This window comes from Pogoniulus pusillus, chromosome 13, assembly GCF_015220805.1.
Source record: "Pogoniulus pusillus isolate bPogPus1 chromosome 13, bPogPus1.pri, whole genome shotgun sequence".
NCBI lineage: Eukaryota > Metazoa > Chordata > Aves > Piciformes > Lybiidae > Pogoniulus > Pogoniulus pusillus.
Window position 1 is genome coordinate 29,456,130 of NC_087276.1, and position 286,346 is coordinate 29,742,475.

A 286,346-nucleotide genomic window follows, 5' to 3' on the forward strand; every position below is an offset into this window, starting at 1 on the left:
AGTCAAGAGATTGGTGACAGAAAGTGAGCCATGGCACATCCTGCTAGCAGCAGTGCCCTGAGCCAAACAGGAGTTATCTAAATGATAGGAATGAGGCTTAGAAGTCTGTGGAGGGAGGTGGTGGAGTCACCATCCCTGGAGGTGCTCAAGCAAAGCCTGGATGGGGCACTCAGTGCCATGGTCTAGCAGACCGAGGGAGGATCTCCTCCCCCTCTACTCTGCCCTGCTGAGACCTCATCTTGAATACTGTGCTCAGTTTTGGGCTCCCCAGTTGAAGAGGGACAGGGATGTGCTGGAGGGAGTCCAGCAGAGGATCAGGAGGATGATGAGGGGACTGGAGGGCATGGCTAATGAGGAGAGGCTGAGGGACCTGGGGCTGCTTAGTCTGGAGAAGAGAAGACTGAGAGGGGAATTGATAAATGTTTCTAAGTATCTGAAGGCTGCCAGGAGGGGGGCACAGGCTCTGCTCACTGCTCCCTGGGAGAGGACAAGGACCAGTGGGTGTAAGTTGCAGCAAAAGAGGTTCTGCCTCAACACAAGGGGGAACTTCTTGGCTGTAAGGGTCCCAGAGCACTGGCACAGGCTCCTCTGGAGCCTCCCAAGGCCTGTCTGGATGTGCTCCTGTGTGATCTGTGTTAGATAGGATTGTCCTGCTTTGGCAGGGGGGTTGGACTCAATGATCTCCTTGGGTTCCTTCCAGCTCCTAACATCCTGTGAGCCTGTGATGGGACAGGGCTGGGTGCTAGGTTGGACTGGATGAGCTTGGAGGTCTCTTCCAACCTGCTTGACTCTGTGACCATTCTGTCACAGTGACAGCTAACCTAACAAAGCACAGATTAAACCCCCCCCCCTCTTTTTTTGCCCTCTACCTTTCTCCTTCCCCCAGCAACTTTCCAGTTCTGTACAGCTTTAGCTGCAAGCACTGCTGAGTCAGTGGGAGCAAACATGGGAAGAGAATTTAGGATTGCTGCCTAATGATTGTGAAAGAGGAAAATAAGAAGTGTCCCAATCAGTCTTTTATTAATCTCTTCTAGAGGACACGAGCTGGTGTGTGGCTGCTGTTGTTCAAGAGGATGATGCCTTGAAGGTTTATCTTGTATCTTCAGGCTTCTGCTCCTTTGTGATTAAATGCATAAGAGCAAGTGGAATAATAATGATGTAATTTATGTTCATACACTTCCTCCCACTGGCCTGCTGCTGCTTGACTGAAATTGGGTTTGATTCATGAACAGCTACCCATTAGAGATGGTGGGGACAGATACTGCAAAGCCCTAAGAGCAGGCATGACATAACGGTTGAGCTACACCACTGATGCCAGGTCCATGACATAACAGTTCAGCTACACCACTGATGCCAGGTCCATGACATAACAGTTCAGCTACACCACTGATGCCAGGTCCATTTGCAGGGCTTTATCACTGATTCATGTTCTGTAATCTGAGGCTTCAACTGATGGCCTCTATCCCTGCTAGGCTGAAAGGCCTGGAACACAAACCCTGTAAGGAGAGGCTGAGGGAGCTGGGGGTGTGCAGCCTGCAGAAGAGGAGACTCGGGGCAGAGCTCATTGCTGTCTACAACTGCCTGCAGGGAGGCTGTAGCCAGGTGGGGTTGGGCTCTGCTGCCAGGCACCCAGCAACAGAAGAAGGGGACAGAGTCTCAAGCTGTGCCAGGGGAGGTCTAGGCTGGATGTTAGGAGGAAGTTATTGGCAGAGAGAGTGATTGGCATTGGAATGGGCTGCCCAGGGAGGTGGTGGAGTCACCATCCCTGGAGGTGTTGAAGCCAAGCCTGGCTGGGGCACTTAGTGCCATGGTCTGGTTGACTGGATAGGGCTGGGTGTTAGGTTGGGCTGGCTGAGCTTGGAGGTCTCTTCCAACTTGGCTGATTCTAGGATTCTAACACATGACCCTGCCTTGGGCTGCTCATTGTGCCAAGCACTGTTCAAGCTTTATCCTGGATCACGTTGGGTGCTTCTGTGCTCCACAACCTCCCTGGAGGTGTTCAAGGCCAGGTTGGATGAGGCCTTGAGCAACCTGTTCTAGTGGGAGGTGTCCCTGCCTATGGCAGGGGGTTGGAACTGGCTGAGCTTTGAGATCCCTTCCAACCTAAACCATTCTACTGAACTGCCTGAGACATGGGAGACTGCACCATCCTGCATGGTAACTCACCTCTAATTCACAGATTAAGGATTATTATGACCCCACTGCCATCAATTAAGGACCTCTCACAAACAGTATGCAATGGCCTGAAGGTTTTCCTCTCAGTATCTACAGCAACACCAAACAATTAGGGATGCATCTTTGCAGCAGGGTCAGTATAAGTTACCTATTGTCAGACTGGCTCCTCCAAAACTAGCCCAAGTTGCCCAATATTGAAGGAGGGCTGTGGGATTCTGTGTCTGAGTAGAGCTCTGTGCCAACAGGCACCCCAGAAACAGCTGGCTTGAACTGAAGTGCCACCACAGAAAGAAGCTGTGGTTCCTTGGAGAAGCATCTTGATTCTGGCCAACATTCAAATCCAAGGTAAGAGAGCAGGCAAGGTCACAGAATCAACCAGGTTGGAAGAGACCTCCAAGATCATCCAGTCCAACCTAGCACTCAGTCCTGTCCAGTCAACCAGACCATGGCACTAAGTGCCCCAGCCAGGCTTGGCTTCAACACCTCCAGGCACAGTGACTCCACCACCTCCCTGGGCAGCCCATTCCAATGCCAATCACTCTCTCTGACAACAACTTCCTCCTAACATCCAGCCACTTGCTCACAGGTCTCCCTTTAGCAAGGCAGCCTCTGAACACTTCTTCATGCACTCCTGCCCACACAGCAACTCCACACACCCACCCAGCACTTCCACCAAGAGTTTATATGTGATACTTAAACCCACTTTTTTCTCTAGCCATTCCTAAAGCAGGAGCAACACATCTGGGCAGGTCTGAGCCCAGCTGGGATATTTTGGTGTGCAGAATTAGATGCTAGCCTGTGCAAAGGAACCAATGCTGATGTCTGCTGCACTCATAGGCTTGCTGAGATGGCTAAGAACAAGAACACAAACATAGATAACAGAGTTGCTCTCTGTCTCTTAGGACTGCACTTTTCTCTCTCCCCAACCTGCTGTCTGTGTAACTAATCCTTCTGCTTCCTAACCCACTTGGCCAACCCTCCAAACTCACCTGGAAGGCAAGGCAAAGTCTGGGGTAAGATAGAGGGGTAGGGAGAGGTGGAAGGGTGGTTGGGAGCCCCTCCTGGGGACTCAGGTTTCTGGGAGGGCTGTTGTGTTTCTGTATTGCCTTTAACTTGTCTATTTCTGCCTATAGCTGTACAGATTGTAACTACCTGCTGGTATCTTGTGCTAGGCTCCATTCAATTGCCAGCAGCTGACTCTAGTCTGGGTGATTTTAGTGAAGTGTGTGGGGGAGCATCTCACACAGGATGCCTCCAGCTACACATCTGGCAACCAGACACAGCCTGTAAGGCAAATTCATCTGCCCACACAGGTTTTTTTCCTAGTGTGGCCTTGCCATCTCCTGTGCATCTGCACATGTCCATACAATTAGTCTCTGCTGGTTGCTGCCAAGCATGTGTAGTGAAAGGGGGGAAGAGGGTGAAGGGGCCATTGGAGATCACAGAGTTTTGGACAGTGTCCCACAGAAGTATCTCAAAACTCATTTAGTCCAAATGAAATTGAGTTTGGACCACCCAGATTGCACTACTTTAAAGGCTCTTCTTACCTGTCTGTTGACTAAGAGCAGTGTTTTCCATCTCCCTGGCCCTACAACAAGTCTCACAAGTGTCAAATCCTTCTCCCTCTCAACCAACCTCCAGTCCTGACCCCTAGTCATAGAATCACAGAATGGTTTAGGTTAGAAGGGATCTCAAAGCTCAGCCAGGTCCACCCCACTGCCATAGGCAGGGACACCTCCCACTAGAACAGGTTACTCAAGGTCTCATCCAACCTGGCCCTGAACATCTGCAGGGAGGTTGTGGAGCACAGAATCACCCCATGTGAGCTTCAGTCACCCAATGTGAGCATCAGTCACAGTCCTGTGGCCAGGAGGAGGTTGCTCTCTTCTCTCAGGTGGCCAGCACCAGAACAAGAGGACACAGCCTCAGGCTGCACCAGGGGAGATTTAGGCTGGAGGTGAGGAGAAAGTTCTGCACTGAGAGAGTCATTGGACACTGGAATGGGCTGCCCGGGGAGGTGGTGGAGTCGCCGTCCCTGGAGCTGTTCAAGGCAGGACTGGACGTGGCACTTGGTGCCATGGTCTGGCCTTGAGCTCTGTGGTAAAGGGTTGGACTTGCTGATCTGTGAGGTCTCTTCCAACTCTGATGATACTGAGATACTGTGATACTGTGATCTCCCTGGGCAACCTGTGCCAGTGTCTCACCACCCTCATTGCAAAGAATTCTTTCCTCACATCCAGTTTGAATCTCTCCTCTGCCAGTTCAAACTCATTCCTCCTCCTCCTGCTGTCATGACAAGACCTTGTCAATAGTCCCTCCCCAGCCTTTCTGTAGCCCCCTTCAGATACTGGAAGGCCACTCCAAGGTCTCCTCCAAGCCTTCTCTTCTCCAAGCTGCAGAGCCCCAACTCCTGTAGCCTGTCCTCATAGCAGAGCTCCTGCAGCCCTCTGAGCATCTTGGTGGCCTCCTCTCGCCTGGCTCTTACAGGTCACAGGCTCACAGGATGTCAGGGGTTGGAAAGGACCCAAAGAGGTCATCAAGTCCAAACCCCTGACATACCAGGACCATACAATCTAGCTCAGGTCACACAGCAACACATCCAGACAGGCCTTGAGAGTCTCCAGAGAAGGAGACTCCACAACCTCTCTGGGCAGCCTGTGCCAGTGCTCCATGACCCTTCCAGTCAAGAAGTTCCCCCTCGTGTTGAGCTGGAACCTCCTGTGCTGCAGCTGACACTCATTGTTCCTTGTTCTATCCCAGGGAGTAAGTGCAAAGAGGTCCATGTCCTTCTTGTGTTGGGAGCTCCAGAACTGCACACAGTGCTCCAGGTGGGGTCTGAGGAGAGCCTCACAAAGCCAGAGAGCAGTCCCTTTGCACACTGAAGCTACCCATCAAAAGCACAGTGCAGAGTTTCTAGCAGGAGACATTATAAAGCAGCCTTCACAACAATGCATCTGCTTCATTTAGAGAACTTCAGCCTGGCCTCTTTCTCTACTTGATAATTGCTATTTTTTGTTGTTGTTAGTATAGAAAGGACTGGAGAGAGCAAGCCCAGAACGAAACAACATCCCAGTGACCCCACCAGACCTCAATTAAAAGTTCTGTGCCGCTCGCGGTGCCTTCAAGGGGCGGTTAAGCAACACTGACCCATTGTGAAGCAGCTGCTGATGAGCACTCCTGCTGAATAAGCAGAACAGCTTCTGCAATGCCAACTTCTTACCAACGGCAGCAAAGAGTGGAGAGAGACAATAATTAATGTCTGAGCATCAGAAGCAACGAGGAGCCTGCAAAGGTCTCTGTCCTTTCCCTGATAACAGACTGAGAAAGCTCCTTTAATATAGCTGCCACTCTAAGAGGCCAGGGAGGCTGGGCTGAGGGCAAGCAGCAGCTGATTGATTAAGGGACAACTGTGGCAGCGTCTGAGAGCCTGGACAAATATCCTGCCCTACAAAGGAAATCAGGAGTTAGGGTGCAGGCAATGTGTGAAGCTTTGGGTTTGGGCACAGGCTGCCCCCGTTGTAAAGGTCAAAGCTAACAGCACTTCTAAATGGAACAAGAGTCCACACCACGGCCAGGAGAATGAAGAGGGCTGGAAAAGAGGGGGGGGCTAATGGCATCCCAAGAAACATAGAATCAACCAGGTTGGAAGAGACCTCCAAGATCATCCAGTCCAAACTAGAACCCAGCCCTGGCCAGTCAACCAGACCATGGCACTAAGTGCCTCAGCCAGGCTTTGCTTGAAGACTTCGAGGGACGGTGCCTCCACCACCTCCCTGGGCAGCCCATTCCAATGCCAATCACTCTCTCCGACAACAACTTCCTCCTCACATCCAGCCTAGACCTCCCCTGGCACAACTTGAGACTGTGTCCCCTTGTTCTATTGGTGGTTGCCTGGCAGCAGAGCCCAACCCCACCTGGCTACAGCCTCCCTGCAGGTAGTTGCAGACATCAATGAGCTCTGCCCTGAGCCTCCTCTGCTGCAGGCTGCACACCCCCAGCTCCCTCAGCCTCTCCTCACAGGGCTGTGCTCCAGGCCCTTCACCAGCTTCATTGCCCTTCTCTGGACACCTTCCAGCACCTCAACATCTCTCTTGAATGGAGGAGCCCAGAACTGGACACAACACTCAAGGGGTGGCCTGAGCAGTGCTGAGCACAGGGGCAGAAGAACCTTCCTTGTCCTGCTGACCACAATGCTCCTGAGCCAGCCCAGGATGCCATTGGCTCTGCTGCCCACCTGGGCACACTGCTGCCTCATGCTCAGCTACTCTCTACCAGCACCCCCAGCTCCCTCTCTGCCTGGCTGCTCTCAACCACTCTGTCCCCAGCCTGTAGTGCTGCTTGGGGTTGTTGTGGCCAAAGTGCAGAACCCTGCACTTGGCCTTGTTCAATCTCATCCCATTGGCCTCTGCCCACCCATCCAGCCTGGACAGGTCCCTCTGCAGGGCTCTCCTACTCTCCAACAGCTCCACAGCTACTCCTATCTTGGTGTCATCTGCAAACTCACTGATGTTGGACTCAATCCCCTCATCCAGATCATCAATAAAGATATTGAACAGGACTGTGCCCAGCACTGATCCCTGGGGAGCACCACTAGTGCCAGCTGCCAACTGGATGTGGCACCATCCCGCTACAGCAGCTGATTTCTGGGGTGGGTAAGAGTTTCCTCCCCAGAAACCCAAGCAGCACCAATTAAGCAGCCAGATGAGCGTTCAGCCAAAGTGCTAAAGAGGTTTGCATTGTTGAACACGAGAAGAAATAAAGAGCTTCTGTCCTCCTAAGTCCAAAAGGCTACAATGGCAACACACAGGAGAAGGCAGAAAGCACCCACACAAGCTCCTGTTTCTCCTTGGGAAGTGCAGACACAGCAAAATGGCACAAACCAGCTGAAACTTTGCCATGGCTGCAGGGTTTGCTCCTCACTTCTTGTGAGATTCAGGACTAGAGAAGGTCAGGACAAGTTCTATAGCTCACTCAAGAAAGATTTTCCACATGTACTGCAGAAGAGGAGGCTCTGAGGTGACCTTCTTGTGGCCTTCCAGGATCTGAAGGGGGCCTGCAAAAATGCTGGGGAGGGACTTTTTAGGCTCTGAGGGAGTAACAGGACTGGCTGAGGCACTTAGTGCCATGGTCTGGTTGACTGGATAGGGCTGGGTGCCAGGTTGAACTGGATGAGCTTGGAGCTCTCTTCCAACCTGGCTGATTCTATGACTGGGGGGAATGGAGCAGAGCTTGAGGTGGGGAGATTCAGCCTGGCTGTGAGGAGGAAGTTGTTGAGCATGAGAGTGGTGAGAGGCTGGAATGGGTTGCCCAGGGAGGTGGTTGAGGCTCCATCCCTGGAGGTGTTTCAGGCCAGGCTGGCTGAGGCTGTGTGCAGCCTGCTCTAGAGTAGGGTGTCCCTGGCCATGGCAAGGGGGTTGATCCTTGTGGTCCCTTTCAACCCTGCCTGATTCTATGATCCTATTCTATGATTCTGAACATGAATCAGGCTGTTTAACAGTGGCTCCTCTGGGGGAAATCCCTGTTCTGGTGGGTTCAGAGAGCATCACCTAGTGAAAAAAAGGGGAACAATAAAACCAAAGTAACTGCTTTTAGTGGCACCAAAATCTCCCTTACCAAGCTGCCATGACTACACCTTCAAAGTCCTGGCTGCACAAGATCCAGCCATCAGAGTAGTTACCACAGCTAAAAGCATTTGCCAGGCTGCCTCCTGTCATGGGCAGAACAGTCAGGACTTGGGGGCATTTCACTCAATTTAATTTATTGCCAATTAACATAAAACTTTAATTACTGGCTCAGTTACTGAGGGGAGAAAAGAAAATAACAATAACAACCACCAACCAACCAAAGCAAGAAAGCCCTTGGGAAGCAGCTTTCTTCCCATTCCACCAGGCTCATCTTCAGCCTGCCACATTTTGTCCCTGCTCCCATGCCTCAAGTTCCCTCACTTCTGCTGTGGATTCCACTTGGCCTTGTCATGGAGGCAGGGAACTAACGTGGTTGAGTCAGCAATTAGAAATCCAGGATCATTTTATTTTCCTGGAACTCTGCCCCCAGCTATAGACAAAAATTGGTTTAGGTTCATTGACAGATTCAGTTTGCTCAGGAATTTCTTTTAAAAAGGGCATTATAGACAAGTGTAGAGATTTAGGAAGTCAGGGAGTGGAAAAGGCCAAGCTATAATCACAGCTTTACCCCACTACCAATCAGGCTGAGCAGGAGATCAAGGGAGCAGCAGGTTGTACTCACGGAGGCGAGGTTGGCATTCAGCAAGGATCCCTTACTGGAGTCCCCTGCAGGCAATATCCACCAGTGTATGTCCACACACAGAATCCCAAGGTGAGTGGCAGAGCTGCCAAACTCAGAAGTCTCTTGAGCACTTCTTCCATGAGTGGGGTGATCCCAGAACAACATTTTTGCTAACCAGACATGAAATGATAAACATGAGCAACCCATGCTGGGAAGTGTCCTTGAGTCCATCCTGGGGAGATACCAGGCACTGGGTGGCACCCCCCACATGCAGCTGCAGTGGGTGGAGTGTCAGCTGCATGTGGGCTGGCCCAGGGGCTGACCCTCAGGTCGTTATTGTAGTATCAACCTACGTGTACCTCACATGTAACCCTGGACCAACCCTGGACTTTCCTCATGTACCAATCCTAAACTAAGTTAGCTGTGCACACCTCTGCCAAGTAAGCATATAACTCACTGTGACACAGAAATAAAGCAGAGAATCACCATCTAATCATATTGGTGAACCCAGAGTCACTCTATCCCAGGTGCAACACCGGCAAAATGCTGTCTTCACAGCGGCAGGGGAGAGCCAAAACTGCTAGTGGCCCCCAGGCCAGGAGACAGCCAGGAAGGTGGCTACTGATATGGTCTGAATGCCGCTGGCTCTCTCTCACAGGACCCCAGGGCTTGCCAAGCCTGCAGGTGTGCACAGAAGGGTGCAGAAGTGGGGAGAACCATCCAAAAGCAGGGCTGGGGTAAAACTAAGAGCTGTACAAAAAGGTAGGAGCCATTCAAGAGCGGGGATGGTCCAGTTGTGGCAGGAACCTGTCCTGTCGGGCACTCTGTCAGGTGCTCTTTCAAGATGGGGAACTCTCAAGACAGGAACCTTTTCCAGTCCTTCCTTGCTCTGTTTATCCTTTTCTGGACTAAGTGTCCATTTCCCATTTAGGGTGGGCATGAAAGGCCAGACAGGCAGCAGCCCGACTCCAGCTGACACAGGTCAGAACACCTGCGGAAAGGCTCCTTTTGCTCTTCCCCCTTCCAGCCTGCAGGGCAGGGGAAAGCAGCTTTCACACCTTCTTCTCCCATTCAAACCTGTGGGGGGAGAGGAGAGAGGGAAAGAATTTGGGGTACCTCAGGACAGGTCTCTACGGGTAAGGGCATGGGCAGTGTGCAGTGGAGCTTTTCAGACATCCCTTGCTTATTACTGCTCCTCTGCTCTGCATGGTTCACCGATCGCTGGGCATGGGGCAGCCTGCAGCCACCTCTGCTCCGGCTGCTGCTACCCAGGCAAGGTGTTCACACCCAGCACACATCCATGGTGTTTTCTATGGGGTGCCTGAAAGGAATGAAAGATTTCTCAAAGCATGAGATTGTAACAGCAAAGGGAGAAGGTTTTAAGTGGAGAGAGGCTGCACCATGACTCAGAAACCGCAGCTCCCCTGCTCTGCTCTTCAAACTCCCAGGAAAAGGCAGCGCCTATCTAGAGCAAGTCAAAAGGCCACAAACAAGAGATGAAATTCTGAGTTAAGAATTTCACAGATTTTTTTTGTTCCCCACCCTGCATTTCAGCACTTTGAGTCCTCCTTCAGAAGAAATCTCATGTAGCACTGCCATTTGACTAACACCCTAGAGTGAGCCCAAAGCGCCTCTGCGGGACCCCAGGCGTCCAACGAGCGCCGCTAAATCAATCCCATGTAAGACACCAGTTGTGCTCTCTTGAACCTCTTCAACGTGAAATGCACCCACCCTGGGCTGATTAAAACCTCCTGTGAGTGTGAATTTTTTTTTTCCTCCCTGAATAGGTTTCTCCACCACAAAAGAACATTTCACACACGGTATTTGAAACAGATCGGCGCCTTGAAAGCAACTTTATCCTCGCTGCCATTGTGAAACAGAGCTTCCATTGTCTGCCACTGAAACGCTTTGAATCATCTTCTCCCAGCAATAACTGATCTCCCCCTCTCGCTCTCTTTGTGCCTGACAATTCAGGGTCAGCCCAATTGCAGGAGAGGAAAGCAGCAGTTAAAGCACAGGTTTCAAAGGGTGGACGCAAAACACCTGACTCAGGTTAGAATTATTTTGTTTGAGAGCACAATCCAGTGAGGCAAATGAAGTCTGATAACCTACTTCCAGAGCAGGCTGTAATAATGAATGGGTAAATTACAGCAGCAACCTTTAATAAAGATGGAACCCAACATGATTATAAAAAGCAGGAGAGTGAAACAAGAGAGCCTAATTTGAGAACCTGACAACTCTGCAGTCTCTGTGTGAAAGGCACAGCTTGTTTTTCTCCTGGCTTTCCCTGCCAAAGCTGCTGCTTAATTACTAACATGACTGGCACTTGAGCCACCACCCATAAAGCCCCATTCAGAGCAACACAGACAGCTGTGCAGAAGTCAACCAACATCTGTATCTCAAAGGATCACAGCATGTTTAGTGCCATGGGCTGGTTGTTTGGATAGGGCTGGGTGCTAGGTTGGATTGGATGAGCTTGGAGGTCTCTTCCAATCTGGTTGATTCTATGGTTCTATGTCAGGGGTTGGAAGGGACCTATGCAGACCTTTGAGTCATTTCTTTGGCAGAAACTCCAGGTTAACCAAATTTTACTACCTTAATCTGATCCAGCAGTTCCTTATCAACCCAATATCAGTCCTATCACAGGATCACAGGATGTTAGGGGTTGGAAGGGACCCAAGAAGATCATCAAGTCCAATGTTCCTGCCAGAGCAGGACTATAGAATCTAGTGCAGCTCACACAGGAATGTACCCAAACAGGCCTTGAAAGGCTCCAGAGAAGGAGACTCCACAACCTCTCTAGGGAGCCTGTGCCAGAGCTCTGAGACTCTTACAGACAAGAAGTTCTTCCTCATGTTGAGGTGGAACTTCCTGTGCTGTAGTTTGCATCCATTGCCCCTTGTCTTATCCCAGGTCACAAGTGAGCAGAGGCTGTTCCTGCCCCTTCCTTCCTGACTCCCCAGCCCTCAGATATTGATAGACATTCATTAGATCCCCTCTCCAGGCTAAGCAGCCCCAGGGCTCTCAGCCTTTCCTCATCAGGCATTGCTCCAGTCCCTTCAGCATCCTTGTAGCCCTCTGTTGTACTCTCTCCAGTAAATCCCTGCCCCTCTTGAACCAGGAATCCCAGAACTGGATGCAATATTCTAGGTGAAGCCTCACTAGAGCAGAGTGGGGGGGGGAGGAGAACCTCCCTTGATCTGCTGGACACACTGTCTTTAACTGTGGTAGACTGAGGGGCCCCAAGTCCCCCTTAAACAAAACCATAGAGACAGAGGCCCTGGGACCCCTCAAACTACCACATTAATGCACCCCAGGACACCAGTGACCTTCTTGGCCAACCTCTGTGCATTTCAGACAGAAAATATTGGCTGGCAGAGCCTTGCTGTCAAGGACTTGCCTCGAGTTACCCTCATGGAGCTCCAGCCACACCTGTCAAGGACTCTACAGGGAAAATCACAAAATCAAGCAGGTTGGAAGAGACCTCCAAGCTCAGCCAGCCCAACCTAGCACCCAGCCCTGGCCAAGCAACCAGCCCATGGCACTAAGTGCCTCAGCCAGGCTTTGCCTCAACACCTCCAGGCACAGCCACTCCACCACCTCCCTGGGCAGCCCATTCCAATGCCAATCACTCTCTCTGACAACAACTTCCTCCTAACATCCAGCCTAGACCTCCCCTGCCACAACTTCAGACTCTGTCCCCTTCTTCTGTTGCTGCTTGCCCGGCAGAAGAGCCCAACCCCACCTGGCTACAGCCTCCCTTCAGGTAGTTGCAGACAGCAATGAGCTCTGCCCTGAGCCTCCTCTTCTGCAGGCTGCACACCCCCAGCTCCCTCAGCCTCTGCTTATAGGGTTTGTGTTCCAGGCCCCTCACCAGAAAAAAGCCACAATAAAATCATGAGGAGAAGCTGTAGGAATGGCATCATGCCCATGCAGACCATCTCAGAGACAGGTGGTAGTTTGAGCTCTCTGAATTAGCAGGTGGTTGAGTTTCACAGAACAACAACGTGGGCTTTTTTCCTGTAGTAGCTAACCTGAGGGAAGGCATCTTGAAGGGAGTACTTCAGAGTGACTCCACAATTCATGTATTTCATCCTCAAGCATCTCCTCGGCAAGATGCATGTGGTGTGTGTATCTGAGCTACTCAGGCAGAGGGAAACTTTAGCTGCAATGACGCAAGAATTAAATGCAACTGAGGCACAGGCCACAGAACAGTCAGGAACTCGATGTGGCCCCTCTTACCTGCTAATGGACAGCTGCTGAGCACACAAGGGACGGCAGAAGATCTCCTCCAGACTCTGGAGAACGCTCGTGTGTAACTAAAAGCTCTGAAGATTTATCTCCTTGGAGCTAGTGGCAAAGCTCAGGGTTAAGACTGTGTAAACCTTCTCACACAACAAGGCAAATCCATAGCAGATATTCACAGAGAGAACCAAGTGTTAACATTTGCACATGAATCTCTTTTCCTCATCTGCTCTGCTGTCTCCCGCAGACAAGGCTTCTTTTAGGAGCATCTTTGAATAAACAAGAAAGATGTCAGATCTAAGAACATCAAAGTTTGTCTCTTAACTCAGATTCTTTTTCCATCATGATTCAATGGTAAAGGCAGAAGTGGCTGAATTCTCTGCTGATTTCATAGAATCAGCCAGGTTGGAAGAGACCTCCAAGCTCAGCCAGGCCAACCTAGCACCCAGCCCTATCCAATCAACCAGACCATGGCACTAAGTGCCTCAGCCAGGCTTGGCTTCAACACCTCCAGGGACAGCGACTCCACCACCTCCCTGGGCAGCCCATTCCAATGCCAATCACTCTCTCTGACAACAATTTCCTCCTAACATCCAGCCTAGACCTCCCCTACCACAGCTTGAGATTGTGTCCCCTTGTTCTGTTGCTGGTTGCCTGGGAGAAGAGCCCAACCCCACCTGGCTACAGCCTCCCTTCAGATAGTTGTAGACAGCAATGAGCTCTGCCCTGAGCCAAGGGGACACAGGAAGTTGTTGGCAGAGAGAGTGATTGGCATTGGAATGGGCTGCCCAGGGAGGTAGTGGAGTCGCCATGCCTAGAGGTGTTCAAGAAAAGACTGCATGAGGCAGTGCCATGGTCTGGTTGATTGGCTAGGGCTGGTTGCTAGGTTGGACTGTATTGTCTTGGAGGTCTCTTCCAACCTGGTTGATTCTATGATAAGGAGACCTCATAGTAGCCTTTCAGTATCTGAAGGGGACATAAAGAAAGGCTGGGGAGGGAATACTGACAAGGTCTTGTAATGCCAGGACAAGGAGGAATGGGTTTAAACTGGCAGAGGGGAGATTCAAACTAGGTATTAGGAAAGGGTTCTTTACAGGCAGAGTGGTGAGACACTGGCATAGGTTGCCCAGGGAGGCTGTGGAGCACAGAACAGGTGTGATCTTCGACTCACATTGGGTGATTCTGTGCTCCACAACCTCCCTGGAGGTGTTCAAGGCCAGGTTGGATGAGACCTTGAGCAACCTGTTCTAGTGGGAGGTGTCTCTGCCTATAGTAGGGGATTGGAACTGGATGATCTTTTAGGTCCCTTCCAACCTAAACCATTCTCTGGCTGTGAGACAGATCCATTTTGCAGAGGTGATAATTTGATTCCTGGGGAGTTTACTTTGGTTTTGCTTAATGTATTGCAGGATTTGCTGGCCAAGTCCACAGTAGAAGCTTAAAAATGCCCTCAATTAAGATGAACACCATAAAGAGGTTTACAAAATATTTATTTTGGAGGAAAAAAAAATCATCACTCTGTACAAATTTAACATTCTCAACACCAGAGTTTGATAAAAAAAATGATGCTAACTCAACAGAAAGCTAAAAGTGAGACATGGAACTGATCTGTTCTTTAAATTACAAAGCAATGGATCCAATCTAAACGAAGCTGCTCTAAGTCTAAGCATTAAAAGGACGACCTTATAAAATTGGGAGGGGGTTTTATCTATGACAGCCAAACACATGTATTAAAGGATGACTTCTCCCACCCTTTTTGTGAGCTTCTCCCACCCCCCAAACACTGTCCACAACTCAAGGCTGAAGAGGTTTACACTTTGACTGTACACTGCTTGCACCCCGAGGATAAAAAGGCAGTAGGAGTCGATCATGCCTAACAAAAGAGTCACCCCTGTACATCTGGTACAAAATGCTCTGTACAAACTGACTTTGCTCCTCTAAACTGGAAGCAAACTTCAAGGAAAAGCATTTCTTTGTGCCTTCAGTTTGTACAATGAAGGGAAGAGTGATTGAGTAAACTCCTGGATTTGGGAATACTGCTGACAACTTCTCTTTTCTTTAGTAATTCCTGGTGTATAAAAAAACCAACTCCCAACCTTTAGATACTGCAGGTTATTAGGAATGGCAGAGCCTAAACCTAAAGAGTGCTACTTTTACAGTCCTCATCACAAAATAAGATTTTTTTTTTTTCTGTACATTATTTAAATGTCCCAACTTCATTTTAAGCTGTTTTGGGAAAGCTTTTGCTGCCTCTTCAACAGGAGGAAATATCTCCTCGTGTTCCCCTCACCACACTAAAACCAGTCAAGCTCTCCTCTTACTGTAAACACAAGTGAAATGAAGGCTGCCAAAATGCAGTGTGACAGGGAAGCCATGGTCTAGAAAGCTGGGCTGTTTCTCCTTTCACATTTTCTTACCACGATGTATGGCTCACACCACAAACAGCAGCAAAAAGAGCTATCAAAAGCTTCAAGTTAGAGCCAGGGGTGCCAGGCAGGATCCATCCGACAGAGGTTATCTAAGCTATTCGCAGCTGCTACCAGAGTGTTGACTTTGCTTTCTCCTCCTTCAAACTGAGCCAGGTTATGAAGTCGAGTCATGATAGCAGTAACAGCTTTTTGAACCAGTGAGACCAGCTGCTGACTGTCCATATTTTCAGGCTGCCCAGCTGCTGAGAGCGGGGAGGAGGTATCCTCTTGGGTTTTTTTGTGCCACGCAATGATTTCGTCCCGCAGCACCGTTTTTAGGATGCCATCCACCTGTGTGAAGGAGAAAAACCAGACTATTATATTTAATCCAAGACTTCCTGCTACCTTGGTCACCCTCCTCTGGAGGCACTCTGTGCACTTCTGGAGCCCCCAACACAAGAAGGACATGGAATTGCTGAAGCCAGTCCAGAGGAGGGCCAAGAAGATGCTGAGAGGGCTGCAGCAGCTCTGCTATGAGGACAGGCTACAAGAGTTGGGGCTCTGCAGCCTGGAGAAGGCTTTGAGGAGACCTTGGGGTGGCCTTCCAGTATCTGAAGGAGGCCACAAGAAGGCTGGGGAGGGACCATTAACAAGGTCTTGTGACGACAGCACACGGGGGAATGGGTTTAAACTGGAGGAGGGGAGATGCAAAGTAGATGTTAAGAAAGGGTTATTTGCAGTGAGGGTGGTGAGACACTGGCACAGGTTGCCCAGGGAGGTGGTGGGTGATTCTGTGTTCCACCACCTCCCTGGAGATGTTCAAGGCCAGGTAGGATGAAGCCCTTGAGCAATCTATTCTAGTGGGAGGTGTCCCTGCTTATTGCAGTGTGTGGGAACTGGATGATCCTTGAGGTTCCTTCCAACCTAAACCATTCTATGATTATATGTCCTTAGTACACAGAGGTGCCAGAAGCAGCACCCAGCACCAGGAGGGGCTGCACCAAAGTGCTGCTGGAAGTCTAACTGGGGAAACAGCACTTAGGCATTGGAGTCAGGAGCTATGCCTGCAAATTCAGTTGCAGGTACAGACGTGGCTTTGTAAGGGTGAGAGGAGGAATTATTTTACACTGTTCTAACACAGCCTGTTGTAGCATAGATTAAAAGACACATCTCTGTAGGGTATTTTCCACCTTCTAAAAAGTAACTGGCTCCCACCATAGCTACAGCAGGCTGCCTGCAACATCTGCCTGGTGCAAACTGCTTGCCTAAGTACAGGATGCCCCCCTTTTGGAAAGCATTAGAATTTAAAAGGAAGACAGACAATCTCTTTAGAAAGCTACACCCTGCTAAGAGCTGGAATCCATCAAAGTAACAGTGTATCTTTAGCTCTCTATTCTGCTAACAAAGGGCCAAGGCACATTTCTATTCACAGATTATTAGGAAAATTCTAAACGAGGTTGAATTTGTCATTTCCCTGCTTACTCTTGCCAGAAATCTGGAAAGATTTAGCACAGAAGGCTGACCCTGGAATGGGTTGCAAAGGAAGGTGGTTGAGGCCCTAGCTCTGGAGGTGTTTAAGGCCAGGTGGATGAGGCTGTGGCCAGTCTGATCTAGGGTAGGGTCCATGGTAAAAAAGGACCAAAAACATAGAATCATAGAATCAAGCAGGTTGGAAGAGACCTCCAAGCTCAGCCAGACCAACCTAGCACCCAGCTCTGGCCAATCAACCAGACCATGGCACTAAGTGCCTCATCCAGGCTTTTCTAAACACCTCCAGGAACAGCAACTCCACCACCTCCCTGGGCAGCCCATTCCAATGCCAATCACTCTCTCTGACAACAACTTCCTCCTAACATCCACCCTAGATCTCCCCTGGCACAACTTGTTGCTGCTTGCCTGGCAGAAGAGCCCAACCCCACCTGGCTACAGCCTCGCCCTGAGCCTCCTCTTCTGCAGGCTGCACACCCCCAGCTCCCTCAGCCTCTCCTCACAGGGCTCTGCTCCAGGACCCTCACCAGCTTCATTGCCCTTCTCTCAACACCTTCCAGCACCTCAACATCTCTCTTGAATTGAGCAGCCCAGAACTGGACACAGCACTCAAGGGGTGGCCTGAGCAGTGCTGAGCACAGGGGCACAAGAACCTCCCTTGTCCTGCTGCCCACACTGCTCCTGAGCCAGCCCAGGATGCCATTGGCTCTGCTGCCCACCTGGGCACTGCTGCCTCATCTTCAGCTCCTCTCTCCCAGCATCCCCAGCTCCCTCTCTGCCTGGCTGCTCTCAGCCACTCTGTCCCCAGCCTGTAGTGCTGCTTGGGGTTGTTGTGGTCGAAGTGCAGAACCCTGCACTTGGCCTTGTTCAATCTCATCCCATTGGCCTCTGCCCATCCATCCAGCCTGGCCAGGTCCCTCTGCAGGGCTCTCCTACCCTCCAACAGATCCACACCTGCTCCTAGCTTGGTGTCATCTGCAAACTTACTGATGACAGACTTACTGATGGTATCCCTGCCCATGACAGGGGGGTTGGAACTAGGTGATCCTAATGGTCCCTTCCAACCCGGACAGATTCTGTGAGTCTGTTAGAGGTTGGAAGGGACCTCCGGAGATCATCGAGTCCAACTCCCCCTGCCTAAAGCCAGATGACCTAAGGCAGTCCATACAGGAAGACATCCAGGCATGTTTTCAAAGTCTCCACAGGTGGAGAGACTTCACAGCCTCTCTAGGCAGCCCAAAGGCTTGAGCAGAGAAGCAACTAGCTTGGATTAACAAAAAAAGTAAAGCAAGCCAAAAACTCCACCTATCTTTCTCCTGCTCCTCCCAAAAAGACATCCTGTAGACATTGTAGCTGGCCTTTGTGGTAAGGTTCAAAACCAGGTAGGGACTGCACAGTTCAGCTGAAGCAAGAGAGTGCTGCTTGATTTGGAATTTACCAAACACAAGATGCCTGCAAACGACAGAATCACCTTTCAAAAGGCACACAAACCTTAAAGTTTGGCTGTGCAAAGCAACGAGCTACTGCAATCATGGATGCAGTCAGTGGCCCAGACACCCCAATGGTGGTGAGAAATTCAGAGATGTTCGGTGTGAGCCGGAAGGGGACCGGGCGGTTGGCATCCAAATCTCCAGTGGCATCATTGATGTCGAAGCGAAAGTAAGCTACGTTGAGCTTGCCAGTGTCCTGCATTTCAAAGCAAGAGGCACAACAGTCATTAAAGGAACAGATTTTCATTAATAAAACAACAATAACAACAACAAAAAGATTAATTCTTTTTTCACTCCTAACCCTCAGAGAGCAGACAACACTCCAGCAGCTTTGCACTCTCAGTCAAACAAGTTTGGAGATAAAAGGTTAAAACTGAAGGCATGCACAAAGTCAGGTATGTACTTCACAGAAACACAGAGTCACTCCTCTCCTGTAAGGAGCCCTGCAGACAGAGCTCAATCCTCAGTGCACCCCAGCTCTGGATAAGCATTCTCTATGCATTGTACACTCTGGGTAAGCATCTGAATGCTCAGCTAGAGGGATTACAGAATTGCAATTGCTGTACAGGACAGAGCTTGCCATGCATTAAAATGGCATTAAGGCTTTAAGATATACCACCTTTGCCCTGCTAAGGTGGCAAGCCTCATTTTAAATGTTGGGTTAAAGCAGAAAAATCACTATTAATAGTTGTAGCTTGACATGATGGCAATGCTGAAAAGAGGATGGGTAAAATAAGGTATCTGAAAAAAGGTAATTTCCCTTTAAGAAAATGAAGCTCTACATTTTATTTCACTTCATTTTAAAACCTGTTTGAAGCAGAGATACATTCAAAGCAACTGATTTGAAGGAGGACTAAAAAGAGAGACTTATCAGTCATTTACACGAACAGCTCCAATACCCAAGAACAATTTTAACAGACAAAGTTCTAAATGATCACCACAGAAGGCAGAGCTGATGTCCATGGGGACTGCAGTTTAAATTACTACCTACATGATGTGCATTCACATATAAATGAATAGCCTGCTGAAAGGCACTGTTAATTACAGACAGCAAAGTGCCATTTTGACTCATTTCAAAAGCAGAGCCCAAATTTTCGTTTGGTCAAAGCCCACCCGGGCAATCTGCACGCACCCAGAACAAGCCAAAGCCCACTCAGGCAATCCGCACGCACCCAGAACAAGCCAAAGCCCACCTGAGCAATCTGCACGCACCCAGAACAAGCCAAAGCCCACCCGGGCGATCCACACGCACCCAGAACAAGCCAAAGCCCACCCGGGCAATCCGCACGCACCCAGAACAAGCCAAAGCCCACCCGAGCAATCTGCACGCACCCAGAACAAGCCAAAGCCCACCCGAGCAATCCGCACGCACCCAGAACAAGCCAAAGCCCATCCGGGCAATCCGCACGCACCCAGAACAAGCCAAAGCCCACTCGGGCAATCCGCACGCACCCAGAACAAGCCAAAGCCCACCCGAGCGATCCGCACGCACCCAGAACAAGCCAAAGCCCACTCGGGCGATCCGCACGCACCCAGAACAAGCCAAAGCCCACCCGGGCGATCCACACGCACCCAGAACAAGCCAAAGCCCACCCGGGCGATCCGCACGCACCCAGAACAAGCCAAAGCCCACTCGGGCGATCCGCACACACCCAGAACAAGCCAAAGCCCACCTGAGCAATCTGCACACACCCAGAACAAGCCAAAGCCCACCCGGGCGATCCGCACCCACCCAGAACAAGCCAAAGCCCACCCGGGCGATCCGCACGCACCCAGAACAAGCCAAAGCCCACCCGGGCGATCCGCACGCACCCAGAACAAGCCAAAGCCCACCCGGGCGATCCGCACGCACCCAGAACAAGCCAAAGCCCACCCGGGCGATCCGCACCCACCCAGAACAAGCCAAAGCCCACCTGAGCAATCTGCACACACCCAGAACAAGCCAAAGCCCACCCGGGCGATCCGCACCCACCCAGAACAAGCCAAAGCCCACCCGGGCGATCCGCACGCACCCAGAACAAGCCAAAGCCCACCCGGGCGATCCGCACGCACCCAGAACAAGCCGAAGCCCACCTGAGCAATCTGCAGCATCTCGGGGTTGAGCCGATTCAAGTGGAAGATGAACTCTGCGAAGCCGATCAGGGCCAGCTGGATGGTGAACATCTTGCGGAAGGTCCAGTAGTCGGTGGCGTTGGGGAAGGTGTGCAGCGCCCACTCCTTCAGCATGCTGCGGGGCACCATGTTGCTCTGCACCTCCTTAAGTATATCTCTGAGAACCTGCATGGGAAAAACAGGAGGTGAAAGGGTTCGTTTCTCATGCACTTCGTAGAGCAGACAAGCACACCAACGGCAACTACCCATTTCTTCTCTCAGCTGCTCTGTTCTGCACTAGGAAGACTCCAAACAGTCCAGGGCAGAGCCACAAAAATGATGAAGGGAGTGGAACATCAGAACAAGGGGACACAGTCTCAAGATGTGCCAGGGGTGTTCTAGGCTGGATGTTAGGAGGAAGTTGTTGGCAGATAGTGAGTGGCATTGGAATGGGCTGCCCAGGGAGGTGGTGGAGTCATCATCCCTGGGGGTGTCCAAGCCTGGCTGGGGCACTTAGTGCCATGGTCTGGTTGAATGGATTAGGGCTGGGTGCTAGGTTGGCCTGGATGATCTTGGAGGTCTCTTCCAACCTGACTGATTCTATGAATGAAGAGGAAAAATCTACAGAAAAGGCTTCTTTGGAATAAAACGCAATAGTGAGGTAGAAGTCAGCATGAATTATCCACAGTGATGCTAATCAGAGAAGACATTATGCTTCTTTTCAAAGGACCAAAGGATGCCTTTCTACAGCACCTGTGATCTTCCTCATGAGGAGACACCGAGGGAGCTGCGGCTCTGCTGCTTGGAAAGAAGGAGACTGCGAGGTGACCTCATTAATGTTTATAAACAGGCAAAGGGTGAGTGCCAAAAGCCTGTAGCCAGGCTCTGCTCCGGGATGCCCAATGCCAGGACAAGGGGCAATGTGGGGAAGCTGGGGCACAGGAAGTTCCATGGACACACGAGGAAAAAGGCTTTCACTGTGAGCATAGCAAAACACTGGAACAGGCATCCTCAACTGCATCAGGTTGCCCAGAGCCCTGTCAAGCCTCACTCTGAAAACCTCCAGGGCCCCAACCTCCTCCCCAGGCAACTTGTACCAGTGTTCCACCACACTTAGGGTGAAGAACTTCTTCCCAACATCTAATGTAACATTTCCTCTCCTCTAGCTTGGATCCATTCCCCCCAGTCCTATCATTATCTGACATCTTAAAAAGTCCCTCTCCAGCTTTCCTGTAGCCCACTTCGGATACTGGAGGGGCACAATAAGGTCTCCTTGGAGCCTTCTCTTCTCCAAACTGAACAACCCCAACCCTCTCAGCCTCTCCTCATAGGAGAGGTGCTCAGGCTCTTTGATTAATCTTGTGGCCCTCCTCTGGACATGTTCCACTGACCTTAAGATAAAAACCTGGAACGTAATCCTGTTTATCACAGCTGGATGTCTGAGGGAGGTTACAGAGGGAGCTTGGTTCTGAGCAGTACCATTTCTTAGGGTGAGATTACTCAACTGTTTTTATCCTACTTAGATTAAACTGTTTCACTGGCAATTTTAGGAGCTACACCAGAAAAGCACAGGGAAACCTGCCTCACATACCCAGCTCTAACTGCTTCTGTCAATTAGGTTTGTTGTTTCCCATGTTGCCTATTACTTATTTTCAAAGCACTACCTTGAAGGACCAAAAACCAATCAACACCTTGTCTGTTTTCAGTCGCAGTTACCAAAACAACCCAGAGTAACACAAACACAGCTTTCTGTGAAGCTTTCCAAGACAATCTAAACCACCAGGCAGACAGAAGAGTTTCCAGGAATACATAAAGCAAAACCAAAATAAACTCCCCCAGAATCAGAGCATCACCTCTGCAAAACAGATCTGTCTCACAGCCATAGAATCATAGCATGGTTTAGGTCGGAAGGGACCTCAAGGATCATCCAGTTCCAACCCCCCTGTGCCATAGGCAGGGACACCTCCCTCTAGAACAGGTCGCTCAAGGCCTCATCCAATCTGGCCTTGAACACCTCCAGGGAGGTTGTGGAGCACAGAATCACTCAATCTGAATCGAAGATCACATCTGGTGATTCTGTGTGTGCTAGTTTGAAGCAAGCTGGAATGTTTTGGTAACAGAACTTGATAACAGGCAGTGAAATGAAAACAATTGATGTTAACTTCTCTCACAGTCTCGCTGAGAACTCTGGGAAGAAGAAGTAAACTTTCTCCATTTTGTCTCTCTTGCTTTTGCCTTAGACCAAGACACATCTTTCTAACATCACTGCTTTCTAACCCTGCTCCCTAACCTCTTGGCCGCACCTCTCTTCTTCCTGAGAACTGGGGTAAGGTTGAGAGGGCCGGGGGAGGTGTTGGGGTGGTTTGAGAGCCCCTCCTGGGGACTCAGGTTTCTGGGAGGGGAGTTGTGCTTTTGTATTGTTTATCCTTTGTATATTTCTGTATATAACTGTATATATTGTAAATAGCTGCTTGTAAATTCTGCTAGCTGTAAATAAATTGCTTCATCTATATTCCCAGGGTCCGTCTGAGTTAGCTGGGGCAAATTCAAAAGTGTGGGAGGGGCAGGGTAACCCCCAAACCATCACACTGTGCTGCACAACCTCCCTGGGCAACCTGTGCCAGTGTCTCACCACCCTCACTGCAAAGAATCCTTTCCCAACATCTACTCTGAATCTCCCCTCTGCCACTTTAAACCCATTCTGTCACTCTGTCATTACACAACCGTGTCAGTAGTCCCTCCCCAGCCTTCCTGTAGGCTCCTTTCAGATACTGAAAGGCTACCATAAGGTCTCCTGGAAGCCTTCTCTTCTCCAGGCTGCAGAGCCCCAACTCTTGCAGCCTACCCTCATAGCAGGCTCCAGCCCTCTGATCCAACACAGCTTTATCTGAAGCATTCTAAACCACCAGGCAGACAGAAGAGTTTCCAGGAGTACATTAAGCAAAACCAACCTAAACTCCCCCAGAACCAAAGCATCACCTCTGCAAGACAGATCTGTCTCACACCCAACGAGAGGGGAAGGGGTCGGGGCAGGGAGGAAATTGGCCGCGCTACGGTTCGAGCCCTGAAGCAAAGCCCTGGACTGAAGGTCATTCTGTGCCCCTTACCTGGTGGCTGGCTTGAGTCCCTCGTGCCTGGACGGTTGCCAGTCGGTCATAGTAGCGAGAAATGGGATTGTCATGCTCGATGCCTTTCTTGGCACAGCGCTGCTTGTAGATCTCCACCAGGGAGAGAGAAGAGGGATTGTCTTCCACCAAACGCATCTGGGGAGAAACTGCGACAACACGGGGGACTGGGGGAGAATGGGAGAAGGGTGAGAGGTGATGGGGGCAGGGCAGAGAGACAGAAACAAACCAGTTAATCCGAAACCCAACACCGAGAGAACAATTACTATGCAAGCAGCAGCCCTTCAAGCAGGAGTGTGATCATCAACTCAAGTCTATCAAGACAAATATTCATTACTGCACTGGTAACTAATTCTCAAGCTCAGTTTAAAGGAAAGCAAGTAGGAGAGCAGATTCTGTTTTAATCTTAAAAGGAACATCTCCACCGTATTAGCAAAACCACTGAGCACTCATTACTCTTCCCCCTTCCCTTGATCTGCAGCTGAGAGGGTAATATTTTGTTCAGATGCAAGCAGGTTTGCAATGCCTGATTACGTGACACTGGTATTATGTCAATACAAGTGACTCTGAAGAGTAAATCTCCTGAACTCAATAGGGTAGGCAAAGTGAATTGGAAAAGCTGGTGGAGAAAAATCTGTACACAGTCGAGGAATAGATGTTTCAATGGCACTGTTTGACAATAACAGGGGGAAGACACCGAGGAAATATTCAGTAGTAAGACAACATAAGGCACTGAGCTCTCCTTGACGAACAGCAAACTTGCAGAAACACCATTTGCACTTCCATGGTGCTCAACAGATGGACTCCTACTGAACCTTAGGTGTATCCTCACCTACATCGAGTCAGACAAGGTGCAGCTTTCCCAGGGACAACGTCTGTACCCTCTGACAGCAACCTCCAGTTACCATCTAAGCTATTCTCTTTCTTTAGCTCTCAGAAGCTGTAATAGCTAACCTCAAATAGACACAGAAAAGTTGTCCAAATGCACCTCAGTTGTTTGATGTAATTTCTTCAGTCTTAAAGGAGAAAAAGCATTCTGCAGAAGGAAGGGGTGTTAATGAGCTCTTGCTTCTAGTCTGCTTCCATTAACCTCTGGCAGCAGAAAAATTCGTGTTCCAAAGGGTCTTTCAAACAGTATCAAACCACAGAAGAGAATTATTGCCAAAACCACTGTAGTTCCAAAAGAGCTCTTTGAGAAAAACCTATCACTTCACTAATCATGGTACACAGAGGGTAGACTCCTGCACCAAAGGCTTTGTTTATCATCTCCTTCAAGGCTTTGTCTAGTGCATTTCTGTTCCTTTGGTCTCAGAGCGATGCAAAATTGTCTTCACACATGCAGAGATGCTACACTTAGCTTTTGTTACAACAAATCCTTTGGCTTGTACATTTTGGTCTTTTTAAAGTCAGAATTCATCTAAACATTTCCAAGTGCAACTTGCATCACCTGCCCACCCTAGCTCAAGACAGCAACTACATATTTAGAGTTTTACATTTTAACATGAAGTAACTACGCAGGTGTAAGCTGTAACCAACGGCTTTAGTATCTGGAAAACATAAGAGTTTAGGGATTTTTAAAGCACTGACATCAGTAGTTGAATCACAAGCAGACCAAATTGCCAGGTGAGGCTCCCATAGTCTCAGTTTCTCATTTCATGAATTAATTATTTATAATCAGCACATGAAAAAGCCAAGATACAGAAATAGAGGGGGAAAAAAACTGTCTTCAGCCATCACTCACTCTTTCTGCTTCAAAATGCTTCACAATGTGACGTTTTTATTACACATAAATCATTCTGGAACCCTCCTTAACTCTCCTCATTAAGACCTCCCTACCATTGTGTTAGCTAATTATGTAACATTGAAGCATTGCCAGGTGGAGCTGTTGGCAAAGTGCACTCTCCAAACCAGGTAACCTTTTATAGGATCAGAGATGTACACCCAACTGAACTCCTGCATCTAATATCTAGATTAGGAAAGGATTTTATCTGACAGTAACTAACCAGGCAGTACACACTCCTAAAAGTAAACATCACCATGGATGGCTTAAGTTACCTCAAAACTTACAAAGATCTGTTCTTATGTCAGAGAGTTCAGAAAGCTCTACTGAAAAAAAAAGAATTCTTTCTTCTTCTGTGTTATGTGGAAGAGGCAAAAAAAATATTCAATATTCATGTATTGTGATATGGGGAGAAGAAGTTTTGTTCTGTCCCTCACCAACTGATTCTAAATGCTTGCTCCGAAGTACATCTGTCCCATTTCCATAGCAACAGATCCAAGGGCATGCCTCTGCCTTATATTTGTTATTGACAACTGAACTTTACACCATAAATGATGTGTGTAAACTCTCCTAAAAGCACCCCAGATTGCAGGCAATCAACTGCACTCCATCAGAGGAGTGCTACAATGCCAGCAAGGAGTAGTTCTGCAGCCAGAGAGGAATTTGCCTTCTGAATATATAAACTTCAGTGATGAGCAGCTGCCAAAAACTTCAGCAATAACAACCTCTGAGCATAACATAGCATTTTCAAAGCACTCAAGAAAATCTCTCTTCAGTACCTGTAAAAAACAAGTGTCTTTTTGTGGTTTCCTTCCTCTTCTCTAAGCAGGGGTTCAAGAGGCGAAGAAGTTGCAGGACCCTCTCTTCTCGCCGCGACTCCGTCAGGCAAGCATCGTTCATCACCAGGTAGGGGTAAATCTTCCCGTTGTGGCCTCGGATGTAGAGTCTCCTAGCTGCAGTGTTGTGCTTCTGAACTATCTCCACTCTGGGCATAAACCTATCAGGAAGAAAAGGATGCTACAATTTCCCATCTTGTTTATTTACATTGTTCATATCAGAGGAGACAACAAACAAAAACCACAAAACAGCAGAGAAACAACCAAGAAAAATCAAACCAATAAAGCAGTGCACCTCTACTTCAAGGTGCAACTTTATGACTCAGCTCACCCAGTAGACAAAAAGCTCTTCTTTGTGTTTGCTTCTGTTTATTCATTTTTAGGAAAACATAGTTCTTGAGCAGAACTTACTTATTAGGTCAGATCTTTGTGGTTCTTTGGAAGAAGAATGCCTTTACTGACTGCAAAAGGATGACTACTCTCAACTTGTAGCAAAAGAAAACCAAATATACTCTTCATAGAACAGTAGTTGCTTAGTGAGGCAATGTAAAATCATGAGAGGACAAAGTAAAAAGGCATATAAAACAAACCAGAGCAAAGCATGACTCTACCTATGTGATTTAAATATCCATGACATCTACTTTTGCAGAGTGGACAGAGGAGGTTTCCATTTTTCTCTCTGTTTTCAGAACCACAACTACACCACAGGATATTTTCAGCTTACCTTGCTATCTTGATGTAGTAATGTGTTGGTTTGGGCATAAGGAATTCTCCAGGTATCTCTACTTCTGCAGTTTGAGCTGAAAAATTACTTAGAAAGCGACACTTTTCCTCTATAAGGAAGAACTTTGGAAGCTGTTTAGTTTTGGCCTCCAGGATTTTGATCCATTTCTTCAGTTTAGAGATGAGATTGTGGAGTTTCATTGATCCTGGCACACTGAAGTCAAAGTCTAAGAGGAAAAATACACAAGCATGTATATAGATAATCATAGAATCAAGCAGGTTGGAAGAGACCTCCAAGCTCACCCGGCCAACCTAGCACCCAGCCCTGTCCAGTCAACCAGACCATGGTACTCAGTGCCCCATCCAGGCTTGGCTTCAACACCTCCAGGCACAGCGACTCCACCACCTCCCTGGGCAGCCCATTCCAATGCCAATCACTCTCTCTGCCAACAACTTCCTCCTCACATCCAGCCTAGACCTCCCCTGGCACAACTTGACACTCTGTCCCCTTGTTCAATTCCTGCTTGCCTGGCAGAAGAGACCAATCCCACGTGGCTACAGCCTCTCTTCATGTAGTTGCAGACAGCAATGACCTCTGCCCTGAGCCTCCTCTGCTGCAGGCTGCACACCCCCAGCTCCCTCAGCCTCTCCTCACAGGGCTGTGCTCCAGGCCCCTCCCCAGCCTTGCTGCCCTTCTCTCAACACCTTCCAGCACCTCAACTGCTCTCTTGAATTGGGGAGCCCAGAACTGGACACAGCTCTCAAGCTGTGGCCTGAGCAGTGCAGAGTACATATATATTTACACACAAACACCCTCTCAGCATTTCAAATTCTGTCTCAGCATTTAACCATCAAGTGTCTGAAGTTTGCATTTGCAAAGAGGTTGTTTCAGCCACAGTCCCTGTGCAGAGCACACTCCTGTTATGTATGAAGCATCACAGGGACTGTAATAAAATGGGAAACTCCCATGATCACACCAAAAGGCAAAGCACACTGCCAAGCAAGCCCAGCAGAGAAACACAGCTGCCTATGAACCCTACACAGAAAGGAGAGCAAGCAGATTCAGCCACACACAGAAGAGACCTAAGAAATCACTAAGAAAGAGAAAGCATACCTGGCATAGGATCATACAATGGCAATAACATCACAGCAGCAGATGCTGGAGGAGAACCAATCATACAGCTCACCAGTGCAAACCCAACGCACACAAGGAGATGCACTGCCTGTGACAGGCTGTGAATATTTCATCCCTACAGAAAATCTTCTTGTGAGGTCCTAAAATTATACATAACTTAAACCTGTCAGAACCTGCTACCTTCTTTTCTGTAGGCAGCTCTAAAATATTCCCTACTATTTAATAAGTAGTGAACTTCCCAAGGTTTTCCTGGGTTCTCAGGCATGCGAACAGGAGACAAACACACTGTGAACATTTTAAATGCTATTACTGCAACTAAACAGACTGCATAGAGAGACAGCAGTAGTAAACCAGTTAATTAGATCATAGAATCAACCAGCTTGGAAGAAATCTCCAAGTTCATCCAGTCCAACCTAGCACCCAGCCCTGCCCAATCGACCAGACCATGGCACTAAGTGCCCCAGCCAGGCTTTTTTTGAACACCTCCAGATGCAATCACTTAGTGAAAAAGTAAAGTTTATTTTAGAGTCTAGTACCATCATTTTCTCTTTTTCTCTCTCTCTCTTTATCAACCTGGTTAGAAGAGACCTCCAAGATCACCCAGTCCAACCTAGCACCCAGCCCCATCCAGTCAACCAGACCATGGCACTAAATGCCTCATCCAGGCTTTTCTTGATCTGTTTCATTACAAATACTTTATTTACATCATTGGAGGCTTCTTCACTTTTAAAAGGGATGAAAGAGCCTCAGCTGAGGACGCAATGTTGAATCCACGAGCAACAGCAACACAAGTAGCAAAATTGCTGTTACCACTCCTCTCCTGCTCCAAGCTGCAAAAAACCTCTCTATCCTTTCCTGGCTTTGATAACAATTGCATGCCACCACTGAAAGAACAGCTATGACAGCCTGAGCAAAAATAACAATATTATGCAAACCAGCCTGCTCCTTCCTTTGCAGCACAACACTACTGCAGTGTGGAACTACCTCCTCTAGCCCACATGCAAGTGAAGGAAGAATTTCTTCAAGGTCAATACATGGTCTTCAATACACTCTCATTAATCCTATAGAGAAATGACTCCAGCATTCACCATTCATTGCCTCAACACCATCTTCAGAACACAGCAAATAAACAAACAACTATGTGGCTTTCCAAAAAGAGAGGAAAGGAATAAAATCATAGTATCAACCAGGCTGGAAGCTTTGTATCATAGCAGCTTTGTATCATAGAATCAACCAGGTTGGAAGAGACCACCAAGCTCATCCAGTCCAGCCTATCACCCAGCCCTATCCAGTCAACCAGACCATGGCACTAAGTGCCTCAGCCAGGCTTTGCTTGAAGATCCCCAGGGACGGTGCCTCCACCACCTCCCTGGGCAGCCCATTCCAATGCCAATCACTCTCTCTGTGAAGAACTTCTTCCTAATATCCAGCCTATACCTACCCTGGCACAACTTGAGACTGTGTCCCCTTGTTCTTTTGCTGGTTGCCTGGGAGAAGAGGCCACCCCCCACCTGGATCATCCAGGCCAACCTAGCACCCAGCCCCATTCAGTCAACTAGACCATGGCACCAAGTGCCTCATCCAGGCTTTGCTTGAACACCCCCAGGGATGGTGACTCCACCACCTCACTGGGCAGCCCATTCCAATGCCAATCACTCATGCAACAAATGAAATGATGGTTCAGTACTTCACCACCACAAAGACAGAATAAATACAGCTGGATAATAAACTGCTCTCTTGGTATATCTCATCAATTATGGCATCCCAAATCATGCAAGGTAACTAACAGACTTGAACTTCTTAAAAAGCAGTTTTGAACCAGAGTCTAAAATATGCCATTTAACATGTTACAAGTGAAAAAGTAACAGCAGGAAAGAGACTGACAATGGGGATTCAACATTTGGGATTTACAGCTAAAGCAGAACCAAATCCTCATTATAGCTCACACAATAGAAAATGAGTTTCAACCTCACTGCAGAACCTACATTTCAGGATGTTCCACACACATAAATACATGGCTAAATTGGCAAGGAAAATCAAACCAAAGAGCTGCTTAGAGAGGAAATTAATTTGACCACCTACATATGCAGCAGGCTTCCACCTGCAAGAATGCAAGAGTGAATTAAGCACATGCACACGGCAACTACTGCAACGTTTGGGTCAACCACAACTAAAAGCACTCCAAACTCCTGCTACCCACAAGACTTCATCTTACAAACAACCCTGTGTTGTGGCAGGCCTGCTGGGCCTAAGATGGGCTTGTACATGCCCTGCCTTGCCTGGGCATGTTTTTTCTGCTCCACTAGAGGGGCAAGCGTGGGGAACGGACACAAAAGAACCTGGAGCCACTGAGTCTGGCCTGCCCAGAGTCCTGTGGTGCAAGGGACACACACTTAGCTTGTGCCTGCCTAGTGCAAGGCCTCTGCTCTTCCCCAAAAAGGGAAAAGTGAGCCTGTGGCTTTGCCTAATATGGTAAGGTTTGGCTAACTGCTATCCTGGTTGGCTATTCTGTGTCCAAACGGCAATTAATCTCGGCCCACACTGATAAAAGGAGATAGGCAGGTGAACAACCTGCTTTTGCTTCCCTGCTTTGCTCCCCTGCTCTTTGCTGTGCTCTCTCTGCTGTGCCCAGCCCTGCTGCTATTGCACACTGCCTTGTTGCTTGTCTGCTAAACTCCAGTGTTGCCAGTTACCAGGAGCAGACCCTGGATGCCTGCAGGTGATCAGCCTGTGTGGCCAGAGTGACACCATGCTGAGACTGCACCACATTTGCCTCTGCACCTGAAGGTCCTGCCTAGAATCCCTGAACATATACACAGATGGTCCAGAAGAAGCCAGGAGACAAGGGCAGAGCTGTTGTGAAATGGAGTTTAGGGGAATTTATGGGGAAAAACATGCGAGGCCTTGCTGACCTTCTCTCAACACCTTCCAGCACCTCAACATCTCTCTTGAATTGAGGAGCCCACAACTGGACACAGCACTCAGGCTGTGGCCTGAGCAGTGCTGAGCACAGGGGCACAAGAACCTCCCTTGTCCTGCTGCCCACACTGCTCCTGAGCCAGCCCAGGATGCCATTGGCTCTGCTGCCCACCTGGGCACTGCTGCCTCATCTTCAGCCTACTAATAGCTAATTCCTCATCTACAGGAAAAAAAGTCTATAATGCAAAATACAGTTTCATGCTTAGAGATGTCAGAATATTAGGTGCAGCTCTGCAATACTCCCTTTTCTTTTCCTACTTGGTATGAGCAGTGCATCCATAGCAGTATCACTGTAAAACACTCCTATTATAATCCCAAGCCTACCCTCTAGTGAGCAGTGGGAGTAAATCATTTCATGCAAGTGACAAAATTACTGAATCATTTATCTCCTGAATCCCTGAAGCACAGGGAAGTATCTCCAAATTGCCACTAGATTTTGTGCTAATGGGAATCACCAAAGTAGTAAAAGTATGCATATATATAGTGCTTACAAAACAAGTGCTTCAGTTCACCATGAGAGCAGCTCTAGTTGTTGAAATGCCTGTTTTAAGATTACTTTTTTTTGATGTTTTGTTTCCCAGTTTGTTTTCCCAGATGGGAAAAAGAGAGAGCTCACTTAGTCTTTTTGCTCTTGTCACACAGAGCCCATCTGAGAAGAAAAATCACTTCAGCTGGAAGAAAGGGGAACACAAGAGCAGACGTTATTTGAGCACAAAGTCTCTCTGCTTTGCAGGCATTTCCATCTATATAAATAGTATTTCTATTTCAAACAAATCCACTTTTCCCACTACTTCCTACTGCAGAACACCTTCTCAAGCTAACACATGCTGGTCTAAAATACCTTCCTGCTTGTATCACTTGTTCCTAAACAGAAAAGGAAATTTACCTCCTCATCTTTAATGGGGGACATTCACAGACCAAGATACTTACAGACTGAATTTCAACTGAGGAAGCTTGCTCTATGTTCTCAATGCTGCTGCAGACTTTACAGTGTGATATATGTATTTCAAACAAATAGGTTCATTCAAAGTCTTGAATGCCTCTAAAATTGCTACCTGAATCCATCCAACCCAGCATAATTGGCCATTTCTTGCCACTCTGACTGGAAGGAGAAACAGGGGAGAGGGGGACACAATCTTCCTGCCAGCAAGACAGGCTGAAACAGTCTGATGGTTCTTAGCAGAACTAGATAAAGTTTCAGACCTTCTCAGTGAGGGCTGTACTATCACTTCATAGTATCATAGTATCACAGTATCATCAGGGTTGGAAGAGACCTCACAGATCATCAAGTCCAACCCTTTACCACAGAGCTCAAGGCTAGACCATGGCACCAAGTGAAGCAAGCCAGAAGAAAGAAAAAACTAAACAACCTTTAGTTAACAAAATTAGTGCCAAAGCCTCTGGCACTAATGTTAAGGTTAAAGATTGTTCTGACTTAAGAAAGTTCATGACTCAAGGACCCTCAACAGAAGAGCCAAGATGTCTGTGATGCACTTAGCAGTGAAATATAAACCTGGCTTTGTGTGATGGTTTGGGTGTTACCTGCCCCCCCCCACCTAAGAAAATCACCCAGACTAGACTCAGCAGATGGAAATTACAGAATGGAGCTTTATATTTACAGCTTAGCACAAGATACAAGCAGAGAGTTACAATATCTACAGCTAGACACAGAAAGAGACAAGTTAAAAAGTAATACAGAAACACAACAGCCCTCCCAGGAACCAGAGGCCCCAGGAGGGGCTCCCAACCACCCTTCCACCTCCTTTCCACTCCTCTACCTTATCCCAGACTTTGCCTTACGTTCAAGGTGAGTTTGGAGAATCGGCCAGGGGGGTTAGGAAGCAGAGGGATTAGTTACACAGACAGCAGGTTGGGGAGAGAAGGGAGGCAGCCAGAGCCAGAGAGCAACTCTGTTGTCTGTTTGTGTTCTTGTTTTTATCCATCTCAGCAAGCCTCTGAGTGCAGCAGACATCACCACTGGTTCCTTTGCACAGCCTATCACCTAATTCCTCTCACTAAAATATCCCAGCCAGGCTCAAACTGGCACACTCTGCAGAGCAGCTCAAATCCATGATTATGCACATGATGCTGAAGGAGATCCCAGCACTCTCCAAGAAAGAAGAGCTGTCGTGCTCTCAAAGTTATTATGCAGACATTTACATATTCTCTCCTTTCATAAAGGTCCTTTTTAATCTCATAAGAATATCTGGAAAAAAATAAATCTCAATGACAGTTAAGTAGAAATATGAAGCAAGACTTCTCATTTATCAGTCAGCTCCAGGAAACCAAGACTGAAAAGACTGGACCAAGGTCAAGCACGATGCCAACTCCAATCTCTTCAGGAGGCTTTCCTACATAACATTCTGTTGTTTAAACAAAGCAGAAAGTAAGCTAAGTAAGAGCTACCAAACAATTCTATGCTCACTCCTAAGGAGCAAAAAACTAACCTTTAAGAAGCTGAGTTGTTTTTTTTTTGTTTTTTTGTTTGTTTTTTTTCCAAACAAAAACAGTTCTATGATCTTGGAATGTGAATTCTAGGCACATGCAGGGGAAAAAATGTTGCTTGTGATGTGTGACTAGAGTTCTCAGGGACTCTATTTTCTGTGCACCTTTTTAAAATGTTTTGGTTTTTTTTTACTTGCAGATACCTATTTCTGGAGGGTGGAGAAGGGCTGGTGACATTTCTATCTTGTTAAGTTTGCTGTTTGCAATTTCTTTACAAACCTTTAACCCTTCTTTTCTATCCTCCTTAGTTTTAGTACCTCATGCAAGCATATTTACTATTAGTTGTCATTCCATTAATATGCTTATCCTACTTTCCAGATAATTAAGATAGGAAATAAACTTGGAACTAAGAATGGCCTTGAAATTCCTAGATATTAATGGACATTCAGCAGTCCTTACGGCAGACTCAGTAACCTTAAACATGTTCTGCTTGCTTCAGATGTCTTCAAACACAAAAGAGTAAAGAATGTTGCACATTATGTTTGAACATTCTCTGTGTTCTCTAACTGCCGGTGGTTAGAAGCAGTATTTGAAATCATGGTGCTGCTGAAATCATTGCTAAGTCTTTTGGGTGTACATATAAGAGAAGAGAAGGAGACTTTCACAAAAAATACCTCTCTAATATTTGGAGATGCAGTTGTTATTTTTCTATTTTACAAGCCAATGCCTAAGAAGAAAGGAGGGTAATGTAACTTATTTGTGTATATTACTGAGCTCCTTGCCCTCTCTGCACACTGCAGAGACACCTTCTGATTGTGGGGTTTCAGCTGGCAGTAACTCACTCATTGTCTCGGGTGCCAAAGGTCTCCAGAAAATTATCTTGCCCTTTAAGTGTACATTTTGGAATTTTCCATTGGTATTCAGCTAGTGTGGAGAGATGGTTGCAGTAAGAAGCTGATCCAAACTCTAAACTATCATCTGCCCACAAAAGAACAATTGAGGCAGTTTTTCTCCTCCTTTTACTGCTGAGAGAGCTCTCAAAGGGAGCATTTCTCAGCATTTGCCTGTTCTTTGATGTCAAAGGTTTAGCAGAAAAAGGAGAGAAGGAACAAAGAACAGATGGTCAAAGAACTATGCATTTGAAGTTCCAGGCAAAAAAATTCAAAGTGAATTTTTGGTTTTATAAAATATATAATGCTAGGATGGAAAAAAAGATGACCTATCAAAGCTCCACCAGTCCAGACGACCGCAGACAAAGGACTTGGAATACAAGAAGTGGTCTGAGCCCCCAGGGGCTCCAAAGGGGGATCAAGATGCAACTCAGATGCTAACAGGAATGATTATGCAACCAAACACAGCTGAAAGTGTCTATAAAACATAACTGCCAACATTAATCTGGAAATAACCAAGGAAAAGAGTTTGCTCCAAGACATCTCCTCAGCTTGGACACTTCTGACATGGAAGGCAACCACTTTAACTATCCATCCATCATCTAAGTGCAACTGGTGGTGAGGCAAACAAACAGATGTGAACCTTGCAGTGTGACAAAAGGATGCAGCAGCCATGGTTTGCAAGTGGTTTCTCATCATGTTAAAACCAGCCTCTGCCACCTCCAGCACAACACTTAACAATCCTCTTCATTAATGTACATTTTACTGCTCCTGCACTATTGATAGAAGCCTGAGTTTCCTTTTCTGCATAATGAATTTCAAACTGCCTAAGCATTTTGTTTAATTTCTGCTTTCTCACACTTCATTTGTGAATTAAAACACTGAATTTATTAGATTAAAATCAGATCAGACCTAACAGTAAGCAAAATAATTAGTTAATCCTGCAGACATTTCTGTTTAATCATACTTGAAAGATATGAACTCTTCGACAGAAAAAAACCCAACCTAATTAATTACTCCTTATTAAATTGAAGTTCACTAAGAAACACACTGCATTTGATGACTTCACCTGATTTTTTCAGTCCAGGCCTGTGCTGCTGCTGCTTGCTTTATATGCTGTTCCACATAATTCCCTATACATGCTGTGAAGCCTGTTCCAGTGCTTGACCTCTCTTTTGGCAGAGAAATGCTTCCTAATGTCTCATTTCAGCTTCTCCTGGTGCAGCTCTGAACCACTCTCCCCTGTGTCCTGTCACTGGTTACCAGAGAATCACAGAATAAACCAGGTTGGAAGAGACCTCCAAGATCACCCAGCCCAACCTAGCACCCAGCCCTGGCCAATCAACCAGACCATGGCACTAAGTGCCTCATCGAGGCTTTGCTTCAACACCTCCAGGCACAGCGACTCCACCACCTCCCTGGGCAGCCCATTCCAATGCCAATCACTCTCTCTGACAACAACTTCCTCCTAACATCCAGCCTAGACCTGCCCTGGCATGACTTGAGACTGTGTCCCCTGCTTCTGTTGCTGGCTGTCTGGCAGAAGAGCCCAACCCCACCTGGCTACAGCCTCCCCTCAGGTAGCTGCAGACAGCAATGAGAGATCAGATCAGCACCTCCCTCCCCATGTCCCCTCCTCAGCAAGCTGCAGAGAGCAATGAGGTCACTTCTTAAGTCTCTTTTTATCCAAACTGGACAAGCCCAAAGTCCTCAGCCACTCTTCAGAGGACACTGCTGCCAGCCCCTTGCCCAGCTTTGTTGCCCTCCTCTGGACACATTTGAGGACTTCCACATCCTTCTCAAGCTGTAGGGCCCTCCAGGTGAGGCCAGGCCAGCACTGAACACAGCAGGATAATCCCAGCTCTTGACCTGCTGGTTATGCTGTGTTTGGTGCACCCAGGATGTGTGCTGCCCTCTGGGCCAGGCTGCTGACAACCAGCCCCTTCAGGTCCCTTCCTCCAGCCACTCCTCTCCCAGTTTATACCTATATCAGGCATTACTCCATCCTAGGCACAGAATCTGGCACTTAGACTTGATAAATTTCATGCCATTAAGCACTGTCCAACAATTTCTTCCCCTTCTGTATGCTTCCATTAAAGACACAAAATGCTTCTACTTCCAAATCCCTCTCTAGTACACTTCATCCATTAAAAATTTAATCATATGGTTCAGGACTTTCATTATCTGCTGTCATGCAACTGTTGTGCCTCAAAAAGGACATCATGCAACACACAGGGTGCAGAAGATATGTAGGTCATATCTACAACTGAGTTACTTGCAGAAGATTCCCATCAGTTCCCTTATTTTCACAACATGATCAGTAAAATGCCTGAAAAAACACCACAAGTCTACTTGTCACATCCTGGAAATGCTCAGCAGCTGCACTGACCCCAAAGAAGTTTAAGTTAGGGCAACTTTCTATAACCTAGAATTCTAAAAAGGACAACTTTTCAATGCCAAAGGCACTTTGGAGGAGGAACCAGCTTGGGGTGGAAAGGAGATATTTTTCCCCCCCTCAATCACTATAAAAGTTAAGATGGTAGAGTTTTAACTCATGCCAGAATCACCTAAGTCAGAGTGCCAGGAGAGGAAAAGGTAGATTCAGAAAGAGGTGAAAACTTATGTCTTCACAACAATTCCATCTTCCCAGATCTGAAGTACTAAGTTTGGATTCTTCTATTAAGAAGAAGGAAAAACCCCAACACATCAACAAGGATTTTCTGTATTTAACGACTCATTTCCATCTAATTCTACAGCTATCTTTAAGGAAAAGCTGATGTAGCTCAGACAGATGCAAACCACAACACCCCAGAAATTCAAAACACTGATGCCAATCACTGTCACCCTCTGTCACTGGCATCTGCATGGTCTTAACTCTTTCACCAAACAGATCCAAGCCACACTCTGCCCTACACAAGCTTTACTTAGAATTCACATCAACATCAGATGCTCCAAAATGTGACTTCACTGATAAAAAGAAAGCAAATGATGCAAACAAGCTACTTCCTTGGGGTAGCTTCTTTATTAGATCTGATCAAAGTTACTCATAGAATCAAGCAGGTTGGAAGAGACCTCCAAGCTCAGCCAGGCCAACCTAGCACCCAGCCCTGCCCAATCAACCAGACCATGGCACTAAGTGCCCCAGCCAGGCTTGGCTTCAACACCTCCAGGCACAGCCACTCCACCACCTCCCTGGGCAGCCCATTCCAATGCCAATCACTCTCTCTGACAACAACTTCCTCCTAACATCCAGCCTAGACCTCCCCTGGCACAACTTGACACTCTGTCCCCTTCTTCTGTTGCTGCTTGCCTGGCAGCAGAGCCCAACCCCACCTGGCTACAGCCTCCCTGCAGGCAGTTGTAGACAGCAATGAGCTCTGCCCTGAGCCTCCTCTGCTGCAGGCTGCACACCCCCAGCTCCCTCAGCCTCTCCTCACAGGGCTCTGCTCCAGGCCCCTCCCCAGCTTCGTTGCCCTGCTCTGGACACCTTCCAGCACCTCAACATCTCTCTTGAATTGAGGAGCCCAGAACTGGACACAGCACTCAAGCTGTGGCCTGAGCAGTGCTGAGCACAGGGGCACAAGAACCTCCCTTGTCCTGCTGCCCACACTGCTCCTCAGCCAGCCCAGGATGCCATTGGCTCTGCTGCCCACCTGGGCACACTGCTGCCTCATCTTCAGCTACTCTCTATCAGTACCCCCAGCTCCCTCTCTGCCTGGCTGCTCTCAGCCACTCTGGCCCCAGCCTGTAGTGCTGCTTGGGGGTTGTTGTGGCCGAAGTGCAGAACCCTGCACTTGGCCTTGTTCAATCTCATCCCCTTAGCCTCTGCCCACCCACCCAGCCTAGCCAGGTCCCTCTGCAGGGCTCTCCTACCCTCCAACAGCTCCACAGCTGCTTCTAGCTTGGTGTCATCTGCGCACTTACTGATGCTGGACTCAATGCCCTGCTCCAGATCATCAATAAAGATACTGAGCAGGATTCAGTGTATCTAACAGGGATGTGAATTCATGCAAGAGTATTTTACAATCAGGTTACCCATCACATTAAAGTATTCTCTTCTCATGAGCAGCAGGCTGCTTTGAATATTCACACCACAGTGCCACTTTGGAGCTCTGGGGTGAACATTAATATTACATTCTGGCATCACAGTAAGCGAAAGATCTTTCCTGTCCCTCGGCTATTGCAGACAGTTCTACACACACTACAAAAATACTATAGTGAAGTGAGCTGTTTTTTCTTTCAACACATATGTGATTTGACCAGAGGTTTAGGCAATAAAAATACAATATTCTCTATGCTGAGATCTGCTTTTCACTTGTATTAACTTTATTACTCCAGAGCAGACTGGAACAAGCTCCTTCAGCTTTGGTGGATGACAGGAAGGTGTTATTTTCTATCCAGGAAATGAGTGAAGAGGAATAAAAGAGCTTTCGCAATTGAACTTTGGGAGAGGAAATTTCTCTGGAGATTAAAATTAAGATCACAGTATCCCAGTATCATCAGCGTTGGAAGAGACCTCACAGATCAGCAAGTCCAACCCTTTACCACAGAGCTCAAGGCCAGACCATGGCACCAAGTGCCACGTCCAATCCTGCCTTGAACTGCCCCAGGGACGGCGACTCCACCACCTCCCCGGGCAGCCCATTCCAGTGTCCAATGACTCTCTCAGTGAAGAACTTTCTCCTCATCTCCAGCCTAAATCTCCCCTGGCACAGCCTGAGGCTGTGTCCTCTCGTTCTGGTGCTGGCCACCTGAGAGAAGAGAGCAACCTCCTCCTGGCCACAACCACCCCTCAGGTAGTTGTAGGCAGCAATAAGGTCACCCCTGAGCCTCCTCTTCTCCAGGCTAACCAATCCCAGCTCCCTCAGCCTCTCCTCGTAGGGCTGTGCTCAAGGCCTCTCCCCAGCCTCGTCGCCCTTCTCTGGACACGCTCAAGCATCTCAACGTCCCTTCTAAACTGGGGGGCCCAGAACTGAACACACTAAACTGGGGGGCCCAGAACTGAACTGATTGGAACCCCCCCCCATATTTTAACCACTTACCTGTTGTGAATTGCCCTTTTAGCTTCTGGAACACAGGGTCTTGAGCAGTTGCCTGTGCCCTCCTAGCTAGTGACTCTGAGGCTGCACTCGAGAACATGGTGGACACATTAGAGACATTCTCCAGCCCTACTCCAAAAGTGCTGACTAACTTCTTGACAAAGTTCAGTGTATGAGGAGTGATTTTGGCATCAGAGACAGCTCCACTTTTCTCAAAGGCAACTGAATAGCACTTTGCCAAGCCCTGCTGCAGCTGTCTAAGAACCTAGGGATGGGAAAAAAAAGACAAGAAAAGAGAGTCAGAAAGATCAGGCCTTTTGATCTGACACCAAGCATTGATTCCCACACTGCCTTTTATAGACTAAAGCTATCCCCTCAGAAACATTTATTCAAAACTGCATTTCTGAACTGCTTCAGAGGCTCAGCCAGAACAAGAGCACTAATTCCTATTGGCCCTGCAACCAAACAAAGTGAGCAGAGGGAATGCTGCATCACAAAGTACACTTTGCTCTCTCAACAGCAGCGGAGCTTCAGAGCTCATATTCTGTGATACAGTACAGAATCAGGTGGCATGAGCCACACTTCTTCTAACTGACACTCTTCCAGGTAGACAGAACAGAAGGGCCTGACAATTCAAGAGGACAAATAAGAACAGTGGAGTGGCATGTCCAGCAGCTCCCTGCTAGAATTCAAACTTCAGGCAATAATCACCGCCTGTCACACACCACCAGACTAAGAAAGAAACTGGTATCTGAAGCAGTGTAGAATCAGACCTCTTCAGTGAGCAGAAGCAACAGCTTAAATCCAGGAGGCATTCATCTGGTTAACAGAATCATCAAATGGTTTAGGTTGGAAGGGACCTCAAAGCTCATCCAGTTCCAACCCACTGCCATAGGCAGGGACATCTCCCTTTAGAACAGGTCGCTCAAGGCTGTGAACACCTCCCTGGGCAACCTGTGCCAGTGTCTCACCACCCTCACTGCAAAGAATCCTTTTCTAACATCTACTTTCAATCTGCCCTCTGCCAGTTTAAACTCATTGCCTCCCATCCTGTCATTATAAGACCTTGCCCTAATCCCTCCCCAGCCTTCCTGCAGGCTCTCTTCAGATACTGGAAGGCCACTGTAAGGTCTCCTTGAAGCCTTCTGTTCTCCAGGCTGCAGAGCCTCAGCTCTTGTAGCCTGTCCTCACAGCAGAGGTGCTCCAGCCCTCTGATCAGTAGTTTAGGGAAACCTCTGCATTGCTTCTAGAAACAACCAAGCTCCTTGAAACTCCAATCAGAACAGAGAGTTCAGTAACAGCAACAATCACTCTAGATAAACGTTCTGCAATTAACTTTTCCTTAGATGAACACATGCATATGAAGATACATTCAAGGCCAATACCTCTTCATGCCAGTTCTCTCTGAACCAGACCATCTGATCTACAATGCCTTCCAGAGAAGACAGAAGCGTTGGATGCAGTTCCCGCTGCATGTGCATGATTCTGCTGCATCGCCACATGGGTGCAGTGGCTCTGATGGGCCCTGGATCTGAGGCAGAGTGGGATTGATTTCCAACTGAACTCGGCTGTTGTTGCCCAGAATCTGCAAAGGAGAACATTTTAAGTTACCTTTTGTAAACTTGGTAGAAGGAACAAAATCAGTTTGCTTTAGATTTGCAGCATTCACTAGGTGCTCCATTTCAGAACGTTTGGGTTCCAGAAAGAAAACTCTGCTCCAGACGCTGCTGAGTGACACAGACTTCCCAGGGCTAGAGGGCAAGAAAAAAGCACTGCAGAGGCAGGAGGTGTGGCCTTAGCTTTCACATTAACCATGCTCCTGAAGCAACTGATAACTGGATCAAATAGGATCAAGCTATTTAAATTATGAGGGTTCTGCTCCCTGGCCTTTTAGGGAGATCTCTCTCACCAAACTGAAGTACAGACATGTTGGTGCCAACAACACACACATTGTTGTAGGGCATCTCTCTTAGTACAGCTCATCTCTTGCATTACAACATCAGACAGAGCTTCTTTGTATTAGGTGACCCTCACTACTTCACACAACTCATCAACAGGCCACTTAGCTTGTGGCACTTACAACTAGGTGTTGTGTTAGGTGACCCTCACCACTTCACACAACTCACCAATAGACCACCAGCTTGTGGCACTTACAACTAGGTGTTGTGTTAGGTGACCCTCACTACTTCACACAATTCACCAACAGACCACCAGCTTGTGGCACTTACAACTAGGTGTTGTGTTAGGTGACCCTCACTACTTCACACAACTCACCAACAGACCACCAGCTTGTGGCATTACAACTAGGTGTTGTGTTAGGTGACCCTCACTACTTCACACAACTCACCAACAGACCACCAGCTTGGAGCAGAGCCACTAGGAAAACATTTCACTGCTTATCACTTTTCCACGTAGCAATATCAAGAATTTGACACAGAGATCTGTTGCTGGATATGAATGTATCCAGCAGTGGAGTATTATGGTGTGTGGGCAACAATTTCTCCTCCAAAGAGCACCCCATGAGAACTAAGACACTATTTAATCAGTGCCCCTGAAAACATCATGCCAAAATTTAGCAAGCTGACAGCCAAGTGAAAAGGGTAACTGAGTGAACAATGCACTTCGTAACACAGAATAAAGAACAGAAGGGAGAGTTCTTGAGGCAGCTCTCCAGGGATTCAGAGGAGATTATGTGGGACAAAAGACCAACCAAGTGCTCCAGAAGCGTCTGGCATAACTGTAAATATGATTTGTTCTTGGGCGGAAAACCCCACAAAGATGTTGTGCAAATTGCTTAATGCTGTCCCCACCTCCCAAGCACTTCCTCAAAGCCAAAATTGATTTTGTGTAAATTCAGATGCTCTTTTGACTTGAAAAATCACCACAGGTTATTTCCCCAGTAAAAGCAAGGGAAACTCAGAGTCAGAACTAAGTCACCGAGACCCAAACCAATCAGTCATTAGCAAGCTCACCGCTTTTGTAGCGCTCTCGTTGCTCTATCTTTAAGGTCAGATAGAGGGTCCTGATGGGGAAGTAGACAGCTTGGGGATAGACTCTTCCCACCTATATGGAGATATACACACTGCTCAGTTAAGGATACTTGACTACAGGTGAGATCAACACATACTCTTTGTAAATGAGTGCAGCTCAGGAACAGTCAACCCTTTGTTTAAAATAACAGCTTATGGAAAACTCGGAAGTGAAAGAGTCAGTAGCAGAATCAGAGAATCAAGCAGGTTGGAAGAGACCTCCAAGATCATCCAGTCCAACCTAGCACCCAGCCCTGGCCAATCAACCAGACCATGGCACTAAGTGCCCCAGCCAGGCTTTGCTTCAACACCTCCAGGGACAGCAACTCCACCACCTTCCTGGGCAGCCCATTCCAATGCCAATCACTCTCTCTGACAACAACTTCCTCCTAACATCCAGCCTAGACCTCCCCTGCCACAACTTGACACTCTGTCCCCTTCTTCTGTTGCTGCTTGCCTGGCAGAAGAGACCAACCCCACCTGGCTACAGCCTCCCTTCAGGCAGCTGCAGACAGCAATGAGCTCTGCCCTGAGCCTCCTCTGTGCAGGCTGCACACCCCCAGCTCCCTCAGCCTCGCCTCACAGGGCTGTGCTCCAGGCCCCTCCCCAGCTTCATTGCCCTTCTCTCAACATCTTCCAGCACCTCACCATCTCTTTTGAATTGAGGAGCCCAGAACTGGACACAGCACTCAAGGGGTGGCCTGAGCAGTGCTCAGCACAGGAGAAGAACCACCCTTGTCCTGCTGGCCACACTGCTCCTGAGCCAGCCCAGGATGCCATTGGCTCTGCTGCCCACCTGGGCACTGCTGCCTCCTCTTCAGCTGCTCTCTACCAGCACCCCCAGATCCCTTTCTTCCTGGCTGCTCTCAGCCACTCAGTCCCCAGCCTGTAGTGCTGCTTGGGGATGTTGTGGCCAAAGTGCAGAACCCTGCACTTGGCCTTGTGCAATCTCATCCCCTTGGCCTCTCCCCACCCATCAAACCTGGACAGGTCCCTCTGCAGGGCTCTCCTATCCTCCAACAGCTCCACATCTGCTACTAGCTTGGTGCCATCTGCAGACTTACTGATGCTGGACTCAATCCCTTGTCCAGTAATCCAAAGGCAGGGAAACAGTAACTCTCTCTGCACACTGTTAAAGGCATTACCTAATTAGGGCTTCCAGCTCATATTGCCTAATAAACCTGAAAATGCCAGAGCACCAGCTGGGGCAGCTCAGTGACCTGCCTGGTGTACATAACAGATGAAAACTGGACATAATGGCAGCAGTTAGTGGGTAAATTGGCCACAGTTCCCAGTGAATCCCAGCATACTTGAGAAGAATGCCCATTAGAGAGTAACTTTACTCCACCTAACATAAGAAGATACCAATTTCACCCCAAAATTAAATAACAAAACAAAAAAATCTATGACTTCCATTGAGAAAAACAGAGAGAGATTAACATTCAGCATCCCCTTCACAACCAGTACCTATTAAAGGGAAGAAACACTCTACCTAAGCACTGCCCAAAATATCTTATGACAAGATTAGAGCTTGCTCCAGCCATAAATATGTTTTCACCATTCTGGATAAGGCACTTAGTGCCATGGCCTAGTTGACTGGCTAGGGCTGGGTGCTAGGTTGGACTGGATGATCTTGGAGGTCTCTTCCAACCTGGTTGATTCTATGATTCTATGAAATGGCTATGGCAAGCAGCAGAAACTTTGCAGTGGCATTTATCTGTTCAGTAATATGGCACTTATGGGAAATCACTAAGCTGACACACATATGCTTCATGCTGTAATTCAAGAGTAAGGTATTTGAAGAGAGTTGTAAGGTTTAGGTTCTGGTACTTCTGTAAACTTAAGAGTTTAAATTAGTAACACAGAAAAAAATAGTAATTCTCAATGTTTTTTTCTACAGACCTGAAGGTTAACAGCACAAGAAACAAATTTATCTCCTCTATTTATGAGCCTAAGCTACAACTAGTGTAGGACTTAGGATTAGGCACTCAGTTCTAAAACTTTTGTATGAATCTCCCCAAGTTAAGCGTCTACAACTCACTGAAAAAAGGTTTTCTGCCTGCTGTCAGAAGACATCTGAGTACAGTAAGCTCTAGGCATCAGAAATTCTGCCTTAGCTGCTTTTCTCTCTTAAGCTGTTTTGGTGCATGATCTTTGCAAAGCTTGCTTTTGGTTTTGTGGAGAGGGGCACAGAAGCATGTGTACATATGCACAGGCACAATCAGCTGCAGTTATGTACACAGGCTCACAGGGTTGGAAGGGACCCAAAGAGATCATCGAGTCCAACCCCCCTGCCAGAGCAGGACCACACAATCCAGCTGGTCACACAGGAATGCATCAATGCACATGCAAACACACATGCACATGGTCTCTCTCTACAAAAATAAACCTTCTCAGGGCTTTGAAGTTAAGGGACAGAATAAAAGGAGCTGGATAGCAGAGAATCATGGACTATCCCAAGTTGGGCAGAACCCACACAGGTCATCAACTCCCTGTCCCAAAAATAGGAGCGGAGGGCAGGAAAAAGAAGCATACAGTGAGGAATTTAGCAGAGCAGTTGTCCCTTGCCAGTTTTCAGAGCACTGCAGACAGAAGTGGCCTGGGGTACAGGCTATTGTGAGAGCTTCATATGTTCACTTGTATCTTAATAGGACTTCCTAACTTCTACATTAACCTGAATGAGCATTAAAGCGGTCCCACGGTGTGCACATGCTACAACAGAGCTGAAGCTGGACCACAAACAGTTAACATCTCTGCAAACATAACTGAACCAGATTTGCCCTAAGCAATAACAAACCAGCATCTGAACAACATGTGACCAGAAAGAGGTCTCTTTTTCTCCCTTGGTCTACAGACAGGTTTAAAGCAACTTCACACCCAGACACAGGTATATGTTGAGCCAGCAGTGTGCCCAGATGGCCAAGAGAGCCAGTGGCATCCTGGCCTGCATCAGCAATGGTGTGGTCAGCAGGAGCAGGGAGGTCATTCTGCCCCTGTACTCTGCACTGGTTAGACCACACCTGGAGTACTGTGTTCAGTTCTGGGCCTCCCAGTTTAGAAGGGACGTTGAGATGCTTGAGCGTGTCCAGAGAAGGGCGACGAGGCTGGGGAGAGGCCTTGAGCACAGCCCTGTGAGGAGAGGCTGAGGGAGCTGGGATTGGTTAGCCTGGAGAAGAGGAGGCTCAGGGGTGACCTTATTGCTGCCTACAACTACCTGAGGGGAGGTTGTGGCCAGGAGGAGGTTGCTCTCTTCTCTCAGGTGGCCAGCACCAGAACAAGAGGACACAGCCTCAGGCTGCGCCAGGGGAAATTTCGGCTCGAGGTGAGGAGAAAGTTCTTCACTGAGAGAGTCATTGGACACTGGAATGGGCTGCCCGGGGAGGTGGTGGAGTCGCCGTCCCTGGGGCACTTCAAGGCAAGGTTGGACGTGGCACTTGGTGCCATGGTCTAGCCTTGAGCTCTGTGGTAAAGGGTTGGACTTGCTGATCTGTGAGGTCTCTTCCAACCCTGATGATGATACTGATACTGTGATACTGTTCTATTTGTGGGCTGGGCTTCAGAGCTGACAGCAATAGGCAGTAAAATCTTTAAATCTCAAAGCAAGGTGAATCAAACCTCCTATCTGTCAGTTCAGAGGCACAAATCCAGGAAGTTAGTTTCTTCATCTGACTCCCTAAACCTTATCCTTATTTGTCTAATCATTTGTTATGCTAAACTTCAAGTGAGGATTAACAAAGCCCCAGTAAAGACTTCTGATGGTGACAGACAAAGCCTTGTTATTTAAAATCAAGCCTAATAAAACCCAAAGAACCAATGAAATAGTTTGCCCTTTAGTCCCTAAAGCTAACAATTCTTTATCCTTGCTCCTCTTACCAGCATTTAACTATGTGTTTCTAAATGTGCTCAATAATGTTCATAAAGAAGTAAGAAACAGAATTCCAGAGGGAAAGCTCTAATGCCTTATGCCCATATGGCATACAATTTCCCTGGATTTCATCTCATTAAGTAGCACTCACTTTGAAATTTAAAGCATTCAACTCACAGAGAGCAATTATAACTTGTTTAAACTCACCAATTGTTGCAAACAATGGCATTCTAAAGCTTGGCACTCTCTTAGCTTGCTTTGTACCTCACCTTGAAAGCAAAGATTACAGGCAATAGAGAGCTGACAGTTAACTTCTGTACCTGACTGATGAGGTTCAGGAGGAGTTTACCCTCTGAGCCAACCAGGCACGTCAACAGCTGCGGAATCCAGGCCAGCCACTGAATGGGTGGGACCCCAATACAGTACTTGTCTACTGCATCAGCTAAGGTGTTCTTATCATCATCAAAACTCAGCAGCCAAAGCACCTGAAAGAGAATTACAAGAGGGCATCTCAGCACTGAAATTTGAGACCAAATCAATCATTACGAAGCACAAACCCCCCAAAGATGTTTTATTAACGATCACAGAATCACAGACTCAGCTAAGTTGGAAGAGACCTCCAAGCTCAGCCAGGCCAACCTAGCACCCAGCCCTGGCCAACCAACCAGACCATGGCACTAAGTGCCCCAGCCAGGCTTGGCTTCAACACCTCCAGGCACAGCCACTCCACCACCTCCCTGGGCAGCCCATTCCAATGCCAATCACTCTCTCTGACAACAACTTCCTCCTCACATCCAGCCTAGACCTCCCCTGCCACAACTTGACACTCTGTCCCCTTCTTCTGTTGCTGCTTGCCTGGCAGCAGAGCCCAACCCCACCTGGCTACAGCCTCCCTGTAGGCAGTTGTAGACAGCAATGAGCTCTGCCCTGAGCCTCCTCTTCTGCAGGCTGCACACCCCCAGCTCCCTCAGCCTCTCCTCACAGGGCTCTGCTCCAGGCCCCTCACCAGCTCCGTTGCCCTTCTCTGGACACCTTCCAGCATCTCAACATCTCTCTTGAATTGAGGAGCCCAGAACTGGACACAGCACTCAAGCTGTGGCCTGAGCAGTGCTGAGCACAGGGGCACAAGAACCTCCCTTGTCCTGCTGGCCACACTGCTCCTGAGCCAGCCCAGGATGCTATTGGCTCTGCTGCCCACCTGGGCACAGTCTTTTTAAGCTGCACTGGATGCAACAACTTAAATTTCATTACACTTGGCCAATGCCATTTTTTCCCCTTCAGAGAGAATATTTCAAGTATATTAAAAAAAGAGCAAAAATGTAAGCCTTCCATTTGCTGTGAAACAAGACAGAAAGAAGCAAAAGAGAATGAGGCAAGTTTATAAAACCTAAAATATGCTATTTGGATAATTTAATGTCAGAACTTAAAATATTTACTTGGTGTTCTTCATTACTATAGCTGCACACCCACCCCTCATGATATTTCTTCTGCAGTTTAATTTAAATGCAAATATATTAAGCATTGACTAAAAAAAACACTAACAGTTATGCAACCAGAAAGGGAGAATAAACAACTTCAGAGTGCTACTGAGGCTAAGCTAAGAAAATATGCTGTGTTTCATGCTGAACACAGACTGTCTTCTACACTATGCTATCACAGACCAGATTTTCTTCATGTGAGATTAGGGTACACATCCCCATGCTGAGAAACACATACTACAAAGAGTGATTTTTGGCTGAAATCATGTTGTAGCCAGGTGGGGTTGGCTCTGCTGCCAGGCAACCAGCAACAGAACAAGGGGACACAGTCTCAAGCTGTGCCAGGGGAGGTCTAGGCTGGATGCTAGGAGGAAGTTGTTGGCAGAGAGAGTGATTGGCATTGGAATGGGCTGCCCAGGGAGGTGGTGGAGTCGCCCTCCCTGGAGGTATCACAGTATCATCAGGGCTGGAAGAGACCTCACAGATCATCAAGTCCAACCCTTTACCACAGAGCTCAAGGCTAGACCATGGCACCAAGTGCCACGTCCAACCTTGCCAGTAAAGCCTGGATGAGGCACTTAGTGCCATGGTCTGGCTGATTGGCCAGGGCTGGGTGCTAGGTTGGCTTGGATGATCTTGTAGGTCTCTTCCAACCTGCTTGATTCTATGAATGAAGAGGAAAAACCTACAGAAAAGGCTTCTTTGGAATAAAATGCAATAGTGAGGTAAAAGTTAATATAAATTAACCATAGTGATGCTAAACAGCTAAGAAATTATTCCTCTTTTAAAGGACCAAAGGATGCCTTTCTACAGATGTTACACCACATTACACAGCAGAAATGCTGGGTGTGATTTGTTCCCCTTCCTTCCTCCTGAAAAAAAAGGTTCCACATCTAAGTGAAGCAGAAAAATCCAAGATGAGTTATGTGCAGTGACGCCACAGCGACCACATGCAGACTTTCCTCCTAAATTAAAGCTTTCCATCAGCAACTGACAGCCCTCTAATTGCACAGATTTGAGCACTGAACGTTACCCCAGCATTGTCTGAAGGGCTGGAGCTCCAATTCTTATTAAACCATCCAGGTTTTACTCACCTTTGCCAAGTACTTCCTTGATTTGCTCTCATTCTGATGGCGACAGGCATGCAGGTAGCAAGTAATTGCAGACACACCCAGGTGCAGCTGCCGTTCCTTCACAAAGATATTCTCCAGGTAATCACCCCACATTGCCCAGGCTTTCACCAGCACATCATGCATTTGTACAGCTGCAGAAAAGGCTTTGTTGGCTTCTTCAGACCTGCGTTGTGACAAGGAAGGGAACATTGCTTTTATACTAACACAAAGTAGCTAGGTGAGGCAAGAGCCTGATTCCTGAGAGCTTGCTCAGTTACTTTCTTAATACCTGTGCTGCTTTGAGGCTAATTGGAATATTTTACTGAGAGAAATTAAGTCCTCAGCTGTGAGAAGAAAGAAAAAACAACACAACAGGACCCTACATCACTCATTCTGCTGCTGAGCAACACAACTAGTCAAAATATAGGTCAGACACTCACTGCTCAGCTCTCGCTTCTGTTCCTTCTCTCTGGTGGTCTGTCTGCCTTAACTCTAATCTGACCTAACCCTTTTGCCTCCAACATCCTTGGGGTCTTTTTGACATCTCACCTCAGATGTCTCCAGATTTATCAGGTGAGATGTACAGGGACTGATCTAGTTATTTCTGAAGGGAGGAAAAGAGGGAGGGGGGAGGAGGTTTGGGTCAGGAACCTCCTGGGGACTCTTCATTTTCTGGGAGGAGTTTCTGTATTACTTTTAACTTGTATATAACTGCAAATATTTGTGTATATATGCCTGTAACTTGTGCTAAGCTGTAAACACAGCTTCATTCCTTAACTTCCAGCCAACTGAGTCTAGTCTGGGTGATTTCATTGTGGGTGAGGGAGGCAGTTAACTCCCAAACCATCTCAATACCTAGCAGCATTTTTACATTAAGTTCTCTCGTTAGGTCCCTTACAACTATTTTGTCTTAGATTTCCTTAGAAGTTCAGCAGCTGTGAAAGTAAATGCTTCACAATGAAAACATTCATGTAGGTGCCCAAGACCTCCAGATGCTCCCTGAAAAGAGCTAAAAAACTTCCAGTGCGCTGCAATCTCAACCCAAGGAACGATACTGGGACAAGAGTAATGGTAGCACAAGAAGGATTTTGAAGTGCTGCTCTGCTGAATAAAAAAGGAAGAAAGAAACCCTGGGAAGATGTTTATCTGCTGTCTTTTGGAGGACTACATCTCTTATTGATTTGTTTTTCCAGAGTGATTAAAACATTTACATTCAATATTATCTGGAAAAAGTCATCACCACAGCTTTAAGTTTGGTTTTGAACAGGGAAAGTGCAGGAATATGAAAGCTATTTGCACAGTTTTTTGCTACTGAAAAGACTCATTCTTTGATACTCTGGAAATCTTTATGATTCCTCAAGTGCTCCTAGTCCAAGATGTGGTATTGCTCACCTCAATCTATACAGCCCTTGAATCTGTGTAACCTCTCAGGCATAAAAATAGCACACTACTGAAATGAAGAAACTTTAAAAGCATTCCAGGACTGCTTATTAAGAGAAAGTGTTTCATGAAAAGCCTTAGTGCCATAGTCTAGTTGACTGGACAGGGCTGGGTGACAGGTTGGACTGCATGATCTTGGAGGTCTCTTCCAAGCTGGCTGATTCAGCCAGACAGAGAGGGATCTGGGGGTGCTGATTGATACCTGCCTGAACATGAGCCAGCAGTGTGCCCAGGTGGCCAAGAGAGCCAGTGGCATCCTGGCCTGCATCAGGAATGGTGTGGTCAGCAGGAGCAGGGAGGTCATTCTGCCCCTGTACTCTGCACTGCTCAGACCACACCTTGAGTACTGTGTTCAGTTCTGGGCTCCCCAGTTTAAAAGGGATGTTGAGATGCTTGAGCGTGTCCAGAGAAGGGCGATGAGGCTGGGGAGAGGCCTTGAGCACAGCCCTACGAGGAGAGGCTGAGGGAGCTGGGATTGGTTAGCCTGGAGAAGAGGAGGCTCAGGGGTGACCTTATTGCTGTCTACAACTACCTGAGGGGTGGTTGTGGCCAGGAGGAGGTTGCTCTCTTCTCTCAGGTGGCCAGCACCAGAACAAGAGGACACAGCCTCAGGCTGCACCAGGGGAGATTTAGGCTAGAGGTGAGGAGAAAGTTCTTCACTGAGAGAGTCATTGGACACTGGAATGGGCTGCCCGGGGAGGTGGTGGAGTCGCCGTCCCTGGAGCTGTTCAAGGCAGGATTGGACGTGGCACTTGGTGCCATGGTCTGGCCTTGAGCTCTGTGGTAAAGGGTTGGACTTGATGATCTGTGAGGTCTCTTCCAACCTTGGTGATACTGCGATTCAATGATTTCTCCCTTAGAGAATAAGCATTGGAATAAAGCATAAAACACCTTATAAGAATAAGGTGATGCTTGTTTGACTGATTTGAACTGAAAAGTGTTTTTTTAACATAAAGATATTAGCTTGGAGGATCACAGTGATAAATTCAAGCAGCTAGATGCCGAGGAGAAAGTATATAGTCACTTCTGTGCCACATTAATATGTTACTTGCTCTCAGAGGTTTCTGCACCCTAGATAGAGGTTTTGAAGTGAACCACGGCAGCAGCAGCCTGACAGATGACTTTGTATCAGTGCTTCCCCTCTGCAGAAAGGAGACTTTTCAGTCGGTTTTCTTTTCTCCTTCTCCACAATCCATCATTCCTGACACCTGAGATGACTTTTTAAAAATGGTTTCTATCACCTTGCTCAGCAAATGGGCAGCAGAGGGAGATGCAAGAGCAGAGGTGACCTTTAACTTCCCCGTTGAGTCGACACACAGGTAATCAGCAGCCACACGTTCTCCGGTCCGACCCTGCCCTTGTTCCTAACCGCAGCCTTCCTAATTCCTGACCTCAACTGCAGCGCTAAAAAAAATGCCAGTATGCACTTCAGTAAGATTAAGAAACTGCTAAGTACCTCAGAATCATGTCTGAAACAGAACCCTTGATCCATTCTATTCTGAAACAACAAACAGAGACAGTTTAGCCGCCTTCTACTTTAGCTGCGTGAACTTAAAACACATTTAAAAGCCAGAGGGAGGTACAATTTCTTCTCTTTACATCTCAACTGAAAACTAAGCTCACTTATGGCCATAAAAAAAGCCCACTGCACTCTTCATCAAAGTAATTGCATTCTGCCTGTTTAAAATTTCTCTCTTGTACCCACAGAAAGTGGTGTTCATCATTTCCTGACTTAAACTGCTATGTGAGGTTGAAGTGTACAGCTTCGAACCCGATGGATTTCATTCCGTAACTGTCCACGACATCGTGGTAAAGGAATTATTCCACCCATATGGAACATGCAGGAATATTGCCTCTAGGTACCACACATAATAAAAGCTGTTTGAAATCTGAAGGGGTCTTTTGGCATCACCAAGCAAAATCTGACTGTTGAGATATTTAGTGAATTAAGGGGAGATCTTCCTCCAAACACTAACAGTCCTCACAGCTTAAAGCAAAACTATCACAAAGAACATTACTTTTACTCTCTTATGCAGCTGTGACAAATCTTATGCTGGTATAAACACATGGAACAGCTTTCCTGCTCAAGTACTGTGTTGAAATAACCTCAGCTGCATTTCTCTCAGATGTGTAAAAAGGTCTTCTCCCAGCCAACAGACTTACTTGTTAATCTGTGCCAAGAACATTCCCTTCAACGCATAAAACTCAGCAGTCATCTCCTTGGTGAAGTACTTCAGATTGGTTGATTCAATCACTTCGAGGCCCTGTTAAATAAGCCTTAGTGAGAAAAGCCTTTTAAAATGGAAGGGGGTTTTAAGATGAAACAGCAAAACCATTCTCTTCAAATCTAAACAGCAGAAGTTTCTGGTAGCTCATTTTCCTGTTTGAAAATCTGACCTGACAACAATTGGAAGTTTCCATTGGCCTATGCAAAACTATTTAGACCCTGTCAATGATACTCATCAACTCACAGCTTAGCTTTCCTCACTTTTCTTTAACAAAGTTTCTCAGTTTGATGACCTCATGTGATTGGCATTGGAATGGGCTGCCCAGGGAGGTGGTGGAGTCTCCATCCCTGGAGGTGTTCAAGAAAAGCCTGGATGAGGCACTTGGTGCCATGGTCTGGTTGATTGGGCAGGGCTGGGTGATAGGTTGGCCTGGATTATCTTGGAGGTCTCTTCCAACCTGGATGATTCTGGGGGGTGTTTAGCCTAGAGAAGAGGAGGCTCAGGGGTGACCTCATTGCTGTCTACAACTACCTGAGGAGAGGTTGTACACAGGTGGGGGTTGGTCTCTTCTCTAAGGCAGCCACCAGTAGAACAAGGGGACACAGTCTCAAGTTGTGGCAGGGGAAGTACAGGCTGGATGTCAGGAGGAAGTTCTTCACAGAGAGAGTGATTGGCATTGGAATGGGCTGCCCAGGGAGGTGGTGGAGTTCAAGAAAAGCCTGGATGAGGCACTTAGTGCCATGGTCTAGTTGACTGGCTAGGGCTGGGGGATAGGTTGGACTGGATGATCTTGGAGGTCTCTTCCAACCTGGTTGATTCTCTGATTCTATGACTCTATGACTGATTCTGTGTCAGTGGTTTGGCCTATCATTACCTTTTCCCCTTCTTTTTTAACACGTATCATTTCACTTCAGCTTGCCAGCATCCTTCAGTCGAGTGACACTAAGAACTGACTCAAGTTGCAAGTTAGTACTGAAATTGAGCTGTTTCTTCCTATTTCAAACTCTGTTCTATGTATCTATCTCATAATCTTTTAATTTACATTTTTCAGTCAGCTTACTTTTAATACATTCCAAATATTCAGTTTCAAGATGACAATCACAGAATTGTGGAGTCATAGAATGGTTTGGATTGGAGGAGACCTCCAAAGGTCATCTAGTCCAACCCCCTGCAGTGAGCAGGGACATTCCCCAGTAGATCAGGTTGCCCAGAGCCCTGTCAAGCCTGACCTTGAGTACCTTCAAGGATGTAGCCTCAACTACCACCCTGGGCAACCTGTTCCAGCATTCCAGGCACAGGTTGCCCTGGGAGGCTGTGGAGGAGAGAATCATCAAATGTGATCTTCAATCACATTGGGTAATTCTCTGCTCCACAGCCTCCCTGGAGGTGTTCGAGGCCAGGCTGGATGAGGCCTTGAGCAACCTGTTCTAGTGGGAGGTGTCCCTGCCTATGGCAGAGGGTTGGAACTGGATGATCCTTTAGGTCCCTTCCAATCTAAACCATTCTGTGATCTTTTGAGGTCCCTTCCAGCCCAACATTCTATGACTCTGTGATTCTACGTATCTGGAGGCCCTCCAAGCCTCAGCCACAACTTGAGAGGTAAAGCTGCCACAACTTGAGAGGTAAAGCTGCCACAACTTGAGAGGTAAAGCTGCCACAACTTGAGAGGTAAAGCTGCCACAACTTGAGAGGTAAAGCTGCCACAACTTGAGAGGTAAAGCTGCCACAACTTGAGAGGTAAAGCTGCCACAACTTGAGAGGTAAAGCTGCCACAACTTGAGAGGTAAAGCTGCCACAACTTGAGAGGTAAAGCTGCCACAACTTGAGAGGTAAAGCTGCCACACCTGCATGCACTCGTTTTTGCCCATGACTCCAGCCAGCTGGAGGTAGCATTTGACTTGCTGGCGAATCTTCTGAAAGCAGTCCACGATGGGCACGGTGGGGATGGTGTGAATGCGGCTCAGGATGTCCAGGGCCACGTTGACCAGCCCTTGCTTGCGAGCAATCTTTCCATACTGGATAATTGCAGATGCAGAAGCATGAACTCCCAACATGGCATTATTGGAGCTAGGATCGTGCTGAGAGCTGTTTTCATAGGCAGTCACAATGGCTAGAAGTAAAAGAGGAATCGTTTGTGATTACAGGCACAGCACCTAACCTGCACAGCAAGAGATAGACCACGATGACTACAGACAACCAAACACTTCAGTGGAGACTGAAACAAAACAAACACTTGGCAAGAAGATCAACAACATTCCTGGATGTTTAAACACAAAACTAAAAGACAAAGAACTTATTTCAAACAATGTGTTGTCTGGAAAATTACATGATGAATGCATGCTGGACCAGGCAGTTTTACCCTGGTAATGATGTTGTCTCCACATGAAAATGCTGCTCCAGTGGGATAAATCATCTGACACAATCGGTAACCTGTTCCTCCAAGTCTTTACAACAGTCTTCATATCATGCAAGCTGTTGTTTCTCCCCAGGTTAGTTGGTTGTAATCCTGCATTTATTTGGGCTGCTTCTTGAAGTTCAATTATTTGCTGTGCTGCCTGGAAAACATTAAACAATACCAATATCATGAAAGAGTGCAGAAAAAGCAAGCCTGGCCAGTTTCAGTGTCAAAAACAAGGCCTCTATGAATGGTGTCATCTTTAAGACACAACTATTTGTGCTGTTTTAGGGACCTGATGATTAGCTTCATAAGTGACCTTTAACCAATGTAACCAATAATAAGATAGTAAGAAGGAAAAATAATCCATAAGACTGATTGAACATTTAGTCACTAATTCATAGAATCACAGACTCAAGCAGGTTGGAAGAGATCTCCGAGTTCATCCAGCCCAACCTAGCACCCAGCCCTGGCCAATCAACCAGATCATGGCACTAAGTGCCTCATCCAGGCTTGGCTTCAACACCTCCAGGCACAGCAACTCCACCACCTCCCTGGGCAGCCCATTCCAATGCCAATCACTCTCTCTCTGAAGTGAATTGAGATGTTGAATTCATCCACTGCATCACCAGCACAAAATGTATACCATTAGGTTGCTAATGTTAATAAACAACTTCTTTTCTCTTTATTAAAGGTGCCATAAATGCTTTCTTACACGTTTGTAATAGGTCCTTGAATAGAATCATAGAATCAACCAGGTTGGAAGAGACCTCCAAGATCATCCAGTCCAACCTAGCACCCAGCCCTAGCCAGTCAACTAGACCATGGCACCAAGTGCCTCATGCAGTCTCTTCTTGAAGACCTCCAGGGATGGTGACTCCACCACCTCCCTGGCTAGCCCATTCCAATGCCAATCACTCTCTCTAACAACAACTTCCTAACAACATCCAGCCTAGACCTCCCCTACCACAACTTTACACTCTGTCCCCTTGTTCAATTGCTGCTTGCCTAGCAGAAGAGCCCAACCCCACCTGGCTACAGCCTCCCTTCAGGTATTTGTAGACAGCAATAAGGTCATCCCTGAGCCTCCTCTTCTGCAGGCTGCACACCCCCAGCTCACTCAGCCTCCCCTCATAGGGTTTGTGCTCCAGGCCCCTCACCAGCTTTGTCACCCTTCTCTGGACACCTTCCAGCACCTCAACATCTCTCTTGAATTGAGGGGCCCAGAACTGGACACAGCTCCTTTCTTCTCCAGGGATGCATTACAAGCATAAAGCATTTTATTCCATGCATGCCTCATTCTGACAAAACTTGAATGCCCTAAGAGTGTTTGGTGGCAAGAAGACTTTTACTGCTCTGTACTTAGTGGGCTCTTCCAGTAATACATGGCTTTGCTTGCCAGCTTTAACTTCAGGCACCTATGACATGTCTCTCCTTGACAGTGGAACAAAAAAAATCCTCTCATCTATTCTTCTATTTTCAACTACAAATGCTTTCACAAATGACCTCTCAAATGGCAGAGTCTTGCTTTTAAGAAGCATATTTTTATTTAAAACAAGAACAAACAAACAAAAAAAAACCTCACACCACACAGCCAAAACAAAAAGCAGCCCACACCATCTGGAATCTTCTCTTCACTTTCATCTTTTCTCACACACATCCACAGGTTGGAATTAAGTCCTGGCATGGAGGTTGAACTTACTACATCAACCCTAACCATAGCAAAGCAACCACAGAAAAGCACAAGAAAAAAAATATATATACACAAAAGGACTGAGTAAAAATACTGACCCTGAACAAGACTTTTAACAGAACTTTCAAGAATTAGACCCCAAAACTTTGAACAGAACTTACTGAGATGAATTCTCTCCTGGTCATGACCTAATTTCTTCTTAACAGAAGCCTGACTGTAGAGAAATACTACCTGCATGCTCCTGAAGGTGCTACTCAGAGATACTGCTTAAGGAGTTTAGAATGGTTTTGCTCTGACATCTACTACAGAAAGACCTTAGCTTTGTGAAGATAAGTTTAGAATAGTTTTACTCTGGCTTCTACTGCCCTCCAATTAATGAGATGAACAAACAGAAGATGGCAGCAGTCTCTAGTCTCAAACCTACTAAAGGCAGGGGACACCTTAAAACTCCAACCACCTGAAGAGGAGATGCACAAACTTCAATGGAATTTAATTACCTGCACTACAACAAAGCCAGTGTAGTATCCTCTAAGCTAGCACTTGGCAGATAAGAGTTGTATCCATTGTTAATCACCTAAGTAAGATAACTTAAAAAGAAAGAAGGGGGAAAAGGAGGCAGTCTGAATTTACAGAGAGAAACCTCTTGAAACAAAATGAATTAAACAAAGTTATATTTTCCACAGTCATCTCAGTATCAGCTCCCACAATAGCTTCACCTTCATCCTACAGCCATTCATCATGTAAATTTAATTTTCTCACAGGTATTTAATCACATCCTATCTGATACTGAAAAAGAAAAGTCATTACTGCAGTGCAAATTCGTGGCTGCATTTGTACCCCTGTCAGTCACTGACTAATTCATCCTTTCTTCATCAGGGGTATATACATATTAGATCATTTTTAAAGCTGGTTTTAATTGATAGCTGAAAGCATTTCAATACTTAATTTCACAAGACTAATCCTTTCATGCTGCAGATACTGGCATTCTTAGGGGAGGGAAAAAGTTGAAATACCAGTGAAAACTGAGCAGGGAGGAATGAATCTAAAGCCTTCCACTGGTATTGTATGAGCTCAATAAAAAAGAAACATTGCACCCACCACCTCAGCATGAAGAAAACTTCCATATTCATTCACTTGATCTGATGCATCTGTTCATAATATAAAAATCTGAGGGTCTGGGCTGCTGTGTAAGCTCCATCCACAGGCAGAGTCATTTTAGCAGAACTAAGCACTCTGATTTTCTACAAGTAAGGTTCATTTATAGATCTCTGAGTAATGTTCCATCAAGAAATGTATCCCTATTACAAAAGTTCAGATTGTGTTGCACTGAGATGTTCCAGAATTTCACTCTTGAAGATAAGAACCAGCAACAGAAGAAGGGGACAGAGTCTCAAGTTCTGCCAGTGGAAGTATAGGCTGGATGTTAGGAGGAAGTTCTTCACAGAGAGAGTGATTGGCATTGGAATGGGCTGCCCAGGGAGGTCATGGAGTCACCATCCCTGGAGGTGTTCAAGCAAAGCCTGGATGAGGCACTTAGTGCCATGGTCTGGTTGACTGGATAGGGCTGGGTGCTAGGTTGGACTGGATGATCTTGGAGGTCTCTTCCAACCTGCTTGATTCTATGATTCTAAGAAGTTTCCCTGTAGCAGAATTTCACCCCTGGAGATGAGAAGCTCCCCTGTAGCAGAATTTCACCCCTGGAGATAAGAAGTTCCCCTGTAGCAGAATTTCACCCCTGGAGATGAGAAGTTCCCCTGTAGCAGAATTTCACCCCTGGAGATGAGAAGCTCCCCTGTAACAGAATTTCACCCCTGGAGATGAGAAGCTCCCCCGTAGCAGAATTTCACCCCTGGAGATAAGAAGTTCCCCTGTAGCAGAATTTCACCCCTGGAGATGAGAAGCTCCCCTGTAGCACTATTTCTTTCAGAAGAAATGACACTGGCCAGAAGCTGCAGCATTTTTCCCAAAGGTAGTACTGCTCACCTGTAAAGGTTCTTCACTAATAACAGACTATTACAGTTTTGGGTTCTTTAACCTTAATGCTTCAGCCACAGGGGCTTTCAGGACTTGCTCTGCCTGTGGAGATAGTCACTCCTCAAAGAAACAGCAGCAATTGCAAATACTGAGCTTTACTGAGCTAACTGTTGATGCTCTGACTTAAAAAAAGAAAGAAAAAGCAAGATCCAAAAAAAAGTCTAGGCAGGGAGCTGAAAAAACTCCACAGCACATTTAACATGTTTAGCTGAACAGAACACTTGGGAGGTTATTTCAACACCTCTGCAAAGAACAGAATGCAACAATAAACCCACCCAAACCAGACCCCACTTCAAAACCCACTCAGCGTTCAAGAGCTCCAAGTACTGAAGTGTATTGTGCATTAGTCCACCAAGAAAAAAGGGAGGCATCTGATCAGTGTTTAAATACCTACCTCTGTATGCCACAAACAGAACAGAACAGATCCAGGTAAGCTCTAAAAGAACTCCAAATGCACATTCTGCAGCTTTAAACACAAAAGCACCGCTCTGAAAAATCCATCAGCACTACACAGTGAAAGAGTCTATGCTCACAGAGACTTGAGGTTCTGAAACCTGCCAACTGGAACATCAGTGGCAATCAAAAACCCTTCTCTTTCTTACCTGGAGAAGTGGGGTATGAACATGTGAGACCACGTGAGGAAGCCTCCTCCACTCCCGAATGGCCAAGCTGCTCGCCATCTCCACCAGGCGCTCAATGAAGTTCAGCTGCTGCTCCTCTGGGTGGCAGATTGCTAAGTACCCTCTGTACATATTCACTTTCCATGCCATCTCTTTTGGACAACTCAACTCCACCTGGGAAGCAAATGGAAGAAAAAGTCTAGTAAAGCTCATTCATACTCAGGTGCAGACTTGAAATGATTTTTTTAAAGCCTTCTTAAACAAACACTTGGGGTTTTTTTGGGGGTAAGAATTAGCTGATTGTCTAAAAATACCAGAGTAAAACACCCAAAAAATTGCCATTAGAAGAGTTTCAGCTCCCTTGAAGCTAGCAAATAAACTGCAAACTCAGTGCAGGAATAAAAGTGCCTGCACATAACCTGCTGCTAGGGTATTTATACAGCAACAACTGTGGCGTAGCTCCGAGACAGCTGAGCAAGCTGAAAGCAGCTCTGCAACAGGAGCATAAAGCTCACTGCAAACCACTACACCCTGTGTAAAGAGAAAAGATGCTGCTCAGCAGGTAACAAAAAGCACCACTGCAATGCTTCAGAGGCTCCAGAACAAGTAAAGTCAACATCTCACGCTAAAGGATCCCCTCCCCACCTCAGCACATTATGCCAGCATTAGGCTTCCTAAGTGCCTGCTCCAGGGCAATGCTAAGTTGATGTGAATAAACAGTTAATATGTTTTTAAGTAATCTACCACTAACCTTCCTATTTATGGCAAAGTAATTTCTGAGCACAGGTGCAAAGTCAGATCATTTTCTTTAAATAATCATTTCAAACCTTTTCCTTCATACCCTGAAACATCACACATCTGGCAACTCACACCAGCAATGTCCTGGCAGCTCAACTCTGCGAGCGTTTTACAGGGGACCTGCACTTCACCACTGCTCTGCAGGTCTTAAATCTTCTTCCCCTTTACACCAAACCCTTTCTGGTTCGATGTGCAGCACAGCAATGCCTCTGCATTATCCTCTTGTTGCTATACTGTAGCTTAACCACTACAATTGTTCCTTCTGTTATCCTCAACTGACTTTTATGCCTGAGCCAGCAAAGAGAAACTGCCAGGTAGGAACCTTACACTTCCACAGCGAAAATAATCTCTCTCTGTATTACATTATCTCCTGGATCATTAAGCACAATGGCAGTGTGAGCAAATGGAAATGAGTCTTGGGTCCTATCAAAGGCCACTGGCTGTTTTAATAGCTCAACTTTAATAGGGAGATTATTAAAGATGCTTCACAAAGATTTACAAAAACTGATACATGTTTGCCATCCTTTCTGACCTCTCTTGTGAATCAAGCATGCAGCTGGAGAAAAACCAGCCACATTAAAGAGTGTCAATAAAACTGGAGTAGTGAGTGGAGCAGCAGAGAATCAATTATTCACTCACACTCTAATATTCATGCAAACGTGTCCTGACACTTTTATAGGATCCTGAGCCACAAAAGCTCCATTTGTGGCTTCAGCAGCAGCTTCTCTTCAGCTGTTTACTAAATGTCTCATTACTGAAAATACCTCGTTTCATGTAGCTGCAGCTACAGCATATCAGCACTTCCTCCTGGCTGTCACTTCTACTCAGCTTGCAAATCTCCAAACCCACAATCTGTCAGACATGATCTACTTCATCCTGTTTCAACTCAAGGTCTGTAATCTACTGTGCAACACAGTTCTCATTCTCAGGCTTGGTCATTATATTTATATGTATCACATATTTATATATAGCTCACATTATTAGAGAAGATAATTCTATTATTAGATAATCAAAGAATCAGCCAGGCTGGAAGAGACCTTCAGGCTCAGCCAGTCCAACCTAGCACCCAGCCCTGGCCAATCAACCAGACCATGGCACTAAGTGCCCCAGCCAGGCTTGGCTTCAACACCTCCAGGGACAGTGACTCCACCACCAACCTGGACAGCCCATTCCAATGACAATCACTCTCTCTGACAACAACTTCATCCCAACATCCAGACTAGACCTCCCATGGCACAGCTTGAGACTGTGTCCCCTTCTTCTCTTGCTGGTTGCCTGGCAGAAGAGACCAACCCCACCTGGCTACAGCCTCCCTGCAGGGAGCTGCAGACAGCAATGAGCTCTGCCCTGAGCCTCCTCTTCTGCAGGCTGCACACCCCCAGCTCCCTCAGCCTCTCCTCACAGGGCTCTTCTCCAGGCCCCTCCCCAGCCTTGCTGCCCTTCTCTGGACACCTTCCAGCATCTCAACATCTCTCTTGAACTGAGGAGCCCAGACCTGGACACAGTTCCAACCAGTGTTGAGTACAAGGGCAGAATAACCTCCCTTGTCCTACTGGCCAGAGTACCATAGTAGTTTACCACTGTAATGCAAAGCATAAAGATTGCATCCACCTATTTTCCCTTCTTCCAAAGCAAAGTGTTAGAGCAGAATAAACACAGGACATTTAAAATAAGGCAATATCCAGTCCGATTTTGAAGCCAGTGAGAGAGACACACAGCTCGGCATATTTATCATGCCAGACTAAGCTGTCACAACCAAGCACACTGCTAGGATATTTTCTGTACTTAATCCTGCAAGATCTTGGAATTAAAGGATGCTCAGCATTTTTCATAATCATGTTTTATCTTTAGCACATATGAAAGCAGACAATCCACTGTCAATTTGACCTGTAATGATATTAACTGGCAGCTACTGGCTCGAAATTGAGATGCTGCTGATGAAACAAAACATTGCCCATTAAGCAATGGACTAATTCTTCTCTCCTCTCTCTGCAATATGAAGAATCACTGCCTGAAGCCCTCCTCAGTCAGTAAAACTATGTTTTAAATATTCAATTCACCCAAACTCTGGCATCTCTAGCTGAGTAATTCCAGTAATGTCACAGTGAGCAGCAGTGAAGATCAGTGAGCTCCTTGCCACTGTGATTTAATGCAGCAGGCTCACCTTTCAGATTGCAGTTCAGCATCTAGTCAGGTTTCTACATTAATTACTCACATTTACTATGAAAAGTGGGGATGTTTCCTTAATATATATATATATACACACATATACACACACACACATATCACAGAACCACAGAATTAACCAGGTTGGAAAAGACCTTTGAGACAATCAAGTCCAACTTCTAACACCTAACTACACTATGACACTAAGTGCCTTATCCAGTCTCCCTTTAACCACCTCCAGGGATGGTGACTCCACCATCTCTGTGGGCAATGAATGAAGCAGCTCCAGCTGGATGTTCATTCCTCCCAGCCTCCCCAGTTTTCATACTGTGCTCCCCTTTGAAGCCACAGAACTCTTCTCCTTGGTGGAAAATGGTGCCTGTCACCCATGATGGGACAAGAGAAAACAGGCACAAACCCAAAATGCAGAAAATTCCACTTCAACAGAAGAAAACACTTACTCATTTTGAGGGCAGTGGAACAAGCTGCCCAGAAAGATTGTGGTACCTCCATTCATGGAGGTATTCACAACCATATTAAATGTGTCCCTGAGCATGCTTTGAGATGGGCTGGGGAGGCAAGGGGTGTGGATCTGACAATCTCTGTGTCCCTTCCCACCAGTCCTGCTAGGAGTCAGTGCCTTCCTCTGGAAGTGGGAGCAAAGAAAGTCATTCACAGACTTGAGCAGCAGTTTGTCTCTCAGGGCTGGTATGATGCCTGACCTACAGATATGTCTGACATACTCAAGGATCCTCACCTGCCAAAATTCTGTGAAGCAGCAAGGCTGACTGCAAAGACAACTTCCCCATATAGATTGCAATGGGCTGCCCAGGGAGGTGGTGGAGTTGCTGTCCCTGGAGGCGTTCAAGCAAAGCCTGGATGAGGCACTTAGTGCCTTGGACTGGTTGACTGGCTAGGGCTGGGTGCTGGGTTGGCCTGGATGAGGTTGGAAGTCTCTCCCAACCTGGGGGACTCTGTGATTCTATATAATTTTCCCATTTCCTACAGAAGAGACACCCTGCATATGAAGTTAAAATAACAGAAAACTCCTGGTGACTCCAGCAGAGAAGTCTGTCATTTGCCTGGGAAGAAGGTGCTTAAGAACAGGTGAGGAAGAAGTTACCTTAACTATGCTCAGCTTTTTGCATGTGGAAGAGCTCACTAAAGCATGCTCTCAGGTAGAAGGCAGACACAGACCTACAGAGTTCCTGTGGCACCTTTTTGGAACATGGAGTGGGAGAAGGGCTGTGGCTGTGTATTCACAGTGTTTCCTAAGCCATTTAAGCTTCAGTCACAAAAATAGCCTCATATAAATTCTTGGAAAGAAACAATATCTTCCAGATGTGTATCCTTCCAAGTGTTATCTGCTGAATGTAGTTTGAACTGTTCTCTAACTGCCACAACTTAACTGGGCATTCATTCACCAAGCACACAGAATCATCCAGATTGGAAGAGACCTCCAAGATCATGGACAGCACAGATTAGAATCTCATGAGTGAAACCCAGCAAAGGACAAAAGGAAGGTTAAATGTTTCACAAGTGAAGTGTATGCTGCTCAGCAAAATGAATTACCAGCAGAACACAATAATGAACTCCATAATGAATCAGGAAGGTCAATAGCAGGGAAGTACAAGCAGCACAATATTACCTGTTTACTAAATGAAGATGATAACTGACTCCCTTGCCACACACAAGCAAAGAAGCCAAATGCTGTGCTGGTTTCTACAACAACCTACAACATGCCCTTAATCATAGAATCAATCAGGTTGGAAGAGACCTCCAAGATCATCCAGGCCAACCTAGCACCCAGCCCTATGCAGTCAACTTCAGCCTGGAGAAGACTTCGAGGAGACCTTACAGTAGCCTCTCAGTATCTGAAGGGGGCTACAGGAAGGCTGGGGAGGCACTACTGGCAAGGTCTGGTAATGACAGGATGAGGAGGAATGGGTTTGAACTGGCAGAGGGGAGATTGAAAGTAGATGTCAGGAAAGGGTTCTTTGCAGGGAGGGTGGTGAGACACTGGCACAGGTTGCCCAGGGAAGTTGTGGAGCACAGAAGCACCCGATGTGATCTTCGATCTTCGATCACATCGGGTGCTTCTGTGCCCCACAACCTCCCTGGAGGTGTTGAAGGCCAGGTTGGATGAGGCCTTGAGCATCCTGTTCTACTGGGAGGAACTGGATGATCTTTGAGGTCCCTTCCGACCTAAACCATTCTGTGATTCTATACAGGGTACATCTTTGCTACTTCAGACAAAGAGTATGTCCAGAAGGACTGTGGCATCTCAGCTCTCACTGAACTCTACTGCAAAAGGCAATCCAATCTAATTGGGCAGTGCTCTCAATGAAACAGTGGCACATGTGACCTCCAGAGGTCCCTTCCAAACTATTTTATGATTCTGTACATTTGAAACTATAAAAGTATAATTATCAATGGATTAAGTTTCTCAGAGAACCTTGGAACATGAGAAAATTCCAGACTCAAGTCTTCTCATTGCCCAGAAGAACAAACAGAAAGCTCCCAGCAGCAGTGCAACCTAGGAGCCTCAGCACTCTCCATCATAAACATAGAATCAACCAGGTTGGAAGAGATCTCCAAGATCATTCAGACCAACCTAGAACCCAGCCCTATCCTGTCAACTAGGCAATGGCACTAAGTGCCTCAGCCAGGCTTGGCTTCAACACCTCCAGGGACAGTGACTCCACCACCAACCTGGGCAGCCCATTCCAATGCCAATCACTCTCTCTGACAACTTCCTCCTAACATCCAGCCTAGACCTACCCTGCCACAACTTGAGACTCTGTCCCCTTCTTCTGTTGCTGCTTGCGTGGGAGAAGAGACCAACCCCACCTGGATACAACCTCCCTCCAGGTAGTTACAGACAGCAATGAGGTCTGCCCTGAGCCTCCTCTTCTGCAGGCTGCACACCCCCAGCTCCCTCAGCCTCTCCTCAAAGGGTTTGTGCTCCAGGCCCCTCCCCAGCTTTGTTGCCCTTCTCTGGGCATGTATCCAGAACTCTGTATCATCATTATGATACTTACTTCTACCATTAAACTGAGCACAAACTGCCACAATTTGAGAGGAGATAAAATTATTTTTCAGCCTTCTTTCAGTGAGGACTGCAGAGTTAAACAGTGCCACTCCACAAAGGCCTACTGTTAGAAGCTGTCTCAGTATCTTCACTTGCATACATTCCAGTATAAAGATTAGGTACATGAAAGTCAATCATCAACAAGCTAAGCATGCCCTTATGCTTATGCATGATGATTCTGTTTACTTCATAAAGCTACTTTTGCAGAATCAAAGTATATTTCCCCCCAAGAAGTAACCTATCCCTTTCTGTAATCCCAGTGATCCTTGTTCAAGTCTAATCCCCATCTCTCTTTCTGCCAATCACCTCCAATCCTGTCTCCTACACAGCCAGCCTCATTGATGCACCCTGCAACATTTAATTCAATGCCTCTCTCCTCTCTGCTTTAACTGTAAATGATAAAGTCCTTTACACTTTATCAAAGGAAATCACTTTCTTCAATGTCTTCCTTCAGTCTATTTACTCAGCTATCCCTGCAACACTTCCAGTCAAATTTCAGCTCCTCAAACCTCCTCCTGCTTGCACACACCTCTGTGGCAAGCAATTGTTGCTTTCTAATCACTTATTACCTGCCCTGGCTAAATTTCTTACACAGCACAGTTTTATAACCAGACAGAAAAGAACCAAGTCTGCCTGTTGAAATGAGAAGCTTCAATTGCCACAATCCCCAGCTGTGTGCTGGTGTGATGGTTTAGGTGTTACTCTATCCCAGCTAGCTTCAAAATAGCACAGCTGGAACACTGAAGGAAACTTCCAAAGAGCTGTGTCTGTGAAGTGAACTCTAATGTTGTCTTTTCATTTTACAACCAACATTTTGACAAGAGAAACTAAACATGAGCACAAAAAGGGCCTCACTTACCTGCACCAGTGCCTCCTTCATAGCAGTCCAGTTTGAAACCCTCCATGCACACTCCAGCACTAGGTAGGGGTTTATATGACCTTTTGACTGGCCATATTCTGTCAAAGGTTCCCACTGGTTCAACTCCTTTGAGCAGCTAAGAAACATCAAAGGCAGTGTTGATAAAAGTGATTATAACTGTTGTCTATCATGACACTAGCTGCAGATTTGTTTCTGAACAGCTTTCATAGAATCATAGTTTTATCCACATGGAAGGACTATTTATTTATAGGCAGTTGTGACAGAGGAGCGAGTGAACAGGGAAGAGCTGCATTTTGTCTCTCCCAAAACAACCATTTTAAATAGGAAAACCAAATTTCAGCTCCAGTCTGTTTCCACCAATGGCAAATTACATTTTTACAACACTTCTGGCATATCACATCTGAGACTCTGTGAAGGGAGGAAAAAAATTGCTTCTTTTTATTGCCTTTCAAGTTCCCCCTGTGTCTGAGCTAAGTCCCGAGCTAAGTTCATTCTGGTAACTAATGCTTTAAACCAGAAGGGTAGTTTACTTCTACTGCAAAGTAAAAGTGCTTGTTCTACATCTGCTTTAGAGTCTCACCGAATCCAATGATCTTCCCAGAGCTGATACTCAGGAAAGATGGAAGGGGAAGCATTGCTCCGTTCGTGCTCTTTTTTCGCCTTTTCCATTGCTTTTTCGTAAGTTTCTTGTGCCTAAATAAAATTCAAACCATTTTATTTTGCCATCTGCTATGTACATTAACTCAACAATCCTTTCTTTTAAAAAAAGAAGTGATCAAATCTTTATAAGTTTTAAAGGAAAAAAAGAAATTGCTGTGTTAACTCATTCCTGAATACAGTCGGCACTTGGCAGCTCTACAAGAGCTGTGAAACACTGAGTGATGTGCTCAAAACTCTCACTGTAGCTAGAACCATAGAACCAACCAGGCTGCAAGAGACCTCCAAGATCACCCAAGCCAACCTAGCACCCAGCCCTGGTCAAGCAACCAGACCATGGCACTAAGTGCCTCAGCCAGGCTTTGCTTCAACACCTCCAGGCACAGCAACTCCACCACCTCCCTGGGCAGCCCATTCCAATGCCAATCACTCTCTCTGACAACAACTTCCTCCTAACATCCAGCCTAGACCTGCCCTGGCACAGCTTGAGACTGTGTCCCCTTGTTCTGTTGCTGTTTGCCTGGTAGCAGAACCCAACCCCACCTGGCTACAGCCTCCCTGCAGGTAGCTGTAGACAGCAATGAGCTCTGCCCTGAGCCTCCTCTGCTGCAGGCTGCACACCCCCAGCTCCCTCAGCCTCTCCTCACAGGGCTCTGCTCCAGGCCCTTCACCACCTTCATGAGGTACTGGACACATTCCAATACCTCAACATCTCTTGAGTTGAGGAGCCCAGAACTCAACACAGCACTCAAAGTGAGGCCTGAGCAGTGCTGAGCACAGGAGCAGAATAACCTCCCTTGTCCTGCTGCCCACACTGCTCCTCAGCCAGCCCAGGATGCCATTGGCTCTGCTGCCCACCTGGGCACACTGCTGCCTCATCTTCAGCTACTCTCTACCAGTACCCCCAGCTCCCTCTCTGCCTGGCTGCTCTCAGCCACTCTGGCCCAGCCTGTAGTGCTGCTTGGGATTATTGTGGACAAAGTGTAGAACTCTGCACTTGGCCTTGTCCAGTCTCATCCCATTGGCCTCTGCCCACTCATCCAGCCTGGCCATGTCCCTCTGCAGGGCTCTCCTACCTTCCAATAGCTCCACAGCTGCTCCTAGCTTGGTGTCACCTGCAAGCTTACTGATGCTGGACTCAATCCCCTGCTCCAGATCATTAATAAAGATACTGAACAGGACTGTGCCCAGCACTGATCCTTGGGGGACACCACTAGTGCCAGCTGCCAACTGGATGTGTCACCATTCACCACCACTCTCTGGGCTCTGCCATCCAGCCAGTTCTTGACCCAGCACAGAGTGAATCTGTCCAAGCCACAAGCTGCCAGCTTGGCCAGGAGCTTGTTGTGGCAGACAGTGTCAAAGGCTTTGCTGCATTCCAGGTAGACTCCATCCAGAGCCTGCCCCACATTCACCAGGCAGATAACCTGATCATAAAAGGAGATCAGGCTGGTCAGGCAGGACCTGCCATGCCTAAATCCATGCTGGCTGGGCCTGATCCCTTGGCTGTCCTGTAGGTGTTTTGTGATGGTACTCAAGACAACCTGTTCCTTGACCTTGCCTGGCACTGAGGTCAGGCTGACAGGTCTCTAACACCACGTAGGTGTTACATGGCCTTAAACTAACACGTTAGCCAGGAGAAAACCTGTGGCTCTTCCTTTTTCAGAAGACTGACTTTTATTAATACTCAGATGATATTCCTGATGCCCAGAATTTTTATCCTGCCAGTGAACCTGTAGAAACCATTTCTGAACTGAAGAGTGTACCTGTTCAAAGAAGCCATGCTGCTCGTAGGCAATAGCTGTCGCGGTCTCTGGGAACTTGCAGCGCTTCTGCCACAGCCCAGCCCACATATCCTCTTCTTGTAACAGGGAGTAGAGCTCAGCAAGGGAATCCAGGATTTCCTAGAATGGCAAGCACAGATTGCTCCAGTCAAGATGGTCCTTACAGAACACAGCAGACAGTGGAATGTTCTGCACAGAGGCAAATTGAGGAAGATACAGAAACAGAGCAGTGCTTTAGAAGACTTATCATAGACTCTCCAGCAGTTATCATAGAATCAATCAGGTTGAAAGAGACCTTCAATATCATCCAGGCCAACCTAGCACCCAGCCCTGGCCAATCAACCAGACCGTGGCACTAAGTGCCTCAGCCAGGCTTTGCTTCAACACCTCCAGAAGTAGGTGACTGCAACCAAGTACTGAGAGCACCAGGACAAAAGAGACCCCCATGGCTTGCACACTGACTCGAGCTTCTCTTCCCTAAGAGTTCAAATCACAGCTGTCTCACTTCTCATTTACATTTCCCAGAGAGTCATATACAGTTGATAGAAACTATAACATTTTAAAGGATGCCCTTCCCTCTTCCCCCTTCTTCCCCAGAAGTGAAGGAATTAGATGGAGAGAGAGGAAGGCTATGCAGACCCAAATAAATCATCTCACTGTGATTTGGAAGTTAAAAGAAGAAAAGTTTAACAATAAATTAAAGGTCTAAGAGGTAGGGAAGGTGCAAAGATATAGGGAGGGGAAACAAGAGCCAAAATATGTAAATATAAAAGCAGATTTGATGGCAATGGGTTTTGTCCACCCCATGGGTGATGGCCACTTGGTGAAGGAAAAAAGAACCAGGCACAGGATGGTGATTTCTGGTGAGCAGGAAGGCAGGGGAGAGAGAGCAAACAGAAGACCTCTGCTTTTATGGATCTTGGACAGGAAAGGGGAGTGGGCTAACCACCATCACATGGTAGTGTTCAGACCCACCCCTGGGGAGGAGTCAAGACCACCTGGGGTCAGGCTCAAGATCACTCCCCCCAGGAGTACACAGCAAACAACATTTCCTAAGGTACTCCATTTAACATAACACTACCTGCTGAGGAGGAGTGATGCTTTCCTGCTCATAGAACTCCGTCGTCTGTTTAGGTTTGATCTGTAGACTGAGTCCCTTTTCAAAGGCTTGATGTTCCAGCATCAGAGTAGAACGAAACCAGAGGTTGTGAGTTTTCCCCAAGTACTTCAGGACACAAGGTCTGATGGGAATGGGAGGAACACACTGTGACATTGCTTCCACAAAGCAATTCAGGGCACTCGGCTGGCAATCTCGCTGCACTTGATGGCTTCCACTGCACAAGAAAGGGCTTATTTCACCTGCTAGAGCCTAGAAGAAAATAACATAACAGTTATCTGCTCATTTGGATTCTTCAGGTAAAGAATTTACATTAAACACCTTGCTAACACAGGCAACAATTGCTTCTCAAGTGCATTTCTCTTTGCAAACTAAAGGGTCTTTCAAATGCTACAGACAGAAACACTCAGCATCCACTAGCCAGGCAGAATGGCAACTTCCCCAAAGGAACTGAGCAAGTCACTCATCACACAAATACATTGCCCTGAAACATCAGTCATTCACAAAGAGGAACTTGTAAGTGAGGAGAGATGCTCACATGTTGCTGTCTGTCAGACAGGATCTTCCAAAGTCGTGAAAAGAGCTGGATCCAAGTCTTCTCTGCCAGAGGTGTAGAAATGTGGCACAACTGGACAAAGGCACTCAGCAATGCTCCAGTCTGGGAACAAGAAGAGATGTATACAGATGTGATAAATACCATTTGTACTGAGGAACAGTGCTGCACAGTGTGACGGTTTGAGTGTTCCCTGCCCCAGACTAGACTCAGCCAGCTCTGGAAATTGAATGCAGCTTTGTATTTACAGCTTAGCAGAATATATAAGCAGACAGTTACAGTATATACAGAAACAGACAAGGGAAAAAGTAATACAGAAACACAACAGCCCTCCCAGAAACCTGAGTCCCCAGGAGGGGCTCCCAACCGCCCCTTCACCTTCCCCCTAACCCTCTCAACCTTACCCCAGTCCCAAGGAAGAATGGAGGTTTGACCAGGGGGTTAGCAAGCAAAGTGGATTTAGTCAGAGAAATGGAGGGTGAGGTTAGAGAGAGAGATGCAGCTCAGAGCTCCCCAGCAGAAGTGCCTTATCTATGTTTCGAATGCTTGTTCTCATACATCTCAGCAAGCCTATGAGTGAAGTAGATACCATTCTGTTTTCCCAGCCTGTAATCTAGTTCTTCTCACCAAAACATTGTAGCTAGCTTCAAAGTAGCACACACAGTTATAGGCTTGTTTAAGCAGTGATGCAAATGCCTTTGACAACCAACATGCAGAAAATGATCCTTTAACAATAGTGACCAGTGTAAGAAGGATGTAATCCTATCTCATTTTACTGTAACCATTAAAAAAGGGCAAAAAGTAGATGATAATAGGAATAGGATCTGATAATGCAATTAACCTTGCCCATGGGCCTAACCTGTTGGTATAAGAATCATAGAATCAACCAAGTTGGAAGAGACCTCCAAGCTCAGCCAGCCCAACCTAGCACCCAGCCCTGTCTAATCAACCAGACCATGGCACTAAGTGCCTCATCCAGGCTTTGCTTCAACACCTCCAGGGACAGGGACTCCACCACCTCCCTGGGCAGCCCATTCCAATGGCAATTTCAATTCTGTGAGCTCTGACAAGGAAATTTACTATCAGTTCTTTTCTAAGCAGCTCTTTCTTGTTCTGGAAGGAGTGGAAGGAAAGAAGAGAGATGGAAAAGACCTAGGAGAGCTGAAGAAGGAGGGGAGAAAGCAGCAGGCATTAGAAGAACAGGGATTTATGATGACTGAGAAAAAAGCAAGCTGGATATGTGTGCAAATTCTCTTTTTAATGTGAATGTGCATACTTTTGCTCTGGGTTTACCTTGAGTTACTGAGGACACTTGCACACCCAGTTCATAAAGGTGCTTCCTCCCTGGAGGTGTTCAAGTCCAGGCTGGATGAGGCCTTGAGCAACCTGTTCTAGTAGGGGGTGTCCCTGCCTATGGCAGGGGGATGGAGCTGGATGATCCTTGAGGTCCCTTCCAACCCAGACCATACTATGATAATCTCCAAGGCAAGAGTGCAATCAGCTTCACGAGGCAAAGTTCCCAAAATAACATACAAAGCTACCAAACAAGTGTGACTGTTTGAAATCCCTTACTAGGGAGGTAAAATTTGTCCTTAAAGCAGTGGAATAAAATTCAAATGAGAATTTGGGATGGAATATAGGAAATTAGTACTTGCATACAACTTATGCAGCCAGCAAAGATAGAACTACCTTTCTGACATTTAGAAAAGCAAAAAGATGATCAAACACCAGATCTACTGAGAACTGGGTTATCAAGTCATGTAGATGTTGATTTCTCTCTGAGGATCAAGGAGACAGCACAGAACTGGGTTTACTGTGGAAACTACTTCAATGTAGCTTGCAGTTAAAATTGTTTTCTTAGCCATTACTTAAAACATCAGATGTTGATGTGCTGCTTTGGTTCTGTACACTTTGTCATCACTGCTTTCATATCTGAAGAGTTAAAATACCCTTGCAGATGGAGAAGGATGCAGTTTAGCTGTATAGGAAAGGGATACAGAAAAGACTATGAGGAGAGGTAGAGGGAGCTGGGGGTGTGCAGCCTGCAGAAGAGGAGGCTCAGGGCTGACCTCATTGCTCTCTGAAGGGAGGCTGTAACCAGGTGGGGGTTGGTCTTTTCTGCCAGGCAACCAGCAACAGAAGAAGGGGACAGAGTCTCAAATTGTGTCAGGGCAGGTCTAGGCTGGATGTTAGGAGGAAGTTGTTGTCAGAGAGAGTGACTGGCATTGGAATGGGCTGCCCAAGGAGGTTATGGAGTTGCTGTCCCTGGACATGTTGAAGCAAAGCCTGGATGGGGCACTCAGAGCTATGGTCTGGTTGATTGGACAGGGCTAGGTGATAAGCTGGACTGGATGAGCTTGGAGATCTCTTCCAGCCTGCTTGGTTCTACGATTCTACCCAGTGATTAAGTGAAGGTTTAAGAATTTTTTTTACCCTATGCATGTAAGAAATTACATCAATGAATATATTTTTTTAAATGAAATAAATAATCAGAAGTGTGAGGGGAGAAAAAAAAAACCAAGCAGCTATGTCAAGTCAGTTTGAAGCTGTGAGTATGAAGGTGATTTGCCAGGAAACCAAAGGCCTGTACCAACCTTCACTTCTCGAAGGGAGTCCAGGAATTTGTCATGCCGGTTGGTCAACATATGCAGCTGATTGCCAATGTCCTTCTCAGAGAGTTCCTTAGTTTTAGGTGTACTGGTCTGATCTCCAGGTGCCAACTCAATGTCTATTTCAACATCCTGCACAGAAGCAAACAGCTCAAAGCATGCAGATAGTTTCAAAGTACTTTGCTTTTTTCTAAGCCAGGCAAATACAAACTACCCTTCTGACTGCCTCGTTTCAGATCTCACCTATCTCTGCAAGACATATGCTCCAAATTTATTTGATGAAGAGCTACATGCCACCAAAAAGACTTCTTTCTACAGTGTCCTCTGCAAGTTACCTCCTCTTTGGATTCACTGTTTTCCCTTTCCCGGGGCTCCTGTTTGACGTGGGTTACCATAGCGAACGCTGCTCTGTCGTGACTGTCAGCAAGGTTGATGACGTTGGTGATGGAGGGCAGCATAGCACCCTGACAGCTTGTCCCAATGGTAGTATTTCTCTCACACACTGCCAGCAGTAGCTAAGACATCAAGAAGAAAAGAGGTTTTAAATAGACATTTTAGGTTATTATTTCCAGGAAAAATTCGCTGTGGCTCAATAGTTCTCAGGAAGCTAAAAGCTGCCACAACCCCTTCAAGGCTCACTTCTCTCCTCTCTTCAACAAATACACCAACACATCTCCATCATATTGGGTGCTGGAGGCTCAGTGGGGAGGTTCAGACTGGATGTTAGGAAGAAATTCATCACCATAAGGGCTGTTAGCAGGATGTGCCATAGAATCAACCAGGTTGGAAGAAACCTCCAAGCTCAGACAGTCCAACCTAGCACCCAGCCCTGGCCAGTCAACCAGACCATGGCACTAAGTGCCTCAGCCAGGCTTGGCTTCAACACCTCCAGGGACAGCAACTCCACCACCTCCCTGGGCAGCCTATTCCAATGCCAATCACTCTCTCTGCCAACAACTTCCTCCTAACATCCAGCCTGGAAAGACAACCCCACCTCACAGTTGTCATATCACCAGAGCACTGGCTCTGGGCTGAACATTTTCTGCTCTAACAGCTCTTGCACTTTCTCTAATCAGCATCTTTTGTTAAGAAATGGGTTTTCCCAAGAAGCATTAACCCAGACATTAAGCTTTCCACAGAGAAAATAGATTTGAGAGGCTGATAATTAAAGCCACTTACCAAGCACCACCATTTCATGGGTTTAGACACTGTATTTATTTTTAAGCACCACAGGAAGTATCTGAGGCAAAAGGCTTAGTATTTTTAGCTTTAATACAGACTGCAGAGCACACTTAGTCAAAAAAGAACTTTAAAAAGTATCTTTTTTGAATTCTAATTGTATTTCAGAGTGACTGAAGGAGGAACTTCTTTACTGGAAGAGTCACAGAGCACTAGAACAGGCTCCCCAGAGAGGCTGTGGAGTCTCCTTCACTGGAGACATACAAGACCTGTCCAGGTGTGTTCCTGTGTGACCTGAGCTGGATTGTATGGCCCTGCTCTGGCAGGGGGGTTGGACTCTGGGTCCCTTCCAACCCCTAACACCCTGTGAGCCTGTGAAGGAGCTGGGGCTGTTCAGTTTGAAAAACAGTAGGCTGAGGGAAGATCTCATCACTCTCTACAGTTATCTGAAAGAATGCTGTGGAGAGGCTGCTCCTGGTCTCTTCTCACAGGTAAACAGTGACAGAACGAGAGGGAACAGCCTCAAGCTATGACTGGGTAGGTTCAGACTTAGGTGTATCAGGAAATGATCAGGTTTATTAGACTGCAGATTAGGTTTATCAGGAATTTTTTTTTCCACAGCAAGAGTGGTCAGGCACTGAAATGGGCTGCCCAGGGAGGTGGCAGAGTCACCAACCCTGGAGGTGTTTAAAGGTTGATTGGATGTGGTGCTTGGGGATACGGTTCAAGGTGTACCTAGTAGCGTGTGGCTACTGGTCAGACTCGGTGATCCTGAGGGGCTTCTCCAAGCCCAGTGTTTCTTTGGTAACTTGCCTACCTCGATGCACTGTTTTATCCAGAAGTGATTGCCCATTGCTTCCCAGTTCTGAGAGCAGGTGACATAAAGCAGGCGCTCATAAACTCGCCGCTTCATCGAGTTGTCAAAGACCTCAAAGAACTTGGCCCGGATGAGCGGCTGGGCACAGCGCAAACCCGACAGGAATGCTGGCTCCAGCTTAGCTGTCAGCTCACTACCAGAGAGGTTCTCATCCCTAAAATGAACAAAGAGGAAACAACAGAGACATCAGAAAGAAAGCTCGTCTAGGTTTTGCAGAGAGCACACAAAAACCCAAAGAGAAGCCATGCTGCAGAAGCGCACATGGTGTGACACGCGCCCAGGTGTGGCATGTTCAAAGCAACAGGAAAGAAAACACTGCTGCTTGCCAGAAAATGGCCCCAGAACTGCTGTAAACAACTCTGTCATAGAATCAGCCAGGATGGAAGAGACCTCCAAGATCATCCATACCAACCTAGCAACCAGCCCTAGCCAGTCAACCAGACCATGGCACCAAGTGCCTCATCCAGGCTTTTCTTGAACACCTCCAGGCATGCCAATTCCACCACCTCCCTGGGCAGCCCATTCCAATGCCAATCACTCTCTCTGACAACAACTTCCTCCTCACATCCAACCTAGACCTCCCCTGGCACAACTTCAGACTCTGTCCCCCCTTGTTGTGTTGCTGGCTGCCTGGCAGTAGAGCCCAACCCCACCTGGCTACAGCCTCCCTTCAGGCAGCTGCAGACAGCAAGGAGCTCTGCCCTAATCCTCCTCTTCTGCAGGCTGCACACCCCCAGCTCCCTCAGCCTCTCCTCACAGGGCTCTGCTCCAGGCCCCTCACCAGCTTTGTTTCCCTTCTCTGGACATGTTCCAGCACCTCAACATCTCTCTTGAACTGAGGAGCCCAGAACTGGGGCTCCAAGGTGTGGCCTGAGCAGTGCTGAGTACAGGGGCAGAAGAACCTCCCTCATCCTACTGGCCACACTGCTCCTGAGCCAGCCCAGGATGCCACTGGTCTCTTGGCTACCTGGGCACACTGCTGCCTCATCTGCAGCCTACTATCTTTCAGGATAAAACTCTATCATAAGTCTCAAGTTGTGCCAGGGGAGGTCTAGGCTGGATGTTAGGAGGAAGCTGTTGGCAGAGAGAGTGATTTGCATTGGAATGGGCTGCCCAGGGAGGTGGCGGAGTCATCGTCCCTGGAGGTGTTCAAGCAAAGCCAGTTACTTCTATAGGTTGGACTGGATGATCACAGTATCACACAGTATCACAGTATCATCAAGGTTGGAAGAGACCTCACAGATCATCAAGTGATCTTAGGGATTTCTTCCAACCTGGTTGATTCAATGATTCTATATTCAAACTGTCCTCAGTAATTACATATTGTGGCCTCAGTGAAAAGAATTCAATTTAGGAAAAAAAACATTAAAATCACTTAATTCAGACCTACAAAGATCAATGGCACATTATAAAGGTCACCTATGGCACAAATTATGAACCAATAAGCTGCAACAAATGATTAATTGCTATAATTACCTATAGACATAGTTAACAAGGTCTAAGAACTGGGCATTTAATTCAAGGTCTTCTGGAAAACGCTTTTCAATGTAAGTCATCATTTTCACCAGCAAAATGGACTTCTCCCGCAGAGTAGGTGTCTGTGGTAAAAGAGGACATGATTAATTTTGTCAACACATCCTAAAACTTGCACAGAAGTGGAGCATTTCAAAGCACACCTCAGCCAGCCTTTATGCCACTCCCTCACCTCTGAAGTACTGAAAAACAGCTTGGCAGAAGGTCACAGCTCTTAAAAGAGAACTCAAGCATTTCCCCTTCTCATATATGCTGCAGAACTTTAAACTCGTGGCTGGCTTATAGGCATTTAATATTGGAGAGCAGTAATCATGGAATGGTTTAGGTTGGAAGGGACCTCAAGGATCAGCCAATTCCAATCCCCTGCCATAGGCAGGGACACCTCCCACTAGAACAGGTGGCTCAAGGTCTCATCCAACCTGGCCTTGAACACGTCCAGGGAGGTGGTGGAGCAGAGAAGCTCCCAATGTGATCTTTGATCACATTGGGAGCTTCTCTGCTCCACCACTTCCCTGGGCAACCTGTGCCAGTGTCTCACCACCCTCACTGCAAACAACCCTTTCCTAACATCTACTTTGAATCTCCCCTCTTCCACTTTAAACCCATTCCTCCTCATCCTGTCATTACCAGACCTTGTCAATAGTCCCTCCCCAGCCTTCCTGTAGCCCCCATCAGATACTGGAAGGCCACTCTAAGGTCTCCCTGAAGCCTTCTCTTCTCCAGGCTGAAGATAATGATTTTATCTCGTTAATTTACCTGATTAGCTGCCATTGGGGAATTGTTTTTCACCCACTCTTCCACTATTTTCACCACTGCACGAAGAATTTTGGCATCAGTGGATTTTTCAATGAGAGATGTCAGAATAGCTTGGATAAAATTCTTCCTCATTTCCATGCTCATCACAGCCAAGCGAGTTTTCACAAGATCCAGGCTGAGCATTACCAGCTCACTTGTACCTGCTATGGATGCAAACAAAGGAGTGAGTGTTGTGTACACACCTACAAAACACAGAGTAAAGCTTTTCTCCAGAGAAGCTGCTGTTATTTGAAGAACAGCAATGACAATATCTGTTACCTGCAAATTCATTCCTAGAAATAGCCTTCTCACAATTACTGCTTTTCCATTCCCAAACAACTAAGACAAAGTCCTTCCAAAATAGTAGCCTTTCAAAACTATAAAGGGGTTTCATTTCAGTCCATCTGTGGTAAAAGGTATCACAGAAGACCAGTACTGTGGGCACAAGACAACTTCAAGAGGTTCAACAAGACCAAGTGCAAGGTCTTGCATCTGGGTTGAGGCAATCCCAAGCACAAATCCAGGCTGGGCAGTGAGTGGCTGGAGAGCAGCCCTGAGCAGAGGGACTTGGGGGTGCTGGTGCACAAGAAGCTCAACAGGAGCCAGCAGTGTGCACTTGCAGCCCAGAAAGCCAAGAAGAGCCTGGGCTGCAGCAGCAGAAGTGTGGCCAGCAGGGCCAGGGAGGTGATTCTCCTTCTCTACTCTGCTCTGCTGAGACCCCACCTGGAGTACTGCATCCAGTTCTGGAGCCCCTGGGACAAGAGGGATGTGGAGATGCTGGAGTGTGTCCAGAGAAGGGCCAGGAGGATGCTCAGAGGGCTGCAGCAGCTCTGCTGTGACCACAGACTGAAAGAGTTGGGGCTGTTGAGTCTGCAGAATAGGTGGCTCCCAGGTGACCTTTTTGTGGCCTTCCAGGATCTGAAGGGGGTCTCCAAAAACGCTGGGGAGGGACTTTTTAGGCTCTCAGGGAGTGACAGGACTGGGGGAACAGAGCAAAGCTGGAGGTGGGGAGGTTCAGACTGGACATGAGGAGGAAGTTGTTGAGCATGAGAGTGGTGGGAGGCTGGAATGGGTTGCCCAGGGAGGTGGTTGAGGCCCCATGGCTGGAGGTGTTTAAGGCCAGCCTGCAGGGTAGGATGTCCCTGCCTATAGCAGGGGGTTGGAACTAGCTGATCCTTGTGGTCCCTTCCAACCCTGACTGATTCTATAGACAGAACTGTACAGACTGAAAAAGATGCTGGTTTATGATAAAACACAACAAGGCTGTTGTGTTTCTGTATTACTCTTTAACTTGTCTATTTCTGTCTACAGCTGTATAGATTGTAACTCTCTGCTTGTATCTTGTGCTAAGCTGTGAATATAAAGCTCCATTCCTTAACTTCCAGCTGGTTGAGTCTAGTCTGGGTGATTTTCTTAAGGGGGGGGGGGGGGGGCAGGTAACACCCAAACCATCACATCATTGCTGAAGCATTTTTCACTACACAATAATGCACACAAAGCTCTGCTAAATCATTTGAATCCACTTTGTATGACAAGATTCTAATACTTTACAGCATTTCTAACCATAAACCCCTTTAGTTTATACAGTGCAGTACCTGTAGTTGCTTCTGCTGTTCCTGCTGTAGCCTGTGGGTTTAAGTGTTCCCTGACCATCTTCTGCAGAGACCTCATAAAAACAGAAATCAGCCTGTCAATGTAGCTGGGATTGTTACTGCAGGCAGACTTAAGGATCATTAAAGTACCTGCAGACAAAAACAAGGAAGTAAAGCTTTCATTGAGCATGACCCCAGTGAGATACAGGCTTTCAGTGTGGATCTTCTCATTCTGTTGAGAAATTCTCTTAGCTGTATTTCATCCTGCCATGAAACAACCACACTCCTACCCACACCACAGACAGACTAGAAAGAATGGTCTACACCAAAATACCAGATTTGCTCACTCAAGGCAAAAACTCTGCTTGTGTGACTTCTCCCCCCATTTAGTTGATGCTTTGTGTGATTTCTCCCCCTATTTAATTAATGATTTCTTATTTCATGAGAATCCAAGATCTACAAATACATAACTCTTCCCACTCTATTTAAATCAGCTGATAAATGAGGCTTTAAAAACAACTGCAAAACAAATTAGAAAGCACTAAGATGCAAGAATGTTTACAGAGTCCTCTGATGTATTCTCTTGTCTCTCTGAGTACTCCAGCAGGCTTTTGGGCTTTCCATGTAACAGGTATCCAGTAACTTTTGACACTGCATTTTGATTCACCTGAATGCTGCATCTTTTTACTAAGTGCACTCTGAATACAGAAAGCTTCCATCTAGCACAGCTGCAGCTCCCCACTTCCAATAATTGCTGCCACATCAGCTACTGGGAGAAAACAGAATGCAATGAACCTCCCAGCCCCTTTCTTCATAGCAGAGATCCCAAGCTATTTTCTCAAGCTATTTCCCAACAGCTTCCTCTGCACAACATCATTTTCCTTATGGAAAATGCAGGCTGATGACAAGGACTGTATTCATTTCCAGGCACTATATATGTCTCCTAGAGATGTGGGGAAACTTACCAAAGAGCTGAGAAGGGTTAGCATTAGTGGCTTTTTCATAATTAGTAAGCCCTTCATAAATCACCTTTCCGACTGCAGCGTAAAGGCACTCAAGCTCCTCATACTTGGAAGCTACACTTGAGGTACCTGCGGGTTCAGAGAGTTGTGCTTACTTTTGGTAACAATCAGCCACAGAACAAGCAAGGAACAGTCACACTGTGAACATACAGTCAGCTACACCATCACTGGCATTTTGCTAATGTACCAACAGGCAGATCCCATTTATACAAACCTCTTCATTATACAAGCAGCATGGCTGCTAAAGAACTCGTTTTGATGAGAAGTCTTTGGTTACTGGGGTCTTTTTGAGATACTGCTGTCTACAGCTACCTGAAGGGAGGCTGGAGCCAGGTGGGGTTGGGCTCTGCTGCCAGGCACCCAGCAACAGAACAAGGGGACAGAGTCTCAAGTTGTGCCATGGGAGGTCTAGGCTGGATGTTAGGAGGAAGTTGTTGTCAGAGAGAGTGATTGGCATTGGAATGGGCTGCCCAGGGAGGTGGTGGAGTCACCATCCCTGGAGATGTTCAAGAAAAGCCTGGCTGGGGCACATAGTGCCATGGTCTGGTTGACTGGACAGGGTTGGGTGCTAGGTTGGACTGGATGATCTTGGAGGTCTCTTCCAACCTGGATGATTCTGTGATTACCTAAATCAGTCTACACTGGTCTTGAGCAACCTACTCTAGTGGGAGCTGTCCCTGCCTATGGCAGGGGGCTGAGCTTTGAGGTCCCTTCCAACCTACACCATTCTATGATTCTATGATGAAGATGCAGCATATTACCTGTTGTCTGTCTCTGTTATGCTTTATCTCCCCTCCTTGTTTAAGCAAAAGAGAAAAGCTTACAAACCTGCACTTCTAAAGCTGAAAAATCCTAACTGCAAAAATACCTTAGATTTATAATGTGCACTTCTTGAGCCAAAGTTATGACAGCCACAGGTTATTAAGCTTTTATGTCAATGGCTAATGATGTATTCCACATGATTACTTATTTCAGCTCCTTTTTTTTTCAGCAGAGGTTGAAAGTGCAAGTTAAAATGGGCCATTAAATGCAAGAATCATAAAACAGACTATTAGCACATTCCAACGAGTGGCTTCTCACCACCTTTAATCACTTCAGTTATGCAGCAACAGAGGATAAAAGGAGGAAGAAAATAGCACCTACTTGGTTCTGTAGGGAAAATACCCATCAAACGAGAAAGCAGACTGTGGACTGCTCTCAAAACCTTGGTGTTCCCACAGGTCATACAGGCGGCTACACCTCGCTGCAGGGGCTTGAAGCTGCTAAGGACAGCAGGGGGCTGCAGTACAGTTAACAGAAAACTTAAGACCTCTAAGCCAGTGCAAATGTTGGCAAAGTTAGCTTGATTGGGCTGTTCCTAAAGAGAACACACACCAAAAAAAGGCAGTGAGCAAGGGAAATCATACAAGGATTACACAATTAGTAACACAATTAGAGACACAACTAATATGAGAGCTTCTAGAAAGTCAACACAGTAAGAGCTGCTAATCTATTAATAGCATGATACAAAAGAAGGAGGAGTAGAAAAAGTTATTCTAGGGCAAAAAGCAGACAAACAGCACACAGATGCTAAATAAAATCAAATACAGCAAGTCAGCCTTTCAGTGAACTTTGTATTGCCATAACCTAGTGAGAAACCGAGGAGCAATTAAAGATCAATCTTAATCTGTGACATTTCTTATTAACAAACAAACAAAACCAAACCAACAAACAACCCAAAGAAATTAAACAACCACCCTAAACCCCAGAACCCCACCATCCAGAAGGTCATTCAAACAAATTATAACCTATTGCAAAATCAAACAGGATTTGCTTCACCTGCTCCTAAGCCTATTTTAATAGTTGTATTTCAGCTGTGCAAGTTAGAGCTGCTGATGCAATCCATGTACTTAATTTTTGTACTTCACTGAAAGAAGAAAAGATTAAGACTGTGAACATCATTACCCAGCTCTGACTAGTATTCAATAAAACCTAAAGACAGAGTTCAAAGAGTGCTGATCAATGGTGCTAGGTCCAGCTAGAGAGCTGTAACCAGTGCAGTCCCCCAGAGATCAGTGCAAGGTCCAATCCTGTTCAACATCTTCATCAATGACATTAATGAGGGCACAGACAGAGTCTTCTCAGCAAGTCTGCTGATGACACAAAGCTGGAAGGCTTGACTGATACAGCTGAAGGCTGTGCAGCCATCCAGAGAGACCTGGACAGACTGAGAACTGGGCACAGAGGAACCAGATGAAGTTCAACAAGCACAAGTGCAGAGCCCTGCATGTGGGGAGGAATAATAAACTGCTCCAGTACAGGCTGGGAGGTGACTGCTGGAGAGCAGCCCCAAGGAGAGGGACCTGGGGGTCCTGGTGGATAACATCCATGGCACAGCAATGTGCCCTTGTGGCCAAGAAGGCCAATGGGATCTTAATGTGTATTAAGAGTGTGTCCAGCAGATCAAAGGAGGTTCTCCTTCCCCTCTACTCTGCCCTAGTGAGATCTCATCATGAATACTGCCTTCAGATTTGGGCTCCTCAGTTTAAGAGGGACAGGGATCTGCTGGAGAGGGTCCAGTGGAAGGCAATGAGGATGATTAGGGGACTGGAGCACTGCCTTATGAGGAGAGGCTCAGGGACCTGGGGCTGTTTAGTCTGGAGAAGAGAAGACTGAGAGGGCATTTCATCAATGTTTCTAATATCTGAAGGCCAGGATGGGGGGACAGGCTCTGCTCAATGCTCCCTGGGATAGGACAAGGAGCAATGGGTGCAAATTGAAGCAAAAGAGGCTTCAGCTCAACACAAGGGGGAACTTCTTTCCTGTAAGGATCACAGAGCACTGGAACAGGCTCCCCAGAGAGGTTGTGGAGTCTCCTTCTCTGGATCCTCTCAAGCCCTGTCTGGATGTGTTCCTCTGTGATCTGTGTTAGAGAGGATTGTCCTGCTCTGACAGGGGTGCTGGACTCGATGACTTCCTTGGGTCCCTTCCAACCCCTAAAATCCTGTGAGCTGTAATCCTATGACTAGAGTGTTACCTACCACAGTCATCAGCAGTTTGTCAAACCACTGCAGCTTCAGTTCTGATTTTGGCCACATGTCTGGTCGTAAAGCTGTTTTCAGCAGGTTGACGCAGCGTCGAGACAGCAATTCTCCAGGAGATCCAGCAGTGTTGGAGTTGTCATTTACCTGGCAATTAATCAGAGTTAACAAAATGACACCCTGTTGTAACCAACTCATTAATTTATTATGCATTCCAAGCAAGCATATCATTTCTCCTTTCTGAAATGGATAAGCTTAAGTAGTTTTATCAGTACAGTCAGAAGGTATTTAAGTGTGTAAAAAGCTGACAACTAGCAGGGAAGATCAGAACTGGAGCCTGAACTGCTAAACTCCATTCTTTAACAGCTTCATCCCATACAACTCAGAGGGTGAACCTCTTCTGCTTGCAAGGTGCTCATAAACATACATATTTCTTAACTCAATTCATCTTTGTACTTCAAGAGCACATCTGCTCTGTGCAATGGACTGTAGTGTATTAAATCCCAGGTTACTTAGCAGAGTTTGCTGCAGAAGCCACCAAATCTGTCACTTTTAAGCTACACACAGCTAAGTTTTCCCCACAGTAGAGAATTTGTAACAATTGGTGAGAAGCTTTAGTTCTACATGCTGATCTAGTTGAGGACTCCCCTGCTCACTGCAGAGGGTGTTGGAATAGATGACCTTCGAAGGTCCCTTCCAATCTAAGGCCATTCTACAGTTCTGTGCTGCACAAAAGAAGTAATTCCATGTATTTATCCTGACAAGACAATTCAAGTTGTTATCCTTAGATATGTAACTAACTCAGTCTTTCCTTATTACACTCTCTAAATATGATCATAGAATCAACCAATTTGGAAGAGACTCCCAAGCTCATCCAGTCCAACCTAGCACCCAGCCCCAACCAATCAACCAGACCATGGGACTAAGGGCCCCATCCAGTCTTCTCTTGAACACCTACAGGGACAGAGACTTCACCACCTCCCTGGGCAGCTCATTCCAATGCCAACCATTCTCTTTGTTCTTTCTATTCTTCGGGCTTTGGGTGAAAATATTCTTGCCAATAAATCCAGGCAATGAACAAGCAGACTTTGCAGCAGCAGGCAAAGTGTTAAGAATTAAGAACAAAATGCTTATGGGATTTTTAAGTCTTTGCCTGTCTCCAGTCAAATTGTACTAGTCAGATTTATTTCAATCATGTCACATCAAGTATAGCACTTGTTTGACAAGTGAAAGTAAAGAACAAACAAACTGCTAGAAGTGATCAGCAGGGCAGTGAAATGGAAACCCTTTCAATTTTGAACTCTGGATGGCAACTGTTGCATTTTCAATTGGGGCTCCCTGCACTGAGCTACAAATTCCCAATGTCAACAGTAAGAAGCTAAAGGGAAGTTCATGAATAACACCCAACATTTGTGAAATGAACAATCTGCAGAAACTGGTTATCAAACTCAATTTCTTGAAATAAAACCCCAAACATTTTAGTTTGGGTACAATTTTGCACTGAAGTTTCTAACCTTTCTGCACTGAAGTTTCTAACCTTTCTGCACTGAAGTTTCTAACCTTTCAGCAAAACACAGTATACAAATACCAGAATAATCCAAGCACAAAAGGACTCTTTCTGTAGGAGGTTTATGATCTTAGCCACTAATGCCACATAGGTATTTGCCTGTCAGAAGAAACACACTACCTGGCAAGCAATTCTGATCAGGAAATTCACCACTGTATCCGTATGCTGCTTGTCTATCGGCTTGGCAAGCAACGCATCAGCTCCCGGCAAGGATTGGCTACGTCCAAATACCTGCATGTATACAAAACCCAAAAACCATAAGCAGCAGAGAAGAAGCAGAACAAGCAGCACAACTGATTTAAAACATTTTCTAAATGAGAACCTTCAATTCAGGCAGTTTCATGTTATGTGGAAAAAGAGATTACATTAAATTGCTTAGTCAGTGCAGGTTATAATTTCAGAGTCTCTGAACAAAGCTCTATTTTTCTTTCTTACAGCACTTATTGCTCCTGTAGCTGTTCTGAATCGTTTTACTTCTTGGCCAGAGTCCACAGACAATCCTCTTTTAACAGCAGATGAGGCAGAACTTGCTCCTTCTCCACTTGCACTTGAATCCATATCAGAATCTGGCTGAAATATCAGCAATGTGCATGTTAAAAAAGCACTTAAGTGTGTAACAGTTCAATCTTTACCAGTTTCTTTAGACTTCCTACCTGCTGGTCTTTAATTCTTTGCAATTCCCATTTAATAACTACTTCAGCAAGATCCACAGCTAATTTTCTTTGCTCTATTGTAACACTGGGAGTGAAGCCCAGTCTCTGCATGGCACTAACCATATGCTGAACCAAGTGATGTCTCACTGGATAATAAACCTGAAAAGATAGTTGCACAGTCATGTTAGCCACTAACCAATAAAATCACACAAAAACTACAGAGTCAATATAAAGCAAAGGGGTAAAATATCTTCAATCCCAAAGTTTGTTAAATCCTAAAATGAACCAGGTTGGAAGAGATCTCCAAGATCCTCCAGGCCAACCTAGCACCCAGGCCTAGCCAGCCAAACAGACCATGGCACTAAGTGCCTCATCCAGGGTTTTCCTGAACCTCTCCAGGCACAGCAACTCCACCACCTCCCTGGGCAGCCCATTCCAATGCCAATCACTCTCTCTGACAACAACTTCCTCCTCACATCCAGCCTAGACCTGCCCTGCCACAACTTGAGGCTGGGTGCCTGGGAGAAGAGCCCAACCCCACTTGGCTACAGCCTCCCTGCAGGTACTTGTAGAGAGCAATGAGGTCTGCCCTGAGTCTCCTCTTCTGCAGGCTGCACACCCCCAGCTCCCTCAGCCTCTCCTCACAGGACTCTGCTCCAGGACCCTCACCAGCCTTGCTGCCCTTCTCTGGATACCTTCCAGCACCTCAACATCTCTCTTGAACTGAGGAGCCCACAACTGGACACAGTGCTCATGTTCATCAGATTTTGCAACATGGAAAAGTAACTGATGCCTTGAAAAAGCAATTTTCAGTACAGACTGTAGGAGTGGCTACTGATTTCGTGTACCAAGTGAAGATGTTTTTATCCAAGACCCACCATTTTTCTCAAGGATCAATCATTCCAATTTTCTGTTGATCGATTTAGAGCTCCAACTCACATTTGAACACACTCAGACATTTTTTTGTAACAGCACTGAAGCATCAATTCTTGAAAAGTGACCTAAGTGCATCAGCTGCCTGTCATAGAATGGTTTAAGTTGGAAGGGACCTCAAGGATCATCCCATTACAACCCCCTGCCATAGGCAGGGACACCTCCCACTAGAACAGGTCACTCGAGATCTCATCCAGCCTGGTCCTGAACATCTCCAGGGACGTTGTGGAGCACAGAAGCACCCAATCTCTGATCACATTGGGTGATTCTGTGCTCCACAACCTCCCTGTGCAACCTGTACCAGTGTCTCACTAGCCTCACTGGAAAGAGCTCTTTCCTAACATCTACTTTGAATCTCCCCTCTGCCAGTTTTAACCCATTACTCCCTGTCCTGTCATTACACGATGTTGGTAATGGTCCCTCCCCAGCCTTCCTGTAGCCTCCTTAAGATACTGAAAGGCCACTATAAGGTCTCCCTGAAGCCACCTCCTCTCCAGGCTGAAGAGCCCCAGCTCTTGTAGCCTGTCCTTGTACTGTCACTTTGGATCATATCTTAATAGGAGTTTTCAGAAAGGATAGAATCACAGAATGCTCCAGGTTGGAAGAGGCCTCCAAAGGTCATCCAGCCCATCCCCTCTGCACTCATCATACAATCAACCAGGTTGGAAGAGACCGCCAAGATCATCCAGTCCAACCTATCCCCCAGCCCTATCCAGTCAACCAGACCATGGCACTAAGTGCCTCATCCAGTCTTTTCTTGAAGACCTCAAGGGACAGTGCCTCCACCACCTCCCTGGGCAGCCCATTCCAATGCCAATCACTCTCTCTGTGAAGAACTTCCTCCTAACATCCAGCCTATACCTACCCCGGCACATCCTCAACTAGATCAGGTTGCTCTGTACAGCCTCAGTCTGAATATCTCCAGGGATAGGGCCTCAATCACCTCCATGGACAACCTGTTCCAGTGTTCAAGCACCTTCATGGTAAAGAACCTGTTTCTGACATCCAATCTACATTTGCTCTTCTCTGGTTTGAAGCCATTGCCCTCATCCTATCACTGCAAGCCTTTGCAAACAGTCTCTCTCCAACCTTTCTGTAGGCTCCCTTCAATACTGGAAGGCTGCTATTAGGTCTCCCTGGAGCCAAATGCTTATATTCACATTCTGCAGCATTTCTTCATTTGTCTAATGTTTCCCCACACACACAGCTAGAGACAAAAGTTAACTGGTTAACCCCACAAAGTACATAGAGTCAAACAAAGATTACTGGAGGATGAATAAAAAGAAAAGCACTTTAAACAACTTCAAGAGAGCTGTGAAGACTCTTTTATAGCACTGCTAACACATGTGCAACAAATTCATCTTGCTGACTCTCACCTAGTATTTTGAGCTCTAACTTTAGTGATGATAAAGCTGAATAAGTCATTTGCTATTTAGTCTGAATAGCTCTTTCCAGTTTTAAATCAACATCTCTGCAGGCAGCTAATGCCTCTTGAAGCTAAGCCTTGTAAATCTGATCCAACCAAGCCGCAATCCACCTCATTGCTACGTGAGACACGGTGACTGCCAGAGTAACTGGTACAAGTACCTTGAAATGTTGTACTATCAAGTGCAAAATATGTACTAGCTGGGGAACTGTATGACCCTCTTCCACAATGATTTTTCGTGTCCAGTGAGTCAGCATCTGATGTCCATCCTCCATTCGAGCAGGCACCGCTGGAGTCAGAATGGCCATCGCTTGCCTGACGATAGCTCGGGCCTCCATGGCGTGAGCTTTGAGAAGACTGTGGAACACCTGAACAGCAAAGGCCCTGATCAATACCACACATATTACAAAACCAAAGCATTTAAAAGGAAAGAGAAATTGCAAGATCTATCTTCTAAAGAACAAGGTTCTTCTCCTAAAGCCTCATCATTTGACAAACACAGGCCAATACTTCATCATCAGAAGTACACAGCGCAAGCTTCTGCCTCCCTCCAATTCGCTTTTGCTTACTCCCTCTCCACTGCCCAACCTCAAGTTTCATCTGGTCCTCACCTTGTCTCAACTGCAATGTCTGCCTCTCGTGAAGGAGGAAACACCACCAATCTTGTTAGCACAACCAACCAGACTTTTCACTGTCCCATTTATCAGCTCTCTTTTCACTTACCTTCAAACTCCTTTCTATACTCTCTCATCCCCAAACAACTTTGTAAGTAGAAGAAAGCACACTAGAGAACTTAGCGACATCCCTTAAACATTGACTGCAAGCCCACAGTCAGTACCTGCAGAACTATCTTCTTATGTATGGCAAATTTTGCAATGATGTGTGCCAAAAGCAAGTGGCCACTGTACTTGCAGGCTGGGTCCACACAGGCCTTGGACAGAAGGCAAGGCCAAGCAAATGTCATGAGGCGCCGCAGTTTGCTGTTCCGGTTTTTGTTATTGTCATGAATGTGATGTGGAGCATGTTCAACCAGAAGTGTGGCAAACTGCAAGAGGTATATCCTCAGAGAATCCAGCATATCAGCCTGCTTTTCTGGATCAAGTACCTAGGGATGACCAAAGAGGAGAGGAGGAAGGTGAGAACAAAAAAGACACAACCCAAATATCACCAAACCAAAACCACAAACTGAAGCAAGCAAACAAAAAAACACAGAATCATAGAATCAAGCAGGTCGGAAGAGACCTCCAAGATCATCCAGGCCAACCTAGCACCCAGCCCTATCCAGTCAATCAGACCATGGCACCAAGTGCCACATCCAGTCTTTTCTTGAACACCTCAAGGGACAGTGCCTCCACCACCTCCCTGGGCAGCCCATTCCAATGCCAATCACTCTCTCTGACAACAACTTCCTCCTAACATCCAGCCTAGACCTCCCCCAGCACAACTTGACACTCTGTCCCCTTCTTCTGTTGCTGGTTGTCTGGGAGAAGAGCCCAACCCCACCTGGCTACAATGTCCCTTCACGTAGTTGTAGACAGTCATGAGCTCTGCCCTGAGCCTCCTCTTCTGCAGGCTGCACACCCCCAGCTCCCTCAGCCTCTCCTCACAGGGTTTGTGCTCCAGGCCCCTCACCAGCTTTGTTGCCCTTCTCTCAACACTTTCCAGCACCTCAATATCTCTCTTGAATTCAGAGGCCCAGAACTGGACACAGTACTCAAGGTGTGGCCTGAGCAGTGTTGAGTACAGGGGCAGAAGAACCTCCCTTGTCCTACTGGCCACACTGCTCCTGAGCCAGCCCAGGATGCCATTGGCTCTGCTGCCCACCTGGGCACACTGCAGCCTCATCTTCATCTACTCTCTACCAGTACCCCCAGGTCCCTCTCTGCCTGGTTGCTTTCCAGCCACTCAGTCCCCAGCCTCTAGTGCTGCTTGGGGTTGCTGTGGCCAAAGTGCAGAACCCTGCACTTGGCCTTGTTCAATCTCATCCCCTTGGCCTCTGCCCACCCATCCAGCCTGGCCAGGTCCCTCTGCAGGGCTCTCCTACCTTCCACCAGATCAACACCTGCTCCTAGCTTGGTGTCACCTGCAAACTTACTGATGCTGGAATCAATCCCCTCGTCCAAATCATCAATAAAGATATTGAACAGGACTCTCAAGTTTTACTATCTTTAAAAACAAAGCCCTAGGGATTCTGCTGTTGTTGTTTGAAGAGGTTTTTAAGAGTAATAACTACAACCACTTATTTTCATTTAGTTTCATACACACAAAGCAATCTCTTGAGACCTTTTAAATAAAAAGCACATGGAGGAACGTTCAAAGTGCTGACCTAGGAGAAAAAAAACAATTAAAAGCCCCAATCCTCCTCATCTTCAGCAGTATCTAAGTGACAACTGACAACAAATCAAAGTGAATCATAACAATAGTGATGTTCAGGTGCAGAAAACTTTGATATGAGAAAAAGCAGGATTACAGCCATAAGGCCTATTTCTAACAATAGGCATTCAAGATTATCATCAGCTAAAAACTGCAGTCTGGTGAGAAAGACAAGTCTGGATGGGGCACTTAGTGCCATGGTCTAGTTGATTGGACAGGGCTGGGTGCTAGGTTAGCCTGGATGAGCTTGGAGGTCTCTTCCACTCTGGTTGATTCCACGATTCTATATCTCAGTCATCAGTAGGACAACAGTTCAGAGTTGTGATGTGATTTGCTATAACTGATGATGGTATTTAGGGACGGCACAACTCATTTAAATCAGGATTGGAAAAAGCAAAGGGCAGGAAAAACTTTTTGGTTTAGTTTTGAAACCTTTTAATGGAAAGAGAGATGAATACCTTTGTTATAAAAACACTAGTGATGCTTTCTGGATTATCCCCTTCTGGGTTGGGAGGCCCCAACAGCTGTTCACCTTCTCCCTTTTCAAAACTGTACAAGAAAGCAGGGTTCAGGATATGTTGCAGCACCTGGAGAATACAAACCAAAACAGAACCAGTTATACTCAACTATCAGAGTCTCCTGAAGGCGGTCATCAACATTCGAGCAACCTCCCATGCAAGCCTGCACGGCAGCCACACTGCATTAAAAAAGGAAGCCATAAATAAAACCTTAAGAAGCAGATGCAACACTTTCTTTTTCCCTTTCCAAGGGCAAAGATTCTTGGAAAGTGTGAAGTGAAGCAGTCAGCATGGCAAGCAAGATGAATGGCTGTCTCTGTTTATCATCCCTCTTCTTCAGGTATGATATTTCCCCCTAAATGGCTCTGCCAATTATCCGACTCGTTGACATTTAAGCAAGCGAGTTTTGTTGCCCTAGTTCCCAAGAAGAAAATTAAAGCTAAATACCAGGCTTCTTTGATTTAATCACTTCAGTTACCTTTGCTTTGAGCTCATCTCCAAAGTTGGGGTCATTGAAGTCTACGAAGCGGAAGAACAACGCTCGCTTTTGGGGGATGCTGTAGTTTTTGGGGATCTCTTCTTCCATGTATTCCTTTAAGAAAGTCATATTGCAGAGGAATCTGCCCGTAAAAGCTCGAAGCAACTGGAAGAGCAACTCTATGTCACCATAATTCCTTCTGTAAAAACACAGACAACAAAAAGCTGCTGTGAAAATACATCCAAACTGCTATGCTGATGACTCGAAGATGCTCATCTTGCTTTCAAACGAGCAGAGGCATTGCCAGAAGCATGGGTTTAGAGCTAAAGGCAGTATTATCATGGAATTATAGCATGGGTTAGGTTGGAAGGGATCTCAAAGATTATCTAGTTCCAACCTCCTGCCATAGGCAGGGACACATCCCACTAGAACAGGTTGCTCATCTAACCTGGCCTTGAACACCTCCAGGGAGGTTGTGGAGCAGAGAAGCACCCAAGGCCTTGAACACCTCCCTGGGCAACCTGTGCCAGTGTCTCACCACCCTCACTGCAAACAACTTCTTCCTAACATCCACTTTCAATCTCCCCTCTGCCAGTTCAAACCCATTCCTCCTCATACTGTGATAACAAGACCTTGTCAACAGTCCCTCCCCAGCCTTCCTGTAGCCCCCTTAGGACACTGGAAGGCTACTACAAGGTCTCCTAAAAGCCTTCTGTTCTCCAGGCTGCAGAGCCCCAACTCTTGTAGCCTGTCCTCAGAGCAGAGCTGCTGCAGCCCTCTGAGTATCTTCATGGCCCTTTTCTGGCCTCGCTCCAACAGTTCCATGTCCTTCTTGCACTGGGGGCTCCAGAAAAACCATTCTAGGACTCTTCTATCCCTTTACAGCACTTTCAAAATAAAAAACATCTGCAGGCTGCAGAGAAATCAACATTTTCACATACTTGCAGTAATTCAGCAAGCAATATGCTAACAGCTTCGGCTCCTTCCAATTTGTCGCAGCCATATTCTCCTTACGGTGTCTCTCCTGGAAAGCTTCACTCACCCACACACGTTTCAGCTGATTCACCAAGGAGTGCTGATTTGCCAACCAACATTCATCATTCTTAACAATAATACTTATGATCTGTCAAAAGCAAAACAAGACAAATGCACAGTCAACACACAACAGATCTGTAAGCAGGAACAGCAATACAGAAGCGCTTCTTTAGCGTCCAGTAAGGGATCTAAAACACTCCAAAAAGACTAAAACAAAAACTAGTCTGGATCAATTCTTAAAGGAATGGAAAAAACATGAAGTTGTTTGCATGTTTTCTTCTTGTGCCTTATTTGATTTAATAAAAGATTAGGCATTTAAGTCTCTTTTCCCTTTTAGAGTCACTGTGACTGCAAACTACTCTGACTGCAAACTACTTCACATTCATACAAACTGGTTTTCTACAAGCTGTAATAAACACATGCAAATTTGTAAGCCTGCATGTAACAGGCTTGCAGCTAAAGAGGATTTAAGTACCTAGTGCAGAGACAAACAAGACTAAATGAATACCTTGATGGCCTGAAACTGTAGATCAAGACGCATTGTGGTAGTGCTTGGAGAACCAGGTCTAACAGCTGCTTGGGTACCAACAGGTAACAGCAGAGTGATAAATCTGTTAGGATTAGCTGCCAGTACATCTCGCAGAGGTTTGGCATCTTTATGTTTTAAGAAACTCTGAAAAATGGGAAGAAATATTTTTAATAACAACCTTTAAAAGCAAAAATACCAAAAGGCTATATCATCCTGTAGGTTTTATATTCCTCACTGAACTTCCAGAGGTTATATTTCACAGATATAAAAGTAACCTCTGCAACTTCAGTTATAATCCTATGTGGTCTGGAAAGGTGTAAAAGCAACAACTCGGGACAAACAAGCATAAAAGGTGTCCAGGGAAGGGCCCTGAGGAGGAGGATAAGAGGGCTGGAGCATCTCTCCCGTGAAGACAGGCTGAGACAATCATAGAATCAAGCAGATTGGAAGAGACCTCCAAGATCATCCAGGCCAACCTAGCATCCAGCCCTATTCTGTCAACTAAACCATGGCACTAAGTGCCTCATCCAGGCTTTGCTTGAACACCTCCAGGGACGGTGACTCCACTACCTCCCTGGGCAGCCCATTCCAATGCTTCCCCTGGCACAACTTGAGAATGTGAGTTGGGGTTGTTCAGTTTGGAGAGGAGAAGGCTCCAAGAAGACCTTATTGCAGCCTTACAATATCTGAAGGGGGCCTACAAGAAAGCTGGGGAGGGACTTCCCAGGGTGTTGGGCAGCGATAGGACTAGGGGGAATGGAACCAAGCTAGAAGAGGGCAAATATAGATTAAATCTTAGGAAGAAGTTCTTCACCATGAGGGTGGTGAGACACTGGCACAGGTTGCCCAGGGAGGTGGTGGAAGTCCCATCCCTAGATGTTTTTAAGGCCAAGTGATTTGCCATTGGATTGGGCTGCCCAGGGAGGTGGTGGAGTCGCCCTACCTGGAGGTGTTCAAGAGAAGACTGGAGGAGGCATTAAGTGCCATGGTCTAGATGACTGGACAGGGCTGGGTGTTAGGTTGGACTGAATGATCTTGGAGGTCTCTTCCAACCTGGCTGACTCTATGATGTGTCTCTGGGCAACATGGACTAGGGGAAGGTATCCCTGTCCACGGCAGGGGGTTCAGAACTAGATGTTCCTTAAGGTGCCTTCCAACGCTGACAACTGTGCAATTCTGTGAACACAGAGGACACCCAACAGTCTGCAGAAGACCATAATTAAGAACTACAAGATCTAAGAGGGGCAAAAAGCACAGAGAATAGCTGAAAACATTTTTGTTGAGCAGGTTGTGAAGATATGGGCTCTTTCCTGCTCCCCTCCCCACACAGCTCACCATAAACATCCTGCTCCACTGCGGATCATTTAAAGTGGCTTCCATCATGAACAGTTCCACAGTCTGGGATGGATGACGTGTCAAAAACTTTATCAGTGGTTCTCTAAATGGACTGCCAGCCTGGAAGAGTCAGACAGCTTAAATTAAAAAGGCAGAGTGCAGACTATTTTCTACTCCTTTACTCAGAAGAATCCATTTGACTTGGGATTTATGCAGACACAAAATCTACAGAGCTTCTACGATGAGAATTTATTGACAAGGTCAAAATTTCACTTGCAAGAGTCTGAGACAAATGTCAGCCCTTCCTAAAATGCTTGAAGAGCACATTTATGTCACCAAATGTTTCCACAACATGCTTAAAAAACCAGAAGTATTAAATGCTACAAAGAAAGGACATCAGCAATGTTGACTTCACTTTTACCTCAATCAACATTGCTCGTTCTGTTTTCATCACGACTTCCAGCAGAGGTTTAACCAAAGTCTGAGGGGCAGCTGGGATGAGGTGGAACAAATTGATAATTGCTGAACAAATCTTCATTTCCTACAGGGAAAAAGAAATACATTTAAATTAATACTACCAATGAAAAACAAAAACACAGTACCACACATTCTACCTTTCTTTCTCCCTCTCTGTATTAGCACAGCCAGCAACCAAAAGTGAAGGGATAACATATATACAGTGTCTACTTACCAGGATGCATAGAGAGAAGGCTTTGAGGAGAGCTTATAGTGGCCTTCCAGTATCTGATGGGGGCTACAGGAAGGCTGGGGAGGGACTATTGACAAGGTCTGGTAATGACAGGATGAGGAGGAATGGGTGTGAACTTGCAGAGATTCAAAGTAGATGTTAGGAAAGGGTTCTTTACAGTGAGGGTGGTGAGACACTGGCACAGGTTGCCCAGGGAAGTGGTGGAGCAGAGAATCTTTGATCACATTGGGTGCTTCTCTGCTCCACAACCACCCTGGAGGTGTTCAAGGCCAGGTTGGATGAGACCTTGAGCCACCTGTTCTAGTGGGAGGTGTCCCTGCCTGTGGCAGGGGATTGGAACTGGCTGATCCTTGAGGTCCTTTCCAACCTAAACCATTCCATGATTACTGCTCTCCAATATTAAATGCCTATAAGCCAGCCACGAGTTTGAAGTTTTGCAGCATATATGAGAAGGAGAAATGCTTGAGTTCTCTTTTAAGAGCTGTGACCTTCTGCCAAGCTGTTTTTCAGTACTTCAGAAGTGAAGGAGTGGCATAAAGGCTGGCTGAGGTGTGCTTTCAAAATGCTCCACTTCTGTGCAAGTTTTAGGATGAGCTGACAAAATTAATCATGTCCTCTTTTACCACAGACACCTACTCTGTGGGAGAAGTCCATTTTGCTGGTGAAAATGATGACTTACATTGAAAAGCGTTTTCCAGAAGACCTTGAATTAAAGGTGTCCCTGCCTATGGCAGAGGGTAGCAACTGGATGATTTCTGAGGTCCCTTCCAACCTAAACCATTCTATGGTTCCATAACTGCTCTTGTGGAAAGTTTCCCTTCCTCCCTTGTAACATCATGGGGTAGTTTGCTTTCCTTTGTCAGTATCGTGGTGGTTTACAGACAAGAACTGAGCACTGTGTAACAACAATGTTCATGGGGGAGTTACAGAGTGCTCACTGCGTGACAGCAAGTGGCTCCTGCATCAAAACCCAAATACCTTCCTTTCTGAACAAATGCTCACATGCACCCCACAATCTCAGCCTAGACACAAACTTCTTGCAGCACTGTTTGGTATTATCCTGCTAACAGCTGATTACTTAAATGCAGCTGTGTTCCACTCAATTCTTCTGGAACCCAAAATACTTTTCACTGTATAATTTAAAAGGCTATTTCAGTGTGATGGTTTGGGTGTTCCCTGCCCCCCCCGCCCTATGCTTTGGAAATCACCCAGACTAGACTCAGCTAGCTCTGGAAATTGAATGAAGCTTATATTTACAGCTTAGCACAATATACAAGCAGATAGTTACAGTATATGCAGTTACAGACAGAAATAGGCAAGGTAAAAGGGAATACAGAAACACAACAGCCCTCCCAGAAACCTGAGTCCCCAGGAGGGGCTTCCCAACCACCCTGCCACCTTCTCCCACCCCTCTCAACCTTACCCCATTCCCAAGGAAGAATGGAGGTTTGGCCAGGGGGTTAGGAAGCAAAGTGGATTAATCAGAGAGACAGCAGAGAGGCTAGAAAGAAAGAAATGCAGCTTGAAGCTCCCCAGCAGAAGTGCCCCATCTATGTTTGGATTCTTGTTCTTGTATCCCTCAGCAAGCCCATGATCAAGGTAGACATCAGCCTTGTTTTTCTTCCACAGCCTGTAATCTAATTCTTCTCACCAAAACATTCTAGCTAGGCTCAAACCAGCACACTACAGCATGGATTTCTTTCATTAAGAAGAGGGAAGAGAAGGCAAGAAACAAAACAAAACATCCACCATCACCATCCCTCTAAAACCAATTTCCAGTATGCAGCATACAAAGAAAAAATGCAGGTACATTGCATTTCCTCAGCTTGATTTAATTGAAGCTGTGTGCCTCATTCCTTTAACTTGATCTGCCTAGACAAGGCTCCCACAAGAATACTCTCACGAAGTGCAGACTGAGGACACACATAAGATCTTTCAAAGTCATTATGCCTTCACAGAACACAGAACTTCTCCTCTTCTTGCTACAAACATAGAATCACAGCAGCTCTCACAACAAGTTCAACATCTCACTTTTTCCCCATTTAGAAAACACCATTGCAGTAGCAGCTCACCACATGGAGATGTCTGAACACAGACTGCAACAGAGGAACTGTGTGAAGACTGCACTGTCTGTGCCTACTGATAGGGCAACAACTGTGGGGCAAAAAGTAGTTTCAATTTGACTTCCATTCACACAGTTCTAGTTGAAAATGTTTCCACTGAATTCTCCCTCACAATAGAATCATAGAATCAAGCAGGTTGGAAGAGACCTCCAAACTCAGCCAGTCCAACCTAGCACCCAGTCCTATCCAATCAGCTAGACCAAGGCACTAAGTGCCTCAGCCAGGCTTTACTTGAACACCTCCAGGGATGGCAACTCCACCACCTCCCTGGGCAGTCCATTCCAATGGCAAATCCTTCTCTGAGACAGTAAATTCCTTTTCAAGTGTCTGGTGTGAACATTGCCCCAAAAATAGAGATTTTAAACCAACATGAAAAGAAAAAGATACAGGTTTAGAAGACTAAACACACAGCTACACAGAAAACACCAACAAAAACCACTAGCAGCAGAACTCACAATTAACTGTGCTTTAGAGACAACTGAAAACTGTCCTAGAGGTGCCACACTGTGGTTTAAAAGACTACTGCTACAAAAAGGTCTGTAAGATATCTGTAATGACCATCTCTGAGGAAAAGTGACTCCGAAAAGAAGAATCTGAACACCTAAAAAATACCCTGAACATCTTAGACATACCTTGACCTGAACAAAATGTGTTCAGCTGAAAAACTGTACAGTTTTTAAAGACAAGAAATAAATTCTACTCCATTAGAGAGCATCGAAGTCAAACACAAAGCAATGGCTAAATTCAGATTTGAAAGTTCTCTTTGCAATGAAAATCCATTCAACTATTTCTGTGTTGTGAGGAAAATCAAAAGCCAATCTAAGGTCATAGGAAAAAAAAAAACACAAACCAAAATTGTCCCAACTTTTTCTTTGTTGCACTCAACACGTTATACAAGTTAGTAATAAAATCTTCATTGACTGATCATAGAAACATAGAATCAAGCAGGTTGGAAGAGACCTCAAAGATCATCCAGGCCAACCTAGCACCCAGCCCTGGCCAATCAACCAGACCATGGCACTAAGTGCCCCAGCCAGGCTTGGACACCTCCAGGGATGGCAACTCCACCACCTCCCTGAGCAGCCCATTCCAATGCCAATCACTCTCTCTGACAACAACTTCCTCCTAACATCCAGACTAGACCTGCCCTGGCACAGCTTGAGACTCTGTCCCCTTCTTCTGTTGCTGGGTGCCTGGCAGAAGAGCCCAATCCCACCTGGCTACAGCCTCCCTTCAGGTAGTTGTAGGCAGCACTGAGCTCTGCCCTGAGCCTCCTCTGCTGCAGGCTGCACACCCCCAGCTCCCTCAGCCTCTCCTCACAGGGCTGTGCTCCTGGCCCCTCACCAGCTTCATCGTCCTTCTCTGGACACCTTCCAGAACCTCAACATCTCTCTTGAATTGAGGAGCCCAGAACTGGACACAGTAATCAAGGTGTGGCCTGACCAGTGCTGAGTACAGAGGCAGAAGAACCTCCCTCTACTGATAGGCATTCTAGTCAAGCAGAAGCTCCCTTCAGTGCTGCACTGCTAATAGCATACAGTTTGGTCACCTATGTTGTGCAGTTTTCCATGGGCAGAAATGTTGACCAGCTTGCCATAGCTCAACGTTCAGGCCATTAGTTTGGATGGGTTAATTATGGTAAATCATTCAGCTTGGTTTTCATAAAATCTATTTATAATTAACTGAGACTATATTAGTATTCTGTGTAATGTTAACAAAACAGAAGGAATTCTGCCATCCCACTGTGTCCAGTTCTGGGCTCCTCAATTCAAGAGAGATGCTGAGATACTGGAATGTGCCCAGAGAAGGGCAGCAAGGCTGGGGAGAGGCCTGGAACACAAACCCCGTGAGGAGAGGCTGAGGGAACTGGGGGTGTGCAGCTTGGAGAAGAGGAGGCTCAGGGGTGACCTCGTTGCTGTCTACAACTACCTTCAGGGAGGCTGTAGCCAGGTGGGGTTGGTCTCCTCTGCCAGGCAACCAGCAACAGAACAAGGGGACACAGTCTCAAGTTGTGCCAGGGCAGGTCTAGGCTGGATGTTAGGAGGAAGTTCTTCACAGAGAGAGTGATTGGCATTGGAATGGGCTGCCCAGGGAGGTGGTGGAGTCGCCATCCCTGGAGTTGTTCAAGCAAAGCCTGGCTGGGGCACTTAGTGCCATGGTCTGGTTGACTGGCTAGGGCTGGGTGCTAGGTTGGACTGGCTGAGCTTGGAGGTCTCTTCCAACCTGCTTGATTCTATGATTATCTATATACATGCTTGTGTATTTTTCCTTTTAGACTTTGACTTCAGTGTGCCAGGATCAATGAAACTCCACAATCTCATCTCTAAACTGAAGAAATGGATCAAAACCCTGGACTGGATAGGGCTGGGTGCTAGGCTGGACTGGGTGAGCTTGGAGATCTCTTCCAACCTGGTTGATTCTATGAATTCTGTGAAGAAAATCCTGAGGAGAAAAAACCTAGCAATGAATGAGCACACCAATCTGTACAGAAGAGGCTCTAAACTAACTGTTGGCAGCAGATAAGAAGCTCCTCTACTAAGATTTGTAACAATTATTTGATAAAGATATAAGTTCATTAGCTTGTAACAAAACAGCAGTGCATAAATTGTTAGGTAACATTTACAAGTGACTGAGTTCAGTAATTCCAAAACATTAACACCATTTATTTGCTTGTCTTCCCCCAGAAAAGCATTCATTAACTTACATTTCCATCACTCCGTTGGCCACCTTTGTGTGTAATAACTACAACTTCCATCCATTTCCGCAGGTGTTGCTATGAAGAGAGAGGATAATTAGCATTAGTTTTTCATTTACAGTGTTCCCTTTTAGCAAGTCAGAATAATATGATATGGAGGCAAAAAAAAGATGATTGTTTGAAGGAAACAAATGGAAAAAATGATTAGTTCTTTTTATTCTCTCAGACTGTGCTGCTGGTAAAAGTCCTCTCCATATTCAGGAAAGCAGAGGTTATATGAGTGCAGCCATTAAGATGATCAGAGGGCTGCAGCAGCTCTTCTGTAAGGACAGGCTACAAGAGTTGGGGCTCTGCAGCCTGGAGAACAGAAGGCTTTGAGGAGACCTCATAGTGGCCTTCCAGTATCTGAAGGGGGCTACAGTAAGGCTGGGGAGGGACTATTGAGCAGGTCTGGTAATGACAGGACAAGGAGGAATGGGTTTGAACTGGCAGAGAGAAGATGTTAGGAAAGGGTTCTTTGCAGTGAGGGTGGTGAGACACTGGTACAGGTTGCCCAGGGAGGTTGTGAAGCACAGAATCACCCAATGTGATCGGAAAGGACCTGAGGATCTGAGGTGATGAAAAGCTCAACAGGACCCTGCAGTGTGGGTGCAGCCCAGACAGCAACCCTGTGCTGGGCTGCAGCAAGAGCGATGTGTCCAGCAGGACAAAGGAGGGGATTCTGCCCCTTGGCTCTGCTCTCCTGAGACCCAACCTGGAGTATTGTGTGCTCAACAACCTCCCTGGAGGTGTTCAAGGCCAGACTGGATGAGGCCTTGGGCAACCTGTTCTAGTTGGAGGTGTCCCTGCCTGTGGCAGGGGATTGGAACTGAATGATCATTGAGATCCCTTCCAACCCAAACCATTCTATGATTACAAGCATCAAAAATCAGGTCTGAGAAGCTTACTCTTGTTTCATGATTTGCATGAAATATATGCATTGAAATACTTAAATCTCTCTGGCAAAGGGATAAATAATTCACATACACAGTTTACAAACTGCAAATAAGAAGGAAAATACCTCCCATCACTTTATAAATCAAGGAAACATCAGAACAGACTTTGCTCACTAGGAAGCATAACATTTCCAAGGGTTTCCTTAGTAAATTATGCTGCTGGCACCTTGCTTAAAGATAAATTCATTGTCCCAGCAGACCTTGGCATGTCTTCAGTAGAAAGGAACATTTCTTAATGTTCTAGTTGAGTAGTTCTTCAGAAATTAACTCCAAATGTTTAAAGATCATCATCTTCCATCACTTGTGAAGCAAACCCCTTTTCTTTCCAGCACACACATCAAGTCACCGCTGAATTGCTCTTTTACTTTTCAGCAACACAAGTATTATCACAGTATCACCAAGGTTGGAAGAGACCTCATAGATCATCAAGTCCAACCCTTTACCACAGAGCTCAAGGCTAGACCATGGCACCAAGTGCCACGTCCAATCTTGCCTTGAACAGCTCCAGGGACGGCGACTCCACCACCTCCCCGGGCAGCCCATTCCAGTGTCCAATGACTCTCTCAGGGAAGAACTTTCTCCTCACCTCAAGCCTAAATTTCCCCTGGTGTAGCTTGAGGCTGTGTCCTCTTGTTCTGGTGCTGGCCACCTGAGAGAAGACAGCAACCTCCTCCTGGCCACAACCACCCCTCAGGTAGTTGTAGACAGCAATAAGGTCACCCCTGAGCCTCCTCTTCTCCAGGCTAACCAATCCCAGCTCCCTCAGCCTCTCCTCGTAGGGCTGTGCTCAAGGCCTCTCCCCAGCCTCGTCGCCCTTCTCTGGACACGCTCAAGCATCTCAATGTCCCTCCTAAACTGGGGGGCCCAGAACTGAATAGAACATTTCTTCTGGGAAAAGCAAAAGAAAACCTAAGTGGGCTTACCATCATCTGATCACAGAATTTATCATTAAAGGAGTTTGGGAAAAGTCTAGTGACAGATGTCAAACGATTGACAACGTTCAGCGTCAGGCTCCGGTAGTCTCCCAGCATCATCAGCAATGGCCTCATGTGCGTATGGATCTGATCGACTTCTATGGTAGCTCCTTCCAAGAACTGCAAGAGAGCAGAGGATTAAGACAGAGATCACCACTCTCTGCATGCCACCATCCAGTACTACAACAGTGATACTGCCTGTTACTTGCCACATCATTACAAAGAGGCTGTAAGGACTTTTCTATGTCATTTTCTGTACTCAGAATGGTGTTACAATCTTGCTGACTCAGAATTAAGCCTATCTCCTGATGAGAGAACAGCTTCCCAGCTTTTTTACACTGTAGCCTAGAATCCACAGGACAGGATAGTGTAGCTCCATCTAGGGATACCAATTCTGACCTTAAACAGGACAGCCACAGTCCTGTTCCCCCGGTAACTGTGATGCCGAGACTAATTCTGGTTTACTTTATCAACTATGGGGTCACAATCACTTCATTTAGGGACAAAGAAGAAAAGCTTTTTTTATAAGAGCCAGACACATACATTTGCAAAACTGCTGGGGAGGACTGATGTTCTATTTAAAAACAAAGATACATTTACAAACAGAAAGACTGAAAGATTTACCATGATCCTAGTCCAAGAGCTCATAACGCTTAATTTCAGCTTACAGCACTTAATTTCAACCAGAATAGAGTTTTATGGCTAAGTTCAAAGATCAAAAAACCCACATCTGACAGGGACTTAATTATATTGGTGTCGCTTACAAGAACTTAACAGAGCAGCCATTATTTCCTGTAGAGATCTTTCCTAAGAAGCTTTGTAGCAAGGAAGTAAAGCAGAGAGAACAATGGCCTCAAAAGCAACATCTTTTTTATACACTAACCTTTCTCATGCAAGCTTCTCCTGCCTCCTGCAGTTCATTATTGGTTGAATTAAGTGCCTTGAAAAGTGCAGCAATGATTTTCTCTCTCGACTGAGGCAAATAATTGCAAGCAGCTAGAGCATCTGCAAATATCAAAGCAAATTTGTTCTCTTTATTAACTCCATTTTGGGAGAGGCAAAAAAAAAATATTCTAATTCTGTATTTCTTCAAGTTTCTTCTATTTCATCTCAAATTACAGGCAGCTAAAGCACAGCATACTTTGCCAAAAGCAAGAGGCAGCATAAAACAACAAAAGAATGGAAATGTTATTAATCATAGAATTGTCAGGGCTGGAAGGGACCTCAAAGATCATCTAGCTCCAGCCCCCCTGCCACAGGCAGGGACACCTCACATTACATTATTAATGGTGTTCTAAAGTCTTCCTAATGCCATGCAACATAAATAGTCTAAAAACATTCTGGGTTAATTTGAGAAACTCCATCCTAGTCCTTAAGAAAGCAGCAATACTTTCCCATTATTCCCTCCATTAAACTGTGACCTCTGGAGAGCAGTCATCAGTCTTCAAGCCCTCAAGTTTTCTGCTGATCTTAGGAGGAAGACTGCCCTTAGCTCACAAGGACACTCACCTACCACAAAATTGGGTTTAGGAAGTTTTACTCACTTAAGGCTGCGATTCGAAGAGGTACAAGAGATGACAGACTTTTGTAACAAGGTAGTTTCATTAAGGCAGTATCTTCAGCCTCACACAAATTCAGTAACTGGGGGAATAAATGAATCAAGCATTTTAGTACAGCACTGTGAATCACATTTTATTATCAGCTACTTTTTAAGCCTCATTTTCAGTTTGTGCAAATGCACTAATTGACCTTGTGCTGGTTTGAGCCTAGCTGGGATAGACTGGTGAGAGGAATTAGATGACAGGCTGTGGAAGCAAACAATGGTGATGTCTGCTGCACTCATAGGCTTGCTGAGATGTATAGAAACAAGAACACAAACATAGGTATCTAACAGAGCTGGTCTCTGGCTCTGGCTGCCTGCTGTCTCTGTAACTAATCCCTCTGCTTCCTAACGCCCCCAGACGATTCTCCAAACTCACCTTGAACATAAGGCAAAGTCTGGGATAAGGTAGAGGGGTGGAAAGGAGGTGGAAGGGTGGTTGGGAGCCACTCCTGAGGCCTCTGGTTTCTGGGAGGGCTGCTGTGTTTCTGTATTACTTTTTAACTTGTCTATTGCTGTCTCTAGCTGTAGATATTTACAATATCTACAGGGTCTCTCTGAAGCCTTCTCTTCTCCAGGCTGAAGAGCCTCAACGCTCACAGCCTGAAGACAAGGTGGGATGCTGAGTTGCACTCTAGCTCAGCCTGTCTATCACTACTTCTTAAAGTCAATGCTTTCATGGACATCACCATCATTATTTGAATACTGTATTGTAACCTGAATGTTTTAGGCTTTTGAACTGTTCTGAAAGCCCCCAGCAGCACTGCAGCTGTTGACAGCATCGTTTGCATTCATGAGTTGTGGAGTTTGTTGTTTTGTCTTTCCCTCTTTGAAAATCAACTAGAAACTCATTCCAGCTGAATCCTCTCGTTTTTGAAGACAAACATAAATCCTTTGCCCTTCTCTTCTTTCAGACCCTTGTCTTTCCTGAAGATCACCTTAAAAAGACTCAGAAACCTTAAGGAACAGTATCTGTGTTTTAGCAGTGCAACAATTTCTTTAACAGATATACTGTGCAGAAAATGAGACCTAAATATGGAATGTAGGGCTACTAGAGTAGGAGTTTAACAGCAAAGTTCATTTCATGCATTTCACACGCAGTAGAATATTCTGCTGAGCTCAGAACTATTATGGCATAAGCAAAGACAGACCTCAGGTCACATTTCACACATTTCAAATGGCAAATTCCTACATTTCAGATCAAGCTTAAAATGCAGAGAGAAAATGTATATATGGAAGTCCTAACACCATTCTTTCTCAAGTATCTACATTGAGATGTAGCCCACAGAAAGCAAATACCTCTGTGTAGAAAACCTTGTGCTCCACAACGTTTAGATCCATTGTAAACAGTCGGGGTTGCAGGGTTGTGCAAAATGTGTTTCCTTCCATGAGGCCAATCTGGGCATTTGCAGGTTGATGCCTAAGTAAATGCTTTTTAGGTGGAACCATATCTTGGAGAACCTATGCAATGTAATTTAGGAGACTGAATTAGTAGCCTGTTCACATAACCCCACCAACTCAGTCCCTAAAATGACACCATCAGTTTAGGCTGCTTAATTCTACCCATTTTCTACTGTGGCTCCAAGTGTATCTCTTCAGAAGCAGGGAGAAAAATGTTTCTCTGAATTGTTGTCATCTACAGCGAGTGGTTTTACTAACTTGTTATTTGTAACTATTAGATACTCTCTGCAAACAAATACATGATCATAGAATGGCTTAGATTGGAACTGATCTCAAGGATCATCCAATTCCAACCCCCTGCCACAGGCAGGGACACCTCCCACTAGAACTGGTCACTCAAAGCCTCATCCAAACTGGCCTTCAACACCTCCAGGGAGGCTGTGGAGCACAGAATCACCCAATGTGATCTTGGATCACCCTGGGTGATTCTGTGCTCCACAATCTCCCTGGGCAACCTGTGCCAGTCTCTCGCCACCCTTGCTGCAAAGAACCCTTTCCTAACTTCTAGTTTGGATCTCCTCTCTGCCAGTTTAAACTCATTCCTCCTTGTCCTGTCATTAACAGACCTTCTCAATAATCCCTCCCCAGGCCTCCTGTAGCCCACTTCAGATACTGGAAGGCCACTGTAAGGTCTCCTCAAAGCCTTCTCTTCTGCAGGCTGAAGAGCCCCAGCTCTTGTAGCCCATCTTCACAGCAGAGCTGCTCCAACCCTCTGATCATTTTTGTGGCCCTGCTCTGGACTGGCTCCAACACTTCCATGTCCTGCTTGTGCTGGGGGCTCCAGAACTGCACAGAGGACTGCAGGTGGGCTCTGAGGAGAGCAGAGCTAAGGGGCAGAATCCCCTCCCTTGCCCTACTACCCACGCTGCTCTTGCTGCAGCCCAGGACACAAGGTATTTGTAACTTCACACAGCACTATAACCACCAAAGAATGCAGCAGGCCTTCTGTTTAGAGAATTACACAGAACAGAGGAGCAAAAAATGCAGCACCTGCCTGGCCTAGCTTCTGCCTGATGGGTGGCAGGATGAGTAATCTGTCATTTCAGAGAACACAGCACCCTGAGGACACCACACATACTGGCTAAGCAGTCAGGCACAGCTTGTGTGCCTCTTCACTCACAGTGTGTTTGAGAACAAGGAAAGCTGGCAAAAGCCAAACATGCTATCAAAGCTCACTACTGGGGGAAAGACTACCCAGAACAGCATTTTGCAAAGCCAAACTAGGAAAGCATTTTAATCCACCCTCCAGTAAGTATTTCTGCTTACCTCTTTATGTGGCTCCATAATCACTGTAACACTTTTACCAGTGACCTGGGCAAGCACCTGCAAGGAATGCATGGCCTGTTTCCTCACAGTAGAGTTTGGAGAGGTTACTTCTCGAACAAGGTCGTGTGTTACATGATGGAAAGACTTTTCCTGTGCTGCTAGGATTTCTTCTGTTTTTTCTTCATCTTTCAAAGGAGTTGCACACCTAATCAAAAGCTGTTCCAACGTGGTCTTTGCCATAGCCACTGCTCCATTGGAAACCTAAAGTATCACAGGTCACTTTAATAAAATTTACACACCACTTGGCAATGAAAACAGCCTCTGATTTTGAGAAGTCCTCTGCAAAGATAGGAAGCTTAAAAAGAACACATATTTAACTTCTCTTCCCACCAATCATTCCAAAGCTGGGAGTTGCAGTGCAACAAATATTATGAAGGAACTCAAGCACTGGAACCGTGAGCAATGTTGTCACCTCCAAGCTCAGCCAGTCCAACCTAGCACCCAGTCCTATCCAGTCAACCAGACCACAGCACCAAGTGCCCCAGCCAGGCTTGGCTTCAACACCTCCAGGCACGGTGACTCCACCACCTCCCTGGGCAGCCCATTCCAATGCCAATCACTCTCTCTGACAACAACTTCCTCCTCACATCCAGCCTAGACCTACCCTGGCACAGCTTGAGGCTGTGTCCCCTTCTTCTGTTGCTGCTTGCCTGGCAGAAGAGACCAACCCCATCTGGCTACAACCTCCCTTCAGGTAGTTGTAGACAGCAATGAGCTCTGCCCTGAGCCTCCTCTGCTGCAGGCTGCACACCCCCAGCTCCCTCAGCCTCTCCTCACAGGGCTCTGCTCCAGGACCCTCACCAGCTTTGCTGCCCTTCTCTGGACACCTTCCAGCACCTCAACATCTCTCTTGAACTGAGGAGCCCACAACTGGACACAGCATTCAAGGGGTGGCCTGAGCAGTGCTCAGCACAGGGGCACAAGAACCTCCCTTGTCCTGCTGGCCACACTGCTCCTGAGCCAGCCCAGGATGCCATTGGCTCTGCTGCCCACCTGGGCACACTGCTGCCTCCTCTGCAGCCTACTCTCTACCAGCACCCCCAGGGCCCTCTCTGCCTGGCTGCTCTCAGCCACTCTGGCCCCAGCCTGTAGTGCTGCTTGGGGTTGTTGTGGCCAAAGTGCAGAACCCTGCACTTGGCCTTGTTCAGTCTCATCCCATTGGCCTCTGCCCACTCATCCAGCCTGGCCATGTCCCTCTGCAGGGCTCCCTTACCTTCCAATAGCTCCACAGCTCCTCCTAGCTTGGTGTCACCTGCACACTTACTGATGCTGGACTCAATGCTCTGCTCCAGATCATCAATAAAGATACTGAGCAGGACTGGGCCCAGCACCGATCCCTGGGGCACAACACTAGTGCCAGCTGCCATCTGAATGTGGCACCATTCACCACCACTCTCTGGGCTTGGCCAGCCAGCCAGTTCTTGACCCAACACAGAGTGAATCTGTCCAAGCCACGAGCTGCCAGCTTGTCTAGGAGCTTGTTGTGGCAGATGGTGTCAAAGGCTTTGCTGAAGTCCAGACTAACATTCACTCATGCCTATCACAGACACAACACATTCTGAAGTACAGTGAAATCACAATCAGCAAGAGTTCAATCTGTGTTAATGTAAGAACTGAAGTTTGTTTCCCTTCTACTATTTGATGCAATTCATTCATTAAATACCTCTCCAGTTAGATCCATCATAACAAAAAGAAGTGCCTTCAGGAATGTCTGCTGGTTCTGGAGGACCCAAATCAGTGGCAGGCGTTCCATCAGAAACTTGATTGACACAACTCCTCCCAGTTTGGCATACCAAGCTTGTTCATAGCAGCAAGCACATAAACGTTCCACAATGTAGGAAAACAAGGGAAGCTGGCAAGACTGGAAGCAAAGAAATGGGTCAGTTGTCTTTCTCAGCTCACTGGTAGCTTTAGAAGCCAAATTGCATTGACTGAAAGTAGATCATTTAAATATGTAGATATATTACCCTTTCCTTTGAACCCAAGATAATGCTTGCAACATCAAATATCACTGCTAGAGCCACCTCTCCTATTTTGCAGAGCTCTTTCTCCTCATAGGCCATGCAGATTGCTATGGCATCAATAAGCACCAAAGGATCCATGCCTTTTGACCCGTTTTCTTCACTATGAAACATGGCTGTGCTAGGCTGGCTTCCAACTTGATAGCACTGCAGTAAAAAAGGACCTGTAATGGGGAAGAAAAGAGAGGGAGTTAAAAATAAGGTAAAACAAGGGATATTGCAGTATGAATAGGCTTTTAATTAGATTCTGCTACTCCTCAGACTAGCTGATGGCAAAGCCAGTAAGCACAGTACCTATTTGCATATGAATGGGCTGTAAGGCATTCTTCACTCTTAGAAGATTACATCTCCTACAGTATTTTCTTCTATGCACCATATTGTGCACTGCAGGATTTAATTAAACTGAAGATTCATTAAAAAATCAAGTTTCATTAATGTGACAATGAAGAGTGATGTGCCTGCACTATGTCACTTCCCAAGTTATGCAGTCCAACTCCAAACACAATGTTTTCTCCACAGACAGAAGCCACTGTAGCACTCTCACATTCACTCAGTTCTTCTGACGGTTGGGGCTCTTCAATCTGGAGAGGAGAAGGCTTCAAGGAGATCTTGTAGCAGCCTTCCAGTATCTGAAGGGGGCTACAGGAAGACTGGGGAGGGACTACTGACAAGGTTTTGTACTCAAGACAAGGTCTTGTACTCAAAACAAGGTCTTGAGGAGGAATGAATTTAAGCTGGAAGGGGTGAGGGAGGATTTAGACTGGATGATAGGAGGAAGTTCTTTGCAGTGAGAATGGTGAGACACTGGCACAGGTTGCCCGGGGAGGTTGTGGAGCACAGAATCACCCAACGCGATCTTTGATCATGTTGGGTGATTCTGTGCTTCACAACCTCTCTGGAGGTGTTCAAGGCCAGGTTAGGTGAGGCCTTAAGCAACCTGTTCTAGTAGGAGGTCTCCCTGCCTATGTCTAGATAATCTTTCAGGTCACTTCCAACCTAAACCATTCTATGATCCTTCTAAACTGCAAGTGAGAACAACCCAATCAAATACCACCTGCAAAAAACCACCATGCACACAAAGTGGCACAAATGCTTTGGAAACAGAAACTGTTCCAAGCTGTGATTACTTCAATCAGCTGCACCATTTTACAAGTATCATAAAGGTGATGGACTCTTTTCAGACTTTTCATAGAATCAAGCAGGTTGGAAGAGATCTCCAAGATCATCCAGGCCAGCCTAGCACCCAGCCCTAGCCAAGCAACCAGACCATGGCTCTAAGTGCCTCAGCCAGACTCCTCTTAATTACCTCCAGGGATGGTGACTCCACCACCTCCCTGGGCAGCCCATTCCAATGAGAAATCACTCTCTCTGCCAACAACTTCCTCCTAACATCCAGCCTATACTTTCCCTTGGTACAACTTGAGACTGTGTCCCCTTGTTCTATTGCTGGTTGTCTGGCAGAAGAGACCAACCCCACCTGGCTACAGCCTCCCTTCAGGTAGTTGTAGGCAGCAATGAGGTCACCCCTGAGCCTCCTCTTCTCCAAGCTGCACACCTCCAGCTCCCTCAGCCTCTCCTCACAGGGCTGTGCTCCAGGCCCCTCACAGCTTTGTTGCCCTTCTCTCAACACCTTCCAGCACCTCAACAGCTCTCTTGCACTGAGGAGCCCACAACTGGACACAGCACTCCAGGGGTGGCCTGAGCAGTGCTGAGCACAGGGGCACAAAAACCTCCCTCTTCCTGCTGCCCACACTGCTCCTGAGCCAGCCCAGGATGCCATTGGCTCTGCTGCCCACCTGGGCACTGCTGTCTCCTCTTCAGCTACTCTCTCCCAGCACCCCCAGCTCCCTCTCTGCCTGGCTGCTCTCAGCCACTCTGCCCCCAGCCTGTAGTGCTGCTTGGGGTTGTTGTGGCCAAAGTGTAGAATCCTGCCCTTGGCCTTGTTCAATCTCAGCCCATTGGCCTCTGCCCACTCATCCAGCCTGTCTAGGTCACTCTGCAGGGCTCCTCTACCTTCCACCAGATCAACACCTGCTCCTAGCTTGGTGTCATCTGCAAACTTACTGATGCTGGACTCAATCCCCTGCTTCAGATCATCAATAAAGATATTGAACAGGATTGGGCCCAGCACTGATCCTTGGGGAACACCAAGGCTTTAAAGAATGTATTTCAGAGATCAGATCAAAAAAAACTCTCTTCTACTCAGGAAGCAATTGCAGCATCATGACTATCTTAAAACAAATCACCCCTCTCACAACCATCCACACCATGTCTACACTTACCACACTGCTGAGCAACTGCCACCATGGTGTAGTGGCGGATTAAGCTGGCTACGAAGGGCAGAGCACTGGGCCTCAGATCTTTGATGACTGCTGACATGAATGCCCCTGTCAGTGCTTGTTCGAAGGTTTTCCGTGCTGGAGTATCCTGAGCTTTGTATCGATGAGAAATAATCACACTGGGGATGGACTTCTCAGTAAAGCTGAAAGACAAAAGCAAGCTCTAAGCTGCAGCACTGGAAGCTTGGCCATGAACACTGTCAAGTGCTTGATTCCAAGTTCACTTCTGGTATCTAACTCCATCTCCTGTTTTCCCCTCATTTTGATAGAGCTAGACCAGTTCACTCAGTCCATATTAATTTTGTCAACCACAGGCCTCAAAGATGATGGACAGCTCAATTTCATCAGGAACATTTAAAGCCAGTGGTTCAGAAGAAGCCACGTACAGTGCAAATAACAGGTATGGAGGCATCACAGTGCAGCTCAATTACAGAATGCCATTTTCAGGTTTTGACATTTCCCCCTTTCTTAAAATGCCATTTGATTTTCAGCTTGAAAGAGTGAAACATGATTTATCAAATCACCACCCAACAAAACCTATTCACTGCAGAGTTATATTTATGTCGAGCCTAACAAGTCCACATTATAAAAGCTGCTACACTCTTTAGCTACATTATCCACACTCCAAGAGTAGGACTCAGCACATGCTTCGTGGACAAGCATGTCAGGTGCCTAAAAGCATTAAATATCAATCAAAGCAATTAAATATCAATTACAACAATTGTAAATGGGAAAAAAAAATGAGTACAAAGCTCCTGCACTAAGACATAAGTTATGTGTGTGACTGTGCTATAGTTTGGTCACTAAGCAAAACTTAATCTTGTCTGTCTTTCACTTCAGGGAAATGTTGGATGTCCATGCAAAAACACCACAACCAAATGTGATCTTTAAAACACATCTTAGCACCAGAATGTTCCAACTATTTAAATATATTCAACTAAAAGTATAGTTTTAAAACGTCTGACCAAGCACAGCTCCAGGCTGGGTGGGGAATGGCTGAGAGCAGCCCTGAGGAAAAGGCCCTGGAGGTCTGGGGTGATGAAAAGCTCAACAGGAGCCTGCAGTGTGAGTGCAGCTCAGACAGCAACCCTGTGCTGGGCTGCAGCAAGAGCAGTGTGGGCAGCAGGGCAAGGGAGGGGATTCTGCCCCTTTACTTTGCTCTCGTCAGACCCCACCTGCAGTCCTGGGTGCAGTTCTGGAGCCCCCAGCACAAGCAGGACATGGAAATGTTGGAGCCAGTCCACAGGAGAGCCACAAACATGCTCAGAGGGCTGCAGCAGCTCTGCTATGAGGACAGTATCAGAGTTGGGGCTCTTCAGCCTGGAGAACAGAAGGCTTTGAGGAGACCTTGGAGTGGCCTTCCAGTATCTAAAGGAGACTACAAGAAGGTTGGGAAGGGACTATTGAGAAGGTCTGGTAGTGACAGGACAAGAAGTAATGGGTTTGAACTGGCAGAGGGGAGATTCAAAGTAGAGGTTAGGAAAGGATTCTTTTCAGTGAGGGTAGTGAGACATTGGCACAGGTTGCCCAGGGAGGTGTTCAAGGCCAGGTTGGATGAGGCCTTGAGCAACCTGTTCTAATGGGAGGTGTCCCTGCCTATGGCAGGGAGTTGGAACTGGATGAACTTTGAGGTCACTTCCAACCTAAACCATCTTATATGCAGTAGATCAGACTGTGATTAGGGGAAGAAAATTAAAGTATGAAATATGAGCACATGGCTGGCATAAATAATACACTGACAAAATTCCTCTGACAGGAAGGAGAGGAGAATTCCTCTCCTGGCAGCAGGAGAAACCCCTAGGTAAAAATGCCACAAAGAACACACTGCCTGGACTAAGCACGGCCTCCAAAATTAGGCTGTTTTAAAGACACTATACATTTTACACACACATTTACATTTAAAGAATTGTCATACTTGGGATGTGCAAGAAGTTGGTACAATGCATGTTTGTTATCATCCAGGCTCATCATAGCCACCAAGAAACACTTGATGACTTCCCACGCTTGCCTCCGATAATACGGTTCTGTGTTAGCGCTCTTCAAACAGTCCAGAGCAGTCTCGATTGCCTGGAAGGAAGAAAAGACAATTAGCAACCAAACACTGCTTGTTCTTCATTGTTTGCAATAAGGTGATTAATCAAAGGAACAGAGACATATTAGAAGCAACTTTAAATGTAAGTACAGCCTGGCTGCCTTAGCAACAAATACAGAGAGTGGAGCGAAGCTGGAGGCTGGATGTGAGGAGGAAGGTGTTGAGCATGAGAGTGGTGAGAGGCTGGAATGGGTTGCCCAGGGAGGTGGTTGAGGCCTCATCCCTGGAGGTGTTTAAGGCCAGGCTGGATGGGACTCTGGGCAGTCTGACCTAGGGTAGGGTGTCTCTGGCCATGGCAGGGGAGTTGGAACTGGCTGATCCTTGTGGTCCCTTCCAACCCTGACTGATTCTATGACTGTATGACTTGAAGTTACAGTGGTATTTGCTGTGCTTCTTAAGTGCAAAGTTTCATGGCAGATATATTTATTTTTGTGGTCAGAAAGCATCTGCAGTCATGAGCAAGGTGCACCTCACCCTCAAGGAAATTTGGCTCACCTTCCTTCCAGCAGCAATTGCTGCTCCTAATCCTCTCCTCACAGGGCTGTGCTCCAGGCCCCTCACCAGCTTTGTTGCCCTTCTCTGGACACATTCCAGCACCTCAACATCTCTCTTGAATTGAGGAGCCCAGAACTGGACACAGCATTCAAGGGGTGGCCTGAGCACAGGGGCAGAAGAACCTCCCTCTTCCTGCTGGCCACACTGCTCCTGAGCCAGCCCAGGATGCCATTGGCTCTGCTGCCCACCTGGGCACACTGCTGCCTCATCTTCAACTCCTATCTACCAGCACCCCCAGGCCCTTTTCTTTCTGGCTGTTCTCCAGCCACTGTCCTCAGAATTTTGAGGACCCTTCCAACCTAAACCATAACATGATTTCATATAAATGTCCCTGGAAGCAACTTCCAGGAACTACTTATCTAACAGACATAGACTTCTTTTTTTCCTCTTTTGCAAGAAGGAGATTCCATCAGAATCTCAGTAAAGTGAATAAGGAGCTTCACACAGACCTCAGGAGACTACCCAAAGCACTAAATAAAAACATCAATTTCTCATTTTCAGTTCATTCCACTTTTTCCTTTTCATTTGACTTTTTTTTGTACAGACACAAAGTGTTCTGCAGACAATAGTGTGGTTTGGTCAACATCACAAAGCTGAAGATTGCTGCCTATCATTAATCAACATGTTAGATGCATAAACAGTTTGAAAAGTTTGGTCTGAATTAAACCTAGCAAAATGGGGGAAAATGTCAGCAGTTGCATCCATAGAGCTCATTTGTATCTATACAGCTCATCAGTTTCAGTCCAGAAGAGAAATCAGTAATGCTATCTGCATTTTAAGATTCATGTTTCCAAGCTCTTTTTTAAGGCTGTTGGCTGTACAGAGCCAAAGAGAGTCAGCTTCCTGCAAAGAAAATTGTTTACTATGTTCATATCATACCTACTTATGAAAGTGTAATAGAAACAAGTGTCAGAAAACTCTACATGCCAAATTAACTGAGAATCTAGCTTCACTCTCAGATCCCAAGACATAGATTAGATTGCTGTAATTAGTGAGAACTAAACATTTGTGATAGACTGAGATTGCCTGATGAAAGCCAGTGCACACACAAAGTGGTTTTGCAGCTGTAAGAAGTACTATATTCAACCTAGAGACCACAAACAAAACCAAATCATTGAAGTCATTAGAATAATCATCACTGAAGAAGTTTCTGGTGCATTTCAAGATGAAAACATAGAGGATTTAGAGTAGATTCCCACTCCTAATCTAAAGCAGTACATCAAAAGTTACAAAGGGTTGGAAAAATCCATAGAAAGCATTTACCTGTACCATTTTAGCTCCCTATCCTATCACTATGTAAAAGCAGAAGAGAGGATTAAGACTATTATTTTGGGAGTGGCAGTAAAAAACAACCTTTAAAGGGAAAAGAAAACTGAAGTTGGCAAGCTTCTGCTGCTTTGCATGCCACAGTAACACAACACCTGCCTTATACACTTTACACCAATGAGTAGATAGCACAAAAATAAGCAGCTATTTGCAGTGAATCCTGACAGAATGTTTTGTCTTACACCCACCAAGTCTGGCAACTCCAAAATTACCTTAAGGGGAAAAAAAAAAGGCAAAAGCAAAATACACAATCACAGAATTGTCAGGGTTAGAAGGAACCTCAAGGATCATCTAGTTCCAACCCCCTGCCATGGGCAAGGACACTTCCCATCAGATCAGCCTGCCCAAAGCCACATCCAGCCTGGCCTTAAAAACATCACAAGTGAGGCTTCCACCACCTCTCTGGGCAGCCTGTTCCAGTGTCTCACCACCATCATGGTGAAGAACTTCTTAGAATCATAGAATCAAACAGGTTGGAAGACACCTCCAAGCTCTTCCAGTCCAACCTAGCACCCAGCCCTAGCCAGTCATCTAGACCATGGCACTAAGTGCCTCATCCAGGCTTTTCTTGAAGACCTCCAGAGACGGTGACTCCACCACCTCCCTGGGCAGCCCATTCCAGTGCCAATCACTCTCTCTGCCAACAACTTCCTCCTAACATCCAGCCTATACTTCCCCCAGCACAACTTGAGACTGTGGCCCCTTGTTCTGTTGGTGGTTGCCTGGGAGAAAAGGCCACCCCCTACCTGGCTAAAACATCCCTTCAGTTTCTTCCTAACATCTAATCTACATCTCCTCTCTTCTAGCTTAGATCCATTTCCCTTAGGCCTATCACTCACTGACATCCTAAGAAGTACCTCACCAGCTGGTGAAGAGAAGGCTTCAAGGCGACCTTGGAGTGGCCTTCCAGTATCTGAAGGGGGCCTACAGGAAGGCTGGGGAGGGACTATTGACAAGGTCTTGTAATGACAGGATGAGGAGGAATGGGTTTGAACTGGCAGAGGGGAGATTGAAACTGGATGTTAGGAAGTAGTGCTTTAAAGCGAGGGTGGTGAAACACTAGAACGGGTTGCCCAGGGATGAGGCTTCCACCACCTCCCTGGGCAACCTGTGCCAAGTGTTTCATGACCATCACCGTGAAGAACTTCTTCCTAACGTCTAATCTACATCTCCTCTCCTCTAGCTTGGATTCATTCCCTTTAGTCCTATCACTACCTGACACCCTAATAAGTCCCTCCCCAGCTTTCCTACAGATCCCATTCAGATACTGGAAGGCCACAATAGGGTTTATAAGTTTAGATTCTGCTTTTTCACTGCTAATTCATTTACGTTGTAAAAACATAAGAAAAAAACCCAGGTATGCCAGAGCTCCTAAATCCCACTTTTCATTATGTAAATTCTCTACTCTAAGATATTTATTAAGTCTTAACTGGAACTGGCAGACATACTACATATTTTAACAAGGCTTTACAAGTAAACAAACTTCAATCTGTAACAAGTGAAAAACGAGTAAGATGTTTTATCAGTACAGAAAGTAAGGGAAGACCTCACCTTTTCCATTGGGAGCTGAATGGATGCTTTACAGTCTGAAAATTCAATAGTGATGCTTGGTCCTTGGATCTCTGTGACCACATACTGTAGCTTCTGTGATTCCTTTAACATCTTCCTGTTACTTCCACCAAACTTACCGAGCACCCGGTAAGCCACGTGAGAAATGCTGTCTGCAGGATTGCGCAGCGTGCGCCACAAAGCCTGCAAGTGTTTGAAGTGGTGCATGGTTAAAATCACTCTCACTTCCAAAGTATTTCAAGTTGTAACGCAGAAAAATGTCCAAGAAAACACCACATCTTATCCCCAAGTAACTGATCCTGCATGACTTCCAGAAAATGCTCAGCGAGACTCAGTTTAAGCAGTCTCAGCTCATGCCAGTTTAAATCATAGAATCAGCCAGGTTGGAAAAGCCCTCCAAGATCATCCAGGCCAACCTAGCACCCAGCCCTGGCCAATCAACCAGACCATGGCACTAAGTGCCCCAGCCAGGCTTGGCTTGGACATCTCCAGGGAAGGCAACTCCACCACCTCCCTGGGCAGCCCATTCCAATGCCAATCACTCTCTCTGACAACAACTTCCTCCTAACATCCAGTCTAGATCTCCCCTGGCACAGCTTGAGACTGTGTCCCCTTGTTCTGTTGCTGTTTGCCTGGCAGCAGAGCCCAACCCCACCTGGCTACAGCCTCCCTTCAGGTAGCTGCAGACAGCAATGAGCTCTGCCCTGAGCCTCCTCTGCTGCAGGCTGCACATCCCCAGCTCCCTCAGCCTCTCCTCACAGGGCTCTGCTCCAGGCCCCTCCCCAGCCTTGTTGCCCTTCTCTGGACACCTTCCAGTACCTCAATATCTCTCTTGAACTGAGTGGCCCAGAACTGGACACAGCACTCAAGCTGTGGCCGGAGCAGTGCTTAGCGCAGGGGCAGAAGAACCTCTCTTGTCCTGCTGGCCACACTGCTCCTGAGCCAGCCCAGGATGCCACTGGCTCTGCTGCCCACCTGGGCACACTGCTGCCTCAGCTTCAGCCTACTATCTACCAGCACCCTCAGGTCCCTTTCTTTCTGGCTGCTCTCAGCCACTCTGGCCCCAGCCTGTAGCGCTGCTTGGGTTGTTCTAAATGCAGTTTTAGATTAGAGTACTGTGGTTAGCTACAAAATCTCTGCCACAAAAAGCATAACTTCCTGTTTAGGATTAATATTAGGTCAATACCAGAATGAATTTTGGAAGAAAAAAAAATAAAGCAGGTCAGTTAAGGCTGAAGGGAATTAACTTCAGAGCTAGTTTTGAAATCATAGAATGGTTTAGGTTGAGGTCCCTTCCAAAGATTATCCAATTCCAACCCCCTCCTGTAGGCAGGGACACCTCCCACTAGAACAGGTTGCTCAAGGCCTCATCCAACCTGGCCTTGAACACCTCCAGGGAAGTTGTGGAGAACAGAAGCACCCAATGCGATCAAAGATCACAATGGGTGCTTCTGTGCTCCACAACGTCCTTGGGCAACCCATGCCACTAATTTCAGCCACATCTTCACTGAATAAGACTTCACACTACTGTCAATCATGATATTCTAAAGGTAATCATGATATGCTCTTCAGGTTGTCTTTTAAAAGAGAAATTAACAACTTTTAATCATTTTCTATGCCAAATCATCTTAAACACAGCAATACACTTGCTATTGAGTCCCAAGTCTGAAGTTTAACTCCTTTTAGGAGGGTTAATCCCTTCTTTAAAGAAGTGTAGAAGAAATTATTCATTCACTCTACAATGTCTCAGTTTTCAGCTTAACAATCCAACATCAACTGGCCTTTTATGTACAAATCAGACTGGTATGGTTCTCATAATAGATTCTTCAAGTCTTGAGGCTCACACAAATGTCTACTGCTCAGTGAATCAATGACCTCTTGTGGTCTAAGAGGAAACACCACACTTACCTGCATTAGTTCAGCTCGAACTGGCTGGATGTGATCATACAGGAAGTCTGGCTGCAAGTTATCCACACACAATTCAAGGGTTCTTAAGCCTTGGCTGACCAGGGTCTGAGATCCATTGAGAGCTGACACCAAGGGATCCATCAGCATCGGCAGATAAGGCAGCAGGGAGCTCAAGCGAACCGGCACAGTGAGGCAGAGCTCCACAAACAAGTCTTTCATGTGCTGTTTATGAAGACCACTTTGCAGCATGTTAAGTCCTGCAAATTATTGGTAAGTTATACACTCAAAAGACAGCTGTTTCTACCAGTAAACTGTGGACTATATCCTAAATTCAGCATAACTCTATAAATAGTGTATTTACAAAACCTTGCACCATTCAGAATCTGAACCTGCATCTGAGGGTTTTATAGGTACATGCACACACCAAGAAATATCCAACAACACATTAACATTTCTATTCATACTCTAAAACTTAATATAAGACTCAAAAACTTAGTATTTGAACAGAGCAGGTGAAAAATCAGAAAAAATAACTTGATTTAAACCTATCAATTAAAAAAAAAATCCAGGCAAGGAAAAAAAATAGCTTTAAAAATATCTGGAATCCTGAGAAGAAATATTAAATGAGTTCAAGTACATATCTGCTCCATACAGACTAACCACATGTCCTGGATACTCCAAATCATAGAACCAATCAGGTTGGAAGAGACCTCCAAGATCATCCAGTCCAACCTATCCCCCAGCCCCATCCAGGCAACTAGACCATGGCACTAAGTGCCTCATCCAGGCTTTTCTTGAAGAGCTCCAGGGATGGTGCCTCCACCACCTCCTCTCTTCTCCCTGTCATCATTCCATGGTTTGAATGGGAGGAGAAAGGCAGGAAAACCTGCTTAGCCCTCCTGCCCCAAGGGCTTGCAGCAGGGCAGCAAAGGGTCCTTTAGCTGCACGTGGGCTGGCCTGTGTAAATGCCCGCGCTGAAATCAGGCTGGTGATTGCCTAGAGAAAGGACAACCAGAGCAAGGGTTCCTGCCTTGGGGTTCTCCAGCCTTGATAGTTCCCATCTTGAGCGCCTCTCCTGCCGCGACTGAACTGCGCCCGCTTTTGGCCAGCTCCTGCCTTTGTACAGCTCGTGATTCCTACCCTGCTTTGGATGGCTCTGCCCACTTCTGCGCTCTTTTGTGCAAGCTGGGAGGCTTAGCGAGCCTCAGGTCCTCAGAGAGAGAGAGAGAGATGGCAGCACCCGGACCACCCTCTCTCAGACCCCATCAGTAGCTAATTTGCTGGCTGCCTTCCAGACTGGGGACCCCACCAGTTTGGCTCTCCTCTGCCGTTGTGAGGACAGCATCATCCCAGCACCACCCCACTTGGGAAGAAGTGCTCGAGAGATTTCTGAGTTTGGCAGCTCTGTCACTCGTCTCGGACTTCTGTGGCATGGATCTCTATCATTAGATAGTGGCTGCAACTCAGAAGGCTGCTCCTGCAGAGGAGTTCATTAAGGGACCACAGCCAAATGCCTACCTCACCTTCATGAGTAGTTTTCCCCTAATCTTCTGCTCAGCCTGATTGATAGCAAGGTAAAAGTGTGTTTATAGCTTAGCCTTTTCCATTTCCTGACTTCCTAAATATCCAAATTTACCCATAATCTCCTTTTGTAAGATATTCTCCGATGGAACTGAGTCTGCTAATAAACCAAACTAATTTTGTACATAGTTTTGGGGGCAGGGTCCCAGGAAAATAATTTTACTTTTTATATTCCCTGACTTGGCCACATTAATTCCCTGCCTCCACAACGCCGTAGTTCCCCATTTATTTTCCTCCCCATCAGAATTTCCTATGTTCCATAAACCTAGGAAGCACTTCTACACCAGCATGTCCATTTAACATAAGAGCTTATGGGTAACACACACAGAATCATAGAATCAGTCAGGGCTGGAAGGGACCACAAGGATCAGCCAGTTCCAACCCTCCTGCCATGGGCAGGGACACCCTACCCTAGAGCAGGACTTGCTAACTCCAGTAAAAGTTGCTCCTACAGCTGTATATGGCTACCACAAGATTTCATGCTCCTGGAATTGCTCTTATTAGCTTGTTCTTAAGTAGTTCTCCACATTTTCCTGCTCATCTTTAATACCTCTGGAACACACAGTCCTTGCAAGCACAACTGCTCAATTAATCAAACTGATTGTTATTTGCCTTTCTCTTCCCCCTCAGCTGACACTACTTGCATTTATATTTATCATTCACTTGCAGGTGCACATATGTGCCCCCAAGAGCAGGGCTACCAGAGCTCCTCTGTAATGTTCTTCCCACAAAACCAGGAATGGGCCTTGGCAACATCACTTCTATTATTTTTACCACATGACTCTTTGTGCCAAGCAAAGCTACCTATAGCAATGGGAAACAACAAAACAACAAACCCCCATTGAAAAGCAGAGAAAACAAGCAGCAGAAAATGTGAAGGCAAAACTATGAAGCCTCAAGCAGCCAACAGCAAATATGAGTAAGTCACACTGAAGATACTTAATCAACTGCAAAGCTCAAAATCAGAAGCTCTTTATCAGGGTTAAGGCTGGGGACAGAGTGGCTGGAAAGCAGCTAGGAGGAAAGGGACCTGGGGGTACTGATAGATAGTAGCTAAAGATGAGCCAGCAGTGTGCCCAGGTGGCCAAGAGAGCCAATGGCATCTTGGCCTGCATCAGTAACAGTGTGGGCAGCAGGAAAAGGGAGGTTATTCTGCCCCTGTACTCAGCACTGGTCAGGTCACATCTTGAGTACTGTGTCCAGTTCTGGGCCCCTCAATTCAAGAGAGATGTTGAGGTGCTGGAACGTGTCCAGAGAAGTGCAACAAAGCTGGGGAGGGGCCTGGAACACAAACCCTATGAGGAGAGGTTGAGGGAGCTGGGGGGTGTGCAGCCTGCAGAAGAGGAGGCTCAGAGGTGACCTCATGACTGTCTATAATTACTTGAAGGGACATTGTAGCCAGGTGGGGGTTGGCCTCTTCTCCCAGGCAACCACCAATAGAACAAGGGGACACATTCTCAAGTTGTGCCAGGGAAGGTACAGGCTGGAAGTTGGGAGGAAGTTCTTCCCAGAGAGAGTGATTGGCATTGGAATGGGCTGCCCAGGGAGGTAGTGGAGGCACCGTCCCTGGAGGTGTTGAAGCAAAGCCTGGCTGAGGCACTTAGTGCCATGGTCTGGTTGACTGGATAGGGCTGGGGGATAGGTTGGACTGGATGACCTTGGAGGTCTCTTCCAACCTGGGTGATTCTATGATTCTATGAAAGCTTTGGGTTTGTTTTTTCTCATTATATAATGTAACTTGATTAATATTATTTATATCAAAAGACCAGAAAGGGGAGTGGGGAAAGAAGGAATTGCTCTACCTTGCAGTAAGTTCGGCAACAGTGGCAGGAATTCCTGATACAGCAGATCGTGGCTGCCTCCTCCAATCGATCTGAACAGTGCTCTGAGCAGCAGGAAATAGTTATAGGGCTCCTTGGCAGTCTGTGCAAGTTCCATGGAGCTGTTCACAATCTTGTGTAAATGTGGCTATGAACAACAAAAATAAAAGGCTGAAGATTAAGAAAAATACCATTTTTACCATCATCATCATCCTGTACAAGACTTCAGCAAGAGGCATGTTCTTCAGATCAAAAACCTTCAAATACTCCAAACACTTTGATATGACACTAATTTTGATCTGCTGTTGAAGAACTGTTGTAACTAGATCTCTACTTCAACAGCATGAAGAACCCAGAATATTCTTTACCTCTATTAAATTTTGCTATCAAAAAGGAGAAATGACCCTACAAAACATTTTGCCAATCTGACAAAATGAAAACCATTTGCTCCAGAGAATCTTTGACAGAGCAATCAGTGCACCCTCAGCAAGTCTGCAGACAGCACCAAGCTGTGTGGCATAGTTGACTTGCTAGAGAGCAGGGATCCATCCAGAGGGACCTGGACAGGCTGCAGAGGTGGGCCCAGACTGGCCTCACGGCATTTAACAAGGCCAAGTGTATGGTCCTGCACCTGGGTGGGTGCAATCCCAAGCATAGCTCCAGACTGCGTGGGGAATGGCTGAGAGCAGCCCTCAGGCAAAGGACCTGGGGGTCTGAGGTGATGAAAAGCTCAACATGAGCCAGCAGTGAGAGTGCAGCCCAGACAGCAACCCTGTGCTGGGCTGTAGCAAGAGCAGTGTGGGCAGCAGGGCAAGGGAGGGGATTCTGCCCCTTTACTTTGCTCTCCTGAGACCCCACTTGGAGTACCAGATGTTAGGAAAGGGCTCTTTGCAGTGAGGGTGGTGAGACACTGGCACAGGTTGCCCAGGCAGGTTGTGGAGCACAGAATCACCCAATGTGATCAAAGATTTGTGCTCCACAACCTCCCTGGAGCTGTTCAAGGCCAGGTTGGATGAGGCCTTGAGCAACCTGTTCTAGTGGGAGGTGTCCCTGCCTATGGCAGGGGGTTGGAACTGGCTGAGCTTTGAGGTCCCTTCCAGCCTAAACCACTCTATGAGTCTAAGCATACACAGCAAGAAGGGCAGAATGGCAAGAGAAGACACTTCCCAGTATTAATTTAATCCTTGTTGATTAAACTCCATCATTCATCCTTAATTGTTGTAAATGCTAAAATTACACATGGAAAGCAAACTGAGACAAGTGAAAAAAAATAGCTCTGGAACTGGTGGTCTTTCTAGAGCAGAGGACATCAGCAGTTTGCAGGAATCATAACGAACAGTGGAGAAACAGAAGGATTCTCACAGATCAGGAACACACAGACAATTCCTGATTTCAGCAACAACTAAAAGCTTTCTACATGACTATGCAAATGCTGCAAATAGCCTTCATCACTCAATTAAATTGTCTACCCAAGGCCCATTTCATCAATCCTGAGGATACAAAAAAAACATTACAGAAGCGTGAGACTGTGAAGGTAGTAAATCACACTCCTGAAATTGGATCTCCAGCTCACAAAATCCAAATGACCTTGGTTCTGATGACTAACTGCAGGAATTCAAGCAAGATGATATGAATATTGCTTCGTATTACCTCTGCACATTGCTTTGTATTACTTTTATCTTTCAAATTATCTGGAAAATTAGTAATCTCACCTACCTCCCTTCTAGACTGAACTAATCCTGTTACAAATCATTAAGCACTGAAACAATAATCATAAGAGTTATCTGTATCAGAAATTTTGTTTATTCTAAAGGTAGAAGAGAAATTATAAGAGAAGGACAGCCTCTAATCAATCTTTTCATGTTTTCTGGGTATAGGCAGCTGTTACTTTCATGAGAAAAGCACACTGCTGCTTCAAGGTCACCATTTCTAAACTCACCAAATCATGAGATCATCTCATCAACATAAATGGGTCCCAACTGATCACAATGTCAGTGCTTAACCCAGACTTTTTAACAGCATAGAAAGAGCCAATTCAAGGTTTATGTCACTAAACATGACACAAATGAACAAGAGTCACCAAAACACAAAACAGTGATTTCAGTCTAAGCAAGTCTTAATATTACAAGGACATTGAACTCAGCACTGGTCAGGTCACACCTTGAGTGCTGTGTCCAGTTCTGGGCCCCTCAATTCAAGAGAGATGTTGAGGTGCTGAAAGGTGTCCAGATAAGGGCAATAAAGCTGGGGAGGGGCCTGGAACACAATCCCTATGAGGAGAGGCTGAGGGAGCTGGGGTTGTGCAGCCTGCAGAAGAGGAGGCTCAGGGGGGACCTCACTGTTGTCTACAACTACCTGAAGGGACATTGTAGCCAGGTGGGGGGTGGCCCTTTTCTCCCAGGCAACCAGCAACAGAACAAGGGGACACAGTCTCAAGTTGTGCTGGGGTAGGCATAGGCTGGCTGTTAGGAGGAAGTTGTTGGCAGAGAGAGTGATTGGCATTGGAATGGGCTGCCCAGGGAGATGGTGGAGGCACCGTCCCTGGAGGTCTTCAAGAAAAGACTGGATGAGGCACTTAGTGCCATGGTCTGGTTGACTGGATAGGGCTGGGTGCTAGGTTGGACTGGATGAGCTTGGAGGTCTCTTCCAACCTGAAAGCTGGGGATAAGGAAGGGACAGGGACTGCCTCTGCTCACTTGTGCCCTAGGATTGGACAGGAGCAATGGATAGAAAATACAGCACAGCAAGTTCCACCTCAATATGAGGAAGAACTTCTTTTCTGTAAGGGTCACAGAGCACTGGAACAGGCTCCCCAGAGACACAGTGGAGTCTCCTTCTGTGGAGGCTTTCAAGCCCTGTCTAGATGTGTTCCTGTGCAACCTGCACTAGATCCTATGGTCCTGCTATCGCAGGGGGGTTGGACTGGAAGATCTTCCAAGGTCCCTTCCAAACCCTAACATCCCATGAAGCCAATTGTAAAACACATGCAGAATAGACATGTGTGCTGATCATGAAGTTACACAGATCCTAATCAGGTCACACAGAATCATAGAATGGTCTAGGCTGGAAGGGACCTCCAAAGGTCATCTAGTCCAACCCTCCCTGCAGTCAGCAGAGACATCCTCACCAAGATCAGGTTGCCCAGATCCCTGTTGAGCTTCACTCTGAGTATCTCCAGAGGTGGGGCCCCAACCACCTCCCTGGACAACCTGTTGCAGTATTCCACCACCTTCATAGTAAAGAACTTGTTCCTAACATCCAGTCTAAATCTGTTTTAGTCTAGGTTGAAGCCATTGCTCCCCATCCTGTCACTGAAGCCTTTTTGAACAGTCTCTCTCCATCCTTCTTGTAGGTCCCCTTCAGGTACTGAAGGGTCACTATTAAGTCTCCCAGAAGCCTTCTTTTCTCCAGGCTGAACAACCCCAATTCCCACAGCCTGTCATTGTAGCAGAGATGCTCCAACCCCCATGTTCCTGTCAGTCATTGACACTCACAATTAGTACATCACTCTGCAGTTTCAACTATGAAGAAACACTCACAGAACCTATCTCCTACAAATAAGACAACACACTTGGCACTGGAAGAAATGAAGACACAGCATTAGTAGTGATTCAAACATGAAAAGACCAGGAAATGCCAGACAGTGTAAAACTACTACTCAGACACTCAAAGAATGTATCAGAAGTCAAAACAGACTTTTTTTGTTTTAACAATTGACCTTTACCTTCAGCATTTGCTCATTTTCAGCTGCAAACAGTGAAACAGAGCCAAAGACTAACTTGAACAGCTTGAGATACAGATTGGAAAGTTCCACATTAGAGCCCATTTCTGGCAGCCGATCCAGAAGATATTCCACCAAAATTGTTGCAAAGAGGGCAGAGGTAGTAGGGTTTGCCAAGAAGGAATTGGCAACAATCTATAAAAGGAAACCACAAAGGAGTTATTGTTGCTGTAGTGAAAAGAAAGCAGGGGATAAATGTACTGTACATGTAAAACAAAGACCTAAGACAAATTTCCTTCCCCATCCCCACTGCTACCCAAGTCATGCAGGTTACCCTCCAGGGAAAACCAACATAAGATATTCAAGTGCTGAGTTTCATTTTACAAGTGGATTGTTCTACAAAACAGGAGAACGTGGACACAACCAGCTGAACAAAATGAGAACTCCACAACATTCAACACCTCTCAAAACTGAAGTCCATTCATATTTTCTCACCTGAAGAGCTCATGTTTCTATTTCATCCCTTACTATGGACTTTCTAAAAATCCAAAGTGGTTTCATAGACCCCTTTACTCTGATCTCATAAGACACTACCTGGAGGACTGTGTGCAGTTCTGGAGCCTCCAACACAAAAAAGACATGGAACTGTTGGAGCCAGGCCAGAGGAGGCCACCAAGATGCTCAGAGGGCTACAGCAGCTCTGCTATGAGGACAAGCTACAAGAGCTAGGGCTCTGCAGCCTGGAAAGGAGAAGGCTTTGAGGAGACCCTATAATAGCCTTCCAGTATCTGAAGGGGGATAGAGGAAGTCTGGGGAGGGACTATTGACAAGGTCTTGTAATGACAGGATGAGGAATGGGTTTGAACTGGCAGAGGGGAGATTGAAACTGGATGTTAGGAAAGGGTTCTTTGCAGTGAGGGTGGTGAGACACTGGCACAGGTTGCCCAGGGAGGTGGTGGAGCACAGAATCACCCAAGGTGATCTTTGATCACCTTGGGTGATTCTGTGCTCCACCACCTCCCTGGAGGTGTTCAAGGCCAGGTTGGATAAGTCCTTGAGCCACTTGTTCTAAAGGAAGGTGTCCCTGCCTATGGCAGGGGGCTGGAACTGGATGAGCATTGATGTCCCTTCCAACCTAAACCATTTTATGATTCTAATCTTCTGTCCTAATTATTACATATATACATTATCATTTATACTTGCACTTCAGCCTTATGTACTTCAAAGCATAAGCTCTTCTCTATGTGCTGTTTAGTATTAACTAATAAAAGTAAACAAAAACATAATACCTGAAGAGCATAGTTTTTGGAGATCCTCTCCACCATGTAGGGCACAGTAGTTTGAAAGATTTCTTTGAAAGTTAAAGGATTCATCATTGTGAACACACCAGCAAAATGCTCCAGAACTTCCTTTTCCTCTTTCATCCTGACTGTCTGACAGTTTGCCACTCGCACATACGTCTGTCCATTTCCTGCTATTTGGACCTAAAGCAGTTGAGAAAGCAATTTACTGGTGATGGAATTTTAATACCTTTCCTCCCTATTCTTAAAGTGCTACTCTTAAAATACCTTTTGACAGAAACAGATTTGACAGGTTTCAGGGCCAAGCCCCTTCTGATTAGAAGTGGAGCATGACAGCCAACAGTGACAAGAATACTAAAAATCAGAGTATTTTCAGCACAGACTTCAAAGCCATGAAATCAGGAGCAGAAAAAAGATGACACCATAATGTATTTGTAATTGATTATCTCCAAATCACGCACATCTACATGTCATCAATACCCAGTGTAACTATAGAAGATAAAACACAACCATGTGAATGCTTCAGCTGACAGCTAAACTACCTCTTTGGAGGCAGGATTTCATCCACAGGTACGTTTAGTCCAACCTGTCTGCCTAAACACAGACAGTAATGGCTCCTGAGAAACGAATTTGTTCCTTGCAAGTGACAGGAATCACAGAATCACAGAAGTTATGACATTTGTCACTTGCAAGGAACAAATTAATTTCTCAGGAGCCATTACTGCCTGTGTTCAGGCAGACAGGTCAGACTAAACGTAACTGTGGATGAAATCTTGCCTTCAAAGAGGTAGTTTAGTACTTGGAAACTGATACATTTCCCAATAGCTGTGGTCCTGTCATTAAATGCAAATATACTACAGGTGAAAATCGTTATTAGAAGATCTAAAACTGATATGAAGTGGACAGGTTACATACCTGATAAATATCTAAAGCCTGCATTGCATATTTGACCAGTTTGATGTAGATTTGAGTCTCCTTAGGTTGCAATTGCTTATTGGGAATGAACTGTGCTTCTGAAAGAAGAGCAAGAACAAGACAGTGGTTAACCATTAAAAATACTATTTGCTTTCATGTTAAAGAGTTTCAACTGTAGGATTACAGAAGATCAACACTTTGGAGTATTATGCACTCTTACCACCAGGAGCTTTGCAGGATGTTATGCCCCACGTGATTGTCTTGACACCACAGACCAAGGTTTTCACTAAGCTTCGGCAATCTGTGACCTGAAAGGTCTGCTTGTCTTCTTTTTCTTTCTCCCCTTGTTTTTCAAACACAGGTACTGGTGCAGGGGCCACTGGAGTGGCTGGGGCAGGAGATGGAACAGGAACAGGTGCTGCATTTGCTGCCGTGGGCACTCCTGGTAAGGCAGCTTCAGCAGCCCCAAGTTCTGACTGGGGCTTGCACTTTTTAAAGATGACAGAAAGTTGGTACCGAGCTATAGTGTGAAACTTCAGGACAAAAACCTGAGAGGAAAGACATATGAAAGAGCAGGGAAGAGTAAACAAAAAGGAAAGCAAGTCTCACCTTCAAAAATCATCCTAAATTTATTACTGCCAATACATCAAGTTAACACGTGGAAATCAGTACAATTTACAATCAAGTATTGCTAGAGCCATTCAAATGACAGCAAACAATTAAAGTTATTAATAGTTTGCTTAAATTACTAAGTTAAAATTAAAAATATTTGCTGAAAAGCAGAAAAACTGAGTAAAAAAGCCTGATCTCTCTCCAAGTCTACTGAATTTTCAACTGAGAGCTACTGAAATTAATTCTGAAAAGAAGATTGAATATTTTTCTATGGATATTTGCTATTAAGCACAAAAAGCTTTAAGTTTCCAAATGTAGATGTAATTTATGTCAGAAGGGAAGAAGTTCTTTACAGTGAGGCTGCCCAGGGAGGTCGTGGATGCTCCCTCCCTGAAGGTGTTCAAGGCCAGGTTGGATGAGGCCTTGAGCGACCTGTTCTGGTGGGAGGTGTCCCTGCCTGTGGTGGGGGGTTGGAACTGGATGATCCTTGAGGTCCCTTCCAACCTAAACCATTCTATGGGTTAAGAGATCTGTACATCTTAGGTTTAAGTGTGCATTTTATGCAACACATCAGGTTTAGAAGGCAAAAAACAACTCTGCAGAACAGAGGTCCCCAGAATTTCTGCCTCTTGACTGGTAATAAACAAGGGACACAATGCACAAGGTTTCAGTACTGTCAAGTCTACTTGGCTTGCTCAGGTAATTCCCCACTACCACCACAGTTCTGTAACAGAATGGTTTAGGTTGGAAGGGACCTCAAGGATCATCCAGTTCCAACCCCCACCAAAGGCAGGGACACCTCCCACTAGAACAGGTCATAAAAATCATAGAATCAGTCAGGGTTGGAAAGGACCACAAGGATCAGTTCCAACTTACCTGGCATGGGTAGAGACCCCCTACTCTAGACCAGGCTGGCCAGAGTCTCATCCAGCCTGGCCTTAAACAGCTCCAAGGATGGAGCCTCAATCACCTCCGTATGCCCCCTTCCACCCCAGAATTCACATACAAATGACCAAACTGTGCTGCATTACATATTTATCTTTTTTCTCAAGCAGAAAAAGAACCTAAGAAGTTTATTTGAAAGACAAAGCCTACTAGAAGGCTACTTCAGTTTGGAATGGATCTTGGAATGAAGGATCCACTACAATGCATAAAATCATGACTTTTTCTTTGCACCATCATCTGTATCTCAGATTCAGGATGAAAGTCACTCCATAAACCACTGCCACCTAACAAGAAAAAGTACAGAGCTAACAGCAAATAAGGTGGTGATGGCCAAAAGGACTAAATCTCTTCCCTAGTGAATTCAGAACCATGCAAGCCTGTCAGTGACAGAGGTGATCCACTACATTTAGACTTCCTAGATCTCCCTTACAAACAAGTAGCCATACAGAGAAAAAGAACAAAGCAAAACAGTTAAGTTACCCTCAGTATTACAGACATTGTTTCCTGCTCTGAAACAAGGCACTGAATGAAAAAATTATTCCAGTTGCACAGCATTTTAAAGAGCCCTTTTCTGAAGTTTAAAAACTAAGTAAGTTGTCCATGGCACAGCAATGTGCCCTTGTGGCCAAGAGGGCCAATGGGACCTCGGGGTGCATTAAGAAGAGTGTGTCCAGCAGATCAAGGGAGGCTCTCCTCCACCTCTACTGTGCCCTGGTGAGACCTCATCTTGAGTACTGCCTTCAGATTTGGGCTCCCCAGTTTACGAGGGACAGGGATCTAGTGGAGAGAGTCCAACACAGGGCTAAGAGGATGATTAGGGGGCTGGAGCACTGCCTGATGAGGAGAGACTGTGGGACCTGGGGCTGTTTAGGCTGGAGAAGAGAAGACTGAGAGGAGATTTAGTCAATGTTTATAACTGTCTGAGGGATGGGAGTCAGGAGTGGGGGGACAGGCTCTGCTCACTGGATAGGACAAAGAGCCTTGGATGTAAGCTGCAGCACAGGAGGTTCCACCTCAGTGAAAGGGGGAACTTCTTGACTGTAAGGGTCATGGAGCACTGGCACAGGCTCCTCAGAGGTTGTGGAGTCTCCTCTGGAGCCTTTCAAGGCCTGTCTGGATGTGTTGCTGTGTGACCTGAGCTAGATTGTATGGTCCTGCTCAGGCAGGGAGACTGGACTCTATGATCTCTTTGGGTCCTCTCCAACCCCTGACATCCTCTGTGTGTGTGCAAATACACTATGCAGAGTGTCTCTACAAACCCTCCTTTCTGAGGAAAGGAGAAAGCAGAAGGTGACTGACAACACACAACGAAAAGAGGACATTCAACTCATTCGCAAATGTTTTAAACAAGTGAATACCTCCAGCATTCTCATAAGGATATCTCGACCATTTCCATTTTCCTGCTCACTTTTAGACCGGATGCAGTCCACCAAATTGAGCAGAAGTTTGCAAGACATGGTCTGGATACTGCTAGGCAACGACTCATCATCGATGTTCTTGGCAAACAACTGGACAGCAAGGGAGAGATCATTGAGCGGCAAATGCTGACGGACATGATGCACCAGGTCTGCCAGTGTGCTGTATGCAAGTGGCCTGTCAGTTAAAAACAAGAAATGAAGAAAACACATGGAGGACAATTAGAAACATTGCTAATTGGGCTTAACATACAGTCACTGCCTGGAACTATTTCCAGGGTTCTTAATCTACATTTTCAATTGTTACACGCAAAGGCAGAGCTCAAAACAGGAGAATCAATCCAACAGGAGAACCACAACCTGCACAATCTAACCAAAGATGCATTCATAGAATCAACCAGGTGCTGTGCACTGCAGGATTTAATTAAACTGAAGATACATTAAAAAAATCAAGTTTCATTAATGTGACAATGAAGAGTGATGTGCCTGCACTATGTCACTTCCCAAGTTATACAGTCCAGCTCCAAACACAATGCTTTCTCCACAGACAGAAGCCACTGTAGCACTCTCACATTCACTTAGTTCTTCTAATGGTTGGGGCTCTTCAATCTGGAGAGGAGAAGGCTTCAAGGAGATCTTGTAGCAGCCTTCCAGTATCTGCAGGGGGCTACACAAAGACTGGGGAGGGACTACTGACAAGGTTTTGTACTCAAGACAAGGTCTTGTACTCAAAACAAGGACTTGAGGAGGAATGGATTTAAGCTGGATGGGGTGGGGGGGATTTAGACTGGATGTTAGGAAGTAGTTCTTTGCAGTGAGGGTGGCAAGAGACTGGCACAGGTTGCCCAGGTAGGTTGTGGAGCACATAATCACCAAATGTGGTCTTTGATCACATTGAGGGATTCTGTGCTCCACAATCTCTCTGGAGGTGTTCAAGGCCAGGTTGGATGAGGCCTTGAGCAACCTGTTCTAGTGGGAAGTGTCCCTGCCTATGGGGGGGGCGGGTTGGAACTAGATGATCTTTGAGGTCTCTTCTAACCTAAACCATTGTAGGATTCTATAAATATCAGTTTTAGGCATCTAGTACAGTGAATACTTCTAAGTCTCATACAATAGAATCATAGAATCAACCAGGTTGGAAGAGACCTCCAAGATCATCCAGTCCAATCTAGCACCCAGCCCTAGCCAGTCAACTAGACCATGGCACCAAGTGCCTCATCCAGTCTTTTCTTGAACACCCCCAGGGATGGTGACTCGACCACCTCCCTGGGCAGCCCATTCCAATGGCAAATAAGAAGGTACAGATGATACTTAAGCCAGAGGAAATATTTCTCCTAAGTTAATACACTGTAATTTGGTCAGCAAGAGCACCTAAGTCCCAGTAGAGCACTGAAGACACAGCAAGTAGCCTTTAAAAAATAAATGAGGAGAATAAATTTTAATCTATTCATTGACAAAACAGTTTAAATCCCATTCAGATTTTACACAGGACATAAGATTGAGGCTGTTTCATGAAATATTAAGGAGATATTGAGTTGTTCTCATTGTGGTGACTCTTTTGGTGGTGCTCTGCAATTCAAAAACTTAAAATCATTTTCCTTCACTTGTTTAATTTTGCCCTTCATTCATGCTATCCTGCTGCATCATCAAAGTGTGAAACAATAACCACTTTTACATCAGCATAAGCCTTCCAACATTAGAATCTAATAAAATGACTTCTTTAAAGCAAATATTTAGGAACCTATAAAGACACTGTTGTAAATATTAACAAATACTGAAAGTCACCACCCTGTCATACCTCAGTGTCTCTCGGGCAGTGTATCCAGAGCCAATTAGTATAGATTCATCAAACAGCTTGTCCATACATGGAATAAATTCTACAATGAAAAAGAGGAGAAGAAAAGTGAAAAAGCTGTTGTCAAACAGAAAATGATTGCCAAAAACAAAGTAAGAGAGGCCAGCATCAAACCACTTAGGGATTTAAAACTAAGTCAATGGGTTTATTCTACAACTCACTCCTGAAGCTTATAAAAGGCAGTGTCATTTACACAGGAACCTTCAATCAACCTCCTGTGAGCATGAACTGCACTGATGCCTGGCCCATTAAAAGGTCAAAGCCACAGCATTGATACAACAAAGAACAGTCACATCTGGAAAGAGAAAGAGTGCTTATGGGGTTTTCAGCTTTGCAAAGCCTTTTCAGTGCCATGGATGAGTTAATGGAAAGGACAAGTTTGGGCAACACCATACAACACAGGCCTGTTTTGTCTGGCATTTTATCATAGGAGCTCTATCCCAAAATATAAGGAGGAATACATGCAACTTGATGTCCAGGGAACAAGAAGAAGATTTCAGTAACAAAATCAAGTGGCAAAAGAAGACTACAGAAGTATTATCTTTTTAAATGTAGCAATCGAGTTTATGGAAATGATTAGGTCACTCCACCCTAAAGGCAGATAATTGAAATAGGAAGGATTAAGTGTTCACACCTCCTTATCACAGTATCACCAAGGTTGGAAGAGACCTCACAGATCATCAAGTCCAACCATTTACCACAGAGCTCAAGGCTAGACCATGGCACCAAGTGCCACGTCCAATCCTGCCTTGAACAGCTCCAGGGACAGCGACTCCACCACCTCCCCAGGCAGCCTTATAATGCAATAAATCAAAACTTACTATTAACAAGTAGGCAAAGAGACAAACACAAAAGAGGAAGGGATAAAGTTCATCTTTTACAAAGCACTCTCATCTCCAGTTCTGCAGTTCTGCCAGAACATATTCACCAAATTTAGTTAATCCAGGCAGACCAAAAATGGTTTGCCTCCACTGTAAGCTGAATCAAACATATGGCATCTGGATTTGACAGAACTACTTCCCCTCAGGTTAAGAGACAAATACCTTCAAGTATCTCATACAACTGTAAGCATAATTAGAAAGCAACACAAATATTTATCATCAAGTGGTAATTACTGGGAAGAGGAGACACATGGAAAGCTAGGAAAGCCACTTGTGCAGTATGCCAAACCATTCTGATGATCTTTGGTTTTTAAGGAAAAAGAGAAAAGGCAGAACAAAAATCACAGCCATTGCCAACACAAGCCTTACTGTGCAATAGCCCACAGCAAATAATAAGCAATATGTCTCTTAAATCCACTGTGGTAGTTTGAGGCTAAATGGCCTATTTTAATGAATGAAATTAGATGCTAGGCCGTGCAAAGGAACCAGTGGTGATGTCTGCTGCACTCACAGGCTTGCTGAGATGGATAAAAACAAGAACACAAACACAGAGACACTCTGTCTTATCTATCTGTCAGAGTTGGTGTCTGCTTTTTTTTCCTTCCTGGGCTTTTGCTGCTCTGCCTGGATTTGTGTAACCCAACTAAGCCTTCTGCTTCTAATCTCTCCTTGCCAATCCTCCAAACTCACCTTGCATGCACGGCAGACTCTGGGATAAGGCAGAGGGGTGGAAAGAAGGTGGAAGGGTGGTTGGGAGCCCCTCTTGAGGACTCTGGTTTCTGGGAGGGCTGCTGTGTTTCTGTATTATTCTGTATATTTCTGTCTCTAGCTGTAGATACTGTAACTCTCTGCTCGTATCTTGTGCTAAGCTGTGAATATAAAGCTTCATTCCTTATCTTCCAGCTGGTTGAGTCCAGTCTGGGTGATGTCATAAGTGTGAGGGGGCAGGTAACTCCCCAACCATCACATGAAATAGCTGAAATCTTTACAGAGAGATGTTTAGAAGGTGCTACATACGGCTCCTCAAGTCTGTGGTCAGGATGTGCTTAGCAGCAATGAGCAGCTCCTTCCGGAGGTGTGCGGTTTCAGCAGGGCAGTTGGAGAGTAACTGCAACATTCCTTTGACCATTTGCTGAGAATATTTAGCCACTAATTCCTGCAACAAACAAAACCAGGAATACAATTACAGAATCACAGAATGCTTTAGGTTGGAAGGGACCTCAAAGATCATCTAGTTCCAACACCCCCACCACAGGCAGGGACACCTCCCATTAGAACAGGTTGCTCAAGGCCTCATCCAACCTGGCCTTGATCCCTGGGCAACCTGTGCCAGTGTCACCACTCTCACTGCAAAGAATCCTTTCCTAATATCTAGTTTGAATCTCCCCTCTGCCACTTCAAACCCATTCCTCCCACCCTATCATTAAAAGCCTTGTCAATAATTCCTCTCCTGCTTTCCTGTAGGCCCCCTTTGGATACTGGAAGGACACTATACAAGGTCTCCTCCAAGCCTTCTCTTCTCCAGACTGCAGAGCCCCAACTCTCTCAGCCTGCCTACATAGAGCTGCTGCAGCCCTCTCAGCATCTTTGTGGCCTTCCTCTGGACTCACTCCAACATTTCCATGTCCTTCTTGGGCTGGGGGCTCCAGAACTGCACCCAGGACTGCAGGTGGGGTCTGAGGAGAGCAGAGCCAAGGGGCAGAATCCTCTCCCTTTCCCTGCTGCCCACACTGCTCTTGCTGCAGTCCAGCACAGGGTTGCTGTCTGGGCTGCACTCACACTGCAGGCTCCTGTTGAGCTTTGCATCACCCCAGACCCCCAGGTCCTTTTCCTCAGGGCTGCTCTCAGCCATTCCCCACCCAGCCTGGAGCTGTGCTTGGGACTGCACCCACCCAGGTGCAACACTATTTTACAACACTATTATCACATGACTATTCTAAAGTGTGTCCTTCACCTTTGCAAAACAACATTCAATTACAATTCACTTCTTTCTTTAAGAAGTCTAATGGCAAAACTAAAACACAGCAGCCCTACCAAAAATCCCTGGGGCTGAAGCACAGCACATTCTTACTTGGCATCCACATAAGAATACTTCTGAAAGGACAACCAAGTGTAGCCCCGCCTTAGTTTTGCTACACAAATGATCTTTCCAATCCCCAATGCACTCACTGAAGGCTGCTCACTGGCATGCCATAACAACAGATCTCTTGCACCAAGAGTACCAAAGTAACCAAAAAACAACTCACCTGGTAAATTCTTATGATGTAAGCCAAAAAAGACAAGGTTTTAATCTGAGCAGCAATAAAATCAGCATACAATTCCTTGTTATAAAGTTTATGTTGCCTGAAATTAAAATTGAACAGTGATTATGATTTTGTTCCTCCTCTTCAACACCTTGATTCGAGCTTAAGGGAATTTTCATCATTCCATCACCTTGGAGTGAGGTTCTTGCTCCATAAAGGAGCAAAATCACAGGAAAGTCCACTTAAAACAATCTCTCTGCCATTCAAACTCCCATCAGCTGATGTTCCAGGCAGAAATGCACAGCCCTGAGGCTGCCTCACAAATTTCTGCTTTCTATGAAAGCCAAGTCAATACATCAGCATCAAACATTTGGCTTCATTTCCCTAACTGGCCCATTTTTCCCCCCAAAGCAGTATTTCCTCCCACAGACTTGTCTGTCTCTCATCAAACTTCAGCCACGTTTTCAGATCACCCAGGCAGACAGGAAAAACAAGAGATTTTACTCCTGCTACTCTGCTCAGCATCACTTTGCTCCTCAAACATCTCTTAAGCATCTTTATCTGCAACATCACAAGGTCTCATCTAAGCTATATACCCTGAAAGAGCAAAAATGCATCACTGGTGAAATGGGAATGATTTAACAGCAGCAAGTGGTCCCCACCACACTCTATCTCTGGTAACACAGCCTTCTGGCAGAATTTCTCTTTAAAAACTGCAAATTGGGATCTATTGCACAACTATGGACTTCATCGGTGACATAAGATGGAAATATTAATATCTGGCAGGTATTTCACCTACAAAATACAATTGTTTCTACTTTTGAGATTGAAAACACTAAGTCTAGAAGCAAAAACTCTCATTAGATGCGAGACAAAAACTTGTTGGATGATACTGAATAGCAGAGTTAAGCAGTTCATCTCAAACATAGAATCAACCAGGTTGGAAGAGACCTCCAAGCTCAGCCAGCCCAACCTAGCACCCAGACCTATCCAACCAACTAGATCATGGCACTAAGTGCCTCAGCCAGGCTTTGCTTGAAGACCTCCAGGGACAGCAATTCCACCACCTCCCTGGGCAGCCCATTCCAATGCCAATCACTCTCTCTGACAACAACTTCCTCCTAACAGCCAGCCTAGACTTCCCCTGGCACAACTTGAGACTGTGTCCCCTCCTTCTGTTGCTGGGTGCCTAACAGAAGAGACCAATCCCACCTGGCTACAGCCTCCCTGCAGGTAGTTGTAGACAGCAATGAGGTCACTCCTGAGCCTCTGCTTCTCCAGGCTAAACAACCCCAGCTCTCTCAGCCTCTCCTCATTGGGTTTGTGTTCCAGGCCCCTCATCAGCTTTGTTGCTCTTCCCTGGACACCTTCCAGCACCTCAACATCTCTCTTGAATTGAGGGGCCCAGAACTGGACACAGTACTCAAGGTGTGGCCTGACCAGTGTTGAGTACAGGGGAAGAATAACCTCCCTCATCTTACTGGCCACACTGTTCCTGATACAGGCCAAGATGCCATTGACTCTCTTGCCCACCTGGGCACACTGCTGACTCATCTTCAGCCTACTATCCACCAGTACCCCCAGGTCCCTTTCTTCCTGGCTGCTCTCTATCTTCAAAACAATGTTAAACTGCTCTTACCTTGCTTGAGCAGAAACTTGTATTATGATAGTGTTCATTATCAAGGGCACAAACTCAGCCACCACATTATGAATGTTCAGTTTGTAGAGCTTAACAAAAACAAACAAAAAGATTAGTAGAGAAATGTACAAGTCACACCTAGAGTCAAATTATGTGAGAGCTCATCACAAAAGGAAGAAACCTCAGTGACTTAGACCATACTTTCATCTCAAAAATGTTACATTCATTTGTACTATGTAGCCAGAAGTTACACTCATGCAGCAATAAGAAGTACTTTGAGGTAAAATGCTGGAGGATACTAACCTGATACATAAGAACAACAATAATAGGTAGCTCAGCCAAGACTTTTAAAGATAAAGATCCTCTGGGGATGATAGAGTGCTGAAAGAAAGAACACTGGTTTAGAAATGGTATAACAAGTCACAAAAAGCATTGGATATGCAGTTTTGATCCAACTGCTCATTTTAACAGCACTGTATTTACACAAAAACACAGAGTGGTAGGGGCTGGAAGGAACCACAAAAGCTCATCCAGTCCAACTCCCCTGCCAGAGCAGGATCACCTATACCAGATCACACAGGAACACAACCAGGGGGGTTCTAAATATCTCCAGACAAGGAGACTCCACATCCCCTCCAGGTACCTTGCTCTACAGTGTTCCATCATCCTCACAGTGAAAAAAATCTCTTCTCATGTTTCCTTGGAACTTCCTATGCCTCAACTTCCATCCACTGCCTCTTGTCCTGTCACTGGGCATCACCCAGCAGAGCCTGGCTCCAGCCTCTTGCCACTCACCTGCACATCTCTATCCACACTCATGAGGTCACCCTCCAGGCTCCTCCCCTCCAAGCAGCACATCCCCATCTCGCTCAGGCCCTCCTCCTAAGGAAGATGTTCCACTCCCTTCACCACTACTGTGGCTCTGTGCTGGACTGTCCCGGTCAGGGTGGATGTCTCCCCCGTAGAATAAACTCACTTTAACTCTATAGTCTCAACCTGGGACGTGGACCCTTTCCAGCAGTTCCCTGAGATCCTGCTTGAACTGAGGGGCACAAAACTGGGCATAACATTCCATATGTGGCCTCATCAGTGCAGAAGAGAGGATGAGAAGAACCTCTCTTGGCCTACTACCCACAACCCCAGGATGGCATAGGCCCTCCCTTGGCCACAAGAGAACATTGCTGGCTCATGGTCATACTTCCTTTCACTAGGACCCCCTAGGTCTTTTTCCCCTTCACTGCCCTCCAACGACTGCTCTATTTAGTGATAATAACATTTATAAAGCACAAAAGCATTTGCTATCATCAGTTGAAAAGTTTCAATCAGCTTCTACAAACAAATCCTGGTATGAAAGACAAGCAAAAGCCTGCCCTTAGGATCTGAGGTGCTGTGGTAACAGCAGCCTCCCAGCCCAGGAGCAGCTAGAAGAGCACTCACCGTTCTTGTTTCACTGTCTTCTCGCTCAGGGTTCACTTTCACCACAATGGTTGTTATCATGCCAACCATTTCAGGAGTAGGAACAGTGTTCTCTGGGATCACCTGAGGGTTCTCAAAATACCGATTCTACAAGCCAAGAGCAGAAGAAACACAGAGTAAAGGCTAGGAGCAGTCAAAGGCCTTAGAATTCCTCCATCGAAGTTCCCCCATAACTTACTGCAAGTGACAGTTACATTGCAGCATCTGCAAGGACTCCACACACATCCTGCAAGCATTTGCTCCCACGACAGCAAGTGGCAGAAATGCATCCACAGCTAAGGTGGTTCTTTTGTTAAAGTAAAATGTCCAAGCATATCCCAAATGAGGAAAAGGAGGGGATTTGATAAATGTTTATAAGTATCTGAAGGCTGCCAGGAGAGGGGAGACAGGCTCTGCTCACTGCTCCCTGGGATAGGACAAGGAGCAATGGGTGTAAGCTGCAGCAAAAGAGGTTCTGCCTCAACACAAGGGGGAACTTCTTTGCTGTAAGGGTCCCAGAGCACTGGCACAGGCTCCTCAGAGAGGTTGTGGAGTCTCCTTCTGTGGAGCCTTTCCAGGCCTGTCTGGATGTGGTTCTCTGTGATCTGTGTTAGGTAGGACTGTCCTGCTCTGGCAGGCAGGTTGGACTCCGTGGTCTCCTTGGGTCTCTTCCAACGCCTAACATCCTGTGAAAAGCAGGCAATGGCCACCACAGAGATGAAGCATGTTGGAGTGAATGACACAATGTCAGGGGCTGGAAGGGACCTCAAAAGCTCAGCCAGTCCACACCCCCTGTCAGAGCAGGATCATTTATACCAGATCACACAGGAACACATCCAGGCAGGTTCTGAATATGTCCAGAGAGGGAGACGCCACACCCCCCTGGGCAGCCTGTCTGCTGGAAATCACAACCCCTAACCCTTCACTCTAGAAAGCCTCAACCATTTGGCCACATGCACACCACTGCAGCCAACTGACTAGTGCTTTATTATTTGAGTTCACATCACTTTTCTCATACTGCTCATGCTCTGCTAGAAACTGAACGTTTCCCAATTAAAAAAATCTGAATTTCCCCATTTTTAGACATAATTTAGACATTTGCATGCCATTAGATACAAAAGCAATTATGTCACTAGCTTCCAGAGAGAAAATGAAGCAATAAAACCTACTTTTCTGACTGTAGGAAGAGCAACTAAAGGAACAAAAAAAACTTACCACTACTTTTGGAAGTTCTTTGTAAATCTGCTTCACAAAATCCAAAAAATGATGGATCTAGGAAGGACAAAGTCAGTTTACCATTAACAACAACAAAAATCACTCTCTCACAGTTTCTGTCTTAAGAGTAGAGTTGCAGAAAACCTTTAGGCACCAATAGGTATTTTAAAGAACCTGAAAGTGTTCTTTTGTTAATTAGAATTGCAGTGGGATAGTTCAAATGACCATAAATCAAAGTCTTCCTAGGAGAAAAATTAAGGAAACCAGTGGAATAAAAAAAGCAAACTTCCCAATACTCCTTCATGAATCAAAGGAGAGAAGGGGAGGAGGAAAAACTACAGTATTTTTACCAAGATTTTTCCTCTCACAAACTAATTCTCTTCTCTTCCATAGGAATTTTATTCCTTAGTCCAATCATTTTGGCCATAAACACTTAAAGCAATGACAACAAAACACTTAAATGGCCAAAAACACTGAAAGCAACAACAGCTCTAACAGTTTGTTTTCTTCTGGGCTGCTGGCACCATGCAATCCTCTTAAAAATTACTTTGAGGTTAAAAACACTAAAGAGAAGGATACCACAAGTCAGCATAAAAGGACAGCAAAAAAACACAAATGAACCAGACAATGCATCTGAACCAAGTAACAATTCTGAAGAGCATGGCAGCAAGTTTTACATCACACAGTAAGCTTTAGGACCTACTTCTTGAGTGATTGCTGGTCGAAACTGTTTGTGCAACTCAATGATGATTCTTAAGCAAATCAGAACATTTTCTTCATTCTCTGTCTGAAAAAAAAAAGAGCAGCTTCAGTCAGCCTACTGCTGCATCTTCCAACTACTGCAAAACTACTTCACACCCTGTACTCATCTCGGCAACCTACAAGTGCCCAAGCAACAGGCACTTCCTTGCAGCCTTAGAGTGTGTTAACCCTATACAATGGCTAAAATGAAATTCACCCCTCCCAGAACAGAACCCAGAATTTTCCAGCCCTTTCTAAAACCCCACAGATAGACACAGCCTCAAGCTACGCCAGGGGAAATTTAGGCTTGAGGTGAGGAGAAAGTTCTTCACAGAGAGTCACTGGATACTGGAATGGGCTGACCAGGGAGGTGGTGGCAGGATTGGACATGGCACTTGGTGCCAAGGTCTAGCCTTGAACTCTGTGGTAAAGGGCTGGACTTGATGATCTGTGAGGTCTCTTCCAACCTTGGTGATACTGTGACACACACCAGTGGAGCTATTTACACACTGAGACACCTCCACATAGGTTATTTTCTGTGAGCTTCAAATGAAAATGCTTTCAGTTCCAAGTAAGAAACAAAGCCTCTAGAATGAAATACCTATGCTTATTAAATCCAGACAACTCTTCATGAATAAAATCTTGTTTAGCATGAGAACAATTTCTTACATTTGTACAATTCAGGTTTCTTAAGGGCAGAAGAGAACAGAAAACCTGTAGGCAGGAAGACACCTCAGCCCTTCAGCTCTTGCTCCAGAGGCAGAGCTGTTTCAAATCCTACCCTCAGCAATTCTTGGGAGTGGAAGAAAGAAGAGGAAAATCTTTCTGAAAACGTGAAAGAGTTTTAAGATGGGAAGGGTAAAAAAGTACCTCTAGAAATCTAAACATCACAGAGAGGATATTTTTGGTGTGCAGACGAAGATGCTCATTGGTTGGTATCCTGTGGATTATTTCAAGCACCAGCTTGCGGAGTTGCTGTCAGAAGAGGAGAGAAAAGAAGAACTTTTAAACAGCCCACAAAAATAACAACTGGTTGCAACACTTGATGGAGCAGGTCTACAGGAGGGCAAAGAAAAAAATCAGGGGTTTGAAGCACCTCTGCTACAAAGATAGGCTGAGGGAGCTGGGGTTGTTCAGCCTGGAAAAGAGGAGGGGCAGCCTTCCAGCACCTGAGAGGCTGTTTACAAAGAATGAGAGGCAATGGCTTCAAATTAGAGAAGAGCAGATTTAGACTGGATGTTAGGAACAGGTTCTGCACCATGAGGGTAGCAGAACACTGGAACAGGCTGCCCAGGGAGCAACCCCTGGAGAGATCTGAAATGAAGCTCAACAGGACACGGGCAGCATCTCGTTGAGAATGCCCCTGCTGACTGCAGAAGGGGTTGGACTGGATGACTTTGGGAGGTCCCTTCCAATCTCCAGTCTCAAGTTGTGCCGGGGGAAGTACAGGCTGGATGTTAGGAAGAAGTTCTTCAAAGAGAGAGTGATTGGCATTGGAATGGGCTGCCCAGGGAGGTGGTGGAGGCACCACCCCTGGAGGTGTTCAAAAAAAGTCTGGATGAGGCACTTAGTGCCATGAGTTAGTTGACTGGCTAGGGCTGGGTGCTAGGTTGGACTGGATGATCTTGGAGGTCTCTTCCAACCTGGATGACTCTATGATTCTATGATCCAGACCATTCTATGACTATTTATTCATCTTAATACTTCAACATGTTTAAAAAAGGGAAAAAAAAATGCCATTTCCCCTTATGCAGACATAGCTTATACACAAATACACAACGTTCCCTACTGCCCACACACATGAATAAGGCAAATTTACCAACTGTGCAGTTAAAAAGCTGCAATGTTTTTAAGGAATATTTTTAAGGAAATCCGTTTTAAGTATTTAATAACAGAGATTGACCTTTTGCCTTTCATCCCACAGTACAGTCATTAATTTGCAACAACGTGTCCAGTAAGAAATCCAGTTCTGTTCTGCCTACTTGATCCTCATTTTCCCATAGAAGCCCAGATTTGCCCAGTTTCTAGGCAACTTCCTTAGAAACTGGACTGGTTCACTTCCACTCCAAAGGACAGGTCTAGTTTTAACAACAAAGTCTAGACATAAATCAGTTCATTAGACTGAGTACATTACTGAACAAGCAGTCTGCTGCATAAATTACAAAAAGGAACTCCACACAGCTTACCTGTGCTGGCTTCTCCTGCAGAAACTGAACTTCTCCATCCTGCAGAAAGGTGAGAAACCTAGGGATGATGTGTTCCAGAAAAGTGGAGTATTGAGGGGACGATGTCACATTCTAAGAATAGAACAAAAAAATGAGGAGATGGATGTAATAGACATTACACAGGTGACACTACTTTACATTCAAAGCCACTATAAGCATTTTCAGTCAGAAGGAGGGGACATTCAGACTGGAGATCAGAAAGAAATTCCTCACAGCAACGGTAGCAAGACATTGAAACAGGTTGCCAATAAAGGTTGTGGATGAACACCTGCAGGTATTCAAGGCCAGGGTGGATGAGATCTTGAGCAACTTCACCTAGTGGAACTGAGAAAAGCCCTACAGAAAAGGGTTTGGGGGTACTGATGGACACGAGACAACAATGCACACTTGCAGCCCAGAGGGTCAATTGCATTCTTGTCTGCATCAAAAGATCTGTAGCCAGCAGGCAGAGAGAGATGATTCTGCCCCTCTGCTCTGCTGTGACAAGACCTGACCTCTGAGTAATAGGTCCAGATATGGGGCACTTAATACAAGAAGGACATGGACCTCCTGGAGCAGGTCCAGAGGAGAGCCACAAAGACGACCAGAGGGCTGGAAGACATCTCCAATAAAGACAGGCTAAGAGAGTGGGGACTATTCGGCTTGGAGAAGAGAAGTCTCCAGGGAGACCTTTTAGTAGTATTTCACTACCTGAAGGGGACAGACTGTTTAGAAGGGCTTGCAATGATAGGACAGGGGGCAATGGTTTTCACAGCATCACAGAATCAACCAGGTTGGAAGAGACCTCCAAGATCATCCAGGCCAACCTAGCACCCAGCCCTGGCCAATCAACCAGACCATGGCACTAAGTGCCTCAGCCAGGCTTTGCTTCAACACCTCCAGGGACAGCGACTCCACCACCTCCCTGGGCAGCCCATTCCAATGCCAATCACTCTCTCTGCCAACAACTTCCTAACAACATCCAGCCTAGATCTCCCATGGCACAGCTTGAGACTCTGTCCCCTTGTTCTGTGGCTGGTTGCCTGGCAGAAGAGCCCAACCCCACCTGGCTACAGCCTCCCTTCAGGTAGTTGTAGACAGCAATGAGCTCTGCCCTGAGCCTCCTCTGCTGCAGGCTGCACATCCCCAGCTCCCTCAGCCTCTCCTCACAGGGCTGTGCTCCAGGACCCTCCACAGCCTTGCTGCCCTTCCCTGGACACCTTCCAGCACCTCAACATCTCTCTTGAACTGAGGAGCCCAGAACTGGACACAGCACTCAAGGTGTGGCCTGAGCAGTGCTGAGTACAGGGGCAGAAGAACCTCCCTTGTCCTGCTGCCCACACTGCTCCTGATTTTAAACTAGAGCAGGGTAAATTTATGTTAGACATAAAGAGTAAGTTCTTCACAATGGGGGTGGTGAAATACTGAAACAGGTTGCCCAGAGATGTGGTGGAGGTCCCATCCCTGGAGATATTCAAGGTCAAAACTGATGGGGCCCTGAGCAACCTGATCTAGTTGCAGGTGTCCCTGCTCACTGAACAAGATGATCTTCAAAAGTCTCTTCCAAACCAGTGCATTCTATAATCTTTACTTAAAGGCTTATTAATTAAAGATTAGAGAGTGAAAGATTCCACTATGTCCAAATACTGCAATTCTTCAACAACCTAATTGTTACACCACAAACTTTAAATCAATGACTTACAACAAGATAAACCATGTCATAAGATACCAATATTAATACTTCCACCACAAAACATCAGAAATCAAGCCTCTGTACATTAAGAACAAGAGCTCCTGGCATCTTAGAAAGCTGGGAGGTTTTAGTGGGGTTCTGTTGTTAGGGGCAGGGTTTTTATTTACCTCAAAATTCTCACTGACTTCTTGCATCATTTTCAGTTTGGTTTCATCAGCTGAAAATTAAAATTCAAGCAACAATAAATAGATGTAAAATTACATCATGAAGGAAAATGCCAAGCTCACTGATTAAAGAAGCAATCAGATCTTATCAGTTTAGCCATCACTGCCCAATTACAAGGCACACAACTCTCACACAAGCAATTCTCACACCAGCACACACAGACAGCTTGCACACATTGGCTCATGAACGTATTGCTCATCACTTTGCTTCTTTGAGATTCCAAACTCCAGTGAAATTCAAACCCACACATTTACCAACTAAAGACACTGAAATGTTTGTGAAACAAACCACTGAGGAGCTGTAACTTCCAACAGAAAACCCAAAACCTTACGTGTATTGACATCTGTAAGGGCAGCCACAAACTGGAGGTATTTTTTCATCAAAGTGGTTTGGTCCACCACAGTAGGCCCTTGAGCTGAAACAAATGCCATCATGGAGGAGGAGGAAGGATCTGCTTTCAGTGTGTAAAATCAAGACTTAGACACCTACAAAAAAAAACAATTTAGATGTTAGTTTCTACGGCTGGTTAACAGCAGCTGTCACATCAGCTACATCCATTCCTTTCACACACTGAAGGGGACACATCTTTTCCAAAGCCACAGCTGTCACATGTAACAGAAGGTTTGCAGATGACACCAAGCTAGGGGCAGGTGTTGATCTGGTGGAAGGTAGGAGAGCCCTGCAGAGGGACCTGGACAGGCTGGATGGGTGGGCAGAGACAGTGGGATGAGACTGAAGAAGGCCAATGGCATCCTGGGCTGGCTCAGGAGCAGTGTGGCCAGCAGGACAAGGGAGGTTCTTCTGCCCCTGTGCTCAGCACTGCTCAGGCCACACCTTGAGTACTGTGTCCAGTTCTGGGCTCCTCAATTCAAGAGAGATGTTGAGGTACTGGAAGGTGTCCAGAGAAGGGCAACAAAGCTGGTGAGGGGCCTGGTGCACAGCCCTGTGAGGAGAGGCTGAAGGAGCTGGGGGTGTGCAGTCTGCAGCAGAGGAGGCTCAGGGCAGAGCTCATTGCTGTCTGCAACTACCTGAAGGGAGGCTGTAGCCAGGTGGGGTTGAGCTCTTCTGCCAGACAACCACCAATAGAACAAGGGGACACAGTCTCAAGCTGTGCTGGGGGTAGTATAGCCTGGATGTTAGGAGGAAGCTGTTGGCAGAGAGAGTGATTTGCATTGGAATGGGCTGCCCAGGGAGGTGGTGGAGTCGCCATCCCTGGAGGTGTTGAAGCAAAGCCCGGCTAGGGCAATTAGTGCCATGGTCTAGTCGACTGGATAGGGCTGGGTGCTAGGTTGGCCTGGATGATCTCGGAGGTCTCTTCCAACCCGGTTGATTCTACGATTCTAAGGTAACGCCTGGCCTGTGCAGCACCCGACAGAGCAGAACACGCCTCTGGGTGCCGGTGCCTGCGGGGCTGCCCACAGGGTAACCGTGCAGGCGCTCTCTGCAGCTTCCCGTCTCCCAGCAGCGGCTCAGGGATGCTCTCGGCACCCCACGCATCTCTCCGACACGGACAGATGCCAGACTTACAGCTCCCACTGAAGGCAACCCAGGGAACTCATTCCCAGAGATGCAAGCGATTGCCCTGTCACCGGGAGCTGTCTGCTTCTCTTGTAAAGAAAACTGGACTCAAACTCAGCCTAAAGGCAGGCGAGCCCCCTCCTCACCCCGGCGCTTCCCTGTCGCTGTCCTACACAGCCCGCTTCAGCTACCCACCGCGCCCCACGGCCGGGGGTGCTCCGCCAGCCCCCATTCAGCCCCCCACAGCTGCCCCAGGCTCAGGGCGCCGCCTCAGGGCCCCATGTGCCGCTTACCGTCCCCGCCGCAGGGCTGGTCTCCGCCGGGTCGCTCCCCGCTGCCACAACGCCATCAGGCCGACCCCATCCCCGCCAAGGCGCCCGCCCTGCCAACAGGGGCACCCGTGAATGACGGCAGCAACGCTTCCCACCCGACCCCCAGCCCGCCCGGCTCCCGCCCAAGGCCCGAGGCCTCCGAGCGCTGTACCGATGGGGCTCCGGCCCCTTCCTCCTCCCCGCAGAGCGCCGGTTCCGCCCCGCAGGCTGCGCCGCGCCGGGCCTCGCCTCCCGCCCCTTCGCTCCACCGCGCTCAGGCCATCGCCTCGCCGAGGCGATACCGCCGCCGACACGCCAAGGGCTCCTCACCCCACGGCTCCCTGGGCTCGGCCGGCCTTGGTCCCCCAGAACCCTCCTTTGTTGCTCCCGGAGGCCGGCGGCAGCGCATGGGCGCAACGGAAGCACCCGAGCCCAGTTCCGGCCGCTCCGCCCGCGGCCCGCCCCCCGCGCAGCTCCCCGGCCGCAGGCGGCGCAGCGGGGCGCGACGCCGTCCGTTCCCTGCCCATCCTCGGTACAGGGCGCACGCACCCCAGTTAACCCCTACCGTGCCCTGCCGGGGCAGTTCCGTCCCAGCTGGGGAAGGTGCCTGCCATCTGCCACCTTCTCCAGGCTGTGATGCGTGAGGCGAGGCTGGCCGCCGTCGGCCCTCCCCTCAGCCCCGGGGTCTCCGCTGATGCAGCGGCCGCCGGGCGGAATGCGGCTAGCACCGGGTGAGGAATTACTCCGGCAGATGCGGCCAGTGTCGGTGCCGTCGGCAGGCCCGAGCCTCTCCCGCCCCAGACGCGCCACGCCGCTGCAGCCGCGACCCGGTGGCGCCCCAGGGGAGCGGCAGCAGAAGCAGTTCCACAGCACCGGGAAACCGGGAGGAGCCCTGATGGCAGGGAGGCTGAACCTCCCTCTTAAACATCAGAAAAATACTGTTCTCCTAAAACCGATTTAGAATTCATCCAGGAGCGCGAAAGGCCTCCGAACGAATGCTTTAAACCCCCGCACTGCTGCTGGCAGCCGCTCACACTCCCCCCAGAATCCCCGTGGCACCCTTCGCGTTACGGACCCCGCACGGGCACGCTCAGGGCCTGGACGCGGGGCACTGCGGACAGACTGCCCGCGGCTGAGGAGCCAGGACCCGAAAAACACTGTATCTGTCCCGTGTCAGCCGCCAGCCAAGGCGCCGAGTTTGCCAAGTGCCCAGCCCGCTGCAAGCGGGCAGATCGCGGGCGGTTCCGCGGCAGCCACGTTACGTTGGCAACACAAACCTGCAGGACCTTCCCCCCGGAGAGGGTGATTGGGCGCTGCCGCGGGGGAGCGTCCCGGGGGGCGCGGACACAGGTGCCGCAGTACCGCGGGCGGCCTCTGGGGCAGTGCCCGGCCCCACCGTGGGGAGATCCGACGCCGGTCCCGGTCCTAGTCCCAGTCCGTCGGTGCCTGCCCGTGGTCCCCGCCGCCCCGGGCATGCTGCGACTGGCTTGCGTGCTACTGCTGCTGCTCGGCCGCGCCTCCCCGGCGGCAGGTAAGGGGCTTCTGTCTGCACTGTCATCGCCGCCGGGGAGCGGGCGAGGAGGGGTGAGGACGGCATACCTCAGGCGTGAGCTGCTTTACTTGAGGGGTGGTGGTTCGCTGGCCGGGCTTGCTAGCCATGACAGGAGATGGAGGTTGCTCCGGGCACCCCCTCGCCACCCCAGACTTTATTCTCCAGCGCTGCGACCTTGCTGCGCGCAGTGGGGCGGGGGCGTCCCGGGGAGCCAGGCTTCCTCTCCGCACTTCCCAAACCAAACGCTGCGCTTCTGCTTCCTCTGCTCACCCAGGGCCGTGGGTCACTGGGCACAGGGGCAGCCTCTGTCCCTCGCTACGGTAGCCTTACGGTGCTGCATTCTGCAAAGAGAGGTCGGCAAGGTAGAAGAAGAACCCGTTTCGGATCAAATGCCTTGCTCCGCCAGTGACTCACTGCGTGACCTTGGGTTAACAGCGGCTACGGCTCCTGAGCTTCAGTCTGGCCCTGGTTTGTAAAGCACCGTGATAACTTCCAAGGAGAAGTGCTAGATAAGCTGCTTGTTTTTTTTCCCCAAGTTCTGCTGAAATGTATCCAGGGGAGCCTGGATCTTCTAAAGACCTGAAACCTCTCTGTGCCGGATTTCACCGAATCACAAGCCTTTTTCTAACTAAGCCAAAAATCTGAACTCAAGGCCAGTCTTTGTGAGTTCTTGCTCAAACAGTAGCATTGGAGTCCTTTTGCATCCAAATTTTCTCAGCAGCTGCAATCTGTGAAATAAAATGCAGGCATTCAGTAGATACTTTGGGGTCTCCTGCCCCATTCTAAGCTGATGAGTGCAGGAAAGGCTGCGTGAGCGTTAGGTGGTCCCAGTGCTGCCTCCACATTGCAGGTCATGGATGAGTGAGAAATGCAACTCATGAAAGACAGCGTCTCAGGTCCCTGATGGCAATCTGGTGGCCGCTGAAAGAGAGAAGGAAAGTCATCAGAATGAGAACCCCCACAGCTCTGCCTCTGTGCTAGCATCACCCCATTGCTTCCTGGTGAGAAGACAGTCAAGCACATCGCTGACACAGGGTGGGAACATGCTCCATGTGGGAGGCAGACAACCTCATCCTGTTTCCAGCTCTGTCCCAGTTCACAGCTTTCAGTGGTTGTTGCCTTTCCTTTTATAAGAGGGCTTGGAGATCGATTTTTAATTGTTTTTTAACAGACAATTTGTCTTAGTACAGTGCTATTTTACAGAAAAAAATGCATATATCTGTAAAACCCAATCTCACTTTCACTCTGCCCATGGCAGTAGCTGCAAGAGCTGAACTAGCTTGTGTAAACATTGCAAGGGAGATAACAGTGATTCACAGTGGCAGAGGTGGTTCACTATCACAGGTCCTGTGCTTCTCACACCTTGCTGTTTCATAGAATCACAGAATGGTTTGAGTAGGAAGGGTCCATCTAGTCCAACTCCCCTGCAGTGAGCAGGGACGTCTTCAAGTAGATCAGGTTGCTTAGAGCCCCATCCAACCTGACCTTGAATGTTTCCAAGGATGGGGCATCTGCCACCCCTCTGGGCAGCCTGTGTCAGTGTTTCACCACTCTCACTGCAAAAGCAGCACTTGCCTCAGCCTGTTGGCCATGCTTCTTTTGCTGCAGCTCAGGATACAGTTCACTTTCTGGGCTGCAAACACACATTGCCGTTTCATCTCCATATGTTTAGCCACCAGTACCCCCAAGCCCTCTGCAGGGTTGCTCTCACTCCCTTCACTTCCCAGCCTGTGTTGATACCAGGAGTTGTTCTGACCCAGGTGCAGGACCTGGCACTGGATCTTGTTAAACTTTAGGAGCTTTACCGTTCTTGAGCTTGTCCAGGTCTCTCTAGATGGTAACCAATCTGCCACTAGAGCATGTTACAAGTGTAACCTACATTGGGACTTTTGGTCATTTCCTGATAAAAGGAAGCCAGTGGTGGACCACAGAGAGTTCTTATAGTACTAAGAGCAGCTGGTACTGATGGGGTTTTGTTCAGTTGGGAAAAAGTTAGGAGAGACTTGTGGGTCAACAGAGCTAACAGAGGAATCTCTGACATGAAATCTTACATGAGTTTGAAAGTTCATTAGTTCATTTTTGTTGTACTCAACACTGGTCAGGCCACAGCTTGAGCACTATGTCCAGTTCTGGGCTTATCAATTCAAGAGAGGTGCTGAGATATTGGAATGTGTCCAGAGAAGGCTGACGAAGCTGGTGGAGACCTGGAACACAAACCCTACGAGGAGAGGCTGAGGGAGCTGGGGGTGTGCAGCCTGTAGAAGAGGAGGCTTAGGGCAGACCTCATTGCTGTCTACAGCTACTTGAAGGGAGGCTGTAGCCAGGTGAGGTTGGGCTCTTCTGCCAGGCAAGCAGCAACAGAACAAGGGGGGACAGTCTCAAGCTGTGCCGGGGAGGTCTAGGCTGGATGTTAGGAGGAAGTTCCTGCCAGAGAGAGTGATTGGCATTGGAATGGGCTGCCCAGGGAGGTGCTGGAGTCCCCATACCTGGAGATGTTTAAGGGTGGATGAGGCACTTAGTGCCATGGTCTGGTTGAATGGATAGGGTTGGGTGCTAGGTTGTACTGAATGATCTTGGAGGTCTCTTCCAACCTGGTTGATTCTATGATTCTATTCTGTGATTTTCTTAGGACAGAGATTAGAGCTGTGTCTCAGTGTCATGTTAGATAAGTAGTGACACTGAACCTACAGCCAGTGCCCAGCTCTGCCTGTAAAACCTCCTCAAAGTTCATGCAATGTTGTGTTTTGAAGCTCCTTTCTACTATTAGCATTTCTGGAACTGAGTGTAAACTGTTGTTTAATGCTGTTTGTTAGAACTCCTATACCTGTGCTACAGCTTCTGTTCCAAGTTTTTATGTGGTTAAGAAAAGAAAAGGAGGTGGTAAAGTCTTTGCTAGGGTGAATGTCACTGTGAGTCACCTACTTCCAGCCAACAAGTTAAAAAGTGTAAATACGTAGACAAAATTGAAGATGCAATATAACAAAGTTTGTGCTTTGCTTGTCTTCTGATTTCCACAGCAGACTACAGGCTGGAAATAACCAACAATGGTCCCATCACATCAGGAGCTCAAGCTACCATTCATGCCAGCCTAAGGATGGAGAATGACAGTGACGCATCAGATTTGTTTCACTTCAACTGGATTTATGCTCCTCTGATTCTGATAGAGAAATCTGAGCAGCATTTTGACTCTGTAATTAATGTGACCAGTGAATTTCCTGGGACTTACCCTGTATCTGTCTGGGTCACTCACAGGAAGTGTTGGTTGTGTCGGCCGGTTGCTAGAGAGAGCACCATGCTTCACATTACAGGTAAAATAGCTTCACAGCTTCTGCAGCTTCAGGGGTTCAGTACACAGCAGGATGCTTACTGCCTTTGCTAGCTTCAGGAAAATGAAAGCCAGGTGTAAATATGACTTCTGCCAGCAGTTTGATTTGAAAGTGGGTTTGGATGGCATTTGCCATGCTGTAGCTACCTACACCCAGGCAGTAACTCTGGGTCTGCTTATGTTCTGCTGCCTCTGTCACTTAGGGAAACTGAACTAGCATGCTTCAGCAGCTGCAGTTCAGACATCAGCATTGCTCAGTGATGTCCAGACTTCTAAAACCTGTACCACTTCCCAGCATTTCTAGTCTTAAAGTTAGGATGACCAGCAACAGAGACAATCTACTGGTTTTCCCAGTGGTGCAGTATGATTTACCTAATTTCCCTCTGACATGGGATATCACCTGACAGATTCCTCCAGTTTGTTTGTTCAGAAAGTAGTAACCGTGTCCATCCACCCCCATGTCTCAGTGCTCTGCTACTTGTACCCTCCAAAACAAAGCCAGGTGCCAGCCAAAGATAAGGACATGCTTGAGTACAAAGGAGATAACCATAGGGCAGAGCTGGCATTTAGGAGTGCAGCTGTGGGGATTTTTCAGGAAAGACCCAAGTTTACTGGGCAAGTCTTTCTGAAAGCAAGCACAAGATCTTTCCTAAAGCACTGCTGCCTCACTGAATGCTTCCTCCTTTCATATGTCAGATTCCCATGCTGCAACCAAAAGGGAAGAAAGGTTTCTCTAGCTGTAAAAAGTAAGATCCCACTGTACCTTTCTGTCTTCCCCAAGCAAGAGGGCCCAAAGGTACTTGTCAGTGACTCTTGTAAACTGCAACATCGTTTAGTTTTGCATTACAAGCTCCCTCCTAAAGCAGAAATCATTGCTCTTATTTGTGCATTATCAATTTAATGAGTCCCTGAGAGTCTGATACTGGTAATTAATATCCCATTAATTTTATAGCAAGTGTGTCATCATAACACCTCTTTCTTCATAGGTTAGAGAGAGGTTTTTTTTAGATCAGCCTTTGCCAGTCCTGAAAAAGAAACTGGAGCATAGGATCTCTTGCAGACATCAAGATGTTACCATTTCTGCATTCACAATCTATAGCACATCTGTCACACACAGCAGGCAAATTGGCATTTCTGTGGAAGTAGCTCAAAATAAACCCCAGAAATCAGCAACAAAAAAAGGGCACAAACCAAACCAAACCCACAACCCCAAACACACTGTTTTGAATCTGAATTTCTTGACCTAGATACCTGATGTCAATCCCTGTTCTTTCTAAATCAATAGTAAAAACTGCTAAGTCCAGGATTTTTCCTCTTAGTTTCCTTAGAAGCTTTATCATGACCCATTTTATAACCCTAAACAAGCAATTCAGTCTCCCAGCCTCACTAACACATGTAGCAACACTGAGTAATGGCTACAAAATACACCCTAGCACTTGGGCTAGCACTCAGAAAAAATTAAGCAGTACATTGTAAATAATACTTTGATACTCACATGAAGCTTGCTATCAAAGTGACATATTTACTGTGCCCAGTTCTGGGCTCCTCAGTTCAAGAGAGATGTTGAGGTGCTGGAAGGTGTCCAGAGAAGGGCAGCAAGGCTGGGGAGGGGCCTGGAGCACAGCCCTGTGAGGAGAGGCTGAGGGAGCTGGGGGTGTTTAGGCTGGAGAAGAGGAGACTCAGGGCAGAGCTCATTGTTGTCTGCAGCTACCTGCAGGGAGGCTGTAGCCAGGTGGGGTTGGGCTCTGCTGCCAGGCAGTCAGCAACAGAACAAGGGGACATAGTCTCAAGCTGTGCCAGGGCAGGTCTAGGCTGGATGTTAGAAGGAAGTTGTTGTCAGAGAGAGTGATTGGCACTGGAATGGGCTGCCCAGGGAGGTGGTGGAGTTGCTGTGCCTGGAGGTGTTGAAGCCAAGCCTGGCTGAGGCACTTAGTGCCATGGTCTGGTTGATTGGACAGGGCTGGATGCTAGGTTGGCCTGGATGAGCTTGGAAGTCTCTTCCAAACTGGCTGATTCTATGATCTGGTCATTCTATTTGCTGTCATCCTTTTCACACCTTATTGTTCTGCAGAGTTTATCACAGGGAATCTTACCATTGCCCAGCTAGAAGACAGTAGATCTATCACACGTGGTTCTAGCTCCAGCATGGGCTCCGTCACTCGGATTTCTTTCTGTCTTCATGACCCAAGTAATTACTTCAAGTCAGCATCATTTGTCTACAACTGGGATTTTGGAAATGGGTAGGTGTGGTTGCTTTGTTTGCTTTAATGACAACTCAGGCTGGGTCAGATTGAGATGCTCATCTAGAGAGGAGTCCTGAGTACATCTGTAGGACAAAGTGCACATCTTTGTCAGTTGGCACATTCATAGCATCTCAGCCATGTGAATCATGAAAACTTTGGCACTGCACACTCACAAAATGCTGATGTTTTAAAGACCTATCATTTTTTCTTCAAGTATATGCTTAGGTGTAGTGCTGTGTGTGCAAGGAGGTGAACTGAAGGAATCAGAAGTAGCTGTTGCTGTGACCAGCATCTCAAAAATACACCACAACCTGCTGAGGAGCTTTGGAACGTGGATAAGTCCCTCAAGTAATACAGAGGTGTACACTGTAGGTTGGACTGGATGATCCTAGAGGTCTCTTCCAACCTGTTGGTTCTATGATTAGCATACACCTAAAGCTTACCTAATAACAAAACAGAGGAGGATGGAGAGTGACCTAACATAACTCAGAACAATCAGAAGTAAAACCATGGGTCCATGGATAAAGCTGCTCTGCAAGAGGGAGCAAAAAAAGACAGCTGTTTTCCTCTTCTGGGGATGAATATATGTTAAGTAAGTCAATACAATGAGAAATGTAAGCTTAAAGCTTTGAACACTAATTATGTCATTAGTTTTTCTTTCACTGTTGTGCTTCAGTTAGCTTATAGACTACCTGCTATAAAGGTGGTTTTCATCATTTACTGACTATTCCTCTTCCATTTCTGTGAATTCTTTTAGTATTACCTTTAGTTTCTTTGATTGAAAATCCATAAACAAACTCTGGTCTTAGACTGATTTTAGTTCTGTTGATAATGCCAAAGACATCAGTCCTCACTGATACTCAGTGTTGACAAGGTCTTGAAATGACAGGATGAGGAGGAATGGGTCTAAACTGGCAGAGGGGAGATTCAAACTGGATGTTAGGAAAGGGTTGTTTGCAGTGAGGGTGGTGAGACAGTGGCACAGGCTGCCCAGAAGGCTGTGGAGCACAGAATCACCCAAGGTGAGCAAAGATCACCTTGGGTGATTCTGTGCTCCACAGCCTCCCTGGAGGTGTTCAAGGCCAGGTTGGATGAGGCCTTGAGTGACCTGTTCTAGTGGGAGGTTTCCCTGCTTAGGGTGGGGTGTTGGAACTGGATGATCATAGAATCATAGAATGGTTTAGGTTGGAAGGGAACTCAAAGCTCATTCAGTGATTTTGTGCTCCACAACCTCCCTGGGCAACCTGTGCCAGTGTCTCACCACCCTCAGTGCAAACATTTTCCTAACAACCAGTTTCAGTCTCCCCTCTGCCAGTTCAAACCCATTCCTCCTCATCCTGTCACTATCAGACCTTGTCAATAGTCCCTCCCAAGCCTTCCTGCAGTCCCCTTCAGATACTAGAAGGCCACTCCAAGGTCTCCTCAAAGTCTTCTCCAGGCTGCAGAGCCCCAACTCTCTCAGCCTGTCCTCAGAGCAGAGCTGCTGCAGCCCTCTAAGCATCTTCACGGCCTCCTTTGGACTGGCTCAAACATTTCCATGTCCTTGTTCTGGGGGCTCCAGAACTGCACCCAGGACTGCAGGTGGGGTGTGAGGAGAGCAGAGCCAAGGGGCAGAATCCCCTCCCTGTCCCTGCTGCCCACACTGCTCTTGCTGCAGCCCAGCACAGGGTTGTGTCTGGGCTGCACTCACACTGCAGGCTCCTGTGGAGATTTTCATCACCCCACACCCCCAGGTCCTTTTCCTCAGGGCTGCTCTCAGCCATTCCTCACCCAGCCTGGAACTGTGCTTGGGATTGCAACTACCCAGGTGCAGGAACTTGCTCTTGCCCTTGTCGAATGCCATGATGTTGGCCTGGGCACACCTCTGCAGCCTGTCCAGGTCCCTCTGGATGGATCCCTGCCCTCTAGCAAGTCGACTGTGCCACACAGCTTGGTGCCATCTGCAAACTTGCTGAGGCTGCACTGATTGCTCTGTCCATATCCATATCTTTGAGGTCCCTTCCAACCTGAACCATTCTATGATATGGGCCAAATAAAATCAGTCACAGCTCACTGCAGCATTATCTATAAAGAAAGCACATTCCAGCTCATCCCCTTTTCAATCAGAAATATGCAAGCACTTGGCAAAAGGCAGTTTTGATTCTAAGTCCTTCTGTGTTGCACGTAGGGTTTATCAGATTACCAAGGAACCCTTTGTCTACGCTAACTGCTCGGCCCTGGGGAATCGCACAGTGCACCTGAAGGTGGTGGCTGAATGGGAGCAAGTTGGGAGCAGTGTGCAGGAGAGGGAAACGGTGCAGAAAACTGGGGATTTCACCACTGCTCTGGACCTGCTAGGTAACTATAAAACAGCTTGCATACTCACAGCTTGCTATGTACAGAACCACAGTGTCTCAGAGGCTGGAACGAACCTCAAAAGCTCGTCCAGTCACCCCCCCTGCCAGAGCAGGAGCACCTAGAGCAGGTCACACAGGAATGTGTCCAGGTGGGTCTTGAATATCCCCAGAGAAGGAGACTCCACAACCTCCCCTGGGCAGCCTGTTCTAGTGTTCTGTCACCCTCACAATATAAAAAAGCTCTCCTCATGTTTACATGGAGCTTCCTTTGCCTCAGCACCCACCCATTGCCCCTTGTCCTGTCACTGAGCATTACTGAGCAGAGCCTGGCTCCAGCCTCCTGCCACTCATCCTTTACATAGGTATAAACATTGATCAGCTCACCCCTCAGTCTCCTCTGCTCCAAGCTAGAGCCTCAGCTCCCTAAGTCTCTCTTCATAAGGAAGATGTTCCACTCCATTTTTGTGGCTGTGTGCTGAACTCTTTCAAGCAGTTTGCTGAGGTCCTTCTTGAGCTGAGGAGCCCAGAAGTGGACACAGTATTCCAGATGCAGGCTCACCAGAGCACAGGATAGGGGAAGGAGAACCTCTCACAACCCAATAACCACAGCCCTTCTAATACACCCCAGGGTGGCATTGGCCTTCTTGGCCACAAGAGCACATTGCAGGTGCAGTCTGCCTTTGATGTAACAATACAACTACATCACTGCATGCAAGAACTGGTCAACATTATTCAGTAAAGTGTTGCTAGGGCAAAATTACTGTGTGCTGTGCTAGTGAAAGAGAAAAAGGAGGGAAATACACAAGATCTCCTGTTTCTTTTTGATTTTGCCCAGGTGGGCAATTAAATTTTAATTGTGCCCAGGTGGGCAGCAAGAGCCAATGGCATCCTGGGCTGGCTCAGGAGCAGTGTGGGCAGCAGGACAAGGGAGGTTATTCTGCCCCTGTGCTCAGCACTGCTCAGGCCACGCCTTGAGTGCTGTGTCCAGTTCTGGGCTCCTCCATTCAAGAGAGATGTTGAGGTACTGGAAGGTGTCCAGAGAAGGGCAGCAAGGCTGATGAGGGGCCTGGAGCAGAGCCCTGTGAGGAGAGGCTGAGGGAGCTGAGGGTGTGCAGCCTGCAGCAGAGGAGGCTCAGGGCAGAGCTCATTGCTATCTACAACCACCTGAAGGGAGGCTGTAGCCAGGTGGGGTTGGGCTCTGCTGCCAGGCAAGCAGCAATAGAACAAGGGGACACAGTCTCAAGTTGTGCCAAGGGATGTGTAGGCTGGATGTTAGGAGGAAGTTATTGGCAGAGAGAGTGATTTGCATTGGAATGGGCTGGTGGAGGCATAGAATCAACCAAATTGGAAGAGACCTCCAAGATCATCCAGTCCAACCTAGCACCCAGCCCTGTCCAATCAACCAGACCATGGCACTAAGTGCCTCATCCAGGCTTTGCTTCAACACCTCCAGGGACAGCAACTCCACCACCTCCCTGGGCAGCCACCAATAGTACAAGGGGACACATTCTCAAGTTGTGCCAGGGGAGGTCTAGGCTGGATGTTAGGAGGAAGCTGTTGGCAGAGAGAGTGATTGGCATTGGAATGGGCTGCTCAGGGAGGTGATGGAGTCTCCATCCCTGGAGGTGTTCAAGAAAAGCCTGGATGAGGCACTTAGTGCCATGGTCTGGTTGATTGGATAGGGCTGGGTGCCAGGTTGGCCTGGATGATCTTGGAGGTCTCTTCCAACCTGGTTGATTCTATGATATTGATATGTAAAGGATGAATAAAGTAGCTGACTACCTAGTAAAAACAACTCACAACAAATAAAACCCAGAACACTTCTGAGTCTGTTGGTAGGTTTCCTTTTTAGGTGTGAGATAGCTGCTATGGTTTGTGTGAGTGGTGGGGCTGAAGTCTGTGCAGTCCAGGAAAACAAAGCTTTCCTGGCAAAAGGGTGAATTTGAAGTTTGCATGTGGGGTGTGTCACACTTTTTTCTTCCTCTCAGATGCTGTTAAGAGCATTGATGTAGTGGGCTCCAGAGAGACGCACGTCATGGAGAATCTGAGTCTGTCTCTTCATATCAATGGCACGTAAGTGGCAAACACAACTTCCTTCTCCAAGGCCATTGTCTTTTTAAGTGGTTTTCCTCCCTGTTCCCTTAAAATGGTCAATTGCACCCCACAGAACTGTTTCTTAAAACATGGAAGAAATTTCCTTTGGACAAAATACTGCTGAGTATTTCTTTTTGCTGACTTACCAGGGAATCAGGGAATCACAGAATCAGTCAGAGTTGGAAGGCACCACAAGGAGCAGCCAGTTCCAATCCCCCTGCCATGCCCAGGGACACCCTACCCTAGAGCAGGCTGCACACAGCCTCAGCCAGCCTGGCCTTAAACACCTCCAGCCATGGGGCCTCAACCACCTCCCTGGGCAATCCATTCCAGCCTCTCACCACTCTCATGCTCAACAACTTCCTCCTCACCTCCAGGCTGAACCTACCCACCTCCAGCTTTGCTCCATTCCCCCAGTCCTGTCACTCCCTCATAGCTTAAAAAGTCCCTCCCCAGCGTTTTTGTAAGCCCCCTTCAGAATCCTGAAAGGCCACAAGAAGGTCCCCTGGGAACCTCCTCTTCTGCAGCCTGCACAGCCCCAACTCCTTCAGTCTGTGCTCACAGCAGAGCTGCTGTAGCCCTCTGAGCATCCTCCTGGCCCTTCTCTGGACACACTCCATCATCTCCACAGCCCTCTTGTCCCAGGGGCTCCAGAGCTGGATGCAATACTCCAGGTGGGATCTCAGCAGAGTGGAGTGGAGGGGGAGAATCCCCTCCCTAGCCCTGCTGGCCACACTTCTGCTGCTGCAGCCCAGGCTCTGCTTGCTTTCTGGGCTGCAAGTGCACACTGCTGGCTCCTGTTGAGCTTCTCACCTCTCAGAACTCATAAGTCCCTCTCCTCAGGGCTGCATTCCAGCCACTCACTGCCCATCCTGGATTTGTGCTTGGCATTGCCTCGACCCAGCTGCAGGACCTTGCACTTGCTCTTGTTGAACTTCATGAGGTTGCCTCTGCAGCCTGCCCACATCCCTCTGGATGGATCCCTGCCCTCCAGCCTGGCTGCTGCACCACACAGCTTGGTATTGTCAGCAACCTTGCTGAGGCTGCACTCAGTGCCTCTGTCCATGGCACCCACAAAGATGTTGAACAAGACTGGTCCCAGGATGATCCCTGTGGGACTCTACTTGTCACTGGCCTCCACTTGGACATTGACCCAATGCAGAATCATTTTCCAAGTCATAAATAGTCCCCATGGACAGTTTGCATTCTGAACATGAATGGCACATTAGTAGGAGTGGCAGCTGGAGATGGTGCACAAGTAAATATGAACAGCCCAAACCCATTACAAGCAAAGCTGAACATCTCTCAAAGCAGGCTTGGTGTCAGGAGGGACAATATTTGCCAGACCCAGGACTGATGCAATAGCAGCTTATGACAAAGAAGCAATGAGAAAGGCTTGAGAGCTGGATTATCAAAAACAAAGCTGGAAAGATTAGGTAACCAAAAGCATGCTGCTTTCTTCAGCAGAGGGTATCCTGCAGGGAGAAGGGACAACATGCTAATAAAGTGCTGTAAAGAGAAGCTCTCTTGTCAGAATCCATAGTCTGGGAGTCCAACCAGAATCAACTGGAACTAGGGCCTGAAAATGTAAACAAAAGGCATCAACTAGACATGGGGAGAAGACACATGGCCATAAAGTAGATTGCACCTAGGCTGCCTGATAGCAAGTAATCCCCTCCTTTTTCTTCTAGGGGAGCACTGTGATCCTGGCAGTTTGATTGCCTTTGCCAGCTGTTAGTGCATGGTACAGAGCTCACCTTGCATTCTTTCCCCTTTTGGTTGTGGGGTTTATTTTAATCAGGGAAGTCTTGCCTGTGCTTCAGTAGCACAGTGATCTCTTCTGTGGGGAACAACCAACCTATGCTCTATAAGGAGGCTCAGGGGTGATCTTATTACTGTCTACAACTACCTGAAAGGGCATTGTAGCCAGGTGGGGGGTGGCCTCTTCTCCCAGGCAACCAGCAATAGAACAAGGGGACACAGTCTCAAGTTGTGCCAGGGTAGGTATAGGCTGGATGTTAGGAAGAAGTTCTTCACAGAGAGAGTGATTTATTTGGAATGGGCTGCCCAGGGAGGTGGTGGAGGCACCGTCCCTGGGGGTCTTCAAGAAAAGCCTGGCTGAGGCACTTAGTGCCATGGTCTGGTTGATTGGTTAGGGCTGGGTGCTAGGTTGGACTGGATGATCTTGGAGGTCTCTTCCAATCTGGTTGATTCTATGATTCTATTGGAAGTGAAGGCTGAAAAAAAGATTTCTTTGATCTTTATTGAAGAAGGACTACAGGGGTTTTCTACACACAGTGACCTGCCAGTGACCCACACAGGTAGTTAGCTCTCAGCTGAAAGGCTTGCTGTTACAGAAACAGCACTGTGATGGCTTGGGAGTTCCCCACCCACACACACTTATGAAATCACCCAGACTAGACTCAGCTGGCTGGAAGTTAAGGAATGAAGCTTTATATTCACAGCTTAGCACAAGATAGAAGCAGAGAGTTACAATATACACAAATATTTACAGCTCTATACAAGTTAAAAAGCAATACAGAAACACAGCAGCCCTCCCAGAAATCAGAGCTGCCAGGAGGGGCTCCCAACCACCCTTCCACCTTCTTTCCACCCCTCTACCTTATCTCAGAGTCTGCCTTACATGCAAAGGTGAGTTGGGAGGATCAGCAAGGGGGGTTAGAAGCAGAATGTTTAGTTGGGTTACACAGCAGAAGCCCAGGAAGAAAACACAGACACCAACAGTGAGAGACTCTGTCTTATCTATGTTAGTATTCTTGGTTTTGTACATCTCAGCAAGCCTAGGAGTGCAGCAGACACCACCATTGTTTCCTTTGCACAGCCTAGCATCTAATTTCTCTCATTAAAATAGTCCAATTAGCCCCAAACCAGCACAATCACAAAGAACTTCATCAACTCCCCATCACTACTTGTCCCCCCACCTGCTGTTTTTTGGTGAAAGACAATTCAGACCTTACACTGATTCCCAGGTTTTTGGGGCCCAGGACCTGCTGAGCACAAGGTCACCCTTGTAAAAGCACCAGCCTCTGGTGATGGCAGAAGATGGCACTGGGTGGCTTGGGGAATCCTTAGCTGAGGAGCACTTTGCAAAGCTGAGGTTGTTCAGACTGGAGAAGAGGAGGCTCAGGGGAGACCTCATTGCTCTCTACAACTACTTGAAGGGAGGTTGTAGCCAGGAGAGGTTGGTCTCTACCCAGCCATCCAGTGACAGAACGAGAGGACAGAGCCTCAGCCTGTGTGAGGGCAGGCTCAGGATGGATGTTAGGAGGAAGTTGTCAGAGAGAGTGATTGGCATTGGAATGGGCTGCCCAGGGAGGTGGTGGAATCACCTTCCCTGGAGGTGTTCAAAAGGAGGCTGGATGAAGCACTTAGTGGTTTAGTCAATTAGAAGGTGTTGGTGATAGGTCGGTCTCAGTGATCTCAAAGGTCTTTTCCAACCTGGTTAATTCTGTGATGCTGTGATCTGTCCTGCTATAACCCAAACACTCCTGCAGTTACCTCCTCTCTTCGCGTTTAGGTTCACTTTCTCTTTCCCCTCTCCCAAAGCACTGCCTGTTTTACCCGTGTGATGCCTCAGCCCTTTGCTAAAAGCTTCGCAAAGGTTTCACCTACCTTTTTGGTTTGCTTTTTGGGGTTTTGCCCCTGCAGCCCCCCGCTGGCGTTGTGCTGGCTCATCAAGTCCGAGTGCATTCCACTTGAAGGTGAGAAATGCCATCTGGTGGTGGTCAACGGCTCCTGCTACAACCTCAGCCATACCTTCCGCGATGCCGGACAGTACTGCCTCAGCGTCCGAGTGGAGAAGGGTGTGATGATGCTGCAGACCTACCACGAAATCAAAGTGCGGCCAACAGGTGAGGAGCAGCTGGGCTGAGCATCCTGCAAGCTCACAGAATCACAGAACCAGTCAGGGTTGGAAGGGACCACAAGGAGCAGCCAGTTCCAACCCCCCTGCCATGGGCAGGGACACCCTACCCTAGAGCAGGCTGCACACAGCCTCAGCCAGCCTGGCCTTAAACACCTCCAGCCATGGGGCCTCAACCACCTCCCTGGGCAACCCATTCCAGCCTCTCACCACTCTCATGCTCAACAACTTCCTCCTCATGTCCAGTCTGACTCTCCCCACCTCCAGCTTTGCTCCATTGTCCCCAGTCCTGTCACTGCCTGATAGCTTAAAAAGTCCCTCCCCAGCTTTTTTGTAGGCCCTTTTAAGATGCTGGCAGGCCACAAGAAGGTCACCTGGGAGCCTCCTCTGCTCCAGCCTGCACAGCCCAAACTCTTTCAGTCTGTGCTCACGGCAGAGCTGCTGCAGCCCTCTGAGCATCCTTCTGGCCCTTCTCTGGACACTCTCCAGCATCTCCACAGCCCTCTTGTCCCAGGGGCTCCAGAACTGGATGCAGTACTCCAGGTGGGGTCTCAGCAGAGCAGAGGGGGAGAATCACCTCCCTGGCCCTGCTGGCCACACTTCTGCTGCTGCAGCCCAGGCTCTGCTTGGCTTTCTGGTCTGCAAGTGCACACTGCTGGCTCCTGTTGAGCTTCTCATCTCTCAGCACTCATAAGTCCTTCTGCTCAGGGCTGCATTCCAGCCACTCACTGCCCAGCCTGGATTTGTGCTTGGCATTGCCTCAACCCAGAAACCTACCATTTTTCAAGGGTACATTTCTCTAGGCCTCCGCTTCATTACTGGTTTCTGCCTCTGGCCATCAATCCTTGCTGGCTCTCCCCAGGCATGCTCACACATGCCAGAATCATCCAAGATAGTAGTTAGGTGGCCACGTAAAGGAGGAGATGCCCAGAGGACAGGGAGGCTGTCATACAGAATGGTTACACCAGTTCAGTGGGCTGGCACTTGTATACAGAGAGGGCAGCTCACTCCAGTAGGCACTGGTGTTCATTCAGTGCTAAGTGTGCAAAAGCTGGAGGCTTCTAGCTGCTATGAAGATAAGGTTCCTTCCTGTCTTCGTGGGGTACCATGAAGCTACAAACACCCCAGGGCTAACATAGGTAGCTAGATGGAGGTTTTTCAGCAGGTCAAAGCAAAAGAAGGTTAAGAAAGGGGAAGACCTCAGAATCCTGCATTCCCACCTCTGAGACTTCAGAAGGACTTGAAGTCACCTGGGCTGAAAAATGTATTCCCTGTCCCTTGGTTCTAAAAATACCCAGACTTCTCCTGAAACCTCCTTTCTTTCTCACTGTTACCTCTTCTCAGTCTATTGTATCCCTCCAGGAATGTGTCCCTGTGTCCTTTTCTAGGCATCCACCCGACTTTGTTTGTCCTGCTCTGCATCACTCTGGTCTCAGGGCTGCTAGGACTGGTGCTGTACGCCACCTGCCGAAGTAACACACAACAGAAGGATCTCGTGGAGGTATTCACTTACTCTCAGCTTGAGCTGTAATAGCAATTAAGTACTTTTTAGCCACGTCCTGTCTTTAATTCCTAGACAGGCAAGAAGGGGAGGGAGTTTTTCCTTGGTATGTCTGACCTGCTCCATGGAAAAGTCTGCACAGTGTCAGCAAGCACTTTAAGCAACAGGCACACTTCTGCCTCGTTGCAGAACACTGCACCTCCAATTGCCAGGGCTACCATGGGCAGTTTGTTCATAGTCCCAAGCAGGTGCTTGCATTGAGGTATCTCTTCCAGGGAATCTGCCTCAGAGTGGTTACATGAAAGCAAGCAAGGGGATAGATAGTGAGAGAGGTTACAGGGTAATGAAAAAAAAGGAGAGCATGTTACCTAAAGCTGCACTGACCCTCACATGTTGGAAGGTAGGAGAGCCCTGCAGAGGGACCTGGACAGGCTGGATGGGTGGGCAGAGGCCAATGGGATGAGATTTAACAAGGCCAAGTGCAGGGTTCTGCACTTTGGCCACAACAACCCCAAGCAGCACTACAGGCTGGGGACTGAGTGGCTGGAGAGCAGTCAGGAGGAAAGGGACCTGGGGGTACTGATAGACAGTAAGCTGAAGATGAGCCAGCAGTGTTCCCAGGTGGCCAAGAGAGCCAATGGCATCCTGGCCTGCATCAGGAACAGTGTGTCCAGTAGGACAAGGGAGGTTATTCTTCCCCTGTACTCAGCACTGGTCAGACCACACCTTGAGTACTGTGTCCAGTTCTGGGCCCCTCAATTCAAGAAGAATGTTGAGGTGCTGGAGCATGTCCAGAGAAGGGCAACAAAGCTGGTGAGGGGCCTGGAGCACAAATCCTATGAGGAAAGGTTGAGGGAGCTGGGCCTGTTTAGCCTGGAGAAGAGGAGGCTCAGGGGTGATCTTATTACTGTCTACAACTACCTGAAGGGACATTGTAGCCAGGAGGGGGGTGGCCTCTTCTCCCAGGCAACCAGCAATAGAACAAGGGGACACAGTCTCAAGTTGTGCCAGGGTAGGTATAGGCTGGATGTTAGGAAGAAGTTCTTCCCAGAGAGAGTGATTGGCATTGGAATGGGCTGCCCAGGGAGGTGGTGGAGGCACCGTCCTTGGAGGTGTTCAAGAAAAGACTGGATGAGGCACTTAGTGCCATGGTCTAGTTGATTGGATAGGGCTGGGTGCTAGGTTGGACTGGATGATCTTGGAGGTCTCTTCCAACCTGGCTGATTCTATGATTCTATGTGATCCTTCTGTCTCTTGCTCCCATCCATCTCTAGTGCAGCTTTCACCTGCTGCTCTCACTGTGCTTGCAATAAGCATGATCTCCTAAATCAAAAGCAGCTTCTATGGCCCTTTGGAAAGTACCTAATACACTTTGCATCGTGCCACAGCACACCTAACGTAGCTCTGGACAGGCTGCCTGTGCACCATGTGTGTAGCAGGTGTAAGCTAAAAGTCTGTTTCAAGTTGAGAACTGATTGACACTGGTCGAGGACCAAATGCCATTTCTGGCCTAAAACACTGTTGCTGGAGTCACTTGAGCTAGTAGGATCCCCAATTAAAAGTGATCCGTGTGATGTGTCTTTTCCAGGTGGCTGACTTTGACTTCTCCCCGCTGTCTAACAGAGCCCTGTCGTCCCACCCGGGGTCAGGCTGTGGCCAGATATGCTGCAGATCATGTTTCCTTCAGTCATCTCAAGAAGCTGCCAGGGAGAGCCATGAACTTCTCTATTCTTTTTACAAGCCACTCAAAACATACACAGTGTGAAGAACACAACTGCACTTTGCTTACACTGACTGCCAAGGTTAACTGTCTCACTTCTGCTGGGGTACAAGCCTGGTGCTGCAGGAAAAGTTTGGGTCTGCAGTGCAATGAGGTTAAGCACTTTAGCACTTGAGCATTTCGTTCTCTGACCTAAAACCTAGCAGGGCCTGAAACACAGTCAGAGTAGCTCTGTGGTTTTTAAATGTACAGGGGTGGACACACTTTGAGCTGCAAAGGCAGCATTTTATTCTTATCAAAGAGTGTTATATGTGCAGGTTGGCTAAACTCACTACCTCCTGTAATGCCTCCATTCCTTCTGCTGTCTGTTTCAAAGAAGAAAATGCTTAAGACCAATATACCTCCTTTTCCTAAGTTCCAACAATATGAATGGAAATGGAAGTCACCCAAAATGCTGCTCAGTGTGTCTTTGTTCTAAAAAAGGAACTGGCTTGGCCAGGTTGAGAATGGCCTAGGTACTGCCAGTGAGCCACACCATGTCATTATGTTGTCATTTTTCTCCTCTCTTAAAAGACCCTTTGTTGAAGTGAGTGCACTTGAGTGCTGGTAACCTGCTCCTGGGCAGGGGCCAAAGGGATGAGACTGAACAAGGCCAAGTGCAGGGTTCTACACTTTGGCCACAACAACCCCAAGCAGTGCTACAGGCTGGGGCCAGAGTGGATGAGAGAAGCCAGGGAGAGGGGGACCTGGGGGTGCTGGTAGAGAGGAACTGAAAATGAGGCAGCAGTGCAGTGTGCCCAGGTGGGCAGGAGAGCCAATGGCATCCTGGGCTGGCTCAGGAGCAGTGTGGCCAGCAGGACAAGGGAGGTTCTTCTGCCCCTGTGCTCAGCACTGCTCAGGCCACCCCTGGAGTGCTGTGTCCAGTTCTGGGCTCCTCAATTCAAGAGAGATGTTGAGGTGCTGGAAGGTGTTGAGAGAAGAGCAATGAAGCTGGTGAGGGGCCTGGAGCAGAGCCCTGTGAGGAGAGGCTGAGGGAGCTGGGGGTGTGCAGCCCGGAGAAGAGGAGGCTCAGGGCAGAGCTCATTGCTGTCTGCAACTCCCTGCAGGGAGGCTGTAGCCAGGTGGGGTTGGGCTCTGCTGCTAGGCACCCAGCAACAGAACAAGGGAACACAGTCTCAAGTTGTGGCAGGGGAGGTCTAGGCTGGATGTTAGGAGGAAGTTGTTGTCAGAGAGAGTGATTGGCACTGGAATGGGCTGCCCAGGGAGGTGGTGGAGTGGCTGTGCCTGGAGGTGTTGAAGCCAAGCCTGGCTGAGGCACTTAGTGCTATGGTCTGGTTGACTGGACAGGGCTGGGTGCTAGGTTGGCCTGGATGAGCTTGGAGGTCTCTTCCAACCTGGTTGATTCTATGATCTGCCTGCTAGCAGCAGTTTGGTGGGATCACAGCATGTGCTGTAGAAGATTCCACATCTCCTATACTCCACTCCAATCCCTGTAAGGAGATTTTGCCTCGTTTCTCCTTTTCCTTCTCACATTACAGATTACTCAGCCAGTCACCAAAGCTCCTCTTCCAAAAATTACAACAACCAATGGCTCAAATCTGCTCAAACATATTCAATTCAAATTCATAGTGGGTGTTCAAAGCTGTATAAACATTCTGCCTGTTGCAGACTATCTTCTACTAGCAGCTTCCTGCTCAGTCAGGCTTTGCACCCAGCCATGAGACATTTCAGAGTTACCTTGGAAGCTCCCAAACAAACATGACCTTTGTGGCCATTGATTTTTTTCAACATGACACACCTTCCTCACCTCTGATTTAAACTCTCTGGGGATCATGGGCGTGGAGTTTCTTAACTATGACAGTTTCTTCAATGCAGTCATGGGGAGATAAATCTTGGAATGTGAGGGGATTTGCCATAGAATCATAGAATCAACCAGGTTGGAAGATCATCCAGCCCAACCTAGCACACACCCCAAGCCAACCAACCAGACCATGGCACTAAGTGTCCCAGCCAGGCTTGGCTTCAACACCTCCAGCCACAGCCACTCCACCACCTCCCTGGGCAGCCCATTCCAATGCCAATCACTCTCTCTGACAACAGCTTCCTCCTAACATCCAGCCTAGACCTCCCCTGGCACAGCTTCAGACTCTGTCCCCTTCTTCTGTTGCTGGTTGCCTGGCAGCAGAGCCCAACCCCACCTGGCTACAGCCTCCCTTCAGGCAGCTGCAGACAGCAATGAGCTCTGCCCTGAGCCTCCTCTTCTGCAGGCTGCACACCCCCAGCTCCCTCAGCCTCTCCTCACAGGGCTGTGCTCCAGGCCCCTCCCCAGCCTTGCTGCCCTTCTCTGGACACCTTCCAGCACCTCAACATCTCTCTTGAATGGAGGAGCCCAGAACTGGATACAGCTCTCAAGCTGTGGCCTGAGCAGTGCTGAGCACAGGGGCACAAGAACCTCCCTTGTCCTGCTGCCCACACTGCTCCTGAGCCAGCCCAGGATGCCATTGGCTCTGCTGCCCACCTGGGCACACTGCTGCCTCATCTTTAGCCTACTATCTGTGCTGTTTCCAGGGTGTTCTTCTCACACATTTAAGTTCTCCATTGCCTCAGGGAAGCCCAGAGGTCCAGTTCCTCTGTAAACAGAACTGCATGATCTCAGAATGGCTTTGCTATTTAACTTGATACATTCAAAATAGGATAGGATCATCTAAGATAATAACTCATGCAGTAAACCCAAGGGTTTGTGGCAGAAAGTACTTTCCAAGGCAGAACTTCTTTTGCCCTTTGTTTCCTCCTAAACAGAAATTGTATTTATAAGCTAGCTTGTTGGTTAGGAGTGGTGTCCTCTGCATTCTTAGTGCTTTAGTATCAAATTCTTATCTCCAGTCAGAGCCAGACAGTGTTAAAAGTGTGCCTCTCCTTTGCAAAGAAGTTGTTGTTCTTTACAGCTTCAGTTTTATTGCTTGTTCCTGAGCCACTGCCAAAGCTACATGACTCGTTCTGGTCTATCAGTGTGTTCTGTAAGTGGCTGCATGGGGCTGGGGCACTGGGAACAACAGATTTCTGATGTGAAAAATGCAACTCAGTGACACCAAGCTAGGAGCAGGTGTGGAGCTGTTGGTGGGTAGGAGAGCCCTGCAGAGGGACCTGGACAGGCTGGATGGGTGGGCAGAGGCCAATGGGATAAGACTGATCAAGGCTAAGTGCAGGGTTCTGCACTTTGGCCACAACAAACCCAAGCAGTGCTACAGGCTGGGGACAGAGTGGCTGAGAGCAGCCAGGCAGAAATGGAGCTGGGGGTATTGATAAATAATAGGCTAAAGATGAGGCAGCAGTGTGCCCAGGTGGGCAGCAGAGCCAATGGCATCCTGGGCTGGCTCAGGAGCAGTGTGGCCAGCAGTTTGAGTGCTGTGCCCAGTTCTGGGCTCCTCCATTCAAGAGAGATGTTGAGGTACTGGAACATGTCCAGAGAAGGGCAACCAAGGCTGGTGAGGGGCCTGGAGCACAGCCCTGTGAGGAGAGGCTGAGGGAGCTGGGGGTGTGCAGCCTGCAGAAGAGGAGGCTCAGGGCAGAGCTCATTGCTGTCTGCAGCTGCCTGAAGGGAGGCTGTAGCCAGGTGGGGTTGGGCTCTGCTGCCAGGCACCCAGCAACAGAACAAGGGGACACAGTCTCAAGCTGTGCCAGGGGAGGTCTAGGCTGAATGTTAGGAGGAAGTTGTTGGCAGAGAGAGTGATTGGCATTGGAATGGGCTGCCCAGGGAGGTGGTGGAGTTGCCACCCCTGGAGGTGTTGAAGCCAAGCCTGGCTGGGGCACTTAGTGCCATGGTCTGGTTGCTTGGCTAGGGCTGGGTGCTAGGTTGGACTGGATGAGCTTGGAGCTCTCTTCCAACCTGGTTGATTCTGTGATTCTCTAATTCTGTGACAGTGGCCCTGTGCAGTTGCTCTCTGCAGACAGAAGGTTAGTCTGGGCTTCTGGATGATGTCTGTGACAGGCATGTGACTCAGCTACTGTGATACACCTAATGGCAACCCCCTGGCCACTAACAAATGTAGAAAAAGCCTTTTCTTCTCCACATCACACTGCTAGCAAAGACAGTAGCTACAGGAGAGCTGCCTCGGTGGTAAGTACCTGAAATGGGTCATTTGCAATGGAGGGAGATGATAGCAGAAGGGTCAGATGTATGCTCTGCCCCATTTTCTGTCAATACCCTGCTGATCCAAAGGCTGTCATGGGGTGTTAGGCCTGAAAGATCCCTTCATTGGTTTTGTGCCTCCATGCCAACAACACATCCCTCAGCTGAGCTACAAATGATCATGCCAAACCTGGCTAGCAGGATACCAACCCACAGCTAAGAAAACCAAGGACATGGAAGTTAGGGATATGAAAGGCAAGCCTAAGAAAACCTCCAGTTTCCTGTTGAGGAAAGCAGAGCAAACATCCTTCAGAAGGATATCAGCTCTTGCTTTCTGCCTAAAATGAACAAAGGATGCCCAAGGAGTCAAATTATTCAGAGGGGTAGAAAAGATAAAGTTCTGCAAAGTGGAAAGTCAAAACTATCAAATAGTAGAAGATATTATTCAAGGCCCTGTAGAGAAGAAGAAAGATTAGAATGAAAGGCATCTGCTGCAAAAAACAGTAAGTACTGGAGAGAGTACACTTAAAGGGGCATGTCAAGAAGCAAATTAAGCAGGAAAATTTAAACAACCTTAACTAATGGAGACATACTCACACCAACACCTTCCTGAATCCAATATGAAACTGCTTCCTGCACAAGATTGGGTTCAATAAACGCCTCTGAAATTGAAGACAAAAGGCAATTGAGTGGTTCAGGATATAGCAAGGAGATTAGTGGGACGTAGCAAGGATCAGCAGGAGGATTCATCTTGTTAACCTTAGAAGCCAGTGACCTGGAAAAAGGAATGTTCAGCAAAAGGATGAAGCTCAGTGATTCAAAACAAGAGTCCAGGGAGTACAAAGCCAAAGAGTGATTAAATCTGAGCGATAAGCAGGAGTGTGAGCAGCTCAGAAGTTTATGCAATGAGAACTGTTTACAAGGAAATGCATCAGAGGAAAACAGTGCTCTGGAAAGCCACGGTGCAAAACCACACACAGCAAAGCAGGAAGAGCTCAGGCTGTTCTGAACTTTGCCATGGAATGGTAGCAGCTTGTGCAGCAGGCAGAGGGACAAATGAACTCTTCACAGCAGAGCATAAGGCACAGTGGCTGAGTGGGTCGTGCCTGAATTGTGCCTTTCATCTCTGAGAAGCAGATTACACAGCCCAAGCTGTGACAACAGGTTGAATCTGCAAGAGCTCTGTTGTGTTGGCTTGATGCTGGAGGAATGGAAATTGTTCCAACAAGAGTGAAGCTGGAGATGGGTAGGTTCAGACTGGACATGAGGAGGAAGTTGTTGAGCAGGAGAGTGGTGAGAGGCTGGAATGGGTTGCCCAGGAAGGTGGTTGAGGCTCTATGCCTGGAGGTATTTAAGGCCAGGCTGGATGGGGCTGTGAGCAGCCTGCTCTAGGGTAGGGTGTCCCTGGGCATGGCAGGGGGGTTGGAACTGGCAGCTCCTTGTGGTCCCTTCCAACCCTGACTGATTCTATGATTCTAAGAGGAAGGTGAGGCACTTCATCTTTAACTGCTCAGCATTATGAGGAGATGTCAGACAACACTTCACTTCACTGTGGTTCTGGAGAGACAGTGCCAGTTTCCGTGGAAACTGAAGAGTGATCCTGCAGCTGTCACCGAACTGCTGAAGTAAGTCCTGCAGATCCCAGCTCTGACAGCACCCCAAGCTCTGCAGATGTGGCTGTTCAAACTGCAGGCACCAACACAGGGAGCGCAGGAGTTCCAGAGACTTCCCCTCCGAGCTGGCTAAGCTCATCCCCAGTGTGTGTGATTCCTGCAGCAGAGTGCATGAGGAGAGAAGTCACAGCACGCAGTGGGTCTTGTGTAAGATACCACAGCCACTCAACAGCCACAGCCACAAGAGCAAACTGTACTACAGCACTGATGAAAGACTGCCCCAGCCAAATGAATTCCCAGCACCTTTACTCACAGCAGCCCTGGGAGGCAGGGAACTGATATCGTCACCACACACAGGAGGCAAGGGGAGCCATAGAGAGACATGCAGTGTTACAGGATCACAGGATATTAGGGGCTGGAAGGGACCACAAAGAGTTCATCAAGCCCAACCCCCCTGCCATGCCCCCAGACACCCTACCCTAGAGCAGGCTGCACACAGCCTCAGCCAGCCTGGCCTCAAACACCTCCAGCCCTGGGGCCTCAACCACCTCCCTGGGCAACCCATTCCAGCCTCTCACCACTCTCCTGCTCAACAACTTCCTCCTCACCTCCAGGCTGAATCTCCCCACCTCCACCTTTGCTCCATTCCCCCCAGTCCTGACACTCCCTGGTAGCCTCAAAAGTCCCTCCCCAGCTTGCTCCTGCAGAGGCATCTCTAGATGCCTGCATGAAACTCAGGATTAAAAGGGCTAAGGAATCCCGCATGCACAACCTCGGTTCTCTGTCCCTGGAGCAAGGTAGGCGCTGCAGGCAAGTTGTCTTCTGCAGACACCATCTGTGAGTGGCGTGACTGCTGCCCTCCCTGCCTGCCGCGGCTGCGCGGCGTTGCGGTTCGTGGAGCGCACAGCAGGTGTCTCCCACCGCACGGGAATCGTCCCGCAGCCTCCCGCTGCGCGCCGCTGCCGCTGCCGGGCCGCTGCCGGGCCGCCCGCGGGCACGCCTGGCTCGGGACGAGCCGCGCACAGCCGCCCCGGATGGAATGCCGCAGCCCAGAGCGCACCCCGCGTCCCGCTGCGGCCCCCAGCAGCTGCGCCCTGCAGGCACTGCAGCCCTCCCGGGGTGATGGATGGACAGAGCTGTGCAGAGCAGTGCCACTGAGAGCTTCCTGGATGGCCTGGGGCAGCAACGGTGTGAGCAGCAGGAGGAGGGAGGTGATCGTGCCCCTGGACTCAGCACTGGTGAGACCACACCTCCGGTACTGTGTCCAGTTTGGGTCACCACAGCACAGGAGGGACACTGAGGTGCTGGAGCGGTGCAGAGAAGGACAACGAGGCTGGGGAGAGGTCTGGCAAACGTGACCTGTGAGGAGCAGCTGAGGGAGCTGGGGGTGTTTAGTCTGGAGAAGAGGAGGCTGAGAGGGGACCTCATTGCCCTCTACAACTGCCTCAAAGGAGGTTGTAGTGTCACAGTATCACAGTATCACAGTATCATCAGGGTTGGAAGAGACCTCACAGATCATCAAGTCCAACCCTTTACCACAGAGCTCAAGGCCAGACCATGGCACCAAGTGCCACGTCCAACCTTGCCTTGAAGTGCCCCAGGGACGGCGACTCCACCACCTCCCCGGGCAGCCCATTCCAGTGTCCAGTGAGGCTGGAGCTGGTCTCTTCTCCCCAGTTACAAATGATAGGACAAGAGGAAATGGCCTCAAGTTGCATCAGGGGAGGTTTAAGTTGGCTGTTGGGAGGAAGTTCTTTCCTGAGCAGGTGGTCAGGCACTGGAACAGGCTGCCCAGGGAGGTGGTGGAGTTGTTATCCCTGGAGGTGTTTAAAAGGAGAGTGGATGTGGTGCTTGAGGCTATGGTCTGGTGATGAAGGATGCTGGGATGAAGGTTGGACTGGATGATGCTGGTGGTCCTTTCCAACCACAGTGATTCACAGTTATGAGATGCTGTGCTGAGTGGTTTGGTTTAGTCAAGCACTTGTCAGTGTGAAACCAATGATTGGACTCAAAGAGCTTGAAGGGCTTTGCCAATCTAAGAAATCCTGTGATTCTGTGATTCAATGCACTTGGCAACACCCTGTGCTGCAGTCCCTTATGTCACCTGCAGACATGCTGTGTGCTTAGAAAGTGGTGAGACAAGGTCCATTCCACAAAGGAAAGTAACTGTGAAGTTCCCATCTGCAGTGCCTTGTCTTTAAGGAAAAGGAAGAATAGACTCAAACAGAATGAAACAGAATAGAATCAAATCAACCAGGTTGGAAGAGACCTCCAAGGTCATAGAATGGTTTAGAATCATAGAATCAACCAGGTTGGAAGAGACCTCCAAGATCATCCAGTCCAACCTATCCCCCAGCCCTAACCAATCAACTAGACCATGAGGTAGGTAGGGACCTCAACTAGACCATGAGGTTGGTAGGGACCTCAAAGCTCATCCAGTTCCAACCCCTCACCATAGGCAGGGACACCTCCCACTAGAACAGGTTGCTTAAGGCCTCCTCCAACAAGATCATCCAGTCCAAGCTATCACCCAGCCCTATCCAATCAACCAAGCAGCAGCCCACAGGATAAAACACAGCCAGGTGTAAGTGTTTCCTGAAATCACCTGGAGGTCCCCATGGCTTAGTCTCAGAAGGAGGGAAGCAGAAGCAGCAATGAACAGGCACATTCTGGATTGATAGCTCTGGAAACTCCATCCTTCCTGATAACACAGATGAAAACTTTCTCATTTGAAGCATCTTTTCAGCTACAGTTTAGCTACAAAATGAGAGCAGACCAGAGTAGTAAAAGCCCTTGTTTGATCAACAGCAAGTACTCACCAGCAAAAAACCTCCAAGCTGTTATGCCATAGGTTTTTTAATGCCTTTGCAGTTTCCTCACCCTAATCTGTTCTTCTTTGATGAATCATAGAATCACAGAATCAGTCAGGGTTGGGAGGGACCACAAGGAGCAGCCAGTTCCAACCCCCTGCCATGCCCAGGGACACCCTACCCTAGAGTAGGCTGGCCACAGCCCCATCCAGCCTGGCCTTAAACACCTCCAGCCATGGGGCCTCAACCACCTCCCTGGGCAACCCATTCCAGCCTCTCACCACTCTCCTGATCAACAACTTCCTCCTCATGGCCACTCTGAACCTACCTACCTCCAGCTTTGCTCCATTCCATGATAACCCTGTGAACTAAATGGATCCATGATAGCCCTGTGAACTAAATGGATCCATGATAGCCCTGTGAACTAAATGGATCCATGATAGCCCTGTGAACTAAATGGATCCATGGTAACCCTGTGAACTAAATGGATCCATGGTAACCCTGTGAACTAAATGGATCCATGGTAACCCTGTGAACTAAATGGATCCATGATCACCCTGTGAACTAAATGGATCCATGATAACCCTGTGAACTAAATGGATCCATGATAGCCCTGTGAATTAAACCAAAGAGGAGGAAACAATGTCAAAACCTCCAAACTCTCTTGCTGATGAAATAGCAATGCCTTTACCTTCATTTGGGCAACCTTGATAAATCACAGTCATCCCATGCTAATTACCTGCAGGTTGAATGGATTTCTCTCACCACCTCGAGCTATGTAACAAGCCACAAGATGCTCAGTTTGACAAAGCCAAGCCACTACTGGAACTGGCCAGCTGGATGCTGCTTCAGCAGAGCACTCCAACTGCAAACACAGGAGCAGACCCGAAGCAGCTCCTCTGGCTGGTGGAAAGGGTGTGAAAGAAAGCTAAGTGGCCTGGGCTTGAGTGGGAGCTCAGTGCTCAGGATGAGATCACATTGCCTACAGCAAGCTCCTACATCTGCAGAGCTGTTGTCCAAAGCAAGAACCATTCCTTAGCCCTCTGCTGGATGTTTTCCACATACGATGGAGCTCACTTGCACTGAATCCAGAGTGCTTTTGTGAGTCACAGGGGACAAACAGGACCGCACTGTGGCAGGCAGCACAGCATCTTGTCTGCCCCTCTGCAGAGCACAAAGGCATTTCTGAACTGAACCCTGACAACGCAGAGCAGTACCTGAGAGGCTTCATGTCTGCATGGTGAAGTGCTTTATTGTATTTAATTAGAGCATTTCTGTTACTAAATAATCTTCACACTGGGGAGTTGAGCAAGGTTATAAGAAAGTAAATTCAAGTTAGAGCACTGTGAGAAAAGAGGGAGGCAGTCAGCCAGGAGACTATCAGAAAATTAATGCCAGCCCCTAAATCCTAGGGCAGAGAGATGGGGCAATGTAGTCCCCCTCAAGCCAGCAGGGAAAGATTTGGACTTTTGAATCTGAATCCGAGTTCTGCATCTGAAATCATTCCAGGTAGCATCATTCCAGTTCTGCATCTGAAATCATTCTCTTTGTGGTATTTTGATTTCTTACTTGGATTTGTTTTTCTCCTCTCTCTCTAACAGCAGTAGGATAGTAATGCTCTACCCTGTCAAACAACTGCAAGATATCACTTATGGATAAAATGATTCATACCCAGTTAAAATGAGTGTTCCATATCACAAGTCCACCTCCACAGGAGTGAGACATCCATTTCCCATAGACACCTCACCACAGATAGGAGTTGCATTCTGAAGTATCCTTAAGACTGATCTAAGCCACTCAGCTTAGATGGGGAGGGAGGAACTTTCAGAGGCAAATGGATTTTGCCACCTGGAGTACTGCATCCAGTTCTGGAGCCCCTGGGACAAGAGGGATGTGGAGATGCTGGAGTGTGTAAAGAGGAGGATGCTCAGAGGCTGCAGCAGCTCTGCTGTGAGCACAGACTGAAAGAGTTTGGGCTGTGCAGGCTGGAGCAGAGGAGGCTCTGAGGTGACCTTCTTGTGGCCTTCCAGGATCTGAAGGGGGCCTGCAAAAAAGCTGGGGAGGGACTTTTTAGGCTCTGAGGGAGTGCCAGGACTGGGGGGAATGGAGCAAAGCTGGAGGTGGAGAGATTCAGCCCGGAGGTGAGGAGGAAGTTGTTGAGCATGAGAGTGGTGAGAGGCTGGAATGGGTTGCCCAGGGAGGTGGTTGAGGCCCCATGGCTGGAGGTGTTTGAGGCCAGGCTGGCTGAGGCTGTGTGCAGCCTGCTCTAGGGTAAGGTGTCCCTGCCCATGGCAGGGGTTTGGACTCAATGGTCTCCTGGAGGCCCTTCCAGCCCCTAATATCCTGTGATCCTGTGATGCTGCATGTCTCTCTATGGCTCCCTTTTGCCTCCTGTTGAGAAACACCTCCAGGGATGGGGCAAGGCCAGGCTGGATGGGGCTGTGGGCAGCCTGCTCTAGGGTAGGGTGTCCCTGGGCATGGCAGGGGGGTTGGAACTGGCTGATCCTTGTGGTGCCTTTCACCCCTGACTGATTGTGTGATTCTATGACTTGCACGTAGCCATTCCTTTGTTCTGCTTTCATTCTCTGTTCTTTTTTCTTTCCTTCCCTCAGCTCTGTAGTGAGTAGTGGGGGAAATCTGCTTGCAGACAGGAGGACACTGTGGAATTAAAGGTGAAGTGTTTCATTTAGTTCTTTGGGAATGACATCCTTTTTCATAGTACAGGATGTGAAAAAATCAGGTAAGCAGCACATGCATTCTGGATGAAGAGGAGGACCCTCAACTGTTAGTAATGAAGCACAGAAAGAAAAGCCAGGGCTCTCAGCAGGGTAATACCATCCATTAAATGCCTCCCTGGGGATCAAATGACACTTACAATTGAGAGACACTAACTGCCTCCTACATTTCAATTGGTACCAGCAGGATGCCTATTTGTAAAGATTTGTGTTGCCTGGGCTCTGTTAGTTTGAGATGCCACATAAATATTTTCTAAACCTCTGCAGTAGATCTCATCCTTTCCCCCCCTCCTACCAACCAGCAGCCTGATTTTACCTTTTCAAGCTGAAGAATGAGCACAAGAACAACTCTGAGTGTGAATTCAGTGGACCTGCTGACCGTGTTCACCACCAGGCACACCTCCCACGAGAACAGGTGGCTCAAGGTCTCATCCAACCTGGACTTCAACACCTCCAGGGAGGTGGTGGAGCAGACTCACCCAATGTGAAGATCGCATTGGGTGAGTCTCTGCTCCACGACCTCCCTGGGCAACCTGTGCCAGTGTCTCACCACCCTCACTGCAAAGAACTTCTTCCTAACATCCAGTTTCAATCTCCCCTCTGCCAGTTCAAACCCATTCCTCTTCATCCTGTCATTACCAGACCTTGTCAATAGTCCCTCCCCAGCCCTCCTGTAGCTCCTTTCAGATACTGGAAGGCCACTCCAAGGTCTCCTCGAAGCCTTCTCTTCTCCAGGCTGCAGAGCCCCAACTCCTGTAGTCTGTCCTCACAGCAGAGCTGCTGCAGCCCTCTTAGCATCTTGGTGGCCTCCTCTGCACTGGCTCCAGCAGTTCCATGTCCTTCTTGTGCTGGGGGCTCCAGAACTGCACACAGAACTGCAGGTGGGGTCTGAGGAGAGCAGAGTAAAGGGGCAGAATCCCCTCCCTTGCCCTGCTGCCCACTCATCATCAGTTTGAGCCTCTCTTGTATTTCTTTATGCCTTCTATCAGAAAAATCACACTTGCAAATAACTCATGAGCAGTGCAAAAAGTCAGTAGATGAAGAAATAAGAGCATTTAACCAGCTGCTTCAAGAAGAGGCATACAAAAGGCTTTGGGGGGAAAAAAATCTTCCTGTTCCCCCAGAAGTTGCTGTTTCTCAGACAGCATCCCCAATTTTGCTGCACACTGGGGCATGTTCTTAGTGCTGTATAATTGTTAAAACAGATGGATCTTATTTGCTTGAGTATGTCCTTTTTAAACATGAATCTGGAAAGTTTCCACCTAATTTATGCCTCAAAGTCATGAGGCTTTCACAGCAGCTGGAACTGCTTTGCCAGCTCTCGCACTCAGCGAACACAGCCTGTACCCTGCGTGCTCACATCTGCCTTCAGGAGCCAGGCAGACCCATGGCATGCAACTGCTCCATCACCATCCATGTGGGTCAGCATTCCTGATGGCAGGAGCTGTTACCTGGCCTTTGGAAGTAGGCTATGCCATGATGGATTCCCACCCTGTTCCTTATCTGTGCTGCTCTTGCCATGCTCCTCTCAATCTGTGCCTGGAGCACAAACCCTATGAGGAGAGGCTGAGGGAGCTGGGGGTGTGCAGCCTGCAGAAGAGGACGCTCAGGGCAGACCTCATTGCTCTCTACAGCTCCCTGAAGAGAGGCTGTAGCCAGGTGGGGTTGGGCTCCCCAACAACAGGAGGGGACAGAGTCTCAAGTTGTGCCGGGGGAAGTACAGGCTGGATGTTAGGAGGAAGTTGTTGTCAGAGAGAGTGATTGGCATTGGAATGGGCTGCCCAGGGAGGTGGTGGAGTCTGTGTGCCTGGAGGTGTTGAAGCCAAGCCTGGATGAGGCACTTAGTGCCATGGTCTGGTTGATTGGCCAGGGCTGGGTGCTAGGTTGGCCTGCATGAGCTTGGAGGTCTCTTCTAACCTGCTTGATCCTATGATTCTATCTGGTGTAGAACTTTTGGAGGATTTACTTTGTTAGTTGAACTAAAGCCATTTTTTATATGCCTTTAGCATTCTAGCCAAGTGCCTTAGTACCATCTGTCCAATTACTCACATAGAGACAGAAAAACATACCAAAATAATCTAATAGGCCTTTTATTTGCTGCTGAGGGCCACATCCTTATCAGCACTCAGCACCTCAGGAGAATTTTTTTCTTTTCTAATGATGTGCAGCACTGTACTCAGCACTGTCACTTCACTGTACTCAGCACTGATCAGGCTAGACTCAGTGCTGCTAAGATGTACATCGCATCTGAGAATCAGAGAATCACAGAATCAAGCAGGTTGGAAGAGAGCTCCAAGCTCAGCCAGGCCAACCTAGCACCCAGCCCTGTCCAGTCAACCAGACCATGGCACTAAGTGCCTCAGCCAGGCTTTGCTTCAACACCTCCAGGCACAGCAACTCCACCACCTCCCTGGGCAGCCTATTCCAATGCCAATCACTCTCTCTGACAACAACTTCCTCCTAACATCCAGCCTAGACCTGCCCTGGCACAGCTTGAGACTCTGTCCCCTCCTTCTGTTGCTGGTTGTCTGGCAGCAGAGCCCAACCCCACCTGGCTACAACCTCCCTTTAGGTAGTTGTAGACAGCAATGAGCTCTGCCCTGAGCCTCCTCTGCTGCAGGCTGCACACCCCCAGCTCCCTCAGCCTCTCCTCACAGGGCTCTGCTCCAGGCCCCTCCCCAGCCTTGCTGCCCTTCTCTCAACACCTTCCAGCACCTCATCATCTCTCTTGAATTGAAGAGCCCAGAACTGGACACAGCACTGAAGCTGTGGCCTGAGCAGTGCTGAGCACAGGGGCAGAAGAACCTCCCTTGTCCTGCTGCCCACACTGCTCCTGAGCCAGCCCAGGATGCCATTTTCTCTGCTGCCCACCTGGGCACACTGCTGCCTCATCTTCAGCTCCTCTCTCCCAGCACCCCCAGGTCCCTCTCTGCCTGGCTGTGACAGGCTGCCATCTCTTGTGCTGAGGAATACAATCTAGACACCTAGAGCTGCTAGGCTCCATGTGGTTTGCTCTCTCCCTTACAAAGAGCATTTATCCTAAGAACAGAAGGTTTCTACTGGAACTGTATTTGCTATGGAAACCTACCCTAGCTCCTACGGGTTCTGCCACAGTCTAGACCTGCATGTCTCCAGGTCACATCATGCAAAGACACGTGCCCCACATCCAGGCAGTGCTGAGGGGAGCTGGCTGCAGACACCTGCCTCAGAAGAGGAGCCTGCCTCCTTCTCAGGCTGTGAAAGGTGACTGCAGAAGTCCCTAGAGCCCCGGGGCTCTGTGTGCAGAAGGATCTGCCTGTGCTATCTGAGGCACCAGAGGCAGCCCAGCAGGTCAAACACGGGAGTGTGCTTTGCCTTGGCATTAAGAGGGCGACAGCGAGCTGGGCGATGCCAACCTCTCCGACACTGGGCAGGACGGTTCATAAGCAAAAGGAACATCGAGCAAACAGGGACAGGTTGCAAAGCCCTCCCCTGTTTGCCATCTAGAGGCTTCCCACACTCCATTCCTTGAACAAAGATGAAACTTTCCTATTGTTTGAAGGCAGTCTCAAAGGTGCTCCTCCACCCTAAATCTCTGCCAGCTTCCAGCACACCACCAGCTTTCCTTTCCCAGCTTGAAGTGGCAGGATTTCTGTGTGCCTTTGCAGTTCACTTCTCCAGTGGGAACTTGAGAGGCTGAAATACTGCTGCAAAGTGTGTCCTCACAGGGGTTTCAGCCCGAGTTTGAAGGCTTGTGACATTCAAATGGAGAAGAGAAGCTTTAGAGAGGCATCTGAACTTTAGGCTATTTTGAACTGCAGTCAGATGCCAGCCCCTAAAGGCTTCACCCATCATTTTTAGAACCTTATTAACTAGAGCTTAAGGGGAATAGCTGTAGACTTTATTCAGCAGGGACATTCTGCCACGTGGAGAGATGCTATCTGCATTTATTTCCTGTCCTGCAGTCTTCCAGGGTTGCACATTTTTTAGGCATCAGATCTGAACACAAATGATTGTACCATAAGAAAACAACAGTGACTCGACAAGGTTACTGCCACAATAACTCCTCCACCCCCACTGCACACAAGGGTAGCTTGCTTGCTTACCTCCCTTAGGAAGCAGATGTAGGTAGCACCATTCTTAGTCACTGTGTGCCATTTATCCACCAGACAGAAGTGCACATCACTCAGTGTCTTATCAAGACCACAGGGCATACTCCAGGACGAAGAAGGGGAGAAGGAAAGCAGACCTCTGCTTACAATTCTCACCAGATCCTTCATGCACCTCTCACTGCTGTTACTTCTCCCATGCTTTGGCTTGTAGTTAACTGCAGAGCTTATGTAGGGAAGGCAGAGCAGGTGGAAGCACTCCCACCCTGTCTCACCCTTCACGGGTGCCTTCTCTCCCCCAGTGCCCTCTTCCCTTTGACCTGTATCCCACTACCAGAGGGATGGGCACATCATCTGCCAGTCTTCCTTACTTATTTCTGGGAAAGACATGGAACTCAAGAAAAGGGAGAAGGCAAGCAGGAATTCACTGTCACAAACACTCACACTCATGTTAGGCACAACACAACACTCAAGCCTGAGCTCTGCGATGAGATAGCACTTTAAGAAGTTTGCATAGTTACAGAGCCTGACCGCCCTGCCAAATCCATGCAGCCCTGTGCAAAGTCCCACGCTCTGCAGGACAGTCTCGGCTAGTTACAGCAGACTGCAAAAGACTGCTGCAAGACTGGGAGATCACCTAACGGCTTCTCAGCGGCGCACAACCTCCGAACTCCCTCTCTCTTCACTGCAAGAGCCTCCGCTGGTTGCATTTCAAAGACAAGGAAGGGAAAGCATGGAGCAGTGAGCCAGGGAAGTGGCCAGCGTGCAGAGAAACCTACTCCGGCTGGCAATTCTCCCACTTTCCCTATCTTTCAAGACCTCTCCGAGCCCCTCTCAAAGCTGCCGGGAACCGCACAGCTGCGAGCAGCAGGGCTCCGCACCATGCGCACAGGCGGCGCAGGCGCTGCTGGAGCCGCTCCGCGCACAGCCAGCTCTGTTCGTGTGCCTGTTCGGTGCTGCTGATTCCCTTGCTAAGAACCCGTTACTCACTGCAGCAGGAGCTGCTCGCCCTCCCACAGCTCATCTGGGGGCAGATGTGACTGAGTTGGAAGCCAGAAGGGCTCTGCAGCGGGACCTTGACCACCTGGACAGATGGGCAGAGTCCAATGGGATGGGGTTCAATAGCTCCAAGTGCAGGGTGCTGCACTTTGGCTACAACAACCCCATGCAGAGATACAGGCTGGGGTCAGAGTGGCTGGAAAGCAGCCAGACAGAGAGGGATCTGGGGGTGCTGATTGATACCTGCCTGAACATGAGCCAGCAGTGTGCCCAGGTGGCCAAGAGAGCCAGTGGCATCCTGGCCTGCATCAGGAATGGTGTGGTCAGCAGGAGCAGGGAGGTCATTCTGCCCCTGGACTCTGCTCTGGTTAGACCACACCTTGAGTATTGTGTCCAGTTCTGGGCCCCCCAGTTTAAAAGGGATGTTGAGATGCTTGAGCGTGTCCAGAGAAGGGCAACGAGGCTGGGGAGAGGCCTTGAGCACAGCCCTATGAGGAGAGGCTGAGGGAGCTGGGATTGGTTAGCCTGGAGAAGAGGAGGCTCAGGGGTGACCTTATTGCTGTCTACAACTACCTGAGGGGTGGTTGTGGCCAGGAGGAGGTTGCTCTCTTCTCTCAGGTGGCCAGCACCAGAACGAGAGGACACAGCCTCAGGCTGTGCCAGGGGAGATTTAGGCTGGAGGTGAGGAGAAAGTTCTTCCCTGAGAGAGTCATTGGACACTGGAATGGGCTGCCCGGGGAGGTGGTGGAGTCGCCGTCCCTGGAGCTGTTCAAGGCAAGGTTGGACGTGGCACTTGGTGCCATGGTCTGGCCTTGAGCTCTGTGGTAAAGGGTTGGACTTGATGATCTGTGAGGTCTCTTCCAACCCTGATGGTACTGTGATACTGTGATCCAGCACCAGAGGAGGCTGCCCTTCCATCTCTGGGCTGGGGTTAAGCCAAGCTTCAGCACATCAGGAGAACATCTTTGAACTCCTCTCTGATTCCCTCTGCAAGTGGTGCCAAGTGAGAGAATCCTTTCCCACGGGCTTTGTTTTCTTCCTCATGGCCACGGACAGGCTCAGCTGAACCCTGCTCACTAAAGTCATCCGGAAACAATACAAGCCCCAAGCACACACACACACATATATACACATCCCTCTTCCAGCAGTATTTTCTGGCCCTGATCAGAGTCAGCAAAGTCACCCATCACAGAACCACAGAACCAACCAGGCTGGAAAAGACCTTCAAGATCATCCAGTCCAACCTAACACCTCCTACTTAACTAAACCATGGCTCCAGGTGCCTCATCCAACCTCCTCTTAAGCACCTCCAGGGACAGTGACTCCACCACCTCCCTGGGCAACCCATTCCAATGCCAATCACTCTCTCTGCCAGGAACTTCCTCCTAACATCCAGCCTAGACCTGCCCTGGCACAACTTGAGACTGTGTCCCCTTGTTCTGTTGCTGCTTGCCTGGCAGAAGAGCCCAACCCCACCTGGCTACAGCCTCCCCTCAGGTGGTTGTAGATAGCAATGAGCTCTGCCCTGAGCCTCCTCTGCTGCAGGCTGCACACCCCCAGCTCCCTCAGCCTCTCCTCACAGGGCTGTGCTCCAGGACCCTCACCAGCTTTGTCGCCCTTCTCTGGACACCTTCCAGCACCTCAACATCTCTCTTGAATGGAGGAGCCCAGAACTGGACACAGCACTCAAGGTGTGGCCTGAGCAGTGCTGAGCACAGGGGCAGAAGAACCTCCCTTGTCCTGCTGCCCACACTGCTCCTGAGCCAGCCTAGGATGCCATTGGCTCTGCTGCCCACCTGGGCACACTGCTGGCTCATCTTCAGTCACCTGTCAACCAGTACTCCCAGGTCCCTCTCTGCCTGGCTGCTCCCAGCCACTCAGCCCTAAATGAAGACAGACATGGCAGAGATCAGAGCTACCAAAAGCTCTGACAGCTTTCTGAAGCTAATTTAGCCTCAGCTTGGACATTTCAGACCAAATTCTGTGCAAGAGCTAAGCAGGAATGGTTTAAGGCTTGGTACTTTGGGCTGGCACATCCCTGGAGCAGGGTGGAAAAAGTTGTCCCAGGTGCCACTCTGCACTACTTGCTGCTGAGATGTGCCAAGCCTCAGTGCTGGAACGAGTCCAGCCTCCACTTGGAATCCCAATGCTTCTCCTTTTGAAGGAGCATTGGCAAGAGCTGGTCAGCTACAGCAAGGAGCCTGTCTCCTTATCTTTGTGGTCTTCTTCATGCACTAGACAGAGCTCCTGCTGCTTGCTGAGCATGTTGCAGATGCTGTGCCACAGGCACTTTATTGGGGGTGGTTTGGTTAGGTGGTTTGGGAGGCTTTTTGTTTGTTTGGTTTGGTTTAGACTTAGGTGGTGGTTGTTTGAGTTGTGTTTCTGGTTTAGGTTTTGGTGGTAGTTTGAGTTGTGGCTTTGGATTAGGTTTTGGTTGAGTTGTGGTTTTGGTTTAGGTTTTCATGGTGGTGGTTGAGTTGTGGTTTTGGTTTAGGTTTTGGTGGTGGTAGTTTGAGTTGTGGTTTTGGATTAGGTTTTGGTTGAGTTGTGGTTTTGGTTTAGGTTTTCATGGTGGTGTTTGAGTTGTGGTTTTGGTTTAGGTTTTGGTGGTAGTTTGAGTTGTGGTTTTGGATTAGGTTTTGGTTGAGTTGTGGTTTTGGTTTAGGTTTTCATGGTGGTTGTTTGAGTTGTGTTTCTGGTTTAGGTTTTGGTGGTAGTTTGAGTTGTGGTTTTGGATTAGGTTTTGGTTAAGTCATGGTTTTGGTTTAGGTTTTCATGGTGGTGGTTGAGTTGTGGTTTTGGTTTAGGTTTTGGTGGTAGTTTGAGTTGTAGTTTTGGTTTAGGTTGTGGTGGTTGAGTTGTGGTTTTGGCTTAGGTTTTGGTGGTAGTTTGAGTTGTGGTTTTGGGTTTAGGTTGTGGTGGTGGTGGTTGTTTGAGTTGTTTTTTTGGTTTAGTTTTGGTGGTAGTTTGAGTTGTGGTTTTGGTTTAGGTTTTGGTGTGGTAGTTTGAGGTGTGTGGGGGGGGGGGGTTTAAGTGAAAGAAATCTCTCCCAGAGGTTAGCTATACATTGCAGAACCACCTTTGTGCACTTCCCCCCCCCCCCCCAATATTTAATTTCTCCTCAAAGCTAAGACACTTTATGATCCCCTCTATCAAAGGCAAACTTTAAGGCTTGTATGGATCACAAGGAGATTTAGATACTTAAGCAGAAAGTGGAAGCCTAAATCCCACTGAAATGAAGCAGAGATAAGCCCTCAGCAGGACTGAAACGCTCTAATACTTGGCTAAACTTCTGCCTAAGTGATTTGCCCAAGGTCATGCAGGACATTGGGGAAACCAGCTTCGACCTCCCCAGCTTACTCATCAGTTCCTCTCCCTGGGAAGGATGGGGATGCAGTCGTTTTGCAAGGGTAGCTGGGAAAACAAGACACACCTGCGGTGTGGGCAGCAGGTCTCTTTGCCTGGACGTAACATATCAATGCCACCATTCTGCTTCCCAGCTTGTTTGGAGGTTGCCTGGAAACCTCAGCACAGGACTGCATTGTGCAGGGTGGATGGCATCTGGAGCAGGGCAGAGGCTGGAGCCAGAATCCCCTGAGTCCCACCCAGTGCCTTAACCACAAGGGCAGTCCTCCCCACGTCATGCCCCTTCCCTCGGGGAGGGTGGGGATGAATGAGAGGTGCCTTTGCAAACACCACCGAGAGCCTTTGATGTGGTGGGACCTGAATTGACTCTTTCAGAGGCTCTGAACCTCTTCCACCCTTACAGAAAAACATAAAAGCCTTCAGGTTGGGTTTGTGTTTTAAATTCAGCTCCAGGTACTGCTGAGCTCTAGAAGCAGCATCCAGACACGGGAAGCTTTGTGCCTCCCTGACTGGTGTCAGGCAGAAGGTAAATTATTTATGAAAGCAGCCCATGTGATATTTTGGGTTGGATTTAGAAGAAGCAGGAGTGCTGGGAAGGATAGTTAAAAGAAAAAAACAAACCATAGCTATATATCATTAAAAAGGGAAAAAACAGGGGGGGGGGAAGAGAAATGAAAACTGCCTTCAGAGCTAAGCCTTTTAGTTTTGCTCAGGATCCACTCCCTGCTAACACTGGTCCCCGGAAGCATGGAGATGCTCTCCTCTCTATTCACATTGATAACACCATTCACTTCAGGAGAGTTACACCCTAATTGCCACTGATTTGGGCAGGATAAGAATCAGGATCTGTCAAAAAGACATCTCTGATGCCAGTGCTGCAAGGCTGAGTGGGTGTCTGCAAAAATGCAAACCCACTTTTTCTCCCACTGTCTGATCCACACAGAGCTTTTCATTTGCCATGCACCAAACTCCTCAATCCACTTCTCAAATTAGCAGTATCCAGACAGCCATTGCTACACGAAATGAAACCACCTGAAGTACTGTGCTGCTGCTCCAAGAGCCCAAGTGGTGGAACAGAACTGACAGCAGCAGCCCAGCTGCCTGAAGGGAGGCTGCAGCCAGGTGGGGTTGGGCTCTTCTGCCAGGCAAGCAGCAACAGAACAAGAGGACACAGCCTCAGATTGTGCCAGGGGAGGTCTAGGCTGGATGTTATGAGGAAGTTCTTCACAGAGAGAGTGAGAGATCTCCAAGCTCATCCAGGCCAACCCAGCACCCAGCCCTGGCCAACCAACCAGACCATGGCACTAAGTGCCCCAGCCAGGCTTGGCTTCAACACCTCCAGGGACAGTGACTCCACCACCTCCCTGGGCAGCCCATTCCAATGCCAATCACTCTCTCTGACAACAACTTCCTAACAACATCCAGCCTAGACCTGCCCTGGCACAACTTGAGACTCTGTCCCCTCCTTCCATTGCTGCTTGCCTGGCAGAAGAGCCCAACCCCACCTGGATACAGCCTCCCTGCAGGTAGCTGCAGACAGCAATGAGCTCTGCCCTGAGCCTCCTCTTCTGCAGGCTGCACAACCCCAGCTCCCTCAGCCTCTCCTCACAGGGCTCTGCTCCAGGCCCTTCCCCAGCCTTGCTGCCCTTCTCTGGACACCTTCCAGCACCTCAACATCTCTCTTGAATTGAGGAGCCCAGAACTGGACACAGCACTGAGCAGTGTTGAGCACAGGGGCAGAAGAACCTCCCTTGTCCTGCTGCCCACACTGCTCTTGAGCCAGCCCAGGATGCCATTGGCTCTGCTGCCCACCTGGGCACTGCTGCCTCATCTTCAGCTACTCTCTACCAGTACCCCCAGGTCCCTGTCTTCCTGGCTGCTCTCAGCCACTCTGCCCCCAGCCTGTAGTGCTGCTTGGAGTTGTTGTGGCCAAAGTGTAGAACCCTGCACTTGGCCTTCTTCAATCTCATCCCCTTGGTGATGCTGTGCAGCAGCTGGCCCAGAATTTCAGAAGACCCCTCCAGGGAGCAGACTGCAGTTTGCCACAGCCTAGTTGCAGAATTGTGAGATAAAAAGATCAGCAAGCAATAACTATTTTACCTTTAAAGAAAAACCCTAGAATTTAAAGTAAGATTCCTCCAGTTGATGTGTTTAGATTTCTCTTCCTAGTTTCTTGTTTCCACTGCTGTGCTGAGATTCTGAATGTGAAGATTGTTACATGCTTGCTCCTTTCTCTCTGCTTTTAAGCTGAGTTAGAAGCATTGCTGACACATTCATGTCATCATTTTGGTAATCAGGCCACATGATTTGATGTCAGCACACACACACACACACACACACACACACAAAGAACAATAAAAGGAAATGCAGAGAGAAACTCCCCTGTACCATGGCAGCAGCTGTTACCATGGCAATAGTTTGTTGCACCAAGCCACCAAACATCATTCCAAGGATTTTACCAAATGCCCACAGAAGCAGAAGCAGCAGCAACCACCAAAAGCCTGCTCCTGTAAAGCTCCCAGAATTGTCAGAGACCTTTCCCTTGTGCTGTTTGCTGAAAGCAGAAACAATGAGGGCTAGAAATTACATCTCTGTGGAGATGGATGGATGTGAGGAGACAGAAGAAAAGAAGAAGAAATGCTGCACCTTTGTGTGCCCAGGCCCTAAGCTTCCCTAGCAGTCAGAGATGCTGATTGTCAACTTGAGATATGTCAGCACTGAGGCATCCAGGGTCCTAACCAGGAAAAGCTCTACAGATCAAGGCAAGCTCTTTTGGTTGCCTGCAGGGTGTCACCTTCGGGGCAGTGCTCTGTAAAACCAAGCCATGAGATAAAATGGGAGCAGTCTTCACTGCTGGAGGTTTCAGGGCAGGCTTTGGGGCAGGTTGCTAAGCAGAGCACAGGGTAGAGATCTGCCCCTCACCTTGTTTTCCAGTGCTGCAGAGGCACAGATGTAATTGCCAACAGAAACCTGGTCCTAGTGGCAGAAGGGCTGAGATGCAGTTTCACCCGCAGCCACCAGTGAGGGTCCACAAGGACAAGTGCAGAGTCCTGCACCTGGGGAGGAGTAATAAACTGCACCAGTAGAGGCTGGGAGGTGACTGCTGGAGAGCAGCCCTGTGTGGAGGGACCTGGGAGTGCTGGTGGAGAACATCCATGGCACAGCAATGTGCCCTGGTGGCCAAGAAGGCCACACTCAAATGCAAACACTCTCATTTTCCTTTCAAGATCAAACACCAGCAGCACAACTCATCCTGGGCTACAAGTGGAGTACCTAGCAACTAGCAAGCCACAAATAAGAAACAGAAATATTTAGCAAAGCTCTGACCTCAGTGAGAACTTAAAGAGGCTTAAGGAAAAACAGTGCAGAAACCAAGCCATGCTCAGAGCCAATATCCTTCTGACTTCGTGTTGGGCAATATTTTTATTGAGCACTTGTGATACCACTTGGGTTTGTGCTCAGGAACTTGAAGCATTAGTCCTTTGTCTACATCACTTGAGGCAGAGCTTACAGCAAGCTGGCTTGGTGCTCTTCATCTGAACATTTGTGCCCAGTTCTGGGCTCCTCAGTTCAAGAGAGATGTTGAGGTGCTGGAAGGTGCTCAGAGAAGGGCAGCAAGGCTGGGGAGGGACCTGGAGCAGAGCCCTGTGAGGAGAGGCTGAGGGAGCTGGGGGTGTGCAGCCTGCAGCAGAGGAGGCTCAGGGCAGAGCTCATTGCTGTCTACAACTACCTGAAGGGAGGCTGTAGCCAGGTGGGGTTGGGCTCTTCTCCCAGGCAAGCAGCAAGAGAAGAAGGGGACACAGTCTCAAGTTGTGCCAGGGGAGATCTAGGCTGGATGTTAGGAGGAAGTTGTTGTCAGAGAGAGTGATTGGCATTGGAATGGGCTGCCCAGGGAGGTGGTGGAGTCACTGTGCCTGGAGGTGTTGAAGCCAAGCCTGGCTGGGGCACTTAGTGCCATGGTCTGGTTGCTTGGATAGGGCTGGGTGCTAGGTTGGCCTGGCTGAGCTTGGAGGTCTCTTCCAACCTGGCTGAGCTTGGAGGTCTCTTCCAACCTGGTTGATTCAATTCTGTTCTATTCTATCCTATTCTATTGCTGCAGTCTGGGTGCCCTTGCACAGACAGCACTGATGAACCATGGGGCAGCAAGGCACTAGTGACAGAACAACAGAAGCTTGTACCAGAGTGTACTTGGTGGCAACAAGACCAGCAGTCAAAGCTAACATCTGAAACAGAAGAGTAGGTGAAGAGATAAGAATTGTTATGTTTTTGTCTGTGACAGAGATGTCCCTTTCCCAAGTCCTCCACACCAGTATGTACCTCTCCACATGGAACAGTGTTTGGATGCCAAAGGAGGGGTGCATGTTTGATACTCACATGCTTACTCTGCAGCTATTTTTGGCTGTGGCAAGGGAAGAAAAAGAAGGTGTTCATCGTTATGAGAAGCTGAAGGGAACTGTCAGGTATTCACATCCAAGTCTCCTTTTTCACCACTTCAGACTCACCTTTCTGACAGTGCAGGAGCAGCTGGTGGTCAGTGGGACCATGTGTGAAGAGAGGGTCAGCAAATGGCTAATTTCACCATCTGTGCTTGCAGTCACCTGCTGGGAATGAGCAAGCCCAGAAACCCAACGTGCAATTAGACCTCCTGCTGCATGTCAGCCTCTGCTGAAAATCTATGATTAAGCTGATGCAGTGGTAATGAATAGGAGACTTAGAAAGCAGCTTCAGGAGCTACAGTGACACAGGGACTTGCCTAATTGTAGGAGTTTTCCCACTGGGTACTACAAAGCAGTTTCCACTGTCTTTATCTGAAGTAACAGAGCTGAGAAGGCTTCCAAATCTACACCGTGGGGGGGACTCATCCTGGCTGCAACCCAGCCTCATAGTATGGGACCAGGCCCTGCTGCACAGGAGCCAGCACAGCCATAACAAACCCCAGGTTCAGAGTCCCAGGGTGTTCTGTAGCCTCACAGTGAGGCTGCTTGAATGGTCAAAATCTGAGCAGCAAAAGGGTCATGAAAACAATGAAACAGAAATACAGACAATTTCCTTTTGCTTAGGCCAAGTATTTGTGCAGTTCACAGCAAGATGCTCTCTTTGCACCTGGGCAGGTTTTCTATTCTGGCAAGAGTGCATGGACCTAACTTTCTAATAGGGAGCATGAAACTAAACCACTTGATGTAAAGAAAACCAACACATTAAGATGACTCCGTTCTCAAGCAGCAGGTACAAAGCTGAATTGGTCTGAAACAAGCTCTCGGTTAAGCAAAAAAACTTCATTTTTCCATCAAACAAATTATGAGCAAAAATAATTCTTGCCCAGATAATTAAATAGAGGCCTGGAGCACAGCCCTGTGAGGAGAGGCTGAGGGAGCTGGGGGTGTGCAGTCTGCAGCAGAGGAGGCTCAGGGCAGAGCTCATTGCTGTCTGCAGCTACCTGAAGGGAGGCTGTAGCCAGGTGGGGTTGGGCTCTGCTGCCAGGCAACCAGCAACAGAACAAGGGGACACAGTCTCAAGTTGTGTCAGGGGAGGTCTAGGCTGGATGTTAGGAGGAAGTTGTTGTCAGAGAGAGAGATTGGCATTGGAATGGGCTGCCCAGGGAGGTGGTGGAGTTGCCTTCACTGGAGGAGTCCAAGCCAAGCCTGGCTGGGGCACTTAGTGCCATGGTCTGGTTGACTGGATAGGGCTGGGTGCTAGGTTGGCCTGGATGATCTTGGAGGTCTCTTCCAAGCTGGCTGATTCTATGCTTCCATGATTTGTATGCAACACTCCTCTGTCCAAAGATCTTTTGCCCTGTCAGTCACACAGCTGCAGGAAGAGGGCTAAGAAAGAGGGGTTGGGTTCTTTTAACACATTCATTAGTGCTTAGCATCACTTAAAAAAATGCATCCTTCCCGATCTGGCATGCTAATATGCCACAGCATCTTGAACATCATTGTTTTTATGCTTATTAGGCCTACCCTGCTAGAAGAAAGCATTTTGAACGAGATTAAATCTTATCCATGTTTAATGTGGTGTTCTCACCATCTAAAATGCTGCTCTATTAAAACGGCAGAGAGAGAAATTGACTCGCGGGATAAGAATGTGAAGAGAATAGATCATGAGTGGAATGAATAATAGATTAACTGAATAACCATATTACTACCTATATGAAGAGTATAAATCACTGCAATCTCATGCTGTCAGGGCAGAGAAAGGCAGGACTGGCTTGCCAGTATGTAGCTGAGTTCATTACCTCATATGAAGGGTAAGAGGTAAGCGTCATTAGTGTTAATGAAAGGTCATTTCATTGCAGTTGATGCCAGCAATCAATCCCAAAGCACATTGGACAAGAATGCTCTTCTGGAGACCCTCTTTCCAACCTGTTCACCCTCATTCATCCTTAAACAGCCCTGACAGCCCCTCAGCCCGCCTGCAAGAACATTCTCACCTACCTTTACTGCACCACTGACAGATGCCCATTTCAGTGCCATCACTCACAGAACCTCCTCCAGAACCTCAACTGCTCCCAGGAAGATGCACTCTGTGCAACTTTCAGTAGTTAAGACAAATCACTGAAAAGCCAGACAAAGGCAGCTAACAGCAGTGGAAAGATGCTCAGTGATTCAAAAGGGCCTGGATTTAAACTCTGAGTCTCTATACACTTCTTCACAACACAATTTTAAGTCACCATATTTGTATATCTTTAATGTCTGTATTTGATTCGTTCAGTTAGAGGACTGCTGGGAGCATACACCTGAATGCATGCCTGCAGGTCAGCAATTAGAGTGCTAATTAGCTGAGAAGAGCCAACATCCCAGTCACAATGAAGCAGGGCTCTTACTTCAGCCTGTTATCCCGAACCAAAGCACCAGGGAGTTCAGTTTCCTTACTAGGCAGAATACACAACAATACTTTGCAGCTGAGTTAGAGCCCCTAGCAAACTTTGACGGCCCTTAGCCAACCAAGGGTTGCTGGAGGATGCTGAAAGCACAGTAGAGGAAAACTGGAATCCCAGGATCTGGAACCAGGCCTCCTCCACGTGGAAGAAGTTTCCTTTTACCAGCACTGCTCTGTGAACCAGCTGCAACTTGTCCATGATGCTCTTCAGCCAGTCAGCCAGCCCTGATGTCCCTTGCTCTGCTACCTCATCCCTCCCTCCTCAGAATGCAGAGAGCAGACAGGAGCATTTGGGAAGTGAGATTCAAATACTAATTGCTATTTTTACAGCACAAAGAGCTAAGCACCAGGGGTAGAGACCTGCTGGCTCTTATGCCATCCACCACTCCGTGTTACCAGCTGCTGAAGGAGGGAGCTTGCAGAAGAGAGGTGATGAAATTGGCAGCTGGCATATACAAACCAGGAGCTGCCACCCAACAGGCTGGCTGTTAATGAGAAAGTAACATTTGCTAGAAGTTTCTAAACTCGACCTTGTCAACGTTAGCTTGAAGGAAGAGGATGCAAAACAGGAATAGCTGCTGGCATTAGGAGCTGATTGTCAGCTGAATTCAGCATCAGAAGAGCTCACAGTCGCTCTGCTCCACACTCACTAAGCGCCTGCGGTAGGATGAGTTTAGAAATCCAGGGGCATGGGTTTTGAGAGAAGGAAGAAAGCAGGCAGAGATGCTGCACAAATGCCAAGCAGAAGACAGTATCAGCACAGTCATTCTGCTTTTCCAGCCACAGCTGGAAGGGAGGAGTAGAGAAGAGCGGTGGTAGCAGACCTTAATCACAGACACTCAAAGTCTGGTGCTGCAAAATCTTCTGTGGAAGAAGAGCTCTCCCAGGCACTGAAACACACATTAGGAATGCTCTGTAAGCCTGAGCTGGCTGCTGCCAGCCTCAGAGATCCAGACTGTGCCTCAGGATCCCCTTCGTGTAGGTTTATACCTCACTCAGCACAGCACAATGAGCTTGCTTGCATCTCAGGAGTTTCCAGATGTCTTCTGTTCACATGAAAAGTTACAGTTCACCCTCAAAGCCAAAAGAAGAAGCATCTCTTGGTGCTTCTGGGGGGGCTGCTACAGAAAATTGTAGTTGTGGTGTTCAATCTGCCCAGGCTCAGGCACTAAAGCATCTTATTACAGTGAACAGCCAGGTGCAGTACGGGGAAAGTAAGGTTGTCTCTGTGCAGATTGGCTCAACCTGAAGGACCTTCCCCAGCGGTCATCTGGAGTCCAGGATCATGCACCAGGCCCCTGCACAGGCTCTGACATCTGTGACACGAGAAGAAGCTGCCATCAGTGAAGTGTCAGTGATTCAGAGCCATGACATGGCAGAGTGACTCAGGAAAGGAGAGATCAGGAATGCAGATCCAAGCTGCCACTTTCTTGCAGAACAGTGGATTGCTGAACTTTCAGTTTGCAGAGCAGGGGATCCTGCCCCTTACAGTGGCACTGCTGTTGCAAGTGCCCCAATCAAAAACCAACAGGAGGAGAACTACAGATGTTCTTTAGAAGATGATGAACCTCCATTTGTGAACCTCTCTCAAACTCAACCCAATTGCTTGCAGATAGAGGCAGATGACTCGAGTACAAGAAAACAAATCAAAACAGATCTGAGCCACAGAAATACCAAATTGTTATCTCCTGAACAATAATTTAGCAGGGTAGGACAAAACCAACTCCTTCTCAAGTACTAGTGCAGCAGTGTGCTGCTCAGTTGTTCACTGTTCAGTCTGGAGAGAAGAAGGCACTAAGCAAGTTTGCTGATGACACCAAGCTGTGTGGTGCAGCAGCCAGGCTGGAGGGCAGGGATCCACCCAGAGGCACCTGGACAGGCTGCAGAGGTGGGCACAAGCCACCCTTAGGAGGTTCAGCAAGACCAAGTGCAAGGTCCTGCAGCTGGGTCGAGGCAAACCCAAGCACAAATCCAGGCTGGACAGAGAGTGGCTGGAGAGCAGCCCTGAGGAGAGGGATTTGGGGGTGCTGCTGGAACAGAAGCTCAACAGGAGCCAGCAGTGTGCACTTGCAGACCAGAAAGCCAAGCAGAGCCTGGGCTGCAGCAGCAGAAGTGTGGCCAGCAGGGCCAGGGAGGTGATTCTCTCCCTCTGCTCTGCTCTGCTGAGACCCCACCTGGAGTACTGCATGCAGTGCTGGAGCCCCTGGGGCAAGAGGGATGTGGAGATGCTGGAGTGTGTCCAGAGCAGGGCCAGGAGGATGCTCAGAGGGCTGCAGCAGCTCTGCTGTGAGCACAGACTGAAGGAGTTGGGGCTGTGCAGGCTGGAGCAGAGGAGGCTCCCAGGTGACCTTCTTGTGGCCTTTCAGGATCTGAAGGGGGCTACAGAAATGCTGGGGAGGGACTTTATAGGCTGTCAGGGAGTGACAGGACTGGGAGGAATGGAGCAGAGCTGGAGGTGGGGAGAGTCAGACTGGATGTGAGGAGGAAGTTGTTGAGCATGAGAGTGGTGAGAGGCTGGAATGGGTTGCCCAGGGAGGTGGTGGAAACTTCATCCCTGGAGGTGTTTAAGGCCAGGCTGGATGAGGCTGTGTGCAGCCTGCTCTAGGGTAGGGTGTCCCTGGGCATGGCAGTGGGGTTGGAACTAGATGGTTCTTGGTGTCCCTTCCAACCCTGACTGCTCCTATGATTTCCTAGCACTGATGTCTCTCTATTCATGCACGTCTCTGCCTCCCGAAGCACCTCTCTGCTGCTCATCAGCACTGGGGGCCATAATATTGCTCCTGCCTACAGCTGTGTCACGTCGAAGCACCTGCATTAAGTCTTGAGCTGCTTTCTGCAGTACACAGGTAATAAAAAAACCCCTGAGCTGCACAAGCTTTACAGTGTGTGGAACTGGTTACGGAAGGCACAGGATCCCAATCATTTGCCTTACAAATGGGAGAGGAGCTAGGCTTGACTGAGTGTCTCAGGTTGATTCAGCGAAGGTGACAGGCAGCCTGATGCCATCATGATCAAGCCCAGGAAGTGCCACCGAGCGTGGGGCTGCCTCTGATGGAACCAGGAGGGGGGAGGGAACCAGAAGAAGAAAGCATCAAAAATTACATTTCAGATTTCATTACATATAACCAAACTTCCTCACACCCTGACTAATCTGCAGGGCATTTCTTAGCACAGGTCTTCTTTGGCGTGGGTCGGCAGGGCTCTGCCGTGTTAGCACTGACACAATCACCCTGCCGTGGACAGCTCCGCGGCAGAAAAGCCAGGCCAGCTTCCCGACCTTCTACCTTGTCAAGTTAAAGCTGTTAGAAGATGTAATGTAATCACCCTCTCTCTAGCCTGTGCCTGCTGGATATGTTCACGCTCCCAGGAGAGCTTAAAACAACACTTTTAGCAGCTGCCGCGAAACGCAAATCAAATCTCGCTGAGATGCTCCACCGATTTGCGTATTACTAAGCCTGATGCTTCCCCTCCTCTGCAGCTTCGCTTCACAGTTGCATTCCTGCGTGGAGGCTGCCACAGGCTGCACGCGTGGCGCTCTCCCCCGTGGCTGCCTGCCGCCGGCCGGCGGAGCTGACGCCGGCGCCGTGCTAATGAGTCCCCGGGAGACAGCGACGCAGCCAGAGCTGCCGCTTCGGCTTCGGCAGACAGGGAAAGCAGAGAAACGCTCCTGGCAACTCTGGGATCTGCTAAACTTCAGGCAGCTGGAGAGAGTGTTTACACAGCCCTAACATCAGGCGGGGCAGTTCCTGGCCCCAACACGCTCCGGTCTTATCTAACGGGTTTGCAGCGAGCAGCGCCCGGCAAAGCAGCGCCCGGCCGGCCAGGCTGCAGGCATTGGCTAAGCAGGGCACTGGGCACTGTGTCTACCTCCTCCTGCCTGCCACCCGTTTGCAAAGGGGCGTTTAGCTGTAAGACTCGGGTGGGTCTAAATGCCAGCTGGCATAACCCTTAGACGTCAGGCTGCAGCCCGGAGGTGGGCTGCTGGACGCGCACCCGCAGGCGGAGCAGCTCTGCACGACCACATGTGACAGTAAAGGATTTCAGCCCCAAGCCAGGAGCGCTTTTTCCTCCTGCTAGGAAAATCAGAGCACTGACGGGAGAAGAGGAAGGGCTGTCGGGCTGCACGCAGCCTGCTGGCGATTCACCAGCGCCTGAATGAAAGGAAGGCTCTGGCCGGAGCGGCGGGCACCTGGCTGCGGCTGGCCGGGTGCGCTGCCAGCACCCCACACGAGGTGGCATTGCCACAGCCGAGGCACAACGCCTCTGGACGGAGCGACAGCTTTATGGTAAGTGGGAACAAGAGGAGCTGTTATGCCTATCAAAAGCCAGATTCTGCTCTGGTTTGAGGGGAAATGCAAAATGATTGCCTGGCAGACGCAGCAGTTCATGGAGTATTTCCATAGCCGCAGTCAGTTTTCCTGCTCTAATAACAGCAGAGGTCCCAGCTGTGAAGCAGGTCCCAGTTTGCTATCCCAAAAGGATGTTGAAGGATGTTGAAGGTTGGGTCTTCTAAGCACAAGTCTGTCCCCACACACTGGGTTACTGCCTTCACACCCCAATGCCCTTCCACAGGAGAGCTAACCCTGTGCTGTCCTGAGATGCCTGCTTGTTCAATAGCACTTATCCACCTTACAAAGCTGTTGTTAAAGCTCAGTTAACATTTCCACTGCAAAATGCTTCGTGACTACCTGAAGGGAAGCTGTAGCCAGGTGGGGTTGGGCTCTTCTCCCAGGCAAGCAGCAACAGAACAAGGGGGCACAGTCTCAAGTTGTGCCAGGGGGCGAGGTCTAGGCTGGATGTTAGGAGGAAGTTGTTGGCAGAGAGAGTGATTGGCATTGGAATGGGCTGCCCAGGGAGGTGGTGGAGTGGCTGTGCCTGGAGGTGTCGAAGCCAAGCCTGGCTGGGGCACTTAGTGCCATGGTCTGGTTGATTGGCCAGGGCTGGGTGCTAGGTTGGCCTGGCTGAGCTTAGAGGTCACTTCCAACCTGGTTGATTCTATGATTCTATGAAAAGCCAGCTTAAAAACCCAAGAGATGGATTCTGGTGGACCATGCCTGGGTATGGAGCACTGATGTGTAACGTTCAACTTTTTTGTTCTTGTTGAAGCTTTCTTTTTATCTTTTTTTTTTCTTCTTTTTTTAATTCCCCATCAGTCTTTTGAGGGAGCAAAATAAGGAGCTGAGCGAGAGGAACGTGATTCATTTTTACTAGAGGGAAGCAATAAAGCTCTTGTAAAATGTGGTCACCCCTGAGCTCCATTTCAATAACAGCAATAACATCCAACCTGCTGCTCCTGCTGCCGTGCTCTTACCTTTCACATCCTAAGCTCCTTACTTTTAATCACAGTCTCCTGTCACATTTGTAAGGCCATGGAAACAGTGGGATTCTTTTTTTTTTGTTATCATTTTTTAGATCATTTGCTATGACCAAGTGAAAAGCATTGAGTGAATCACTGATAGATCATCGTCCCCTCCATATGCAATAGGAAGCTGCCTCTGGGAGATGAATCCCTGCAGGAATGACAGCCTGCCAGTGCTGCTTTGGAAAGCCTAATGCACAGTTCTCTTTTTCCTATCAGCTTCTCACTTGCTGGGGTAGAAGGGGAGCAGTTCACCAGTGCAATCATTAGGTAAGTCAGCTACAACAACGTTCCACTGCTGCAGGTTACACACAGCTGTGATAAATAACTGCAGCATGCTGCTGCACCAGGCTCTGTCCTGCCTTACCTACACCCAAATCTGTCTCCTGATCCAGTGCCAAACGACAATCAAATCAATCAGGGGCCCTGACTGTGGGGTCACTCTAAGGCAGCCTTTTCTTTTAAGGGATCCCTGGGGGCAGGACAAGCCTCTCCCCATCAAGGCAGGCTCCTACAGACTGCTTTCACCATGGGCTTTAGCCAGGTCTCATGCCCAAGCACCCAACAGGGACAAAGCATGGGCTCAGAGCGCCTTCTAAGTCACTGCATCTGCTCCACCTACACACATCACAGGTGGAAGCTGGCCAGAGCAAATCCACATCACTTCAGATCAGTGCCAGAGACTGTCTGTATGACCAACACCCTTACTGGAAACTGCAGCCTCAAGCACTGCTGAGACCAGGAGAGAACCCACTGCCAGAAACTGCCCTTTCTTTGCCTTCCTCTCCTGCACTTCAGGCAGAGGTGTCACTTCTGTTTCCAGAGCTGTTTGTCAAAGGGCCTGAAGTATTTCTGTTTCCAGAGCTGTTTTGTCAAAGGGCCTGAAGTACTTCTGTGGCTAGCACTGTTGTTCCAAGGTGCTGTATGGCTTCTCTGTGAAATCCCTTTCTTAGCCTTGCCCAAGCTCATGCAGTCTGGCAGAGGACACTTTGTCAAAAGCATCCTGCAAAAGCATGAGACCTCGAGCTGTAAAACTGTGAGCAAGTGCCTGGGGGAAAGGCACTGACTATGAGAGGGAAGACTGAGTTTTGTGTTTAGAAGGATTTTCATTCCAAGGGACACTAAACAGCCATTCTTCACTGCTGATTTCTGTTTCAATTCCTCATATGACTTCACATCCTTCTCTTAACTGTTTTGGGTTTAAGCTCTCTAGAGACAAATATCTCTAAGTATGAAAAAAGCCCTCAATATTATGAAAATCTTCAATTACATCTTGGCTCATGAGCATTAAACACCAACGACAACAGCAGCTGATTTCTGGTAACAAGTATTAACTGTTGAAGGTTAATTGCCATGGCACTCATTAGTGCTTCTGTTTGATCAGCTCCCTGCCTTACAAGCCTAAGAACTCTGCAGTTCACTTTCTCTTTCAGCAACACCAGTGCATCCTCAAAGTAAACAGAAGCAATCTAGCCTCCTTAGATTTATCACAGAGCCACAGAATCAACTGGGATGAAAGGGACCTCCAAGCTCATCCAGCCCAACCTAGAACCCAGCCCTGGCCAATCAACCAGACCATGGCACTAAGTGCCCCAGCCAGGCTTGGCTTCAACACCTCCAGGGATGCTGACTCCACCACCGCCCTGGGCAGCCCATTCCAATGCCAATCACTCTCTCTGCCAGCAACTTCCTCCTAACATCCAGCCTAGACCTCCCCTGGCACAGCTTGAGACTCTGTCCCCTTGTTGTGTTGCTGCTTGTCTGGCAGAAGAGCCCAACCCCACCTGGCTACAGCCTCCCTTCAGGGAGTTGCAGGCAGCAATGAGCTCTGCCCTGAGCCTCCTCTGCTGCAGGCTGCACACCCCCAGCTCCCTCAGCCTCTCCTCACAGGGCTCTGCTCCAGGCCCCTCCCCAGCCTTGCTGCCCTTCTCTGGACATGTTCCAGCACCTCAACATCTCTCTTGAACTGAGGAGCCCAGAACTGGACACAGCACTGAAGCTGTGGCCTGAGCAGTGCTGAGCACAGGGGCAGAAGAACCTCCCTTGTGGGAGGGGATTTTTTTGTTTGGTTTGGTTTTGTGTTGGGTTTTTTGTTGGTTTTTTTTTTGTGGTTTTTTTTGTGTGTGTGTTGGGTTTTTGTTTGTTTATTTTTTATGTTGGAGACTTGTGTTTTTCTGTGTGTTCAGGGGGGGCTGAGGTTTGGGGGGAAAGCATGTTGTTTGTTTGCTTACATGTTTTACTCTAAGCTAATCCGTTCCTTACATAAGTGATATTTCTCAACCAGCTCTAGGTCTGTGCATCCTATTACCATTTCTGCACAATCCTGGAGAGATTTCTTCCCCACTGCCACAGCCACCTGTCCTCTCCAATTAGTGTCAATTGCAGTGAAAAAAAAATCTTTGTGATATTCAGACTATATTAAGACACATGGATGTCTGTTTAGAAAGGCAGAAATGAATCAGAGAAACATAGAATCAAGCAGGTTGGAAGAGACCTCCAACATCATCCAGTTCAACCTAGCACCCAGCCCTGGCCAAGCAACCAGACCATGGCACTAAGTGCCTCAGCCAGGCTTGGCTTCAACACCTCCAGGCACAGCAACTCCACCACCTCCCTGGGCAGCCCATTCCAATGCCAATCACTCTCTCTGCCAACAAGGGAGGTTCTTCTGCCCCTCTGCTCAGCACTGCTCAGGCCACAGCTTCAGTGCTGTGTCCAGTTCTGGGCTCCTCAATTCAAGAGAGATGTTGAGGCACTGGAAGGTGTCCAGAGAAGGGCAGCAAGGCTGGTGAGGGGCCTGGAGCACAGCCCTGTGAGGAGAGGCTGAGGGAGCTGGGGGTGTGCAGCCTGCAGCAGAGGAGGCTCAGGGCAGAGCTCATTGCTGTCTACAGCTACCTGAAGGGAGGCTGTAGCCAGGTGGGGTTGGGCTCTGCTGCCAGGCAAGCAGCAAGAGAAGAAGGGGACACAGTCTCAAGTTGTGCAGCACCCATTTTGCTCATCACAGATAGATGGCATAAGAAACAAAGTGGCCATTAATATTTCATCCACTGCTTACTGCTTTCTGAATTTCCCATCAGGTTTGTTTGGTTTGTTTTTAGCACCCAAATATTCAGGTAAATTAATTCCTGCCTGTTAAGGTTTATTCCATCACCGAGAAATTAATGTAATCAGAGGAAGTGAGTAAGCTTCTGGAAAGTGGTTCATTGAAAAGCCACTTACCACCACGATGGATTGCCTAATTAAAGCTTATCATGCACACAACTAAGGCATCAGTTCATGCCAGCACACAGACACTTTCACAGAATCACAGAATCAGTCAGGTTGGAAGGGACCACAAGGAGCAGCCAGTTCCAACCCCCCTGCCATGCCCAGGGACACCCTACCCTAGAGCAGGCTGCACACAGCCTCAGCCAGCCTGGCCTTAAACACCTCCAGCCATGGGGCCTCAACCACCTCCCTGGGCAACCCATTCCAGCCTCTCACCACTCTCATGCTCAACAACTTCCTCCTCACAGCCAGGATGAATCTCCTCCAGCTTTGCTCCATTCCCTCCCATCCTGGCACTCCCTGACAGCCTAAAAAGTCTCTCCCCAGCTTTTTTGCAGGCCCCTTTCACATCCTGGAAGGCCACAAGAAGGCCACCTCAGAGCCTCCTCTTCTGCAGCCTGCACAGCCCTAACTCCTTCAGTCTGTGCTCACAGCAGAGCTGCTGCAGCCCTCTGAGCATCCCTCTTGTCCCAGGGGCTCCAGAACTGGATGCAGTACTCCAGGTGGGGTCTCAGCAGAGCAGAGCAGAGGGGGAGAATCCCCTCCCTGGCCCTGCTGGCCACACTTCTGCTGCTGCAGCCCAGGCTCTTCTTGGCTTTCTGGACTGCAAGTGCACACTGCTGGCTCCTGCTGAGCTGGTCCAGCAGCACCCCCAGGTCCCTCTCCTCAGGCCTGCTCTCCAGCCACTCACTGCCCAGTCTGGATTTGTGCTTGGGATTGCTTAGGACTTTCATCTTTGATAGCTGTTCCTGCTGAGAAGGAAGAGACTGCCACTATTACCAGTGTGACATGAGAAGCATAAATCTGCTTCAAAGCAGCAAGCCCAGGGAAACCTTCTTCTCAGGCACAAATCCCTACCCCTACATCTCCACTTACTATAGAGGCTGCACCCATATTCCATCAAGAGGTTCCTTCATCTGCCCAAACATCTAATCCAAGCTGTTATTTTCAGTAGAACATTTCTTAAGGGCTCTGCAATGAAGCAGGTCTGCAGCAAGGGGAAATCTAATCAACAGGATGCTGCAGAAGTGCTTCCAAACTGTACAGATTGATGGCATGTGACATCTCTTGGCTTGCTCAGTGGTAGCAGGGACACACAGCCTACTGCTGGGATTGAGAGAGGGTTTGGCCTCTTTTTTCCTCCTAAGAATCAGAACAACCACAGCAGTGAGTTGCAGCTCAGAAACAGGAGAACACTTTTTTTTTTCCCCCTTAAGACTTTCATGTATTGTTCAGCTCTTGGGCACTCAGGTTTCAGAAGGGTGTTGTAAATGCTTGCCACTCAATCTGGCCTCCCTTCCACAGCTGAAAACACTTCTGTCCAGGAAAGGGGGAGGACATAAATATGGCCTTATGGTTAATTGGTTCCTTTTATTTCTACACTAGGTTAGGGTTCTGCACTAGCTTAGGGTCCTGCTCTTCCAGGAAGGTTGGACTCAATCTCCAGAGGTCCCCTTCCAACTGCTAAAATCCTGTGGTCCTCCTTTTATTTAAGTCAGATACAGAGAGCAAGAAGTGGTCCAGTTCTAGTTACCAAGAAGATTATGTCTACTGAGAACAGTGTCAGAGCAGAAAAGGACTGGAATTTTCTGCTGTGTACTCTGTGACTCACAAATAGCTGTTTTCAAACCCTGTTCTGCCCTCCCAAACCAGAGCAAGGCTTACAAGGAAGTTATTCTGCCCCTGTGCTCAGCACTGCTCAGGCCACAGCTTCAGTGCTGTGTCCAGTTCTGGGCTCCTCAATTCAAGAGAGATGTTGAGGTGCTGGAAGGTGTCCAGAGAAGGGCAGCAAGGCTGTGGAGGGGCCTGGAGCAGAGCCCTGTGAGGAGAGGCTGAAGGAGCTGGGGGTGTGCAGCCTGCAGCAGAGGAGGCTCAGGGCAGAGCTCATTGCTGTCTACAACTACCTGCAGGGAGGCTGTAGCCAGGTGGGGTTGGGCTCTGCTGCCAGGCACTCAGCAACAGAAGAAGGGGACACAGTCTCAAGCTGTGCCAGGGCAGGTCTAGGCTGGATGTTAGGAGGAAGTTGTTGGCAGAGAGAGTGATTGGCATTGGAATGGGCTGCCCAGGGAGGTGGTGGAGTCACCGTCCCTGGAGGTGTTGAAGCCAAGCCTGGCTGGGGCACTTAGTGCCATGGTCTGGTTGACTGGATAGGGCTGGGTGCTAGGTTGGGCTGGTTGAGTTTGGAGCTCTCTTCCAACCTGGGTGATTCTATGACTGAAAGCACAAAAAAGCCTTTTTGTGGCCAGGCACCAGAGTCATGCATCAGCCGAGGAGCTCCTAACTGCCATCAGCTGTTCTGGGCCTCCCTCTGCAAACAGAAGCATTGCTACTTGGGAAGCTTCACTGCACTCCAAGCACAGGTCACACCTTCACATAACAGATCAGCAGCCTTCAGCACCCAGAGATTCCAATTATCACCTCCCATCCCAGTGCACAGCAATACCACAGAAGGAGATGAGTGACCCTTCTCTTCTGAAGGGATAGGAACTGCTTATTCTCAGTGCTGATGACTGCAGACCTCCTGTGCAAACTGCTGTAGTGTCCAGGTTATCCTTGCACCAGCCAACAAGTCAACATCTCAGCTGTTACATGGATCTCTGCCACGTACTCCATCCAGTCTCCTATAGTAACTCATGAATATGCAGCAGGCAAACAGCTTTCCCCTTTGGCACTCTGAGAGGGCAGCAAAGGAAAACAAGGGTCTGCTCACACCACAAGACAGAAAAGTAGAATAGAACTGAAGATGTACTTGTGAGGGTTGAAAATTTAATGAAATTTCATTTCTATTAAATAAATTCTAAAAAAAAGAAGTACCACTTTTGTTAAACTGACATTAAAAACACTCTTGTGTGTGATGTGAGCAAAGACAGGCAGGAAAAGAATGGTCTCATGGTGAGGGCACTAACCTGCCTCCTTAGAAAGCATCATTTATTCTCTGCCCTGCAGAATATGACATACACCACAATGGGTCAGAAGGCTTTTGAGTCTGGAAGCCTAAATACCTAGCAGAGAAGAACAGAGTTTGGGGTTTCAGCATTCCTCCTCTCCTTGCCCTTGTGCAAGTGCCTTTATTGCAGAATGGGTTAGGTTGGAAGGGACCTCAAAGCTCAGCCAGGTCCAACCCCCTGCCATAGGCAGGGACACCTCCCACTAGAACAGGTCACTCAAGGTCTCATCCAGCCTGGACTTCAACACCTCCAGGGAGGTTGTGGAGCACAGAATCACTCAAGGTGATTTTGATCACCTTGGGTGATTCTGTGCTCCACAACCTCCCTGGGCAACCTGTGCCAGTGTCTCACCACCCTCACTGCAAACAACCCTTTCCTAACATCCAGTTTCAATCTCCCCTCTGCCAGTTCAAACCCATTCCTCCTCATCCTGTCACTACCAGACTTTGTCAATAGTCCCTCCCCAGCCTTCCTGTAGCCCCCTTCAGATACTAGAAGGCCACTCCAAGGTCTCCTCCAAGCCTTCTCTTCTCCAGCCTGCAGAGCCCCAACTCTCTCAGCCTGTCCTCATAGCAGAGCTGCTGCAGCCCTCTGAGCATCTTGGTGGCCTCCTCTGGACTGGCTCCAACACTTCCATGTCCTGCTTGTGCTGGGGGCTCCAGAACTGCACCCAGGACTGCAGGTGGGGTGTGAGGAGAGCAGAGCCAAGGGGCAGAATCCCCTCCCTTGCCCTGTGCCCACACTGCTCTTGCTGCAGCCCAGCACAGGGTTGTGTCTGGGCTGCACTCACACTGCAGGCTCATGTTGAGCTTTGCATCACCCCAGACCCCCAGGTCCTTTTCCTCAGGGCTGCTCTCAACTGTTTGCCACCCAGCCTGGAGTTGTGCTTGGGATTGCAACTACGCAGGTGCAGGACCTTACACTTGGCCTTGTTGAATGCCATGAGGTTGGCCTGGGCACAGCTCTGCAGCCTGTCCATGTCCCTCTGGATGGATCCCTGCTCTCTAGCAACTCGACTGTGCCACACAGCCTGGTGCCATCTGCAGACTTGCTGAGGCTGCACTGATTGCTCTGTCCATATCACTGACAAAGATGTCACACAGCACTGGTGCCAGCACTGACCCCTGAGGGATGCCACTTGGCTCTGGTCTCCAAGTGGACATTTTGCCCTTTGCTCACCACTCTCTCTGTGCCACTATCCAGCCAATTCCTTCTCCAGCAGTGCTCCACCCAGCCAGTCTGTGTTTTTCTAGGGACTTCAGGAGGAAATTCAACCATTAAGGTGTTACTAAAAGCACAGCACAAATAAAATCATGCTCTTCCCTCCCCCCTCCTTCTTCTGAGCAATTCTAGGTGATGAGATCATTCTCACTTGCTAATTGTTTTTTCCTTCTTTTAAAGAAAAGATCTAATTACAATGGACCTTCACTAATTCACAGAATGTTCAAGATAACCATTACAAATTACTTGCTAATTTGCAAAATTCAGCAAAGCAGCTCACAGTGGGGGAGGGAAAAAACCCACAAAGCCCACAGCAGAAAATGTACTTGCTTCATTTAGATTATCAACTGTGCTTTATGTCTCCTTCAATTATTTACAGGGTGATAATGCTTCCCATTGCACAGACTGATCTATCACTCCACATTAGGTGAGGATAATGAATTCTTCACTCTGTCAGACATTTAGAATAGATAGAATAGATAGACAGAATCAACCAGGTTGGAAGAGACCTCCAAGATCATCCAGGCCAACCTAGCACCCAGCCCTATCGAGTCAACTACACCATGGCACTAAGTGCCCCAGCCAGGCTTGGCTTCAACACCTCCAGGGATGGTGACTCCACCACCTCCCTGGGCAGCCCATTCCAATGCCAATCACTCTCTCTGTCAACAACTTCCTCCTATGATTTCTGCCAGCATGGAACCATTAATAGGCTAAAGTAAACCTAGGAGGAAAGGCTGAGGGTCCTGGGGCTGTATGGTCTGAAGAGGAGAAGAAAAGGCTTCTGAAGTCCATATTCTCTTCACCTCCTAGATCATAGAATCAACCAGGTTGGAAGAGACCTCCAAGATCATCCAGGCCAACCTAGCACCCAGCCCTATCCAGTCAACCAGACCATGGCACTAAATGCTCCAGCCAGGCTTTGCTTCAACACCTCCAGGGGCGGTGACTCCACCACCTCCCTGGGCAGCCCATTCCAATGCCAATCACAGAATCACAGAATCAAGCAGGTTGGAAGAGACCTCCAAGATCATCCAGGCCAACCTAGCACCCAGCCCAGCCCTATCCAGTCAACCAGACCATGGCACTAAGTGCCTCAGCCAGTCTTTTCTTGAAGACCCCCAGGGACGGTGCCTCCACCACCTCCCTGGGCAGCCCATTCCAATGCCAATCACTCTCTCTGGGAAGAACTTCTTCCTAACATCCAGCCTATACCTACCCCGGCACAACTTGAGACTGTGTCCCCTTGTTCTATTGCTGGTTGCCACTCTCCTCTACTAACACTGTAAGGGCAGTGACAATGGGAATACCACCACAGCATTGTGCAACAAGACAGAGAGAGAAAGTGGCCCAACCTGGCTGTTCCTGAAAGGGTTAAGAGCTAAAAATGAAAATCAGGCAAAACAGCAGAAGTCTGCTGTTTCTTTCCCTCTTTCAGTGATTTGCATTAGGGGATGACAGCTGGAGGAGCACAGACAGCAAATGTCTCAATAACCGCGTTTAAGCAGCGAGCAGGTCTGTGATGGCTCAGTAAGAAAAGGCTTAGCTAAAAGTTATGGCACAGCAGAGTTGTCATTTGCTTCCCTGAAGGAAGACCAAAGAATTTCAGGTCTATGATCCTGGAATAAAAATAACAGACCAGAGAGAAAGACAATTACAGTTGAGTTACTAACAGAAGCGGTGCTATAACAAGAGGAGAGGTTGGATTCTCCTGTGTCTCCAGCACAGTCCAACACACAGGCAGTTAGTTTGGAAAATAAGTCATTGGCTTTTCATTTAGATGAGGGGAAAAAATGACATTATTTAAATCTCTGTATTAAATATGTTCTCTGGAAATAAATGCTGACTCCTTGCACCACAAACACCACCAGGAAGCCATCCGAAGCTGCTCTGGTGCAAACCTGTCCAGGCACAAGTGTGGGAGGACTGCACTGTACCAGACAGACTCAGCAGCCTCCAGGGGAAGCGTGGAAGTAGAGACTTGTAGTGGGACCTCAAGTCAAATGGAGTCTCTGGATGGTCAAGAGCAGATCTGTCAAGTGCAATGCAGTTTCAGGACAGCCACGAGCAATTCACAGTATCACAGTATCACACAGTATCACAGTATTATCAGGGTTGGAAGAGACCTCACAAATCATCAGGTCCAACCCTTTAGCACAGAGCTCAAACATTTGAAACCCTCCACTGACTCGCCTCCCACTGTCAAACCCACTTGGTGGTGCCTTTGAATGTGGAGTAGGAATCAGGGCTAGCAGCACTGCATTTCCCTCTGCGAGCTTCATCCCTCACCAAGTGCCCTTCTCAGGTCACAGTCATTACAGATCCATGGCCCAAGGAATAAACCCATCCCTGGTGACCCTGTTGGCTGCTGAGGGGTTTTGCAGGGAAAGGGGAATAAAGATAAATAAATCAAAATGGAAAGGAGCTATAGAGCCAGAGAATGTCAGGGGCTGGAAGGGGCCTCAAAAGTTGATTTGGTCCAGCCCCCCTGCCAGAGCAGGATCACCCAGAGCAGGTCACACTGCAGCACATCCAGGCAGTTCTTGAATGTCTCCAGAGAGGGAGACTCCACAGCCACCCTGGGCAGCCTGTGTCAGTGCTCTGTCACTCTCACAGGGAAAAACATCTTCCTCAGGCTCACATGGAACCTCCTATGCCTCAGCATTAACCCATTGCCCCTTGTTCTGTCACTGGGCATCACCCAGCAGAGCCTGGCTCCAGCCTCCTGCCACTCACCCCTTACACATGATAAACGTGACTGAGGTCAGCCCTTAGTCTCCTCCTCTCAAAGCTCCCAGCCCCAGCTCCCTCAGGCTCTCCTCAAAAGGAAGATGTTCAACTTGCTTAATCATTTCTGTGGCTCTGTGCTGGACTCTCTCAAGCAGCTCCCTGTCCTTCATGAGCTGGGGGGCTCAGAACTGGACATAGTACTCCAGATGAGGTTTCCCCAGGGCAGAGTAGAGGGACAGGAGAACCTCCCTCGACCTACTAACCACAGCCCTTCTAATACACCTCAGAATGGCACTGGCCTTCCTGGCCACAGGAGCACACTGCTGGCTCATGGCCATCCTTCCATCCAGCAGGACTCCCACTCCTGTCAGTAGTCCCTCCTCAGCCCCCCTGTAGTCCCCTTGAGATACTGGGAGGCTGCTACAAGGTCTCCTTGAAGCCTTCTCTTCTCCAGGCTGACACCAACCACCACTTAGCGTCGACACAGATGCCTACGGCAAAGAAAACTATTCCTGCCTTGGACAGCTCAACTAAGCTAAACTGCAGGTATTTTAGCACTCCCAACAAGCAGAAAAGGTTCAGAGGTGCCCACAAGCAGGTGGGTCTGGAGGTACAACTCCCAACTCACACAGGACATTCAGGTGAAGATGGCTGAAGCAGGCACTGCATCCAGGTAAACAGAGCAAGCACACACACAGCATTTCCACATGGGAGCTGTGAAGGCTCCTTCATTACCCCTCCTATTTCCTCTCTTTCTTCATTGCTTACAGACTTTTTTTTAGTTGCTACCTGTCCCAACCTCCTGCAAGCTTTCACAAAGCCAAGTGAAACAACTCTGGCTTTAAAAAACTTTAAAAACTACAACTACCTGCAGGGAGGTTGTGGCCAGGTGGGGTTGAGCTCTGCTGCCAGGCAGCCAGCAGCAGAAAAAGGGGACACAGTCTCAAGATGTGCCAGGGGAGGTCTAGGCTGGATGTTAGGAGGAAGTTGTTGTCAGAGAGAGTGATTGGCATTGGAATGGGCTGCCCAGGGAGGTGGTGGAGTCGCTGTCCCTGGAGGTGTTGAAGCCAAGCCTGGCTGAGGCACTTAGTGCCATGGTCTGGTTCATTGGCCAGGGCTGGGTGCTAGGTTGGCCTGGATGATGTTGAAGCTCTCTTCCAACCTGGTTGATTCTGTGGGTTTAAGGCAGTTCACTGTTGCAAGTTCCCAGTGCATTCTTACTCTGTATTTTTCCCTCTCATACAAATCTTGTGGCAAGAACAGGAGACTGTTGAGAGGGTGACAAATATCACTCTCCAGCCCCTTTGCTCTTCGTGGATTTCCCACACACTCTTAGTTCATTTTGCTGCAAACAGCACCTTTGTACCTCGGACAGATTCACTGAGCGTGACTCAACCTACAACCCATACTGAGCTGTCTCCTGTTTCATCTTGCCCATTAAAACCAGCACACAGCGTCTGAGGAGCGAGGAGCAGCCTGATTCGGGCTCAGCAGCGCTGACCAAGCGCAGGGGCACAGAGGAGCCGCGGAAGCGCAGCTGTGTCGCGCCGGGCTGCGCGCCTCAGCCTGTGCCTTCAGCGCCTGCGCTTGCCCTGTCGCTCTTTCCACCCCTGGGCTGCCAGAAGCCACTCTCCGTGGTTATTCATCCTCTTTTAACTTTCCTTTCAGCAGCTGGGAAGGATGACTCTTACTGCCTGGTGCTTTCACAGCCAGCTGTCCCCCAGCACTGGTCGTGTCACTTGCCTAAGTGACAGCAGTGATATTTGCCTGCAGCACAGGTCTTGCCTGTGCATTAAATGTCAGCAGTGGGGTGGCAGCGGGAGAGGGGAAAGAGCACAAGGAGTTTCATTACCCAAAGCCACCAGCCTTTCACCAGCAGTCAGAGGGGTACCTGAGGGCTCTCATTTTCATGGAGGTGATTATTTCTGCTGGATTCAGTCCTAGATGCTTCTTTCTTTTTAACCTTCTCTTCTGGCAGGGGCCCAACACCCCAGCCCCAGCTGTGCAGGGGCTGCAGAGAAGCTCCTCCAGCAGACCTCCACAGGTGTTTGCAAAGAGGCTCGCAGGCAACGCCAGCTCCCAGCCACCTTCTCAGCAAACCTCACTGGCTCTTTCCAAAAGCACCTGCTTGCAGACACCCCTGGACTGCAGTTCAGCACTTTTAAGCACATGAGCTAGTTGCAAACCTTCCCTCAGGAACACAGCACAGGTCACCACCTCTTGGCGAGGGATACCACGCAGACTCCACGCGACTCAACCTGAATCCCACTGGAGACCTTTATTGCTCCTTCTGACTGCTTATGCAGTCTTGAGCATAGAGCACACACCTACCCATGAGCACAACCCAGTCTTTTACATCCATCCTGCCTTGGTTTTCTCACTGATCAGGTGCTGACTGTCTCTTCTCCCCTGTGGGAGGCATCCTGAAGCCACAGGCACCAAGGTGGAAATGCTCAGACTGGCTGCTGTTGTTCCTTCTCACATTGCATTCCACGGAGCACCAGTAGCTCTTGCCTTGTTTTTGCCTGTGCTAGATTGAAGCTAGCTAGAATGTTTTGGTGAGAAGAACTAGATTACAGGCTAGGAAAGACAAACAGTGATGATGTATACTTCACTCACAGGCTTGCTGAGAGGTATGAGAGCAAGAATCCAAGCATAGATGGGGCACTTCTGCTGGGGAGCTCTGAGACGCAGACTTTTTCTCTCCCTAGCCTCTCTGCCATCTCTCTGATTAATCCACTTGGCTTCCTAACCCCCTGGCTGAACCTCCATTCTTCCTTGGGACTGGGGTGAGGTTGAGAGGGGTGGGAGAAGGTGGAAGGGCAGTTGGGAGCCCCTCCTGGGGACTCAGGTTTCTGGGAGGGCTGTTGTGTTTCTGTATTACCTTTACCTTGTCTATTTCTGTCTGTAACTGCATATCCTGTAACTATCTATTTGTATATTGTGCTAGCTGTAAATATAAGCTTCATTCAATTTCCAGAGCTGGCTGAGTCTAGTCTGGGTAATTGCCAAAGTGTGGGGGGCAGGGAACACCCAAACCACCACATTTCCAAAACTATCCCCTTAGTTCCTGTTTCTTGCCTTAGTGTCCCAGCAATGGCAGCCTGGCTGCTAGAGGAGTGTCAGTGCCATGCCAGAACTGTTAATGTCACATGCATACACTACCAACTATTCCTGTTATACATCTGAAGAAGCATTTTCAAGCAGAGTACTAATGAAAGGATAAAAATTGTACATCCCTCCCAAATCCTTGAAAATCAGTATTCCCTGACCAACAGATGTAGAATCAGTCATGGTTGGAAGGGACCACAAGGATCATCTAGTTCCAACCTCCATGTCATGGACAGGGACACCTCACACTAGAGCAGGCTGCACACAGCTTCATCCATCCTGGCCTTAACACCTCCAGCCATGGGGCCTCAGCCACCTCCCTGGGCAACCCATTCCAGCCTCTCACCGCTCTCATGCTCAACAACTTCCTCACATCCAGCCTGACTCTCCCCACCTCCAGCTTTGCTCCATTCCCCCCAGACCTGTCACTCCCTGAGAGCCTAAAAAGTCCCTCCCCAGCTTTTTTGTAGGCCCCCTCCAGACACTGGAAATATACTGATACTTATATATAACCCCCTCCAAGTTAGCTAACTGCTCTTTCATCTTCTCTGATTTGTTTGTTGTTGGTACACTAATTTATCTGAGCCAGCATCAATTTTGTTATCCATCTGATCACCATTAACCTTTTTAGTGAGGACTGAGGCAGAAGAGTGAGTAAAATGCTTTGGTCTGCTGAGCATCATTTATGATGATGAGCAGCAGGCTGACTTTCCTTCACCTTCCCCTTCCTACTCATAGATCCTCTGTTCTTGTTTCATTCGGTGCCATTAGCTGTGCCTTTGTCCTTTTGTTTCTTCCTCTCTCTTTTACACACTGCAGCAGTTCTTGGGCACGCTCTTGGAAATTAGATGAGCTGCCTGCAAAGTGTAGGGCCCTTTCTGAAGCAGTTTGCACAAGCAAGACTAAGTCTGCCACGACTCAATCTGATCACTTCATATGGACTATGTCCTATGCTCACAGTCAAGTTGCTGCCTGGGCTTGTCCTGCTGGGGAATGCAGCTCTGCTCCTGGCATTCCAGAAGTGAGGAGGCAGCATTGCAACTCTTTTAGAGACCTCTTAAGGCTGCCCTCTGGCAAGATTGCTTAAAAGCCTTTCTGAATATTAAGCTTCATTTGATTTTCTGGTTAGGTATTGAGGCTTTTGAAACATAGAATGGTTTTGGTTGGAAGGGACCTCAAAGTTCACTCAGTTCCAACCCACTGCCATAGGCAGGGACACCTCCCACTAGAACAGGTTGCTCATCCAACCTGACCTTCAACACCTCCAGGGAGGTTGTGGAGCACAGAATCACCCAATGTGATCTTTGATCACCTTGGGTGATTCTGTGCTCCACAACCTCCCTGGGCAACCTGTGCCAGTGTCTCACCCTCCAGCTACAACTTCTCACAGCGCACACTGCTCACCTCTGAGGGTTAACTATTTCTGTGGTGGTTCTTCTGGGATTTTTAAACCCCAACTTCTCAGTGAAATAACATTTCCTCCCTTAGGAAAATTAATTGAATACCATTTAAAAGGAATGTGGAATATTTATGCTGCAGTTTCCCTCTAGTGTAGTTCAGCACACGTGCCTATAATTTAGCCACCCTCTAGGCTCGTTTCAGAAAGGTTCCCTACCCACAAGGTAGTATTTCACAGCCCTTGATGCATCTCCCTATTGCTACACTGCTACTTAATATTACTTTTCACCTCCAAAGGAAAAATGATAGCTCTGGGTGCCTTTTCATCACTTCTCCCTGGCTTCTTTAGGCTAAAGACACTCAGTTCTGGCCAGCCTGATCTAGGGTAGAGTGTCCCTGCCCATGGCAGGGGGGTTGGAATTAGATGTTCCTTGTGGTGCCTTCCAACCCTGACTGATTCTAAGGTTCAGTTCTTTCCACGTGTACCTACAAATTCTAGCCCTCCTCTTCCAGATGGATGCAATTGCTCTTCCTGAGCTTTTGAAGACCAATTTTATCTGCCTTCAAAATCTCAGACTCCTTTTCTTTTTCACAGGTTTTCACATAAAATGACTCAGAACCACAGGATGAACAGAACTCCCAGGTTTCATTATAACACCTTGCAAACAGGATGCCTCTAAACACTAACAGGAATAGAGGAGCAACTGAAGACTGCGAGGCAAATGAAACTTTACAGCTGGCAAAAGCAGGCTGCAATGGTTACCAAGCAGTTTGAAAGCAGCAACTCTTTCCACTACCTATTAAAACCATGTTTCTGTGTCCTGATCTCTTCCCTTTGTAGCAAGACATGCAGCAAATATCTCTATTACACAGCAAGGATTTTCACATCATTAGATTAGCTCCTTTCTGTATTCAGGCTTCCTACTAATTGGTAGTGCTGGATGTTCTTAAATGAATAGCAGCAATTTTCTCTCTATTTATCAGAACATGATCGTGTATTTTATGCTGCCAGCACATTTCTTTTGCAAAATAAATGAAGTCCCAGGCACAGGTTAATGGAAGCTTCAGTACCAACTTCAAAGGAACCAGAATTTTACCCACAGATCTAATGCAAAATCCTCCAAGGTTAATGAGAGTCTTTCCACTGACATCAGTGTGGTTTGAACAAGGGTAAGAGTTGCTCTAATTCACTACTTTAGGGCCTGATGAAAACATTTAAGCATTCCTAAGTGTACACTTTAGTGCTTTCCTAACTTGGTCCATATTTATCAGTGATGGGGAAGGGAACCAGATCTTTTCTTTCAACCATCTTTACTTTGCCCCAGGGGATGAATAGGTGAGCAGATTCTGGACATATTACAGCTTTGTGAGGTTAGTGAGGAAGACATCTGAGAACTTTCCTTCACAAGTGCTTTAATCTTGAAAGAAATGCCTCTCAACTTAGTTATCTAGTTTCTAAACCCCTAAATCCTGGAATGCATCATAATATATACTTGGCCCCTGATTATTTCCTTTGGAAGGAATTCTTGCAACACTGTCAAGGCTGCCTAAGAGTGAGCATCAGTCACCCCAAGGCACTTCAGACTAGCCCTTGTCAAGCAGATCTGCTAAAACCAATGATCAGCTCTGAGTAAAACCTACCAGCCTTTGTTGTTTGATTAAACAGCACCGAAGTGGTGAGCTCTGCAAAGGCAGTGTGGCACACAGAGCTCATCCTCTCCCACATTAAGGCTGTAAGTGCACTGGGAGAAACCCAGCAGTGCCTGGAGCTGCAGCAGCTTCTGTGAAAGGGAAGCATCCCTTCAGCCAGCCAAGTCACTTTGTCACAGAGCAAGGCAGCAGCTCCCCACTCCAGCTGAATTCAGAAACCTGCAGAGCTGGTGCATTTCCTGAGGCTACAAGGCACTGCTCCTGCCCTGCTGTTCCAACCCTTCCCACACCCTGTCTGCCAGCGGTTGCTGGATCCTGAGGTAACATTTTCTGCCAAGGCTCCAGCAATTGCAAGTGTTATTGCAGCCAAAGGGTTTACGTGGCAGCAGTGAAAACCTCTATGCAGAGCATTCCTGAAGCACAGTGAGCTCCTCAAGAGCAAAGAAACGTCTTCAAGGAGAGAAACAATGCGAGGGTGGAGATGCAAACATCATCCTCACCATCCTTCTGGTTCCGCCACCTGATGTGGCAGACAAGGCGCTGGCCAGGAAGGATTCTGCTGCCAAAGATGAGAGCAACAGCAGCACATACTGAAAACCCAAGACTGAACTCCAGAGAGAGCTGTGACCACTGGACTCCATCTTGCAGGGATGCACATCTGACCTTTGCCTTAGAGCTCCTAGACACTCCTGCGCCACGGGGACAGAGACCCAAGTCAGCAACCGCACGGTGCCAACGAAGCGGCTGCTCCGCTGGCACGCCGCACCAGTCACTTGGGTCACCCTGCCTGAGTCATGCCACTGCCTGTGAGCTGCTTTGGGCCCAATTTAGAAAAGCTATCACACTCGGCCCCTCGAGCAGGAGGGGGAAGCGTTTCTGCCCTACTCTAACCTTATATAGCGAGAGGCAAAAAACACAGCCATCTGTCTGGGGGTGGCAGTCGGTAGCAGGTGGGCTGCGCGCAGCGTTGTCTGCGTTTGTCAGGTCCTGGGGACACCACTCTCTTTGGGCACTAGCCAGTAAGAGAGAGTTGGAGAAGAACCTAAGTGCAGCTCAGAGCCTTCTCTTTAGGAGCTTCAGTAGTACAGGAGGGGTTTGGGGGGGGTATTTGCAGGGATCTGTGCAACATTCCAAAGGGGGTGGCTGTTGGCAGCAGGTGGGCTGCATGCAGCATTTGACTTGGTTTGTCAGGTCCTGGGGACACCACTCTCTTTGGGCACTAGCCAGTAAGAGAGAGCTGGAGAAGAACCTAAGTGCAGCTCAGAGCCTTCTCTTTAGGAGCTTCACTAATACAGGAGGGGTTTGGGGGGGTGGTATTTGCAGGGATCTGTGCAACATTCCAAAGGGGGTGGCTGTTGGCAGCAGGTGGGCTGCATGCAGCGTTTGACTTGGCTTGTCAGGTCCTGGGGACACCACTCTCTTTGGGCACTAGCCAGTAAGAGAGAGTTGGAGAAGAACCCAAGTGCAGCTCAGAGCCTTCTCTTTAGGAGCTTCAGTAGCACAGGAGGGGTTTGGGGGGGGTGGTATTTGCAGGGATCTGTGCAACATTCCAAAGGACTTGAAGACAAACAGTTCAAAATGCTAGAACATGACAACTCTGCTGCTAAACATAATTCCAATTATGATAACTGTGGCAATGACTGGAAAAGAGACATGGCCACAGAATCATTTGCCAGAAGGTCAGGAAAATGTGAACCTCAGAACAGTGATATCATTTAACCAAAATTAGTCTCTTGCAGTTACTGGCCTCCAGCTAGAAACTGGACACTTTGGAGTGCCTGAGCCCCAGCCCTGGCTAAATGAAGCCTAGAGCAAGGTGGCACAGGCTGCGCTGTGAATGCCACCACTGCTGCTACTGCACCAGCTGCAGTTCTGGGGCCCCCAGTTCAAGGACATAGAACTACTTGAGAGAGTGCAGTGCAGAGCCACAAAGATGATGAAGGGAAAGGAACATCTCTGTTATGAGGCGAGGCTGAAAGAGCTGGGGGTCTAGCTTGGGAAGGAGAAGACTGAGAGGTGACCTCAGCAGTGCTTACACAAAAGGGTGAGAGCCAGGAGCCTGGAGCCAGGCTCTGCTGGGTGATGCCCAATGGCAGGACAAGGGGCAGCAGGTGGAAGCTGAGGCACAGGAAGTTTCATTTAATATATAGAATCATAGAATCAACCAGGGTGGAAGAGACCTCCAAGCTCAGCCAGGCCAACCTAGCACCCAGCCCTGGCCAATCAACCAGACCATGGCACTAAGTGCCTCATCCAGGCTTTGCTTCAACACCTCCAGGAGGATTTGTTTCCCTGTGAGGGTGACAGAGCACTGGAACAGGCTGCCCAGGGAGCTTGTGGAGTCTCCCTCTCTGGAGGTACTCAAAACCCACCTGGATGCATTCCTGTGTGATCTGGTATAGGAGATCCTGCTCTGGCAGGGGGGTTGGACTGGATGAGCTCTGGAGGTCCCTTCCAGCCCCTGATACTTTGTGACTCTGTGAATAAGAGCCAGACAGAGTGGGCAAGGTGCTGCTGCCAACACCACTGCTGGTGGTTCCCAAGCCAACCACACGGGGAAGCCCAGATGTAGGCAACCAAAACCAGAGTCCTCCACACACTGGCAGAAGAGAGCTACTAAACATTTCCACTTCAAACCACTGGGATGTTTTGCTTTGCAAGCACAGCTCACACACATGGGGAGAGTTAGTTAGGAATAAAGCTAAATTCTCTGTATAATGAAAGGGAAATGGCATTTAAGCAGACAGGTTAACTGCTTTATAGTGTCACCAGACAACTCTTCTTTGCACCCATCACAGCATTGAATGGTTTAAGTTGGAAAGGACCTCAAAGATCATCCAGTTCCAACCCCCTGCCATAGGCAGAGACACCTCTCACTAGAACAGGTCGCTCAAGGTCTCCTCCAACCTGGCCTAGAACACTTACAGGGAGGTTGTGAACACTTACAGGGAGGGTTATTCTGTGCTCCACAACCTCCCTGGGCAACCTGTGCCAGTGTCTCACCACCCTCACTGCAAACAACCCTTCCCTAACATCTAATTTCAATCTCCCCTCTGCCAGTTCAAACCCATTCCTCCTCCTCCTGTCATTCCCAGACCTTGTCAATAGTCCCTCCTATAGGTCCCCTTCAGATACTGGAAGGCCACTCCAAGGTCTCCTCCAAGCCTTCTCTTCTCCAGCCTGCACAGCCCCAACTCTCTCAGCCTGTCCTCAGAGCAGAGCTGCTGCAGCCCTCTCAGCATCTTGGTGGCCTCCTCTGGACTGGCTCCACCATTTCCATGTCCTGCTTGTGCTGGGGGCTCCAGAACTGCACCCAGGAGTGCAGGTGGGGTCTGAGGAGAGCAGAGCCAAGGGGCAGAATCCCCTCCCTTGCCCTGCTGCCCACACTTCACTTCTCCTGAGCTCAGGTCTGTTTTCTAGGGAGTCCATGTATGTATTTTTCTGGCAGAGCAGCTCTGCAAAGATTTCCATAGTAGCACGAGTGGCTGCTGCAAACAGAAGCCTTCAGTCTCACTGCAGTACCTCCAGCAATGTGCTGACAATATTCTTTTGCAAAATTAGATATGGAATTTGGAGCAAAGAGCTGCTGCCTTGACAGACACAAATTCCCTTGTTACTAAACAAAGGGCTCCTCTCGTTTCCTGTGACAACAATGAACTAAGGAGTTTCAAGGGAGGGAAGTAGCACTGCAGGATTAATGACAATGAACTGATTTAGCAGAACTGAAGATTCTTCCCCCCTTCCCCACCCAACCTCTTCCAATATTATAAATGCAAAGCAAAATGAGGGAGGAAAAAGTCATCTACAGAAAAAGGTGGTTTTTATCTGTGAGGGTGGCAGAGCACTGGAACAGGCTGCCTGGGGGGGTGTGGAGTCTCCCTCTCTGGAGATATCCAAAGCCCACCTGGATGCTTTCCTGTGTGACCTGGTCTAGGAGATCCTGCTCTGGCAGGGGAGGTTGGACTGGATGAGCTTTCAAAGTCCCTTCCAGCCCCTGACATTCTGTGGGTTTATGATTCCATGATTCCCCCAGGAAGATCTGAAACAATGAGACAAAACCCAAAGATTGTGAGGACACACAGCTCCAAGTAGGAGGAAAATGCTCAAGCGGGTTTCAAGGCTGAGAGTGATCTTTGGCCAGCCTGAGGCAAGGCAGGAGGCTCAGCCTGGAAGAGCTCAGCATGCCACAAAGTGCCTTTGCTGCCTTGGGAAAATCCAGAGGATCCATGCAAAGGTTGTGGAGCAAGACAGGAACAGGAACCTGGCCCAGCTCTTGGGAATATTGGAAAGGCTACTTAGAAAAAGAACCTCACCTCCTGAACATGAGCCAGCAGTGTGCCCAGGCAGCCAGCAGAGCCAATGGCATCCTGGCCAGGAGGACAAGGGAGGTTATTCTGCCCCTGTGCTCATCACTGCTCAGGCCACACCCTGAGTACTGTGTCCAGTTCAGGGCTCCTCAATTCAAGAGAGATGTTGAGGTGCTGGAAGGTGTCCAGAGAAGGGCAACGAAGCTGGTGAGGGGCCTGGAGCAGAGCCCTGTGAGGAGAGGCTGAGGGAGCTGGGGGTGTGCAGCCTGCAGCAGAGGAGGCTCAGGGCAGAGCTCATTGCTGTCTGCAGTTCCCTGCAGGGAGGCTGTAGCCAGGTGGGGTTGGGCTCTGCTGCCAGGCACCCAGCAACAGAAGAAGGGGACAGAGTCTGAAGCTGTGCCAGGGCAGGTCTAGGCTGGATGTTAGGAGGAAGTTCTTCCCAGAGAGAGTGATTGGCATTGGAATGGGCTGCCCAGGGAGGTGGTGGAGTTGCTGTGCCTGAAGGTGTTGAAGCCAAGCCTGGGTGAGGCACTTAGTGCCATGGTCTGGTTGACTGGACAGGGCTGGGTTCTAGGTTGGCCTGGCTGAGCTTGGAGGTCTCTTCCAACCTGGCTGATTCTGTGATTGTATTCTATGATTCTTTTAACTGCTCATTCCTGTTGCCTGTGGCTATAGCCAGTTAAACAAGCTCCCATAGTCAGAAGGGTATATTCCCCTGTGCTGATTGTGGCCAGACACATATTGCAGATACTAAGATGTGTAAGCCAACCTAGCCAGAGTCTGATTAAACATTTGCTATCTAACCATGCAATGCTGTGGCATAAGTTGAACACTAGAGAGCATTTTGATGAGCACACCATTGAAAGCAAAAGCTACATCTGTGTGAAAGTCACAGGACAAAGCAGCAAATGAATGCTACAGAGGGTCACAGGAATCCATCACATGGATGTCTGTAGAGCTAAGAAATATTCCCAAGCCAACTGCTTGCCAGAAAGCAATGAGGAAAACCAGGAAAGTGATGGAAATGAGGCTCGGTCCCAGGCATGCATGAACTCTGGAAGAGCATCAGACAAACAGGCTATCAGTTTTCTCTGCTTGTCTTTCTTCACCATTCCTTGTTTCAGAGCCCTGCTCCCTTCTGTGCTGTTCAGGGGACAAGGGAATAGGACAGAAAGCATGCAGCAAAGCAGATAGCAAGAGATGCACCCAGTCATCTGCTGTGCTTAGTAGGGAAGTCTCAGAACAGCAGCAGAGAAGGATTAAGGCTTGGCATAAACCACAGCTAATTAGAAACATGGCAGGGAGACCTGATCATACATAATTAACTTGCTGGAGTTCATAGCATCAGAATGCTGTGAGCAGGAGCCATAGTTCCACAGCTCCTCAGTTTACACCATGTGGAAGGGCATCATCCTACTAAAGTCATAGAATCATAGAACCAACCAGGTTGGAAGAGACCTCCAAGATCATCCAGGCCAACCTAGCACCCAGCCCTATCCAGTCAACCAGACCATGGCACTCAGTGCCCCAGCCAGGCTTGGCTTGGACTCCTCCAGTGAAGGCAACTCCACCACCTCCCTGGGCAGCCCATTCCAATGCCAATCACTCTCTCTGCCAACAACTTCCTCCTAACATCCAGCCTAGACCTGCCCTGGCACAACTTGAGACTGTGTCACTCCATGACTTCTTGTAGAAGACTTTAAAACAAAGGAAATTGAAATCTTCTGGCACACAGGTTAAAAAGTGAAGAAAAGACAAAACCTGGCATCACTGATGGCATTTATCTGAGGAGCAGCACACTCTGTGCAGGGGCTGCAGCCTGAGAATGGCTTTGTGACTGATGCTGCCCACCCAAACCAACAAGGGAACTTGAAGGACCTCCTGTAAAAAGGGCTGATACATTTGAGATGAACTGAAGCTGGCAGACCCTCCTCCAGCCTGCAATGAAAAGCTTTCCATGCCTGCTTGGGTAAAATGTGGCCATCCACACCTCAGTGCAGCTCACACACAGAGTTGCCCTGCTCAGACTATATAAAGTCAGAATAAAAATGTCTCAAGTCTCTCATGTAAAGCAAAGAAAAGGGCTTCTAAAGCACCCCTGGCTACAGCCAGCCCAACAGCAATCATCTCAAATTCTCTGTTATGTGCTGTCTTTATTTCTAGTCCTTCAGCAAGTTTTCCTGACTGGCATCCACTCTGAAATGCATGGCATGTTCCTCAGAGTCTTTCAGCTCAGCTGTGCTGGCTCCTACTGCATCAAAAATAGATCCTGAAGTAACAGAGCCTAAAAAGATATAAACCTCCTTTATTGTGTCTGCTTGACTGTATTAGCAGATGGCCATGCCTGGGACTATCAAATGCATAACAAATATTCCCCTGACAAAGGGGAGCAGTGTCTGTCAAGACACTCTTCAGTGTGCCACCAGCACAAACAGCTTTGGTAGCCAACTTCCCTGTGCTCCCCTCCTACCCAGCCTGCAGCATCCTCACACTCACACAGCGCTCCAGGCTGGGGACAGAGTGGCTGACAGCAGCCAGGCAGAGAGGGACTTGGGGGTGCTGATAGATAGTAGCTGAAGCCGAGCCAGCAGTGTGCCCAGGTGGGCAGCAGAGCCAATGGCATCCTGGGCTGGCTCAGGAGCAGTGTGGGCAGCAGGACAAGGGAGGTTCTTCTGCCCCTGTGCTCAGCACTGCTCAGGCCACTCCTGGAGTGCTGTGTCCAGTTCTGGGCTACTCAATTCAAGACAGATGTTGAGGTGCTGGAAGGTGCCCAGAGCAGGGCAGCAAGGCTGGGGAGGGGCCTGGAGCACAGCCCTGTGAGGAGAGGCTGAGGGAGCTGGGGGTGTGCAGCCTGCAGCAGAGGAGGCTCAGGGCAGAGCTCATTGCTGTCTGCAGCTACCTGCAGGGAGGCTGTAGCCAGGTGGGGTTGGGCTCTTCTGCCAGGCAAGCAGCAACAGAGCAAGGGGACAGAGTCTCAAATTGTGCCAGGGCAGGTCTATTCTGGATGTTAGGAGGAAGTTGTTGTCAGAGAGAGTGATTGGCATTGGAATGGGCTGCCCAGGGAGGTGGTGGAGTGGCTGTGCCTGGAGGTGTTGAAGCCAAGCCTGGGTGAGGCACTTAGTGCCATGGTCTGGTTGATTGGCCAGGGCTGGGTGCTAGGTTGGCCTGGCTGAGCTTGGAGGTCTCTTCCAACCTGGTTGATTCTATGATCTGCCTGCATGTGTGACCTGGTATAAGTGATCCTGCTCTGGCAGGGGGGGTTAGAGTGGATGATCTTTCAAGGCCTGTCTGGATGTGTTCCTCTGTGATCTGTGTTAGACAGTATTGTCCTGCTCTGGCAGGGGAGTTGGACTCAATGATCTCCTTGGGTCCCTTCCAACCCCTAACATCCTGTGATCTTCCCAAGATCCCTCCCAGCCCCTAACACACTGGGATTCTGGACAAGTGCTGAACCCCATGGTGCTTTATCTCAGTAACCAGACATTTTCAACTGATGTGTCAATTTTCTAGGCAAATTCTGTGTCATGCTGAACTATCATCAACTAACACATTTTGTTCTCTCCCAAAACACAGATTTGGTGAATGAGTAATTCTATCACTTCATAGTATCCACAGATTTGGCTCAAAACATTGACAGCTTTCACATAATGGTTCCAACTGAACTGCCATGTATCCTTCTTTCAACAGCATTTCCTTACCACTGAGAAATATTCACAGAATCATAGAATCAAGCAGGCTGAAAGAGACCTCCAACATCATCCAGTCCAACCTAGCACCCAGCCCTGGTCAAGCAACCAGACCATGGCACTAAGTGCCCCAGCCAGGCTTGGCTTCAACACCTCCAGCCACAGCCACTCCACCACCTCCCTGGGCAGCCCATTCCAATGCCAATCACTCTCTCTGACAACAACTTCCTCCTAACATCCAGCCTAGACCTCCCCTGGCACAGCTTGTGGCTGTGTCCCCTTGTTCTGTTGCTGCTTGCCTGGCAGCAGAGCCCAACCCCACCTGGCTACAGCCTCCCTGCAGGCAGCTGCAGACAGCAATGAGCTCTGCCCTGAGCCTCCTCTTCTGCAGGCTGCACCTCCCCAGCTCCCTCAGCCTCTCCTCACAGGGCTGTGCTCCAGGCCCCTCCCCAGCTCAGTTGCCCTTCTCTGGACACCTTCCAGTACCTCAACATCTCTCCTGAACTGAGTGGTCCAGGTTAGGCCCCCTCAATTCCCAAGGACAGGCTACCAACAGAAAGAGTGCAGCTGGCATTTGCTATCTCCATCCCAGTATTAACCACCAGAAAATGCTGGTCACAAACCACAGCTGCAAGTAACACTACAGCTACCTGTCCTCCTGGATGCATGGGCTCCTGCTGACAGTCAACCTCTGCCTGCAAAGAGACAAACTCCTGGGATTACTTTTCACTTGAAATCCCAAAGCAACAGAAGTAAACAAGCAGCTAATATACATTTTAAGTAGCAATAACAACCCATAGATGGCAGAAAGCTCCTGCTAAGGCTTTTTGCCTCCACCAGGCAGTTCAACTTGTTACATTTCTTCAGGAGGACTGATTGGAGGTTTTATAAATCTCTGTTAGGAGATAATTCTTTCATCCTGGGTGAGTCACTGGTTCCAAGTGGGGTGGTGAAGTCTCAGCACCCAGCACTGCAGTAACAAATACACTTGATGAGGAAAAGGACCTGGGGGTGTGGGGTGCTGAAAAGCTCAACAGGAGCCTGCAGTGTGAGTGCAGCCCAGACACAACCCTGTGCTGGGCTGCAGCAAGAGCAGTGTGGGCAGCAGGGCAAGGGAAGGGATTCTGCCCCTTGGCTCTGCTCTCCTCACACCCCACCTGCAGTCCTGGGGGCAGTTCTGGAGCCCCCAGCACAAGAAGGACATGGAAATGGTGGAGCCAGTCCAGAGGAGGCCACCAAGATGCTCAGAGGGCTGCAGCAGCTCTGCTGTGAGGACAGGCTGAGAGAGTTGGGGCTCTGCAGGCTGGAGAAGAGAAGGCCTCAAGGAGACCTTGGAGTGGCCTTCCAGTATCTGAAGGGGGCTACAGGAAGGCTGGGGAGGGACTATTGACAAGGTCTTGTAGTGACAGGAGGAGGAGGAATGGGTTTGAACTGGCAGAGGGGAGATTGAAACTGGATGTTAGGAAAGGGTTCTTTGCAGTGAGGGTGGTGAGACACTGGCACAGGTTGCCCAGGGAAGTGGTGGAGCAGAGACTCACCCAATGTGAAGATCACCTTGGGTGAGTCTCTGCTCCACCACCTCCCTGGAGGTGTTCGAGGCCAGGTTGGATGAGTCCTTGAGCAACCTGTTCTAGTGGGAGGTGTCCCTGCCTATGGCAGGGGGTTGGAACTGGCTGAGCTTTGAGGTCCCTTCCAATCTAACCCACTCTATGATTCCATGTCAGAGTGGAGCAATGCACAAGAGCTGGACCAGAGTGTCCAAGCCTCATACCTGCATTTTGCTGCTTGCCAACATCTTGCCCTTCTTCCCCTGCCCTCTAGTGCTTCCCACTGCTCCCAGAAAAGCCATCTAAGAAGTCTAATCAAAGAAAGGTACTGAGAGACAGAGAGGGAGGGGTGGAAATCACAATGAGTTTTGGGGACAGGAAAAACCTTTTGCTACCCAGCTCCACATTAAGCTCCTCACATTCAGCAGTGCATTCAATAAGCTGTGCCATAGCTGGTAAGAGTGATGCTATTTTAGCCTAAAATACTCTGCCAACTACCCTGGAGCAAATCCAAGTTAATTCCACTAAACTCAGCTTGAGTTGCTGCTGATCTGTGAGAGTGCAGGGAAAGTTTTCCAGACCACATGGTGCCACCAGACCACGTACCAAGTGTAACAGACCCAAGGCTGAGCAGGAGGGAGAGCATGGCAGAGCAGATCTCAGAGCAATGTGTGCTCCTCCAGCCTTGCTACCTCCCTGGGGTAGACAGGATACAACCACAACAAACCCTCAGAGATGTTTCTTTCTAACTGTCAGTGCTGCCCCTTTACTTCCATCCAGTCACCTTTGGCTACACAGTGAGGGTAAGAACCAGCCATTGTTTGAGAGGAGACACCTCACCAGACATGCCCTACCTCCCATTCCCCCAGGCTCCAGATGAGGTTTGCTGGGAAAAGGGCTACAGGTGAAGCATAGAATCACAGAATCAACCAGGTTGGAAGAGAGCTCCAAAATCATCCAGGCCAGCCTAGCACCCAGCCCTGGCCAATCAACCAGACCATGGCACTAAGTGCCTCAGCCAGGCTTGGCTTCAACACCTCCAGGGACAGTGACTCCACCACCTCCCTGGGCAGCCCATTCCAATGCCAATCACTCTCTCTGACAACAACTTCCTCCTAACATCCAGCCTAGACCTGCCCTGGCACAGCTTGAGGCTGTGTCCCCTTCTTCTGTTGCTGCTTGCCTGGCAGAAGAGCCCAACCCCACCTGGCTACAGCCTCCCTGCAGGTAGCTGCAGACAGCAATGAGCTCTGCCCTGAGCCTCCTCTGCTGCAGGCTGCACACCCCCAGCTCCCTCAACCTCTCCTCACAGGGCTCTGCTCCAGGCCCCTCCCCAGCCTTGCTGCCCTTCTCTGGACACCTTCCAGCACCTCAACATCTCTCTTGAATGGAGGAGCCCAGAACTGGACACAGCACTCCAGGGGTGGCCTGATAAATGCTGAGCACAGGGGCACAAGAACCTCCCTTGTCCTGCTGGCCACACTGCTCCTGAGCCAGCCCAGGATGCCATTGGCTCTGCTACCCACCTGGGCACTGCTGCCTCCTCTTCAGCTCCTCTCTACCAGTACCCCTAGGTCCCTTTCTTCCTGGCTGCTCTCAGCCACTCTGTCCCCAGCCTGTAGTGCTGCTTGGGGTTGTTGTGGTCGAAGTGCAGAACCCTGCACTTGGCCTTGTTCAATCTCATCCCATTGGCCTCTGCCCACCCATCCAGCCTGGCCAGGTCCCTCTGCAGGGCTCTCCTACCTGGTTTCAAGTTTGGCTCATCTGAAGAGCAGCAGCCTATTTACTACTGACCTCTTACACGACATCAAGAGAAGCATTTCAATCTGGAGACTACAGTATCTCTCCCTCTGCATGTCAATCAGCTCACCTTCCTAATGCCCACGGTGCCAAAGGGAAGAGGAAAACACCCCCAGCTCCCCTGCCAGAGCTCAAACTGCCTCGGTGCAAAAGCCCTTGGGAAATTCTCCAGGCCCTTAAAACTTTATCTTGGTCTCCAACAATATATTTTCCTTCTGGGCATTTTCTGACTTGCCTGCTCCAGGCACCCACACAGAATGATAAGAAGTGAGCACAAAGAGGAGAGTGCAGAGCAGGGGCAAGGCTGTTCTAGCCTGGAAAGAGTGAGCAATGAACTCTGCAAGCTGGAATCAAGCAGGATGTCTTGGGCACAGCTTCCCTCATAACTTGTTTCTCCTAGACCATGGTTCATCACAGACAAAGAGAAACTCTCACACCAAGCTCTCTCCTCAGTCGTGAGTATCCAGTGGAGACAGCAGAGACTGTCTGCAGCTGCCTGCAGGGAGGCTGCAGCCAGGTGGGGTTGGGCTCTGCTGCCAGGCAAGCAGCAACAGAAGAAGGGGACACAGTCTCAAGCTGTGGCAGGGCAGGTCTAGGCTGGATGTTAGGAGGAAGTTGTTGTCAGAGAGAGTGATTGGCATTGGAATGGGCTGCCCAGGGAGGTGGTGGAGTCGCTGTGCCTGGAGATGTTGAAGCCAAGCCTGGATGAGGCACTTAGTGCCGTGGTCTGGTTGGTTGGGCAGGGCTGGGTGCTAGGTTGGACTGGCTGAGCTTGGAGGTCTCTTCCAGCCTGATGGATTCTATGCCTCTATGACTCTCCATGTAAGCAGATGTAATGCAGATACTCCTTTGTGAAGGAGGGACTTGCTTTCTGAGCAAACCAACTGTGGTCCACTTCCAGAGGGAGCTGGGGAGGGACTTTTTAAGCTCTCAGGGAGTGGCAGGACTAGGGGGAATGGAGCAAAGCTGGAGGCAGGGAGATTCACAGTGGAGGTGAGGAGGAAGTTGTTCACCATGAGAGTGGTGAGAGCCTGGAATGGGTTGCCCCGGGAGGTGGGGTTGAGAAACACCTCCAGGGATGGGGCAAGGCCAGGCTGGCTGAGGCTGTGTGCAGCCTGCTCTAGGGTAGGGTGTCCCTGGCCATGGCAGGGTGGCTGGAACTGGCTGCTCCTTGTGGCCCCTTCCAACCCTGACTGATTCTGTGATCCTGTGGTGTGACAAGACAAAAGCTCAGCTATCTTCAGATGTGAAAATGCATCAAAACAATAAAGTGGGACACAGGAAACTGAGCCTGTGTCCAGCAGCACTGCATTTTGGATGCTCTGATTAAGGAGTTGTGCTAACTGGAAGGTTGTTAACTCTGCTCCAGCTGACATTGGTAGATGTATTCCTGGCGAGGCTCAGGCTCTTTACAAGGGCTCAGTGGTTTCATTGCACATCAGGCAGACATCTCTGGCAAGGCAGCCTTGCTCCAGCCAAATAAATGGTAGAGAACTAATCCACTCTTGCCTATAAAAAGTGATTTCACTCGACAGCAAAATCTAAGCTGCTTGAGTGTCAAACCAGACCAGGGTCACCCTGAAAATGGCATGGCAAAGGACAGCCATCAATCAGCCAAGCACTTGGGATTTAAAGTGCATGGAAGAAAGCAAATTAATGGTGAAGTCCATAAGTACTGCACCAGTTAGAACAGAATCACAGAATCAGTCAGGGTTGGAAGGGACCACAAGGAGCAGCCAGTTCCAACCCCCCTGCCATGCCCAGGGACACCCTACCCTAGAGCAGGCTGCACACAGCCTCAGCCAGCCTGGCCTCAAACACCTCCAGCCATGGGGCCTCAACCACCTCCCTGGGCAACCCATTCCAGCCTCTCACCACTCTCATGCTCAACAACTTCCTCCTCACAGCCAGGATGAATCTCCCCACCTCCAGCTTTGCTCCATTCCCCCCAGTCCTGGCACTCCCTGACAGCCTAAAATGTCCCTCCCCAGCAGTTTTGTAGCCCCCTCCAGATCCTGGATGGCCACAAGAAGGTCACCTCTGAGCCTCCTCTTCTCCACACTGCACAGCCCCAACTCTTTCAGTCTGTGCTCACAGCAGAGCTGCTGCAGCCTCTGAGCATCCTCCTGGCCCTGCTCTGGACACACTCCAGCATCTCCACATCCTTCTTGCAATAGAGGCTCCCGAACTGGATGCAGTACTCCAGGTGGGGTCTCAGCAGAGCACAGCAGAGGGGGAGAATCACCTCCCTGGCCCTGCTGGCCACACTTCTGCTGCTGCAGCCCAGGCTCTGCTTGGCTTTCTGGGCTGCAAGTGCACACTGCTGGCTCCTGTTGAGCTTCTGGTCCAGCAGCACCCCCAAGTCCCTCTCCTCGGGGCTGCTCTCCAGCCAGGTACTGCCCAGCCTGCATTTGTGCTTGGGTTTGCCTCGACCCAGTTTCAGGACCTTGCACTTGGTCTTGCTGAACCTCCTGAGCTTGGCTTGTGCCCACCTCTGCAGCCTGTCCAGGTGCCTCTGGGTGGATCCCTGCCCTCCAGCCTGGCTGCTGCAGCACACAGCTTGGTGTGCTCAGCAAACTTGCTGAGGCTGCACTCAGTGCCTCTGTCCATGGCACCCACAGAGATGTTGAACAAGACTGGTCCCAGGACTGATCCCTGAGGGACTCCACTTGTCACTGGCCTCCACTTGGCCATGGAGCCATTGGCAGCCACTCTTTGGGTGCAGCCACTAAGCCAGTTCTTTATCCATCCAGTGGTCCAGTTCTAATCAAACTTAATTCTGTCCAGGGCAGGACTGTTGTTTACTTTGATGCCATTAAGTCTTGTCAAAAGACAGTTAGAACACACCAGAAATTCCATTCAGCACAATGCAGCAGCCCTTACAAACTGTGCTTCAGAGCCAGTGACATGCTAGGAGGCTAACTGCAGGCACAAGGGCTTCATTCAGCTCCTACAAAACCCAACAGGGTGCAAACTGGAGCCCACTAAGAGAAGGATGATCAAGAATTGAACAAAACCTCATGAAAGACAGGAAAATAACTGAAACTCAGTTTGCAGGGTCCCTCAGTGCTCACTGTTCTAGCAGCAGCCCTTTCTGCCATGGCTGGGGTCAGTGAGAGCTGCCAGTGAGGATCACCAGAGGTTTAACTGGCATGCAAGTCCTTGAAGGGCTGGGGATGCCTTGTTTCAAGGGATTTCCACAGCACATAAATTATCACCAACTTAGGGGGAAGCAGAATGCTGCTGGGACCAGCAGCTGCCAGCTTAGCTTTCTCCTAATGAAATTAAATGCTAGGCCACTGAACTCCACAAGGACCCTGCTGTGATTTTAATGCTGGGAAGATTTTACCTTAGAGCCACTGAGCAAACACATTTGCCTACTGATAACTTAGGCACACAGGAGGCTGCCAGTGTACAAGTAACATCAAAATAACTACACAGCTTGCTTACATTGTGCCCAGTACAGCATGAAGAGAGCACCAAGGAGCTCAGCATTATGCTATTCACATGTAGGAAGGGCAGACAGAGCAGATGAAAGAGGAGCAGCAGTGAGACAAGCCAGACATCAGCCTTCCTGAGAACACATTTCAAGACCTGTCTAAATAAAAAAGTGTAGAAGAAAACAGAGACCTTTGCCCACCTCCCAGTGTCACTTGCACTACAGGAACTGTGAAGTCTCAGCTAGAGCTGCTGTTTCTGCTAAAAATAAGAGAAGGAGGACTGCAGGATGATCACCCAGGAACAAGGCACTCAGCATCGAATCACAGAATCAACCAGGTTGGAAGAGACCTCCAAGCTCAGCCAGGCCAACCTAGCACCCAGCCCTGGCTAAGCAACCAGACCATGGCACCAAGTGCCTCATCCAGGCTTTGCTTCAACACCTTCAGGAACTCCACCACCTCCCTGGGCAGCCCATTCCAATGCCAATCACTCTCTCTGACAACAACTTCCTCCTAACATCCAGCCTAGACCTGCCCTGCCACAGCTTGAGGCTGTGTGCCCTTGTTCTGTTGCTGGCTGCCTGGCAGCAGAGCCCAACCCCACCTGGCTACAGCCTCCCTGCAGGCAGCTGCAGACAGCAATGACCTCTGCCCTGAGCCTCCTCTGCTGCAGGCTGCACACCCCCAGCTCCCTCAGCCTCTTCTCACAGGGCTGTGCTCCAGGCCCCTCCTCAGCCTTGGTGCCCTTCTCCAAACACCTTCCAGCACCTCAACATCTCTCTTGAATTGAGGAGCCCACAGCTGGACACAGCACTCCTGTCTGGTTCTCCAAACTCACCTTGAATGTAAGGCAAAGTCTGGGATAAGGCAGAGGGTGGAAAGAAGGTGGAAGGGTGGTTGGGAGCCCCTCCTGGGCACTCTGATTTCTGGGAGGGCTGCTGTGTTTCTGTATTACCTTTAACTTGTCTATTGCTGTCTGTAGCTGTAGATATTGTAACTCTCTGCCTGTATCTTGTGCTAAGCTGTGAGTATAAAGCTCCATTCTAATGTCCAGCTGGGCTGAGTCTAGTCTGGGTGATTTCCTAAGAGTGGGGGGGGTGGGTAACACCCAAACCATCACACCACAGCTGTCTTGAAGCACCACCAGGTCACCTGGGGACAGACCAATTTGACAATTGTGACTATGACACCAAGGAATTGCAGCTGCTTAGATATTCTTAACTGAGGAGCAGGAAACACAGCTAGGGAGATACCCTCACCTCTTTTTCTGCACTTGGCTGCTGGTGTTGGGAGTGGAAGCAGCAGGAACCACAGTGACACAGCCCTGGGTGCTGAGCTCCTGCCAGCTAAGGGCAGCACTTCTCTCTGGAAAGCATCCTTGCAATGCTACTCAAGTGAGGAGCTGTGCACTTTCCTCCACAAACTGCCATTCAGGTCTGGGACTTTCCACCCCATTTCAGACACACAGAAAACTGCAACATGAAATTTCACTGCAGTAGAACCTGGGGAGCTGCCCAGGCTCAGCCAGGAGTTTTGTGGCCAGCTAGGATGCCCTTGAAGCCCAGCAGCTCGTTTTGACTGGAAGCTCAGGATTAAGCAGACCAGATGCTCCAGGCAGCAGCTCTGGCTTACTTTGGGGGCAACACAAGCTCAGATGGCAGAGAAGGAACAAGAGATCACATTACCCAGGGGCAGACAGCTCTGCACAGTGCACAAGGCAGGCTCTCCAGGTACAGATGGGTCCCCCTCAGTATCACAGTATCACCAAGGTTGGAAGAGACCTCACAGATCAGCAAGTCCAACCCTTTACCACAGAGCTCAAGGCCAGACCATGGCACCAAGTGCCACGTCCAGTCCTGCCTTGAACAGCTCCAGGGACGGCGACTCCACCACCTCCCCGGGCAGCCCATTCCAGTGGCCAATGACTCTCTCAGTGAAGAACTTTCTCCTCACCTCCAGCCTAAATTTCCCCTGGCACAGCCTGAGGCTGTGTCCTCTTGTTCTGGTGCTGGCCACCTGAGAGAAGAGAGCAACCTCCTCCTGGCCACAACCTCCCCTCAGGTAGTTGTAGGCAGCAATAAGGTCACCCCTGAGCCTCCTCCTCTCCAGGCTAAACAAGCCTCACACCAGCTGTGGTCCCTAGCCCCAGTCAAAGTGCAGTGGTGCATCAGCTGCAGCAGTTGCTAACAGGGGATGTCTGCAGGGAGCAGCTGCTGCCTTCCCTGGCATGTTCCCACCCACACCAGGAGACCCCACCTGGAGCACTGCATCCAGTTCTGGAGCCCCTATTACAAGGGGGATATGGAGGTGCTGGAAGGTGTCCAGAGAAGGGCCACGAGGAGCAGCTCTGCTATGAGGACAGACTGAAAGAGTTGAGGCTGTTCAGTCTGAAGAGGAGGTGATCTTATTGTGACCTTTCAATACCTTAATGGGGCCTACAAAAAGCTGGGGAGGGACTTTTTAGGCTGTCAGGTAGTGATAGGTACTGGAATGAAACTAGAAATGGGTTAACTCAGACTGGATATTAGGAAGAAGTTCTTCAGCATGAGGGTGGTGAGAGACTGGAACTGGTTGCCCAGGAGGTGGTGGAAGCCTCATCCCTGGAGGTGTTTCAGGCCAGGCTGGATGAGACTCTGGCCAGCCTGCAGTAGTGTGAGGTGTACCCTGCCCATGGCAGGGGGGTTGGAACTGGATGATCCTTGTAGTCCCTTTCAACCCTGACTGAATCTATGATAGTTCCCTGGTGGCAGTCACAGACTGAACAATATCCATTTCATACCCACACATCTTCAAGGTGCAGCAAAGGCTACAGAGTCTCCTATCAGGATTTTCATGAAGCTGACACCTGGAATTTATTCAAACTGAATCTAACTTTAAACTTTGCTGTGCTTACAAAAACCTCCTAGAGGCAGGCAAAGACAACTACTTTTATGTTCTTCCAGCCCTTTTCTCCCCAGCTTGGTTCATAAAGGATATCATTTTGGACATTGCTATTGCTCCTTTTTTTCCCCCATCCAAACTGTAAATATTTGGTTCCATTTTCACTGCTTCTTGTCCCTTCTCTTTGGTATCACACAAACAGAAACCTGCACAGCTCCTGTGTTTACAAACACACCAAGATTAATTTGCATGCTGAAAGCTTAAATCAAATGTTCTAGACTGCACAGGGATAAAGCAATAATCCACTGCTGGGCTGAACTCCAACCAAACAGAAGAGATTTCACCTCAAAGCAATAAGCAGCAGCAATGCCAATTGCTCAAACTCCTGCTCTGCAAACAGGGATGGCCATGGAAATAAACCCCTGAATCTCAGCCCCCCCCAAATTGCCATCACTCTTCTAACTTCACTCCTTCTCTAGGTCATGTTGGAGTATTTCCCAAGTACATGGAGTTCTGAGGTGCCCAGAACACAAGCTCCATGAGGAGAAGCTGAGGGAGCTGGGGTTGTGCAGCCTGCAGAAGAGAAGGCTCAGGGCAGAGCTCATTGCTGTCTGCAGCTACCTGCAGGGAGGCTGTAGCCAGGTGGGGTTGGGCTCTTCTGCCAGGCAAGCAGCAACAGAACAAGGGGACACAGTCTCAAGCTGTGCCAGGGCAGGTCTAGGCTGGATGTTGGGAGGAAGTTGTTGTCAGAGAGAGTGATTGGCATTGGAATGGGCTGCCCAGGGAGGTGGTGGAGTTGCTGTGCCTGGAGGTGTTGAAGCAAAGCCTGGCTGGGGCACTTAGTGCCATGGTCTGGTTGAGTCTATGATTCTGAAGCAGTGAGTAGTTAGAGTTAACTCAGACACTGATGTTAATTCATGTGGCTTTCATTTCATTTCCAATTCACCTGCAAGACAGCAAAATGCCACAACTAATTCTGCCCCTTGGCTCTGCTCTCCTCACACCCCACCTGCAGTCCTGGGTGCAGTTCTGGAGCCCCCAGCACAAGAAGGACATGGAAATGTTGGAGCCAGTCCAGAGGAGGCCACCAAGATGCTCAGAGGGCTGCAGCAGCTCTGCTCTGAGGACAGGCTGAGAGAGTTGGGGCTCTGCAGCCTGGAGAAGAGAAGGCTTGAAGGAGACCTTGGAGTGGCCTTCCAGTATCTGAAAGGGGCTACAGGAAGGCTGGGGAGGGACTATTGACAAGGTCTGGTAATGACAGGATGAGGAGGAATGGGTTTAAACTGGCAGAGGGGAGATTGAAACTGGGTGTTAGGGAGAAGTTCTTTGCAGTGAGGGTGGTGAGACACTGGCACAGGTTGCCCAGGGAGGTGGTGGAGCAGAGAAGCACCCAAGGTGATCTTTGATCACCTTCTCTGCTCCACCACCTCCCTAGAGGTGTTCAAGGCCAGGTTGGATGAGGCCTTGAGCAACCTGTTCTAGTGGGAGGTGTCCCTGCCTGTAGCAGGGGTTTGGAACTGGCTGAGCTTTGAGGTCCCTTCCAACCTAACCCATTCCATGATTCTTTTTTTCCCAAGCCATCCCCTGGACTGGTTTTCCAGCTGCATTCTGCAGCAAATCCCTACCTTTCCATGGGGATGGACTGGGAAGTTTTCAGCCCTGCCCTAAGCAAGCTGTTACCAACCCAAGAGTCAGTGTGACTCACACCCATCCCCAGGGCTGAGTCACAGCTACTCCTCTGCTCTACTACTCCCTTCCAAGAGCCGAGGGAGGCGATTCACTCTCTCACAGTAATCACACAGAGAGGCTCAGCATTGCTGATCTGTAGTATTCAAATATTATGAGTCAACCTCTACCCACCTCCCCACACCCCCCCTGTCATGTGGCTGGCTTTAAAAGTCACAGAGAGCTTTAGAAATATGACCTCTGGGGGCATTTTCCCCTCCCCTCTTTTCCACTCTCTAGCTGTTATTTTCAGCAGGTTCTGAAGCGTGCTTCTCTCTCCCACCTCTTCCTCACTCTCCTGCAGAACTGGAGGCAGGGTTCTCATGCTCTGACTCAATTTCATGCAGCAGAAGTGACACTTCATCATCAGGGAATCATAGAATCAGTCAGGGTGGGAAGGGACCACAAGGAGCAGCCAGTTCCAACTCCCCTGCCATGCCCAGGGACACCCTACCCTAGAGCAGGCTGCACACAGCCTCAGCCAGCCTGGCCTCAAACACCTCCAGGGATCCCCATCCCCTGGGCAGCCCATTCCAGCCTCTCCCCACTCTCATGCTGAAGAACATGACAAACTGTTCTAGTCTGAGCCTAGCTGGGGTATGTTGGTGAGAAGAATTAGGTTACAGGCTGTGAAAAGGAAACAACTCACCTTTAACATAAGGCAAAGCCTGGGGCAAGGTAGAGCAGTGGGGAGGTGTAAGGGTGGTTGGGAGCCCCTCCTGGGCACTCTGGTTTCTGGGAGGGCTGCTGTGTGTCTGTGTTACTTTTAACTTGTCTGCTGCTGTGTATATTGTAACTCTCTGCTTGTATATTGTGCTAAGCTGTAAATATAAAGCTTCATTCCATTCCCAGAGCCCCAGCTCTGCCAGTCTGTGCTCACAGCAGAGCTGCTGCAGCCCTCTGAGCATCATCATGGGCCTTCTCTGGACATGCTTCAGCATCTCCACATCCTTCTTGTCACAGGGGACAAGAAGGATGTATCTGAAGGGGGCTACCTGAGGTACTCCAGGTGGGGTCTCAGCAGAGCACAGTAGAGGGGGAAAATATACCAGGCAGGTTCAGACCATGTACAGGTGGCATCACTGGGTGCAGACAGCCTCCTTCCACAGTCCAGCAGATGTGGTTCAGAAGTTAGGGCACCAAACCTTCACTCCAATTTAACATCTTTTGTTCCCCACTGCCTCTCAGAGCTGTGCTGAAGGAACAATATTTAACAGGAGGAGCTGGGAGCTCCTCCAGTCTTTATCAAGGTTTTGAGGAGGATGGGAGAGTTTGTTTCAAGCTCCCAAAGGCAGGAATAGACACTGGGCAGTTAAGGCTCCTGGGGGTGGCCTGAACCTGACCCCAGGTGTATTGGGGTCTCCCACATCCAGTCTAACCCCCCTATAAAAGCAGAGGAGCTTCCTGTTTCTCTTTGCCCTGCCTGCCTGATAGCACCACCCTGGTTCCTGCTGCTCCTGTGGCCACCCTACCACATAGTGACCAACCCCTTCCTGACACTATCTCCAGCCATTGTCACCAACCTGCCTATATTTCTGTATCTCGTTTCCCTGCTCTGTACCTCTTTGTAATTTCCTTACCTTAAACACCTTTCATTTACTGTTAAAGTTTGTCTTTGAACTTCCACAATGAAGCAAGACTGTTCTCTTTGGGTGTTTTTAGCCCTTTTCACTCTCTACATCTAGCTGCTCTCTTTTCAAAGGGGGTGTGGGGGGGTGGAGGGGAAGGCATCCTATTCATGTATTGTTCTGTTAGTTATTCTGGGCTCTGGTAAGCTTAAACTAGAACCAATCCAGCTAGGGTTGCTATCATAGCATCATATAGAATCATAGAATCAATCAGGTTGGAAGAGACCTCCAAGCTCATCCAGGCCAACCTAGCACCCAGCCCCATCCAGTCAATCAGATCATGGCACTGAGTGCCCCATCCAGGCTTGGCTTGAGCACCTCCAGGGACAGCAACTCCACCACCTCCCTGGGCAGCCCATTCCCAAGGCAAATCATGCAGACCTTGGGGCTTCCACAGGTACCATTTCCCATTCCAGCAACACTTGTTCCTCCTGTGCCTTCTGCTGGGGCCAGGCACTGCAGCCCAAGCAGCTGCCAGCAGGCTGGCCTCAGGTGGCCCAGGAGCTCCTGTGGGCACTCACACTGCTGAACTGCGGCTACAGGAGCCGAGAGCAGGACCTGCTCCTCCCTCCCGTGTCAAACCCACCTAGCCTGCAGCTCCTCTCAGATCAGCCTTGCCAGGGAGGGCCAAGTGGCCAGATGGGCTTTCTGGCTGACAGCCTCCACTTGGCTCTAGCCTACCCAAGTCAGACCTCAATTCCTACGTGGCGGGGGCTGGGGCTGCTCAGAGTTTCTGTGCACCCAAGAAAGCATCTCTGCAGTAGGTGGCTGCCCTCTTGGATGTCTGCCTTTGGGGCACATGTGAGGCTTCTTGTAGCCTGGTAATCAAAGTCTCTCTGCTTGCTGCTCTGTAACATGTCCCTCTGTGACAGAGCTCAAAGCAAACTAGCAGTGCCCAGGGCTTCATGAATACTCTGCCCTTGATCTCTGCATAGGTCAGTGCCTGTGTCAGAGAGGCTGCACACCAGTGGGAGGATTCAACCCTGCCACTGCAGGACTGGGACACAGGGGCTGGCTCTAGGGTTCAGGGAATGAGGCTTTGGTGGGACTTAATGCAGGAAAATAGAAGGAACAGAATGAGGGGACACAATCTTAAGTTGTGCCAGGGCAGGTCCAGGCTGGATGTTAGGAGGAAGCTGTTGCCAGAGAGAGAGATTGGCATTGGAATGGGCTGCCCAGGGAGGTGGTGGAGTTGCTGTGCCTGGAGGTGTTGAAGCCAAGCCTGGCTGGGGCACTTAGTGCCATGGTCTGGTTGACTGGATAGGGCTGGGTGCTAGGTTGGCCTGGATGATCTTGGAGGTCTGTTCCAACCTGCTTGATTCTATGATTCCTTGAAATGGAAGCACAGAAAGGAAGCAAGATGTGTTGATGCTGGTTCTGTTGAAAAGGAAGAAGTCCTCTGTTCCCTCAAAGAGGCATTATTTGGTTTGTAAACAAAGCCAACAACTGCAGAATGCTCTTTTTTTCTCTCTTCTAGCTCCCACCATTATCTTGCATCACAACAGGGTAAACAGGGAAACTATTTGGTGGACAGTGATGTGCAGCTGCCTGAAAACAAATGCAGTTAATCCCCAGCATCCTCCAACAAAGAGCCTGTTAGCAGTTTTTAGCCCACGTCCCCAAGGCATTCATCTTTCTGTCAGGAGGTTACCATAAATCCCAAGCATCCAACATCTTGCTCTCATCAATGTCAGAAACAGTCCCTTGAGACTTTTTGCTCCCTGCAGGGAACCTTTTGTCTGCTCATCCTGGAAATGCTCACATCTATTTTTCAGTGGCATCAGTAAAATGGAAACACTGAAATGCAGGAGCACAGGAACCAAGCCCCTGGATGTGCTCAGGCTCTGCCCAAAGTGCAGCAGCAGTGCTTGCAGTTGCTGTCCATAATCTGAACAAGTAGTTTGCTTTGTAAGCTTTGAATCCAACCTTATAATGACAGGACAAGGAGGAATGGGTTTTAACTGGCAGAGGGGGCTCTACACTTTGGCCACAACAACCCCAAGCAGCTCTACAGGCTGGGGACAGAGTGGCTGAGAGCAGCCAGGCAGAGAGGGACCTGGGGGTACTGGGAGAGAGTAGCTGAAGATGAGGCAGCAGTGCCCAGGTGGGCAGCAGAGCCAATGGCATCCTGGGCTGGCTCAGGAGCAGTGTGGCCAGCAGGACAAGGGAGGTTCTTGTGCCCCTGTGCTCAGCACTGCTCAGGCCACAGCTTGAGTGCTGTGTCCAGTTCTGGGCTCCTCAGTTCAAGAGAGATGTTGAGATGCTGGAAGGTGTCCAGAGAAGGGCAACAAAGCTGGTGAGGGGCCTGGAGCACAGCCCTGTGAGGAGAGGCTGAGGGAGCTGGGGGTGTGCAGCCTGCAGAAGAGGAGGCTCAGGGCAGAGCTCATTGCTGCCTGCAGCTCCTTGAAGGGAGGCTGTAGCCAGGTGGGGTTGGGCTCTGCTGCCAGGCACCCAGCAACAGAAGAAGGGCACACAGTCTCAAGCTGTGGCAGGGGAGATCTAGAAAGGATGTTAGGAGGAAGTTGTTGTCAGAGAGAGTGATTGGCATTGGAATGGGCTGCCCAGGGAGATGGTGGAGTGGCTGTGCCTGGAGGTGTTGAAGTCAAGCCTGGCTGGGGCACTTAGTGCCATGGTCTGGTTGGTTGGCCAGGGCTGGGTGCTAGGTTGGGCTGGATGAGCTTGGAGGTCTCTTCCAACCTGGCTGATTCCAACCAGGATACTTCTAATTAGGCTTTCTCCTGCCAGTCTTTCCTTAATTCTCCAGAAACTTGGAAGAATACAGCATCAAGCAGTCAAAGCAGAGCTAGCAATTAATCAGCAGGAAACCCCTTGTCCATTCATCTCAGCTCTCATTAGTTTTGCACAGCTCATTGCCTTGGGTACCAGGCTGCTGTTGTTTCATCTATCAGCACACAAAGGAGCACTTAATTGGTCTTTCCATTTACTGTAAATGCAAGAGGTTAGTGTATCCATCAGCTTTAACCAGTCCTGCAAATGAGCAGGACATGCACCCTGCTAACCGTGCCCCTGAATACCCCCAAGTAAAGCCATATTAAGCTCCTTCTCATTTTGAAAGCATGAACATCCCAAGCACTGACTGATTCTTGCTATGGACGTTTCAGTCCCCCCTCTATGGGGACACAAGATTTTACAGCAGCTATGAGGAGCCTGGGTACACCTGAAACAACACCACAGATTTCAGTCTGGCACAGCAGTTCAGAGAATCATAGAATCATGGCAGAGAGCTCCAACCTCATGCAGCCCAACCTAGCACCCAGCCCTGGCCAACCAACCAGACCATGGCACTAAGTGCCCCAGCCAGGCTTGGCTTCAACACCTCCAGGCACAGCGACTCCACCACCTCCCTGGGCAGCCCATTCCAATGCCAATCACTCTCTCTGACAGGAACTTCCTCCTAACATCCAGAATAGACCTGCCCCAGCACAACTTGAGTCTGTGTCCCCCTCTTCTGTTGCTGGGTGCCTGGCAGCAGAGCCCAACCCCACCTGGCTACAGCCTCCCTGCAGGTAGCTGTAGACAGCAATGAGCTCTGCCCTGAGCCTCCTCTGCTGCAGGCTGCACACCCCCAGCTCCCTCAGCCTCTCCTCACAGGGCTCTGCTCCAGGCCCCTCCCCAGCCTTGCTGCCCTTCTCTGGAGACCTTCCAGCACCTCAACAGCTCTCTTGAATTGAGGAGCCCACAGCTGGACACAGCACTCAATGGGTGGTGTTTCTTAGGCAGTACCCAGATGTCAGTTAGCTGCTTGCCTCTGCATGTGGCACCTGAAAAGGATTAAATATTCAGCACCACACTATTTGTTTTGCTGGGAAAATAGGTCACAAACCCTGCACAGGAGAACTTCAAAGGGTTTGTGGGGGTTGGATTTTTGTTGATGTTTTTTAATTGAATAAAGGTTTGCTGCTTTTCCAAGAAATACCTCAAAAAAGAAATCACTGTTGCTGTGCAGCTCACACTGGTAACAAGGCAAACACTGCTCAGCATTTGAGGCAATCATGTGTGATGTGAAATGAGCACAAGCACCACATAGAAACTTACAGCATATAAATCATGAAGTGATTGTGTGGCCTGAAACCTGCAAACAGCTACAAACTCACAGGCTCACAGGATGATAGGGGTCAAAGAGATCACCGAGACCAACCCCCCTGCCAGAGCAGGACCACACAATCTAGCTCAAGGCACACAGGAACACATCCAGACAGGCCTTGAAAGGCTCCAGAGAAGGAGACTCCACAGCCTCTCTGGGCAGCCTGTGCCAGGGCTCTGGGACCCTTACAGGAAAGAAGTTGTGCTTTGTGTTGAGCTGGAACCTGCTGTGCTGCAGCTTACATTCATCACTCCTTGTCCTATCCCAGGGAGCAGTGAGCAGAGCCTGAATCCCTCCTCCTGACTCCCAGCCCTCAGATAGTTATAAACACTGATTAAATTCCCTCTCATTCTTCTCTTCTCCAGACTAAGCAGCGTCAGGTGCCTCAGCCTCTCCTCATCAGGCAGTGCTCCAGTCCCCTCACCATCCTTGTAGCACTCCCTTGGACTCTCTCCAGCAGATCCCTGTCCCTCTTAACCTTGGGAGCACAAAACTGATCACAGCACTCAGGAAAGTTCCTCATATAGCATGGAAGGAAACATGACCCAGTGAAATATTTGGTCACTGCTGCCAGTGTTGGTTGTCCTTTGAAGCAGTCAAGAGCTCCTGGATTCTCCAGCCCTACAATCACATCAGCATGGTCTGTAATTTCCTTTATTCAGGTGTCTAAAAGGAAAATAACACTGAGCTGGCATATTCTGGGCTCTCCTGGCAAACTCCTAGCTGCAGACAAAATCACCACCAGCCACTCTTCTGGCTGCTGCAAACCCCAGGCACTCAGCCAGCTTGTTTGTTCCCAAGGGAACATGAGTTTGTAAAGGCAAACCTTGACTTTCCAAGAATGAGCTTCCACCAGGTGTAGCTTTACTATAAGCAAATGCTCCATCTCTTCTCCAGAGAGAAATTCAAAGGCATAAATCACTCTCCTAGCTTCTAGGACACTATCACAGCAATGAATGACTTGACTCTCTGCCCAAACTACATGCAGCAAGCCAGGTTTGAATCATAGAATGGTTTTGGTTGGAAAGGACCTCCAAGCTCATCCAGTTCCAACCCACAGCAATAGGCAGAGACACCTCACACTAGAACAGGTCACTGATCACATCCAGTGATTCTGTGCTCCACAACCTCCCTGGGCAGCCTGTTCCAGTGTCTCACCATCCTCAGTGGGAAGAACTCATTCCAATGCCAATCACTCTCTCTGACAAGAACTTCCTCCTAACATCCAGCCTAGATCTCCCCTGGCACAGCTTCAGACTCTGTCCCCTCGTTCTGTTGCTGCTTGCCTGGTAGAAGAGATCAACCCCACCTGGCTACAGCCTCCCTGCAGGGAGCTGCAGACAGCAATGAGGTCTGCCCTGAGCCTCCTCTGCTGCAGGCTGCACACCCCCAGCTCCCTCAGCCTCTCCTCACAGGGCTCTGCTCCAGGCCCCTCACCAGCCTCGTTGCCCTTCTCTGGACACCTTCCAGCACCTCAGCATCTCTCTTGAATTGAGGAGCCCAGAACTGGACACAGCACTCAAGCTGTGGCCTGAGCAGTGCTGAGTACAGAGGCAGAATAACCTCCCTTGTCCTGCTGCCCACACTGCTCCTGAGCCAGCCCAGGATGCCATTGGCTCTGCTGCCCACCTGGGCACACTGCTGCCTCATCTTCAGCTCCTCTCTACCAGCACCCCCAGCTCCCTCTCTGCCTGGCTGCTCTCAGCCACTCTGCCCCCAGCCTGTAGTGCTGCTTGGGGTTGCTGTGGCCAAAGTGTAGAACCCTGCACTTGGCCTTGTTCAATCTCATCCCTTGGCCTTTGCCAATCTCCTTCTCCACACTCGTGGCACAGGGAAGCTGTCAGTTAACTCAGTGCCCCCTGGGCTGCCTTTTCTAACGCTTGTATGTCTTCGCGGCTGATTTCCTAAGGGACTAATTCCCTCTTCCAACACAAGCAAATCCGGCGGTTGGTGTTATTGCAGGTATCATTCACAGTTTGCTTTTCTTCATTCAGCAGATTGCTTCAGGAAAAGAAATAAGCCAGTTCCGAGAAAGCCTTCCCAGGGAAGACAATTCCTACCCACGCCTCCTCGGTTTGTCTTGTACAAGAGAGACATTAGCGCTGCGTGCCTTTAACAAAGCACTCTGGAAGCACTCATTAATCATGTAGTGCCCCTGAGAGGCACATTATGTAACGTTTAATCTGCTCGGCTGAGGCTGTAAGGACAAGAAAGCTCTCAAAATTTTATCAGCTTTACAATAAGAGGAGATGGATTTCCAGGAGCAGCAGTGCAAGCCAGCAACCAGTTGCGTTCTGGCCTCCACATCCCTGCAGTGACAGCTCGGTTGCCCTCTGGATGTAGCAGAGCCACACTTACCTCCACACTAAAGAGGCACTTCTGGCTTCAAAAAGCCACTGCAGCCACCCAGGAGGGCGGGGAGACCCTGGAAGGGGTTGCCCAAAGAGGCAGTGGAAACCTCATCCCTGCAGATCATAGAATCAGCCAGGCTGGAAGAGAGCTCCAAGCTCAGCCAGCCCAGCCTAGCACCCAGCCCTGGCCAACCAACCAGACCATGGCACTAAGTGCCTCAGCCAGGCTTGGCTTCAACACCTCCAGGCACAGCAACTCCACCACCTCCCTGGGCAGCCCATTCCAATGCCAATCACTCTCTCTGGCAACAACTTCCTCCTGACATCCAGCCTAGACCTGCCCTGCCACAGCTTGAGACTGTGTCCCCTTGTTCTGTTGCTGGGTGCCTGGCAGCAGAGCCCAGCCCCAGGTGGCTACAGCCTCCCTTCAGCTAGTTGTAGACAGCAGATGTTGAAGGCCAGGCTGGATGAGGCTGTGGCCAGCCTGATCTAGTGTGATGTGGCCCTGCCCATGGCAGGGGAGTTGCAATTGCATCTTCCTTGTGGTCCCTTCCAACCCTGACTGATTCTATGAGCTTTTACACTAACTTCTGGGTGCCCAAAGGTTAATTTGCAGATACTGACTGTTTCCTCATCAGCTACACCATGCAGATGGGTTGAAAGAAAGCCTCCAAGTAGCACAGTCCTCCCTGGTGCATGCCCAGCTCAGAGCTCAGCAGCTCAGCACCAGTGTTCCAGCTCAGAGCTCAGCAGCTCAGCACCAGTGTTGCTCTGTATCCCCATTTGTGGGTATTTAATGAGCAATAAGACTGCCATGCAGAAAAGGGGCAGAGGCCACAGGTACCCAGGAGTGGATCATCAATGAGCTGCCTTTTTTCCCCCCACATGACCAGTATAAACATCTCTTAAAACCAGCTCTCCCACTCAACTCTGCAGCAACCTTCTCATTCCCTCCTTATCCTCAGGCAGGATCAGCCAGTCCTGAGTCTAAACCACCCTCAGGCAAGCTTTGAAGAAAAAAATCCATTCTCAGGAAACATTAAGAGGGGAAAAGTGTGGCAGCTGTGAGGTCCAGACAAAGGCTTTGCACTGTCTGTATCAAACAGGGCCCGAGAAATACCTTGCATTAATACTCAGTGTGAAAGGGTTGTTAGTTAATATCCATAGTGACTGAGGCAGTGAAGGCAGAGGAACACAATTCACTGAACAACTCAGAGCAGAAGCATCCTTTGCATTCTTTGGTTTGTGTCTTCCTTGTAAATCTCCCTCATGAAGACATACAATGCTATAAAAGCCTCCATAACTGTGGAGAACTGGAGCACAAAAACCTCTTTCATTCTCACCCTTACAACTAGCAAGAAAAAATCCTATATTCACAGAGCCCTTACTTCCATCACAGGCAACAGATTCCTTGACACCACCTTGACAGAGAGCTATAAATGATATTTGTGCATGAACTTGAAGGAAGTCACTCTTTGGCAGCCCTTCTGGAGATGAATCATTTGTGCTGTCACAGCCACCTGCATCCACTGGTGCTGGACACAGAGAGCTGTTAGCAGGCTCATTTGGAAGTGGCCTTTCCTTTCCTGGGATGAATGCAGTAAAGAGATAAAGACAGATCACCTTTGGAACTCACAGAGCCACTGACACCTGCAAATGTTAGCACCTTCTTGTACATGGGCCAGCTCTGATCAAGCTCCTTAGCATATACTATCGAATGGAGAGTTCAACTCTAAGCCCACAGCAAATCCAGGCCTGTGACAGGCTGGGAAGCACTAAGGGGAAGAAGTTACAGCCAGTTCCCTCCCTCCATACAGCTAGCTAAGGTTTTCTGCACACCTTCCCCCCTGCCCTCCCCAAAAAACAGTCAATGGGCACAGAGATGACTCCTACTCTGTCTGCAGGTTTTGGAATCAGAGAGCTCTTAGTTGTACTTTCCCAATCGATAATGAAGAGACACTGATTTCCTTTTTGACACAAACAGGTCACACTTAAGTCATTCCTAATTGAGAAATGGACATTGCCCTCATAGAATCAACCAGGCTGGAAGAGACCTCCAAGATCCTCCAGTCCAACCTAGCACCCAGCCCTAGCCAATGAGATCAATCTAGTTGAGTGGAGAGAGCTGGGTGCTAGGTTGGACTGGAGGATCTTGGAGGTCTCTTCCAGCCTGGTTGATTCTGTGATTCAACCAACCAGACCATGGCACTAAGTGCCCCAGCCAGGCTTGGTTTCAACACCTCCAGGGACAGTGACTCCACCACCTCCCTGGGCAGCCCATTCCAATGCCAATCACTCTCTCTGACAACAACTTCCTCCTAACATCCAGCCTAGACCTCCCCTGCCACAGCTTGAGACTCTGTCCCCCTCTTCTGTTGCTGCTTGCCTGGGAGAAGAGCCCAACCCCACCTGGCTACAGCCTCCCTTCAGGGAGTTGCAGACAGCAATGAGCTCTGCCCTGAGTCTCCTCTGCTGCAGGCTGCACACCCCCAGCTCCCTCAGCCTCTCCTCACAGGGCTCTGCTCCAGGCCCCTCCCCAGCCTTGCTGCCCTTCTCTGGACACCTTCCAGCACCTCAACATCTCTCTTGAATTGAGGAGCCCAGAACTGGACTTCTCATTCCTTTCTGAGGGAAGAGAACACAAGAAACAAAAAGAAAGCCTAGAGCTAAGCATTCCCCTCCCATCCCCCAGCTACCAATATTTCAGTTCTGCTACACAAGAAGTTTCTTTGCCTCTTGTGCTTCCCTTTATTGCCACAGATCCCTATGCAGGCTTTAAACCTCCCATTTTAACCACCTGTCTGTTTCAAAATACCTTGCTTGGCCGAGTACAAAGCTGCTTTCAACCCTTCATTCTGTAGGCATGGACTTGCTTCTTGTGTTGCTTTTATTATTAGCAGGTACGTTCAGGAGGAAGGCAAACAATAGAATTAAGGGATCGAGACAGCAGAGCTGTGTATTTAAAGCATTCTCTCTGTCCTGCCAGCCTGGAACAAAACCAATAAAAACCTAAATAAAAAAAAATCAGCAGGCTCACACTTGCAAGCTGGTTCTAAGGGCTCCTGCAGCTCTCTTTCTTGAAAGGATCTATTTCAATGTTGTATGACATCTATTTTCTCTCTGGGAATATCTTTGCAGTGACTCATCTTTCTCTGCCATTAAAAAGGAAAGAGCTGACTATACTGCAACCCACCTGAAACTGCATATTTTGAGGGTCCCTGGCAGATGGTTTCATCTTTCCTGGCATCACTGGATCTAGCACCTTCCCCCCCCCCCATTATTCAATAAAGAAGTTCCAGGAAACAGCTTTGGTTTTGTTAAGCTTCTTGAATCCTTATTATTCATCCACCAGGGCCCAAATGTGCCCCAGCAGGAACACAACATCAGGGAGCAACTGGCAATGAATAAGTGCAGGAAATGAGGGCACCTGAACTCTGATTCCTGTTAACTCTGGCACACAGTGGTGACACACCTTTGGGGCAGGCCTGGGAAAGGCTTCTACAGTGCCCAGGAAGCAGCTGGTTGCTCCGTTTGAAAGGAGAATTGGAGGAGGGAGATTGCTTCAAGAGAGCCACAGGAGCACTGTGAAAAGGTGAGTCTGGAGCATCCTCTTTGCAGAGCACATCATGTGAGGTCCTTGGGACCAGACCTCACGATGCTGACTCACAATGATGCCACCTTTCCAGAGAAAGGATAATAATGCAGCAGAGCACCTAAAGATCTCTGAGTTCCAGGGGGTGTGTGACTGGTGCCTGTTCTTTTAGCATAAACAGCAACAGTTCCCACCTTACTTTTCAGGCTGCCTTCACCTGTCAATAATTGATAAGCCTGAAACACAAGATGACCTGGGAAACAAAGGTTAACCTGAGTTTAAAGCTTTAATGCTGGGGAGTGGAGATATGGAATCCTATGCCCAGACACACAGATCCAGAGGAGCACAGCTAGGGAAGCCCAGTTCTGTCTCACTGAGCAAGGTCTGCACTGAGTAGAAGCACAGGCACCATAGGATGATACTGCAGATAGAGGATGAGGGGCAGCTTTCTCAGCTGGACACAGGTGCAGAGAGGAAAACTACACTCCAGAGAAGCACCTCTGAAGCTGCCTTAGCTGGAGGCTGCACCCAGCAGGTGCCTAGGACTGGCACTCTCCCTGCTCTGAGTTCATCTGTACTCGAAGGGCGACGAGGCTGGGGAGAGGCCTTGAGCACAGCCCTACGAGGAGAGGCTGAGGGAGCTGGGATTGGTTAGCCTGGAGAAGAAGAGGCTCAGGAGTGACCTTATTGCTGTCTACAACTACCTGAGGGGTGGTTGTGACCAGGAGGAGGTTGCTCTCTTCTCTCAGGTGGCCAGCACCAGAACAAGAGGACACAGCCTCAGGCTGTGCCAGGGGAAATTTAGGCTGGAGGTGAGGAGAAAGTTCTGCACTGAGAGAGTCATTGGGCACTGGAATGGGCTGCCAGGGGAGGTGGTGGAGTCGCCATCCCTGGGGCACTTCAAGGCAGGACTGGACGTGGCACTTGGTGCCATGGTCTGGCCTTGGGCTCTGTGGTGAAGGGTTGGACTTGATGATCTGTGAGGTCTTTTCCAACCCTGATGATACTGGGATACTCTTCACATGGTTGCACTGCTGTGAATGACAAATGCAACCTGCTTGGAGCATGAGGCACTGTGCCAGCAAAACCATGGTGTGGCAGGAGAGCAGGGCAAGCACAGCAGGGCAAGATGAGGCAGCACCCATGGCACCTGCAGCCGTGCTGCCCAGCAGAACAAGCCCAGGGGCTCCCATCTGGCAGGGCAAGTCTGGATCTCAGTTTGGGTACAGGCACCAGAGAGCACCAAGGGTGGCATCAGCTATTTGTTTCCATGATCACTGTTGGGTGTTTCTGAGCAACACTTCTTCTTCAAAGCACTATGCAGCCACATTTCATACATTGGAGTGCTGGGACTAGGGGACCTCTTTGGTCATGGTAGCAGTGACAGAATACAAATGTGTCAGCTTCCCTGAGAGCTCTTCAGGTACTAGCAAAGGAAAATTTCTGCTGCTGTACCTGTTTGTTTATTCCTCTTCCTCTCTCCTTTTTTCCCCTCGTGTTGTTTGCACAGCAGAAGAGAGAGCTGCTGACCAGAATGAAATCAGCTGATATAATGTGCTATGATAAGCAGCCTGCAGAGAAAAGTCATCTTTGTTTTAAAAGACCATTTCCAAATGGTAGAAGATGTAGCCATGGGTGTGCAGAAGCAGATTAGCCACCAGGACAGAAACCAACCCACTTCCCTTAGGAACTCAGAACACAAATATGCCTTCCATCATTTCATCTCATGTTTGCACAGACACACACAAAAGGCTCACAGTACACTGGCATGCAAAACCTTCTGTTAAATATACTGGCACTCAGGAAACTGTATTACAGGCCATAAACCAGAAAGGAGAGAAAACTCAGCCACTAGAAAGAGGAGAAAACAAGCCTGATGTCCTGAAGCCTGCCTCCTTGGAGCCTTCCCCAAGAGCAGCAGGGACAGATTCCATCTCCTGCTTCTGGAAGGAGCTGAGCTCAGCAAGACTCTTCAGAGAGCACCACTGCCCTGTTGTGAGTGATGTTAGCCACAGAGAAAAGAGCCAGGTGCTGTCATGGGCACTACATTCAGACTGCTGAGGCACTGGAAGGTGACCAGAGAAGGGCAGCAAGGCTGGTGAGGGGCCTGGAACAGAGCCCTGTGAGGAGAAGCTGAGGGAGCTGGGTGTGTGCAGCCTGCAGAAGAGGAGGCTCAGGGCAGAGCTCATTGCTGTCTGCAGCTCCCTGCAGGGAGGCTGTAGCCAGGTGGGGTTGGGCTCTGCTGCCAGGCAAGCAGCAACAGAACAAGGGGACACAGCCTCAAGCTGTGCCAGGGAAGGTCTAGACTGGATGTTGTTAGGAAGTTGTTGTCAGAGAGAGTGATTGGCATTGGAATGGGCTGCCCAGGGAGGTGGTGGAGTGGCCGTCGCTGGAGGTGCTTAAGAGGAGGCTGGCTGGGGCACTTAGTGCCATGGTCTGGTTGGTTGGGCAGGGCTGGGTGCTAGGTTGGGCTGGATGAGCTTGGAGCTCTCTTCCAACCTGGCTGATTCTATGACTGGTCTGCAACAGCAAAGATAAAACCTGCCAGTCCCAGCTGTGCCCATTAATGCAGGGGTGCAGAAGTGAGCCATCAGTGCCCAGCTGTAAAAGGCATCAAAAAGAGAGGAGGCAAAGTTTAATGAAGCTGAAGTGCAAACACAGAGGAGACTGCTGAACATGGTCTGTCCATGGGCAGCACCACGCATTTGGGTTTTGTTCTCTGAATTTCTCACTTCCACTCCAAGAGAGTTTGAATTAGGAGCATGTCAAATCTCTCCATGTGTGCTGAAGGCAAGCAGGCCTCCAATAATCAACTGAGCAGTGAACTGGCACTCCTTGAGTGGAATGGAACTCCTTGGAATTCATGGGGCTGAACAAGGGCTTTGTTGAAATGAGAAAGCCTAAGGGAGATTTTCTCAGATCAAGATTTAAGCTTTGTCAGATGTGCTCACCAAGGCTCAGAGCTGCCCAGACAGACTGCAGGCAGCAGGTAGCTGAGACCATTAGAGAGAGGAAGAGGGGGGCAGAAACAACCCCAAAAAACGAGCAAACAAAAACCAAAGAGGAGTTTGGAGGTGAGAGGCTCACAGTGACAGCACAGTCATACCCAGCAGCTGAGTCATGCAGCACAGAACATCTGACTGCTCTTTGCCCAAGGGCCCCTTTTGCCAGGCTTCAGTGACAAAGCAGGAGGGGGACGTAGGGATGTCACCCATGGCCAGCTCTGGTTGGGGGTCTCCCCTTTCTGCCAGCCAGAGAAGGGGGGCAGTGACCCAGCTATGCCACGTTACCTGCAGCAGCAGGGTGCATCTGCTGCCTCAAGCAGGACACAGCCTCCATTTTGCTTCACAGCAAAAACAGTACTAGTGATGATTTCCCATAGGCAAGCTGAGGCTCAGAGCAAGAACAGGCTGAACACAGGAGAACTTCATCACCAAGCCCATGACTGCCCAAGTAGTTCTTAGCAAGTTGCTTTCCTTCGGTTCACTCCCAGTAGCAGAGAATTTATAACCCTGATGGGTCTGATCGTGAGGTTCACAGCCCAGCTGCTGCCAAAGCCATTGCAGAGGATTCAGCCCAGCAGATTGCTCCATTCCTAGGATCATCCTGGCTGCTTCCCAGTCCTCTTCCCTCTTTCTCTTGGTCTGAGCAGGCAGCAGAAATCCCTAACGTGGCACACAGACATAGAGCAGTGATTGCTCTACCCACTGGTAGGCTGAGGCATCCCTTGCAGGACCACAAGCAGAAGAGGAGGGGATGCCTGCCTGCCTCTGCACTGCTTCAGTTCCCATCGTGACCAACCCCTCTCCCATCAGCTTTCCAAGCCCAGTTGTGTGAGGCTATTTGCCAGCTTTGAGAGGACCCCTTCCAATCAGCAATGTTGCACAGTACCTGCAAGGGCTTAAACCTCACAAGACTACATTTTAATTAGGAGCATGTTAGAAGAGAATCAGTTGCCTAACCAAGCTTAAATCAAGTGCATATTTAGCAGTGTTCATGCTAGCAGCCCCAGAAGTGTGACACTTGCACAATGAATTATTTATCTCCTATGGATCTTCAGTAGTCTCCAAGAACAAAAGCAGCAAAGCAACACCCCAGGAAGGCAGGAAAATAAATCAGTGGCACTTCTCTGAGTTACCATCTCCTCTTACTGCCTCAGCTGCCATGCACTTAGAGCCCTCCCAGTAACACTCAAAGACCATTCAAGGCCTGTGGACCAAACTGCAGTCAGCATTTCCAGTGGAAGCACAGATGGAAGGATGCTTTTATTAACAGCAGGCTGCAGGGAGTTGTTTGCTTTGGCTGCAGGGTTAGAGCTCTAGAGGCAGACCTGCTGCAGCAGCTGCACCAGGTAGTCCCAGAATAGCTATTTCCCTGTTGGGAGGAGTGTGTAAAGCTCCTGAAAGCTGCTGCCTAAGGTGATCGAATGACAGCAGCTGCAGCCAGGTGCTCTGCCCGGTGCACCATAAGCTGCTTTCCAGGACATGCCCTCTGGGCACTTCTCAGAGCCACCACCCAGCCAAACAGCAAACCTGCAGGCAAACACCAACCCTGCATGCCAGGCCTGTGCATTGCCACTGCGTTTTCAGAAGGATCATGGGAGAGTTAAGCAGTTTGATCAGGACATTTGGATACAGAGGTCCAGACCTGCCAATGGATCTAAGTGACCAAACAGGGCTAGAATTAAGGATCCTGGGCTGGCTCAGGAGCAGTGTGGGCAGCAGGACAAGAGAGGTTATCCCACCCTTGTGCTCAGCATTTATCAGGCCACCCCTGGAGTGCTGTGTCCAGTTCTGGGCTCCTCCATTCAAAAGAGATGTTGAGGTGCTGGAAGGTGTCCAGAGAAGGACAACAAAGCTGGTGAGGGGCCTGGAGCACAGCCCTGTGAGGAGAGGCTGAGGGAGCTGGGGGTGTGCAGCCTGCAGAAGAGGAGGCTCAAGGCAGAGCTCATTGCTGTCTGCAACTACCTGAAGGGAAGCTGTAGCCAGGTGGGGTTGGGCTCTGCTGCCAGACAACCAGCAGCAGAACAAGGGGACACAGCCTCAAGCTGTGCCAGGGGAGGTCTAGGCTGGATGTTAGGAGGAAGTTGTTGTCAGAGAGAGTGATTGGCATTGGAATGGGCTGCCCAGGGAGGTGGTGGAGTTGCTGTGCCTGGAGGTGTTGAAGCCAAGCCTGGCTGGGGCACTTAGTGCCATGGTCTAGATGACTGGATAGGGCTGGGTGCTAGGTTGGAGGGAATGGTGTTGGAGGTCTCTTTCAACATGCCTGATTCTCTGATGTCCTTCAGGTTATGCTTTGCAAGGCTGAGTGTTTTGCACTTCTGCTTGCCTTTGCTCCAGCTTACCTGCCTAATAAGCCAGCATGACAGCACTTAAGGACTAGGGGGAATGGAGCAAAGCTGGAGGTGGGGAGATTCAGACTGGATGTGAGGAGGAAGTTGTTGAGCATGAGAGTGGTGAGAGGCTGGAATGGGTTGCCCAGGCAGGTGGTTGAGGCCTCATCCCTGGAGGTGTTTAAAGCCAGGCTGGATGAGGCTTTGGCCAGCCTGATCTCAGGTAGGATGTCTGTGCCCATGGCAGGGGGGTTGGAACTGGCTGATCCTTGTGCTCCCTTCCAACCCTGTCTGATTCTGTGATTCTATGATGAAGCAAGAATAAAGTTGTTTAACACTTCACATCTCCCAGTTAAAAAACCCCAAATTATCTGGGCACAAAGCACGGCTGTGAGCAGCCAGCATTATGCCACAGAAGTAATGAGCATCATTAGAGCTGTACACAGGAGTTTCATTTTAAGGCTGTGTCATTTTCTGCTGCATCCATTAAAGATCAGCCATTATGGCCACACAGTCAATTACCTCTCACAGTACATTTCTCATGTTATCAGCAGTAGTCAAACCAGAACAGAAGCGACAGATTGAATTCCCAGTGACACCTGAATGTTGTACCTCAGCTTCCTCTTGACAAACAGCAGCACATACCCATAAAAAAAACCATTGTAGTAAAGCTTTCACTGGAAATAGAACAAACTTATTTCAGTTATCCATCATAATTCCCACTGCAGTCATTAAGAGTGAGGGGAGCAGAGAAATCTTAGCAGGATCTAGGCAGAAGCACAGGAGGATACTTCCTCCAAGCCCTTACAGTATCACAGTATCATCAGGGTTGGAAGAGACCTCACAGATCATCAAGTCCAACCCTTTACCACAGAGCTCAAGGCCAGACCATGGCACCAAGTGCCACGTCCAATCCTGCCTTGAACAGCCCCAGGGATGGCGACTCCACCACCTCCCCGGGCAGCCCATTCCAGTGTCCAATGACTCTCTCAGGGAAGAACTTTCTCCTCACCTCCAGCCTAAATCTCCCCTGGCACAGCCTGAGGCTGTGTCCTCTTGTTCTGGTGCTGGCCACCTGAGAGAAGAGAGCAACCTCCCCCTGGGCACAACCTCCCCTCAGGTAGCTGTAGACAGCAATAAGGTCACCCCTGAGCCTCCTCTTCTCCAGGCTAACCAATCCCAGCTCCCTCAGCCTCTCCTCGTAGGGCTGTGCTCAAGGCCTCTCACCCCTCAAAGCTATGCAGCCCTTCCTGAAGCTAAGCAAGCTGTGTTCTGGTACTTAATGTGAATGCCAATCGAGTTGTATTGGCTCTGATTGAAAGTCTGGGTCCACATTGTGTTCCCCTCTAATGTAGCAAATCATCAGTCAAAGTCCACTGCTGAGATGGGGTTTTTACTGTTTCTAGCTGCTTTCAGACAAGAACAATTCAGATCTTTAAGATCTTCCCTTAGACAAATCCCACACAGGTCCATGCCAGATGGTGTTAGACACAGAACACATACTCTACAGTAGGGTAGCTATATATACCTCAGGAGATATATATATCAGATGATTTTATAGACAAGAATGGCTTGCATCACTTCTATAGTTAGTCACAAGTCTGGCAAGGGACCTGAAACCTGCAGAAAGACTTGAACATCTCACAAGTGTTCAGTGTCAGGAGATTCCCAGGCACCAGAGGTCTGCCTCTGGCTCTCCCTCTTTGTATCCCAAGCCTCTGGAAGCCAGTTTCATCCAAGCCACAACAATCCCAAGTAGTGCTACAGGCTGGGGACTGAGTGGCTGGAGAGCAGCCAGGAGAAAAGTGACCTGGGGGTACTGGTGGACAGTAGCTGAAGCTGAGGCAGCAGTGTGCCCAGGTGGGCAGCAGAGCCAATGGCATCCTGGGCTGGCTCAGGAGCAGTGTGGCCAGCAGGACAAGGGAGGTTCTTGTACCCCTGTGCTCAGCACTGCTCAGGCCACACCTTGAGTGCTGTGTCCAGTTCTGGCTCCTCAATTCAAGAGAGATGTTGAGGTGCTGGAAGGTGTCCAGAGAAGGGCAGCAAGGCTGGGGAGGGGCCTGGAACACAAACCCTATGAGGAGAGGCTGAGGGAGCTGGGGGTGTTTAGCCTAGAGAAGAGGAGGCTCAGGGCAGACCTCATTGCTCTCTACAACTACCTGAAGGGACATTGTAGCCAGGTGGGGTTGGGCTCTGCTACCAGGCAACCACCAATAGAACAAGGGGACAGAGTCTCAAGTTGTGCCAGGGGAGGTCTAGGCTGGATGTTAGGAGGAAGTTGTTGTCAGAGAGAGTGATTGGCATTGGAATGGGCTGCCCAGGGAGGTGGTGGAAACACCATCCCTGGAGGTGTTCAAGAGAAGATTGGATGAGGCACTTAGTGCCACGGTCTGGTTGACTGGAAAGGGCTGGGGGACAGGTTGGACTGGCTGATCTTGGAGGTCTCTTCCAACCTGGTTGATTCTATGATGATTCATAGGTATCATGCAACAGACAGCTGACAGCCTCCGAGCAAAATGCTGCAGTCTGGGTAATGCTAGAGAGGAGTTGGGACAGAGGCCTGGTTTCTGTGCCTTCAGACCACCCCTGAAGCCTTAAACATGCAAACTCCTACCCAACTCCTACCCTTAGTTTTTCCTCCAGGTCACAGTCAGACTAAGCCCAGCACCAGAGACCACAACCCAAAGGGAGATGCGAGACAGAGTAAGCAGGGCATGAGTTTGCTTAGTGGAGCAAAAATCCCTGTACATGGATGCAGCTGAAACCACAGCTTGGCTCATTGTCACTGCCAACAATTAACCACTGCACATTTTGAAGTCTGACATATTTGCCCTGCAGCTTTGTCAGCTGTTAAAAATAAGGAGTCAGTAATGCTAAAAGACTTTGTTTGCAGAGCAGGAAGTTCAGCTGTGCCACCTTCCACGTGAATTTGGCTCTTCCTAATTGGATAAGCTTGGCCTGCTTTTAAAAATCTGCTTAAAGGTTTGCAGCTTCCTTCCAGGTGGTTCAGGTGAGCAGAAGAATGTGCTAGTCCTGGGAAGCCCAGCGCTGGGGCCAGGGGCTGCAAAAGGCTTGCTTCCATTATTGACAGGCTAAGAGAGGCAGGAGACAGCTCAGGCAAGGTGCTCATTCAGGGCACCTGATCTTCTGGGTGGTTGGTGAACATCTGCAACTTGCTATCACACAAGACTGCAGTTCCCAGGGTAAATAATAGAGAAGTCTCTTGGAGCATTGGAAAACCCATTCCAATCTTTTGCAGCTGTGTCCTTCGAGGTTAACAACTATCCTATGGGAGGCTGTAGCCAGGGTGGGGATTGGTCTCTCCTCCCAGGCAACCAGCAACAGAATCATAGAATCAGCCAGGTTGGAAGAGACCTCCAAGCTCATCCAGTCCAACCTAGCACCCAGCCCTAGCCAGTCAACCAGACCATGGCACTAAGTGCCCCAGCCAGGCTTGGCTTGAGCACCTCCAGGGACAGCAATTCCACCACCTCCCTGGGCAGCCCATTCCAATGCCAATCACTCTCTCTGACAACAACTTCCTCCTAACATCCAGCATAGACCTCCCCTGGCACAGCTTGAGACTGTGTCCCCTTCTTCTGTTGCTGCTTGTCTGGCAGAAGAGACCAACCCCACCTGTCTGCAGCCTCCCTTCAGGTAGTTATAGACAGCAATGAGCTCTGCCCTGAGCCTTCTCTGCTGCAGGCTGCACACCCCCAGCTCCCTCAGCCTTTCCTCACAGGTCTTGGGGACACACTCTCAAGTTGTGCCAGGGGAGGTCTGGAGGAAGTTGCTGTCAGAGAGAGTGATTGGCATTGGAATGGGCTGCCCAGGGAGGTGGTAAAGTCACCATGCCTGGAGGTGTTGAAGCCAAGCCTGGCTGGGGCACTTAGTGCCATGGTCTGGTTGATTGGATAGGGCTGGGTGCTAGGTTAGACTGGATGATTTTGGAGGTCTCTTCCAACCTGCTTGATTCTACGATACAAGCAAATCACAACCACTCTGGGACAGCACTCTCCCAGTGCCCCTCTCCTGGCATCACAGCTCAGTGTGACCTACAGAATTTAAGTGGCTGTTACCCTAATAGGGACTCACTCACAAGCCTAACGCCAATCCCTTTGTAAGGAACACAGAGGCTGAGGCAGATGTCACTGACATTAGCACCAGGCTCAGTTACTGAATCATTGCATTTGAGATAGGATCTGCTTCTATCCCTGCTAAGATTAACTGGAACATGTGGTTACCTGTCAGAAGGATTTTGCTACACAAATAACAGCCTTGCCTTCCAAACCACAGCAGTGAGGTGCACCACCTCCAGCATCTGCAGAAGTCAGACAGCTGAGGCATAGGAGCAAGCATTAAAATCAGCATCAGACAAAAATCAAATGTCTTTGTTGTCAAGTCCCAGGGGAGTGTGTTTGATTTCACCTATAAATTGAATGACCTTACAGTAGAAGCCTACCTCCCAGAGGTATGCTCAGTGAGACAAGAGGAATTACACTCAAAAGATCTCTACATAGCTCATCTGCAGACCACAAAGAGGAAAACCCAGCTCTAATTCCAGGTTGGGTACCTCTGATCTGGTGCAACACAACTGAAATATGCAGCACAATGCCTCTGCTTCTGCTACCCTTACAGATGTTCTCTGCCTTCTGACCACCACTCCTAGAGGCTAATTTGGTCTTCCAAGGAAATACAAGTACCTACTGCACAGGAATGTGAAGCATACTAGAAAGATCACTCCCACCTCTCGCACCCCTTGGCACTGAGGGGACCAATCTGGCCAGCCTAATCTAGGGGAGGGTGTCCCTGCCCATGGCAGGGGAGTTGGAACTAGATGATCCTTGTGGTTTCTTCCAACCCTGACTGATTCTATGATAATCCAGAACTTTAGGTTGGACTGGATGATCTTGGAGTCCTCTTCCAACCTGGCAACCAGCCCTGGCCAATCAACCAGACCATGCCACTAAGTGCCTCAGCCAGGCTTGGCTTCAACACCTCCAGGGACAGTGACTCCACCACCTCCCTGGGCAGCCCATTCCAATGCCAATCACTCAGCCAACAATTTCCTCCTAACATCCAGCCTAGACCTGCTCTGACAACTTGAGGCTGTGTCCTCTTGTTCTGTTGCTGCTTGCCTGGTAGCAGAGCCCAACCCCACCTGGCTACAGCCTCCCTTCAGGGAGCTGCAGACAGCAATGAGCTCTGCCCTGAGCCTCCTCTTCTGCAGGCTGCACACCCCCAGCTCCCTCAGCCTCTCCTCACAGGGCTCTGCTCCAGGCCCCTCACCAGCTTTGTTGCCCTTCTCTGGACACCTTCCAGCACCTCAACATCTCTTTTGAATTGAGGAGCCCAGAACTGGACACAGCACTCAAGGGGTGGCCTGAGCAGTGCTGAGCACAGGGGCAGAAGAACCTCCCTTGTCCTCATCTTCAGCCTACTCTCTACCAGCACCCCCAGGTCCCTCTCTTCCTGGCTGCTCTCAGCCACTCTGTCCACTGCATTTAATAGATGCTACAAAGGTTTCTAGGAAAAGCTGTCAGCATCCCCTTGAATGATTAGAACAATGCACTCTTTGCTCCACATATTCATCTTTTGCTCACCCAGGTTTTATTTTTGTTTATGAGCTCCAGGCAAAGTCTTAGAAATTTACCCCCCCTGCTTCTTCAGCCCAGGAGAGCTTGTTAGAAGCCTGCCCATCCCTTGAGAGGGGCTGCTAAAAGGAAGCATCTTAGGCACAAAGGAATGCACACAGTCTAGCTGCACTCAGATTCTCTCCTGAGCAGCTCCTGCACAATGTTGCCAGCTTCTCAGTCACTTCAACAAGACCTTTCATTTGGTTTTCAGAGAGAAGCTGGGCCATGAGCTAATCAATGTTATACTCAAGGTGATGTTAGAGCTCTAATCCCTATAGCCTGCTGAAAACAGCACAGATACTTCCTGAGGCTGATGGCAGTGAGCTGTCTGGGTAAGAGATGAGAGCAGCTGAGGCAAGAAAAAAACAACCCACAAATGAACAAAGCTTAGTGCCACAGCAACCACCTCTGCAAATGAAGCCTGGGCACCACCTGAAGGGAAGGTCCGTGTCACCAGAGAACAGAGGGTGCTAGTGCTGTGCTGCAAGACACAGCTTGGCCAAGAAAGCTCCAGCACCTTTGAGGTAGAACACATCTTCTCCACACGCTTCCTCCATGAGCTTTAAGGCAAGGGCAGTAGGAGATGCCAGGATGACATCTCACAGCACAAGGCTGATCACCTACGGTAACCTCAATCTTGCCCCTAAAGCAGTGCTGACAGCTTCCCAAAATAGAGCATGTGAGCAGATGTTTGGGAGAAAAGCAAGCAAACATCTGTCCTGCTAGAAATGTAAATCCTCCATACCCACCCTCTGCCACTCTGTAGCTTGGCACCATCCCACTCTCGACTCCTGCAGCACGTGGGCACACGCAGGGAACAGCCTGGCCCCATGTCACAGCAACCAGCTCCCCGCTGGAGTTTGGGTCGTGCAGAGCACTAAGCACAGCAAAGCCAGGCTGGCATCCACAGCACAGGATCTCAGCAAACAGGCTTGGGGTGAGCTGGGTGCCCTGGCTGTGCTCACCAGCAGCAGTTCTGCAAGCAAAGGCAGCTAAAGCACTTGATCACATCACGCCAGGAGCACATGTGCAGCCTGCGTGAAGATCTGGCTCTGCTCAGCTGCTGGTGACCTGCAGTGCAAGTGCCACATGTCATGGGAGAGACAGCAGGAAAACCCTAGCTGTGACTTGAACTGACAGTGTGCTGCTTTGCTGTGCTCTCTGCTGGCACTGAGAGCTCTTTGAATAAACCATGCCCAGTCATTTATTTAGCAAGCAAGGCTTGGGAAGGTTCTTTAGCAGAGCTCTTACTAATTTACGCCACACGAGATGAACCCTCCCTTCACTCCACACCTTCATGTGCCTGGAGTCACCAGGGAACAAGATCCTCATTAAATATTGCTATAGAATACAGCATTTGGGCACCTTTCTACTCCTTGCTCCTGCCACTTGGCTGCCTTGGAGAGCTTCAGAAAAACAAACAATCCTGTCAAGGCTTCACCCTCTTGTTCCCAAGATTCACAGGATCCCAGCAACAAGCAGGCTGGCAAAGCCTTTTGGGATCCCCAGGTCCAACCTAGAGCCTACAAGATTCACCTTAAACCATACCCCCAAGCACCACATCCAAACCAGCATCAAACACATCCAGGGTTAGTGACTCCACCACCTTGTGGGCAGCAGATTCCAGTCCCTGACCACTCTCTCCATGAAAAACTTTTTCCTAATGCCCAATCTCAACCTGCCCAGTCAGTCTGGGTCTCATCCCAGCCAGAGCCTTTTCTCCAGAGGTACACATTGTCCATTCTGTGCACCGGTGCTGACCAAGTGGTGGAAGTGCAAGGAGACCTCTGTGCAACTCAGTACATCTGAAATGAGGTGAAAGATTTCATGCTGCACACATGCAGACTGAACAACCCCAACTCTCTCAGCCTGTCCTCACAAGAGAGGAGCTCCAGCCCTCTGGCCATCCCATAGCCCTTCCCTGCACACATTCTATTACCAATCATGAGGAAACCAAGCCACCACATGCACCATCTAAAACACTCCACCCACACTGTGAAGCCCAAAATAGTCCTTCTCCAAAGGGGCACCAGTTTGAGATAACAACCACAAGCGGGCAGCAATTTCTTAGGCATTTACAGCCAAGTAAAGCCAAGAGGCAATTGTGGGACCCAAACCAACTGAAAGGAGCCTGAGCTCCCACTGCAGGGGTGTCTCTGGCCTTCCCACAGCACAAAGGCTGCAGAAGCACCTCACTGGGAGCACTCAACACAGGCCAGCTCTTCACAAACAGGAGCTGCTGCCCAGCCAGGCGCCTAACTACCGCAGCACAACAGCAGCTCCATCCGAACTAAGCTTGCCCTCAGAGAGCTTTGTTCACCTCCTTCCTTATGAGGATGCATTAAAGCCTCTCTCACTCTGCTGGACAAGGTCAGAACAGCTGGACACAGAAGTGCAGGGCATCTTCAAGTCTCCAAAGTCTTCTACACTGTCTAGAACTCAGTGTGGACATTTTGGGGGCTCCTGAGACATGGTTTCATGGCCATGGTGGTGTTGTGCCAGTGCTTGGACTCCATGATCTTGGAGGTCTTTTCCAACCAAATCAATTCTATGGTTCTGTGACAACATCCACCTGTGTCCAGCAGCAACTTGGCTCTGACCACACCTCCACTTCTCCCACTTTGAGCCTGTGCTCCAGCTGCTTCATTACCAAACAGGGCAGGCAGCACCGAGCCACACAGTGAAGCCTACGACTCTATGCAATACATTTTCACCACTTCCTTATTAGCCCAAGAGCCAACATGAAATATTGCTCCTCCTAAAAAACATTATTAGCAAACACAAGCATAAATATTTAAGGCATAGTTACATGATCTATGGCTTGAAGTGCAGAGAGAAAGCAGTGCACTCATCTATTGAATGTATTAGCTTAGCTCAGCTTAAAGGATCATCGAGGAACAATAAAGACACAGAGGTGCTGGGCACTGCTGTTCCACAGCACAGCAGAGATGAGCATAGAATCAGCCAGGCTGGAAGAGACCTCCAAGCTCAGCCAGTCCACCCTAGCACCCAGCCCTGGCCAGTCAACCAGACCATGGCACTAAGTGCCCCAGCCAGGCTTGGCTTCAACACCTCCAGGGACAGTGACTCCACCACCTCCCTGGGCAGCCCATTCCAATGCCAATCACTCTCTCTGACAACAACTTCCTCCTCACATCCAGCCTAGACCTCCCCTGGCACAGCTTGAGTCTCTGTCCCCTCCTTCTGTTGCTGCCTGCCTGGCAGCAGAGCCCAGCCCCAGGTGGCTACAGCCTCCCTTCAGGTAGTTGCAGACAGCAATGAGCTCTGCCCTGAGCCTCCTCTGCTGCAGGCTGCACACCCCCAGCTCCCTCAGCCTCTCCTCACAGGGCTCTGCTCCAGGCCCCTCACCAACTTCGTTGCCCTGCTCTGGACACCTTCCAGCACCTCAACATCTCTTTTGAATAGGAGCCCAGAACTGGACACAGCACTCCAGGGGTGGCCTGAGCAGTGCTGAGCACAGGGGCAGAAGAACCTCCCTTGTCCTGCTGCCCACACTGCTCCTGAGCCAGCCCAGGATGCCATTGGCTCTGCTGCCCACCTGGGCACTGCTGCTTCATCTTCAGCTCCTCTCTCCCAGCACCCCCAGCTCCCTCTCTGCCTGGCTGCTCTCAGCCACTCTGGCCCCAGCCTGTAGTGCTGCTTGAGGTTGTTGTGGCCAAAGTGTAGAACCTTACACTTGGCCTTGTCCAGTCTCATCCCCTTGGCCTCTGCCCACCCATCATCCAGCCTGGCCAGGTCCCTCTGCAGGGCTCTCCTACCCTCCAACAGCTCCACAGCTGCTCCTAGCTTGGTGTCATCTGCAAACTCACTGATGCTGCACTCAATCCCCTGCTCCAGATCATCCATAAAGATACTGCACAGCATTTGTCCCAGCACTGATATTTAACAACAACAAAACAAAGAGGTCCAACGTGTCTGTGGTTTCAGTTTTAGTGTTTCAGCAGCTGCTTACAGGGGTAATGATCATGAAAAGCCTGGATGAGACACTTAGTGCCATGGCCTGGTTGACTGGCTAGGGCTGGGTGCTGGGCTGGGTGCTAGGCTGGGCTCGATGAGCTTGGAGGTCCCTTCCAACCTGGCTGATTCTAGGAAAACCAGCTGGGGTTACAGTGGGCAGCAAGCAGCTCAGGCCAAATCTCTATTTTAAATGCTGTGTTATTTTAGACATGTTTCAGAAGTTGGTGGGGATGGAATAAAAAAAAGGAACAAATTCTTGGATCTGTAACTCCCCCAGACATTCGAGTGCCCAAAATTACACTCTGCTGTCTGATATTTGATCCCACGGCAGCAAATGCTCCTTTCCCACAGCTACAGCAAAAATCCCTCCTTTCCCTCCGAGCATCCCACCCTCACATTGCTGATGCCCAGCAAATCAAACCTCTGTGCCCATAGTGATTTTGTAGAGCTGGAAGATCTCTGGGAGATGGAGTCTCCAACTCGAATACAGATGATCTGATTAACTCTGCTATCTTACTGACTGCAGCCAGACCCCTTCCTTCTTCTTAAGGGCATTATTGACATGGAGTTGATAGCAACTTAAGTGTAACAAGAAGACATGCTGGGCACAGGCAAAGCCAAGAAAGAAACATTCACTCTTAGCAGGGAGGACAAAAGGTAGCACTGATCAGAGGCTGTAAGTGGAGATAGCTGTTTGAATGATCCTTCTGTCAGCTCTCTTCTTGCAAAACCCAGGGGTGCAGATGCGTGGGGGAGGGCACAAGGGACAGACAGCAGCTTTCAGCTGACACAGCAGCACCTCCCTCCCTTCTGTCTTCTCAAGAGGGTGAGCAGAGGGCTGCAGCAGCTCTGCTGTGAGCACAGACTGAAAGAGTTGGGGCTGTGCAGGCTGCAGCAGAGGAGGCTCCCAGGTGACCTTCTTGTGGCCTTCCAGGATCTGAAGGGGACCTACAAAAAAGCTGGGGAGGGACTTTTTAAGCTATCAGGCAGTGCCAGGACTGGGGACAATGGAGCAAAGCTGGAGGTGGGGAGAGTCAGAGTGGAGATGAGGAGGAAGTTGTTGAGCATGAGAGTGGTGAGAGGCTGGAATGGGTTGCCCAGGGAGGTGGTTGAGGCCCCATGGCTGGAGGTGTTTGAGGCCAGGCTGGCTGAAGCTGTGTGCAGCCTGCTCTGGGGTAGGGTGTCCCTGGGCATGGCAGGGGGATTGGAAGTAGCTGCTCCTTGTGGTCCCTTCCAATCCTGACTGATTCTGTGATTCATGATATTGAAACAAGTGTATGTTCTACGAGCAGTGAACTTACAGACCACACAGAAGGCACCACAGTGGTGAATAAGGATGGAAAGAAGCCAATGAAGTGGCCTGAATGGCTTAACAGATTGGACTCTTTCCCATTAACAAAAACAGGCTTTAACAGAGCCAAGACAAAGCTGTTTGCTAGGAACAAGAAGCATTCAGCATGAGAACCTTCATTCTAGAAAGCAGAATGAATAAAGGACTTGGACAACATAAGGAACAACCAATTTGTCAGGCATTCCCAGAGGCAAAGCTGTCTAATAACATCCCTGAATATATGAATCCAAGAACAGCATCTGAGCAGAGACTGCCTTTGACTTCTTCACAGGGTGCTGACAGTAACCAATCCCTGCTTCAAATCTGATGCTGAAGGAAAGCTCATGGCAGCAGAGAAAGAAAAAGCACCAGAAAAGTGTTAAGGGCTGCAAGAAATACCCCAAATTGCTGCCAGATCTATTTATGCAAGAGGCAGAAGATAGCCAGAGCTGATTTGCAAGGAAGGAAGGGGCCAGAGAGATAATAAGCATGGCAAGAGCCAGTGAATGAAACAAGCCAGGCAGGAATCAAACCAGGAAGAAGAGGGCCTGCTGTCTCAGCCCTGAGAGAAGTGCCTGGAGCACACAGCAGAGGCCAAGGGGGATTCAGTGCCTGCTAACATCTTCTAGGGGATCCTTTTTGCAGAGCAGATTACAGACTCCCCAGAGAAATAACTAGGACCTGTGAGGGGCTACAGAGCTCATTACTTGGAAGATGCTTCAAGCTGAGATTTGCAGTTTACTTTCCTTTGGTAACTGTTGGGAATAAGGACTTGTTTTATTCCTGGGATGCAGCTTTCAGAAGCACACAGTGTATGCAGGAGGGACCACAGCCCTTCATGTGCCTTCCACTGCTCAGAAGGGCTCAAATGCAGCTCACCCGACACTACAGCAACAGAACAAAGGGACACAGTCTCAAGTTGTGCCAGGGGAGGTCTAGGCTGGATGTTAGGAGGAAGTTGTTGTCAGAGAGAGTGATTGGCATTGGAATGGGCTGCCCAGGGAGGTGGTGGAGTGGCTGTGCCTGGAGGTGTTGAAGCCAATCCTGGCTGGGGAACTTAGTGCCATGGTCTGGTTGATTGGCCAGGGCTGGGTGCTAGGTTGGACTGGCTGAGCTTGGAGCTCTCTTCCAACCTGGTTGATTCTATGACTCTACCTGCCTCTGTCTTGTCAGAGCTGCCAGTCTCAGGAAAAGAAAGTTGTTCCCAGGTAACAGCTTCCATCTTCAAGGCATCTGCAGCACATCTCTCTTGCACCTCTTAAGGGGAGTTCCTGTGATGACTACATTATTAACACAGATCCTTGAAGGAGAACTGGTTCTAATGCTGACTACCAGGTGACTAAGAGAATGCTCCACCACAGGACTATGCCCAGGCCATAACCACAGAACTTTAGAGGTTGGAAGGGACCTCCAGAGATCATCAAGTCCAACCTCCTTGCCAAGGCAGGATCACTCTGGGCAGTTCACCCAGGAAAGCATCCAGGTGGTTCTTGAAAGTCTCCAGAGAAGGAGACTCCACAGCCTCTCTGGGCAGCCTGCTCCAGGGCTCTGCCACCCTCACTGTAAAGAAGTTTCTCCTCAAGTTGAGGTGAAACCTTCTGTGTTCCAGTTTATAGATGTTGCTCCTTGACTTATTTCTGGGGACCACTGAAAAGAGATTGGCCCCAGCCACTTGGCACTCACCCATCAGCTATTGATAGACATTGATCAGATCTCAGCCTTCTCCAGACCAAACAGCCCCAGGGCTCTCAGTCTCTGTCCACAGGGGAGATGCTCAAGTCCCCAGATCATCCTCGTGGCTCTCTACTGGACCCTCTCCAACAGGTCCCTGTCTCTCAAATTGAGGAGCCCAAAACTGGACTCAGTATTTCAGGTATGGTCTCAGCAGGGCAGAGCAGAGCAGAACCTCCCTAGCCCTCCTGGCCACACTTTTGCTGCTGCACCCCAGGATGCATCGGCCACAAGGGCACATTGCTGGCCCACACAGAACTTGCTGCCCACCAGCAAGTGATGACATCACTCAGATATCTGTAGCTGCAACTTTCTGCTAAAGCTTTTCTTTTTAGCCTGGAGTCAGGGTTGGTGCAACCCCAAGCACAGCTCCAGGCTGGGTGGGGAGTGGCTGAGAGCAGCCCTGAGGAAAAGGACCTGGGGGTCTGGGCTGATGAAAAGCTCAACAGGAGCCTGCAGTGTGAGTGCAGCCCAGACACAACCCTGTGCTGGGCTGCAGCAAGAGCAGTGTGGGCAGCAGGGCAAGGGAGGGGATTCTGCCCCTTGGCTCTGCTCTCCTCAGACCCCACCTGCAGTCCTGGGTGCAGGTCTGGAGCCCCCAGCACAAGCAGGACATGGAACTGTTGGAGCCAGTCCAGAGGAGGCCATGAAGATGCTGAGAGGGCTGCAGCAGCTCTGCTCTGAGGACAGGCTGAGAGAGTTGGGGCGCTGCAGCCTGGAGAAGAGAAGGCCTCAAGGAAACCTTGGAGTGGCCTTGCAGTATCTGAAGGGGGCTACAGGAAGGCTGGGGAGGGACTACTGACAAGGTCTGGTAATGACAGGAGGAGGAGGAATGGGTTTAAAGTGGCAGAGGGGAGATTGAAACTGGATGTTAGGAAAGGGTTGTTTGCAGTGAGGGTGGTGAGACACTGGCACAGGTTGAGGGTGGTGAGACACTGGCACAGGTTGCCCAGGGAGGTCGTGGAGCACAGAATCACCCAATCACATTGGGTGATTCCCAATCACATTGGGTGATTCTGTGCTCCACGACCTCCCAGAAGGTGTTCAGGGCCAGGCTGGATGAGGCCTTGAGTGACCTGTTCTAGTGGGAGGTGTCCCTGCCTATGGCAGGGGGTCGGAACTGGCTGAGCTTTGAGGTCCCTTCCAACCTAACCCATTCTCTGATTCTGGTTCCATCTTTTCAAACCCTCGTGTAGTGATCTTTTCCCCCCCTCTGCATTGCTCCTTCCAACACAAGACAGTGGCTGCCACTCAGCAGTCCATAACAAATATTATTGCCAAGTGCTGAGGAGCAGATGTTAAGCAGCATTTGGAGATTACAGGACTGAGGCAGGTCAGGTTATTTTAGTTCTCTCTGGAATCTAGAAAGCTCTTTTAAGCTGATTTTATGACGAGCCCCATTGCCTGCTTTCATTACTAGAAATTCACCATATCTAATCCCCTGGCAGCAGAGTGTGCTGAGTGACAGGAGGGCTGGGTTTAACCAACCAGCTGCACTTGCATTCCATCACCTTCACTGCAGAATGAGCCTTCACTCACTGCAGCTCCATCTGGAAACTAAACTGGTAAGCACAAGGAGAGCAGGGCTCTCAACAGCCCCACTGCAGCGCTGACTCAGGCCCACAGTAACACTCAGTTGGCATCAGGGAGCCAGGACAGTTAGTCCAAGTGCAGAAATTATGGCCAACTATGCAAGCCAGCTTCAAGTTGAAGGGAGCAGTACAGGGTCTGAATGCCAGGGGGTTTGGTGGAAGCCAGTAAGCTCTCTGCAACTGTCTGAGAGGAGCTTGTAGCCAGGTGGGCTTGGTCTCTTCTGCCAGGCACCCAGCAACAGAACAAGGGGACACAGTTTTAAACTGCACCAGGGCAGGGTTAGGCTGGACATCAGGAAGCATTTCTTCACAGCAAGCAGCTGTGAATAACATCTCAAGCTTTCTCCTTAGGTCCCTTCCAATCCCCAATATCCTGTGACCCTATGCAAGAGTGATTGGCATTGGAATGGGCTGTCCTTGGAGGTGGTGGAGTCACCATCCTTGAAGATGCTTAAGAGGAGGCTGGATGAGGCACTTAGTGCCATGGTTTAGTTAATTAGAAGGGTTAGAATCATAGAACCAGTCAGGGTTGGAAGGGACCACAAGGATCATCCAGTTCCATCCTCCCTGCCATGGGCAGGGACACCTCACACTAGATCAGGCCGGCCAGAGCCTTATCCAGCCTAGCCTTAAACACCTCCAGGGGTGAGGCTTTCGCCCCCTCCCTGGGCAACCTGTTCCAGGGTCTCATCACTCTCATGCTGAACAACTCCCTCCTAACATCCAGTCTGAATCTATCCATTTCTAGCTGTGTTCCATTCCCCCCAGTCCTATCACTATCTGACAGCCTAAAAAGTCTTCCTTGTAGCCCCTTAAGATACTGAAAGGCCACAACAAGGTCACCTGGGAGCCTTCTCCTCTCCAGACTGCACAGCCCCAAGTCCCTCAGTCTCTCCTCACAGCAGAGCAGCTCCAGCCCTCTGCTCATCCTCATGGCCCTTCTCTGGACACCTTCCAGCACATCCATAGTCCTCTTGTCACAGAGGCTGCAGAACTGGACACAGTGCTCCAGGTGGTGATAGGTTGGACTCAGTGATCTTAGAGGTCTCTTCCAAGGTGGTTAATCCTGTGATTCTGTGACTTCAGTCTGGCTTTACCAGGCTGTTGTTTCTGTCGAGAGCCAGAGGGCAGTGAGGGGACACCCTCTAAAGGACAAGGGAGCAAAGCAGCCAGCAAACTAACTGGGTACAGCTGTCTGGAGGACACTCAAGACACAGCATCCTTCCTGCTTGGAAGATAAGTTCTGTGACTGTGCCAAGAACCTGTTTTGGGGTGGACTGCACGTCCATGTCTTGAGCATGAAGGACTCCTGCTGACCTCCTCACTACTGGAAGCTTGTGGCTTACTCCTAGTGCAAGCAGCTGATTGCTGCTACTCAGGGCTATAGCACAGGTAGCTTAAATGAGGGAAGGAAAAGGCAGAAGCAAATAGCACTGCCATGATTTCTGTGCCAGCAGGAAGCTCTGGGGGCCACAAAGTCTTCCAGAAGGCACAAAACCTTTGGACAGACAAACCTGGTCCTTCAGGAGCTGTTACACTGGGAGTTGGGAAACTTCTTCACTTGTCCCAGTGGAAGCAATCAGCAATCACAATGAAGTCCTCTTTCACTCTGTATTTGTTTTCAAAGGCAGACAGACATCAAACCTAAGTTGTGCACATTAAAGTATGACCTCTGCAACGATTATGAAGGCCAAATACAGAGCAGATTGGAGCTTAATTCAAGTATTTTTTAGCTCCTCGGGGATTGTTTCAGAGACACAGCTGAACTCAGGTATGGGCTTTGTTTCTTCCTCCCCACTCTTCCAACTCAGAAAATAACATGAATTCTAAGAGTGCCAAGCTGACCTTGCAGTCTCCTCTGCTTGCCTGCTAATTAGAGTTTAACCAGTGGCATTTCCAGCCCTTCACAGCACACCCAAGACAGAAAGTGATGCAAATGTGAACTGATAGGATCAGAGAGCTTTACCCTATCATCCATTCCTACATAAATACAGATGGGACATCAACGGGCATTTTGCAGACAAGGGATGGCCCAAAGCCAAGATGAAAGCAGCACTAACACATCTTGACTCTGGCCATGTTGTTCTGCTACACTTCCACCCTTTCTGAAGTTTAAAATGTTATAGCAATGCCCAGCTGGGGCAAGGCCCAGAATGTAATTTCATTCTCCTCTAATGCTTCCAGCTGACAAGGCTGCCAACAGGAAGGCTTCAGTCAGTGAAAGGAACACAGCTTGAGTGAGCCAGGAACATTCACCTCTTCAGAGACAAGCTACACGCTACCAAATGCAATACACCTCAGCAGAGCTCTACCTCAGATTAAATTGCAGCTGCTACTTAAGCATCAGTAAGTTTGCAGATGACACCAAGATAAGAGCAGGTATGGATCTGTTGGAGGGTAGGAGAGCCCTGCAGAGGGACCTAGACAGGTGGATGGGTGGGCAGAGGCCAATGGGATGAGATTGAACAAGGCCAAGTGCAGGGTTCTGCACTTTGGCCACAGCAACCCCAAGCAGCACTACAGGCTGGGGACTGAGTGGCTGAGAGCAGCCAGGCAGAGAGGGAGCTGGGGGTGCTGGTAGAGAGCAGCTGAAGATGAGCCAGCAGTGTGCCCAGGTGGCCAAGAGAGCCAATGGCATCCTGGGCTGGCTCAGGAGCAGTGTGGGCAGCAGGACAAGGGAGGTTCTTCTGCCCCTGTGCTCAGCACTGCTCAGGCCACCCCTTGAGTGCTGTGTCCAGTTCTGGGCTCCTCAGTTCAAGAGAGATGCTGAGGTGCTGGAAGGTGTCCAGAGAAGGGCAATGAAGCTGGTGAGGGGCCTGGAACACAAACCCTATGAGAGGAGGCTGAGGGAGCTGGAAGTTGTTTAGTCTGCAGAAGAGGAGGCTCAGAGCAGAGCTCATTGCTGTCTACAACTACCTGAAGGGAGGCTGTAGCCAGATGGGGTTGGGCTCTGCTGCCAGGCAACCAGCAACAGAAGGAGGGGCCAGAGTCTCAAGCTGTGCCAGGGGAGGTCTAGGCTGGATGTTAGGAGGAAGTGCTTCACAGAGAGAGTGATTGGCATTGGAATGGGCTGCCCAGGGAGGTCATGGAGTCACCATCCCTGGAGGTGTTGAAGTAAAGCCTGGCTGAGGCACTTAGTGCCATGGTCTGGTTGACTGGATAGGGCTGGGTGCTAGGTTGGACTGGATGATCTTGGAGGTCTCTTCCAACCTGGCTGATTCTATGATTCTCTAATGCAGCACATGACAGTGATTTTTTTCTGCTCAGGGGGTGAGGCTCCTCAAAACTCTCCTATCACTCTTGATTTTCTGCTTCAGCTGGACGTTCAAAGTCCTATTTGGAATCCCCCACTTTGTTATAGCACATCCACATAGACTGCTCTGAAGCCATATCAATTGACTAAACAAAGACTCGTGGGGGTTGGTTTTGAATGTGGATTTTTCAGATGAAAAGCTTCAAGCCTATAGAAACATCTCCCAGTGTCTGAAGTGCTGGTCAGGGTACAGCCAAGTCACAAAGAGCTCAAGGAACCAGATGTGTGCCACGCGCTGCTGCAGCAGCATTGCTAAGCCCAGAAGATGCAGGCAGAGCAAAGGGATGCTGAGAGAGCATCACAGCAGCGTTGCAGAAGCAAGCAGGGGTTGGCAGCATTCCAAACACACAGTTTATGCACAGTGGTCCCTCCTAGTCCTGACTGATTCTGTAATTCTATTACCTAGCACCAAGCCCTGGCCAATCAACCAGACCATACCACTAAGTGCCCATACCAGGGTTTGCTACAACACCTCCAGCAACGGTGACTCCACCACCTCCCTGGGCAGCCCATTCCAATGCCAATCATTCTCTCTGCAAACAACTTCCTCCTAACATCCAGCCTGGACCTTCTATGGCACAACTTGAGACTCTGTCCCCTTCTTCTGTTGCTGCTTGCCTGGCTGCAGAGCCCAACCCCACCTGGCTACAGCCTCCCTTCAGGTAGTTGCAGACAGCAATGAGCTCTGCCCTGAGCCTCCTCTGCTGCAGACTGCACACCCCCAGCTCCCTCAGCCTCTCCTCACAGGGCTGTGCTCCAGGCCCCTTACCAGCTTTGTTGCCCTTCTCAGGACACGTTCTAGTACCTCAATATCTCTCTTGAATTGAGGAGCCCAGAACTGGACACAATACTCAAGATGTGGCCTGAGCAGATGCTTTTTATTCCCCACCCTCAGCTGCAGGGAACCTCACCCCAAGGGCTGGTGCTGGGTGGGAAAGGAGGAGGAGAAAAAGAAAGCTCCAACACAACCAATCCACCAAAGAGGCTGCCCCAAGCTTTTCTAAGCAAATGCCAAGCACCATCTCTTTACCCACAGGAAAAAAAGAGAACAAGAAAGCAAGCAGCAGAGTCAAGATTTACATTTAAACAACAAACCAACAACCTGCTCTTGTTTTCTGCAATGGCTTGATATAAATTCTCAGCTACAGTATTTTTGCCACATCAGAGAAGGGACCTGCTCCCCTGGCAGTGATACTCACTGTGCTCAGCAGCCACAAGTGCATTCTGCCCTTTCACACACCTAAGCCCTCTCTAAAGGCTTGTCTGGTTACTGCAGCCTCACAACTACCAAGTAGAAATGCAAAAAGAAACTAAGGACATCACAGGCTCCAGTGGTTCAGAGTAGCCCACTCCAGCTTCTGGGTGTAAAATTAGCTTTAAAGTTACACCAGATTTTTTTGTTTCCTTTTTACCAGCATGCTCAGACTTGCCTCAAACAGTTCCTTCTTTTTCTCCCATTCAAGTCTGTGGAAATTTTGCCTTCAGTGTAATCAGAAGAGGAAATTCAGACACGTTTGTTTCTCCAGGATCAAGCCACCAGAAAGACATTAGCCAGCAAGGACTACTGCAGACATTCCTGCACGCCTCTGAAGCACTTTACCATACAATCAGCCAGCTTGGAAGAGAGCTCCAAGCTCAGCCAGTCCAACCTAGCACCCAGCCCTATCCAAGCAACCAGACCATGGCACTAAGTGCCCCAGCCAGGCTTTGCTTCAGCACCTCCAGGCACAGCGACTCCACCACCTCCCTGGGCAGCCCATTCCAATGCCAATCACTCTCTCTGACAACAACTTCCTCCTGGCACAGCTTGAGACTGTGTCCCCTTCTTCTGTTGCTGCTTGCCTGGCAGAAGAGCCCAACCCCACCTGGCTACAGCCTCCCTTCAGGCAGCTGTAAACAGCAATGAGGCTTGCCCTGAGCCTTCTCTTCTCCAGGTGCCCCTTTTTCAACTTCTGCCCACAGTGCATAACTAAATCCATCTCACTACATTTCCAGCACCTAAACACCACCATGTGCCAGTTCAGCTCACACATTTGCTCAGCAGCTTTGCTGCCCTTCTCTGGACACATTGCAGTACCTCAGCATCCCTCTTGAACTGAGAATTCTGCTTTTAGCACCAATGCCAGCACTGTGCATGAACAATTCAAACGTGGCTGCTTTAAGACAAGACAAGGGGCAGGTTCCCTCCCACACACAGTTAGAGACGAGGCCTGGAGAACTTGGTCAGCCTCCCAGAACTGGTAACGAGCAAGTTTCTCAAAACAAATTTTGTTTGAGGGGAGAGCAAGCAGCTCACCTTCTTTCCACCCCTCTACCTTACCCCAGAGAATCATACAATCATAGAATCAACCAGGTTGGAAGAGACCTCCAAGATCATCCAGTCCAGCCTATCCCCCAGCCCTATCCAGTCAACTAACTCATGGCACTAAGTGCCTCATCCAGACTTTTTTTGAACACCTCCAGGGGTGGTGCCTCCACCACCTCCCTGGGCAGCCCATTCCAATGCCAATCACTCTCTCTGTGAAGAACTTCTTCCTAATATCCAGCCTAGACTTCCCCTGGCACAACTTGAGACTGTGTCCCCTTGTTCTATTGCTGCTTGCCTGGGAGAAGAGGCCACCCCCCACCTGGCTACAATGCCCCTTCAGGTAGTTGTAGACAGCAATAAGATCACCCCTGAGCCTCCTCTTCTGCAGGCTAAACAGGCACAGCTCCCTCAGCCTCTCCTCATAGGGTTTGTGTTCCAGGCCCCTCACCAGCTTTGTTGCTCTTCTCTCAACACCTTCCAGCACCTCAACATCTCTCTTGAATTGAGGGGCCCAGAACTGGACACAGCACTCAAGGTGTGGCCTGAGCAGTGCTGAGTACAGGGGCAGAATAACCTCCCTTGTCCTGCTGCCCACACTGCTCCTGATGCAGGCCAGGATGCCACTGGCTTTCTTGGCCACCTGGGCACACTGCTGGCTCATCTTCAGCTTATTGTCTATCAGTACCCCCAGGTCCCTTTCCTCCTGGATGCTCTCCAGCCACTCAGTCCCCAGCCTATAGCGCTGCTTGGGGTTGTTGTGGCCAAAGTACAGAACCCTGCACTTGGCCTTGTTCAATCTCACCTGCAGAGTCAGAAAGTTTGCCTCACATGCAGAGTGAGGTGGGAGGATCAGCAAGGGGGGGTTAGAAAGCACAGAAGCAGCCCAGGGAGAAAGCACAGGCTCTGATAGAGACCCACACACCGACACTGTCTTATCTATGCTTTGCGTCCTTGTTCTTAGCCATCTCAGCAAGCCTAGGAGTGCAGCAGGCATCACCACTGTTACCTTTCCACAGCCTAGCAGCTAATTCTTCTCATTAAAACATTCCACTTAGCCTCCAACTAGCACACCAAGGGGTGTAAGATCTGGTCCCTGGCTGTTGGCACAGGTGCCCTGCCGCGGTGGAGGTCTGCAGGCAGCCCCACTGGCAGCAGCAGAGCTGCGCTTGGCCTGAGCTGACTGTGCTAGTTTGAAGCAGGGTAGAATGTTCTGGTGAGAAGAAGTGGATCACAGGCTGGGAAAGGAAAACGATGGTGACGTCTGCTTCCCTCAGAGTCTTGCAAAGGAGGTTGGGAAGAAGAAAGGAAAACATTAGATAACACTCTTGTCATTTTTCACTCACTCTGCCTTGGGCTCTGACTGAGCTGCATCTCTCTAACACACCTTCCACTCACCTTTGCTTCTTAACCTCTTGGCTGAACCTCCATTCTTCCTTGGGACTGGGGTAAGGTTGAGGGGCAGGGGGAAGGTGCAGGGGTGGTTGAGAGCCCCTCCTGGGGACTCAGGTTTCTGGGAAGGGAGTTGTGTTTCTGTATTACCTTTTACCTTGTCTATTTCTGTATATCATAGAAATCAACCAGGTTGGAAGAGAGCTCCAAGATCATCCAGGCCAACCTAGCACCCAGCCCTATCCAGTCAACCAGACCATGGCACTAAGTGCCTCATCCAGGCTTTGCTTGAACACCTCCAGGGACGGTGACTCCACCACCTCCCTGGGCAGCCCATTCCAATGCCAATCACTCTCTCTGACAACAACTTCCTCCTGACATCCAGCCTAGACCTACCCCAGCACAACTTGAGACTGTGTCCCCTTGTTCTGCTGCTGGTTGCTTGGCAGAAGAGGCCACCCCCACCTGGCTACAGCCTCCCTTCAGGTAGTTGTAGACAGCAATGAGCTCAATTGTATATACTGTAAATATCTGCTTGTATATTGTGCTAGCTGTAAACAAATTGCTTCATTTATATTCCCAGAGGCGACTGAGCCTAGTCTGGGTGATTTCTAAAGTTGGGGGGGGGGGGGGGGGTCAGGGAACACCCAAACCATCACAGTGATGCAGCTGCAGAAGGCTGAACTCTTGTAGAGGTTGCCACACTTTGTACGAGCTGCTTCCCTTTGTGTGCACTAAGCCCTGCTGGCTGGCAGGCAGCTCCCAGAACAAATAGGCTGGCTTCTATTTTCAGCAGGAGGCACTGGCAGTGCCTGGTCTCACGTCAAGGGGATATTTTTCTCACGTTTCTTCCAAATCCCAAGCTCAGGGGGAAGAGAAAAGGCATTCTCCTCCGTGCCACTCGTTCAGACTGATGTGCCACGTCTGAAATTGAAAGCGAGAGCTGAATCCCGTCCCAAATACTTGATTAAAGCTCTCCCAAGCTGACCTGTGCAGTCAGTGGTGCCTGAGTAACCATAGCAGCGTGTGTGAGCAATGCCAAACACTTGTGAGAAGACAGATACAAATTCAAGAGGTGGAAGACACAAAGCATGCATCTGGGCACTAAGCTCAGCAGCCGCTAGGAAGAGCCCCAGAGCTGCCGGTGAGCACGGGAGCAGCGGGAGAGCTGCCGCTAACCGCGCCCAAAAGGAGAGCCACCAGGGGGGAGCAAGAGTGCTGGGACAGCCTCACAGCTGAACGTGTTCAAAGGCAGAGTGGATGTGGTGCTTGAGGCTATGGTCTGGTGATGAAAGATGCTGGGATGAAGGTTGGGCTGGATGATGCTGGTGCTCCTTTCCAACCATAGAATCAACCAGGTTGGAAGAGACTTCCAAGATCATCCAGGCCAACCTAGCACCCAGCCCTATCCAGTCAACCAGACCATGGCACTAAGTGCCCATACCAGGGTTTGCTACACCACCTCCCTGGGCAGCCCATTCCAATGCCAATCACTCTCTCTGCCAACAACTTCCTCCTAACATCCAGCCTAGACCTGCCCTGGCACAACTTGAGGCTGTGTCCCCTTGTTCTGTTGCTGGGTGCCTGGGAGAAGAGCCCAACCCCACCTGGCTACAGCCTCCCCTCAGGTAGTTGTAGACAGCAGTGAGCTCTGCCCTGAGCCTCCTCTGCTGCAGGCTAAACAACCCCAGCTCCCTCAGCCTCTCCTCATAGGGTTTGTGTTCCAGGCCTTTCAGGCGATTCATAGTGATGAGATGTTGTGCTGAGGGGTTTGGGTTAGTTGAGGACTTGTCAGTGTGAAACCAATGATTGGACTTGAGCTTGAAGGTCTCCTCCAATCTAAAATTCTGTGAACTGAGAGAGGACAGCACAGATATATGCAAATAAAAGTGGTGCCCAAGTCAGATCTGAATTGCCTGGATATCTGTGGCCACCACAGTTACCCAGCTAGCAAGGAGTGACTGCTGCCTTGCAGAAGCCTTTAGGAGAGCCCTCGACCAGCCCAAAGCAGATCTTGATAGTTATTTTCTAGTTACCATACTTGATGCAGAGGAGTATTTACCTACTGCAATTATCCCTGGAGCTGGAAGTAGTTCCAAGACCTTAGAAGCCTTGAAAAAGCTAATTAATGCACTGTCATAAATGATTTGATCTCTAAGGGGGATATGTACTCTCTACACAGCAAGTAACAACTTTCTTTGGTGGAAGAAAGGATGATTTGCCAAGGCATATCTGTGTTTTATTGTAGGTGTTTATCAGCCATTTATAGGTTGCCATAAAGAAAGAAGAAATGGGGAGGGGGAGGGCAAGCCTTAGCCTAAAACACTGCACATTGCTGCAAGCTACACCATCCCTAGAAAGCAAATCTAGGTCTGTCCTGTTCTGTCAGGCACTAATAGCTCCATCAGGGAAGTCTCACTTGAAGTGAAGAGTCAGTGCAGATCATATCTCACAGACCCTTTTGCAGTTCCAGAGCCAGAAGACAACTGCACAGGACTGGGTCTTCCCAGCTCTGCACCAGAGAAGAGGCAACTGTCTGCTCTGTGCCCTTTGCTTTCTGCTGTGGGGGGAGACAAAACCAACTATGTGTGGGAGCAGAGCACCGAGGTACGGCAAGCTTCCTACTGCCCATCAGCAGTGAGCACCAGCAAAAGAGAAAGGGAAGTGGCAGACCACCTGCTTAGCCAGGTGGTTTGAGCACACTCTTGCTGCCACACAAGGCTGCCCTTTACACAGCCTTCCTTTTGTCCAGTGAGGGCAGGAGAGCAAACCCTTGTGGAGATGTGCCAAAGTGACCAACTCCATTGCTGTAGCTTAAGAGTTTCAAGTTACTCCTAAGGCAGTTTAAGTGTTCTGAAAGTAAGAAAAGATTGTCTGGCATCTTGAAATGGTGCAAATGGAGCAAACTGGAGCAAAGCTGGAGGTGGGGAGATTCAGACTGGACACGAGGAGGAAGTTGTTCAGCATGAGAGTGGTGAGAGCCTGGAATGGTTTACACAGAGATGTGGTTGAGGTCCCATGGCTGGAGGTGTTTAAGGCCAGGCTACATGAGGCTGTGAGCAGCCTGATCTCATGTAGGGTGTCTGTGCCCATGGCAGGGGGGTTGGAACTGGCTGATCCTTGTGCTCCCTTCCAAACCTGAGTGACTCTATTAAAAGCCACCTGAGTCCTTCCTAAGGAGTCATCATTTTGTTACCATTCTGAATATTTATTCCAACAAGCACTCAGGAACCACTACTGGGAGCAGCTTAATGATCTGAAAACCAGGGCAACCCTCTGGCAAACACCTTTCAGCACAGAAGAAAAGGGCACAGCACACCACAGATTGCAAGGCAAGCTCTGTTCCCTGTGGCCTGGTACAGGCTGGCTGGGTAGCAAGTGGGCACAGCAGAGCAGGCTGCTCAGCACCCTTCATGTCCTAGGAGCACCTGAGGACAACTCCTCCAGGAGCTACACCGCTTGGACAAACAGGTGCTGGGAGCCACCTCAGAGAGAGGCTTTGGCATTTCACAACACATAAACCAGCTTCACTCAGTGGCATCAAGCCAGCAGGGAACTTCTGCACTGGAAGCTTTGCCAAAACATCAGCTCAGCCCTCCTGTGGAGAAAGCAAGAGACTTTTAAACTCCTTTATACTTCTCCAGGTGCAGCCTTTTAGAAACAGCTATAGCTGGGGAGGGGAGCAATGAATTCAATTCTTTCCAGAAGACCCTCAGGTCTTTAAGACTCATGCATTAAGCTCCACAGCTACACCATGAACATTATCAAGGGCCAGCTTTCACTTTATGGGAAGAAAGGAAAAAAAGAAGCCTGCAGGAGGGCTGGGGAGGGACTATATGCAAGGTCTTGTAATGATAGGATGAGGAGGAAAGGGTTTAAGCTGGCAGAGGGGAGATTCAAACTAGATGTCAGGAAAGGGCTCTTTGCAGTGAGGGTGGTGAGACACTGGCACAGGTTGCCCAGGGAGGTTGTGGAGCACTGAATCACCCAATGTGATCAGAGATCACATTGGGTGATTCAGTGCTCCACAACCTCCCTGGAGGTGTTCAAGACCAGGTTGATCTTCCTTCCCAGCCTGCTTAACTGAAAAACATCAGCTGGATGAGGAAGCCTCCCCCAGAGACAGCTGCCACTAGCAAACAAGAAGTCTACCCAGCAGTGAGATGAACATTTTGTTTAGGACAGCCAGATTGAAGCTGGCTTCAATCACCTAAATACAAAGCACCTGCTGGCCTGTATGTCTCCTTTACAAAAAGCTTAAGGGAAACCAGCTCTGGAGCAAAACTGCTTCTCCCTGGCAGTTTCAGGTGTTTGAGGCAGGTGTGGAAATGAGGGTAGAGCTTTACCAGCAAGTGTGATCTTCCTGAGACCTAAACTAACAGTTTAATGGGCAAGTGCCACCCAGCATGAGGGTCACCTGCATCAGAGAGTTGGTCTCCCACTCACAGTGGGGTCCCAGAGGTGGTCCTCCTCCCCTCCACGACATTCAGCTCTGGTCAGACAGCAAGCATGTAGCTAAAGCCTTCAAGCAAGTGCCAAGCACAGGAGGAGCTACATTTTCTTGGAAGAAACACAACCTGGATTTGGACACACCAAGTGCTGGATCCTTTGCTCCTGGACAGCCACTAAGTGCATCAAGCATTACAGAGCACTGCAGTACAGAACTGACCAACACTGACACTGAGAAGACACCTGCAGACCTAGCCAGGCCACAGTTCCCAGGAGGCTGACTTGTGAGGATCATGGATAGCACTCTCCAAGCCTTAGCTCTACTCTGGTTTCAAACAGGAACAGCTTTCCTAGAGGTCTGCCTGTTCCAAGTGCTGCAGCTGTCAGTCAGCCTTCCAGAAGTTATTACTTCTGTGTGTTCAGAGCAGCCTGAGAATCACAGGTTGTCTTGTCACTTCCACACTCTGCAGAGATGCTGGAACATGGTAATATTTACTTCTGTTTTGCCATCTGCTTATCTATGCACAGAAAACATGGCACTTCCAGAATGTGGAGCAGCAGAACAGCAGCTGCAGCTTTTCATCACAAGACAAAGGTACAAAACCCAAGACACAGCTTCTCTGGTTTTGTGGAAGAGGTACTGCTGCCCCAAAACAAAGGCCAATGGCATCCTGGGGTGTAGTGGAAGGGCTGTGGTTAGTAGATTCTCCTCCCCCTCTGCCCTGGTCAGGTCACAGCTGGAATAATGTGTCCAATTCTGAACCCCTCAGTTTGAGAAGAACCTCAGGGAACTGCTTGAGAGAGTCCAGCACAGAGCCACAAAGATGCTGTGCACTGGAACATCTCCCTGCTTAGGACAGGCTGAGACTCTTTACCTTGGATCAGAGGAGCCTGAGGGCTGCCCCCATCCCTGTTGACAAAGACATGCAGGGCAGTGTCAGGAGGACAGAGCCAGTCCCTGCTCAGGGGTTTCCAATGACAGGACTAGGAGCAATGGGTGCACACTGGAGCAGAGAAGACTCCACAGGAACATAAGCAAAACCTTCTTCACTGTAATGGTGACAGAGCCCTGGAGCAGACATTCTGTGATGGTAAAAATGTTAAACCCCCTTTTCAACAGAATGTACACTCCTTGGGTTTAGCTTTTACCAGAGAAACAGTGTCTGGGGGAAAAATACCAACCTATAACCTACTCCCAAAGCTTTATCATTCTGGCAATGTAATCAGTAATAAACAGAGCCCAAAACCAGACAACTAAAGACAGCTTGCAACAGGCTGAACACCCCCAAACACCATCTCAACTGAGCACCTTGACATACCTTAGGGAAGGAACACCTTTAGTATCGACTTCCACACGGAGGAGAAGCTCTGGAAGGCTCCTCCTTCAGGCAGCCTGAGCAGAACCGGAGGAAGAAAGCAGCCACTCCGCAGCACCAGCCCCAGCGCAGCTCCTCTCCTTACATACACCAGAGAGCAGCCAGAGCCCGGCCCAAACACGTGCCCGTGGCCACCGGGCTGCTGCTCAGGTGTTCCTTGTTAGCACTAAGGGCAGGCCCAAGGCTGGGAGAGCTTTCAGGCAGCTCCCTGCACGCAGACCAGCGTGGCCAACTGAAGTGCAAAGACTCTCTGCTTCCCTCAACCAAGCAATGAACCCAAACGTGGAATGAGGGTTGGAAACGATGGAGCACATCCACACACAGGCTGCAGGCCACACAAGAAAGGGCCCAAGATAAAGGCACTGCTGCATCTTTGGAGAAGAGTGAACCAGGCAGAAGCTATTTCCTGAGGGAGCAGAGAGGTCACACTGGGCTCTAGATGGGTGTCAAAAAAGCTGATAAAAAAGGTGTGCTGAGCAGAGGGCTAATGCCCCTGCTGACCTCCAGCCTAGATCAGATGAGAACTTCACACTCTCTCTGATATTTGGGGTCAGATTCTTTGGGTATTGAGAGGCTTTTTTGCATTAGGGGCAGAGAAAGTACTGTTGTGGGTCAGGGCAGGTGCGTTTGGTTTATGGGCAGTCAGAACAAGAACACCTGAGCTGTGCAATGATGCACAGAAAGCTCAAACTCTCCAAGGCCACAGAAGGACATCAGAGCTGGATATACACTTCTGCCCAGGTGACTGTCCTATTACAGAGTGCTATCAACTTCTTAGTTTACCAAACACAGCATCTGGTTTCCTGTCAGGCCTCACAGACCCTGCCTTTAAGAACCTGCACCATCACGTTCCCCCTGCTCTCACCTTTCCACAACACATCTCTTTGGCAAGTAGTTCTTTTTCACTGGCCTGGGACAGAATCAGTAGCTTCATGCAGAAGGGGTCATACTTCCAGTTTCTCAGACCTAAAAATAAGTAGGAACATTTGCTGTGTGTCACATCCCACTCAAAGGGAGCTGCTGTATCCCAGGCCACGCTATGGGCTAGTGCCTGCAAGATTGCAGTAGCAAGAGGCAGAGCTCAGCCTGAGCTTCAGCCATCCCAGCATGGAGACTCTCTCCCCAGTTAATGTTCCACACACACCCCTGAGCCTCTTTTGGTTGAAGATTCTGATTTAAGACATTTAGCTAATGAAGATAACTCCTTACAGGACTCTATTTGTATCAGTCTAGAGAGACAGCAGCTATAAAAGAGAACATTCAGCATCTTGTGCTACTAGAAAGGAATGACAGGACTCATTTTACAGTGCATTTTAATTAAAACTTCATTATAAGAATTTCCTTTTAAGAACAGCAAACTACCTATTAATGGAAATATGTAACTTGATCCTACAAATGGGACAGTCACCATATTATTCTTACAATCCAAACATATGAAAAATAAAATATGATATTTAGCTTTATAAATCTCCCTCTCTCCCTTCCCCTCCCACCCCCCATTGAAATCTTTTCTCTGTTAAATAACAAAAGGATTAACTCTTCCCCAGTACAGTGCATTTGCTATCTGCGAGCCACAGACCGAGCAGTCACATCAATGCCAAGGAAACAGCAATGTTGGTTGCAAAGAATTGAGAGAAAATGAGAATTAAAAAAAATATATAGATATCTAATAGTCAGCCCAGTGCTTACAGAAGAGACAGTCAACAAGAAGTGAAAGAACAGCACATCTCCAGGTTACACAGGACCACCATAATAACAGAGAAAACGGCGCAGAAGACCCAGGCTGGAAAAATAGAAAGCGCTTCTCAGCAAGCTGAAACTGAACTTTGGCACTTGCTCACAGAAAGGCCTTTCAAAGCAAAAGAGAAAGGGAAGTTCATTTAAGCACAGCTTGTATATTAAACTCAAATAAGAACATTGACTAAAGCAAGAGAAACGATGGAGAAAAGGCTTACAGGCCAGGTCACTAAGAATTCGGTACATTCAGCCTATGGAAAGTACAAATACAATCATTAATCCATCTGTGCTGGGATCCTGGCTAGGGAAAGACAGGCTTAGGACAGGACCTTACCTGAAGCATTTGTTTCAGTGGAGCTGTGCTGTGCCCTGCCCTTTCAAACTGAGCTAGAGAAGCCTGCCTCAAATACATTGCCTCCCTACCACAAAATAAGGATTTCTGGTCTGCAAATTAAAAAGCGAGAGCCTTGCCCCCCACCAGTGGCTGTTCTGTTCCACCCAAGCTGCACCACGACCACTGTAGTGTAAGGATTGACTGGCTGCTTTAAAAAGGGCTAAAAAAAGAATGGCTTCACTTCAAGGGGCAGATGCTAGCCTGCAAGGAAGGGGTCACATTCAGCCTGGTCACCTTGGTGCTGTCTCAGCACCGCACACTCTCAAAAGGAGTACTACAGTTAAGCTGTTTCCCTTCCCTACCACAACTGCTGTACCAACTGCTGCAGGCCACAGCATATTTTTGGATCTGGCCATAAGAAAGCAAGGGCAGTTCAGGTCAAGAAATGCTTCTTTGCTGGTCAGGCTCACTGGACCCAAGCTAGCAGCTAGCCCTGCTGGTCAGGCCCACTGACCCAAGCTAGCAGCTAGCCCTGCTGGTCAGGCCCACTGACCCAAGCTAGCAGCTAGCCCTTGCTGGTCAGGCCCACTGACCCAAGCTAGCAGCTAGCCCTTGCTGGTCAGGCCCACTGACCCAAGCTAGCAGCTAGCCCTTGCTGGTCAGGCCCACTGACCCAAGCTAGCAGCTAGCCCTGCTGGTCAGGCCCACTGACCCAAGCTAGCAGCTAGCCCTTGCTGGTCAGGCCCACTGACCCAAGCTAGCAGCTAGCCCTTGCTGGTCAGGCCCACTGACCCAAGCTAGCAGCTAGCCCTTGCTGGTCAGGCCCACTGACCCAAGCTAGCAGCTAGCCCTGCTCTGAGGCAGTTTACTCACTTTTTTTCATTCTTTTGAGGAGTTAAGACTGGGGAAGGGCAGAGAGAAAAATATGTGCCTCAAGATTGCACAGAAGATTGTCCTACTGAAAGGGGCACTTGGATGGGAAATGATTGCAGCTATAAATCTAGCAGCCGCTCTTCACAGGTCTCCACAGGCCATTTAGTAGCACCTCCAAACACATCAACATTGTTATCAACCCAGGGTATGATGTTGCCAGGCATGTTGGTAGAGCAGTTAGCAATATTCATGATGTCTTCAGCTTTTAAGACCCTGTCCCATATATTGAACTGGCTCATCTCTCCAACGAAGGCTTGAGTTGCATCAAATCTTCCTCCTACTGTGTCCTTTAAGCACACAAGAGTTCAGATTAGGTGAGAATCAGGTTAGCTCAGTATTTTCTTCTTCAAACTTGAAGACCCTCCTCCCCACTCACACAATGCTAGTGGCCAGCAATCTAGCTCAAAGGATTTAGCTGAAGGCATTATTCAGATCACTGCCACACTGCACCATTAAGGGAGGGAACAGAAATAGTTACAAGCTGAATATTCTGCATGTTCAGTAAAAGAAGCAAAACATACCACAAAATGGATTGCAGGAAGTATTTGGGGCTTTGCTTTAATCTTTCTGGTAATGCAGCTGCAACAGGATCAAGTGTTCAACAAAGGAACTGTCTCACAGCCACAGCTTTTTGAGGGGAATTTTGATTGTATTTCTCTTTAAACCCTGGTTTCACTCACCTGTTCCTGACCCAGGATCAAGACACCTCCAGGTTTAATTGGGTGCCAAGGAGCAAGATTCTCCCCAGTGCCAAGTTTCTCTCCATCCTGAAAGGCCTCCCACATTCCATCTCTGGTTGTCCACGTTATACAGATATGATGCCATTTTCCATCACTGATGAAGAGAGGGAGCTGGGCCACCTACAACAGCCAAAGGATAATGCATGTTGCAAACCAAGTCTACCAGTTTGAGAACAACATCTTGAGACATTTACTCTGTCCTCAGAAGCAACATTTGCAGAGGCAGAACTTAGAACACATCTTTCTACTTTGTCCCAGCTCTCCTGTACTCAGGAACACAGCCATGCTTCTTATCCTAGATGGGAGCCTTTGTTTCATCTAGATTCAAGTGACACAAGTGCCAGAGTCTAAGCTGCTATCAACCCTCCATATTAACCTGTGGCATTTGCTGTTTGATCCTCAGTGATCAAGTCAATCCTAACTTCCCATCCAGTGCTCACATTAAGTTTCTCTTAAAATCTGGCATTTGCCTGCACCATTTGAGGTAACAACTCTGAGAAATGGATCTGCCTGGTTCCAGTAAAACTTGTGTGAGCTGTTAGCAGGGCTCCAAACAAGGAGGAATTATGCTGCTTTAGGAACTTGATCTGAGAACCTTACGTCAACGTAAAGGCACAAATGCGGTGGGCTAAAGAGCAGCTGTGATGTGGGAGAAAGAAAAGCCTCACAGAACAGCAATAGTACTGACACAGTGAACACAAAAAGCTGTTGCTAAAGATAAGCAGACTTCAGTTTCCTCCTCCTCCACAAACCATCCAAAAAAATTACAAATCAGCTTTTTTGACTTGTATTGATTTGGGAGGAGGAGAAGACTGTTACAAGCCCTTACCTAGCCACAGGACTGAGCCACCTGAGTTGTGTTGTAGACCTGTAAACACCTGATCCCTCAGAGAGCAGCAGGTTACTAGGAAACACAACTGAAGGTGGGGAGAAGGGAAGCATTTACCATCAGCCTCAGTGACTTGTTTTCCCCAAACCTCATCCTGAAGTTTGTCAGAAGCCACCCATGGTATGAAGCAGTGCAAGACAATTGTTGCTTTTTGTATCTAAAGTCTGGGCAAAAGAGTACTTAAAGTGATGTTCAGTCCCTACAGACAACAAAACCAGCCACAATTACAGACTTCTTGTTCTTGCTCTTCTGCAAAAGTCACGAGTGGTAGAATTTGGAAGACAGAAGTACTGCAACTGTCAGAGATTTTGCAACAGTGTGGCTTCAAACATTGCTTCTGGTTCATTGAAACAAATAAATAAAGCAAAAACACAAGCAGCCACGATGTGCTTGTAAATTCAGAGCACATGCTAAAGTGTGTGCACAGGTAGGTGCCATGCTGCTTTGTCTCCACACACAAATACATGCACTGCCTGACCTCCTTCAGTAGCTTTTGTGACCTTGCAACAAACGATGGACAACAGACAGGTAAACACGACCACCTCAAAGGCCCAGGGCTTGTCTCTCAGAATGAAAGAGTCACTAGAGAGGAACCAAGGGTTTGGGCCTTGCTGTGAGTCTGTAGACAGTAAAGAGGAGTTAGTCGATTCTCACCTTATCGTTAATTAGCAGTTCGATTGGATTATTCCCCCATTCTATGAGGACAATTTCATTAGCCTGCCCAGGAACAGCATATGAGAATGGAGTGCCAATTCCAGGAGAAGCACTTGATCTCAGCCACAGGCAAACAGTAAAAGCATACAGCTCAGGCAGGGTCTTCTTGATCTTCCCATACAAGTAGTTGGTGCGAAGAGGAAGAGAGACCTTGAATTCATCAGGCGCCTTAAATGCACTGCTACCTGGAATTACATTGAGGGAGAAAACACTTCAACACTGAAGTGCCTTATGAGGAAAGGCTGAGAGACCTGGGACTGGTTAGTCTGGAGGGGAGGAGACTGAGAGGGGATCTAGTAAATGTCTACAAATATCTGAGGGCTGGGGGTCAGGAAGGAAGGGACAGTGACAGCCTCTGCTCACTTACGCCCTGGGATAGGGCAAGGGGCAATGGATGCAGACTGCAGCATGGGATGTTCCCCCTCAATATGAGGAAGAACTCAGGCTGGCTGTGAGGAGGAAGTTCTCCACCATGAGAGTGATGAGAGCCAGGAATGGGTTGCCCAGGGAGGTGGTTGAGTCCCCATCCCTGTGGGTGTTTATGGCCAGGCTGGATGAGGCTCTGGCCAGCCTGATCTAGGGTAGGGTGTCCCTGCCCATGGCAGGGGGGTTGGAACTAGATGATCCTTGTGCTCCTTTCCAATCCTGAGTGATTCTGTGATTCTATTCTATGAGCTTCTTTACTGCAAGGGTCACAGAGCACTGTAACAGGCTCTCCAGGGAGGTTGTGGAGTCTCCTACTCTGGAGACTTTCCAGCCCTGTCTGGATGTGTTCCTATGTGACCTGCACTAGATTCTATGGTCCTGCCATGACAGGGGGGTTGGACTCGAAGATCTCCAGAGGTCTCTTCCAACCCCTGTGAACCTGTGATTAAACAAAACAATATGTTTGTAATTCAGGTTAAGAAGCAACACAATTGCTAGGAGGAATCCTGGCATTTTTGATCCCACTAGGGAGGTACACAGTTGAAGCAGCACTACCAAACACTGATTTTACAGCAGAGAGGAACTCAAGTAGATTCCATACACACCATGCTGATCACTTGGTTTGTTTTCCCTGCCCACTTACAGCCAGTGAATAGACAGCAGACAACTAAAGAGAGGCTGTTTAGTATTTTCTTTCCTCATTGCTTAGTTCATGGCAGAAGGGCTGCCTATTTCATCAATGCAACTGTTTTAAAAGGTGTTCACTGTTACTAACCAAAGATTCCCACTAACCACAGTGTCCTGGGCTGCAGCAAGAGCAGTGTGGGCAGCAGGGCAAGGGAGGGGATTCTGCCCCTCTGCTCTCATCAAACCCCACCTGGAGCCTGTGTGCAGTTCTGGAGCCCCCAACACAACAAGGACATGAAACTGTTGGAGCCAGTCCAGAAGAGGCCACCAAGATGCTCAGAGGGCTGCAGCAGCTCTGCTATGAGGACAGGCTACAAGAGTTGGGGCTCTGCAGCCTGGAGAAGAGAAGGCTTCGAGGAGACCTTGGAGTGGCCTTCCAGTATCTGAAAGGGGCTACAGGAAGGCTGGGGAGTGACTATTTGCAAAGTCTTGTAATGACAGGATGAGGAGGAATGGGTTTAAACTGACAGAGGGGAGATTCAAACTGGATGTTAGGAGAGGGTTCTCTGCAGTGAGGGTGGCATGACACTGGCACAGGTTGCCCAGGGAGGTTGTGGGGCACAGAAACACCCAAGGTGATCAAAGATCTTTGATCACCTTGGGTGTTTCTGTGCCCCACAACCTCCCTGCAAGTGTTCAAGGCCAGGTTGGATGAGGCCTTGAGTGACCTGTTCTAGTGGGAGGTGTCCCTGCCTATGGCAGGGGGTTGGAACTGGATGATTTTTGAGGTCACTTCCAACCTAAACCCTTCTATCATTCTATGATTCTCTGGCATACTCATTGCTAAAGCATCACCATGCTTCAAGAACAGTATTTCTTTTCCTACTTCTGCCACACAGGGAGCTGGCTTTTTTAGCTAACAGATGGCTGAGATACAGGGTGCTGGTCCCAGTTAAGGTGGCCAATTTGAAACAGCAAAAAGCTGACATATTCTATAAAAGAAGAACTAAGTTCAGTGGAATTGATTTCTGTCCCACAGACAGATGAGGAGATCAGAACAAAACCAGAAAGCTGAAGTTCAAAGTGACCTGAAGAAAAATTCAGTAAAAAGTTATGAACTAGAAAACATTAAATGTGTTTTTAAAACAATAAAAGCAGAAATTCTATAGCTTTTTCTGCAAGATGTGATAAGCACCAGTGAGATATCCCAGAGGTGGTTATGAAGCTGAGTGCGACAAAGCTGGTGAGGGGCCTGGAACACAAACCCTATGAGGAGAGGCTGAGGGAGCTGGGGGTGTACAGCCTGGAGAAGAGAAGGCTCAGGGGTGACCTCATTGCTGTCTACAACTATGTGAAGGGAGGCTGTAGCCAGGTGGGGTTGGGCTCTTCTGCCAGGCAACCACCAATAGAACAAGGGGACACAGTCTCAAGCTGTGCCAGGAGAGGTCTAGGCTGGATGTTAGGAGGAAGTTGTTGGCAGAGAGAGTGGCATTGGAATGGGCTGCCCAGGGAGGTGGAGTCATTGTCCTTGAAGGTGTTCAAGCAAAGACTGGGGGTCAAAGTGGCTGGAGAGCAGCCAAACAGAGAGGGATCTGGGGGTGCTGATTGATACCCGCCTGAACATGAGCCAGCAGTGTGCCCAGGTGGCCAAGAGAGCCAGTGGCATCCTGGCCTGCATCAGGAATGGTGTGGTCAGCAGGAGCAGGGAGGTCATTCTGCCCCTGTACTCTGCACTGGTTAGACCACACCTTGAGTGCTGTGTTCAGTTCTAGGCCCTCCAGTTTAGGAGGGACATTGAGATGCTTGAGCATGTCCAGAGAAGGGCGACGAGGCTGGGGAGAGGCCTTGAGCACAGCCCTACGAGGAGAGGCTGAGGGAGCTGGGATTGGTTAGCCTGGAGAAGAGGAGGCTCAGGGGAGACCTTATTGCTGTCTACAAATATCTGAGGGGAGGTTGTGGCCAGGAGGAGGTTGCTCTCTTCTCTCAGGTGGCCAGCACCAGAACGAGAGGACACAGCCTCAGGCTGCGCCAGGGGAGATTTAGGCTGGAGGTGAGGAGAAAGTTCTTCCCTGAGAGAGTCATTGGACACTGGAATGGGCTGCCCAGGGAGGTGGTGGAGTCGCCGTCCCTGGGGCTGTTCAAGGCAGGACTGGACGTGGCACTTGGTGCCATGGTCTGGCCTTGAGCTCTGTGGTAAAGGGTTGGACTTGATGATCTATGAGGTCTCTTCCAACCCTGATGATACTGTGACTGGATGAGGCACTCAGGGCCATGGTCTGGTTGATCAGATAGGGCTGGGTGCTAGGTTGGACTGGATGATCTTGGAGGTCTCTTCCAACCTCCCTGATTCTATGATTCTAAGACCTAAACTTTCTAAAGCTGCAATACTGTGTACACTCCTGATGTTGTTACCTACAAGTTATTTTCTACTTAAATACACTGTGTCACAAAGTTCTGCAGTTCAGCATCACCCTCAACCCTTTCAGCAACCTGTTCTCAGTCCCTCTCCTTTCCCTTACTCGTATCCCTGAAATGAATTCAATCCCTTTGCCAAACTTCCCATTCCCAAGCCAAGCAAAGAGCTGCTGCCACAAAAGGTGGCCACAATTCTCTCACGTGCAGTTTTTAAATCATTGGCATTCTCTCAGTTCCCATTCTCAGAAGCAGCTGCAGTGTTTTGATGGCATTTTTCACAGAAGGAGGGGGTGGAAGAAGGAAAAGCTCATCTAACGCTTGCATCTGTCTTGAGGAACTTAGACCCAAACCTGAAATATGCCAAATTCTACACAAATAAAATGAGGGTCTTAGGGCTAATGTTGAGCAACCTCCACTAGGCTGCTACAGCCAATCTCACACAGGAACACAGAAGAAAAACACTATTAAGAGCATTAGTCACTCTGTGAAGAACTTAAGGAAGCAATAATGGATTGAAAAAGAACAAACAGTATTCCTTTTTTTTCCTATTTTTCAGTTTGTTCTCATGACTTGGAAACATTCAGAACTCCAAATGGTGCTAACAAGATCCTCCTGTTCTGGGCAATGGACACACACAGAGGGTTAGACCATCCTTTTCCCAAAAGCATCTGAATTATTTTTGGACATGATGGCCTTGTTATTCCCTTTTAGAGACGGAGAAATTAGCTTGAGATACAGCAAGTGACCTGTCTCCAGCAAAGCTAAGAGTCACATTTAAGTCCAGGCACTATTAGTTGCAGGATCATTCCTCCACCCAGTCCTGCTTTTAATGCATTACCTACTGTTGATGGCAATAATCAGCGAAGTAATAACCAGAAGACTCTGGAAATCACAGCACTTGTAGATATTTCAAAACTCTTCTGCCCTTCTGTTAGCTTAATACAGCTGCCACCACGACAGATAAAAATGAGTTCATAGTGTCACTGTACAAGGTTAGTTTTTGCCTCTGTTTATGTAGTCTCAGGACAGCGAGGAGCTCATGACATTAGTTCTCCAGGTCTCTTCCAACCTGGTCTCTTCCAGGTGTCTTCCAACCTGGTTGATTCTATGATTCTAGTTAGCTGTCAAGAATAGATGCTAAACAATCTGGCATTTAAAAATCAAGCACAACAGAAGTACTATTTTCAAAAGGGGTCAGGTCCCTTCAAATAATGATTTTGTAGATTAAATGCAGACAATAAGTTCTCAGATCATTATTACCCTCACCTCGACTTGACAGAGGAACCAAAGGCATTAAAAAGAACACAACTAAAGAAAGCCTGTGTCTTGGTTCCTGGCCCAAATTCCTCCCTTCCCTAGAGACTTAACACAGCCCTCTCTGCTCACACAGAAAAATAAAGGTGGGAACAGGCTATTTTTAACCTAACTAAATTACACATTCTTGTTCTTCCACCACTCCTTTTCTCTTTGTGATGACTTGCTGATATGAGTCACATCTTCAGAGACAAGGGCTGCCAATACTTACCACATATGACATTAGCAGCCATTAATTCTCCAGAACCTCAGTTGCAATAGAGGCTTTATCCT

The 286,346-nt window shown here is 48.6% G+C and overlaps 4 protein-coding genes across 8 annotated transcripts in view; 2 read left to right on the forward strand and 2 right to left on the reverse strand.

Moving 5' to 3' along the window:
• Positions 1-14,139: 14,139 nt before the first annotated feature.
• TRRAP (transformation/transcription domain associated protein) lies at positions 14,140-147,893 on the reverse strand. 3 transcript variants are annotated; one of them, XM_064153740.1, is made up of 72 exons: positions 146,770-147,893; positions 145,475-145,563; positions 143,995-144,148; positions 143,606-143,655; positions 141,728-141,838; positions 140,412-140,516; positions 139,504-139,587; positions 138,801-138,857; positions 137,568-137,693; positions 136,434-136,511; positions 136,131-136,219; positions 134,495-134,591; positions 133,266-133,404; positions 131,311-131,389; positions 129,456-129,690; positions 126,761-127,088; positions 126,541-126,638; positions 125,614-125,808; positions 124,328-124,519; positions 120,586-120,751; positions 117,203-117,459; positions 115,277-115,477; positions 111,668-111,819; positions 109,696-109,895; positions 107,360-107,577; positions 107,056-107,253; positions 105,333-105,593; positions 103,905-104,066; positions 102,550-102,646; positions 101,889-102,010; positions 100,955-101,125; positions 99,046-99,114; positions 93,931-94,050; positions 93,510-93,629; positions 92,154-92,318; positions 91,552-91,733; positions 90,611-90,809; positions 90,073-90,201; positions 88,080-88,346; positions 87,403-87,609; positions 84,883-85,041; positions 84,665-84,799; positions 84,350-84,460; positions 82,663-82,809; positions 80,786-80,999; positions 79,586-79,711; positions 78,624-78,770; positions 76,990-77,192; positions 76,177-76,298; positions 74,641-74,854; positions 72,980-73,159; positions 72,630-72,776; positions 70,021-70,140; positions 69,447-69,734; positions 68,348-68,485; positions 66,505-66,617; positions 65,904-66,039; positions 58,972-59,163; positions 54,574-54,802; positions 54,092-54,357; positions 52,183-52,283; positions 48,562-48,763; positions 46,310-46,474; positions 42,068-42,158; positions 40,481-40,680; positions 39,099-39,360; positions 26,609-26,834; positions 25,828-26,045; positions 23,251-23,435; positions 20,126-20,329; positions 18,054-18,248; positions 14,140-15,425 (listed from the first exon to the last, which is right to left on the reverse strand). In XM_064153740.1, the coding sequence occupies exons 3-72, from the start codon at positions 144,095-144,097 to the stop codon at positions 15,141-15,143; spliced, it is 11,550 nt and encodes a 3,849-aa protein (XP_064009810.1). In that variant the 5' UTR covers positions 144,098-144,148; positions 145,475-145,563; positions 146,770-147,893; the 3' UTR covers positions 14,140-15,140. The 3 variants fall into 3 exon arrangements, with proteins under 3 accessions (XP_064009810.1, XP_064009809.1, XP_064009812.1); XM_064153739.1 differs by having other exon boundaries at positions 145,823-147,893; XM_064153742.1 differs by having other exon boundaries at positions 54,607-54,802; positions 145,823-147,892.
• LOC135180385 (basic proline-rich protein-like) lies at positions 145,462-146,388 on the forward strand. Its single transcript, XM_064152739.1, has 2 exons — positions 145,462-146,024; positions 146,244-146,388. The coding sequence occupies exons 1-2, from the start codon at positions 145,462-145,464 to the stop codon at positions 146,386-146,388; spliced, it is 708 nt and encodes a 235-aa protein (XP_064008809.1).
• On the forward strand, positions 146,654-164,598 carry TMEM130 (transmembrane protein 130). 3 transcript variants are annotated; one of them, XM_064153745.1, is made up of 9 exons: positions 146,654-147,023; positions 147,319-147,512; positions 150,062-150,352; positions 152,441-152,609; positions 154,780-154,949; positions 156,937-157,021; positions 160,712-160,914; positions 162,314-162,426; positions 164,015-164,598. In XM_064153745.1, exons 2-9 carry the CDS (start codon positions 147,434-147,436, stop codon positions 164,189-164,191), a joined length of 1,287 nt encoding a protein of 428 aa, XP_064009815.1. In that variant the 5' UTR covers positions 146,654-147,023; positions 147,319-147,433; the 3' UTR covers positions 164,192-164,598. The 3 variants fall into 3 exon arrangements, with proteins under 3 accessions (XP_064009815.1, XP_064009813.1, XP_064009814.1); XM_064153743.1 differs by lacking the exon at positions 147,319-147,512 and having other exon boundaries at positions 146,820-147,023; XM_064153744.1 differs by lacking the exon at positions 147,319-147,512 and having other exon boundaries at positions 146,820-147,023; positions 150,065-150,352.
• Positions 164,599-277,240: 112,642 nt separating this feature from the next.
• The window catches only part of NPTX2 (neuronal pentraxin 2), a 12,330-nt gene continuing 3,224 nt past the window's right edge, over positions 277,241-286,346 (reverse strand). Inside the window, exons 3-5 of the mRNA XM_064153747.1 lie at positions 281,232-281,476; positions 279,629-279,808; positions 277,241-279,235 (exon numbers count right to left, since the gene is read on the reverse strand). Coding sequence (XP_064009817.1) covers positions 279,008-279,235; positions 279,629-279,808; positions 281,232-281,476 — 653 coding nt within the window. The 3' untranslated portion in view covers positions 277,241-279,007. The remainder of the gene's footprint in view (positions 279,236-279,628; positions 279,809-281,231; positions 281,477-286,346) is intronic.

Coding starts and splice junctions, on each gene's coding strand:
- TRRAP (XM_064153740.1), bottom strand. CDS start 144,097: ATGATGGCATTTGTTTCAGCTCAAGGGCCTACTGTGGTGGACCAAACC. Junction 140,517..141,727: donor TGCAGGAGAAGCCAGCACAG/GTAAGCTGTGTG, acceptor CTCTTCTGACAG/CAACTCCGCAAGCTGGTGCT. Junction 120,752..124,327: donor AAAATGAGCAAATGCTGAAG/GTAAAGGTCAAT, acceptor TGTTGTTCATAG/CCACATTTACACAAGATTGT.
- LOC135180385 (XM_064152739.1), top strand. CDS start 145,462: ATGTGCCGCTTACCGTCCCCGCCGCAGGGCTGGTCTCCGCCGGGTCGC. Junction 146,025..146,243: donor CCGTTCCCTGCCCATCCTCG/GTACAGGGCGCA, acceptor TTACTCCGGCAG/ATGCGGCCAGTGTCGGTGCC.
- TMEM130 (XM_064153745.1), top strand. CDS start 147,434: ATGCCTTGCTCCGCCAGTGACTCACTGCGTGACCTTGGGTTAACAGCG. Junction 147,513..150,061: donor TGAGCTTCAGTCTGGCCCTG/GTTTGTAAAGCA, acceptor TGATTTCCACAG/CAGACTACAGGCTGGAAATA. Junction 150,353..152,440: donor CACCATGCTTCACATTACAG/GTAAAATAGCTT, acceptor ATTGTTCTGCAG/AGTTTATCACAGGGAATCTT.